This window comes from Eleutherodactylus coqui, chromosome 9 (genome assembly GCF_035609145.1).
Source record: "Eleutherodactylus coqui strain aEleCoq1 chromosome 9, aEleCoq1.hap1, whole genome shotgun sequence".
Lineage (NCBI taxonomy): Eukaryota > Metazoa > Chordata > Amphibia > Anura > Eleutherodactylidae > Eleutherodactylus > Eleutherodactylus coqui.
The window spans coordinates 96,197,861-96,460,624 of NC_089845.1; the positions used below are offsets into that span (position 1 = coordinate 96,197,861).

Sequence of the window (262,764 nt, forward strand, 5' to 3'; positions counted from 1 at the left end):
CCAAGAAAGAGGCAGAATACTTTCAGAAAATCACACAAACCAAAAGAACCTTGTTACGCAGGCAGGGATGTGGTATCCAAGGTGGTTAGTATAAGCCGGGCTGCTCTGCAATAGACCTTACAAAATTTAGTTGGTGCATTCTAGTCCTCTATAGTCACCTTAATGCAGTGGCAAAGTCACTCATAATAGAAGATCGATGATCAGCAGAGCCAAACATGCAAGATAACCAGATACTTATGGTTAAAAAATGTCAACTTGCTGAACATCTTAGGGTAGGAAAATGCTTTTTAAGATCCCTGCCTTAGGTATCAATAGGGTTGCCACTTTTTCCTCCCAAAATACCAACCAAGTTTATGGTGTATTTACATCTGCTGGTTTTGTGGCATTTTTTGTGCCCCAATTTTGCCCAAAATTTGGCAAAGGAGGTACACTCAATCCAAATAGGAAGTGGAAGGTATTGTACATGGTACATTCAATGTGACCAAAGAAGATTTAACCACTGCTGCCTCTACTTATTTCTAACTCTCATTGATGTCCTACTCACAGTATCCCCTAATTAATGCCATAACATAGATATAGAGATTACAGAATAGGTACAAGAGAAGGCCAGGCTGCGGTATTCTTTTGACCTTTTTGGGTCAGCAACCCAACTACTCTATCCATTCAGGGTAGCTTCTTAGGGTGAAATACAAGGAAATGATCAATGGAACACCTTGCAATCATCTTTTCTATCTACACAAAATATTTCAAAAACTGAACTACCGTATATACCGGCGTATAAGGCGACGGGGCGTATAAGACGACCCCCCAACTGTCACCTTATACGCCGGTATTCAGTGGAGAAAAAAAAAAAAATTTTATTACTCACCTCCCCCGGCGTCCTGTCGCGCTCCGGCAGGATGTCGCTCGCTCCGGCAGGCTGTCGCTCGCTCCTCGTCCCCGCCGCAGCATAGCTTTCTGAATGTGGGGCTTGAAATCCCCGCTTCCAGAAAGCTAATACACACGCCGGCAGCCATGACATCATTGAATGGCTGTGATTGGCTAAAGCACACGTGGCTTCAGCCAATCACACTATTCAATGACATCATTGAATGGGTGTGATTGGCTGAAGGCGCACGTGTTAGCAATCACAGCCACTCCACTGTAATCCAAACCTCTCACTCCTGTCCCCAAGATTTTTCCCAAGCTGCACCAGTTCTCTGGAATGCGCTACCCCATACAATAAGGTTAATTCCTAACGCCCATAGCTTTAAGAGTACCCTAAAAACAAATCTTTTAAGGGTGGCCAATCATACTCCCTAATTTAATTCTCCCTCATTTACCCATATTCTATATTTCCCCCTTAAAACCCAACCATCTTCATGCCACTGTGTTCCCCATACCCCATATACCCTAGTGCACTTCATATCTGTATGTTATATATATATATATATATATATATATATATATATATATATATATATATATATATATATACATACATACAGACAGATATCGGCTGATGACTAGCTCATACAGTTTTATGTATATTACTCTATTAATTTAAAGGATGGCTGGATCCTTGTACAGAACAAGCACTCCTACCTCTTGTGTCACTCCCTTTTGCCTTATAGGATTGTAAGCTCATGCGAGCAGGGCAGTCATGCCTATAGTGCAAATTGTCTATTGCTTTATTACTGTATGTTATGTCTTATTTTGTCTATGTTGATGCTGTATAAAGATTATTATTTCAGCCCAGCTTTTCTCCTTTTAACTGATGTAGAAGATGTTCCTTCTGTCATCCACAAGCTGGTTAGGATTCCGTTATCACGGAAGGCAGGTTGGGTCCAGCACATGCACAGGGAGCCTAATGGGTCTATATATAACAGGTAGAGATGAGTGAACACGCTCAGTTAAAGTAGTTATTTGAGCGAGCATCGCTCTTCTCGAGTAACTGCTTACTGGTCCGAGCAGGCAAGGGGGGGTAGCGGGGGTGAGCGGGGACAGAGAAAGAGAGACCTCTCTCACTCTCCCCCTCACTACCCCCTGCCACCCCCGCCCCCCTAGCCTGCTCGGACCAGTAAGCAGTTACTCGAGAAGAGCGATGCTCGCTCGGGTAACTGCTTTATTCGAGCGTGCTCACTCATGTCTAATAACAGGCCAAAACAAATTGCACATGTGCCGATCCTGCTCCGTTTTACGCATTTTTTTTAGTGTAGCTATTATAAGTTACATTTTATTTTCAACCCCAATGGCTTCGTTAGTGATAGTCGAACAGGAAGTAACTTCTCATACAAAATTACTAACACTTGCAATTGCTGCTAAAAAATTGCTACTGCCACCAGCCTCCCAGTATACAGTATATACAGGCTAGGCCTCACATATGATTTACACACCAACCATAGGCGCTAAGGCCTCACATAGCTAACTAGATCCCTGCTTGGTGGTCATCAGGCCCAAAAGGCAGAAGCAGATCTGACCACTCATGATGCCCCTAGTTAGCTGGTTTGAACTTCATACCCATGTTCATTCAAAAAATACGATTCCTGATAAAATGTGTAGAACATATGAAGATCACAGGAAAATCTTATCCCCCCCCCCCCCCCCCTACATCCCACATCCTCCAACAATCATGTCTGCACCACAATATAGGAAGGAAACGAAGGGGCAGGCTTTATTAAAGCAGCTCAGAAGCCACCACAAGACAGATTTGGTCAACACAACCCAAGCATCTCCTATGAGCGCGGAGTAACCTTCTCCCCCATACGCTGAAGGCATGCTCATGACTCCTCTGCACCAGCCCAAAATATGGAGATGGCTTTGATTATGCAGCTGTCGGCAATAATTACACTTCGCTTCCACATGATATGCCATGCAGGGCGAGGAGGAGGAAGAAGGAGGAGCCGCAATATCTTAATTTATGAGCTACAAGAAGGAAGCTTTCTGTAATCTTCCTCTGCTACATGCACCGCAGCAAAGGCCAAGGGCTACCTAAGGTTAAAACAGTGGTCAATTTAGTTAATAGACATTGAGAAGGGGTATATAATTTAGAACAGATTGCTTTTTAATTCACGACTTTAATTTTTGGAATTTTTTCTTTTAAGGCTTTCCTGTCCAAGCTTAAAATTAGGATAATCCAAGATAAGTGAAAATGACAGACTTTAATCAGAAAAAAATTAAACAATTGCTGAACACACATCTGGGGCTGCAAAGTCATGAAATCTCGGGGGATTCATTGCTGGAGTCAAAATAAGTCAAAATATGAAGACTTCTATATTATGTATAGATGTGCATATATATATATACCTATATATACGTATGTGTGTATGTGTATATGAATGTGTGTGTGTGTATATATTATATATATATATATATATATATATATATATATATTATAGACTTCATACACCCTTAGTTTTATCATCTGTGTGAAGCTGATGAAGATATTCACATTAGATCATATATTAAAAAAAGATATTTGGGGGGGGCGTGGCCTGACGGAGCCGATGGCAGCCGCGTTTTAAGAAGCTCCGCCATCAAGCCCGATATATAGCGACACAAAGCCTGCCCAGGGTTCGTGAAAGCAGCGGGATATAAACAGATTCCTACCTCCACCCGATGGCGTCCCGCAGGAGGACCGGGAAGTCCGGACCGAAGCGCCTCACGGACTTTTACCAGGCGCGCGGCTCGGAGGAGGAGAAAATGGCGGAGCCGGATCCCATCAGCGCCGGAGGAGGGAGAACAAAGCGAACGGAGGGTCCGCAAGACACAGCGGTAAGCAGAGGCAGCTTGCTGCAAGCCCCGCTACACTCCGCTCCCACTGACAGCCCCATGCACAGTGTGACAGCAGACACAAACTCACCGACAGGGAGAGAAGACCCGGAGCTCTCAGGGACCCCCGAGGGGGGGGAGGAGGAGGGGGAGCAGAGGCCATCTTCTCCCCTCGACACAGCCAAACTAAATAAAGATAAAAGAGCCATAAGCTCTCCTAGCAAAAGCCCTGACAAGAGACGCCCCAGGAATGATCCCCCACAAAAGCATATAAACAGTCAGGCAGAAGACAACCAAGAGGGAGAGGAGAGCACAGATCCATTGCTCAACATAGAATGCTCAGATCAGATGGCATCACAGAGTTTTATAAAAGACCTGGTGATTGCCCTAAAAAGTTCAATCAAAAGCGACCTTACAGCCATCACTAACAAAATTGACAGGAATCTAAGTGAATTAGAGGAGAGAGTCGACCATTTAGAGGGCAAGACTGGAGAAATAACTAACTCACATAATGAGCTAATTGACGCGCATTATAAACTAGAGGAGGAAGTATCGTACCTAAAGAACAAAATGGCCGACCTCGAAGATCGAAGTCGACGTAATAATATTAAAGTCAGAGGCATCGCCGAAAAAGTGAAGCCGGAAGACCTAAATGACTTTCTGCAAGAATTAATCAAAACCCTACTTCCTGACTCAAAAAAAGACGAACGTATCCTAGATAGAGTACACAGGCTCCCGAAGCCCAAAGATATCCCAGAAAATGTGCCGAGGGATGTTATCGCCAGGATACATTTTTTTCACACGAAGGAAAACTTGATGAGAGCAGCAAGGAACATAAAAGACCTCCCCCCCCCCCCCCCCCTACAAAGGCATAAAAATCTTCGCTGATTTCTCTCAATCCACAATGCTAGCCCGCAAAAAATTTGCAGGCATAACGAGAGTGCTGAGAGAAAACAAGATCATCTACAGGTGGGGCTTCCCCACTAAACTTCACATCAACAAAGACGGGAGGGTTGTTACGGCTTTAACCTGTGAGGAGGGTCTGCGCCTCTTGAAAGAGTGGGACTTCCCGGAACCCCAGGAGCGTCAGCAGCCACATATCACTAAAGGGTGGACCCGCAATGAGCACCACAGATTAAACAAAGGCAAAACTACCTACCGCTGATGCTTCAGAATGCAAGCAGACCAAGAACTGCATCATACCCCTGGGCACTATGAATACGACAAGCTTGGGCACAGGCAGAACTTTCTACCCCCCAACAAGACCTTCCTTGGGTCTCAGAACCCAACAAAGGATAGGTCCTTCTTTGTTAAACTTTAACTAAAGCTGTTAATGGTAACGCAAGTTACGGCTTACCGCTTCTACAAAACCTCCCTCTACCCCGTTGCAAAGTTCCCGCAAGACCTTCACACTCTCTCGTGTCAAAAAATGACTTTTTTTTATCTCTCAAGACCCTCACATTTCCAAGTCTGTAAGAATTGCATAGAAGGCTTTCTGGGATTGCTCCTAGGGAACCACCCCAACCTCATTGCACTCAACCTTCGCGATGGGAATAAAAATAATTTCTTTAAATACAAGAGGCCTCAATTCTCCTTACAAAAGGTCCTGTCTCTGGAGAGAGGCCACCTCATCGCATGCGGACATCCTCTGTGTTCAGGAAACACATTTCAGAGCTCCGGACCACCCGAAAGTAGCCCATCCGAAGTTCTCCAGATGCTACCTGGCCAATGCATCCAAGAAGAGAGCCGGAGTCATGGTCGCTATCAACGACTCGTTGGATTTTCAGCTTCTGGAAGAAATCAGAGACTCTGAGGGTAGATATCTAATTTTAATATGTAAAATTGAAGGTTTCCTCGTCACCCTAGTCAACATCTATGCCCCTAACTCACAACAAATTAGATTTTTGAATAGAGTGACGAGGAAAATTAGGAGGGTCCAGAGGGGCTCATTGTTGCTTTGTGGAGACTTTAATGCAGTTAGTGATAAAGTTATTGATTCCAGCCACCCGCGTAGGAACAGAGGTGCAGCTCTAGCATCCTGGATTCAGGATAATGAACTGTTTGATGTCTTTAGAGCGTTAAATGTTAACTCTAAGGAGTTTACGTTCCATTCCTTTAGGCATAGCTCCTCCTCAAGGATCGACATGTTCTTGACTGATTTTCACATCTTAAACAAATCTCTAGAAGCCAAAATTGGCGTAACAACCTGGTCAGATCATGCCCCGATATCGCTTAAATTAAAAATAGGCCCCACAACAAACAGGTCTAGCTCATGGAGGAACAATACCTTCTTGATGAAGATTCCCAGATTTCAACGGAGAATTAAAGAAGCTATAGAGGAATACTTTCACCACAATGACAACCCTGATGTGTGCCGCTTCACTCTGTGGAACACTCATAAATCTGTAATCAGGGGGGTCATGATCCAGCAAGGGTCCATCTATAAGAAAGAAAAAGAGTCCCTCCTAAAAAAGGCTATGGAAGAATTAAAAAACGCAGAAAGCTTTGCCCGGTCTGGTACCACCCCTTTAAACAGTAGTCTTATAAGAGAGGCCAGGCTCATCAAAGTGCGTAACTTGTTAATAGACGAACACGAAAAAAATACCAAACTCATGAAAACCACCTACTACACGGAGGCCAACAAAAACTCAAAGTGGATGGCTAATAAAATTAAACAAAAAAGAATTAAAACTAAAATTCCCTTCGTAATTGACCAAAAAACCAAGAATAAAATAACCCATCCCAAAGACATAGCAGAGGAGTTTAGGAAGTTTTACGGAAAGTTATATAATCTTAACCAAAATCCGTTGGTTCACCCGCCCTCAGAGGAAGCGATAGAGGTGTTCCTCTCTGGACTACAACTACCTAAATTAAATGTAGTTCAGCTTAAAAAAATGAACTCAGCCATTACCCAACAAGAAATCCGCCAGGTCATAGATAAACCAAAAAAAGACAAAGCTCCGGGCCCTGACGGGTTCTCGGCTGAATATTTTAAAATCTTCAAGGAGTTGTTGATTCCCTACATGGCTGACGTGTATAACAAAGCGATGCAGACAGGCTCCCTTCCGGCTGAAATGTTACAAGCCACGATAGTAACTATCCCCAAGGAGGGTAAGGACCCATCAACCCCGGCTAACTTCCGTCCGATATCTCTCCTTAACAATGACACCAAAATTTATGCAAAGATTTTGTCCCTAAGACTACTGGAGGTCACGCCTGATCTCATCCACAGCGATCAGGCAGGTTTTGTGAGGGGAAGACAGACGTCAGACGCCACACGTCGCCTAATAGACATAGTAGCCGAAGCTGAGGGGACTCGAATGCCTTCTCTGCTCCTAACCTTGGACACGGAGAAGGCTTTCGACAGACTGCATTGGGGCTACACCTTCTCGACTCTGAGGAAGTTCGGGCTCGAGGGTAACATACTGTCAGCCATCCAGGCACTTTACAAAGCTCCATCGGCGAGAGTCCTTACCAACGGAATCCTGTCAGACCCATTTCAAATAACGAATGGAACCAGGCAGGGGTGCCCCCTATCACCCACGCTGTTCATTCTGACAATCGAACCCCTAGCGGAAGCCTGTAGAATGAACAATAAAATACGAGGTATCCCTTTAGCAAGCAGGGTTCAAAAGATAGGGCTGTTTGCCGATGATATTGTGCTGATGCTGTCCTCCCCGTTAAGCTCACTCAGAGAGGTGTACAAACTTCTAGTGGAATTTGGAGATTTGTCATATTATAAAGTCAATCCATCCAAATCTAAGATTTTGCCTATCAACTTAAACTCTAATATAGAAAAAATTATTAAAGATGGGTTCCCATTTGAGTGGGATCCGGGTGGTATTCAGTACCTCGGCACAACAGTTAATCTCCCCATAGCTGAAATGCTAAACAATAATTTAGTACGTCTTATACAAAGTATTAACCACGACCTTCAAAAAAATGGAGACATCTTGGATGGGCAGAATAGTAACCTACAAAATGATGATACTTCCCAGGATTTTGTACATATTTAGGACAATCCCACTGAGATGCAGCCCTAAACTACTAAAGGATCTACAAAAACAGATGATGTCCTTTATATGGGAAAACAGAAAACCCAGGGTGGCAGCGCCCATTCTCTACGCCCCCCAAAAAACCGGTGGCTTGGGTGTACCCAATATTGCAGCATACTACAATGCTAACATCATTCAACAGGCAAGAGCTTGGGGGACATCACAAATGGGAACTAGCTGGATATCCATAGAGCAAGATAGTCTAAAAGGGGGCACCCTGAGGGATTTACTCCTGACCACACCCCTGAACTGGAAAACGAATCCAAGTAAAAACCCAATAATAAAAAATACATTGGAAGTTTGGAAATACTTACTTAAGATTACAAACGACGTCCTCCCCAGATCACATATACCCCTCCCAATAGACTGCGTTGAACTAGAACCCAACATCATAAACACGAAACCCTGGAGACAAAAAGGTATAAGAATGATTTCAGACTTAGCAGCCGGACAAACAATAAAGCCCTTTCATCAACTCCAGGAAGAATATGGCTTGCAAGGAGGGGATTTCCTCCTATACTCACAACTCAAAAGTAGGTGGTCTGCTTTCGCTCTCAAAGGAACTTCTCTCCCAAGCATCCTAATTAATATTGTCTTTAAACCCTCCCCCCATAAGGTTCCCTTAAAAGACATTTACGACATATTCTGTGGCGAGTCCAAATCCCAACCAAACAAACAAAAGAGAGCCCACGCCTTAAACTGGGAAAAAGAGATAGGGAAACAGTACTCAACCGAACAATGGGCACAGGCATACATATGGGCAAATAAGGCAACTGTATGTGCTACTCTAATTGAGGTGCATTATAAACTAACAACCCGCTGGTATAGATCCCCAGTAAGAATTGCAGATTTTTTTCCTGCTTCTTCTGACCTATGCTGGAGACAATGCGGTCAGAGAGGCTCCTTACTACATATATTCTGGAGCTGTCCAAAAATTAACAGGGTGTGGAGAGAGATCTTACTCCTTATCAAAGCCATAACTGGAATAGAAATAGCCCCGACGCCGGATTTAGTCCTGCTTCTGCTAGGAATTGAGAAGGTACCTATAAAATATAGGACTCCCACCATCCACTGTTTCATGGCCTACAAGCTCTTGATTGTGAGAAACTGGAAAACCAACAATATTCCCCCCTCCCTAGCCAGCCTAACACAGCTGATGACAGACCATATGACCATGGAAAAAATATATGCCATAAGAGAAAACAAGATTCCTAAATTCACGGAGACTTGGGACTTGTGGATAAAACACTTCTGGCCACACCAAACCCTACTTAACCTACAATCCTAGTCCCTGGGTCATCTTAATCATACAGACAGGTCCAGGAATGCCTTTCTATGAGAGTCATATAAGTAACTTCAAATACGTGAGAAGTGAAGAGTGCAGAAAGACTTATGTTATTATTGAGTTAAATATGGAACACCTTTCCTTTCTTCCCCTCTTCTCTATCCCCCCCTCTCCCTCTCCCCTCCCCACCAACCTCCCTTGCCCCCCGACCCCCTTAACCCCCTTCCTTGGTTAACTCCAGTATAAAGGTAAATGTTTGTTTAAAGGAGTTTGACGGAATTGACTCACACCACTACATGTCAAGTTATAATCTGTTTTATGTACAACTTCATCTACTATTGTATGGAATTTATTGTAATTCAAATTTATCAGTGTCAACCTGCCTTTCTCAATAAAAATTGATTGAACATTAAAAAAAGATATTTGGGGAAATTACTTACTGATGACTGCATGATTGCTGCCATTTAATTTAACTCTCTTGTGCATCATGATAAATAGATATCGGCGCATGTACAGTTATTGTGTATACTTGTTGCCTTTCTTGTGCCAAGTCAATGAGACCCTCAACCCCGCTACATCTGTACAGTTCTTTCTTTCTTTCTTTCTTTCTATCTATCTATCCTAAAATAAGACCTACCTCGAAAAAAAGTCCTAGTTACAGTTCATTAAAAAAGTCGATAGGAAAACTTTAGGTACGTGGGAGGGCTGTAAAAACGCAATTGCTGAATTTTTACAACACTTTTCTTGCAGGTCATCCGAGTCCCTTACCCAGTTGACTCTGTTCAAAACCTTCCCGCTACTCTACAGAGCCCTGGCGTGGTTTCCGCAGTCCGTGGCTCAGGCAAGCAATGCAGCTCTCTAAAAACCAATTGCAGCCATCACTTTGTGGAGGCGGGATTTATGACTCCTGTAACCTTGAAGTGCTCCTGCGTCGGCGGCCGAGGGCTTTGTCGGCATTTTTACTGCTTAGTATACACAGTAAAAACGCCTGTAACAACAAAGAGATGAAAAAGGAGGGTGGAGCAAGACCCAGTGAGGGTGGTGGAAGATTTCTGGAGTACAAAGTGTTTCCAATGATGGAGTATTTTGAATGGTGGAGGTGCTGCCAACCAGATGACGCTCCAGCAGGGAGGGCGTGAGTGTAGTGAAAAGAATGTGGAAAAAAAGTGGTGTGGGCGTGCAACCCTCTAAGCTACTAGAAGATAAAAGATCCAATATGTGTTAGTGAAGGCACTTCTTTTTTATTATTTCACAAGATAAAAACCAACAATTGAAAACGCGTTTCGGAGACGCACCCCTTCGTCAGTTCGGCTGGATTGGACACTGAGTGATATGTACAAATATCACTATTAGGATCGATGTTTCTATTATATATTTATCGTATTGATACATTTGTGAGATTTCATTATGTATATGAATTTTTTTTGCCCCTCCCCTCTTACCCTTTTTGTCTTCCCTTTCTTTGCTAATCTCTCCTCAACTATCTATTTGTACAAAAAATAAAAAAAGAAGTGCCTTCACCATCACATATTGGATCTTTTATCTTCTAGTAGCTTAGAGGGTTGCGCCCCCACACCAGTTTTTTTCCACATTCTTTTTGTTATAACAACAAAGGTATGAGCGCTCGTGTGAGTGACAATAAGGGTTGGAAGTGCTGGCCTCTCACACAGACTGGGTAGTCCCCATTGTTGTGAAAATAAGACTTTCCCTGAAAATAAGCCCTAGCGCATCTTTTGGAGCAAAAAATAATATTAGACCCTGTCTTATTTTTTGGGAAAACATGATATCTCTAATATCTATTCATCTCATATCTATCTATGTAATATCTATCTAACTGTGTAATATCTATATATCTTAATTCTATCTATTTATCTCATATCTAATATCTATCTATGTAATATCTATAATATCTATCCATCTTTCTCTCTCTCTCTCTCTCTCTCTCTGTATATATGTATGTATATATATACATATATATTCTTGCCCTTTAGAAGCAGGACGGTTTTTCCTTAAACAGAGGTAGAAGTGACAAAGTTGCAGATGTCATCTGTACCTGCAGGAGCCGTGGGGTACAAGTAGGAGATAGGATGCTCTTATTAAATTGTCCTTGCATCATCAGTGCATTAGCTGAGACCAGCTGGGATCAATTCCAGCACAGTGTCACATCCACGGCCGACACCTGCCGATGACTTGCATGGGCTCATTTTGGGCTCTAGCTTGCAGAGAATGAGATAAATGACACGGCGGGGGGGCGGCTGCCTTCTTTCTCCTTCTTATTTTTCAGTTTTTCCATCATTATCTAAATTTTTCTTCCTCCATGCAGGAAGGCTCCAATTATATTCATAGCCCTTTGTGCTGTTCTGGGACTTACATTCGCCAATGTTGAGGCCGCATTATAGTTTTGCTCTTTGATGGCTTCTTTGTTTTTGATCCTGAGCTTCATTCCAGATCGTTTTATCTCCCAATTTAGCTTGAAATAATGTATCAGTTCATTTATTTCTATTTAATGTTAATGCTGCATCCTGATCCACAGTCACATGCCATATCAGCAGATCTGCACTGGCTTCACGTATCCGTTTACACCGCACCGAAGGGAAAAAGCTGGGACGCTGGTCTTCGACTGAAAGCCCTTCCTGTTGGGTAAGACTAGAGTCGGGACTGAAAAAAGTCTTTTGCCTTAGAAAATATAGTCAGATGAGCTAAACTACTTTGGGTTTTCTGTAAGGGACCGTTCACACGCAACAGAGATGCGGATTTGGTTGCGTTTTTAATTGTGGAAAGTCTTGTGGAATTTCTAGCATTTTTTTACTCCTGTATGTTATAAATCCACAGCAGTAATTCCATAAAACTTCCTTAATTGAAAGGTAGAAAGTGCAGATTATAACAGGTGCGGAATTCAAGCCCCATAGGGATAACATTATGATGCAGAGATGTCCGCATTGAAAGGTCCCCAACTATGTATTCAGTTGATGCAGTTGTACCACATGACCAAAAACCACATGGCAAAAAACACGTGTGGTTTTACTACAATTGTTTTTATTTAAATACATGTAATTTTGGCTGAAAAACATTTTTGCAATAGCGTTTAACTAAAACCTTTGCATCATTTGGCATCTGCAGCTTCTACTTCTCACTGTATATAGAAGCTGCAGAAAGCTGTTCACTTAAAGGGGTTGTCCCGCGGCAGCAAGTGGGTCTGTACACTTCTGCATGGCCATATTAATGCACTTTGTAATGTACATTGTGCATTAATTATGAGCCATACAGAAGTTATCAAAAGTTTTTCACTTACCTGCTCCGTTGCTAGCGTCCTCGTCTCCATGGTTGCCGTCTAATTTTCGCCGTCTAATGGCCAAATTAGACGCGCTTGCGCAGTCCGGGTCTTCTGCTTTTCTCAATGGGGCTCCGTGTAGCTCCGCCCCGTCACGTGCCGATTCCAGCCAATCAGGAGGCTGGAATCGGCAATGGACCGCACAGAAGCCCTGCGGTCCACCGAGGGAGAAGATGCCGGCGGCCATCTTCAGCAGGTAAGTAAGAAGTCACCGGAGCGCGGGGATTCAGGTAAGCGCTGTCCGGTGTTCTTTTTTAACCCCTGCATCGGGGTTGTCTCGCGCCGAACGGGGGGGGGGGGGTTGAAAAAAAAAAACAAACCCGTTTCGGCGCGGGACAACCCCTTTAAGGCTTCATGTCCATGGGCGGGAGCAGACAGCAGAATCCGACCCTGCCCGTGGCCGGCAACTTGTGCCTTCCTTCGGCTTTTTTTCTGTACTGTAGATGTGTGTGAAAGTGTCGGCTGACGCACATGCTGCGCGGTGCAGTTTTTGTTTTCACACACAACTGAATATGTTATAATATGCTGCAGAATATTTCAAGGTGTAGAAAATTCCACACCTAAATCTGCATGTTTAATATTTTGATAGGAATTTGAAAAGGGCTAAATTCTGCTGACAATTCCATGTGAAAATCCGTATTTAGATATGCAGATTTGGGTGTGGATTAGGATAGCAGAATATTCTGCAATGTATTGCGGAATATTCTGGTGAGTAAGAAAGTACCCTAACAGATCCGTCAGCAGCTCAGCCTCCAGCCCCTCTATGTGGCAAGTAGATCAGTCCATGTAGGATTCAATGCAATGGCTGTGATTGGTTCATTGAGCGCTGGCTCTGATTGGCTGAGCCGCGCTGCTCAAGAACAAATCACAGCCAGCGCTTCCTGGAGGCGGGGATTTTGAACCTGCAAACCAGGAAGCGCTGACAGCAGATGTTACGTAATATATATATATATTTTTTTAATGCAGCTAGGGATTATTTTAGGGACAAATAGTAGGATTTCCTACTGTTAAGGCTGCATCTCAAGGCACATAAACCTTACAAAATGTGGCAGTATTTAGCAAACTGCTAATCGCTAATGTGAAGAAACCTGTAGGAAAGCGTGGGCTTCACATACATGCGATTTGTAGCACTCTTGCATCACGAGAAAATTTGTGCAATTTTGTCGCCTGTGTGAAACCACCCTTACACCCGTATCAATAAGTCTTGGGCTTCCTTTACACGGGCATATGTGCAAATTTTGCAACATATTTGTGCTGTGAACGACGTTGATTTGCGTGCAAATTTTTGTGTATTTTATTGTACTTTTTTGCGCACGCAGGGAATTTGCATATGTGCGCCGAATGCACCCTACCCTGTTTTAAATGGCTATTTAGCCTATCGAGGTCCAGATGAGTTCTATTTATTATGGAATTGCACAGTATATTGCACATTTGTGTTCACATTGCGTGTGCATTTGCGCACCTCCCATTGCCTTCTATGGGGACCTTTGGTGTGCAAATGTGCACAAAGTAGAGCAAGAAATATGGAAGATGTGTACGAGCCCATTGATATTCATGGGTTTTATTCTATGCATATTGCCCATGCAAATTTTGCGTGTGCAAGTACGTGCACAAATACGCCCGTGTGAAGGAGCTCATTTTGCATGCGCATTTTGTTCACGCAAAAAAATACACAGAATGTTCTATATTTGTGCGTATTTTATGTGAAAATAGCACATAAACTAAACTTAATTGCCAATTGAAATGAATAGGAGTGTGCTTCAGTGTGCTTGCGTGTTCTTTTCTGTGTGCCAATATGCAGGGCATATGCCCCCAAAACACAGTAAAATACGCACATATACGCAGCACAAATGCCCTATTAAATACACTTACGTCCCATGTGAAGCTGGCTTTAAACGCATGCGATAGCACAACTTTTTGCCCAGTGAAGGTTTCACGATCAAACATATATCTGCACAATTTCCAGTACCTTTTTGCGCTGCCAGTGACCGTTCACATCGGCATAGGACACAACTGTGCCGTGATTTAAAAGGATGTGCAGCTTTAATTAGTCCCCAGTGTCTTGAATTCCCTACGAAATTCCGCAGTTCATTGCGAAGTCACGCAGGGATTGGGTGTGCACCCCCTATAGACTCCTATGCTGCCTTTGTGCGCGCGCACTGAGGGTAAGTTTTTTTTTTTTCATTTCACACTTTTCCACTGTAGCTGGGACATCCATAGGAGCCTCAGTTACAGGGGAAAATATCCAAATGGACTGACAATAGTCACTGGCAGAGCTGATCAAGGTCTACTAGCACCCTGCAGCTTTGCCATGGAAAGGGGTACCCTGTGGTCACATGATTGTTGTGTCGAAAAGCCGAAGTAAAACTTCCGCTTTCTATCTTCACTACATGGCGCTTATTGAGTGCTATATAGTCTGCAAGAGAGAAGACAGATGTGGTTAAAAACTTCTTCTCCAGGTCCTCGGCTGTCACTAACAGCTGAGGACCTGCTCTTGCTACGTTGCAGGAGCTTTAAACCTGTTCCATATTTTTACTATCAGCCAGGTTTAAAGCCTAGGATCAAGCTCTGTAAATTTACTGTGCTTGGTCCTTAAGGGGTTAATCTGCTCAAAACTAAGAGACATAGTGGCAGATATATGAAAGTGTCTAAAAGAAGCAACCCATCAGAGTACAGCTTTCGCTTTCTGTTCTGCTCTGGTAAAATGAAAGCTATGCTGTGATTGGCTGCCGGGGGCCACAGACAGATATTCTTTCGGTCAGTTTCATATTTCTGCCTCAATAAAATTTTGTCGCTGTAAATAGGCGTTGTATGCGAACGGCGTGCGTACAGCGTGTTAGGCGCCGTTCTTTCGCCTCTGTGTTAGATGAGGTCTTGGCTGCCTCAGACTTGTTCCTACATGTAGACACATTTCTCATGGGCCATACAACTGCTTTAAAGATCTGTTACAGATTTTTCTCAAATTAATGACTGTTTTTACACAGTTCAAACCAGTTCGTATGTCAGGATTAATAAAGCCGCCCCATTGTTCTCTCACACAATGCTAATATGATACTAATTAAATTCCGGCTAATATACAATTTTGAAATATGTACTACTGTCAACTTCTGGGAACTCGCAGCGCTGCCATTTGTGGGTCTGGAATGCACCCTGCCGGTTAGATGGGGTGAACACTGACAGTAGGGGACACATACGGTATTATGAGGCGATGGGTCAATGCCAGCGCTGTCAGGCTTCCCCTGTGCGGCTATTTCCCACCATTCTTCCTGCTCAAATGATGCAGCCTGGTTCATACTCCCCTTGGAAGTAGCCAATCGGGGATGGGCTACTATAATACCTCCTTTTCCCTCCAGGGCATATTTAAGAGTTGGCTGGGTTTCCCCACCACCGCTGCGTCCTGGAAGAGATCCCGCCCGCCTTTTGTTTTGTAACTTATATAGTCAAAAGTTATGTTTAAAAGTTTTGTATATAAAAAGATGAAAAAAACTAATAAATAAATTGTATACAAAAACCCCCTAAGTATATTTTGCTGCTTATGTCATGCTGAAGTCACTTGTTGGCGGTCAGAAATGTCAGCTGGGAAGGAGGACTACGCTGGGAGCCTGGCAGGGAATATTGCTTCTAAGCTTCCTTTGGTAATGTAGCGCTAAGGTGCGAGGTTTGTGTTGGGAGAAGCATATAAATGACACTGAAGTACAACCCATTATTTGCAATGGGTCTATTTACATGGGCGATTTTTCTCTCTCAGCAACTGCTATTTTCGTGCGAGTCTAGCAGGAGAATAGAACGCTCAGAAGTGCCGTCACCCACACGTCCCGCAGCACATGGAAGGGGTGTCCGTGGGCTGTGCAGTGCGACTTGTGTGTGAGAGTGTCGTGCGCCACTCGCTCTCGTCCGTGTGAATACACCCTTATGCTTGAGCAGTTGATTTGTTATAAATGGGATCTTTATTAACCCCTTGAAGACCAGCGTGTTTCAGTTATGAAGGACCAGATACTTTTTAGCAATATTACCCATGTGGTGGTTTTATGTTCTTGACAAAATGATGTTTGCTGCGTTTTTTCCATCACATATAGGGCTATTTTTAATACTTTTTTTTAACTGAAATTTTTAATTTTTTTTTAATTTTATATAGGGTAATGTGTACCAAAAGTAAAAAAAATAAAGCTTTTTTAAAATTATACTACTTTATTTTTTAAATTGTCATATTTACATTAAAATAAAGGAGAGGAATGGGTTGGCCATTTGGTTTTGAACATTTTGCTATGTAACATGTATAATCTTTGATTGCAAGGTGGATATGGCAAGGCTTTATGTTGGCGTCGGCGGTGGGTCGTTTTTTTTTTTTTTAAATATATATATTTTTTTTTTCATTTTGTAAGATTTTTATTACTTTTTTAGCATCTATGTCCCCCATGATGTCATATAAGACCTTTGGGGAACATTCACATATTTTTTTTTCCTATTTCACACTTTTCGGGCTTATTCACGCAAACGTATATCGGCTGCTTTTTCACAGCCGGACGATATAAGCTACCATCTGATGCATTGGGTTTCAATGCATCAAATCACACAGACGTATTCCTGCTGTGTAAAGGCGCCCGTCCGGCCAATATAGCGCTGGGCGCTTTTACACTGGGCAGGAAAGATAGTCCTGGAACTATATTTCTGCCTGGAATATGTTGGCCGCTGTATAGACTCCTATGGGAGCCAATGACAGCAGCAAGAGAAGGGAGGTGGGAGGGAGTTTAGCAGCGTGACCGCTAAACTCCCTCCCCCTTCTCTCCTTCTGTCTCCTCCCCTCCGGCTTTTTGTAATGGGAGATGGCGGGATGGGGATGGAACTAAGCTCCGCCCCACTCTGCACCCTTCTATTGCTGGCTGCGGACAGCCTGAGGGGAGGTGAGAGAAGGTGAGCCGGTGAGTGGGAAGGAAGGGGGAGGCAGCTTAGTAGAGCTAAGCTATTTCTCCCCGCCCAATGACATTGTGCCCTCGGCGTATATGTGCTGGGCCTGACCCATCTAAATGGGCACACATTGCAATTTTCCTTCTAAGATGTCTGAGCTTCGGCGCTGTTTTTTCTTGCAAAAACCTTTCTGCCGCATGCGATATTCTCACGAGAAAGACAGTAGGGCTTTTCAATTTTAAAACCACATCGCATCACTCAAAAATGTGATAAGCGAAGGCTCCATAGGGAAACATGCCACGATTTTTTTTCATACAGCATCACATGTGTGAAAACATCACAAATGTGAAGGAAACCATTGAAAAGCATGGATGTCATAATTCTGCGTTCTCGCATCGCGTGATTTTATCACCCGTGTGAAACCGGCCTAACAGGAGCACCCGTAAGAGTATACCTATTATTTGTTGCTTTTTTAAAATTTTCTTTGGTATTTTATCCATTTAAAAAGGTTTTTTTTTGGAAAAAAAATTGCAAAATTTTTTTCAAACTCGATTTTTTTTTCCTTTAAATTAAATATAGAATTTTTTTTCGCTATTTTATAGTCCCTCAAAGGGACTTGAAGATGCAATAGTTCCATCGCTAGGATAGTACACTGCATTACTTACTACATTCTACAATGCTTATGACAGCTGCCTATTAAACTCTGCGGGAGGAAAGATCTAATACACTGAGTTACATGGCAGGCATGGAGCTCTTTGTCAGGCTATAAGATGTCTTGGGAACCCATTGGACCCTTGCAATCGCACTGCCGTGTGCCGATGGATGACAAAAGGATCTCGCCTTCCCTATCATCTGCTTACATGTTGCAGTTGCTAGTGATTGTGGCATGTAAAGGGTTAAACTGCCAGGATCTGAGTTCAGTAGTCAGCTAAGCCGCCAACTTAAAAAGATGTATGTGCAAATTTAAAGGCCATTAGTGTGGTCAGTAAATAGGCGTATTGGCCATCAGGTTAAAAGTGCAATTCTTGTCTTGTGTGTTTATTTCAATTGCTGGTACAAGGATAAGTTATTGCTTAACGCAAAAGGGGGGGGATGGCTGTGACTGTCTGCAATCAGGAAAATAAGGTTTATCTACAACTCCTGTAGATAGGGGATACGTTGATATTTTGGGATAAACCCTTTAAGATTTTTTTTCTCTTACCAAATACTTTTATGACACATCCACCCTGGTCCCAAGGTAGGGCCTTTTAACACCTCATGATGTCCCCCACGCAGGTGTCACAATGAGGTTAGCATTTAAAATCCTAAAAAAGGGCACGGAACCTAAACAGACCCTATCTTGGTCATCAATGAAAACTGCGGCCGACCACCGGTGTCGGTAACATTGAGACCAGTGAGTGGTGACAAGCTTAGATGGGCGCATGACCGCTGGACCCGGAAGTGAATGGAGACCATAAAGAAGCCTGATGTAGGAGTGCGGCCTGTGATATATCTGTTTATCATTTTTTTGCTTTCAAGAAATTTAAGGATGGAGGGGGTAGGATGATGGAACAGAGGGGGAGGGCTATGGTGGTTGGGGGCCCATTTTAATACCCCTGCACTGGGTCTACTAGGGATATTACAACAGCCGTGATAGTAGTTATAGTATATGATCAGAGGTGTACTTGGAAGCTCCTGGGCCCCAACGCAAAATCTGAAACAGGACCCCACCAACCATATACCATTTATAATACTGGTGTTGTCTTATATGGTAGAGGGGTCTTTGTCAGGGCCAGGACAAGGTGATTTGGTGCCCTAGGCAGGTTAGGTACCCCAGATCAGAGTTCATAATTAAAACAGACCTACAGAACCGAACTTATAATAAAAACATACCCCTAAGATCCAACTTAATAATTAAAGGGGTTTTGTCATTCGAAAAAATAGTCAATACTTACCTATTTCTCCCCCATCAGTCTTCTTACTGCATCTTCTCCTCACCTATCTTCTCTTGGCTCCTCCAATTCCCCGGGTTATGTCACCTCCATCTTCCTCTTCATGTTTTGCAGCATCCCTTCTCAGCAATCTCGTTCCGGCAGGTCAGTGTACATTATGTCACTAGTGATGTAGCTTTCACTGCCTAGCAGGGAATGCTGGGGTATTGCTGAGACTGCGCATGCGTGCTGTCTTGCCGTGAGTGTTCATATACTATTGTTGCAAGACACCAAGCATGCGTAGTCCCGACAATAGCCTGGCATAGGATGTGGCATTCCTTGCTAGGCAGTGAATGCTATGTCACTAGTGACCGGGTACACTGACCTGCAGGTAGCAGAATGCCGAGAATGAATGTAACGTCACGGAAAGAAGAAAAATCAGTGAGCTGGAGGTGACTTGACTTGGGGGGGGGGGGGGGCTGCAGGAGGGAGGAGAAGATTAGTGAGGAGATGATGTGGTAAGAAGATTGCCTGGGGAGGAATAGGTAATCTTTTGGGGTTTTTTTAATGGCAGAATCCCTTTAAAGCAGACTGACAAGATTCCCCCCCATAATTAAAACCGATCTCCAAAATCCCAACCCATAATTAAAACAGACCCCTGAGAACCAACCTCATAATTAATAAGAGATCCCCAAGATTCAACCTGATAATTAAACCAGATCCCAAGATTCGACCTGATAATAAACACCCCAAGCCTCTTACAGACCTCAGATCAGACCATAAAAAAATTACTCACCGCTCCTATCTCCTCCCAACTGGGTGCTGCTCCCACCACTCTGTGCATGTCTTGCGTGCCACTGATGAGGCTGCTCCATTCCTCTGGGTCCTCCTCTGCTGCAGGCACTGCACCATGTCGGAACAGAGTTGGAAAACAGTGCAGCATCAGCGTCTGGAGCAGAGGAGGACCAGCTGACGGCGAAGAGCAGCGGGCAATAGATAACCATGCTCGTACTTCCTGGGACCCCTGTAACCATGAGCGCTGACAAACCTGATGGAGGCGCTCATTGTATAGAATATTAAGTGTTGCGCTGTTAAAAAGTTTTACCAAAAAAATTGCGCCCCTCCTCTGGTAAAATGGTCTTTGGGACCAACCAGGCACTAGGGCAAGGTATGACTGCTATTTCTGCACCTCCGATATCTATGGATATGGATATGATGATAGAAAACAGAGAACATGACCCTAAAAAAAACCATTACCAGCCAGTCATTTTACAATACATTTGTCAGGTCTGGTCCAGAACAAATGTGACTTCTGTTTAGTTTTGCGTTACCTTGTAATTACAGATAAACTGCTCATTCTCAACATCTGCCTGTAGCCATTACTTACACTTTATGTTCAGTCGGAGCCCTTTTATCTTAAGATAAATATATAAAAACTGGTTGCAAGCCTTTAAGGGAGTCGCAGTTTTACCCGTCTTCCCTAGTAATGCCTACAAGATACAAAAACCACAACCCGTATTAACGACCCCAGAAGCTTTGTGGAATAATAAATACACAGCGCTGAACAAATCATTGGAAATCTGCATTTGTTTAATTCTAATCCACATGAGACTGATCTTTAAACAATCAGCGCTGAGGAGCGATCTGTAATTATGTACTTAGTGGGAGAAAATGAGTTGATTTAAAGTGACCCCTGCTTCTCAGCGACGGTAATCAAATCAAGGCCTGCAGACGGTAAACTTCCTGTAGAAGCAGCGATGGTGTTTGTTCCTTCACCAGAATGTACTCATTAATAAACGGGTTTACTGCTTCATCCTGTCAGCTATAGAAGAACGCATGGAGTGTCGGCCATAAGCGAAAATGAAACACGTACTAAAAACGTTCAAGTCAATAAATTCTGCCGTCAACTTTTTTTTATCTCGGGTTACTGAGAAGGGTTTTTTTATTTAGTCATAAATCTTACGCTGTGTATTTGAGGATGTGATCGAGGGGTCCAATCACTCTAAATCCCTAGGTTTGAGGTTAAGGTGCTGGTAATAAGCAATGACTAAGGTATGCTTGCTCTTCGACCTGAATGGTGGCTTATCACTGTCCAAAGGGAGATTGTATTTACTGGAAGGAGAGGATTGTGTTCTGCTGTATAGTGCGTGACCTGCTAGTCCTCGCAAGAACGGAGATTTCAAGTGTGGTCACTTCTGTCAGGGAGGCTGGTAAATGGGCAGCCTTTTGCAGGCACGTGCGTTTGCATGCCTGCAAAACACGGACATGTAAACACATCATAGGGAACCAATGATTCTAAATAGACGCGTGATTTTGGCCCACAAACATGAGGCCAAGAAATAGATTATACTTGTCCGGATGCTGTGGGTCTCCTCTTCGCCACGGCCGGATCTTGTTTCTTCTGCCTGGCGGATGTGCTCGGCCCATCAGTAGCGTGCCGTGCACACTTTTTGTTTTTTTGTAAACTCCTGCTTTCCCATGGTCCCCGGAAAAAAATGCACAAGAAATCGCAAGTGTGGAAGAGCCCTAAAAGGGATTATTTGTAACACTAACATAGTGTGTGAGGCTGAAAAAAGACACATATCAAGTTCAGCCTATTAGCCTGTAATGTTGATCTAGAGGAAGGCGAAAACCCTATTGAGGTAGAAGCCAATTTTCTTCATTTTAGGAGAAGAAAGTTCCTTCACAACGCCAAATCTGGCAATCAGAATAATCCCTGGATCACCGACCCCTCTGAAGTTATCAGTGAAATAACATGTAATATAGTATCACTCAAGAAAGTCGTCCAGGCCCCTCTTGTACTCTTATGAAGCTCCCCATCACCACATCCTCAGGCAGAGAGTTCCATAGTCTCACTGCTCTTACAGTAAAGAACCCCCTTCTACGTCAGTGTAGAAACCTTCTTTCCTCTAGACATAGAGGGCACCCCTTAGTTACAGTCCTGGGTATAAATAGATGATGGGAGAGATCTCTGTATTGTCCCCTGATATATTTATACATAGTTATTAGGTCACCCCTCTGACGTCTTTTTACTAAACTAAATAACCCCAATTTTGATAATCTCGCTGGGTATTGTAGTCCGCCCGTTCCATTTACTACTTTAGTTGCCCGCCTTTGTACCCGCTCAAGCTCTGATATGTCCTTCTTGAGTACCAGTGCCCAAAACTGTCCACAATATTCCATGTGTGGTCTGCCCAGTGATTTGTAAAGAGGAAGAACAATGTTCTTTTTATGTGCCCCTTGGCCTCTTTTGATGCACCCTATGATCCTTTTTGCCTTGGCAGCAGCTGCCTGACACTGGTTTCTCCAATAAAGCTTACAGTTAACTAGAATCCCCAAGCCCTTTTCCATGTCAGTGTTTCCCAGTGGTTTCCCATTTAGTGTGTAATGGTGACATGTATTCCCCCGCCAATGTACATAACCTTATATTTACAGTGTTACCTCTCATTTACCACTTTTCTGCCCCCAACTTATCCAGATCCATTTGCACCCTATTCTATCATCTCCTGAGTTAATTATTTTACATAGTTTGGTGTAATCTGCAAATATTGATATTTTAGTGCCCAATCCTTTTGTCAGGTCATTAATAAATATATTTAAAAGAATAAGGCCCAAAACCCTGTGGTGCCTCACTTGTAACGGTGTACCATTTATAATCACCATCTGCTTTCTATCACTGACCCACTCACTTACCTACTTACACACATTCTTACCCGAGCCAAGCATTCTCATTTTATATACCAACTTTTTATTCTGCACAGAATTTGAAACTTGAATGTTCATGAGGACCTGTACTTAGGATAGATCATCAATATCATATCATTCGGGTCTGGCCCCTAGAATCCCCTCCAATCAGTGATGGCAGGGGTCATAGTGCTCAGGCGAGTGCTGCAGCCTCTTCATTGTATGCCAGGCACAGTGCTGTATTTTTTTGTAGTGGTTGTACTTGGTATAGCATCTCAATCCCATTCTCTTTAATGGGACTGAGCTGTAAAAAGGCTGTATGAAAGAACATGATGTCATAGGCCAAGGAACAGGTCACAGCACTTGCCCAATTACCACAGATCCTTCAAGCAGCTGAAAAGCAAGGAGTACTGGGAGTCAGACCTCAACAAATCTGATATTCATGACCAATCCTAAAGATTATTATTGCTTAAGTCTCGAGGAACCCCTTTTAGGGTTCATCAACATCAAATCCATATGTGTTAGGCTTTGTTCCCATACTCTTTTCAGTACTTTTTGGGATTCTGTGTCGGGGTTCCATGCCAGGTGCCGAAAATAGCATTTTGACAGAACCACTGAATAAAATCATTACTGTCCTTAGTGAAACAAACACCACTTTGGTGTCTGACAGGGGACCCATTCATTTCCGTTATATTTGGAGTATAGAATAGTATAGACGACTAAATTATTCAGTTAGCTAAATATAATGCAAATTTAAAAAAAACCTTTGTGAAACAGATACAAAAGTAGTGTTTATTTCACTAACGACAGTAAATGGTTCTATTCAGCTATGAAGTTCTGTCACATTTCGACACCTGAGGGCCAACCACGCTGTCTTCTGCACCATCCATTTCAAGTATGGAGTGCAGAAGTATGTCCAAGCCTGACATATGTGCTATTAGGGTGGCCCAAAAAACTCAACTTTCAACCAGAAAGCAAGGCACCCTATATTTTTTTCTTCCTTTTAACAAGCCTTTATTTGGGGCAGTTTCAGGTTCTTATGTCTACGACAAGGTTGCGCTCAAAGACCATGAATTTTTAGACTTTTTACTAATAATGATGAAGAAAAACAACTGTGGCTTCAAGTCAAGGAAGCAAATCTCAAGGCTTTTTTCCCAACCCAGATTACCAAGAAGTCTGCTGTCCAGCCCTTAAGCACTGACTGACAAGTATTTGTGTCAAAATTTTGACCATTTTCATATATTTGGAGGTATTTTTGTAGTAACAGCACAAATGTGTAGATTGTCAGGATAGATGCCAGTGTCAATACCTAATGTTTTAAAGTATAGTGGTTCTTGTGTGAATATCATTTGCTTAATCTCAAGTTTGGAGCGGATTTTGGTTCGGATACACCGTGGATTTCGTTACCCTCATTAGAATAAGTGAAATCTGTGGTGAAAATCTGCAACATTAACTTGACATGCTGCGGACTGAAAGTTAAATTCACACAGAAAACTTTTCCAACAGCATAAGGGCTTATTCACAGGAGCGTATATCGGCCACCGTTTTCATGGCCGGCCGATATACACTACCCTCTGAGCTGTCCTCCCCCTTACCGGCTTCCTGCCTCTCTCCTCCCCTTTTGCTGTTTGCATTGGGAGGGGGCTGGGTGAAGCTAATCTCCGCCCCTCCCATTCCTGGCTGAGGACAAGGGGCAGGAGCTTGGCTCCGCCCCACCCCTCCCATTGCAAACAGCCGGAGGGGAGAGAGCGGGTAAGGGGAAGGACAGATCAGATGGTAACGTATATCGGCCGGCCATGAAAATGGCAGCCAATATATGCTCCTGTGAATAAGGCCTAAGGGTAAGATTTTGTGAAATCTTATCCCCTTTACTACTGCTGTAAATACTGTGGATATTTTGTGTGATATTCTGTGATCATACTCATGTTTTAAGAGTATTCAGGGCCACCAACAATTAGTTGGAGTTAAGAGTAGCTACAAAATTCACTCTGGAGAACCCAACACATCTAGGTAATAAATGAACAGCCCATTGATTTTAATGCACCTGATGTAATTCCTCATTTTCCCAGTGGTAGTGCTGCATGGGAATTAAAAATGCTTGCTACCAGATTCCTCCACCGATCACTGCTGATCACTCGAAGACTAAGCAGAGGAAAACCTTGTGAGCAAATTATGGTAACCCATCTAGCAAAGAGCAATGATCCAAACTAGACAACACCTTTAAAGAGTTTCCAATTTATAGCAACCTTGGTGGCAGTGGGGGAATACGGATGTTAACAAAAATAACAAAATGGTTCTTCATTGCTCTTTTTATACACTGTTTGCAGAGGTAATGTGGTTGTTTTTCCACAGCTAATAGTAGACCAGGCACAGACGTCATCAGTGGCATCTTGTAAGCAGGCTCACATAATGTGCTTACGGGATGTCATTGGGTCAGAAGACTCAGTGTCGTCACCTATCGGATGCCGTGGCTTCAGCACCACGTAAACATAGTAGTCAATTAGCGTTTGTTGCTAATCGACTTTTAAAAAACTCAGACTACCCCATTAAGACGCTGCTCACATCTACCTAGGTTTTCTATTTTCCTGTTTCATCATGGGAGCAGGAAAATGGAATACTAGATCCATCCTATGATGAAACAACAGAACAGAAGCCAAGGGGCACTATTGACTATAAAGAGGTACATCTAGCTTCTATCTTGCCCTCCAACATTTTCTGCCAGCTCCGAATGGAGCCACTGACACAGATGTGAGCAGAGCCTGAGTCATACTCTTAGCTCACGCAACATAGAAGAACACAGGGATAAGGTTGGATGTGATATATAGATACCATCTATACACTAATAGTCAATCAGAAATGTAAAAAAGCTTAGAGGATGTGCCAGCATAATATTCCACCTTGCTTAAGGGCAACATTGTATGGGGAAGGGTCCATTCTAGAGATGAGCGAACGTACTCGTCCGAGCTTGATACTCGTTCGAGTATTAGCGTGTTCGAGATGCTCGTTACTAGAGGCGAGTACCACGCGATGTTCGAGTTACTTTCACTTTCATCTCTGAGACGTTAGCGCGCTTTTCTGGCCAATAGAAAGACAGGGAAGGCATTACAACATCCCCCTGCGACGTTCAAGCCCTATACCACCCCCCTGCAGTGAGTGGCTGGCGAGATCAGGTGTCACCCGAGTATAAAAATCGGCCCCTCCCGCAGCTCGCCACAGATTTATTCTGACAGAGATCAGGGACAGTGCTGCTGGTGCCGGAGCTGCTATAGGGAGAGCGTTAGGAGTTATTTTAGGCTTCAAGAACCCCAACGGTCCTTCTTAGGGCCACATCTAACTGTGTGCAGTAGTGTGGAGGTTGCTTTTAGCAGTGTTGCACTTTTTTTTTTTTTTGTATATCGGGCGTGCAGAGCATTGCGTCCGCAGTCTGCAGTCATTGTACAGAGTATAGGGCCAGTACTGGTGAGGCAGGGAAAGAGATATTCAGGCTATATAGGCAGTCGGCTTTTTCCAAAAAATTGGGGAAAAATACTATATTTGGGCTGCCTGTGACCGTCTTCAGTTTACTGCGTGTCTGCTGGGGGTAGTAGTCCTAATTAATACGCAGCTAAGCGTTACAGCAGGCTTGCGCAAAATTGTTTCCTGGATCTGCTGTCTCTGTTACATCAGCACCGTCATCCTGCCAGAGGGAAACAGTATACATAATATTATACGCTGCCTACAGTATCTATCTGCTGGGGGTAGTAGTGCTAATTAATACGCTGCTAAGCACTACAGCAGGCTTGCGCAAAATTGTTTCCTGGATCTGCTGTCTCTGTTACATCAGCGCCGTCATCCCGCCAGAGGGAAACAGTATACATAATATTATACGCTGCCTACAGTATCTATCTGCTGGGGGTAGTAGTCCTAATTAATACGCAGCTAAGCGTTACAGCAGGCTTGCGCAAAATTGTTTCCTGGATCTGCTGTCTCTGTTACATGATCGCCGTCATCCCGCCAGAGGGAAAGAGTATACATAATATTACACGCTGCCTACAGTATCTATCTGCTGGGGGTAGTAGTCCTAATTAATACGCAGCTAAGCGTTACAGCAGGCTTGCGCAAAATTGTTTCCTGGATCTGCTGTCTCTGTTACATGATCGCCGTCATCCCACCAGAGGGAAAGAGTATACATAATATTATACGCTGCCTATAGTATCTATCTGCTGGGGGTAGTAGTCCTAATTAATACGCAGCTAAGCGTTACAGCAGGCTTGCGCAAAATTGTTTCCTGGATCTGCTGTCTCTGTTACATCAGCGCTGTCATCCCGCCAGAGGGAAAGAGTATACATAATATTATACGCTGCCTACAGTATCTGTCTGCTGTATCAGCTCAGCATTTTAAAAAAATAGAAGCAAAATACTTAAAGGGGTTGTCTCACGCCGAAACGTTTTTTTTTTTTATTCAATAGGCCCCCCCGTTCGGCGCGAGACAAACCCAAGGGATGGGTTAAAAAAAAAAAAAGTTTATTACTTACCCAAATCCCCGCGCTTTCTTCTTTCTTCCTTTACCAAGATGGCCGCCGGGATCTTCACCCACGATGCACCGCAGGTCTTCTCCCATGGTGCACCGTGGGCTCTGTGCGGTCCATTGCCGATTCCAGCCTCCTGATTGGCTGGAATCGGTACACGTGACGGGGCGGAGCTACGAGGACCAGCTCTCCGGCACGAGCGGCCCCATTCACCAGGGAGAAGACCGGACTGCGCAAGCGCGTCTAAAAATGCCAGAAGACAGCGAATTTAGACGGATCCATGGCGACGGGGACGCTAGCAACGGAGCAGGTAAGTGAATAACTTTTGTATGGCTCATAATTAATGCACGATGTATATTGCAAAGTGCATTAATATGGCCATACAGAAGTGCTGAACCCCACTTGATTTCACGAGACAACCCCTTTAAGGCCTACTACTGGCCTTTGGCCACTTGACTGCTTCTGCGCTGTGAATTCCACTAGCTCAGTCATACGCACCTACGTCTCACTACAGGCGTGCGCAAAATTGTTTCCTGGCTCTGCTGTGCGTTCCGTAAGGGAAGACAGCCTCCAACCACAGGCCAATAAGCGGCACATTTAATTACAGCGTTCTGTTTCTGCACTACTGGTAATACAGCATGCTGAGGGGTAGGGGTAGGCCTAGAGGACGTGGACGCGGGCGAGGACGCGGAGGCCCAAGTCAGGGTGTGGGTACAGGCCGAGCTCCTGATCCAGGTGTATCGCAGCCGACTGCTGTGGGATTAGGAGAGAGGCACGTTTCTGGCGTCCCCACATTCATCTCACAATTAATGGGTCCACGCGGTAGACCTTTATTAGAAAATGAGCAGTGTGAGCAGGTCCTGTCGTGGATGGCAGAAAGTGCATCCAGCAATCTATCGACCACCCAGAATTCTGCGCCGTCCACTGCTGCAACTCTGAGTCCTCTGGCTGCTGCTCCTCCTTCCTCCCAGCCTCCTCACTCCATTACAATGACACATTCTGAGGAGCAGGCAGACTCCCAGGAACTGTTCTCGGGCCCCTGCCCAGAATGGGCAGCAATGGTTCCAAATCCTCTCCCACTGGAGGAGTTTGTCGTGACCGAGGCCCAACCTTTGGAAAGTTCCCGGGGTCCGGGGGATGAGGCTGGGGACTTCCGGCAACTGTCTCAAGAGCTTTCAGTGGGTGAGGAGGAGGAGGACGATGACGATGAGACACAGTTGTCTATCACTCAGTTAGTAGTAATTGGAGTAAGTCCGAGGGAGGAGCGCACAGAGGATTCGGAGGAAGAGCAGCAGGACGATGAGGTGACTGACCCCACCTGGTTTGCTACGCCTACTGAGGACAGGTCTTCAGAGGGGGAGGCAAGTGCAGCAGCAGGGCAGGTTGGAAGAGGCAGTGCGGTGGCCTGGGGTAGAGGCAGGGCCAGACCGAATAATCCACCAACTGTTTCCCAAAGCGCCCCCTCGCGCCATGCCACCCTGCAGAGGCCGAGGTGCTCAAAGGTCTGGCAGTTTCTCACTGAGAGTGCAGGCGACCGACGAACAGTGGTGTGCAACCTTTGTCGCGCCAAGATCAGCCGGGGAGCCACCACCACCAGCCTCACCACCACCAGCATGCGCAGGCATATAATGGCCAAGCACCCCACAAGGTGGGACGAAGGCCGTTCACCGCCTCCGGTTTGCACCGCTGCCTCTCCCCCTGTGCCCCAACCTGCCACTGAGATCCAACCCCCCTCTCAGGACACAGGCACTACCGTCTCCTGGCCTGCACCCACACCCTCACCTCTGCTGCGATGTGCTCGGCCCCATCCACCAATGTCTCTCAGCGCACCGTCCAGCCGTCGCTAGCGCAAGTGTTGGAGCGCAAGCGCAAGTACGCCGCCACGCACCCGCACGCTCAAGCGTTAAACGTGCACATAGCCAAATTTATCAGCCTGGAGATGCTGCCGTATAGGGTTGTGGAAACGGAGGTTTTCAAAGGTATGATGGCGGCGGCCCCGCGCTACTCAGTTCCCAGTCGCCACTACTTTTCCCGATGTGCCGTCCCAGCCCTGCACGACCACGTCTCCCACAACATTGTACGCGCCCTCACCAACGCGGTTACTGGCAAGGTCCACTTAACAACGGACACGTGGACAAGCACAGGCAGGCAGGGCCACTATATCTCCCTGACGGCACATTGGGTGAATTTAGTGGAGGCTGGGACAGAGTCAGAGCCTGGGACTGCTCACGTCCTACCCACCCCCAGAATTGTGGACCCCAGCTCGGTGGTGGTATCTGCGGCAGTGTATGCTTCCTCCACTCAACCACCCTCCTCCTCCTCCTCCTACGCAACCTCTGTCTCGCAATCAAGATGTGTCAGCAGCAGCACGTCGCCAGCAGTCGGTGTCGCGTGTCGTGGCAGCACAGCGGTGGGCAAGCGTCAGCAGGCCGTGCTGAAACTACTCAGCTTAGGAGAGAAGAGGCACACGGCCCACGAACTGCTGCAGAGTCTGACAGAGCAGACCGACCGCTGGCTTGCGCCGCTGAGCCTCCAACCGGGCATGGTCATGTGTGACAACGGCCGTAACCTGGTGGCGGCTCTGCAGCTCGGCAGCCTCACGCACGTGCCATGCCTGGCCCACGTCTTTAATTTGGTGGTTCAGCGCTTTCTGAAAAGCTACCCACGCTTGTCAGACCTGCTCGGAAAGGTCCAACTCCAACATGGGCGGCGCAGTGGGAGTCAGCCTCCTCAATTCTTTACAGAAGAGTGGGCCTGGTTGGCAGACATCTGCTAGGTCCTTGGAAACTTTGAGGAGTCTACCCAGATGGTGAGCAGCGATGCTGCAATCATTAGCGTCACCATTCCTCTGCTATGCCTCTTGAGAAGTTCCCTGCAAAGCATAAAGGCAGACGCTTTGCGCTCGGAAACAGAGGCGGGGGAAGACAGTATGTCGCTGGATAGTCAGAGCACCCTCCTGTCTATATCTCAGCGCGTTGAGGAGGAGCATGAGGAGAATGAGGAGGAGGGGGAAGAGACAGCTTGGCCCACTGCTGAGGGTACCCATGCTGCTTGCCTGTCATCCTTTCAGCGTGTATGGCCTGAGGAGGAGGAGGAGGAGGATCCTGAAAGTGATCTTCCTAGTGAGGACAGCCAAGTGTTGCGTACAGGTACCCTGGCACACATGGCTGACTTCATGTTAGGATGCCTTTCTCGTGACCCTCGCGTTACACGCATTCTGGCCACAACGGATTACTGGGTGTACACACTGCTCGACCCATGGTATAAGGAGAACCTTTCCACTCTCATACCCGAAGAGGAAAGGGGTTCGAGAGTGATGCTATACCACAGGACCCTGGCGGACAAACTGATGGTAAAATTCCCATCCGACAGCGCTAGTGGCCGAAGGCGCAGTTCTGAGGGCCAGGTAGCAGGGGAGGCGCAGAGATCAGGCAGCATGTACAGCACAGGCAGGGGAACACTCTCTAAGGCCTTTGACAGCTTTCTGGCTCCCCAGCAAGTCTGTGTCACCACTCCCCAGTCAAGGCTGAGTCGGCGGGAGCATTGTAAAAGGATGGTGAGGGAGTACGTAGCCGATCGCACGACCGTCCTCCGTGACGCCTCTGCCCCCTACAACTACTGGGTGTCGAAGCTGGACACGTGGCCTGAACTCGCGCTGTATGCCCTGGAGGTGCTTGCTTGTCCTGCGGCTAGCGTCTTGTCAGAGAGGGTGTTTAGTGCGGCTGGGGGAATCATCACAGATAAGCGTACCCGCCTGTCAACCGACAGTGCCGACAGGCTTACACTCATCAAGATGAACAAAGCCTGGATTTCCCCAGACTTCTCTTCTCCACCAGCGGACAGCAGCGATACCTAAATAATACGTAGGCTGCACCCGCGGATGGAAGCATTGTTCTCTATCACCATCAAAAACGTGGACCTTTTAGCTTCATCAATCTGTGTATAATATTCATCCTCCACCTCCTGCTCCTCCTCCTGAAACCTGACGTAATCACGCCGAACGGGCAATTTTTCTTAGGCCCACAAGGCTCAGTCATATAATTTTTGTAAACAATTTTTATACGTTTCAATGCTCATTAAAGCGTTGAAACTTTCACCTGAACCAATTTTTATTTTAACTGGGCTGCCTCCAGGCCTAGTTACAAATTAAGCCACATTAACCAAAGCGATTAATGGGTTTCACCTGCCCTCTTGGTTGGGCATGGGCAATTTTTCAGACGTACATTAGTACTGTTGGTACACCAATTTTTTGGGGTCCTCGCCTACAGTGTAATCCAATTAATTTTTTGCCCACCTGCATTAAAGCTGACGTTACATCAGCTGTGCTGGGCACTGCTATGGGATATATTTATGTACCGCTTGTGGGTTCCAGGGAGCCACCCATGCTGTGGGTCCACAGGGAGTTGTAACTGCATGTGTCTACTTCTAAAGAAACCCAGTCTGACTGGGGCATGCAGTGTGGGCCGAAGCCCACCTGCATTTAATCGGACGTTACCTCAGCTGTGATGGGCAATGCAATGGGATATATTTATGTACCGCCGGTGGCTTCCTGGCACCCACCCATGCTGTCGGTCCACACGGAGTTGTAACTGCATGTGTCCACTTCTAAAGAACCCCAGTCTGACTGGGGCATGCGCAGTGTGCGCCGAAGCCCACCTGCATTTAATCGGACGTTACCTCAGCTGTGATGGGCACTGCAATGGGATACATTTATGTACAGCCGGTGGGTTCCAGGGAGCCACCCATGCTGTGGGTGCACACGGAATTCCCATTGCGGAGTTGTACCTGCCTGTGACTATTTATAAAAAACCGCGGTCTGACTGGGACATGCAGACACCTTGACAGAATGAATAGTGTGTGGCACATAGGTCCCCCATTGCTATGCCCACGTGTGCAGCTCCTGATGGCGGTGGCACAGGATTATATTTCTCATTGCTTCTTTACAGCATTGTGGGCTATCGCCCCGCCCCTTTTAAAGAGGATCGCTGCCTAGCCGTGCCAACCCTCTGCAGTGTGTGCCTGCGGTTCCGCCTCATGGCAGACGCACTTATAAATAGACATGAGGGTGGTGTGGCATGAGTGCAGCTGAAGGCTGCGCAGGGACACTTTGGTGTGCGCTGTGGACACTGCGTCGTGCGCGCGGGGGGGGGGGGGGGGTTGGGCAGCATGTAACCCAGGAGAAGTGGCAGCGGAGTGTCATGCAGGCAGTGATTGTGCTTTGTTGGAGGTAGTGTGGTGCTTAGCTAAGGTATGCATTGCTAATGAGGGCTTTTCAGAAGTAAAAGTTGTTGGGAGGGGGGGGCACTCTTGCCGCTATTGTGGCTTAATAGTGGGACCTGGGAACTTGAGATGCAGCCCAACATGTAGCCCCTCGCCTGCCCTATCCGTTGCTGTGTTGTTCCCATCACTTTCTTGAATTGCCCAGATTTTCACAAATGGAAACCTTAGCGAGCATCGGCGATATACAAAAATGCTCGAGTCGCCCATTGACTTCAATGGGGTTCGTTACTCCAAACGAACCCTCGAGCTTTGTGAAAATTTTGTCCCGAGTAACGAGCACCCGAGCATTTTGGTGCTCGCTCATCTCTAGTCCGTTCTCCTACAAGCCCAAAGAGCACAAAAATATATTGCCATTTGGCTTATAGGACTAATCAAGCAATACAGCAGACTAACAGAATGCTGTATATCTACATGAATCCAGCTTGTCAATCCCTGGTGAGAGTGGTGGAGGGTACAGGTGGTGAGATTCCCCCCTTATGGATAACTGCTATTAAGCAAACTGCACAATATTTTTATGCCCTTTGAGCTAATACTATCCCCATACTAATGGCCCCATGCACAAGAGGGTGTAGTAGGATGACAGATCCACTTTAAAGCAGTTGTCTGCAGCTTTTACAAACTTTTACTATTGATGACCTAACCTAGGTCATCAGTTGTTGAGCAGCAGGGACCCGCCACTTGGGATGTTGCCAAACAGCTAATGCCTGAGACTGCGGTCAGTGCTGGAGGTAGATAGCGCTATGAACATTACAGTGACCATGTTTGGTATCACTAGCACAGCAACTATTGTATTCAGTGGGAGCTTTGCCTGCATTGTCAACCCGAGGCACCACAATGTTCACAACATGATCTGCTTCCAGCTCTAACCAAATTAACAGCAGGGCCAGCAACCAACTGATTGATGGGGATCCTGAGTGGAGGATCCCTGCCAATCAGGTATTGATGATGCATTCCAAGTATAGGTCATCAATATTAAAAGTCCCAGGCAATCCCTTTAGGTTAAAAGAAGAAAATACGTTTGCATTTGGGTAGACAATTGGCTGGTAAAGTTCAGATTTGTGTAAGAAGCCACCAGCCACTCTTGACTATTGATGGTCAACATGGAAGAACAAGTGGTAACAGTTTCTTGTTGTGTCTTTTAGGCTCCATTCACATTAGCAGCACTAGTATTTTTGTGTTGAAAGACAGATCTTTTTTCAATTACTGACCAACAAATCCTGATGGATGCCATAGGCATATAATGGAATCCATTGGGACTACATCAGGGTCCTGGTGTTTTTGACAGCAAGTATAGCGTGGCAGACTATGCTATTTTTACCCTGTAAAATTTCTTAACCCAGGCCAAATGGGGAAAATGCTTATATAAATAAAGTCTCAGCTGAACAGAATGCAGATGTAAAAGCAGCTGGTACAAGGAACAGCCTTCCAGACAAAGGTGTTTTGACTAGGTGAAAGAGCACAATTCCTTTTAATTAAATGATAAGCCAGCACAAAACATGCTTCGAGGCAGAAAGCCTCTTCTTCTAGAGTATAGACAGCTATAGCTGTGCATGATTAGGATTGGGGATTAGGCACCAACTAAGGCAGAAGTCGTCCCGCGGTGAAAAGCTGATCATGGAGCCTGAAGAAGAGGCTTTCTGCCTTGTAACGTGTTTTGTGCTGCTTATCATTTAATAAAGGAGAATTGCACTCTTTCTCAAAACACATTTTTTTCTGGAAGGCTACACCTCATACCAGTCGTTTTCACACCTGTGTCTTGCATTGCCTCATGTCTACTCCCAGTAAGGCATGTTACCTGGTTCACAGCACCTCCACCTAGGACACCCCGCTTGTCTTCTGCATCCTCCGCTCCTAGCGCTCGGCTGTATAATAGCCAGGCGCTGAGAGCGGGAAACAGCTGCATGCAGAAGACAAGTGGGGACATGCCCCTTGTCTTCTGCATCCTCCGCTGGCAGCGCAAGGTGATCGCTCATTTTGAGCGATCATCTTGCACTGTCAATCACACAATAATGATCACTCAAAAGTCCCTTGAGCGACATATTTTGACCAATAATCGTTGTGTCTAAATGGGCCTTAACTCATTCAATTATTCAAGCTTTGGGAACCCCCACAAGGTTTCTCTATTCACTTACTTGTAGGAGTAGGGCAGCTGCTTGGTGAGGTCATGGATGGCACTGAGGAAGAAGACGATGATGTCTGGGCACTAGGTAGGTGCACCCCTGAGGCCGGCCCTGTGCCAAACTTATTATAAGACCATTCCAACTTTAAAAAGTGAATGATTCTTCTAATCGGTATATATTGGAAAAACTATATTTATGCAAATATTTATGGAAAGACTCACCGGTGATGAGAATCATATGAAAGTCGATGTTTCCATGATCTGTCTTGCAAACGTCTAAATAATACTGATTAACTTTTTGCTGATGCCTAGCTTGCAAATGTCATCATTCACCATCCTAAAATCCATAAACTACAAATGCAGACTGGAAATCATCCAAACCTGGTCTAAGGACAGATGTTTCGAGAAATTGAGAAAGGTTAGTAGCATGAATAAAATGTATTCGCTGTTTATAGTCAAACATTAACCAGCAAAAGATGAAAACCAATATCATCAAGAGTTCTGTTTGGAGAAAATCGGTGCATATCTGTGATCTGTTATATATAGATTCATTTTTACAGAATCTATTACGTGTTTACTTAACTCCTTAGTGACAAAGTCTGTTTGCACCTTCATGACGAAGCCAAATTTTGGAAATCAGGCATGTGTCATGCTAACATAGAATAAAGGCCCATTTAGACTGGACGAATGTCGGGCAAACGATGCCCGACACTCGTCCCCGCATAGACTCGCTCCCATGCTATTCCACGGGAGGTTGTAAAACTGGCTTGCTCACAGAGTGGCCAGCAGTGGGGCAGGGAGGCTGGAGGAGATTTCTCCCCCGCCCCTCTCCATTGACTTAACATAGCGGCCGTTCACTACTGAATGGCTGCTATTTACACTGAGTGATCATCGTTCAGCTCAGCATCCATGCTGCATAAACGATGGATGATGAGCTGATCCCTGATCGTTCAGTGTAAATAGCCTTCAGTACTCAACGGCCACTATGTTAAGTCAATGGAGAGGGGTGGGGTAGCGCGAAAAGAGAATTCTCCTCCAGCCGCCCTACTGTGAGCCAGCAATACTAGCTCCCGTGCAGCAGCATGAGAGCGAGTATGTGCAGGGACGAGTGACAGCCATCGTTTGCCTGACATTCATCCTGTCTAAATGGGCCTTCAGTCTGTTAAGGGTTTGCATAACCAAGTGATTCTGACACTTTTTTTCGCTAAATATTGTACTTCATTTAGGTGGTAAAAATAGACCGATAGAATTTGTGAATATTTAATAAAAGCACCAAAAATTGGGAAAATTTTGGAAAAACATTTTAAATTTTTTCAAATTTTCATTTTCAACATCTTAAATATGTGCAAACATACTGTACAAATTTTGCTAAGATATATTACCATCTCTTTACTTTATTCTGGGTGCACATTTGAATTGTACAATTTTAACATTACTTATCAAGATTTTGAGGAACATTTTGTTTTCCCACACCAAGCCAAGATTGCAAAGGCTCAAAGGTGTCAGAATGATATACCCACAAAAATGACCCCATTTTAAAAGTTACACCCCTTAATGTATTCACTGAGGGGGGCCATGAGTATTTTGACCCCACAGTTTTTTTCCGGAATTACTGCAATTTAGAGGAGAAAAAATTAAATTTCATATTTTTATTTTTGTCATTTTAAAGACATATTTTTTTCTATAGTGTACATGAAGATGAGGATTTACACCCCAAAATGGATCCCCCTGTTTGTCCTGTGTTCAGAAACATACATATTGTAGCCCTAATATTATGATTGTATGTACAACGGGGCACAAAATGAAAGGAGTGGACGTTTTGCTTGAAGGCGTTTTATGCCCCATTGCCCACTTGTTGAGCTCTTGAACCGCCAAAACGATAGAGATCCCTGAAAAATGACCCCATTTTGAAAACTAGACCCCTTAACGAATTCATCTAGGGGTATATTGCATATTTTGACCCCCACAGTTTTTGAATGAATCTAAGCAAAACAGAAGTAAAAAAAATTATGATTTTCATCTTTTTGGCAATTATGGCATTTTAAAAACAGGTGTTTTGGTACAGTACACATATGAATGAAGACTTTCACCCCAAAATTGATACCCCTGTTTGTTCTGTGTTCAGAAATATACCCATTGTGGTCCTAATCTTATATTTGGCTGCACAATGGGGCGCAAACCGAAAGGAGCAAGGAGATTTTAAATCCCTCCCCCCCCCCCCAGCTTCTGTGCTTGCTCGCACCACTTTACCAATGGGCGCATGCGCCGAAGTTGGGAAGATTTACAGTTAGACCAGGCTCCCACAAGCGAGTGTTCAGAAATATACCCATTGTGGCCCTAATCTTATATTTGGCTGCACAACGTGGCGCGAACTGAAAGGAGCAAGGAGATTTTAAATTTCCCGCCCCCCCCCCCCCCAGCTTCTGCGCTTGCGCCCACCACTTTGCCAATGGCCGCATGCGACAAAGTTGGGGAGCTTTACAGTTAGACCGGGCTCCCACAAGCGAGTGGGATTCCGCATGTGGCCTGCAGCGGATTCCAGCTGTGAGTCTGGCCTGTGACCCTGCATATGGCACTTTACTGTATTGCAGATGACCGTGGAGGCTTGTTGGAGGTAAAGCGCAGAACAGGGTTTTTTTTGTTTGCATTTTCCGCGTCGTCACTTAGCAATGACGCGGGTACCCGCAGTCCATACGTAATGTTTATTGGACACTTCCATTGACATCAATGGATAACATTGAAAATACATTCCTTTCAACGCCCGCGTTTTACCACGGATCATCCGCACAGATGGTGATCGAGCAATCCACAATTCACCACTGTCCCTAGGCTAGATTTACACAAAACAACTATCCTCTGAGTTTTCACTCAAAAGGCAACAGTGTTTCCGTGTAAGCACGGCCACCAACCATGTGACAAGCAAGAATTTGTTCACTAGCGGCTGCATTTCAGCTCACCTCAAAATAGTCGCTGTTTGATTTACTATCATCTGGTAAACATTGTCTGATATCATCTGATCATCTATAAACAGGTAATTGTTGTCTTTCAACAACTAGCCAACAACTTTGCAGGGAGGTGTACAATTGTTTGGCGGGTGCCTCCCACCAATCACTGATTGGCTCCCACCTTTTTTGAACATTTTGTCCTCCCACTTAACATTCATTTGTTCCCAAAAACACAAATATGTGCACTCAATCCTCGAACACTTAATATTCCCTACGGGTCTTTGAAAGAACAGTCACCACCAGAGACTGCAAGTGTTTCCTCCTAGATTACTTCCTTGTATTTATGTGAATTCATTGGACTGGGTAACCAAATGTCAAATACATGCCCACCACAGAACCTTACGCCCCGTAAACTAGTCAACGAACGATATTTCACCTTGTGTAAATGCTACGAACAATTGGTTTAGTGTTTGTAAAATTGAATAAGTGAATAATAATTCTGTGTAAAACAGTCATTTGTACCCTTTAGCAACTGTTTTGATTAACTATTCATTAGCATCATGTCGCATTCTTTTCCAATTTCTCAGATGTTAGTTACCCATTCAAGTCAATAGGTTGACAAAAAAATGGAGTGCACACGGATGACATCCATGTGCATCCAATTTTTCACAAGTCTTCGCTAAGCAATGGTACAAAAAAAAGGGACAGAGGTCGTCAATGTTGCCGAAGGCAACCAAAAGGCTCATTTGCTACATAGTAAGACACCATTATCACAAATGGCCCATTGCACACGTGGAAGAGACCCTGTAGAATGTTTTGCATTCGGGCCCAGGAGGGATTCTGCTGTGTGTGTATACCCTTAATAGGTATTTCCATCTTGGAGGTCTTATTTCACTGTGTTCAAAATCACAACACAATGCACTTATCCATGACCCAGGTATAACAGATTCATTCCTGTTGCAGCCAAAACCCCCCTCCCCACTTACCATCTGACGCAATTAACCACACAACACCTTACTTTTGGATGAATTGGCCACAGAAGCCATTTTACCACAAAATTTAACATTTCCGTAAAAAACACACCATTTTCAACCCCCCCCCCCCCCCTCCACACACACACACGGGGGAGAGTCCTTAGAGACCCAAGCAATTCTGTCACCTCACCAACCAGAGAAATATTTGTACTGTCTCCCGCACGCCAACTCGGGAGACCCAAACTTGCCAAATTGCCTCTAGTCACCTACCTCCTGACTCAGAGACCCACTAGCCATTGCAAGGCTAGATACTACCACCATCTCTGCAGGGGCTCCGGCCTGACAGAGCCAAAAGGTGGCAGACCTACCAAACAATCAATAAGAGAGGGAAGGTAGCTAACCAGCCCTGCCTCCCCCCCCCCCCCACGCCACGTTTATGCTGACTCCAAATGACCCCCCCCCTTAACTGTTGCCATGACAATATCACGAATTGGCTCTCTGGTTCACATGATAAACATCCCAACCAATTCCAATAGAGCAGGCGGGTGGGACTTCCTTTCTGTCCTGCTGTCTATCCTGCTTCTTCTCTCTCTGCCATTTGCTCCTGGATGTGGTTTCTCCTTTTTCACGCACTTTTTTATCCCCTTCTTCCACCCACCCCCCTTTTTCCTGGTTTCCCTCCTACTTGTTAACCCCTTCCTCCTTCTCCATTAACCCTGTCATGTGCTGCTTTCTCCTACAGCCTTGCAGGCTTTCTTCTCCAATGCATCTTAAGATGTCTATTTCTAAAATGCTCCATTCTCCAGATATTGCAGCTATTGATTCTTCTGTCCTCTGGTTGTTTACTGCTCATTGCCAGGGAAGCAGCCCACCTCTTCTATGGAAAGAAATATCAGAGGAGACCAGTGCTTGCACACTTCTTTCACCTGAAGCTGGGTTTACACGGGATGGTCGTTGGGCGCAGAAAGGCCTGAGAGCTGTCCCAACGACTATTGCTTCTGTGCTTACTACACAGGTGCGATCGTCATTCTGTGAATAGAGGCTGAGTGGGCTGTAGATTGCATCCGACTGCCCGTCTCTATTCACTGTAAACAGGCAGTCATTCATAAATGAAGGATTGCATCTGTGCATGTGCTGATAGTTGTTTGGTTTTTAGTTTAGCTGAGTGAGTAATTTCTCCCTCAGTGTTTGCCTGATTTACTTACCCCATGTAAAGCTATCTTTAATCTGGTGGCTGGGATCTCAGGAGCGCATGAGCACTATCTTTTGGCCCGGTCACCCACTACCATTGTGCTTTATGCGTTCTTTCCATAGAGGTGGTCTGTTTCCCTGGCAATGAGCAGTTAACTACCAGAGGACAAAGGAATCAATATCTGGAGAACGGAGCATTTTTGAAATATACATCTTATGGGTGAGTGGGTGCGATTTCGAATTCATTTAAATAAGATTTCCAGGATGGGAATACCCTTTAATGCTAAAAAAGTGTGCAGCATTTCATCACGATGAGTTTTGTTCATCGGTTCTGTACTCCATCCTTCACAGCTTGCTTGAAAAAAAATCTCATGGATAACATGTGGTTTTGTTATTGCTAGTGTAAGTGAAGTATTAAATAGGTAAAGTGCATTTTCACTCGTTTTCTTGTAGTGATGATCCTCAGGACCACCATTAATACAGAAATATTACATAGTACCATGTGTTATAGCAGTTTTCTGCCTTATAGCAGCTAAGCTCAGACACAAAAACTTAGCAAACTAGAAGTGGCCATAGACATGGGATTAGAGTCATGTCTGCAATTGACCAGAAGTCCATCTCTGCTGTCCAAGGAATCGGGCAGGTTGGATTGTAACTACAGTAGCTTGAGCGTATTGTTTCCTGCAAAATAAGCATTGCCGGAGATGTCTGGGGTAATATATCCCTGCTCCCACGAGAGGACTCAAAGGAACATGCTTATGGTGAGGTCAGAGGAGATTGCAGTAGGATCGCTGTCTTGTGTTTGTGACCATGTATTTCTATGAGGCCATTAATCAACTACCAGAAGGGCAAAGCCGGTATTGCAGGTTCAAGTACCATATGAGGACATTTTCTTTAAAAGTTAGCAAAATAAAAATTTTGTGCACTCCTCTCTTTTTTTGCAAAAAAAAGGAAACTAAAAAATGTTTGATATCGCCAGATCCGTAGCAGCCCACACCATAAACTGAACAAACCTTTTACTGCATGGCAAATGCTATTTAAAAAAAAAAGACAAGAAGCAGAGACCCAAAGTGCTTTCTTTTTGTTAATTTCACCTCCATCCCCCCAAAAAAGCGCAATAAGGGATTATTTACATGGGCGTTTGAGAGACGCACAGAACCCGCACGATGTATTAACCCATTATTCTTTATGGGATTAATTTACATGAATGATTTACTTCTCTCACTGATTGCACAAGACAGAAGAACTGAAGCAGGTCCTATTTTCATGCGCTTCATGTGCAAGAATAGGACTTTAAATATGTGGTGTCACACATATCACTGAGTGCATGGATGGGGTGACCGTGTGTTGTGCCATGGGAGTTGTGCCCGAGAATCTCCAGTGCAACTTGCTATCAGGGTACAAATACAGCATCTGAGGAGCAAGCCCTCAGCCAAGGAGACAGGGGGGTAGAGTGTTAGCCTTGTCACGGGGCTCTACCGTCTCTTCCCCTGGGGGTAGCTCGGGACCCGACCTCATTACTGCTGAGGGAGATCACGGGCATAGCAACCATGGTTACCTGTAGTCCAGTACTTGTCACTCATGACGCCAATGTTCCGTCCCCTGCAGTGGATCACTCCAACATCCATTCCGGGAATAAAATAGTCCACACACAAAGTATACTTTTTTGAGTAGGAACCAGGAACTTTCAGTTCTACCGGTTTACTTAACTTCTCTTCATGGCAATAGAATAATGTAACAGTCTTAATACAGAACAACACTCCTTAGCAATAGTGCTGCAACAGGGAGGCTTCCCAGGGGATTACTCAGCCGCAGCCCTAGTTACCTATCGGACCCTTTTTTCCCAATGACTTTCTCTCTCCACTGACAGTCACTCACACATCTCTCGCTTCCTAGAGGTTTTTCTTCTTCTCCAGACTCATGCGTCTCCCACGCATCTTTTACGGTCCAGGCGTATTCACTCTTTTCCTGGATAGTGGCCCTAGGGAGTTTCCTCCAGAAGGGCTAGGCCCAAGCGGGAGCAGGGCACCACCTCTCGGACTCTTCCATACTGAGTGTCTCATCTGACTTCCTCTTTCTTCTTCTCTTACCACTTCTTCTCCCTACTACTTCTTTTACCTAATCATGTGACCACTCTTTTATACAACACGAGGGACAAAACAATACATTTTCCAGACATGACCAGACATTAACTCTTTCATGCCTGCTGCCATGCATTACACAACTGATGCATCCTACAAATATGACAGTGCACAAAACAAATATGAAACATGTATTTTGAGGTGATGAAGGGGACCCCAAAACTCTGGGACACTACAGTTCCCCCCTACGTAAGAAAAGCCAACCCTAGCATCTCCTTAAAAGGGAGTGTAAAAATCCGGAACTGGAATTCCTCAGAGCACTGACTTATTATCACAAGAGAACTATCTATCGCAGTCTAGAAGAGTGTACAGCAAAACTGCTACACTATGTTTTCACCCTTCTGGTTAACCCATCTCTGCGTACTCAGGCTACCTGGGATTTCACTTTCGGTGTGCAGCTGAAATTTATGACAGCATGCAGAGAAATGGACTGGCCAGTCACAAGAACAAGTATTGCTAGGCTGAGTAGAACTTTAGGATTCACTAGCATGGCTATGGGGCTCATTCATAATTCTTCTCCCCATAGACTAAAATTGAGATACATCACTGTAAACTGACACACAGATAGAAAAAAGGTTGACTAGAAGATTTTTTTTTTTTAAATGATGGCAAGTGGCATGATCTTCACTTCCCTCTGAATCCTGATGGGTGGTAGCTTAAGTCAATACCCCCAACTGAGTTGACTAGCTATGACAATAAGGCTGTGTCTCCTGGGACAGACAAGACACTTAGTTGACTCTGGAGCAATTGCATTAGTAGGCTGAAACAATTAGACCTTCTATCTCACTCACTCAAAACATGCCATTCAATACACATTTATATTCTTCACAAGCACTGTCTGTTAGAATTACCCTTCTCAATTCTCCAGTACATTTGCATATATATGACATTACTTAAACATGAGTAATGACTTTAAAATTAAAACATTTTGTCATTAAGGACAGGGGCGTAACTATAGAGGATGCAGGGGATGCGGTTGCACCCGGGCCCAGGAGCCTTAGGGGGCCCATAAGACCTCTCTTCTCCATATAGGGAGCTCAGTACTATGAATAAAGCATTATAGCTGGGGCCCTGTTACTGATTTTGCATTGGGGCCCAAGAGCTTCAAGTTACGCCTCTGATTAGGGAAATAACATTTTCGCATGGATATGCATTAGGGTAGACAAAAATTACTTTGGAGTCCTTTTTGGGCAACAATAGGGCAAAAATAAGTCCCAAGAACAGTCCTGGAAATGAACACAAGTCCACAACGCCTCCTAACACCACATTACTCTTCTGATGGTTGGAATTTGATGAGCCCGTGCTTCCATCTCAGTAGTGTATCCAGTGGGTGTAGCGCTGCTCCCCCAAGAATGGATAACCTAGGACAAGCAAAGGGAAGGACTAGCATGCATAAAACTACTCACTTCCAAATCATGGAGGTGCCGTCCTACCCTTCAGGGAATGGGTCAATACAGTCAGCCAACTGCCGCAACGGTGTGGATAAATCCATTGGACGAGTGTCTCTATTGTCCATATACATAAAGGTGAAGTTAGTGTCCCCATTTTAAAATGACACAATTGCCAAAAAATTAAAATCTAGTTTTCAAAATAGGGTCATTTGTGGGCGTTCTCTGTCGTGTTGGCCGCTCAAGGGCTCTACAAGTGTGCAACGGGGCCTAAATCACCTTCAAGCAAAATGTCTGTTCTGAAAGTCACCGGCTGCTCCTTTTGGTTTGGGCCCCATTGTGCATACAGACATAAGATTAGGGCCACAATGACTATGTTTCTAAACACAAGACAAACAGGGGTATCCATTTTGGGATGTAAATTCCCATTTTCATGCGCACTATTGAAAAAGAAACTGCCTTTAAAATGATATATTTGTAAAAATATGAAATTTTATTTTTTCCCCTCTGAATTGCATTAACTTCTGAAAAAAACTGTGGGGTCAAAATACTCCTGACACCCCTCAGTGAATATACTAAAGCAGTGTAGTTTTCAAAATTGGGTCATTTGTGGGGGTATCTATCATTCTAACATCTATGAGCCTTTGCAATCTTGGCTTGGTGACTTGAACAAAGTGTTCCTCAAAATGTTGATAAGTAATGTTAAATTTGTGCGTCTCCTAAATGGTTAAATAAAAAATAAAGTGTTTCAAATGTGCATCTAGAATAAAGTAAATAGATGGAAATATATATCTTAGCAAAAATTTGTACAGTATGTTTACACATATTTGAGATATTGCAATTGAAAATTTTTCAAAATTTCCCTAATTTTGGCACTTTTAATAAATATACACATTCTATTGGTCTATTTTTACCACCTAAATGAAGTACAATATTTAGCGAAAAAACAAAGTTCAGAATCACTTGGTTATGCAAAACCTTTACGGAGTTATTCTATGTTAAATTGACACATTAGATTTCCAAAATTTGGCCTGGTCATTAAGGCGCAAACAGGCTTGGTCACTTGGGCAGTGAGAACAAAGCTGTCTGCTTCCTGAAGAAATCAGTTCAATGCACAAGCACACTGGCCCAGAGAACAGCTTATTCATGGGGGTCCCTGGCAATGGATCCTCGTTAATTTTCTATTGATGATGTAACACCCCAATGAACTTACTGTCCATATGGCTGGAGGTCTAGTCGTTGTCAAATGACGCCAACTCTCTAATTGGACACTCAGGATGATAAGCTGCAGAAATAACGGAGACAAGTCCAGTGGTAGTTTGGTAATCTGAGAGTGCAGATTTACTAACTACTAAGATGCAACAGCAAGCAGGCAATTTTAATACAACAGTAAGGAATGAACTCTAACTTCAACACTCTCTCACTTCCTTTTCTGGATATTGCTTAATTACATAATTTTTGCCACCAGTGAATTTAGATGAATAATTGAATTGATTTGACTGAAGGATTTATGAAGCAGAGGGACACATGGCTGAGGGCTAATCCTGGCTTTGATTTCACTGGGTAGCTATATAACTCACCATTTGTGGAAGATGGACCTCAGAAAGGCTCTTCTTTTTCCCTGCTGCAAGATGCCAAGGGAGTGGGTTTTTACACCTCACTCTACCTCATGTGACAAACATGATTAAACTGGCTCCTCCTCTCCGAAAACTAAACTGCAAACTCTCCTTACTCACACCTGGCTGAGTCTGAACCAACTGCTCATGGTCACTCCTTTTTATAATCTCTCTTTCATTCCTGCACTTTCTTGACTCCTCCTCCTGCATAGGGACTTGTAAAGCTGCTTCCTCGCCCTTGGACTCTGCACCAGTAACATTAAACCTGTCAGCCAATGAGAGACCAGCTGACACCAGGGTTGATCTCTAGGCTTACAGCAGAAGGGGAGACTGGGTCTCTCCCACAGACTGCACCCTCTGTATCCATGGATGGCATGCAGACAGGTGAGACAGGACAAGTGTGCCGTGAGTGTTCTGTAGGACCCGCTGGCCACTACAATTACTTATCCTGCTGTTAGGTTGAAAACTGGACAACCCCTCTAAAGGGGTTAAAATTGGAGGTTCTATATTAATATCCATGGTTTTTAGAATGAAATAGTTAATCAAACACACACATGTACATTACACAGATGTGATCTTGCAGTGTTCACATACTTTGACCATATATTGCACTTGTATCACATACTGTGCTTTCTAGTCACATTCCAGCTGGCAGAATAGTGGTGTGAATTATAAACAACACTGGAAAATCACATTTGTCGCTTTGTTTTATGGAGATAATGCGTGATAATTGCATATTTATATAGCGTTTTCAATCTGCGCTTATCAGTAGTCGGCAGGTCTGTATTCCAGATGAATATCTGTGTAATCGCTATAGGACAGAATATGCCTACAATGTGAAAATAGTTTTGCACGCCATTATGTATATTAATAGTTTTTAGCTAATTGTTTTACTAGCTGTGGAAAATTATTGATATCACCTTTACCCCATGTTTCCAGTTAGTATAAATCTCATTTCTGCCAACAAACAGAATTACTTGCACTTTAACGTTCATAATTATGGATAGTGGAAGAATTTAATTAATGAATATGTTTTTTTCTCTCGTGTATTTTAATGTCATAGGAAATAAACGCTAAGTCCTGTAATCGTATAACCAGCGGATTGTTGCTAAATAGTCTAGAAATAATAATCTTTATTTGTATAGCGCCAACATATTCCGCAGCGCATACAGGACAGGGGGAGCACGAACAAAACTACGGTTAAATGTAGTAATCAGTTGATGGAGACAGTAGGGGTGAGGGTCCTGCTCCAACGAGCTTACATACTACAGATAGTGGGGTGATACAGAAGGTAAAGGGGCTGGAGATGTGTACAGTATGGCGAGGTGGAGAGTGAGGGATACTATACACAGACAATGGTCAGATTTAAGCCGTGTAGTGGCTGAATCAGTATGACTGCAGGGGGGCGGTTGATGGCAGCTAGCAGGGATTGCAGTCAGTAGGACAGGGAGCATGGTATCAGGTGGAATAGAGGGGTTTGGTTTAGGAGATATGGTAGGCCTCACTAAAGAGTTGCATTTTTAGAGCACATCTGAAGTTGTGCGTGTCAGGGATTGCCCGGATAGTTTTGGGTTGAGCATTCCAGAGAACTGGTGCTGCTTCTGAAGAAGTTTTGGAGGCGGGAATGAGAGGTTTGAATTAAAGGGGCACTTAATCTGATTTCGTTAGCGGAGCAGAGGGCCCGGGCTGGGTGGTGGATTGAGATGAGCAAAGCAATGTAGGGCGATGTGGTGCTATCGAGAGCTTTGTGGATGAAGGTGGCGAGTTTGAATTGAATTCTATATTTGACGGGCACCCAATGCAGTGACTGGCACAGGGCAGAGACGACTGAGTATAGGCTGGCAGGAAGATGAGCCTGGCTGCCGCATTCAGGATGGATTGGAAAGGGGAGAGTCTGGTGTGGAGGGGGCCGATCAGCAGCGAGTTGCAGTAATCGGGCCATGAGTGGATGAAGGCAATAGTGAGGGCTTTTTGCGTGTCCATGGTGAGAAAAAGGCAGGTTCTTGCGATGTTCTTAAGGTGTAGGTGACATGTTTGGGCAAGGGATAGGATGTAGGGGGTAAAGGAGAGATCGGAGTTGAATATAACCCCAAGGCAGCGGGCGTGCTGTCTGAGAGTTGTGGTGCTCCATACTGAGATGGAGATGTCAGGATGAGGTTGGTTAGTAGATGGCGGAAACACCAGTAGGTCAGTTTTTGAGAGGTTCAGTTATAGGTAGAGAGAGGAAATGGTGTTATAGACAGTGGAAGTGTAATGTAATACTTATAGTGCACCAGCGAATCTAGGGGTTCAGAATGAGCTGCAGCTCTGAGGTACACATTAAATGTCTACCATTCTACCTAGAAGGGCTAGGAAGTGGAAATGTCACGGGTGATAGTATCACAATGCAAATTAAGGATATTATGCAGCAGATGAAGTTACCAAAATATGCAATATTTATTTGCAAACAAAGGAACGAAAATGAGCAAGGTTAAAACACAAAAAAAACTGTTTACCTTTCATTGTAGATTTTCTACAGCTAACTAACTACAGCTAGCTAAATTCTAGGGTTATTAATACTCTATTAACAGTACAAAAACAACAATAATGTGGAAAACAGTATAAATAATGCTGTAAAAAATCAATTTAGTTAAACAGAAATATAGATCATACTGTCCATACTTTAAGAGGCTAACACTCTATTACTAGCAACAGGGTCTACGTGAGACACAGTACCCAACCCCAGCCAATATGTTTTGATTATGTAGGCTTGGTTCCCATTCCCTAGCTTAGTTCATAACTACAAGCACCAAAGCAGTTCACGTTCTATGCAACAGTCCTTTTAGTTATTTGGACTTCATCCCTAACAATTTGCACACCTACAGTCCATTTGAGGCCTTCCTCACTTACATATGTTGTGTGGGAGTACTGACTTCAACCAACTCTAGCTAATCTAGAGTCAGGAGCGTTCCTTGACCATGGTTTCCAGAATTCTTGTTGCAGTCCTGATACTCCTCCTGGTTGGGGCGTAGCACAGTCTCTCTAAGGTGGTTCCAGTCCACAGGCAACCTTCATTCTCCTCAGTCCTTTGCAGACTGCTGCACCTTCTCAGAAGCAGCTTCCCAGCTCCGGCCACCACACTCTGGCATCAGGTCCCCTTTGACAGCCACAGTAGCACCTCTTTAAAATTGACTTTAAAATTAAAACATTTTGACGTTAGGGAAATAACATTTTAGCATGGATATGCATTGGGGGAGACAAAAATTACTTTGCAGTCCTTTTGGGGCAACACAGAGCGGAAATAAGTGCCAAGAGCAGTCCTGGAAATGAACACGAGTCCACAATTCTTTTTATATGGTGACATTAACTGCACTATTAATCTTCTGGCGCTTCCATGTGCCTCATTGCCATGTGCCTGAATCTGGCGCATGGCACTCTTCCCAGTCTGAAGGGAGGTAGAACCTAATATGACCGATTGTCAGAAGGAAGAATGACTGTCAACCAGTTGGAGTCTTCGTGTTGCTGATTCAATGGGTGATGCTGATTGAAAGTATTGGATCACCAGTATGGCAGTCTTCACAAACATCGAATAAGTAAACTTCAGCATGCCCATTTGTCGTAACAATAGCATTGTATTGGACTGTGTGGATCAGTGAAAAGAATTACTGTATTTGGGCCATAGTAAAATAACTTGGGCGGCCATAAAGGTACAGCTGGTACAAATTAATACTTGTGTATATTGATATGGGTACTGATTCATTTATATGGACGAGTTTGTTATTAAAGGGGCTGTCCAGGTGTAAACTATTGATGGCCTATCTTCAGGATCAGTCATTAATAGCAGAATAGCAGGGGTCTGTTGCCTTGGACCCCTTTGCCGATCAGCTGTTTGCCAGTCCGGCATACTCGTACTCTGAGCCGATTTCTGTAGGAAACCGACAGTTCTGTTCTTACTGCAGTGGTCAGGCTTGGTATTGAATGTTCCTATTCATTTAATTGGTAATTTGGCCTGCAGTACCAAGCCTGGTCACAGTAATAAAAGAACTGTCTGCTTCCTGCCAAATTCAGTTAATCACATAAGTGAACTGGTCAGGTGAATAGCTGATCGGTAAAGAACCTTGGCATTGCACCTCCGCTAATCTACTAATGACCATAAGCTCTACAGGGAGAAATCCTGGTAGGTCGGTCAGGTCATGGGACGATCTGGTCAGACAGGGCTGAAGTCAACACCTAGATTGACTGTATTCAAGTAGACTCACTACAGTTGAATAAGAGTTGATACAATATTGAGCACTTGTTACAGACCCGCTCAACCGCAGGTTCAGGGAGCAGTTGCAGGCTGTGGTGGGGGACCTTTTATTACAGAAGGCAGTTGGCTACATGGCATAATTTAAACATCCCTCTCTACTTCGTATATAGCACAGTAATGAGCTTTGCTAGTAGAATTGTGCACTCAGCTCATCCTGGCTCAGGGAAACAAGCAATGGAGGGATGATATCTCAAAACTCAGAACCAACCTCTGAAAATAATTTGAACCAACCTTTTTTTTTACTATGGCCATTTTAAGTTCCCTAGATGTCCCCCTGGTCTCCACCACTCCGATCCCAGAAGAAGCTGTAGAGGTCACGTGCCATTCATTATACACTGGCCCCTTCAGCTACTCACGGATGTCTGTGGTCACATGATTGGCGAAGTGGTCATGTGTACAATGAATGGCACATAACCACTGCAGCTTCTTCTTCTAGGACTAGAACAGCAGGGACCAGGGCTACTGCACTGGGGAATGAGGGTTGGGGTGGATCAGACTATGGCTTAGTTTTTTTTTTGTTTTCTTTTATAGTAACCCATTTCCTCATTTTTGTAATGTAAAAAAAAACCTTTGAATCAGATTAAAATATTTTTGTGGGATTTTTATTTTTTTATGTTACTATCCACATAAAAGACACTGGGGTAAACCAATAGGCAGATGCTTCTCATGTTCTTCAACTCATTTGTCAGCCATTTTAAAAGAGGGAGACAAAAGTGCTGTTGTGGAGCTGGAGGCCTAGAAAAGGCAAGATAGCCAGACTATATACACAGATATGGCTCTGCATGCAGCTTCACTTATAAAACTGTGAAAAAGTGGTTCCTCATCTGCTTCCATGATAACTTGGACTCGTTCAGTAACAGAGTTACCTCCCTCTTTCGGCCAAACACTCCTGGTGACTGTCTGCGCAACTTTTCACAGACCACGATCATATTTCCCTATTTTGATCCATTTCTGTAGAAATGTAGGCCATTGCCGCATATAAAGTACACCAAACTCCTAATTGGTATAAGTCCCATGCCTGGATGTCATCAAGCCAATGGCAACACCAACAAGCACCATAAACAATTCTGCACTTTTCTGCTATTGGCACCAAACCTCTCTGCTGCCTTTCACTCCCTAAGCCCAACGGTTGATTTTACAGTGGTTCAATCTGGACCTAGTTCCCTCTCGGAGTGTAGTGGCTTTCTTAGTGCTCCATGTGGTTGCAGTCGCAGTCTGGCTGCATTTCCTTCAGTCAGCACAGTCTTATATAACCTTGCTGCAACAGAACAATCTAGTGGCAACAGCACAAATTGCAACAAAATATACATAAAACATTGGCATTTCCTGTACAAAGCAAAAACATTAAAACTGTAGAATAGTCCTTTTCCTTGTAGCTGACAGCTACAAAGACAGTCACTCCTGCAGCCAACCACAAAAGCCTGCTATAGTGACTCCACACAGCATCACCACCCACTGCCTGGACAACCTGTAAAGCAAAGGTAAAAAAAAAAAGTAATGCTATATAGTATATTCAGAAAACAATTGCACTTAAGAGCCTTCTGGTCAGTGTAACGATCATCCAACTCGAGGCTTCTGGGCCCTCGTCCTGCATCTACCATGTGTCATTTAAAATCAGTGTTTTATACCATAGAGGGGTCTTTGGATGTCCCTAAATACAACTGCTTAATGTGCAACACCAACAGTACTGGCCAAATAAGTGCATTTTGCAGTATTTTCTTAATTTTTAGTCAGAAGAGAATTTAAAAACAAAGTAAAAAATTCGCTAAATACTGTATGCAAACAACATACTGCAATACTCCGAGTGCCTCACTTTGGCTTTTAATGGTGCCATCACCCAGTCTGGCATTCTTCAAAAGGATATCATAATCATGTCCTTGACTGCAGAATTGCTTAACCAGACTTTCAACAGCCTCTCAAATAGTTTAACTTTGTTGGCTGCTGGCTTTTCTGCATTAATTTAGTTTTTAAGGCTGCACCAAATGTTCTCGATTTGGCTCATGCCCGGACTATTGTTGAACCACAGGAGCATCTCTGGATCCAGGAAGTATAGATTTGTTAAACACACGTATCGCACTTTTTGTTGTGTGGCAATGGCTCCATCTGAGAAGGCATCCCAGATCATCAGTTTGTCTGGATGTTAAACTTTTTGAACAACACTGTCCTCTAGGAATTCTGGGCCCAGGTTCTTCCTTTCATACAAGCAGTGATCACCCATCATTTCAATTGTTGACTCATCAGAGAAGCACACTCTTTCCAAGTCTTAAATTGCTTAGCCCGAGTAAGGAGTTTAGTCTTCATTTATGGAGTCAAAATCTGCTACTTCCTGGATGGATAAGCTTGGTAGCCTGCATCATAGTCACTGCCTCACAGTCCTACAGCTTAACTTCACACCCCTTTGTTCCATTTGCAGCTTCAAAAGTTTGGAGCATACCCTCCTATTTTTTCTAACACAGTTTTAAGAGTAATTGGTCACCCCTAGGGGTTGGGATTGATTTGCTTCCATAGCACCTTCTCTCTGTTCACCGACAAGTCCTAACCCAAATCCAGTTCCTTTTTTGTCTGGGACACCGCCAATTATTTTAAAGGGGTTGTCCAACTTCCATAAACATTTCCTCAATACAAAAGTTATAATACCACCACAAACTGTTCAGTACATTGTCCTACCTGAATTTATGTGCCTGCAGAGGTTAGTGTTGCAGTCCCGTGATGAACCTCCAGGACGTTTTCTTTATTTCCGCCAACATAGTGTACATGTTCGCCAGATTACTTTTAGACAGGGCAATGTATGGTGCGTCACTAGTGACATAGCATTCATTGTCTGGGTGGATGTATTGTAGATATTGCCACGTTTTGCGCATGTGCGATTCAGAAGTGTACCCGCACATACCACTCCGCATCAGTATTTGTGCATGCTTTGTATAAATTCCCCTATGTGTTAGTAATAGCTAGCTCTCTGAGTATACAGTAACAGCACATGGGCAGGCACAGCCAATCGTTGGTGATTATCCCTGTGGCTGAAGTGAGGCGGCCATGCCTACAGAGAGTGTAGAGGGTAAAATAAAAGTGCCAACTGTACTTTAGGGGATATAGGATGTTGGATGAGGTCATATAGAGGGAAGGCAAGAAATTGAGTGGGAAAATCCCTTTAAAGAATACAATTTCAAATTGGGTTTTGAAGCATTTTGAAACATTGCAATTTCACCCTGTTTACGAGCTGAAAGATAACACTTTCTGCCCATTTTTACAAAAGTTGAAACAAGTCGCCAACAATGTTGTACAGCAGACCAGTCAAGCCACAACATGAAGAGGCAAATCCTGTGCAGTAACGCTTTACCACCCAGAATCTGTGGGCGGACTATACAGTAAGTAACTCACCTACTGGGGCACCCATCAACATGTTGTACAACAAAAATACAAATAAAACATACTGGGCCTCATTTATCAAAACAGTCTAACAGAAAAACTTTGTAGCAACCAATCGAACTTTCATTTCTGAAACGGCTACATCATGAAATTTTGCTATGGGCAACAAAGTGGGAAAACAAAACAATAGGGTATGTTCACACAGCGGAATTCATCATAGAAAAATTCCGCCTCTAAAATCCACCTTTTTTTTAGCATGGATTTTCTTGCAGATTCTGTAAATGGACAGAATCTGCATGCAGAATTTTGAAGAGAAAAAAATCTTGTATCTCCATTAAGAGGTTTCATGTCACTTTTTCATTTCCACGTAGTTTCTGCCTCAAGGTTTTGCACTCAGATTTTGCCCTGGTCAAATTCGCATTTGGTTGTAACACAATCTACATCGCAAAAAGCAAAGATTTTAGAGGCAAAATTCATGTAGAATGTTTCCATTGTGATTCTCCCATGTCAACAGATCTCTATTAGAGATGAGCGAGCGTACTCGGAAAAGCACTACTCGCTCGAGTAATTTGCTTTATCCGAGTATCGCTGTGCTCGGGTCTGAAGATTCGGGTGCCGGCACGGAGCGGGGAGCTGCAGGGGAGAGCGGGGAGGAACGGAGGGGAGATCTTTCTCTCCCTCTCTCCCGCCCGCTCTCCCCTGCGACTCACCTGTCAGCCGCAGCGGCACCCGAATCTTCAGGGACGAGCACAGCGACACTCGGATAAAGCAAATTACTGGAGCGAGTAGTGCTTTTCCGAGTACGCTCGCTCATCTCTAATCTCTATCTTTTATCCTTAGGGAGAGCACCTAGAGGGTGAGTGAGGAGACTCAAAAGGCCATTCATGGGTAATATGAAAATAAAATTAATTTTCAGTCATTGTTACAAGGCTTGTATAAAGAGTCTAACGTGAAGTAATGCTGCCTTCCAATAGGTGGCACTGTGGAGTTATTATTCGATCAACAAACCCCTAGACTTTGACAGTTTTGATATATGGAGACCACTGTATATCAATATGAAAATGTAAGATTGCGCTATTAATTTGGGCAGTACTGTATAGCTATGCCCGGGCTGCAGTGAATATGCTGGATTTGAGGGTCTTGTGTCTCTTACTATGTAACCAGTCACCAAAGACACAACCAGCGCACAAGTTCTGCACTAGACCAGATACAAAAAAAAAATTAAATAAAATACACTTTTTTGTGGAGAGCGGGTTAGAAGCCTTTCTTTTTCTCAATTGCAGCCGAGCAACAACTTTTTATCCCTCCAAGACACGTAATGTATTTCAATCTGACAAGCAATGTTATTTATGTATCCGACTGAAACGCAAGCAAAAGTGAATCTGTTTATAATGAATTTAAAGGTCTGTTTTGGCCATTTCACGTGTTGATATTTATGCCTTAAGCCCTGTAAGTACGTCTGTTTGGAGTGTATTTACCTTAAACGAAGCCGACAAATAACGACTAAATGGAAACCACATCTAGATTTATTGTTAAACGGCAAGAGTTCCATTAAAAAAAAAAACCTTTGAGAAAGTCAAGAAAATGTAGACATCATTGACGCTGAAATAACGGAGGTGGTATTATGAACAATATCAAATGTTAGCCAGAAAGTCATTGATTGACTATAAGAATAATCCAAAAGTGCAGCCTTGTAAAAAGAACAGCTGATAACAATCTACAGCAGTACGACTGCGGAATTTAAAGAGATTTCTTAAAACAATGCATGCAAGACGCGAAGATAGATATTAAGAACAGATGCAAAAATGTCTCCGTATAATGATCATATAGGAACGAGGAATGCTTTCCCTCTTCTTCCACTTGCCATATGTAATGATTCCCATATTACTTGTCCTCACAAGGCACAACCAAATCCATGTAAATTAATCCCGAGCTGCAGAATCGGATTCCATGCGACCGGCTAGCCTCACTCCATAGATGGGCAGCAGAGTTCAAAAAGAATGGGAGGAAAAGTTAAAAAAAAAAAAAAGTAATCAAGTTTTGAAGATTATGTTGCCCATAAACTTGATTTTTTTTTTCCTCTTTGCCATTTATGAATAGTTTTCAGATCCTTAGCAATTCCCACTAGGAAACATAGGGGTAGAGGTGTAACTTGAAGCTACTGGGCCCCAATGCAAAATCTACAACAGGGCACAATTATAAATACTGGTCTCATATGGCATGGAAGAGATCTTATAAGTCCCTTAAAGCTCCAAGGCCTGGGTGGAACCGCACCATCTGCAGCCACTATGGTTGCACTCCTACACAGGGGCACATAAGTTCAGGCCAGAAGGTTGGGGTATAAGTGACCACCGTAAGAAATTGACACAATACACACGCAAGTTCCCATGAAGAGGAAATTATGCAAATTTTATGGTGCAGAAAAAGTTTCCAGCAAAATCTGCAGTATTTCCGCATCAAAAACAGAGTCAAAATCCACATAATTGGTGTGGATCCACAGTTGATTTACACCCGTCGCTCTTCTCACCTTGCAATCAGCAACTCCTCATAGCAGCCCTCACATCCCTTACCCAGCAACTGCTACAGCTGCCAGTCAGGTGATGCAGAAGTAGACGTGTCACCTGACCGACAGCCTCAGCATTTATTAGCATTGCCGGGTGAGGACTGCTCTGTGCGCTGCAGTGAAGGGCTGCTGATTGCAAGGTGAGAGGAGTGGCATGCCCAAATCAACTGTGGATCCATAGCTGCTTTCAAGTCAATATTACCACCAATGATCCAGATTTTGATCGTTTTGATGTGGAAATTACTATATGTGAACTTACCCTTAGGCAGCTCTTCTTCTGTTCACTGCAGTAAAGAATGTGGCAAATGTTTATAGCGTACTCTCAATGTCCAACCAGAATGTAGAGTGGAGGAAAATTAAAATGCATGGACTAAAGGGGCAACTCTTATAATGAAGAGAAATATTGCAACGAGTAAATTACTAGCTTCTTCTTTATTAGTTAAAAACAGCCAATATTAACCTGTTTCAGGTATGGAGTCCCTTCTTCAGTACCAGAACGCAGCGCATTAAAGCGACCCTCCGCTTACAGAACAAAATTCTGTCCGAGGACCGGAGGGCGGGGGGTAAATTACCTGTGGTTGACTCTGTTGACTGTTGTTCGGTTCCACAAGTTGCAAGTCTCTCCGCCATTTTCTAACTGCACTATACCCTGCCCTGTGATTCACCAGCAATGATCACACGAGCAGTGCTGTGAAATGACAGCAGGTATAGTGTGTTGGTAGTTTAACCACTGATGCATTATGATTGATTAGGTAGTCTAAAGATGGCAGCAGCCCCCTTGGCCACCCACAAACTGACCCCAAAGTAGCAGAACAAAACAAAAGCCAACAAAATCACTTACTGGTAATGTCACCCCATCACGCTCAGGTCCCAGACAGAATGTTGTCCTGAAACCAGAAAGTTGCTTTAATATAAGTAGCATCCCTGTGTAGAGGCAAGCACAGACAGTAGCAGGCCCCCATGCAGCAGTAATATATGGGCCTCTTGTCCTTTATAAATTACCCCTTTATTCATTTCTGTCAATCCACCTGTATTTATTACCCTTGAAATTTGGTGCCCCAGTCCCTTATATGCAACGTAAGACACTAGTAAAATGTTTTTAAAAGGGGTTATCACTGTTGGGCAACAGTGATCTAGTGCATATGACTACCTTCAGGTGCAAATGTTACAGCAATGATCAGATAAGTGAACCTCAACTATGTCAATACCTGCATATATGACATACTTGGCTTTCAAAAAGGGGTCGTTTGAGACAGCACCACTCCCATTGATGGGCTCTGTCTGGTATTGCAACTCCAACATCCAAGTGAATGGGGCTAAGCTACAATGCCAAAACAGTCTATGGACAATAGTGGGACTATTTCAGAAAAAAAAAAAGGTCACTAGACAGGATCAATAGTGAACGTAAAAGGGGTTTTCCAAGACTAAAATATTCAAATCACCCATCATCAAGTGGTTGACCATTGACATTGACATAGATCAGCTGTCTGAAGAAGCTCTCAGGTTTGCACTGCAGCTATTTCTCTGGCCTGTAACATCACATTCATTGGTCATATGGACTATGTGCAGAACAGTCATATTAAAAAGAATGCGGTTCAATTGCAATACCAGTAGTACCACTATGCAATGAACGGTATTGTGAGTAGCGCCAGGAGGACAGTCTTTAGGTCCATTAGCGCTCACCCCAGTGCAACTTCTGCAAACAGCTGATCGAAGGGGGTACAGGAAGCTTCTACCCCCCCCCCCTCCCTCCCCCACTTTCCCAATTGGATATGGAAGACCTATTCTGAGAATACATCATCAATATTCAACCGCCCCCCCCCCCCCCACACCCTCCCAAAAAAAAACCTTTAAACTGGGCATGATTGCTACTGTTAGGCGCTGGCTGGCTATAGGCAAACAGGTGAATCACTCGGTAGGCCCTGAGCTAGGAGTGGGTCCCAACTGCCCAAATTGTGATGTACAACCACTGTAATACATACTACTAGGAAGAATACATAATCTTAGATAATTTATAAGTAACTGTTCAGTGGGCCCCCAGAATAAAATTTTACTGACTGGTCCAAGGCATCCCATGCAATACTGTCTACTGTACAAATGTTTACACGTTTACAATAAATGGCTGGAGATAATCAAGTCTGCCCCATAACCTATAAATTCAAGACAAGAATGTATACACAGTAAATAAGTTTATTATATGTAGCGTCTCAGCACTATGTACAAAGTATAACTGCCACACCATTTCGGACATTAAGCAGTTACCGCTGTAGTACTGTATATTAGCGTCAACAGTTTTAATACATAACTGCTTGGTTATAATAGGTACCGAGAACCAACATCAGCTAAACAAAGATTTCAAATACAGTTGTCTTAAATGTACAATATGGAAAACATAAAAACTTTAAAAAAAATTAAAAAAATTAAATTTCTACTTCCAAACAGTTTAGTTTTTTTTGTATTGTTCCTTTACAGAAATTTACACAAGTCTGTTTTTTGTTTTTTTTTTGCTGCATGGCATCCTATTAACAGTCCCAAATCCAAAATACTGGTGGTTTCCATCATAGGCCTTGAATTAAAAAACTAGTAAAAAAAAAAAAAAGCAAAATCAAAAACGAGAAAGTCTTTGACACATCTATACCAGGTCACTGATTCAACTCAGTGTTTCCAACTGTTGGCGTTTTTTCAGATGAGGAAACGAAAAAATAAAAGTATAAATAACACAAATAAGCTTGTGATATGTTCACAAAATATTAGTAACCAATACCGTCAAAGCAGCCATTCTGCAGTTCATCTGTGTGCAAGAGCGTGTAGCAGCCTTTGTGCACTTAGCAAATGAAAAAAAATAAAATAAAAAAAATGAAGTCTCTCTACTGACTGGTCCTGTCTGTGGCGAGGAAAACACTGTGTTGCTCCTGGGCCCTTTCAAGCAACTTCTTTTTCTTCTTTTTGTTCCTTTTGTCCTTCATTGTTCTTTTTCCTAGAAGAGATGACATCATTAGAATTTCTCTATATATAAAAATATACAACTCTCTTCACGGCATCAGCAGGGTCCCTCATTTACAGCGGATCCAACAATATATTCCTTAATATTCGCTTCAGGGAATGCATAACTTTGGTTATTAAAGGCACTGCTGAAGAAATGAGTGTAAAACTACCCAGACCTAGCAATAGACGATCATTTTCTCACTAAACAGTCTTTAGGTCCATTAGCACAGGATACCCGTAACAATTCCATGCCCAGATGGCTTTCAGGCCTGTTGGTTTCGGTGGAGGGAATGGAAAAACTGCACCTCTAGCCTTTCAGGAGTCTCAACTTTCTCTGACCGGCCTATTACTCTCTTCCTGGGTGACACTGTCCGTAGAACTGTGACTGCTACACTGCAGCACAAACTAGGAGAGATTCCCTTTCGCCTAGGTCTATAGCTTAGCTGCTCTCTGCAGAATCTGCAAGCTTCTCAATGGCTAGATCTCTTTCTCCCGGAGGGAACCATCCTTAGACTTGTATCTGCAACTCTGCAGTACACTAGGAGAGACTCCTCCTTCAACCTCTGTCCCGCACCAAGCACTTTTCTCAGATACTCCCTGTCTCTTTCGGCTCAGCTTCTTTCCTCCCTTCCCACCCATTCGTAAAGAGACTGTACCATTACAGTGAAAACATTATCATACAATTATTAAACAGCAATAAATCGTACCCCCTTACATAAATACACATCTACATGTGAATGGTTGAGTTGAAGAGGGTGTTAAAGATTAGAAAATCATGGTGGCTTGCTTTCGAAAACCTTGCTAAACATGTCCATAGTTTGTGTGTGTTTTTGAAGCACAGACCTATTCATTTTAGTGGAGCAGAATTATAATACCCAACACAACCCATGGACAGGTGTAGTGGGATTTCTAAATGAAAGCAGCTATGGTTTTTCTAATATTGGATAATTCCTTAAAGAGGTTATTCTAAGATTTAAAGCAATCCAAAAATAGTAGAGAAAGGTATGGACTGCATATGCACATATTATACAGTGATGCAAGAAGTAAATCAGATTTCTTCACACATGAATTGACACACAACAGGCAGAATGACAAGAAAAGATGAAAGAACTCTTCAAATTTATAAAGCACCGAACAAATGTTTGGCGTGGGGCACACCAGTAATATGGCAGATGTTAAGTTGGTAGTTCAGTTTTGCCAAGACGTATCCCGGCACATCCTCAGTTATCAATTGCACTGTAGCGGAGATATGTTAGTTTAGGTTGTCTAGTGTCACCAACAGCACCCACATCCACTGGCGTAACTATAGGGGACGCAGGGGATGCGGTTGCACCCGGGCCCAGGAGCCTTAGGGGGCCCATGAGCATTCTCTTTTCCATATAGGGAGCCATATACTTTGAATAAAGTATTATAGTTGGGGGCCCTGTTACAGGTTTTGCATTGGGGTCCAGGAGCTTCAAGTTACGCCTGTGCCCACATCCCACATCCAACATCTGTAAGATGCAGTAAAAACTTGAAGAGTTCTATCTTTTTAGGTCATTCCGACTGTTGTATGTCACTTCATGTATGAAGAAATCAGCTTTACTTTTGCATCATTCATTTAGAATTACACTACACCTCTTCCGCATGTTACACATTGATTTGTGGTTTTTCAACATAATTATAAACATGATTCTTAGTTACATTGTGGTCAAATTGGTAAAGTTCACTAGCCATTTCATGGTGACCTCTTTAGCGAGTCCCTACACTACTCGTGTGGCACTGCATGGCAACACCTGCCCACAAGGGGTGACCCAGAAGCCCAGCAACATCACTGCTGCCAGGCTAAGCCTCTACAGTTTTGGGCTACACCAGCCCACAAGCACTGCACCACATAATCAGGCATCTAAAGCTCTCCTGTTCATATAATCCCATGGAATGTGAGTGTGTTTCAATTTTTGTATGCTCCCATAGAAACTGAAACTTTTTTAACAAAAATTGCCCAAAAATGGGACATGCAGCAAATATGCAAACACGGTCCATCGGCCAAAGTGAAAGAAAAAAAAAAGATTTCTTGTGTGAATGGACCCATCCAAATGAATGGGTTCTTTTTTTGTGCAAGTTCTATCCATTTCGGAATTGGATGGAACCTGCACAGGAATATCGTGTGAGTACACCCTTAAAGTTCTCGATTATCCACAGGATAGGTGTCTGATCGGTGGAGGTCCAACAGCTGGGATCCGCACCAATCATTAGCATGGGGGTCCAATGCCACCATTCAAAAGGCCAAGGAACTGATGGAGACACCCAAGTAGAGAGTTCAGATATTTCTGTTAGTCCCATACAGAGCAATAGAGTGTAGACATGCATGCTCAATCACCAATCACTTCACAGAACTCCCCGGTGCTCAGTGATGATCCTAGCAGTTGAACCTCATTGATCAGACACATCCTTTATCCTTTAAACAAAATTTTGGGAATACCCCTTAAAAGCAAAAAAAGGAGAAAAATACAAGTAAAAAAGGGTAAAGTACAGCACATCAGAACCCAAATCATTTCAATCTCCATTTTTTGATCATGTCATCCAAGTGAAAATGATGGCTCTCTCCATTCAAGCGAACAGGATTTAGAGAAGTGGCTAAAAGCGAGAAAACCCTTTAATTAGTACATTGCAATAGCTCTATGAATTATCTGACCAACTCGGCATCTGTTACTTCCAGTGCATGGGTAATCAAAGTGAAGCTGCTGCTGGATACAATTATATTGCCACAAAACAGTAGTTTACTAACCCAAATCCCTTAATATTCTGATCAGAGTCATGAAACATGGGCTCTAATCACAGCGGCAAACATACTCCTGAACGTGATCCCAAGCGATATGTAACGTCAGCCAAAAATCTGGATGCAGTTAATATTTTAATGAAGCCGTGCTTTTATAACATAATCCATTAAATCACAAACAAGAGTTTACAGTCGGAATCAAAAACACATGAGATTTTTTTGTCTAGTGTTGCACATACAAGATCTGTTTGTGTGGTGCCACCAGGGAGACAAGTCTTGCCCTTGCCGTAAAAAAAAAAAAATATATATATATTATATAAAACCACATAACTACTGGTTACGTAGAGATAGTTGTACCCAGCCGCTGGTGTCGGTGGGGAACCAAAAGCTCTGCTATAATTAAGGTCTCATTCACATCAGTGTTTGCACGCTGTTACACCTAATCATTCGTCTACCCAGTTATAACACCATAACAAGGAAATTATTAACGATCCGATAGATGCTGGGCATCCATGGCAGCCGATGGACCTCACTGCCTATAATGAGATCTGTTGTGTGTTCAGGCATGGTGTCCAACATATTACTTCTCCAGTACCTCTACTGGAGAAGAGACTGGTGCATAATTCACAGTCATTATTACAAGGCCTGTAAAAAGGTCTGTCATTGACTTGCAGTAATGAGGACTTCCAATAGGTGGAGCTGTAGAGGCATTGTTCCATCTTTCCATTTGCATATTTCCCAAAAGGAGCATGGTTGGCTTTATAAGTTTACTCACACCTTCTAAGTGCTCCCCCTAAAGAGAAACTGTAACCCTCCAGACTTGTGTCTTAGACTACTATTGCATAGTGTGCATCAGGTTGTCCAGGCTTGGAAGGTCACTTTAAAGAGACGCTTCGGTATCAGAACAAGTTTTTGTCCGAGGAACAGAGAGAGGGGATATATTACTTGCTGCAGTTGGTCTTCTCTGCCAATACATCTCATTGATCCACTGGGATCTTATTTTTAGTCATCCAAGATAGCAGGGGCAATTTTCTGGCTGCCCAATGCACACTGTGCATCGCTTTCTGATTGACCAGTACTGATCACATGAGGTCTATCACTACCAATCCACTGTGGAGATTAGGTAGTCTGAAACTATGTCAGCTATCTAGGAAGGCTGAAAAGAAATACCAGAACCAGCAGATCAGAGGGGCATCAGCATGGGAGCCCAACAGCAAGTAGTATAACTGCCTTCTCAGGTCCAAGGACAAAATTTTGTCTTGAAACCGGAGGATCACTTTAAGGTTTAACAACTTCCATACAGATTTACAAGGCTGATATTCATTCTATCCTAGTGATATCCCTATGTACAGAATAGCACTTTTCAATATGCTCTATGGATGGAGGGATTCATAAACCTCCCATTATAGGTTTTGTGGTCTTTGAAAGAACTGATGGAGAAATGAAAAAATTGTTTTCTTGACCAAACAGAAAAAGAAATGCACAGAGAATCTGGCGCCAAGATGATTTGATTTCAGTGTAAGAAATTAGATTAGGCTCCATTAGGAGCATTCGTGCATTTAAGAGGCTATAGCTAAGCTTATTTGTGCTCGTCTTGCACTGCAGTTTCTTCAAATAAATATCATAAAAGGAATTTCCCTCAAATTCAGCATATGAACAGCCATTTAACCAAAATACGTCAGGTTTAAAAAAAATCAGCCTGAGCCTTTATACGAGGTGTTCTAGATGTGGGTATTGCTAAGAGATACTTGGCAATAGAAGAGGTATAGGAAATATGCACATGCTTTCAGCTCTCATCCTGTGGTATGTATACTCAAGGTGATACATGTAAGGTCTTTTGAGTACTTTTACATGCAGTACTGAAAATGATCATAGCCTTTGGGTACTTTTGAGGTCATTTATTCATTTTAGGAAGGTGCGTTTGTATAAGGGGTTAAATGCTCATGCATATATATTTATGTATATTATTGCTGGCCTTTATATATATTCCTTCAAGAATCTTCAGAGGTTACATTTTTATTTTAAACTTTGCTGATATGGATTAACAGGGTGCGAGCTGTCTCTTATTTGGCTGATGAGCTGGGTATAAAAGGACATATGCTGTTTTCAGTCTGGGTAGTGACTCGGCAGTTTTTGCAGAGAGCCTTGTGAGGAGTGAGCTTCCTCTGTGCTGCTGGAGAGCTGGGTTTTCAAGTACCAGAAAGAGGAAGCGAGCAAGAGCAACTCAGATTCCTAGAGTGGTGCTACCCAGCCGTTGCAACACAAGTTCCAGATAACGGTCTTGCTGACTGCAAGTGCCGAGCCATCACTGGGAGTGAGACCAACAGAGAGAGCAGTTAGACCAAGAGCAGGTATCTGGATATTCAAGTTTTGGTGGTGTGCAATTCTGAGTACCATCACCCAGGCTCATCATCAGCAAAACTAATTATTTTGTCTTCATCACTGTAAAGCCTGCCCACAGGTCCAGTTCTGCAGATTTCAGTTAGCAGATTTAGTCATTTGGTTAACAAACATTCCTGCAAGTTACTTCAGAGGAGACTCCTTTCACATTGTGCTCTTGGGATCTGTAATACTATGGGTTTCCAGGAGCACATTGCTGCAGGTATGGTTGATTTGGCTGGCTGATGGTGTGGAGTTCTCAAGCTAGCCAATCATCATTGGTCTTGTGCACATAAATACCAGACCCTCTTACTAGAGGGCGCTGGTCATTTATCCATTATCTCATTCCCCCTCAGAACTTGGTGTTTTATGTTATGCTTGCTGCTTGTTTGAGTTGCTTTCCCCGCCTTCCCTGAGGATGGTCTGGACACCTGATCTCCCTGTCTGCATCTTCTGCTCCCTTGCCTTTTATCAGGTGTGGCATCCATACATTTGATGTCCTGTACCTTGTCAGGTGGGTGATGACATGTTCCTTTTACATCCAATTTGCCCCTTTCTTGGTGTGTGGACTCTTGAACTAGCTCTGGTTATATCTATGCATGCATGAGATTCTGAGTGGAGTTTCCTTCTCTTTGTGAGGTGACCAGACTTTAGGTGTAACACGGTTCTGTTCAGTGTGTATCTGAAAGTGTGGACTACACTTTGTGTGAACAAGGTCTGGTTCATTGTATGTTTAGAGGTGTGGACTACACTTGATGTAAACAATATCTTGTTCTGTGTGGTGTTTCCGTTGTGTTGCAGTCACTGGGTGTGTACAATGACTTGTTCTGTGTAGGTCTGTAGGTGTTGACTAAACTTGGTGTGAACTGTCCTGTTCAATGTGTATTTTGTTGTATTTCCCTTGTCTGGTGTTCCTGCTGGTTACCAACTAGGGTGAGCCAGGCCCCTAGGTTCCAGCGTGGAGCCATCCCTATTGGTACAATCGCCCGTTTGTAGGCAGGGTTCCTTTTTGTGGTTTTAGTTGTCTTGTAAGAGTAGAGACTAAGGACAATGAAGACGCTTGATGTGGACTTGTAAGCTTGCATATTCTGGCCAAAATACAAACCAATACCTCATACTTACGTAGATATCTCCACCTTTCTGGTAGCTTACTACATTGCTAAGTCATTAGTGTCTGTTGTCTTTGTGGTTGTTTGTATGCACGTTTATGTTTGATAGTGGTGTCTGGCCCCACCTCCACACCTCCCTTTTTGTCCTCTCCAGCCCTTATTTAAGTTATATTTGTGTAGGTCATTGCTCGCACATACTACACGAACGCATCAACTCCTACTCTCAACCAGCATCTGTGAAGCTATTTGCTCCTGGCCAGAGTAAAACATTTAATGACGGATAATCCTAGATTTCCTGCACAAATTTAAGGATACCCCTTTTGTAGGGTATGAACCGCGTTAGTTTAAATAGAATGTTAGTAAACGGTTTGCATTATACCCCAATATGGTTATATGTTATTGCCATATTATTCTTTATCGTACATTCAATAAAGCATTGTTTGTTCAACTGAGCTGGTGTAAACCCTATCCCTCACCGGCGTCATATTCCACACCTGTCACCTGTTTCATTTGTCATTTGGAAACACAGATAACACTGCTATGAGCAAATTGGTCAAAACGTCACAAATGCATTCCTCTGGTACACTCGATGTTGGACTTTTTAGTCAAATTCTCACTTTCAAAAAAATGTATCCCACAGGTGAGAAGAAAAAACATGCCCTGATTACGGCCAGAGTCACACATTTTGTATTTATTGTGGAATTTCAATTATGGACTGTACATCTAAACTTCGTAACAAAGTACATTGCAATGGCTCGGCTAGGTCTGGCAGTCCCACTGCCGATGAATGCAGCAACACTGCACATGTGCACAGCATTCAATTTGTGGTGTCTGTGGTGAGACCCCCAACAAATAAAAAGGCAATCTTGGTCAGTCATATATACTTGCTAACCAAATAGGATTGTTAGCCAATGAAAATTAACTAACTCTGAAGTGAAGATGCAGCTCTCTCACTTAGGCAACAAAAGTCCACATGGATAAAAAAAAACAACAACACAAAATGCTTTTTTTTAGAACTGGAGTAAAAGTCAGATTTACACATGCTGAGTTTGAAACCTGGTCTTCACTTGAAGACAAGTTGACATTTGGGCAACAAATATTCAAGAAGTCCCATGGCAAAAAGTTTAAATTTGTTCCCATGCTTATACAATTGCTTTCATAATTGTTCCTGATTAGGTCAGAATCACCCCAAATTATCTAGGGCACTGACTACCCAAACAGCCTGCAGTAACAGGGGAAAGGCTGCCCTCTTCACCTCATGGAGGGTTCAACATAAATTACAATAAGAAGTCTAGGAAGTGGCTGAGAAATAGAAGATGGGAACAGAGCTTAAAGATTTTTAAGGGGAAAACAGACAATTAGAGGACTACATCACCACCTTTTTTGGCTTGCACGCAGATTAGCATTTATTATAAGTAGAGACAAGTGAGCACACTCGGTTAAGGCAGGTAGTCGAGCGAGCAACGCTCTTCTCGAGTAACTGCTTACTGGTCCCAGCAGATTCAGGGGGGCTGGGGGGGGGGAGCAGGGGTAGCGGTGGGGAGATCTCGCTCTCTCTCTTCTACCCCCCCCCCCCCCCCACCACCACCACCACTCACCGCCGCCCCCTGAATCTGCTCTGTACTGGAATGAATGTAAGGACTTGCTGTACAAGTGTTACAGAGTTTAACTTGAGTGTAATAACTTTCTGCAACAAGTTAGGTTATTCAAATCAATTGAAAAGCTATTGTTATCTCAATTCAACTAAACTATGAAAAGCTCTTGGCAGGGCAAATAAGATGGCATTCTGTGCCACAGTTTAAGTTGAAAAGAGTAACTACACTTTCAGCTAACTTTTGACATGTCAAAAGTATTGATCATTGGGGGTCCCACTGCTAAGACCCCTGCTGAGGGGCCTGCAGTACTCACCTGTGCTTCCATCAGCTATCTTCACTGGTTTTCGGCTGCTTCCAGCAGCTGAAGGTGGCTTTCTGAACACCTCTATGGAGCCATCTTCAACTGTTGGAAGCAGCCGAAAACCAGCAAAAATAGCAGAAGGGAGCACAGCGCACAGGTGAGCACTGCAGCCCCTCAGCTGGGTCTCAGCAGCGAGACCCCCACTGATCAAGACTTTTGACATGCTTCTACGACATGTCAAAAGTTAGCAGAAAATGTAGTTACTCTCTAAGAGTCAATTTAAGCTTTGCTACATCTGTCTTCATTATCTGCTTAATTCTCTTTAATCTTCCTTATCCATTACTTTTGATTGGTATTGTAGGGACTTCAGAACCAAAATTATCAGTTTTATAAGTTCAACATGCAATACTTATAATATTAGTTGGTTACAGGACAACCATTTTATGTTGAATGTTGAGGCTTTAATGTACTTGAAAGTGAATTTTCTAAACTAGACAACCTCTTTAAGGTGATAAAACACTTACAAACTGTCAGGATCAGCAGTTGTGGACCCGCTATGCCACAAACTGGGCAAGACCCGGGGAACCTCTGTCTTCAGCCTTTCATTCCACCAGTTGAGATCTGGGCTTTGCTGAGAGGTCCCCAGGCCATTACACTGGAGGTGGTCCCAATTATGTGGCAGCTGATGCTACAATAGACAAAACCGTGGTACTAGAGCATGTGATCTGAGGCGTAAGAGTTTTGAGTCAAAGCAAGCAATGTAACTTCAAAACAAGGGACAGTTTCAAAGTCAGGGGACATAGAATGGGCATGTGTGTGGACCCTTTGGGCAACAGAGGAACAAGCAGGAGACTATCGCCTTATGGACACACAGGAGATGGAGAACATGCTTCACGGCTGCCTGTGGGGGAAAGTGAGGCAATATGGTGGCCGCAAAATCACAGTTACAGTCCTATGTAAAAAAAAAAAAAAAAAAAAAGAAAGATAATATATGGTGAAATGAAGTGTGCTACATCACCCACCAGCTGTAAATAAAGTTAAGTTTTCATTCACAACCAGAGTTGCCTTCTGCAATGCAGTCGCAACCAGTTGGCCCCATTACTACCTGCACTGGTGATGCCCTACTTGGTGGGCGAGAACCCATATGCTGTAGGTCCAGTCAAACGAGGCCTCTAGCTGTACACGTGGCCTCCGGTGAGTCACCACCCAGAGACCTGCCCTTGCAACAACCCACTCGCTACTGACCCATCTCTAAAAACCATGTATTGGATGTGAGGAGAGGTATAGTCAATTCACAAGAAAATGAACTAAATACTAGTATAACATTTAGAAATAAAGTGCAAAATTGTTATAAAAATACTACAAATCCTAAAAATTGTAAAAAAAAACACATGTAGCACATATATATTCAGCTCATGTCCAGAATATAAACTTATCCATAATTAGGACCAATAGTTTAGGTTCTGAAGTCCAAATCCCATTATCCACTTGTACAGGAGGTCTACACCAATAACCGTACTAGTCTAATGCATTCAGCACTTGTAGAAGAATGTTGTATAACCTCACCGAGAATGACTGGAATCTCACAAAATGTGTCCATTATTATGCATATTTTCAGGCGAGCCAAAATTTCACCTTGGCCAATATGTAATGATTTCAACTTATCTCCTTACTTGAGCCAAGAGTTTAGAAGACAGATAGCAGATGATTTAATAGTTTTACATAATCTCTGTATAAAAAGCAAATACAAGAAAGTAAAGAACAGCGCTTCGGAGTTTGGTACTAGGGTAGACCGCTTCCTTTTCATACTCCTTTTGAAGGGCCCAAAAGGACTCGTTAGCGCTGGGCATCACTGGTAAATAGTTGATTTTGCCATAGGAAGCGGCAGCCAGCCAGACATTTCCCTTCCATAAGCCTTTTTTTTTAGGGGAATGAATACTTTTGCAAGGCACTGTATATAATGCAACTACGTAAAATATATTGGCAGAGTAAGACCAAACACAGCAAGGTCATTGAAAAGCAGAAAGATGCCAAGAAGTGTCATTCTGGTTCTCCATCACCTGCAAGCATCTTGCCCATGTTTAGTGTCCGATATTGCACTTGCAGAATGTTAATCTAATACATCATTTGCGTACGGAAAAAAAACAACTTTGGCAGTCAGCAGAGGCAGCAGAATGTGATGTGTGTGCATTGACAGAGAGATTGTGATATGTAAGATATCAATCACTTCATTAATATTTTACCAATTACCTACAAGATGCGACTTTAAATGACCTTGGCATGAGCTCAACTTTTCAGGGTAAGCTTTGAAGGAGCACAAAAAAGATTATATATAAAATATTTAGACACGTGTAGAGTTGTACTCATGACATTATATACCCCGAGAGTTTAGAAGATGTGCACCATTTAATAATTTAGGAGGCTACTTATCACCTACATTGTCCTTTATTAAATCATAGCTATTTCAACCCTAGCAAAAGGGAGAGAAAATAATCCAGTACTGGAGTAAAATCCAACTTCTTTAGGCTATGTGCTGTCTGCTGTCCATGGATTCACACACGTGGCCCCATTATAGCCTATGAGGCTATGCACATGGATGTATTTTCACACGGATGCATGCCCTGTTCACCATCAGAGCTACAGGCGCTGCATCTTTTTTATTTTATCTTATCATTTGATTTTCTTCAACCCTGATATACTCTAAACCTATCGCTAGGCATTAGAACTGTTGGCTCTTCTTTGCAATCTTACAACTTTGGCACGAGCTACAGGATCAGCCTTATTTATATTTTACACAGACTGATGCTCATCTACTACACGGCTGACCCTGTGCCTTATCTAGCCATCCCTTTTACAGGTCAATAGATGCTATGCATCTTTCATAGATTGCTATTTAACGAGAACTATCCTCTCTGGTTTGCGCCAAGATAGTCTCTAATAGCCAATACTAGCGATCTGCAGGCCGAATTGTGCTCTAGCTCTACTATGAGCATTATCGACATAATTGCTATTGCCAGCACCTTCTACCATCTTAGTTAGGTGTCTGTTATCAGTGGCTTAGTAATTGGTCGCATGCTCACTAACTGTGGGATACGCAATTGTTGTAGGACTAATTAGGCTGGACTTGGGAAAGGGAGAAAATATATATCTATTCTTTTCCTAAGTCACACTTGAGAAATAGGACCTGATACTGAGTGGTCTGTATATCTCTTACAAGAAACTATTCAATATCAGTGGTTGAACAAACTATCAGTCTATCAGTAAAATGACTTCTATTGGTCACACAACACAGAAGTGCATATACTTATACAAGTAGACAGCCCAATATAGGCTCTGCTCCTGATGAACCACGAATTTGTGGGGAAACGCGTCGAGCCGCAACTGAGCCAGAACTTGAGCTCCTATCGATAGACTCACTTGTGTTTCTCAGACTATATACAAAGATCTGAGTTTAACTGTGTGTGTTTATCTACCTTTTGATCAGACTGGGTGATTATATATACACTATCTGTCAAGAGAGCCCAAAAGTGAGCCAAAATTTGAGCCCATACTGATATACTCATCTCTATCTTTCAGACTATATCAAAAAGATCTGAAATTAACTATATGGGTATATGCATACTCTAAATCATACTTATTGATCATATGCACTATTCGCTAAGATCATAAGATATCCCTATTGTCTATAAGTACCAGGACCTCCTGACTTAAAGACTATACGTATTGTTGTGTGGAAGGGGTTATGTTATATCCCTTTGTACTTATGTTTTGTGAGTCTCTATAGCCCATATATACGTTTTTTAAAGGATCTCAATAAAAATTATTATTTTAGTCTATAACTGTGAAGTGCATGCCCTGTTCCTGTCAACATCCCGGATGAGAACAATAAGACAGACATACTAATGCGTGTCAAGATGCAGCCTGTGTGTAAATTGGGCAGCACACAAACGCATGTACAGTCCGATGACAATTGCACCAGAGTCCCTTAGGCTTAAATCGTGCACACAGAGAACGCCTGGAAGCCTTATTGAGTGAAACTTAAAAGCGTATTCATGGCTATAGATCACACTTCAAAAAGTCTTCTGCCTATGCATTTCAGCCTGCAAGATTCTTACCCATGGCATATCTGACCCATAGTTACATTAAAATAAATTGACCCATTAAGCCAATAGGAATACTCCTTGCACACTCCTCAAAAGGAAATGAAGGAAACATGGACGATGAAATTGATTGTGAGGCCGCTTTCACATGGGCGGGAAAATCACGCAAGATTTGTGCATTGCGAAACACACAAATCTCGCATGAAAATGAACCCCATTTTTTGAATGGGGCCATATAAGGGAGCAATTTTTAGCCCGCATCGCAGTGTGGGGGAAAAACAAATTATTAAAAAAAAAAATTTGAAGCATGTCCTATGTTTGGGTGTTCCCCTGGAATGCCTCACCCACTGTTTTCAATGGGGCTGGAAAAAAAGCATGGCGTGTGAGGTGCAGAGTGCGATGCAAAGTTTCCCAGGAAACAATAAAGGATTACTACTTTCCTAAAAAGATGGAAGGCATTTTTGACACAAAAATGCCTTAAATCCGCCAGGCCATTGCACATTCCTGAGCGCAGTATTGGGCAGAGTTTCACGGCCCAATATCACGCTCATTCGTTTGAAATTGGCCTGAGGCTACAAGAATGCATCAAAACAGCAAAACACAAATGAGAAGGTGCAAAACACCTCTAGAACACAGTAAAAAAAGGCTACAAAACCACAAAGAAAAAAAGCTACAAGAACCTTTTATGAATTTGCTGCACAGACTTTGCTGGTCACTGAAACATGAGGGAAGCAAAAGAACTGTCAGAGGATTAACAAACAAAAGTAGTTCTACTTTATAAATCCAGAAAAGGGATATAAAAGGATATACAGTGGTTTGGAAATACCAATCAGTTCCGTTTAAACTGAACACAACCCATAACTTTTCCTTTTCTTGTTCAACCTGTTAACTCACAGTCACATAGGCCAAGAAAGGCAACTGTAAGAATGTGAAAGAAAATCCCACAGAGCAATTTCTATTGAAATCCAAACTTCTCCGAAACAAATTGGTGTGGCTGTTTCAGCATCCACAATAAGGAGAGAGTGTACTGGAGCAAAATGGGTCCAAAAAAAGGCACCAACACAAAAATAAAAGCCAATTCCAATACACCAAACAGCATGTAGCGAAGCCCGAAAACTTCTGAAACTGAATAATTTGTAGGGATGGTGTCACGGGTTGAGGTATGTAGCTCAAGGCTCCGAATACGATGCAGCAGAAGGAGTAACTAAATAAATGTTTTATAGTTTGAAGAGCACAGAAATAAACACATGGCTAGTAATAAGTAAAAAGTTGGATTTTCTCTTTCTTTTACTAGGTTATAGTTAACCATAGGTAGTCTTTAAACGGTCATAGATTACGGAGTTGTAGCAATAGTTTATGGTTACGAACAATACAACCTAACAAGAATGCAGAATATGCAACATAAAATATGTACAACTTCTGGTAAATCTCACGTGATGAGCATTTTTCATAGCCGGAAATATTTGAGCCACCTCCAAGTGCCATCTGCTTCCAGAGATATCCCCATTAGTTATCTTTGCTAATTGAAGGGTCTGTGTTTGTGTTGAAGATGTAACAGTAACAATTAGAAGAGGGGTTTATTGCTGCTAGTAACCTTACAAGGTCAGACCCTTCCAATGATATCAGTTACCAATGAGCACCCAGCGAATGTGACGACACTGAAAGACCAAGATCATTTTGCCACATGTCTGAGATCTCAAAAGCCGAAAAGTCCCACAAGGTTGCGACCTTTTCTTGAACTTCTCAATCCAAGCCCCTAGTCCATTTGACACAGCCTAGACTATTGGTCACATTACATTGCAACTTCCACAGAGTTGCTACAGTATACGTTCCCGTCTAAATGACATCCAGCAGAGAGCGGTCTCCGGGGATCCTTGAGAATGACCAGTCTTGTGTTTCTAATAGCACAGAAGCCTGTCAAAGGATCATGTAAGAAAAACATCTGCAATACTACACTGAAAGAACATAATGTTGACAAATTAACCTCTATGAACTGAGCAGTCAGAACATGTTAAGAACAACAAACAGCAGTGCTTAACAATGGGGTTATTTGTCCATGTGAAAAAACGGCTTCAAATATTGTATAGTCGGCATATACACATAGAAAATAGAATAAAAATTTATTTTAATTCTTAAACCCCAGCCAAACGCAAGACACCGTGTCCGGATCTGATGTAACGCTATCTTCTTAAAGGATAATTATACTCACACTAGGTACAAAATGTGGATAACACAAATTATTATATGTAAGGAAAAAAGTGGGGAAACTGGAAATCTGCAAGGAAACCCTACCTAATGTTACAGTATACTACCCTTGATATGCCAGCCCGGATGCCCTAGATCTCACCCACAATCCCTGTCCTGCCTGCTTGCCTCCGCTCCTGGCTAACCCCAGGCAGGCAACCGGGCGGTGGTCCCTACTCTCACTTGGGGCCGAAAAGGGACGCTGGCGCACCTGGATGGAAAGGGTAGAATACCGACAGAAAAGGCAAATGTAATTAACCAACATGAACAATACTAAGCAGAACTGAGGCAGATGGAAAAACCTGGTGGACAATAGCATAGTATAGCAGACAAGATGACAGAGGCAGGAGATCAACAGAGGCAGACTAGCTAGCACACTGAGGGAAACCAATAACTGGTAGTGATTGCAAGTCTCAGCCTGACCTTTAAACAAAAGCCTCCGCCCAGGGGCGCAGAGAGGGAGACAGCCAACTCCCAACAGAACATAAAAGTGAACTCGTGTACAGCAGCTGCACTCACAGGTGGGCCCGTGCACGGTGCCATGCACCACCAGCAACTGGACAACAAGCCGGAGGGACGCGCCCCGACCGTGGGACCGCGCACACCGCCGTCCCGGGAGGACCAGCAACCACCGTATGGTAACACCTAAGAGCAAAGCATTTGCCCTGATGAGGGCGACCCCACATCAGGAATATGGGGTAACCCTGACCGTCCCTAGTTGGAAAACAAAGGCTGCAATCGATAAACATATGAAAAACTTGAAGTTGCGCAAGTCCATAAAAAGTTAGATGTTGCGCAAGCTAATGGACCCCAAATGTTCAGGAGATAGAATGCAAGGACAGCCTTGATCACACTAGTAGCCAGATAGACTAATCTGAACTAATACAAGACTGGAGCATAGTCGACCAAAAACACTTTCAGACTAAGAGTATAACCGGCATCTTCAGCGAGGAGGAGCCAGAAAAAATGTGTCAATACTACAGCTGATTGGGTGGCTTTGAGGTTTGGCCGGGTATGATATCAAACAATCCAGGCACTGACAGAAGTGGCAGGAACAGCATCCAGTGCCAAAATTAAATAGCATACTCCAATGTGAGGTTCTTGTTGCCCGGACTGACGCCATGATGTTATCCCGATTCCGATCCGCGAACGGCCAGCAGGTCGTGACAATAATGTTATACTAATGATAGTAATATGCACTAACCAAGAAAAGCAACATGTAAATAATATACTACAGCACTTCAGAACGCATCAGTTACCTGGATGGGAACAATGATGAAAATTACTACATGCATCATTATGAGAAGTTTGGTGCATGATGAATTCAGCACCACTTACTACACACACAGGTTATGCTTGATTCACATCTGCATTTGTATTTTCGCTTCTGTTCAGTCATAGGAACAGAAAACTAAAATGATGTCAGTGCGAGATCCATTACACGATGGACACCATTGGCAGCTGATGAACCCCACTGACCATAATGGGATCTGTCAGATGTCCCATTTTACCAGGGAAAGGCTGCATTGCAGTGTGTGCCATCTTTTTCAGTGTTATGAGAGAATCTTTGATGTAGGTGCCATAACACAGATGTGAAGAGATGTTTTTATTGTGCCACATCATGGCTCACGTACAGTGCTTTGTGAAACCATTCTGCACCATAAAAATGGCACAGGTCATCAATAAATTTGGTGCATATGAGTCATCCCGTTTCCAAACACTTCAAAATGGTCAGAAGTCACAAAATGTGTCAAAGCACATGCCTTTTCCAGGAGTGGAACTTCTTCAAGAGTTTTGTGCCCATCAAAGAAAAATCTATTGGCCATAAAATGCTGTAAAATAAAGAAATAAGCCATAATCCCCTCAGTCAGCGGCCCCCGTGGCAGCGCAGGAGCCCCAGACCCACCACTTTGAACCTGGAAGAAGCTACTGCGAATCACTGCTTAGTCAATCACAGGCTTCAGCAGTCACGTGTCATACATCACATCATCACAGCTGATGCCTTGAATTGGCTAAGCAGTCACGTGTGCAATGAGCAACATGCCACTTCTCCCAGGTTCAGAACAGCAAATACCACTAGACTGGTGATAAATGAAGCAGGAGAATATGGGATCAGTTTATGAATTTTCTTGTCCAAAACATTTTTTTTAATTTCCCAAAACCCTTTTAATTTTTTGGTGCAATTTATGCCAAACTGCTAACACTAAATCCTCATTTTGTTACTAATTTTCTTTTGTTCAAAAAAAACTAAACAGTGTGTTAGGCCAAAAAAGAGACATAAGTCCATCTAGTTCAGCCTATTTCCCCCCCGATGTTGACAAAAAAAAACAAAAAACAGCAAGGAGAAGTCAATTTTCTCTGTTTAACCCCTTCATGACACGGCCTATTTTGAGCTTAAGGACGCAACAATTTTTGGCGGATTTTCTTCTCCGTTTATCAAAAGTCATAACTTTTTTATTTTTCCGTCGATGCGGCCGTATGAGGGCTTGTTTTTTGCGTGGCGAACTGTAGTTTTTATCGGTGCCACTTTTCGGTACATAGACTATATTGTAAAACTTTTTTTTTTTTTAAATGATAGCAGGGAGAGAAAACGCATCAATTCTGCCATAGATTTTTTTTATTTTTTTTTTACAGCGTTAATCATGCAGCATAAATGAGACATTCCATTTTTTCTGCGGGTCGGTACGGTTACAACGATACCAAAATTCTTACATTTTTTTTAGGTTTTCCAACTTTTCTGCAATAAAAACCCTTTTTCTTGGAAATTTTTTTTCCGAAATCGCTGCATTCAAAGTCCTGTAACTTTTTTATTTTTTGATGTACGGCACTCTATGAGGGCTTATTTTTTGCGAGACAAGCTGTAGATTTTATTGGTACCATTTTGGGGTACATATGGATTTTTTGATCACTTTTATTGCGTTTTTAGTGAGGCAACATGCTAAAAATTAGCATTTTGCCTCAGTTTTTTAGGGTTTTTTTAGCGTTTTTTTCCGTGCACAGTCAAAAGCATGTGCAACTTATTGTACGCTTCGTTACGGACGCGACAATACCAAATATGTGGGATTTTATATTTTTTTTACCTTTTTTTATGCTAATCTGAGAAAAAGCATAAAAAAATGTTTTTTTTTACTCATTTTTTTAATTTGTTTTTTTTACACTGTTTGTGTCCCTCTGAGGGACTTTAATCACTGCCCTGATGATCGCTGTTATAAGGCATGGCAGAGCTACTGCTCTCCCATGCCTTATCGCTTATACAGCGATCCTAGGCATAGGCAATACAGGACGCCAGTGTCTGGCGTCCTGTTGCCATGGTGACAGGCCGGGCTCTCGCGATGACATCGCGAGTTCCGGCCGGAGACACAGAGGGAGCCGCACTCCCTCTGTGAACTCTTTCCCTGCCGCGATCTACTTAGATCGCGGCAGGGAAGGGGTTAACAGCGGGAGCGCAACTCCGATGCCCCCCCGCTGTTGCAGCGGGACGCCGGCTGTGACTGACAGCCGGCTCCCGCTGCGGGTTAGCGCTGGATCATATGTGATCCTGCGCTATCTCCAGGACGTAAGTTTACGCCCTGTTGCGGGAAGTACCAGGCTGCCAGGACGTAAACTTACGCCCTGCAGCGGGAAGGGGTTAAAGGGAAAATAATCCTTCCCCATCTCCAATCTGGCAATCAGAATAATCCCTGGATCACCGACCCTTCCAAAGTTATTAATGGCTATACCATGTAATATTGTAAAGCTCAAGAAAGATGTCCAGGCCCCTCTTGAACTCTTCTAGTCGGTTCACCATCACCACGTCCTCAGGCAGCGAGTTCCATAGACTCACTGCTCTTACAGTAAAGAACCCCTTTCTATATCAGTATAGAAACCTTCCTTCACCTAGATGTAGAGACGTAGAGGGTGCCCCCCCTCCTAATCTAAACCTCCTGCCTTCTTTGCAGATTGAATCAATGATTAGAGAGTGCGTGTGTCCCATGTCATTTCAGAATGGACACCTTAAACTATAGTCAACAAATCACAGCTCTGTCCTTCTACAGCTTAGCTAAAAGGCAGTCATCTCATGTATATACTGACCTACCTATCAATCTTGAACTCCTAAATGGAGTATCACAGATTCCCTATAAGGTTGCATTGCACCCCCTTACCAATTTGACCCCTGTGCAATCCAGTTTGCAGTTCTATAGACAAAAATATCTATAAAATTTCTTTAATTCAGAAATTCTGTTAGCCCAGAACTTGTAGGTGGATGCACTATGCATCTAGTGTCAAGCCTGAAAAGATGTGCCAACTATATATATATATATACATACATACACTGAAGATGCAACAAATTAGTCTGCCGTTCATCACTTTATTCAATCTCATTATCTTACTAAATAGGACTCAATATCATCCACTTGACGAATACTGTATAGAATGTAAAGAACTGATATAGCTTTCATCTAATGTAAAACACAACCATGAATTAAAGTACAGATCCTTATGACGCTAGAAGACCATGAGTCACATTGCTGGCAGCTGCCGCATATCAATGACTGATCGCCATTTATAGGAAATACAGACATCAGTAAACAATATAATGACGTCGGCAAGACTGTTTACTCATTGCTACTCATAAAATTACCGATACTTTTACACTTCTGACCTCACTTGCAGTTGACCTTCAACCTACATTTCACAATATACGTTAGCCATACTAAGTAATTAGAATATATACCGCACTTAACAATTTAAAGTCTATGGATTGCACTTTATAGCATAGTATTCATCCAGATATGTAAGCTTCTGGGTCCCACTGCAAAACCTGAAAGAGGGCTTCCCTTTCCTATTATTTGTAATCCTGGTATTTTATGTAGTAGAAGGTTCTCAGGCACCAGGGCCTAGGTGCAACTGCTACCCCGATTCCCCGATAACTACATCCCTATAGTGGTTAACCCTTTCCAATCCAATTTGTATCCTGGTTTTCCTAGGGGGCTTACTCTTTCTGCCATTATACAACGGCGCTATATGCTGGCTAAAGCCAGTACTGCATGAGGTGACACATTGGATAGGCTCTGACAGCAGAGAGGCTGGCAATATACAGTAAGAGAACCCTGACGGATGTCTTCCAACATCAGAGCTGTACAGCCTTAAATCATAATGTCTTTAGAGGTCAGACAGTGGATTGGAAAGGGTTAATGCATTTTTTGCCCTACCACACAACCAGTCATGTTGTCGGCTGAAATGTAGACGTAGCTACCCTTCTCACCCCTCTTACCAGGCATTCTACATCCATGAGATAATGAAGACTGCATGATATTGGTCAGGTCTGTGAAGCTAAGGAGGTTAAAGGGGTTCTAAGGAGATCTCCCCCTACTTGTAGGTCATCAATACCAGATCAGCAGGGTCCACCATTCAGGGCTCCCAGCAATTAACTGTTTCCACCTAGTCCATGCCTGTGTGTATGGAGTAGTTTTCCTTTTGGAAGCAGTGGCCTTGCCTGGTATTGCATGCCAACTCTCATTGAAATGGCAAAGAATTAGCAATGTGAGGGCTCAGTCACACGAGTGCATCGGCGCCCGTGTTACTGCAGCTAGCAGACGGCCATACCTGAAGACGGACGTCTCTCTGCAGCGCCGGAGGAAAACCATGTGACCGGCTTCAATGCCGGTCATGTGTTCTTTCATCAGCGCCGGAGAGAGACGTCCGTCTTCAGGTGCGGCCGTCTGCTAGCTGTCAGTTACACGGGCGCATCGGCGCCGGTCTACGGGTGCCGATGCGCCCGTGTGACTGAGCTCTTATACTGCAGTGTCTAAATACTGGGGTAATCCATGTGTGTTAAAGCAGCATCCAGGGGTACTTCCAGAATATAACTTCACTCACATCGCCCAGTGAAGATAACCTTTATTGTGCCCATACACAGCAACAACTTTTCGACCACATTATCTGCGGTCTTTGTCAAGTCCATACTGGGGTATGTAGAAGCTGCAAAAGACAAAGTCGGAGATCAGTCAGTGAAGATGGATTAACTGGTTGCTTTTCCTCTGCCCTCTCTTCTCCTGCACCTTCTTATAAGCTAATTCAGGACCACCAAAAAGAAAACTGTTGTGGTCATAAATTAGCAGATAACAATGTGAAGGAAAGGAAAGCGCAGAGGGAAAGCAATGTCAGTCCAGCTTCACTGATGGATCTCCTACTGAGACTTAAGCCCCATTTACTCCGGACGATTATTACTCAAACGATGTCTTTTGAGCGATAATCGTTGCGTGAAAATGCTACCATCGTTAGCTTTTCAGATAAGCGATGATTTTCTGTTGAGTTTAAAATCCATCATTCCTCTGGGCAGCTGATACCAGAGACCGCACACTGTGATTCTCCATGGGACTGCTGATAACATTGTTTTTAGCTGCAGTCCCACAGCAGAACAAAGGGGCTGTATGCAGATGACAGACCACCTGCTGTTATCAGCATACACCAAAGGGAGCCTCATTTACATACATATGAAGCTAATAAGCTACTAAAGGGCATCAGTGCTCATTAGCAGCTTATGCAAAACGATCGCTCAAAGGGTCATTCTCCCCATCTTTTGAGCAAATTTAGAGTGATCATCTTTACATGTAAATGGGGCGTTAGACGGCAGTTTCCAAATACTGTTATGTGTGGAAGCTGCAGAAGTACAAAATACATTGCTTTAAGTGAAAAAAACTCCCCACCTTCCAAAGGTGTTCATAGCCTTTAAGGACTTCCAGAGGTAACAGTTTTTCCCCCCTGTGTCCAAAAGGGCTCAAGAGTTCATCTGCCGCGCAAGACAATCCCAGTATTATTGATGACACATTGGGAAAGCTTATGCGCTACAACGGAAAAAAAAAATCTATAGGTAATCTCTACAAATAGAACTATAGTAGTGAGGATAATTACAAGCACAATTGGCTCACAAGGCTAGCACTGGCACCAATGCTAGAAGGGGGCCCGTAAGCATACACTAGTACTCTAAGTGGTAAATAAGAACTGGGGAAGCCCTGTCACAGATTTTACAACAAGGGCCTAAGAGTCTTTCAATTTCCATTCCAAATATATTCTTAAAACTAAACGTTACAAGACAAGATTACACCGGTGAGAAAAAGTAACAACACTGGATATTATTTCCTGGAGGTCAGAAAAGAATTGTGTCATCTGAAAATGAGACAAGGGCCAACATCGCTATTGTGTCATATTTTTCAGGGATCATTTTCTTTTCCTAACCTGGCAGTGACCTTAAATTTCTCTATAGATATTTCTAAGAATAGCACATCTGTTCTTCCTTACTGTTGTAACATGATATTTTATACCCAATATAAAAGTGTAGGCCCCCTGCAGGTCTGTGGACCTTTGCCAAATTCTTCAAATAAGACTGTTTCAACAATGGTGTTGAGCCTTCGTTGGACCGGCCCTAGAGTGAGATTTTGTACTCACTAAAAAGTGTATGGATTTTTCACCTTGAAACAAAAAAGGTTTTACCTTTACAGTTCTATAACAATTTACAAAATGAGAAACTATCAAACTTTTTGAAAATCAACCCACAACATTAGTAGTCATTGCCAAGTCTAAATGTGGAATTGTCAACATTTTGGAAAAGTATTCAAATGGGAAACTTTTTGATTTTGTATATGGCGGTTAACCTCTTGAGAAGCATATGTAGATATTATACACTAGATTGCACTGTTACATGCATGGGTGAATGAAGAACCACTTTAGTTTTTCCTCCACAGGTTACCACAAAGTGCATTTAAGTTCTACAGTCTCCTAATTTTTTTCTTAGAGCTAGGAGCAGATAGACACAGGTAGGACTATAACAAGGGGGCATCCTCTACATCTAGAGGAAAGAAGGTTTCTACATCAACATAGAAGGGGAGTATTTACTGTAAGAGCAGTAAGACTATGGAACTCTCTGCCTGAGGAGGTTGTGATCTCACTAGAAGACTACGGAGGAGGAGGGGGGGGGGGGGGGGTGGAAGCCTTTTTTAACGTTACGATATTACATATTCTAATCACCGATTACTGCAGAAGGGTCGGTGATACAGGAATTATTCTGATTGCCAATTGGATTTGGGAAGGAATTTTTTCCCTTAAAGGGGTTGTCCCGCGGCAGCAAGTGGGTCTATACACTTCTGTATGGCCATATTAATGCACTTTGTAATGTACATTGTGCATTAATTATGAGCCATACAGAAGTTATAAGAAGTTTTTCACTTACCTGCTCCGTTGCTAGCCTCCTCGTTTCCATGGAGCCGACTAATTTTCGCCGTCTAATGGCCAAATTAGCCGCGCTTGCGCAGTCCGGGTCTTCTTCTTTTCTCAATGGGGCTCCGTGTAGCTCCGCCCCGTCACGTGCCGATTCCAGCCAATCAGGAGGCTGGAATCGGCAATGGACCGCACAGAAGCCCTGCGGTCCACCGAGGGAGAAGATGCCAGCGGCCATCTTCAGCCGGTAAGTAAGAAGTCACCGGAGCGCGGGGATTCAGGTAAGTGCTGTGCGGATTTTTCTTTAGGTCCCTGCATTGGGGTTGTCTCGTGCCGAACGGGGGGGGGGGGGGGGGGGGGGTTGAAAAAAAAAAAACCGTTTCGGCGCGGGACAACCCCTTTAAAGGAGGAAAATTGGCTTCTACCTCATTGGGCTTATTTGTCTTCCTCTGGATCAACATTGGCGGGTAATAGGCTGAACTGGATGGACATAGGTCTTTTTTTCAGCCTTACAATCTATGCAACTGTAGTGGCCCAGTACATCCATTTCTGGCTCCCTCCATGTCATACATGTCATGTCTTGTGTTGGTGCAAATTGTCTAGTCGTTTTTTTGTGTGTATTGCACAGCTGCAGCAAGTGAGATCTTAAGTGTTGCATGAGCCTTGGAGATGCTTGCAATGTATCATTTATGTCCTTTCATGTGGTATGAGTGAGAGAGAGTGGGGAGAGGCTTGATTCTTCTGGGTTTCTGAGAAAAAGTGCCAGCCACATCGGGGTACCTTCAACTCCCATCTGGTAGCGAATAGAGGAGGAAGAGTGGTTCCTGATCATCTGTATGCCAGTAACTGTGAGAGAGCGTGAGCACCAAAAGAGAGAAAGAGCGTTGGTGGGGAGTCAAGGCCAAAATCCCCATGCAGAGGTACTCCCCTACTATTGTTCCTATGCGGCCGTCCTGTGCCTGGGATCACAGTGTTGAGGTACTTAAATTATACGGTTTCCTACATGGCCGTCCGGTGTTGAGGATCACCATGTAGCAGGACTATCCTATTGTTTGGCTTCTTGCACCTTAACTTTGTGTAATTTGTGCCTTCCACCCAGTGTTTATTCTAAGTAAAGTTGTGCCAGGCCCTGACCATTCCCGGGGACCTGCGGTACGTGATATTTACCGCCAAGAGTCTTTTCGGTGGGTAACAGAATGGTGGCGTCACCAGTGACAATCCCTATGCCTGTTTGCATCCCTCACCTAGGGGTGCCCGGAAGAGGCTCATCACTTCCCTGGCCTTGGCTGCGTGAGTCACTCCTGGAGGGACAAGCAACAATCTTACCTTCTCAGCTCCTCAACGTATGCCCTGTGTCCGGGGTCACCCTGTGGGACGCTGCATTACTATCTTGAACAGCTAAAAATGGGACCCAAAACTGGCAGATCGGATGGACAGAAGAGAAGAAAAGCAGCAGGTAATATATCACCAGACCCCTCTGGAAGGTCACTTTAAGCTTTTTTAAAGCACTTCTAAATTTACCCCTTTTGGATTTCCCTCTAGTTTTGACTTTAAAAGAAAAATGCATCAACATGATCTTAATCTGCTTCTGCTTTACTGAAATCAGTTTTGAACACTGCATTGATTTAAGCAACGCTTATTAAAGAAGTGATTGGCAAAATATAGCAATTAATTGCTAGTTGAATCCGATTGACTTACTACTTGTTGGATTAAGTTGTGGAATTTTAACAAATTTTTCTCATTCCTGTCACAATTAAAGTTGCCAAGGTTTCAATTTGGATTGTTTTTAACCAATTTTACTACTAATAGTAGCATTTAGGTTGATATATGTAAAATGAATTACATATTTAGACCATTTCATTTAGTGAAGTTCACCAATATAGAAGATTTGATGTGATAGGCTTACATCAGATTCATGCTAAAGGCACTACTAGTGGCATAGCTATAGGGGTCGCAAGGGTTGCACTTACGACCAGGCCCCTATGCCAAGGGGGCCAAAAGCCCTTACCTCGCCATAATAGTAGCTTAGGGTTGCTATTTCCTGAGTCCGTCTTAAAACTCTGATCACTGAATATGCTTTATTGCTTTTCTATTCATGCTGCCACTTTGTAGGTTGCACAGTGTGTACAGCACTACCGACTCCTCCTGTCTCCGATCTCCGCAGAGATCATACGGTACTTTGAGTGTTATGAGACAAAAGGAGGAGTTGGCAGCATTGTTGCATTGTGAGGCCTGCCAGAGGATAGCAGCAGCGTTAGTAAAAAGAAAAAGAGAAAAAAAAAAAAAAAAAAAAGCTTATTTAGTGATCAGAGATTTGGGGGTGGGCTTGGCCGCAAAGCCAGGCTTATAGAGCAAGCTTATCAGGATGCGGGGGCCCAAAGAGCAGGCATACTAGGATGTGGGGGTTAAAAAAAACGGGAATTTTTCTTACCGATAATTCCCTTTCTTGAAGGCATCATGACAGCATACACCTGGAGGTTGCTCACCTGCTGACCTGATGGGACAGGAAGAGGCAGAACATAAAAGGCACCTCCCCTCCACCAAACACCAGTGCATTCCAAATAACCACAGTGACAGTATACTTAACCAGAAGGTGTGTTTTATTAGCACCACACACCTTAGACAAAGAAATCATAAGCATACACATTACCTCATGTGTTAAACAAACAAGGGTAACCGTGTCGGTAGGGGGGGAAAAGCCCATATGCTGTCATGATGCCTTCAAGAAAGGGAATTATCGGTAAGAAAAATTCCCGTTTTCCCTCCGACATCATGACAGCATACACCTGGAGGAATACCAAATAACTGGCATGGGCTTTTTTAGGGAGGGATTACTGCTTGAAGCACCTTCCTCCCGAAGGTTGCATCCTCACTAGATTTTAATGTCCAGCCTATAAGGTTTAATAAACGTATGACTAGAAGTCCACGTGGCTGCGTTACAAATCTGTTCGATAGAGGCGTGCGCTCTTTCTGCCCAGGAAAATGCCACCGCCTGAGTAAAGTGGGCTTTCAAACCTTCTGGGGGAGGAATGCCCCTGGCCTTGTAAGCCTCCTGGATGGCTCTTCTGAGCCACCTGGCTATTGAATCTCTAGAAGTAGCCTTCCCTTTGGCCTGCCCAAAGTTTGTCAGTCTTTCTGCAACTTTCCGTTGCCTCAAGGTACGCTAATGCAGCTCTTTTAACGTCAAGATTATGGAGCCTCTGCTCCTTTTCGTTTTTAAAATTTAGACAAAGGCTGGAATGACTATTGGCTGGCCTCCGTGGAAGTCTGACAAGACTTTGGGCTGGAGGGAAGGGTCTAAGAATACGATCTCATCCGGGTGCATAGTCCTATATGAGGCCCTTTGCGAAAGGGCCTGAATTTCACCCACACACATAGCCGACATAACTGCCACAAGGTGGGCTACCTTGTACATCAGCAAGGCGATGGATAGGTTTCTAATAGGTTCAAACGGGGGAGAAAAAAAATCGCAGAAGGCCTGAAGGACTATAGTCAGATCCCAGGGGGGGCACCATCAGCCTTATGAATCGATGCAGTCTACTCGCCCTTCTAGGAAATTTCCTGATCCCCTTGTGCTCAGCAAGCACGAGATCAAAGAATGCCCTCAAAGCCACTACTTGGGCTTTGAGGGAATCTGGACTCAACCCTTATCGGGGCCTGCCTGGACGAAATTTAAAATTTTTTACGAATGTCTGATTGGATGTCTGGACTCAACCCTTATCGGGGCCTGCCTGGACGAAATTTAAAATTTTTTACGAATGTCTGATTGGATGTCCTGACCCATCCATTCTGAGAATTTTTTCCCGACTTTGGAATAAATCTTTTCCATCGAGGGCATAAGGCTCTCGCAATTAGTGGAAACCCTATTAGATGATAGACCCTTTTCTAAGAATTTTACCCGTTCAAGATCCAGACTCTAAGCCTGAACTTGTGAACCTCCGGGTAGAGGAGAGGACCCTGCAGCAATAGGTCCAGTCTTGATGGAAGATGGAGAGGCTCTCCCACTGACAGATCTCAGGAGAGGAAACCAAGGTCTTTTGGGCCAATAAGGCGCTACTAACGTTACTGACAGCCTTGACCGCAGTAATTTTCTTAGGAGTAGAGGAATCAGGGGTAAAGGGGAAAAAGCGTAAGCCAAGTCCCAAACCCAGGGGTGAGAGGGGGCGCCCGTGCCTAAGGCTTGTTTCTCCGAGTCTCGGGATAAGAGAATACGGCAATTGGTATTTGCGCTTCACGCAAACAAAACTATTTCGGGTACCCCCTATTTGTCCCGAGTAGGCTAAACACTTCGGAATGGAGTCCCCACTCTCCTGCGTCCACTTTCTTCCTGCTTAGAAAGCCTGTGACTGAATTCTCAGCTCCTTTTATACGGAAGGCCGACAGTGACTTAGTTGTGAGTTCCGCCCATTGAAGGAACCTTCCCGCCAAATGCTGAAGTAAAGGATTCCTGGTGGTACCCTGGTGGCGAATGAGTGGCACTGCCATCATGTTATCGGAAAAAATCCTCACATGCTTCATCCCTAAACGGTTTGCAGGCTACGTCGGGTTTCCCAAACCTCATTACGTTCTCTAATGTTAGATAACCTGGATCTCTCATGAGGGTCCAATGTACTCTGTATATGGCCACCTTCAAAGGTGACCCCTCACCCTTTTGCGCTGGCATCAGTTATCACGGGGTCCCCATTAAAAGGTTGTCTAAGGACAACCGCCAGCGGAGTGAGGATCTAGCCCTAGTGGAAATAGGGATTGTCCTGTCAAGTGAGGACTGACTTGTCCCCATTCTGGAGGATAAGTGTCTGGAGATCACCACTGTGGAACTGGGCCCAGGGAACCACTCCAATGCATGAAGTCATTAGCCCCAGGATCCGCATCGCCTCTTATTGAAACTGTAGATTTTTTATATAGAGCAGAACATTCTCTAGAATGAGCCGTTTCCTTAGAGGAGGAAGGGACGAACATTGGAGACGAAAATCCAAAAGGACTCCCAGGAATTTTTTCCTGGTGTCCAGATCCATGTTGGATTTCAAATCATTAATGATCCAGCTCAGACCCTTAGATAGCTGAAGCGTGGACCCCCAGTGTGACCTCAGAATAGTGAGGGGATCTGCCACCAGCAGGGAACCATCTACTGAGCTATGCCCCCTTTCAGATGGGGGATGATGATAATCCCGTGATTGTGCAGAAAGGCTACCATTTCAATCACCCCTTTGGAGAAGATCCGTGAAGCAGAGGAGATTCCAAAGGGAAGGTGCCATTCTCAGCGCAAATTTAGGAACTTTTTGCGAGTTGACATAACTGGGGATGTGATAATACTCATCCTTTATGTCAATCGTAGCCATAACGTTATCCCTACCAATCAGGGGGGTTGCGGTTCTGATATTCTCCATCGGTGGGAGCCGTCTGGTTGGGAACCAGAAAGAGAGGGGAGTAAAACCCTTTCCCCCATTCCGTCTTAGGGATGGGGTTAACTGCACCGATATCCAGCACGATTTGTTCACCCTTAAGTAGAGCCTGCTCTAGGGTTGGTGCCGGGATGACGGTCGCGGTGGAACCGGAAGCCCGTACTTGGACCCAGGCCCACACAGTCCGAGGTTAAAATGAATGTATTTGGAGGGCGGGGTTCTAGCTCAAATCTTGTACCCCTCCGTCACCAGGCCTGCGCTTGTGGGATCGATTCCTGTCATTAGGATCGTTTCCCAGCGTGTGGTAGGCACCGTCAGTAGCTATGTTTCTCCAACTAGTGCACAAGTGAACTAATCTTCTGCGGGCATGAAGATGCAGGTTGAGGGACAACAGTAAGAGCCTTACCGCTTCCTCCGATCTTTCCATTCCCCACTTATTTGTAGACGAGGGACATGGAATTAAGGCGCTTTTTGCGGGGTCTGATGACTAGCCGCCCCGAAAGGGTAGGGTACACAACCTATTTTTGGAGGTTATGTCTCTTGACCACTACTTTACCCCTGAATGACGGCCGCAGTGGTGCCGGAAAGCCCATCCTTGGACCCAGGCCCACGCAGTCTCCGGTTAGCTCCCAGATGAGGTACTTCCCACTGGGGCAACCGGGGCTGGCAGAAGAGATGCTCGTGTTGGATAGGGCTGCCACGCGGGTTCTGAAGCGGACCGTAGAAGCTGACCTAGTCAAACCACTATAGAGCGAGCCACCAAGGTGGCCGCAATATTAGCTTTATAATGAAGCTGGACGTGGACCAAGCCTTACGCATGGTCATGTCTACTTTGTTGTCCATGGAGTCCTTTAAGTGGGACGTATCCTCAGATGGTAGTCCACTTCTTTTAGTGTCAACATTTGGCGTCTCCTCAAGGATAGCCACTTCATTGTCTGCAAATAAAGGACACTCCTAAAATTCTGTTAGAAATTAACGGAGCTTGATCCATACAATTCCAATCATTAAGGATCAATGGTTTACGCAACATGACGTCCTGCACAGTGCAAGGTTTCTCTGTTAGCGTTTTTTCGAAAACGAGATATTTTTTCTCCCCCTGCGACACTTCCAAGATCTTCAAGATCGAATTCTTCTGCCATGTCAGAGTCGGACTCTAACACTGCCGGAGTAGACCCTCTTGTGGCCCCTAAGGGCCCTGGTTTGAGGTCCGAGAGGTAGGACTGTTTCTTCCCGGACAACTGACTGGATTTCAGACATGGGGGAAGATTTTTCTTCCTGCAGAATTTTCGCTGAGCAGGAAGCGCATAATGTTTTAGAATAGGAGTTGTCAAGTTTTGTAAGCATACAGGACGCTTTTTACTTCTCCTCCTAGCCTCCCTAAGTTTTTGAGTATCCCTATCGTACATGACAAGGGAGAGCTCTGTTAGTAAGGGAAGTGTAGTGCAGGTGTCTGTAGGTTGGCCCACAGGACCACTTACAGTTTGGAGATTCTCTGGGTCCTCTCTTGGCCGACATCCTGCGCTTGTGGGATCCATTCCTGTCCTTAGAATCGATTCCTAGCGTGAAAAGAAAAAACACCAGCCGACTTCTCCTGGTGCAGGGGCTTTAAATTTTGAATCTGGCGCCAAGCTGCGCCAGGCCACGCCACCTTTGTGCGCTCCATCGAGGCCACGCCCACTTGCGGAGCGTCTGGCATCACATTCCTTGTGTTCCGCCCGCTACAGCCGGGACCCAGAGATGGCGGTCACCGCCTGGTTGACGGCCGCGGTGGTGCCGGAAAGTCCGTCCTTGGACCCAGGCCCACGCAGTCCCCGGTTCGCACCCAGATGAGGTACTTCCCACTAAGGCAAGCGGGGCTGCCAGAAGATGATATCTTAGAGATGGCGGCCGCCGCCTGAATGACGGCCGCAGTGGTGCCGGAAAGTCCGTCCTTGGACCCAGGCCCACGTAGTCCCCGGTTAGCTCCCAGATGAGGTACTTCCCACTGGGGTAACCGGGGCTGCCAGAAGAGATGCCGTCGCTCACCGGTAAGTCCTGGAACCACCGTCATGGGACAGCATCGCTGGAGCTCTGCCGCTGCTGTCCTGGAGGGACAGGAAAAGCACTGGTGTTTGGTGGAGGGGAGGTGCCTTTTATGTTCTGCCTCTTCCTGTCCCATCAGGTCAGTAGGTGAGCAACCTCCAGGTGTATGCTGTCAAGATGTTGGAGGGAAAAGGGCATTATTACTGCAGGGCACAAGGGGGACATTATTTCTTATAGTTGGCACTATGTGGAGAATGATTACTGCTTGGAGACACAATTAGTTTATGGGGCACAAAAGGGAGCACTAGTACTGTATGGAGTACAAAGAGAGGCATTGGAAATAGCAGTAGTATGGGAAGTGTGTGCAGAGACAAATCATAGTTTGAAGAAATATTTATGGCAGTCTGGAGCAAGATAAAAGAAAAACCGGAAATTAATGACTTCATTTGAAGATGTCACTGGTGATCACTGGAAATAACTGCAGTGTAATCGCATAAGAGACCCAGCGATGCAGCAGAAAGTTCTGGACAGACTACAACTGGCAACCATGAAGAATAGTTATATAGGTGACAGGGGCTGGACAGGCTGAGTTTTTGCACCAGGGCCCATGAGTCTTTATCTATGCTCTTAGGCACTACACCACTTTTATAAGACCCCACAGCTTTTCCTATTACCCACATTAGGATACTTAGGATGAAAGTATCTAAAAAGAGAGTTTTTCATTAATAATACTTCCTATGATCAAAAGTCACACTGTCAGGCTGTGAATGAATACTAATATGAAGGCTGCACAGTGAAGGAGAAGAGGGATTAGCACAATTTGTAAGCAGACTCACACAGAAAAAAAAGACAGATGGAATTAGTGATGTCTGGTTCGAATCTTGTGTTCCAAGTAATGGATTTCACCGTGACACGTTGGGTTATTTTATAAAAACAAATATTTGACAGGAGAACGAGAAATGGTTTAAAATGCATTATTATGGTGTAAAACCAATCAGGCCTTAGTATCAGTGGTGTACCACTGTTGGAGGCAGAACACTCTGCTGCTGTGAGGCTTCTGGGCCAAGGGGTTTGGGGCTGAATGACCCACCACCTCTACCACACAATATATTGCTTGCCTGTGCTGTATACAGTCACATGGCAGGCTTATTCTGACTTTTGCTATAAGGCCCCCCATGACTTCACCTCTGCTTAGTGCCAATACAGTATAACATTTTTAAAAGGCTAATCTAGTCTCCTGAGGGTGCCTTTACACAGTCAATGAAATTGCACCATTTTCCTGCGCTGCGAGAAATCACAAAATTATGAAGCCAATGGCTCCCTTCACATGTGCGATGTTTTAATGCTTGCGATGCAGCGTGAAAACAAAATCGCAGCATGTCCTATCTTTTTGCGATCTTGGCCATGACTTCCAGAGGGGCCAGCGGCAGCAGCACCGGCCCCATTGAAAGTAGTGGGAGAGGATCGCAATCCTCTGCCACTGCTCTATATTTCATAGGGTTTAGGTTGGAACTCTGCAGGCCAGTCCAATTGTGAAACATCCATATCCTCAAACCAATGCAAAACAGCGCTAGATTTCTGACTACAAGCATGGTCTTGTTGGAAGTATGGCTGACTATTCCCGCATTGTTGGCAGCACATTATTCTTTAGAATGCGAAGGTACACCTCCGTGTTCATGATTCTTCTCGCTACAACCAACAGACCGAGACCATGCCATGTAAAACATCCACAGACCATAACGGAACGTCTGTCGTACTTATCTGTTGGCACAACACACTCAGGATGGAGTAGCTTAATTCATCAATCCATAGAATATTCTTCCATTGCTTAAATGTCCTATGACAAGGCTTCTTGCAGTATTGTATATGGTTCATGCATCTTCTTTGAGAGAGCTTACCAGCCATTTGCAGGATGAATGGAGGGAAATGCCAGCTGAAGTGTATCTGATGTTCGTAGAAAGTATGCCATGGAGAGTAACTGACGTTATTAGGGCCAAAAGAACCCTACCAAGTATGAAAATAAATTCTACTTTTGATTTTTACTCAGATGTCCAAGCGAGTATACACCACTATGAGTGAACTTACAGCCCAGTATGTGCAGTATAGATGTGACTGAGATTGGCTTTCCACAAAAATAAAACATGTGCTATACAGAATATATCAGAGTCAACTGTCTTGTTATATCAGAAAAGAATCTCTGCCAAACGCCCATCCCAGCTATGACCCCACTGTGCGCGCTGCCCTGGCTTCTTGGCGGTGCCTGCCGCTGGCAAGTACTTTATCTTCTAATCTTATGGGAAGTCTATAGACCGGCCAGAAAGTTTTCTTCAATGAATTATATATGTGTCAAACAATCTTGGGAAGAAAAAAATAATTGAGAAATCTAGACATTGCAGGAAAGAGGAATTGTAAAAATGTTAGCGGACAGACAGCGCATGGTTTTGATCTCGTCATACATGACAACAAAATCTCTAAGTATGTTAATCTAGTGTGAGAATAAATACAGAGGACAGGCATACACAATGATGAAGTAGTCCATAAGAGAATGCATTGATGTAGGAATGACTTGCAGTCTCAGACTGGCCCACCAGGGAACAGGTGAATCCCCCCGGTGGGCCCCGAGCCAGGAGTAAGCCCCATACACTAACATGTGTAATACAGTTGTTGCACTACAGTACATACAGATACTGTAAACCACATATGGTATGTAGTGGCCCAGAACACCATCCTGGTTCCTTCTATAAATGTCATACATGTTTTGTCCTATGTAGATGCACTGTGCAAAGCTTGTCCTGTCATATCAAATGTGTGTGTTGCACAGCTTCGGCACTTGAGAGATTAACTTTAATAAAATCATTGCCTGCATGTAGATGTATCAGTTTGTCTTGTCATGTGGTAAAAGAGAGGTTATAAAAATTGGAGACATTGAGAGTGGAAAAGGGTCCATCTTCAGGAGTTCCAACAGAGTGCTAACACGGAGCCACATGGAAGCACCTTTAGCTTCCATGTGGGTGAAGATGGAGGAAGAGGAGCAATATCCCGTAGCGTTTGGAGTGTGGATGTGAGAGGAATGAGTCCCTTCAGCAGAGAGAGCAAGAGAGTCCTACCAAAGTTCTAAAATAGGTACCCGTTCACACTACAGGAGTTTCCTGTGCAGCCCTCCATAGTTATGATCACCGCACAGACATACTTTATTGTGACACCCACACGTCTGCCATGCGGGGTGTGTATTGACTAAGCCTTCCTTTAGGAATTGTCTTCTAGAGGGTCTGTGGAGTGACCTTAACCACACACACACACACACACACACACACACACCTGGAGTGCTCCCAATCCAGGACCCGGTAATGTACAGATAATGTGGACTGTAGGACCGTACTCATCCTGTGTATCCTCCCTACCTCTGAGCTATAGCCTGTTACTGCTTAAAGTGAATTGTACCTGCATTACCTGTTATACAAGTTTATTCCTAAATAAAAGTTATACTGGGCCCTAACAGTCCCTAGGGTTCCAAGGTACTAGACACAAGTCTCTGTATTTATTTCTCTGCCGTATAGAATACTGGTGTGTGGGAACAGTAGTGTCACGAGTGATAAGTACTAATACTCCTCAACCCGTTTATTGGCATTTCCGGTCATAGGGGGTGTCAAAACTTGCTTGCAAATCTATACTGGCCTTGGCTGCGTGTCATCTCTCTGGGACAAGAGCATGGTAAGTGCCGCCGTGACACATCAGTAGTTATCCCTCCCAGCTCTTTATGTTAGCCAGGTGCTCATCTGCAGCAGTCCCACTGCAATGAATGGAGCAGTAGAGCACAAATCGTGGTTGAAAAATCACATGAACAAGAGGCAGCCGTGACCAAGCTCCTCTAAACTCCCTCCCTCTTCCCTCCCCCTCTCCGCCCCTTGCCAGCAAAGGGAGGGAGCGGGAGCTTAGCAGAGCTAGTCATACAAAACTCCCTCCCCTCCCTCCGCAACCTATGGCAGCTGCTGGCAAGAGGAGGAACTTTAGAAAACGGAAGGAGGGAGTTTAGCAGCAGCTCACATGTCTAATGGTTCTCATAGGCTCCCATAGGAGTCTATGGAAACAGCTGGCATATTCCGGCAAAAGATAAGACAAGACCTATCTTTTCCAGGCGGCATAAGAATGGCCAGCCGGAATGCGCTCCATATGCGCTATCCTTTTAGATGGTCGCGATTTTCAGCCGGCGTTTAGTCATGGGACAAAACCACCACGATAAAACACTTGAGAAACTAGCCTTAAATGGATGTATTTGTTGGATTGTGGCCCATGTGGTACTCTCTCTTCTGCCTCCCCCCAATGCAATCTACAAATAACTGTACCATACAGTGCCCAATTGCCAACACCATACACTTGTCTAAACAGTGCCACAGAATGTACAACTACATGTCAACAAACAGTGACCAAGTAACTACTATACAGTCATCTAATAACTGTGATTAGATAGATAGATATGAGATAGATCGATAGATAGATATGAGATAGATCGATAGATAGATATGAGATAGATCGATAGATAGATATGAGATAGATCGATAGATAGATATGAGATAGATCGATAGATAGATATGAGATAGATCGATAGATAGATATGAGATAGATCGATAGATAGATATGAGATAGATCGATAGATAGATATGAGATAGATCGATAGATAGATATGAGATAGATCGATAGATAGATATGAGATAGATCGATAGATAGATATGAGATAGATATGAGATAGATAGAGATATAGTTAAAATTACTGAATGCCACAGAACTCTCCTTAAAAGGGTTTTTTATGACTAAACTATTAGGACTAAACTAATCCAATTAGTGGGTGTCCGCGACTCATAACTCTCACAAATCAGCCAAATAAAAAGGATCATGGCACTTGGGTCACAAAGGCCATGGTGACATCGTGTAAGAGCAGTTTTGTCCCATTCATGTAAATGGGATTGAGCAGCTATACCAGACACTGTCACTATGAAAATGTTGAGCTCTGTACCTATTGTGCAGTGAAGTGGGCGACATACTCACACAAGCGCCGTGGCCGTTTCGGACATCTTATTGGCAGAATCACTGATAGGAGTTTAATAACCTATCTTGAGGCGGGGACATCAGTGGTTTAGGGTCCTTTTACACAGGACGATTGTTGGGCACTTACGCATCTGAGAGTCATCCCAGCGATGATTGCTCTTGTGCTTCCACACAGGAGAGATGATCGCTCACTGAATGGAGGTGGAGCATGCAGAGATCTCTTCCTGTCTCTCGCTTCCATTAACAGTAAACAGGCAGTCGTTCATAGATGAGTGATTGCCCGTTTACAATGGCCCATCATTTGATTTTTATGCCTGCCTAAACTGAACGACAAACAATAAGCAAACAAATTATCGTTCAGTTTTGCACAAGCCAGTGATAAATTAAACATTAAGCATTTTGTGTATAAAAAGGGGCCCTCAGTCCTAGAAAGACCCTTTAAAAGTTTCAATATGTCCACAAATCGCATCCATTTCTTCTTGCTCCAAAGTTTCTATAATAGAATTTAAGCAACTTTACAATTAGGCTTGAATAAAGTTCTCCTACAGGTTTTGTGCCTACAGTTCCTTTGCAAGAAAATGTGTCTCCATAGTAACAGACTACAAACAAAATGTGTAGTCTGATCTTGCAGTCCTATTCCCATCCATCCTCTACATCTTGGTCACCACTTGAATGTATACTGACAGACAGGCATTGAAATCAGCAACCTAGAAGCTAATAAGTGAGTGTGCAGAAGACAGCTAGGGATCAGTATCCCCCTTCCTCCGGAGTTCACTGTCCTATTGCCAAGAAACACATTTGACTTGTCCAAAGCTTAATAAAATTGAAAGGAGCGCTTTAAAAATATCTAAAAAGACACCTTAAGACTTTTTCCATTTTTGGTTATTATATAAAAGACACATTACTTGTCCAGTCAGTATTGGCTTTTTCCAATTTAGCATGAAAGAGATCTATCCCAATATTCCAGACACCATAGAGACGAGAATATTTGGACATAATACAGGTGAGAAAGAATAAAGGAAACTGCAGTGGTTTGGCCAGCGAGCACAGAAAACGGATCTGGTGATGGAGACAAGTCTGCCGCCGAGACTTTAAGCCCCTGAACGTCATTGTGCATTGACAAAGTCGACATTGCAACTATATCTGCATACAAAAGATTACAATCAATAGACAGTGAGTATTTGAGAAAGCTTTACAGAATGATTCAACCCCCACTGGGATCAACACAGAAGGAAGCAAAAGGGCAATAACATGTGCTATCCATATTTTGTGGAGGGACGCTCCGCCATGAATTGTGGGATAATTTCCTTATTAGTTGTCCCATGGGGGCCCCCCCACCACCCTGTGCACTCCCACCCTTTCAGATTTTCTGCAGTATGAGGAAATGGATTATGCCTTCTATTACTAAGGGTCAGAATCCCTTTTGCTTTGGTCAAAGGTTCAACATCCCATCTGTCTACACTGCTAACTAGAAGAAATCTGGTGGTACATCCAGCACATTAGCGTAAAAGCAATTACCACGTATTTCAGGTTCTTCTTTTCCTGGTGAACAAAAGGCGAAGTACATAATCCAACATGCTAACCCTCGTTACCCCAACAGTACATTTCGGATAGGGGGCACTGCCCTCACACCCATTTTATTGGCCACTAATCCAGTTTATATCAGTGGGATCTGTCAACAATCATCTGATATACAAGGTCAGATAGCCATGCTCTATAGGAAATCGCTACTCAGAAAGGGGCTACTTTAATATTTTTGCCTACAGTCCTCTACCAAACCATCAAATCAGGAGGGTGCAGAGATAGTATCTTACAATTGAATAAACAGTGTTCTGATTGATTAAAAGAGGTTGTCCAACCTTTTCAAATGTATGGTGTATCCTCAGGATAGGCCATCAACATCTAAATCATTGAGAGTCTGCTGCTTGAGATCCTTGTATAAGGATTACTATGGAGTCTTGGGGTACATTTATGTAAAGAACACATGATGCTTTCGGAGGAACGAGGAGCAGGAGGAACGAAAGAACCAGAAACCATCATGTGCCAAAACGAATGATAATCTTGGTTCTGAATGGATTACATAGTCTAGTGAGTCAAAGAACTAGTAGCAATTCAACCATGTTCAAGACAGCAGCATTTTATTTTCTAATTGGATATGCCATAAATGCCATGGGAATATCCCTGAGGACCCGTGTTCTTGATATAGATGTAGGTCCCAGAGGTGGAAACACATGTATAAGAAATTGATGGCATATATCCTGCAGATTTGCTCTACATGACTATAATTCAAATATCACAAACTTTGTAAAAAATAATAATAATAATTATTAAACAAACAAAAAGAGGAAAAGAACAACGAGACAAACAGCAATGAATTACTATTGACAACTCTTACCTCCTGGACAGTGTCGCACTGCCATTTTACATCTTCTAGACTCAGCAATGGTTGGACATGGAATAGTGTCTTTTGCTGGCTTCTTTACAATCTGTCGAGTCCTTGTCTCTAGGCCCCACTTATATCCACACGTTTGATTATTCCTACTGCACGTTCCCCATTCACTCCATGGTCCCACCTCACACCCATCTGGAGGAACGCAACAGAAATAATAAAGGTTCAAGGAGAACTTTATTTAATTAAGTCAACTGTAATAACCCAAAAAGTGAAGATACTGTCTAAACCTCAACAGATGTATGGACATTACATATCACACAGTTAGTAGTTATTTTATTTACTAGTAGTTACTTTATTAGAAAACCCTTAAGATAAGGTAGGCTTCACTAACCTACACACTCCATGGTGTCATCCAATGGTGCATACCCCTCCGGACATTCCTCAAAACAACGTCCTTTGTGAGAGTAAAATCCTGGTTTGCACTTAGTGCAAAAATCTCTGCTAAAACAAGAGTCGCAATTCTCGATTCTGCATCCTAAAAAGAGAAGTTGAATAATTAGTTTTTCCTCTTCATGTATTAATATACAAAGTGTACTTTAAGGTCAGGTAGTGTATGAAGCATTTTCATATCTTTTATGCACAGATTGATTGAAGTTACAAGCCCAGTTTTACAGGCTGCACCTTTAGATGCAGCATGGCTATGAATGTTTTGTGTGGATACATATACATAGTGTCATTATCTAAGATAGGAAGCAAATATTGTTGGATAAGATGATCTGGATCAACAAAAGACAATTCGAGCCGAATTACAGGAAGTTCATATGGAGCATGTGTCCCAGGCCTCTATTACCTTAGGGACCTAGGAGTCCACCACCATCCAAGCCTTCCTGTCCAAACCAGTTCTTTTGACAATTCATAACCAGATCAAGGACAACCGGTTGTCTAGCAGGGGAGCTTTGGGATACCAGCTGTCACAAAAATCATGTTATCTGAAGACCATTTGGAGCTCCTACCCAGCCGAGAAGAGGTGCAGAGGAAGCTACACACAAGTGCGGTGCTCTCCATGAAAGTCTAAGGAAGTTGCTTGGTTGACTGTCGTCATAACTCCCAGAGGCCAGTGGAGAAGGTGATATACATGCAAAGGCACCCCTCCTCTATGTTGCTACAACAGGGAATAAGTTGGGGCCGCCAGCAATCTTTTTACCCAAGAGCCCATATCAATCAGCCAAGATGGGAATACCACCATGCCAGAAATAGAGAGCATGGTGAAAAACTATCAAAAGATATATTGCACAGAGTCTTTGTCAAGCCTGTGTGCAGTTGAAACGTTGCGGTGTATTATGGAGGAATAAAGTATATCTTTTGATAGTTTTTCACCACGTATGCTGTCATGCTCTCCATTTCTGGCATTACTGTATATCCGTGATTTTGGCTCCCATGTGGCTGTGCATAACTACTGCCTCGCCGAAATCCGTTAGTAGGCTGTGCTGCTGGTAAATCTTTCTTCTTCGGCTGGGAATACCACCATGATCACAGCAGATAGGATGATGACCAGGAATACAAAACTAGACCAGCAGGTCATTTTACACCATTTCTGTAACCCTCATAAAACTGAATGGGAGGTAGAGAAACAGTGTAACACAGCAAGCTACACCATTTCAGTAACTTGAGAGCTGCAGAAACTTGCGGTGCTACACTGATCAAGGACAACCCATTGACAGCCCGCTCCACTGTTTCTGTAACTCCTGACTACCCCGGCTACCACATACCACCAGTCTAGCGGTGGACAGACTCAGAACTTGACATAGACACCTGTTCTGGAGGTGGAATCACATCTATCAGAGTATATTCATACGGCGGCATCAGGTGCAGATTTTTTTTCTCCCACAGATTCCGCCACCAAAATCAGTGGAAAAAAAGTGCAGACGAGCTGCAGATTTCTACTTGCAGCTATGTAAGTGTATGGCAGAGGATCAGCATGTGAATTTAGTCCTTTTCAATTGAAGAATTCACACATGGATTTTCTGATACAAAATACGTGTCAAGAAGTGACATGTCACTTCTTTCTGCAAATTAATTTCACATCTGCACTATATAGACCACAGTGCGGATTCCCATTAAAGCCAATGGGATGCAGATTTGACGTGGGTTCCAGCCAAGTTTTCTGCTGTGTGAACAGACCCTCAGACTTAAGTCATATCCTGTGGATAGATCATAAAAGCCTGAGATGTAAATACGGTATCCCTTTAATCTGTCCCGATGACACTGTTGCACCTCTAAAACCTCTACGTTTTGCAGCCTCAGGTTTTGGGGGTCTAAAATGAAAGCAATCATACTTCAGGATAGAAGAAATCAAAGACATTACTTAAATTTAGAAAATGGTTTCTGGGTTTATTCACAAACATCATTTTGTCATTTTTGTGGAGAGCAAAAAAAAAAAAAACAGTTTTGGAAAAAAAAAGCAGTTGCACAAAAATACAGAAGTTTAGCGGAAATGTTATGGATTTTTTTAAGGAGTTTTAGGACTTGTAAAATGTCCTTCTATTGGCGTAAATTAATTATAAAACATTTACATTTAAACTATATTTACATTAAAGGTTAGCAGCTATAGATGTAGCAATTGTTAACATGCCTGGCATGCTGGCATGATAACTCAACTTAAGGCTCAACCACATCAACGCTTAAAGGGTTCCGTTTTCCTGCTCTTTTTAGGCCTCATGTCCACGGGAAAAATAATATTTAAAATCCGCAGCGTTTTTCCCGCACGCGGATCCGCGCCCCATAGAAATGCATTGACCACCCGCGGGTAGATAAATACCCGCGGATGGCATTTAAAAGTGAATTAAAAAATTTCTGGAGCATGAAAAAAATGGACATGCTCCATTTTAGTGCGGCTCACCCATGCGGGAGCACATAGAGCACATAGCTCAATTGATCTCCTGCATGAAAAATAAAAGACAATTACAGTGCATCCGCACTGTATCCGCAGCCCAAATCCGCGTTACAAATCTGCAGCAGATCTGATTTTCCCCGTGGACATGAGGCCTTAGGGAACCAGAAAAACAGCACTCACTAGCTGAAGAGATCTGTCTTATGATGGAACTGAATGGACTCCACTGACAACGAGGTCCTTTTTTTTTTTCTTGCACAGAGTTATTACAAAGGATTTCCCTGATTTGAACCCCTCGTAACTCCTGGTTAATGACACTCAGATAAAAGAAATTTGATATCAATGGAAACAGAAACTCAAATAAAGGTTTTGTTGCACAACATCAAAAATGTTTTCCCCATTAAAGGTGATCTATGTGGCCCCCTTTGTCACTCCACACATGGAGCCTGCAGTCACACTTCTGCCATACACGTTGTAGCATATCACGACTGACTGAGGCAATGGCTTCTGGAATACGTCCTCACAGATAATGTTCGGTGGTAAGGTTGGCATGTAGATTTTAACACTTCCCCAGGGGGGGAAAAAAAAAAAAAAAATCAAGGTGTAAGGTGCGGGGAATGTGGAGGCCAAGGAAGTCGTTTACTATTGTCACCACTGGCATGGCCAATCCAACTATTCGTAGTTGCTGCTCACTTTAGACTTCATTGTAAAAAAATGGAGGGGGGAGAAGGAGCGACCCGTCCTGTTGGGACTTGAAACCTTGGATTTCCTTTTCCAGCTGTGGTAGAAGCCATATCTGTAGCGTCCAGGGACGAAATACCCAGGATTGATTCTTCATGGAAAAAAGGGGATGTACACTTTCCTAGAGGTTATAGCGCATTCACATTCACCTTTGGGGAGAGTCGCTCCTCTGTTCCGCATAGATAGGTGGGTTTTTCCTCCCCCAAATTCTGACATTATGTTTGTTGTCCGAAAAGGTGGAAGGCGACTTCATCAGTAAACACTAGAGATGAGCGAGCATACTCGTCCGAGCTTGATGCTCGTTCGAGTATTAGGGTGCTCGAGATGCTAGTTACTCGAGACAAGTACCACGCGGCTCCATTGAAAGCAATGGGCTGCCGGCGAGAGTGGGATGAATTTTCGGGAAGGGCTTAAAAATATAAGCCCTTACCTGAAATTCATCCAGAAATGTGTATATATACTCACCTTGTCCCGGCAGAACGATGTTAGCCCATTGAATTCAATGGAGCCGGCAATACAGCCGGCTCCATTGAAAGCAATGGGCTGCCGGCGATCGCACAATGAATTTTCGGGAAGGGCTTAAATATACAAAGCCCTTCCCTGCAATTCATCCAGAAATGTGTAAAAAAAAAAAAAAATTATATATATATATTTTTTTTTTTACACACATTTCTGGATGAATTGCAGGGAAGGGCTTTGTATATTTAAGCCCTTCCCGAAAATTCATTGTACGATCGCCGGCAGCCCATTGCTTTCAATGGAGCCGGCTGTATTGCCGGCTCCTTTGAATTCAATGGTCTAACATCGTTCTACTCTGCTACAGCTGTTACAGCTGTGGCAGAGGAGAACGATCTTTATGCTGACAGTGTGTGTGGGGGGGGGGGTGGTCTCACTCTTGCCACTATTGTGGCTTAATAGTGAGACCTCGGAGCGCGAAATGCAGCCCTGCATGTTGCTCCTCGCCTGCCCTATCCATTTTTGTGTTTTTTACATGACTTTGGTGATTTGCTATGATTTTCACAAATGAAAACCTTAGTGGAGCACCAGTCATATACAAAAATGCTTGAGTCGCCCATTGACTTCAACGGGGTTCGTTACTCGAAACGAACTCTCGAGCATCACTGAAAGTTCGACTCGAGTAACGAGCACTTGAGCATTTTGGTGCTCGCTCATCTCTAGTAAACACTAAAGACTCCATGAAACCATCGGTCTCCATTAGTTTGCATACTCTTACAGAAAGAACGTCACCTCGTTATGTCGTCTGGTTTCAGGGCTGGTAACAATCGGTAGGGGTAACATCACACACCTTTGCGCAGAATCTTCCACAGTGTCGGCTACAGAATGTCCAATTCTCTGCTTGCTCCAACTGTGGATTTCTGAGGACTTTGTGTGAAACTTACACGGACGCGTTCCGCTGTTTCCATACTTACTGGTGGATGGAGGGACGATTTTCGCTTACAGATGCAACCTTTTTCCTTAACGTTGGAGCACCACTTACGAATTATAGTTAAGTTATGATAACTCTTTAAGGCTGCCTGCGGTTGGCTGGGTCAGATCCCCTGCGAGAATTCTCCCAGAGGGATCCTACCCGTGCCCCTGCAGGGACCAGTGCGGCTCTCACCTGCTCCCGCGGCTCTGGCTCTGACGTGCCAGCTGCCGCCTAGGCGGTGCATGCGCAGAGTGGAGCTGGCATGCCGAGAGTGACATTTCTGCGCGGGCCTCTGCGATTCGTTTTCCGCGTGTATTTTCACACGGACAAATCGCGGCCGTCTGCATAGGATTGTGTTTTGTAATGCAATCCTATGCAGGCGGGCATGGGCGGAAATTCTGCGGGAAATCCCACCGCCGAATTTACGCCCGTGTGCAGGGGACCTTAGTGTTAAGTTAAAGTTTGCTACATCTGTATCATTATCAGCTGGCACTAGAATATATCACTCTGGAGGATTAAGCAAGAGGCCCCAGTAACCAGCAGTAAGGGAATAGAGCCAACGTTTTAACCGTAAAAAAAAAAAAAAAACTAAAAAAAGATACAGTTGTAATATACCAACACCATAAACTAACATTAAGTGATTTTTAGGGATCAGAAAAACATTTATACAAAAGGAAAATACAAAGCCTGCGTTCAACAAGAGGTACTACAGAATATAAAAAAAAGAATAAAAGTAAGTCTATGAAGAAAAGCATATCCTCATAGAAGCAGGGAGGGGGAAGAAGCAAATCGCCTGAATAGCAGAATGGCTTTATACCTAGAGAAACAATAGGCGCACACATTATAAATCAGGTATATTATGGGGAATATGTGGTTCATTTCTGAAACACTATATTCAGCATCAATGCAAACTATCAGCAGACATATGGAGTTACAGCAGCGTGCATTTGGAACTCATTTCATATGGCACAATACTTGCTCCTTTAGTCAATTGCATAAATCATTCCAGTCTCATTGTGTCGGAGAAATACAGTACTTCTGAAATAACCATTTGTGAGCTCCCCGAGGCCTTTTCCAACTTTATATACGCTTTGTAAAAAAAAAAAAAAAAAAAAAAAAACAACCCTAGAAGTTGTCGTGTTGTTGCAAAACTCGGCATGCAGATACATCTCAGGAAGATATGCAAATGATTAGAGTTGTGGTGTGATTAGCTGAACATCTTGCCACCTGAGGCCCTAAAAGTGGCCTATAAAAAGGCTCTCGGAGGCTCCTTGTGTGTAGTGACCTCTTCTTTCTCTTGTGTAGAGCTTGTTGACCACTAGACGTCTCTAAGATGGAGAGAAGAGATTTTGCTCAGTTAACAGAGTTTGAGAGGGGTGCATTATTGGAATATGAAAAGCTGGATGGTCATACTGATGAATTGCCCACCACCTGGGCCGTTATAACTAGACTGTTAGGAGGTGTTGGGACCAGTGGATGTGGGAGGGTACACGCAAGGCGACCAGGCTCAGGATGCCCTCAACAAACCAACAATAGAAAGAATCATTTGATTGTCTGGCAAACACAAGCAGCTCCAACTGTTTCACTGTCCGCCATGCGGAGACAGGTGGCACCATTGTTACAGGCCCCTGTGTCTGTTAGAACCAAATTTCCAGGCGCTTGGCTGAAGAACATTTAGTCTCACAGCACCCATTGCATGCACTGCCTTTAACCCCCACCGACCATCCTCTGTTTGCAGTGGTGTCATGAACGATGAAACTGGATGCTATGGAGTGGAACCGGGTTGTCTTCAGCAACGCATCCAGTTTTAGTTTGGCCACTCATGATGGCTCAATTCTGCCTTTGCTATGGAGAGCCATCAAATATGACAGTCGGTCACCCCTGGTAGTGGTATGAGGGACAATGATAGCTCACTGATATGTTCAGGACATCCTGTGTTACTCTCATGGCGGCTTCCAAGAGGCATTTCAGCTATATCACATCTTGCATCCAACAGAGACAGACCAACAGGATCTTGGTTGCCTGCGAAATGAGGGCTATTGTTTGGTAGTTAGAGCAATTCTGGGAGTGCCTTTCTTTGGTAGAGGAATGAAGACAGATTTTTTTCCAGTCCTGTGGCCATTGTGTGGATGCTCATATTGCCTAGTGATGGTTTTCAATGGTACTGGCAGCAATAGCTCTGCCAGTATGTTATCTACGCCTGCTGCTTTATTTTTGGGGGCTAGTTGTTTTATTCCCGTAACCACTTCTGACTCCATAATAAGAAGTCATTAATGATTATAATACTACAGGGTGCTAGAGCCTCCATGCCCACCTGCATCACATGTTGTATCCAAGCTAGAGTTAGTACAACAGAGTACTAGAGCCTCCATGCCCACCCTATCAAATCATCTACTCAAGCTAGAGGCAATACAACAGCGTACTAGAGGCTTCTTTGCCCCCATATCACATCTTGTATCCAAGCTAGAGGCAGTACAACAGGGTACTAGAACCTCCATGCCTGCCTGTATCACATCTTATATCCAAGCTACAGGTGGCACAGCAGGGTACTAGAACCTCCATGCCTGCCTGTATCACATCTTATATCCAAGCTACAGGTGGCACAGCAGGGTACTAGAGCCTCCATGCCCGCCCGTATCACATTTTGTATCCAAGCTAGAGGCAGTACAGCAGGGTACTAGAGACTTCTTACAAAGGGTCAGTTCTCCACAATGCATTATCCTTTTGCTCTGATATTGTAATTACTTACTTATATCAGTGTTACAATCACACAGAGAAAGTATCATTCCATTCTGACATCTTCTAGCAGAGGGATTGTTTTTTGATATTGAGTATTTTTAGATGGTTATTTTCATATATTAGATACTATATATTTATATATCTATGTAAAGTTTATCAGGGTCAACAGGAACATCTATGGTCGATGTGTATTTTAGGCTGTAAAGGAATCTTTGTTCTTCAGACTTGGACTCTAGTATTTCACATCATGTACGATGCCCTCCAGCAAGACTAAGCTACTATAGTCTTTGCTTCTAACAATACTTTAAGTAATATTGGATAAACAGATTTTTAGAAAATAAAAGCAGTTTTATTTATAGTCTACCGAACATAAATTGTAATAGAACGTACAAATGGCACAATAGATTGACTGCAATAACTATAGATAGTAGTAAAGTGAACCTTTAGCACTTCCGAGCATGTCAAATCGCTTACAGTTACAGATTACTGATGTAGCCAGATGAGACTTGGAATCTGTTCTACGATTCCTACAGATATCATGCCTTAAGAAAATCGCCTTTTAAAATTTCCCATATCCTATGCAAATCTCAGTGACCACTCCAGTGGGTGAGGTTGGACCATCTCTGCTGCCAAGAGTTTCTTCCATAACCCCTTCTCTCTCTTTCTACGAGACGTTGATGAAGTGGTGCCCCTGATCAGAGTTGTGTCATCCTGAAAGCCAGATCCTTGCTGGCACATGTGCAGATGAGTGAGCCAAATCTACCTACAGACCTGCCAATGAATGCATGGGATTTCAATCATCTTGTAGGAGAGGTCATCCACTTTGCACAGTCAGAGAGAGGAGGAGGAGTTATGGAATGAACTCCCGGCAGCAGAGATGGTCTGGATGGCCCACCAGACTGGTCAGCCAGGATTTGCAGGCAGTGCTGGAAATTTTTAAAAGGCAAGGTACAGTATAATGACCATAGGAATTGTAACCTGATGAGATTTTGGAACCAGTTCATTGTTAGTAATCTGTAACTTTGAGATTCAGCACACTGTAATCCAGTATTAAGCTATAAGCCTAAAATCTGCCCTAGAACTCAACCAGGACAATCCCAGGTCTCCACCCATAGTTCTGGTTGAGACAAGATGCACCAGTACCTGGGTCACCTTATCACATTGTCTATAAAGGTGCATTTGCAAGTAGCATGCTGGTGAAGGGGAGTTGGCAGTGCATGTAAACCAGTCAGTACTGAGTGACACCAACAAACCATTATGCCATAGTCATGGTATTTCAATAAAAGGACTAGGGCAGTAAATTACATCTTTGCTCCCAATGAATGAAAGCCCATCTATGACATGTCACATGCAGTTTTATTATCTATCACACTGTTTTCATGATGGGAAAACATTAAAAACCTGTAAAAACTGCACCCACAATTACATTGACAAATTATGGTAATTCACTGGAAAATCTCAAACTACAGTATATACTGCTCTGGCTACCTAGATTGCTTCTTCATCACATGGCCAACTATAAACCATAAGCTCTACAGGGAGATATCCTGGTAGGCCAATCAGGTCCTGTGCCGGTCTAGTCAAGCAGCAGGACTGATATTAGCATCTGGGTAGATTCCTGAACCCACTGCACTCCATTGGGTCACTGCAAGAAGGAGCACTTGCTACAGTCCCCGCTCTCCTGGCAGCTCAGGTGGTCCAGGGAGCAGGTGCAGGCTGGCCGTGATGGGGCGACTTTTATTACAGAAGGCAGTGTGACTGCGTAGTGTGGAGGTAGCGTCTGTCATCAGGAAGCTGCAACATCTCATTGAAATTAAACACTCCCTTCCGCTTCGGCGCCAAAAAAACCTGAGCTGATGCAATTGTACTGAGGTCACCCGGGCCAAGAGAAATGAATGGATGACATCTCAGAAGACAGATCCAGCATCAGGGAATACTTGTGTTGGCCCACTCTGCTAGTGATGGATTCCGCTACAATAGGAGGTTACTTTTAGATTTCTTTCCAGGGCTATTTTAGCTTCCGATCCGCCCCCGCTTAAGAATAAGAAAGGTCTGAAAAAATCATTACTTTGGAATTTTGGCACAAAAATGCAGCAAAAAACTGCAAGGAAAATGCAACAAAAAATGCCACATGTAAAAACACTCACTAACACCTAATTCACACAAGCATATCTTCTGCCCACACGCTGCCTGACTCTGCAATAGATTAGACTGACATACAGACACAGTAGTCCAACTTGCCCATGAGATTCCCCCATTCAAGCAAATGGGGACACAAACACAACGGACGGTTGTCCATATTTCCTGGATCCATTATTAAGGGATGAAGGGAAAGACATAAAATAGGGGTTCATCCCAGATTGTTTCATGGACATGCATAATGTATCCATTTTTCTGGTAAAAAAAACGGACATACAGTTTGCATATGGAACTGTGCAGGGATGAAAAAAGGGTTTGCTTTGAGACATAATACAGATGAGGTTTTCTTAAATTACTGTGTGAATACTGGCCTGGAGTTTGAGGACTGTCTGGTTCTAAGATAGGAAAGGAGTATTAGTCCTTAAAAAGTGGTATTCTGACCGCTGGAACCACCATTGATCAAGTGAAATTGCCCACGATGCATCCTTGAATACTGACAGCAGTTGTTGGGCATGTGCGCAACCCGTTTCAATGGGAACTGCTGGAGATAGCATTTAAAGCGCTCAGCAATCCCCTGTGGACCCACTAAAATGAATGTTGCTGTTGTGCACATCCATGACCATTGCATGCAAAATTTTGGGACACTCTGGGGGAGGTTTCTCTGGATCCGTAGGGGCCACAGTGGTCAGACCTCCACCATGTAGCAATTTATTCTCCATCCTGTAGATGGAAGATAACTTGCCAAGATGGGAATACCAATTTAAAAGGAGTTGTACAAGGTCAGAAAAGCATGGACACTTCTATCAAAAATAGTGCGTCTACCCAAGGGCTGTGTCTGGTATTGCAACTCAGTTGATTGAGCTGCAATACCAGACGAGAGCTGTGGACAGGAGCGGTTGTGTTTCTGGAAGGAATGAGCAGAGTTTTCTAATCCGGCACAATCCCACAATGAAGAGAACCTACCAGCTACTCAGGTAAAGTTTCAATTTAAGGTTGTTTTTTTTTCTTTTTAAATTACTAATATTTTCAGTTCAGTAACTCCGCCCATTAAGTCTCCTCTTCCTCCAATCTCCGCTCGCTAATTTGTAACATTTCTTATACTAATCCTATTAACACTCAGTTTTACATATAACAACTTTGACACAAATAATCAGCAACAATTTGTTCAAAGGTCAGTCCAAGTGATAGAGAAAAAAAATACAGACCATTTACAAGCAAATTACATAAATGATGTGTTAACGCACGGGGCTCAACAAAGGTGGGATTAGTAAACTATGCTAAACTTGCAGTCACATCAAAGAGGAATGGTTAAGATGATTGAAACGAAGTGACATTAAGAGGGGCTTTTTTTTAGCACTCTGTCTGGGAAGTCTAGTAACTGCCGAATGTACTAATACTTTCTAAAATCAATGGTAGGCTACAACAATATTTGGAATTATAGGCTAAGCAATTAATTTAAATGAACACCAACTTCCACTGGTTTAGCAGAGGAAAAGAAAAAGTTCTGCCAGTCTTAACCAAACTACTGTTCTAAGGGGTTTCCTCTACAGAGTACATGCAGCCTGGCTGTCTACACTATCCTACCAAAAGTAATTGTGTACCTGAGGAAGAATCACAAGTAGAATTTATTTCCATATGTTAATACTTAGTGGGGCTCCTCAATGACATTGGATCCTCTCCGTGGCATATTTTCTACTAACGTCTGATACACTTCAGCTGGTATTTCCCTCCATTCATCTTGCTAATGTCTGGAGAGTCCTCTCAAAGAAGATGGACGCTATTCTTATTTCCTCACCAGACATTCCAGATCCTCACAATGATGTTCAGTAGGGTTCAGGTCAGAGCTCTGTGCAAGCCGGTCCTATTAATGGAACATCCTTATCCTCAAACCAGTATAAAACAGCGTTGGATTTGTGATAAGGTGCGTTGTCTTGTTGGAAGTATGGCTGACCATTCCCAAAGTACTCTCAAATTGTCTAGAATGTCAGGATACACCTCTGTGTTCATGGTTCTTGTCACTACAACCAACGGACTGAGACTGTGCTGCGTAAAACATTCCCAAAGTTTTCATCATACTTCTGGCACAACACACTCAGGCAAAAGGCGTTCTCCAGGCATCCTCCATACGTAGGTACCTCCATCTGATTTGAAGATGTAGCGCGATTCATCACCCGATAGAACGTACTTCCATTGCACATCTGTCCAATGATGATGCTCCCTGCACCATTATAGATGGGCCAACGCATTGTGCTTAATGATAGATGGCTTGTGTTGCAGTGGCATAACCCGTATATCCAGTAGAAGTCAGTTCCCGTCACCAACCATGGCTAACATCTCCCTAGGGTGCTGTGGAGATATGTCCGGAACCCCGGGATGTGATTGTTATACTTTCCAGGGCCCCCCGAAGATAGTCAGTAATCCTCCAAAGCCGGCGGCATCTTGCATTAGTACAGTGAAGTTAGAAGCTGCCGCCACAGGGGGGCCAAACGAGCTGTCAGCGTGGACCTGGTGAGTAAAATCACGTCCTCGGGTCACTGTCATGTCCCCACAGCACCTTAACTTAGTCTAGGTTACCCTGTCATGTCCCCACAGCATATCGAAGTCCCCAGCACATTGAGGATTTCTATGTGTCAAAAGATTTTAAAAAGTAGACACACATTAAAAGAAGAGCAGTCGGCCATAAGAATGGAATATCAGAAAATGACATATTTGAATCAGGCTTTTATGATAAACTGTGAATTTGTTTTTAAAAAATTGCCATAACTATCCATATAAGAAATAAAATTTGGAAATCCTGCCGTTTTCACACTGGCTAGTGAAGTATGAATAGGCTGACCCTCTCCTGTTTTCTACAATTCTCTTGTCAGCTTTACTGTGTAGATTGGGTCAAGTTAGCAGAGGGTGGGGGGAGTTAAGGGGGTTTTCCAGGATTTATATAAATTTAACAAGTTTAAAGTTGTATAAAATAAGGGGGGGGGGGGAAAGTATACTCACCTGCCTCGGTGGCTCCCCGACACTTGGAAGCCAGAATAAGCCAGTAGATGGTCACATGCCATTCATTGTGCACATGACTGCTCAGCCAATCATAAGCTTTCATGGTGATTCTTCCATGGCTCCTGAAGCCCGTGACTGACTGAGTAATCATGTGCACACTGTCCAACAAGTGACTAGCTCCCAGTGGATTCAGAGCAGCGGGGATCAGGGCACCAGACTGGACAGGAAGCAGGTGAGTATATAGTTTTTCTTCATTTTATACAGTTATATTGTTATTTATTTTTTACAGTTTCAAAAAACACACTTTAATGACTATTCTATTACACTGGTAAGGCAGCATAGTAACATCTTATGAAAAAGTAAAATCTGAATGCGGTGTAGAGGGGTACCGCTCCATTTCCATTAACAAGGTTTTGTTGTTTTATTTTTCCTTTGAAAAGGATGCGTTACGTTAAACCTGTTGTGGGCGAAGCAGAGCGGTGACATGATTTCTCGCGAGAGCAAGAGGAGGAGTTATAAAAGGGAGATCTTGCAGATATTTTGCCCCATCTGTCTGCTCTAGGACGAAGCCAGGAAAGAAGTCAGGGAGTGAAACGCTTAACTAGTATACAGAAAAAGGCTTCGGGAGCCCAACTCTTTAGTTCTGATGATCAGGGGACACTACTAGACTCAGACTAAAGTGGACATATTTACACAGTCAGTTTTACTGCCTGATACCACTGCTACATATCACTGTGGCTGAACAGGCAAGTTTATTATCTGGTCAAAGCCAAGAACCTCCCTTCTGTTTGTTACCTACAATGGTGGTCCCTTCAACAGGAGTTCACTAGTTGACATCAGCTGATGGAGGTAATCAACTACACCTCATCTCTCCGAAATCATCCCCTGGTTGCTCAGACTATACTTCAGGAGCTTCACTACCACTCCAGCTCCAAGGGAGGGGGCTGCACTCCATTTCTTGGAGACTTATTATCCATGACCTTAAAATCGGTCAACTGACCTATTCACAGCAGCTGCCATAAAAGCGCACACACTATGAGCCACAGTCCATACAGACAAAACCAGAAGTGTGCACGGCACCCCTAATATGGCCACTTTTAGTTTCTCTTAAGAAATTAAAACTAAATTTGAACACACAAGTCATTGCCTTTAAAATCAGACCAGTCAAGCTTCATCCTACTGGAGCACAATCCACATGACATGTGTGAGCAATACCTTCCCATGATATACCATATGAAAAACTATCACTCTGCAATACCAAAGAGGAAATGTTCTACAAGTGGACATCCACGTCTCAGGGCAATTACTTTGGGCCAAACAGTATAGAGAAGGTCACAGTAGACAGACATATGCAGTAAATCGACTTACTTGAACATCTGTTCATGTCGGGTGCTCTTAGGCCATAGTATCCAGGAGGACAGGAATGCAAACACTCTCCATACTGCCTCATCCCTTCTCTTCGCAGAAAGAAGAACAATTTCGGTTGGCAGCGGATACACCCATTGTCTTTCGAGCAGGCCAGACAACCTTTGCATATTGGATTAGTTCCATAACTGGCTGTAAAATAAAATGTGCATGGTCAGTTTAGAAGACGAGGCCAGTAGGGCCAGCAAGAACAGCACTGCATTACATCCACTTCTACCCCAGCATAGCACCATTTATGTGTATGGACTTTATTACACTGAGCCTGGGTATTAACAGAAAAGCAAATATCCTGCCACACACATCCTCCTACTGCATATATAACGGTTAAGTGCTTCTCACATGTACAAGGATTGGGGTCTCAGAATTATAATCATAGACGAAAAAAAAAAAATGTTTTTGTTCCCAGGAATTTAAATGGCCACTCTGGCGAAAACACCTTTTTCCATTCAGGCCCACTAACACAATTGCCTGTCACACTCCGGAAGTAACTTTTGTGTATTGCTGTCACTTCTCTGTAGTGCAGATGCTCATCAGGCACCATCTTGAGAGAGAAATTTTTTTTTTACTTTATTTCACATCTATTCTATCATGCATCAGCACAGCATTAGCTGAGAGTCGACTGTACCTTTTTTCCTGCTGGGGAGACAGTTTAATTATCATCACCTTCTATATTTACCTAAATAAGCTACAGTCCATTAAGTATACAGTAAGGAGGATGAGATGTGATCTCCTCTATTATAACTGTGGGGCAGGAGCTGTGTGATCATCATCTGTAACTGTGACAGTCCTAATGTAAGCAGTTTCTGTGGTAGGGTTCATATAACAGCATCACAGAGATTGAAAATCTGACTAGAAAAAGAATCCATAACCCCAAGTAAAATGGAGTTGGTAAGAACTGAGATCACATGACCATCTGAGGAAAAAGGAGCTGGGAATTGTACACAAAGGAATAACTAAGCAAGACAATACCAGATCACTTATAATGTATAAACTGGAAATCTGGCTACATAATAGAGAAGTTTAAAAAAAAAATGCTTGTTTTCTGGTCTGAAGTAACAAGGAGACAGGAAAGTTTCCATAGCAACAGAGGAAGAAGCTATCTTCACAATCAGATCCAGTGCACTTACAGTCTGCAGGCTGACAGATCTGCAGACACCAATAATAATCTCCACAGTCTCTGCCTCTTCTGCTGTTACAGCGTGTGTGTGTGTGTGTGTGTGTGTGTGTGTGTGTGTGTGTGTGTACAAAAAAACACACACTAGTGGGTGTACTTACCATTTGGCCAGAATGTTTCTAAATGCCAGATTGTCCTGGGAAAGCAGAGGGGTGGGCATTTAGATACTCCCTGCTGATTGGAACAGAGACTGTAAGTAAGGGCAAGGAAGTCAGGGCAGTGAACTACTGGCAAAATGCTTGGTTGGCCATGTGCCCCCTGCCTGAGAATGGATTGCAAACAGCAGAGAAACAGAAAAATGGGGCAGACCACTTGAAAATCAGAACTTACAGACATGAAACAGGGTGAAAATAGCAGCAAATGAAGAGGGCAAGGAGACCATGATGTATCGTAGAAAACCTGTTGAAAATCTGGGTAGGTTTTAAAGTCATCTGACAGGATTAAAAGGAACACTTCAGACAAATCTAGTGCACTGTGTACATTGAGATAACACAATGTACCCTGGTTTTGCCTGAAATGCACCTTTAATAAAAAGGAAAAAAAAATTGCATTATGTTTTCCAATAGGCACCCGCATGAGGAGTGCCAAAAAATAGCACTTTTTTCTAGATAGGGAAAAAAAAAGCACACACACAACTATCGCAAAATAGTTGTAAAACCTCATTATTATAAGTAAAAAAGTTTGAGAAGACTCAGAAGAAAATCGTTGTGTCAGTCAGACGTTGTGCTGCATGCTATTTATGTGAACATAGCCTGTAGGGATTACAGGCTGCTGCACAGTGTCAGGAGGCTGCTGGTGGCCTTTGATGTCAAGTGCTACTAGTGAGCTCACCCGGCTTATTGAGGAATGACAGGGACGCGGGATGATTATTCCAAACGCCACAGAGGAGCGAAAATAAATCAAATGGCAATCAGGCTTTATGTTTCTTGGGAGAATAGAGAGCCCTTTGGTTAAGTTTTACAGTTGGTTTACATATCACCAAGCTACAGGGTGGGCCACGGAAAAGTAGCGCAACGCCATGGTCTTAATAAAGCGGTCTAAAAGAACATTTGTCTTTGAGGTCCATAGCAACCAATCACAGCTTTAATTTCTTATATTGCTGAGCGTTAAGTGGGAGGGCAAAATGTAAAAAAAACAAAAAGGGCGGGAGCCAATCAGTGTGCAGTGGGAGGTGCACGCCGAACAAGAACCCACTTCAACAGTGGTTGGCTAGTTGAAGTACAACGATTACCTGTTTGCACAAGACAATAATGAATCAACCAGCAAGTACTTTTAGGTGAGTGAATTCTCGCTCACCGCCCAGTTGGTGACCGTCCGCACATAGAACGGTCGCTAACATTCGTTCTAGTGAGTGACTATTTGGATGATCATTGTCCTGTGTAAAGCCATCCTTAGGGGTCATTCACCCGGCCGTATTTACGGCGCAAAATACATAGTAAATAGAAGCCATGGATTTCAAATGGGCCCATCCACATATGGAAAATTTTTCACAAGACTTTCAGTTCCATGAAAAAGTAAGCAAGCAATATGTCCTAATTTGGTGTCTAAATGCGCCAAAATAGCCCATTGAAATCGGTTGGACTGCATAAATACGCAGAAAATACACAGGAAACCACAGGAGTTTGGGGCATTCCCCCCCCCCCCCCCCCCCCCCGCGCACACATCAAAAACACTTATGCCAGGGATATGCAATAAGTACAGGTCTTGGGCCATAAATACACAGCGTATTTGCTGACCGAAACCCATATACAGCCAAGTGAATGAGCCCTAAGGCTGGCTTCACACAGACATATTTGCACGCACAATATGCAAAAAAATACAACTTGTACAATTTGTATCCTGGTTTTCCTAGGGGGCTTAGTCTTTTTCTGCCGTTATACAACGGCGCTATATGCTGGCTAAACCCAGTACTGCATGAGGTGACACATTGGATAGGCTCCTACAGCAGAGAGGCTGGCAATATACAGTAACAGAACCCCGACGGATGTCTTCCAACATCGGAGCTGTACAGCCTTAAAGGAGATGTCTCGAGGAAGCAGTGATTTTTTTTTTTTGCCCAATCCCCCTAATTAAACATACATTACTAATTACCCCTGTAAATGACTTTCCTAGCTGGTTTGTACTTACCGTTCCAGCGTTTCAGCAACTTATAAAAGTTTCCCCAAGATGGCCGCCGGCTCTTTCCCCGTCGCTCGCTGCAGCCCGACGTGCGCGCTCCCGAGACGCTGCCAGCTGTGTCTCCATGGCAACCAGACGCCCCGCAGCCGCCGACCAGTCACCCACCGCCAGGCAGCAGGTAACCGGTGCTAGCCCCCGGCTCCCCAGCGCTACGCTCCCGGCTCCCCAGCGCTAGACCCTCAGCCCAGGTGAAGGCCCCGGAGCCCAGCGCTAGGTTCCGGAGCCCAGCGCTAGGTTCCGGAGCCCAGCGCTAGGTTCCGGAGCCCAGGTGAAGGCCCCGGAGCCCAGCGCTGGGCTCCGGGGCCTTCACCTGTCAGTGAACATCACCCCCGACCCATCACTTACCCCCCTGGCCCAGCGCTAGTTCCCCCGGCCTAGCGACAGCCCCCCCCGGCCTAGCGACAGCCCCCCCATCGCAGCGGCAGCCCCCCCCCCCCCATCGCAGCGACAGCGACGGCAGCCCCCCCCCCGGCCCATCACTTACCTGGACAGCAGGACAGCTGGACGGCAGGACAGCTGGGCGGCTTCTCCGGACAGCTGGGCGGCTCTGCACCTTCCTCTAACAGAGGAAGGTACAGAATGGCTGCTCCAGCGCGCTCCCGAGCTGTGACAGCTCATCTGCGCATGCGCAGAAGAGCTGTAGCGGGGAGCACACTGAAGCGGCTCGTGCTGAAAGGAGAAGACCGGACTGCGCAAGCGCGTCTAAAAAAGCAAGCTGCCAGCGAATTTAGACGGAACCATGGAGACGAGGACGCTAGCAACGGAGCAGGTAAGTGGAATAACTTCTGTATGGCTCATATTTAATGCACGATGTATATTACAAAGTGCATTAATATGGCCATACGGAAGTGTATGACCCCACTTGGTTTCGCGAGACCACCCCTTTAAATCATAATGTCTTCAGAAGTCAGACAGTGGATTGGAAAGGGTTAATAGGTTAATTCACATTTCCATATTATGCGCACGTATTTCGGTTGTGCAAAAAAGATGGAGCATGTTCTATTTTCTTGCATAATTGCTCACCAGAGGTTGCCATAGAAGTCAACGAGGGATGCACAAATGCGCGTGGAGATGCGTGAAACACGAACACATCTGAAACTAAATTCGCCATTTCAATCAGTGCGTTTGTTTGCTGCGCGTAAAAACGGTACAGTAAAATATGCAGATACATGCGCAAAAAATCCTCGTTCATAGTGCGAAAATGTTGGGCTTAGGTGAGCGCGATTGTGCTTTTATCCATGTGAAGCTGATTTAAGGGCATATTCACACGAGCGATTTTTTTTTTTCGTTGAATTTTTAGACCAACTGTTCTATTCGAAAATCAGGCAGTAATAGGACCCGTTCATTTGAATAGATGGGCTTACTTGGGTTTTTTTCCCCTCCCCACCCACATTTAGATGAATAGTTCAAGTAAGAGGAGAAAAAAAAATGTCAGTATATCCTATTATTTTCCAATTCGTAGATGAGAATAGCACATGCGACTGTGCCGTCCAATCCAAGTTGTGTCCGATAATGTTGGGCGCAGTATTTTAACTGCCTACAGCCTATCATCAGAATATCACCGACGGTTGTGCCGTGACACGCTGAGCTCAACCTCATCTGACAAACTCTTCTCCACTGCCTTTATAATACATTATACCAATGAGCCATACAGGGCAGTTATTTCTCTCCCGCCCGCCGCCTCCGTCCCACATGATACAATTACCCACAAGCTGCATTTGTTCATATACAGTTCCCCTTTTCCAGTGGGTTTCGGGTAAATATATAGAAAGCTCTTGGAATTGAGTTATACGTTCTGCGTTTCCATAAGTCCATTACGATGACATCATGTATTTATCCCAAGGCAGAAATCCATTTGGAGATATAGCGTTTCCCTCCGAGTCTCTGTACTGATACAAATATTGATTTTCACTCCTATTTAAAAAGGTGTTTCTGCTTTCTTCGCTTGTCCGATCACCGCAGAAGAGATTACATGAAGCCAACCATATCCAATGGTTTACCCCTCCATAAAACGCAATTCCGCATCAATGTAGCAGAGATGAATTTAGAGTTCAGCAACTTAATACCCTGTGCACAGACCCTGTATGGCGCTGCACAGAGTTGCTGCGGTTATGTATTAGGCTCCATAGAGGTTCTAGATGATGGCAAAAAAAAAAAAAAAATTCCCTTCAAGGTGCAAAAAGGTCTGTAAGGGTGTTCACACCTAGCAGATTTGGTGTGGAGTTTATTTTGGTTCCACCGCTAATTTTGCCCTTTCAATTGAAGTAGTGAAGTCTGCTACTGATCCGCGTCCTGTGGAATATGCCAAATATGCTATGTGTGAACGCACACTAATAGACCATAGAATGACCAATGCTATGACTTATCACAATGGAATTTCAGAGAACTCATTGGGAAGGCATCTATGCGCTGCATACTCACATGGGCTCATGGATAAGTATATGTAGAGGGGCATTTTTGCAGACAAAACAGGAGTTATTGCAGTTAACCTCTTACAGACACTAGTTTTCTTCATTTTTGTTTTCTCTTGCTCGCTTTAAAAAAAAAGTGGCAAAAAAATGGCAACTCTTATTTTTTCATTGATGTCGTAACCTGAAGGCTTGCTTTTTACAGAAGTTGCATTATTTTTAAATGTACCATTTATTGTACTTAATTGCAAATAAGGAAGATGGAACAATACCTCTGCAGCGCCACCTATTGGATGGCAGCATTCCTTCAAATCAATGTACAACTCTGTGAACAAGTCTTTAAAACAATGATTGGGAATAGGAAACAAGGCCAGAAAACCAGACAGATACCTGTTTGCCCCTCATCAGTGTGCAGTAGGTTTCTGGTGTAGCTAGTGAGAAGCCTCTGACATGGGTCAGAAGAGGTGCCGTCTTTCCTAAAGGAGAACACCTAGAAGGTATGTGGAGGCACCTAGTAGGTGAGGGGGTTGGGGTGGCAATAGCTAATGCCCCACCGACCCACTTACCTACTAGGTGTCTCCACATACCTTCTGGGTGCTCTCCTTAAGGAGAGACGGCACCTCTTCTGACCCATTTATTGTACTGAAACAGTTTTAAAAATGTCTGAGAGGAGTTAAATGTAAAAAACATAATTGTGCCATCTTTGAAATGTGGGGGAAGTTTTGTTTTTACGGTGTGTACGTTGTGGCAAAAATGACATAACTTTGTTGTATGGATCAATAGGATTACAACATTACACCCATTTTCAGAATTAGTGATTTAAGCCCCACCGTTCACACTTTTATCACCTACATTATGGATGGGTGATAGTTAGAGATGAGCAAGCATACTCGCTAAGGACAATTACTCGATCGAGCATTGTCCTTAGCGAGTACCTGCCCGCTCGGAAGAAAAGGTTTGGCTGCCGGCGTGGGGTGAGAGGTGAGCTGCAGCAGTGAGCAGGTGGGAGCGGGGAGGAGAGAGGGAGCGAGGGAGAGAGAGATCTCCCCTCCGTTCTCCCTGCTCTCCCCCGCAGCGCCCCGCCCGCCGCCGGCAGTCGAACCTTTTCTTCTGAGCAGGCAGGTACTCTCGCTAAGGGCAATGCTCGATCGAGTAATTGCCCTTAGAGAGTATGCTCGCTCATCTCTAGTGATAGTCTATTTTTGTGTATTCCCTCTAAGCCGAGGAGGATAGCTTGTGCCAGACCTATTGCCAAGAGTATGCCCTTGTTCCCTTGGATGAGTGGAAGGAACGAGAGGAGTCAAACAACAGCGATTATGACCAAGTGTGAATCTGTTATAGTTGCAAGCCAAAACGATAACTATGCCCAAAACAGAGGAGATGGAAGGAGGCTACCAACTGGGCACCATAATAACTGGGTGTAGCAGAAGAGAAAGTTTCATATTTAAATGGCCACCCAGGAGGCCACTACACATCCTGTGGAACAAGTATTGTGCCTCTCCTGCCAAAGAAGAACAACAGTTCATTGTGTTGAATACATTAAAAATGAAGAGACTCTTTTGGATTGGCCTAATTTATCTCCCTTATGGGACAGTCTTTCTATGTCAGTAATACTCAACCAGTGTTGGTCAAATTTAAGTTGTTCTTCAGAATGCTGGCCTGAGCTTGTGCACCTTTTTAGCTCTTCACCACCATCTCTGAAGGTGGGACCCAGACCTTGCGAAATGCAGCACTAACATATTCCATCGCCTTATGCACACATCAATCCCTGATTCTAAATGAGGTCTCACAGTCAAATCACCCCTTCGCATACAAAAGAACCATCATCATAGTAAGCCAATCAATGAGGAAATGTTGAACATTTTCCACCTTCCTTGTGCAGAGATTAAGTAGAGTGGATGTCCCAAATATGGAGTCTAATGGGCCTATGGAATTTGGGAGACTCATTTGAATTGCAACAGTAGCCCTGCTGGTGGCCTTCAAATTTCCCCAGCCATAACTAAGAACTTTGCAAGGACTCCTATTTATCTGTGTCAAACAAATCTGTTCAATGGCAACTATAGCCTGCCATGGCCTTTAATGTTAGTTTTACTACTGCCATAATGTACAATACTCTATAAATATACGTTCCCCCAAACCTGGGTCTGAAATACAGTGCAACATGGGCAGATCTGCTCTAAGGGATGTAATAAAGGCATTTTGTTGCATTGCCTCATTTACAGTATGTAAAAAGCCATTGACTGTAGACCAGATGGAACAGATGTCACTGTCAATTAATGGCTTCCCCATTTTATCAAAATATTGTCTCGATTTGTCCACTTCAAAAACATCCATCTGCTGCACGGAGGTGGCAAGAAAAATACAATTCTTCAAGTAAGAGAATGGAATAAAAGAAAACCTGACAATGGTACTGTATATCAAAGTAGCTTCAGAACACAGTAGGAATCAAAGGTGAAGAAGACACAAGATGCCGGCCATCTGCCTGTGATATAGCCTTTTCCAGCAAGGGACATGTTATCACAAGCAACTTCAATCCTGCTTCTCAGTTCTGCAACATCTTCGTGAATAGCAAAGACAATCAGGGCAATGGTCGGTCGCTGGGGGTTAAAGACAAATGGTTTAATAACCAACATCACTGTATGGAGGTCTAGAGAGTAGATCTCTATGTAGGTCAAGATGTAATTACACTGACACTTCTCCAAAGAGATTTAGCAAGACCAGATTTTGTATGTTGTCTCTTTGAGAGAACTACCCCTGTAGAAGACCATTTTTCAATGCAAGTTTGGGCAGTTTCCTCAAGAAGCGCTCAAGCTTACAGCAACCCTCTGGTTTTGAGTCAAAATTTAGTCCCAGGACAAGAGGGTGAGGTGGATATATTACTGCAGTTCTTCTGTCGTCCCTCTGATGTGGCTGTAGTAATTTTTTTAGCTACCTAATGCACACTGCATAATGCTCTCTGATTGGCCAGTTATGATCACTTAAGCAGCTACGACTAATCAAAGAACAGGTATAGCGCATTGGTAGTTTACCTTCTTCTGACGGTGCATTGTAAAGTGTCGTCTGAAGATTGCATTGACCTAGAGGATGGTCAAAAATAGGACCTAGGACAGGCAGATTAGAGGACAGCAGAGAAGAACTGCATGTAATCTACCCCAATCCCCATTTGGTTTCAATACAAAACTGTCCCAGTACGAGAATCGCTTTAAAAAGAGGCATCATCATGTTGACCAATATTGCTGTGATAAGAATGCATCTCTGTAGTAGGGAGCTGGAAGCATGGAAACAGCCATGAGGGGTTCTATTTAGCTTTTTCAGTAACTCCCATAGAAGTCAATGGATGTTATGAAAACAGCACAGTTCACTCCACTATGCTCCTTCCCTAACTCTAAGGCCTCAGTCACCCTTTGAAGCCACTATGAGATTTTCTATTTTTGCGCACTCAAACTTGAATGGGCATTTCTAAAAACATACCTTTTTTTTCCCTCTTCCACCTCTACGGGAGTTATGGAGCTAGTCTAAGACAGTCCCACTTAGCTATTCCAGCCCCACTGTCCAGAAGATAAATAGGGAGGGTAAGGTGGGGTCATTTCTGTAAATAAGCGTGGGTCCCAGTGGTTGGACAGACATCAAACTTTTGCTGTCGATAGGCCATAAAAGTCTGAGATGGAATACTCCTTTAAGCTCAGTGTATCAAGCTGTATGGAGGCACAAAACGTAATACGTCATCCTATGGAACATGGCACACTGCAAGATTCATACTGACTACAATAGAACAAATCTGTGTGACCTTGTGTGCCACCTCTGCAGCCTGAACCAATGATTACACCAGGGGCGTGTCTTAGACTACCTCAGACTACAGTAGGCACTGCAGCTAAACTATAGTCACAGATCACATCTCTAATCTTAATTGACTAGAACTAAAAAGTGAAGGGGCGGGAGCTGAGGAGAAATAAGTAGCAGATCATCCTCCCCTGTAAATACTAACAACATTGAGCTCCTGATCAGATGGTCCTATTAATTAAAAAAAGAGGAAAAAAAAAAAACTAACCAGAAAGACGTCACATAAACACCATCCTGAAACCTCTACGTAAAGCTTTAAGCATGATCTATCTCATTCCCTTATTTCACTAAAAGACTGCCCCGCTGCTGGCCAAGAGACAGACTTAATCCAGACCAATGTCAACAGAGCGTGTGATTGCGAATTAACAGATGCAAGGATGCTTTTCCTTTATGTGTGGGATGTAACACTATAGGGACAGCTGCAGTAACTGAGACTCCCGCCATGCAGAGCTCTCTGCTGGACAAAACCCGCATCTACGTAGCGCTGCATTTATCTCTTAACCAGGGAGCCACAAAAGGTCTTAAACACTCTATACTATATCATATATAGAGCGAGAAGGATATATCAGTGTGCTGTAGCTTTAAAACCAGATTTAGAAGACCTAGTAAACTCTTGACTTGCAATCCATTTTAGTACAGTACTGTGCAAAAGTGTTAGGCAGGTGTGGAAAAAATGCTGTAAAGTAAGAGTGCTTTCAAAAATAGAAGTGTTAGGGCTTATTCACGTGAGCGTATTTGCACTGCATATTACAAGTGCAAATTTTGTATGCGTAATACGCAGTTAATAGAACCCCTTGAACCCCTTGACTTCAATCTTCATTCACATGAGTGCATTTTGTTGGCGCAAAAAACGCGTATTTTTGTGCGTTTTTGATAGAACTTGGCAGGGATGTTGTTCCAAACATCTTGGAGAACTAAGCACAGATCTTCTGTGGATGTAGCTTGCTCAAATCCTTCTGTCTCTTCATGTAATCCCAGACAGACTGGATGATGTGAGATCGAGGCTCTGCAGAGTCATATCATTGCTTTCAGGACTCCTTGTTCTTCTTTACGCTGAAGCTAGTTTTTAATGTTTTTATGCATAGTTGAGTCACTTCACCTTGTTCCCACATTGAAGGTCTAGCTTTTTGACAGCGATTCTACCATGACCACCATTTATTACCAGACATCTCCAAACAGTAGATGGGTGTACCCAGGTCCCACTAGTTTCTGACAATTCTGAGCTGATGGCACTGCTGGACATCTGATTTTGAAGGGAAGTAAGCATGATGTGTCTTTCATCTGCTGCCCTAAGCTTCTTTGGCTGACCACTGCATCCATGGTCCTCAGCGTTGCCCGTTTCTTTGTACTACTTCAAAAGAGCTAGAGCAGCACATCTTGAAACCCCAGTTTGCTTTGAAATTTTTCCTCGGAGAGGCCTTACTGATGCCATATAACTACCTTGTGTCCGGTAGCTGTTTTCAGTCTTGCTATGGTATATGACCTGTGACATGAAACTGTCTTCCACAACCTCACCTTCATAGCAGAGCTTAGCTGTTCCTCACACAGTTTGAAACCTCCTACACAGCTGTTTCTACCTACAAATGAAAATGATAATTCTCACCTGTTTAGTATAATTGCTTAATCATATACCTGTCTATAATCCTACAAAATCCCTGACTTTGTGCAAGTTTTTGAAGGTAAAGGGCGGTCACAGTAAATATTGATTTGATTTAGATTTCTCTTTTTTTCAGTCACTTTGCATTTTGTTAATTGTTAAATTATTCAGATTTCTAGTAAGGATTCTTACTTCGCAGCATTTTTTCCACACCTGCCTATAACTTTTGCCCAGTACACTACTTTTAAAAGGATTCAGCTAAGCTGTCAGGTGAGTGTTTCACATGTGTCCAGAGGTATTCTGATTGTTTGCAGCTTGTATTATAGCCCAACACTACAAAGACATACATGCCATAGTGTCAGTCCATGCAGCGGCCATGATTGCCTATGGTGAGGTGTGTCCAGTTCAGGTTTTACTAAGAGCATGGTGCGAACTGGAACACAGCTGCCCCCTCTTCACAGGTTCTTTTGCCAGACCAAGAGAGGCCTTCTTCAACTCTCATTCTCATATAGGTGAAGGAATTGGCCAAGGGCTGCAAAAATTTGAATGACAGCCGTCGCAGACAGGTATTGTGTAAACAGTTCAACTTTAATCAGAACTTTCCGCATTCCATTAGAAGTTGCACAAAACTTGTGTTACATCACATTCTCTTTGTTAATAACATATTCACAGTGGTTGACTGGAGGGGCTCCTTTAGGTCATTCTCAGAAATGTGTTTTATACTGCGTTTAGAACGCCCGCTAAACATGCTGTAGTGAGCTTCCATTGATTTCAACGGGGCTTCTCAGACAAGTGTTTAAGCGCGGCATTTGTAACGCTGCCTGTTCTAGTGCGTTTCAGCGATTTTTAACGCAACACATCAGCCATTGCAATGATGGTTTGCATTAAAAATGCTGTTGAACGCGCTTGAAAACACTGTTCGAAAATGCTGTAAAACACTGTGTTAATATCACAGCGTGTTTACTAAATGCCCATGTGAGTCTAGCCTTGGTATTGGCTCAGTGTCTGTTGCTACTACTGTAGCCTATTGTGGATCAATTTCTCATTAACGCAGCTATAACTCCCTGGCCGGAGACTTCTCCCTTCACCCGCCATTATTTCAGCCCCCAACTACATGCATTGCACGCACTTTACCTGCCATGGCCCTCTGCAGCTCAGGTGTCGAGAGGAGTAGGCCTGATCACAGAAATTCATCCTCTGTCAGTCTGTGTCTTAGGCTATGCAGCAGCTATTTACACTACTACAGCCTCAATAGCTCAGACCCCGCTACGGTTGCCTTCATACGGACATATTTGCCCATGCAATACGCAGTGAATAGAACTTGATTTCAATGGGTTCATTGACATGTGCATGTTTGAGTGCACATTGTGCCGGTGCAAAAAAAAAAAAAAAAAAAAAAAGATAGAACACACCCTATCTTTCTGCGTATTAACGCACCAAAGCCCCCAATAGGAATCAATGGGGAGGTGAGGAGGTGAAAATGCACACGCAATACACAAGATGATGTGTGAAACATTGCATAATTCTGCTGGAAAAAGAACACATCTGGACCTAATAAGACACATCCGCGAATTAGCCATTTCAAATCGGTGTCCCGCTCGAAAAAAAAAAAAAATACATGATAAAAAGTATGGCAAGATAGTACTATAAGGGGCCGTCTTCAGCTGCCGGAAGGAGCCAAAAATGGCCAATGGGGCAGTAAGGCTTCAAAGTGGAAGTGCAGGTACTCCTTAATAGCACTTGGCACTTTCATAAACTTTTGTATGTCCCACAAATTAAAACATGCAAGCGCAGCAATCTTACGCCTCAGCGTTCTCGCTCATGAATAGGGAAAAAGGGAAAACCACCACCAGCATGTATATATTACTATACATACACAGAGCACTACAGTCACTGACTAGAGGACCAGCACAGAATGATGATATAATGACTAGAGATGAGCGAACGTGTTCGGCTCCGCCCCTTTTCGCCCGAGCACCGAACTTTGCGAGCAATTCCGTGCTCGGGCGAAAAAAGTTCGGGGGTCGCCGTGGCAGCGCGGGGGGGTGCGGCGGGGAGTGGGGGGGAGAGGGAGAGAGAGAGGGCTCCCCCCTGTTCCCCGCTGCTGCCGCCCGCGCCGCCGCGCCTCTCCCCGCCCCCCGGCGCCAGCCGAATCTTTACGCGCGGACACTGAAGTCCTCGGTAAAGCCGGTGTCTGGGTGCGTTAGTGTTCGTTTAGAACACGTTCGCTCATCTCTAATAATGACCAACCCTACACATATAACACATCAAGACCTTACAGCCATCATCAATTATAAAGTCTCCTTGTGAATCAAAAAAAGCTCTAAAGCAGGTCTAAAAGCAAAAAATTAAGCTTATGTTCACATTGGTGGGGCAGGTTATAGTAGAAATGCGCTATTATAGAAGGGGCGCGACTAGGTTTTGCAGAAGGGTCCAGACACAGCCCACAGGACTAAAACATTGACTAATAAATTGAGTGATACATTACCTTTCCAAATAGGACGGAGCTGTGTTAGCAATGAGGGTAACATAGCACTAATACCAGGCAAAGGCCATGCTGTAGGTAAAGGAGTAAAAATATAAAAACCCACAAAAATTGCTGTATACATATCAGGTCCAGATTGAGGTCTTAATGCTACCCAGAGCAAGCATAACACCACAACAGTCAGAACATTACCAAAACGTCTTGTAAGGAAATACTGTAAAACAAATCAAAAGAGTCAACTTAACTTTACAATTTCTGCATATAAACACTTCACACAGCAGACACATATGAAAGGCATTTACAGCAAATAAATGTTTAAAATTGCAAAAGTAATTTAGATATAACATTTTACATAGACGTTTCACTTAGGAAAATAATTTCCTTTCGCTGTATTGTTTGATCTACATTCATTTGTAATATTCACTTTACAGAACAAAACCGCGGTCCATTAAAATTTAGAAAGAATTTAAGAAGGCGCAACTATAAAAGCACAACGCAAAAAAAAAGTGGCTGGGCATTCCCTTGTAAAGTGCTTTATTAGGAGAACTTTACAATAATATTTGGGGGTCCGTAGAAATGAATGTCCTTTCATCCAATATGAATCCCAAATCGGTTTTCAAGTTTTATTTTTATCAAAAATTCTGCCATTTTATTGCCCAAGTCAACAAAAGTGAATAATTTTAATTATAACTCAATTTGATAATGAACTAAAATAAAAACTGTAATGTTTATATATTAGTAATAAAATACTAATATATATTATATTGCATTTTCAAAACGACCCTCCATTTAGTAGCTACAAGTAGGGCTGGAATACAGGGTAGGCAGCCACCTAGTATGAGGGAGGACACAAATTCATTGGTAATTTTTTTTTATTTTTTAAGGAACACAACTTTATATACAATGAGTGCCTTCATCAACGATGGAAGCTCTCCTTGTTACAGGAATCCCTGAGAGCATCTTTGGTATGCTCCTCAACTCCCACTGGTCCTCTTCTGCTCCCGGCACTTATGTTGCATGCATTGATTTTCGATGCTGTTCACGTCAGGACATCATGTGGGTCAGTGTAAGGATGTGGCGCAGAACTGGCAACATAGGACGACTCAGAGAACTGAAGCATTCACAGAGGGGAGGGGGTGACACCTGGACTGAAGGGGAGCTATTTTTCCTGGCATGGCTTCAAGAGAGTAGAGCCCTTTTCATTATGGGGTCAGAACTAGGACTATGTTAATTATGGTGTCTATATTATGTGGTCTGATCTGGGTGCCATTGCAATATCTGCAACAGGGCTCCCAGCTAGCATGTGTCATTTATAATACTGCTGACTTTTGTGGCAGTGTGGCCCTTGGGCCCCATCAGGCTCCACAACTTGATGAGAGACTGCTACTTTTGCAGCTACTATAGCAATGCCCTTGGCCAAAGATGTGTTAGCAGCAAACTCTGCAGTCTTCGGGAGAAATTGCCAGGATGGTCTGGGCCAAAAGAAGAAGAAAAATGAGTCACCAGATTAAATATTTATTCTGCCTGTATGGATTTCTCTTAAAATGTGTTTAAATATCTTTCAATAGAGAGTAAGATAATGTATTTATTCTGGGGGTTGCGGGAGGGGGTACAATCGGCCTAGGACACCAAACCACCTTGTCTCAGCCTTGCCTATTAAAGATAATTACCAGTCATTTAGTTTGTCTCAGATCTTGCTGCTTGGCTACTTTTCAGCTCTATTAGTACAAAGTTATGATATGTAGCTATAGTTCTAGTGCCCAATCTGAAGCAGTCAGACATCCCATATCATTAGATCAGACAGCCTCATTAGCAGCTGAAACTAATGATTAGACAGGGGGTGTGGCCGAGATTACTTAATATTAAGTATTATAGCTGTACTCACAGATCACGACTCAATCCTAAATGAGCTCAGCTAAAAAAGCAACTAAGAAGCAAGAATTGAGGTAAACTAAATAGCAGGTAAACATCCCCCATAGGTAGTGACCTGCCTATCAATTTTTAACTCATGACTGGAAGGTCACTTTAAGGACCCTGAGCTAAGAGAAGGAGAGACACAGACCAAGACAGCAATACAGACATCTGAAGCCATGCCTATCAAAATATATAGTAATATACAATTAGTGTCAAATATGCTTTGAACTTTGGCAGGTTTCTGATGTTCAGAGTTAAAAAATAATAAATCATAGCAAGTGAACGTCTGTGAGAACAATAGCCTAGAAGACAGTAATAAGGAAGATCCCCTAAGTGTGTGAATAGCGACGAGAGCGATCATTACCCGAATTCTGTGCTGCTGGGGCCAGTTTTTCACTTCAAAAACATTTTAAAAATCATTGGTTCTTTAAATGACATGTTTAGCCCATATATTGTCAGGGTTTTTTTCTTTTTGCACTACTGCTCACTTTGGAAGTGTGACATTTTCTCATGATTGCTTGCACAGTCATAAAAGGTTAAACAAGAATGTGAGTAATTGGAGATTTTACATCTAAAACTACAGCCTTAAGGTTCAATAACTGCAGAATGTTTATAGTGCGGCTTTGATGTACGGCTCTGATCCCAACAAGACGAGAAAAACAAAAAAGCAAAAAAAAAAAAAATCGTTAAAAAGGTAAGTAATAGAAGAAAGAAAGAAAAAAAAAAGCGATGGACCGACCGTGTTCTTTTTTTGGGACTTATGTATCATACTTAAAATAAGTAGTACAAGGGAAAATTTTCTCACAACCAGGTGTATCGACTCCTCAGTTCTGGTAGTGCACATGCATTAATTCATTAACAGCAATGTCCTCTCTAACTTGCAAGTGTCTAGCCAGAGACTGTCAGAGCAAGCGGGGAGTTTACCCTGTGCCTCTCCATTTGATGAAAATGTTCAAGGGATTCTGTCACTAGGTTCATGAAGTTTGACTTGGACCTGAGCTTCGAGTCACGGAGGCAGATCGTTCCGGCTTCTCCCTGCCCACGTCATGCAGATTGACAGATTTCTCACCTTTTGTTTATAGGGAGAGAGCGGTCAATCTTGCTGTGAGTCGGGAGAGGCCATCACGGCTCGGCTCTGTGAATTGAGGACAAAATGCCTATAATGAACACTAATTTATAGTATAAAACAGGGTAGGACAAATTCCAAGTGGCAGGGTACCTTCCTGAAGATTTATATGCCATATTTTGCAACTTTTGGCTTTGTATGCCGACCTTTTCCACTTTTCTAAACATTTGTCAGGTTAGACAAAAAGAGCCCATCAGATTTATTATAATTTGTCAAAAAACTGGAGTAAATTAGAACTGAAACTTATGCCAGCTTGTAGCTGGCATATATTTTAGTCTAACGCATGGAGGTGCCACCAGATGTGACATACATATTAAGAGACTTACGCCCCTAAATACATGTCACACCTACACTGGCACACAGTTCACTTATGAGCTCCATACCCAGAGTTTGGAAGCCTGAAACTGCCAACAATGGCAGAGCGGGACGACTCTCTAATCTGTATGGGGGCCACTCAACTTTTTTCTTTAACAGATGCGGTAAGAAAAAAGAAAGATCAGCGACATTGAATTTCAGTCCTCAGTCCTTTTGCTCTCCAAGAGGAGCCACTAACAGAGCTGTCTCACTGCAGCTTAACGCCTTAAGACACAAACCATCAGCAGAGCTGAATATTCATGTGTGGCAAGAGCTGTAAGTGAACAATTGTCTTACAGTTGTTGATCGGGTCTCGGCACCTTTAGGCCAGGTCCACACGACCAGGTTGGATTCCGCATGAGGAAAGCCTGCAGCAGATTCCAGCTGTCAGCCCAGCCGGTGACCCTGCATGCAGCAATTAATTGTACTGCGCATGACTGCGGAGGCAGAGTTTTTCTTTTTTCATTTCCAGCGGTGCCGCTTAGCAATAATGCGAGTACCTGCAGCCCATGCGCAAGGTTAATTGTGAAGGGGCTGCAGGTTGCATGCTGCCATTGACATGAATGGAGACCGGCCGCACGGATTCCATGGTAAAATAGAGCATGCTGCGACCTTTCTTCCACTTGTGGAATACACAATTCGTATCTGCGACTATGAAGGTAAATTTGAAAACACATGTCTTTTAATGCTTACGTTTTGGTGCCGAACATCCACTGATTGCGGAATCTGTAATTCTAACCTGGTCATGTTAGACTTCGATTGATTTATGAAAGGTTTTACACAAATATGCCTGAATGTGGTAAAAAAATTTGTTGATAGCTCTTAAATAGGATGCGCTTTGGACAAATCAGTTTATGATGCAGTAAGGCTTCACATCTCCATTGTGGTTTCCATTATTAATGAAAGCCACGTTGCAGTGCCAGATCCAATGCACAATGGACACCAATGGCACCCGGACTCTACTGATTTAAAATGGAGACTGCTGTGTTCAATTAAGTTGTCCATTGTTTTTAGAGGAAGACTAGAGTTGCATGCTGCGCTATTCTTCTCATCAACCATGATGAAATCTGGGGCTCCCTACAGAGATTCCAATGAAGATGGAAAATAGGAAAATAGCCTTAAATATTTAGGTCAAACATCTTAACAGGGAAATGTGATCTCAAGGGGGGGGGGGGGGGGGGTTCGTTACTGTAAGAGCAGTGAGACTTTGAACTCTCTGGCCGAGGACGTGATGATGGCAAACTCACTACAAGAGTACAGGAGGGGCCGGGACACCTTTCTTGAGCATAACAGTATTACATGTTATATCACTGATTACTTCAGGCGGGTCGGTGATCTGGGGATTATTCTGATTGCCAGACTTTGAGTCAGAAAGAATTTGTTTCTTATCCTAAATGAGGCAAACAGCTACCTCACTGGGTTTTTTGCCTTCCTCTGGATCAACATTATGGGGTGGGCGAGGGGGCTATAATAGGCTGAACTGGATGGATAGATGTCTTTAAGCCTAACATACTATTATCTGAGAAATATGCATCATAGAACATTGCAATTGTATACCGAGAATGGCATGCAAACCAAATTCTTTCAATACGCATCAAGACGAGCAGTTTAAGATGTCTAGAAGAAACTAAACCATATTACATTGTTCTCAACACAGTGTACATTGAACTATGCATTAGATGGAATACAGCAGCAGAAGATCCCACCACTTTATACTCCGGTTATCCAAGAACATTAAATAAGGCTAAAGTTTCCACAGGCTGACCAAAAGTGGGCAGATAAGGACTGGAAAAAAAGTTGCCTAGTCTGAAGAGCCTTGATTTCTGATGTACTTTGCAGATGTTAGGGTCACAATATGGATCAACCATATAAATGCATCCAGTTGTGTGTCAATAGTTCAGGCTGGTGTTACCATAGCTTAGCTAGGTATTGATGGTGACCATGGACATCTCTTCTTCCAAGGTCTACTTTTAGCACAGAAATGAACCATGTCACAAAGCACATCATCTTAAACTAGTTCCATTAATTCAGGAATTTAGACTACTGTAATAAGCAAACTCATACCATCTTAAATTGTATAGAAAAGCTTCAGGCTGTTTAGAATAGAAGATGTGAAGCCAAAAAATCTGCAATAATTGCATGAAGCAATCACGTTGATCTCTGAAGCTGTCCATACACATGAGATTAAAGTGACCTGAAATGGCAGATTTTGGCAATTTTTGAGCAGCCATCACTTGTGATCATTCGTGATGGATAACAGAGAATAGTCTGCCAAAAATGTATTCCATCATGTTGGAATATGTTGCCCATGGTTAACCGAAAACATAAGTATGACATAAATGGCCAATCATTTGCCATTTTTCCACAAAAACCCAATGTGCCCTTTTACATTTACTTTAACCGTGTTATGCGTTGTCCCGTTTAGTCTGTCACGTTGCTGGTGGGATCATTCATACTATGATCCCACAGAAGATTGTTTGGCTGCAAAACTTTCATGTGTATGGGCAGCTCAAGCCATGTTCACAGCATTTTGTTCAATGTATTCCATGAAAAATATCTGCAGACAAGAAAAGAGGGCGGTCAATCAAGTATTAAGAGGATGACCTAAAGGAGTTGTCTCAGCACAGCCATTGGTGGCAACTATCAAAGAGATTTTGTTAATACGTTCTCTGGATTGACAGAGGTCTCGATGGCTGGAGCCCAACTGATCATAATGTTATGACAGCCTAGCAATATAAATCATGTGAATGCCTCTTTATAGTAGGCAAGGGTTTAATTTTATAAGAGTACATTCAGAAGGGTACTGTGCGTGCTCTTCTTGGCTTCTTAGGAGATAGCTGCTCCTCCTGAATCATTTATTTATAGGGTTTTCTGTGTCATAAACTGCGCTCAGTGACCACCATATTGAGCCGTCCTCTTCGTAAACTTGACTGTGTCTGGGCAATGCTGAAAACCAGAAGGCCAACATTACCAGTCCCCTAATCCTCCAGCTAAAATGCTTAGTTATGCATCAGTTCACAACTTTCACTGCTACAATGTAGACTTGACGTGTGCTGCTTTTCATCAAGTTTTCAACGCCCGGTGTTTTATGTTGTGAAGGAAATCAAGGCTCCATATGATTTATAAACAAACTGGTCATCTCGAAAAAAATATGCTCCTCATTTGTCGATTCATAGAGTACTTTCTAAATATAAAACATATCCCTCTATTGTCTCCATTTGGAGGTAGCTTTTTTTTTTTAACCAACTAAAGGACACCACCCATTGTAGGCCTTCAGAATGTAGTATTCCAAAAACTAGGATTTTTAGTTTTTCCCTTTTTTTAGCCAATGTAGTTGTAGGTTTGTTTTTAGAAGGAGGAGTTGTAGATTTCATTGGTACCTTTTGTTAATAATGAACTTATTAACCTTTATTTTTTGGGAGGGGTTTAAAAATATATACAATCTTTGGTTCTATAATGTTGAGATACTGCTATATTATAGGTCACCGACAATTAGCATCTTAGGGCATATTAGACACAAAACATAATGGTCCCTTTTGTGTAAATACTGTAGAGGTTGCCGTTAATGATCTATGCAGAATCTAAGGGGTTAAACATCTTGGCTTGATGTTCTTTTAAGCTATGTGACCGCAATATAGGTTGGACCACAAAATCAGAGACCCTTAGAAATCTAAATATAGGTGGTTTTCAGTGTGTAGCAATCCACCATGTAAACAAGTTGCATGGGAAGTTTAGACGGCTTCAATGCTCAAAAGCTCAAGATTGTAACCACTCAAGCCATAAGCAACACACAGTCTACAGCCACCCATTCATTCTAAAAAGATAGCGGCATAACTCTTTTGGGACTCTTTCCTGGAAATGAATGGAAGGTTTTCAGACTCCTTACCTTTTTCATCAGTCAAAAGCACTGATTTGTAACTAGATACCGTACGTTTAAGGTCAACAAGTTTCTTTCTAACTCTTGCTCAGTTTCTAAGGACCCATAACAGGACATCCATGAGAATAATTGGATTTTCATTGTGATTCAAGACATGGCAACACCCGGTGAAATGGTCTTCATCTCAAAAGGGTTGTCCTCAGAGAGGACAAAAAAAAGCCTAAATTTGGCGGTGGCCTTTAAGTAACTTACCGATGCTTTGGATGCAATGTTCTCATGCTTCTCCAGTCACCTCCTGTCACCAGTTTGCATGACCACGTCATCTAGGCATATGACCACTGTGGCCAATCACTGGCCTTCATGGCAATGCACAACCAAGAAGTAGGAGGAGCCCACTGGGGAGTGAAGCATTGGGGAAATTAGTGAGTTACTTTATTATTTTGATCCCGCCCATAGTTTTAGGCCATTTTTCACTTCTGCTGGACAACCCTTTTAAGTATACACATAGGGGACTTCTGACCGATTTTGTTGCAGATTTCACCTTATTCTTTGCAAAAGGTAAAGTTCACAGTGAAAAACTAACATTTCTGCAACAAAATGCTACGTGGTGATAAGGTGTTAAAAACCTCAACATGTATTGTATATCGCACATCCAAAGCAATTCCATCACATCTTAGTGTGGCCTAATATCAAAGGACACAAATCTTTCATGTGGTCACATTAGAGTCTGACTTGTGACAAATGGAAAAACATGCAGCACGGATTATGATGAGTATAGTGGAAGTGATAATTTATTCCATTATGTTGTATAATGGGGTTATTCAAAATTTCAAAAAAAATATAAATAATAATCAGCTAATGACCTCCAGCTGGGCTCTTGTAGAAGTCATTTAATGTTAGGGGGAAATAAAAATCTTTGTGGAATGGGATAGACAGACATTTTTTTTTTTATCAGTGAGACCTGTAGTGCTGAACCAGTGCCAGTCAAGTATAGTTTTTACTACAAATACATTGCATTAGTAGTAAAATCCCAAGTGATGAGTTGGAATATTTGTAGTCAAAATTTGACTACAGGCCCATACACACTGTTGTAATATGGATCCATAATACAGAGTCCATTGATTTCTTTGTGGCATATATTGTGCCTCTGTGTACCACCAATTTTATAAGGAGGTACGATAGGTTTATCATGAACTCATACAGAATCCACATGGGGAAAAAAAAAGTGCAATGATCCCAAACACATGCCATGTTATCCAAGTTCCAACTCTTGTAAGTACTATAAAAGGGAGGAAATATGAAGAGGTGGCCTCTTACCAGGATCAGTGATCAACTTACCAGTGGGGTGAGACTGTGGAATCCTGCATAACAGGAGGTTAGTATGGGGAACCTCTGGACAAAGGCCTCATCGCGGGCCTTGCCGGGCACTCTACACCTTGGGTGCATGGTAGGCAAAAACACAACAGTAACTTAACTTCTCTCAAACTAACTGGAAACAGTCTTTTATGATAACAGGCACAATTCCTATTTGCCTTCTTACAAGGTGCTACGTTTAGGGCAGGGAAAGGTGAGGAGACCTTCTTGGGATCACCGGTACTTCCCAGTTAGTCAATATATCCTCTGGCTACTCCATCGAAGACTGATACTCTTTTTGGAGACAAACTACACCTTCAGGCTCACACAGCACAACACTTCGCACCACTGTGCTAACTCAATTTTTCTCTCCTTCCATATGCATCACCCACTTCCCTCCAGCTGATACACACCTATATGCTTGCCAGAGCTTTTGCTGGCTTCATCTGCACTAAGCAGTAGTCTCTCCTCACATTTCTTTGGCCCTCCACTAGCACAGGAGGCATAATACTTAAAGGAGTTGTAAAGGATTACTAGCAAAATGTACAAACACAAAACTGCAAAGGCCCACCAGACCCCTATTATAGCCACATACACATAGGCTCATGGGTTTGCATCTGGTGTGTAATTCAATGTACAATAAGGAACTATTCTTATGGTATGATTAGCAGTGTGAACTATGCAAAATAAAAAATATATTTATGTTGATGTTAACTTGTCTCTCCTCTTTGGTATTGTGTTAACAAACCTGAATGCTCCAGAGCAGCAAAATGCCAAAACTTTTATAGGAGATAGTCATACTTGCTACTGATCAATTAATCAAAGGCATTTGATTAGCAGCACCTGGCTGCTAGTTTTCTTATAAATTCATATGGAAGCAGCAAGGGTGTACTTACTTTTTCACACACTGCTTCTGCATTTTGGCCTAGTTTTTATTAAAGATTGTAATTTGTCAGGTGGAGACCGATATGCTTGTAACCATTAGTTGCCCTTTGGCTTGAATCAGTAGCTGAGGGAGGAAGTTTCTCTTCCAAAAGAAGCAGTGCCAACTGGGAGAGCAGGAAGAGGAGGTGGGTTGCTGTGGTGGACTAGCAGCATGTGAGAAGTCCCAAAACTGTAGTAGCTAATAATTGCCTGTGCGGAGTGGCAGAATCTGGCCAATCAGTCATCTCCTGTTGTGCACCAAGACAAGCATTGGGACTGCACAGCAGGAAAAAACCCAGCCATGGAACAGTGCCACTACACTGGGGCCGCCATGTGTCAGAATGTGATGCCAAGGCAAGAGCAGGTCTACAACATGAAGATCAGGTACCACGTCACGTCAGAGTGAACCTATGAGTCTAGGCTTGTACAAGAAGAAACAAAAATCGGCAGAGAAAGTACAGAGACTCATAAAAACTTGCCATAACTACACTTACTGGTTCAGGGACCTTTTATATATTTTCTTTTCATCCCACATTACTGTGCCTGCTGCATTTTACCAATATTGTATCACTCAACACCATTTTACAATTTATGCAGGATCCTCATTTATTGGACAGAAGAAAAAAATATAAAATATATAATATAAAATATACACACACACACACACACAGATATATATCACACACAGACTATATAATATACACACACACACTAATTCTACCTGTCTGCCCAACTTATCCATGTTTACAATGATAAGTCATTTACATCCATTGATTACAATGTGAACTGTGTATGGTTTTTATTTCTACTGCAGTGTCACTGCCATTCTGACAATGCAGTGTACATGTATGACATTTGAATATGTATGTATAACCCTGGCCAGAAGTATAAAACAAGTAGCTGCAACCGTAAGTGGGCCACTACCCCAGCCTACCAAAATAAATGCAATGCAAAAACAATAATATACAAACGGTATGCTAAACTTGATGAATGTGCCTATAAGTACAACCAAGAAGAGGGCATAGAGGATGCAGCAGGATGGAGTACAAAAAGGCAATATAGCAATGTTAAAAATTATAAGAAAAAAGTAGCAATAAATGTAAAAACAACAATGTATCAATGTAAAAAAACTCACCCAACAGCAGCAGGTTGAGGAAGGGAGCAGAAGGTAAAAACCAGCAGTACAGAGATAGCACAAGTGTGAGCTGCAGTCACTCCAGCCGGTAGCGGCTGCATGCACCAACACTGCGGGCTGGGGCTGACATCATGTAGACTTACTACGGAAGCCAAAAAATGCCCCAAAACTCCAACGCGTATTGAGACCTGAACATTGGGAAGTTCCTCATAGAGGAATTATTTGGGGGGGGGGGGGTTTGGGGTTTTGCTGATTGTTGGCGGTTTCAGCAGCAGACCCCCTCCTCGGTGTCTAAGAAAGGTAGCACACGCTCTCATGTGCAAAGTTTTATATGGAACGGAAAAGGAAAAATAAATAAAAGCAAAGATGTCATAAAAAAGGAATGAGTGATAATTTTATTATCCTTAAAACTCATTAACTATTCCCCATTTCAGTACCATTACTAAAAATGGAATTGTACTTGAAAATGCCAAAACTTTCATTTACTTGGGAAGAGAGAAATCATTAAAACTACTTGTGCTGATTTGACCCCGCTGCCCCAAAGAAAATGCACTGAAAGGTTTCAACTCTACTCAACGATTTTCATCATCCGAAAACTATGCTAATGTTGAATTGAATGTGAACCATTAGCTACACGGCTTAGATTTCCTCCTTTGAATAAAGTGAAATGATTTGTGAAATGTTATAGAACTTTTTTTTTTAATAGAATTCCAAAAACTTGAATTTTACGTTATTGGAAAGTTTGCCCAAAGTAAAGCCCAAACATCTGTCAGCCATTAAACTGCTGTTATACATTTCTTTCTATAATGGAAATTAAGATAAAATGTATATAATACAGTCAGGCTTTTTTTTTTTTAAACTGGAAGCGATTCAAGTTAAGCTAATAGACAGTCAAAAAAGGGAAAGCTGTGGGGTAAGTCAAACACAAAAGAAAAAAAAACAACCCTTACTGTATGTAAAATATAATCTCGCATATTTGTATGACACACATAAGTTCTTAATATACAAGGAGGTCTCAAAAGTGTGGAAACACCCATAGAGATTGAAAATGGTTTGGCAAACAGTGATCCAATTTTGCATTTAAGCTGCAGGAGAAGGGGAAAATCTGTTAGGCCGTGCCAATAAAATGACGTCCATTTTGAAGACCGCCATCTAGGATTCGGCACCTGCTTCTTGCTCATGCTCTCTCACTCGCTCTTCAAACGGGGCTCACTCCTCTCATCTCCGGAACATGCACTTTTAGGGAACCTCTCTTCTTCCTCCATTCTTCACCACATGAGGGTTGAAGGTACCCCCATGTGGCTGGCACTCTGAAGAATGGACTTAAGACTCGACTCTTACCTGCTCTTACATTTATAGCCTAACTCATACCATGTGATAGGACATAAATTGATACATTTACAGGCAATCCCCAGGCTTTTGCAGACATTAACCCATCATACGCTGCAGCTGTGTAATACATATAACATAATGGCGAGACACTTCTGCACAGCGCACCAACACAAGACATGACATGTAGGACATTATGGAGGGGGCCAGGAATAGATTTACTGGGCCACTGTGTGTGTGTGTATATATATATATATATATATATATATATATATATATATATATATATATATATATATGTAATGAATTGTGTGTATGTGCGCATGCGTATATATTGTGCGTGTAATTAGGTATGTGTAGAATACACACACACGCGCACACACACACACACACACACACACACACACACACACACAGCATAGCTAATACATTCACATTAAAACTAAAAATTCTTGAGCAGCTTTGGATGTTTTATCAGAATGGTGTTTTGGGCTGCAATACAATACCACTTTTGCAATTACTCTTTTGACACGGAGTGGTGCTGCAGGGCGATTGAAAATTTGGAGAGTTTTGCAATGCACATTTACTTAATACAGTTTAAGGAGATGGCAGCTGTGTAAAAAGGGGCTCATAATGGAGTGCTGCAATGTTGTACTGTTTGTTGTTGGTTTATATGTATTGCGCCCTCCAGATGTCAGTGCTGTGATGGACAGTGCTGTCCCAGACTGTGACGTGAAGGTGATATAAGAGGCGCTAACTGGAAACTCAGCAGTAGAGAAGAAGCCAAGGAAGCATGCAAGTGCACAGAGTACAGCAGGCCTGTGCCAGTCAAAAAGGACCCATTTCAGCCGGGTAACCCTGTCTTCAGCAACCGCTCAGCACCATCCCGAGAGCAAGTTCAGGGTGAAAGCTTGTGTGCCAAGTTCAATAAATGATTCCATTTCTGGAAGATTGTGGCCACCTCTAGTTAATCCAAAGCAGCTGGGAAGAGGTGTGGGGGAACCCTGCAACTGCCTGTTCTCACACCAGTTCCCATAATCGGTAAATCCCCGACCTGTAACCGCTGAAGTACCTGCAACCCCCAGTGTGCACAGTAATGTCGATCAGTGATCTTGCTGGAGGGGTTCTCAGCTGGAGGCCCTCTTAACCTGTACTTTCATAGACATATTAGAAGTTCTCATGGATAGTGGTTAGTGGCCACCATGCACAGACTAAGACTAAGGCCAAGCTGCTCCTTTTGTTCTCGGAATTGTTGGGGGTCACAGTGCAGTGACCAAGGAGTGGGCCACGGCCTAGGAGACAGAGGGGTAGAGTTTGGCCTTGTCACCGTGGCTCTACAGTCTCCCACACAGAGGGTAACCGGTGACACGTCCAAGGGCAAATTAATAAAGGGGAACCCAAGTGATCAATTACTTTGTTCTGTTTTATCTCGTGACATCACCATTTGTTCCACAACAGGGATTCCTGGATGATGGAGTAAATCCTCTCCTGTGTAGCTTCTGTGGGGGGATCCCTAGCTGAGCGAGTAAATCCACACACACACACGGGTACAGTTTAAGACACAGCCTCGGGAACCAGACAGGCGACTGGTCATTTCACTTAAAGGGGTTGTCTCGCGAAAGCAAGTGGGTCTATACACTTCTGTATGGCCATATTAATGCACTTTGTAATATACATCGTGCATTAAATATGAGCCATACAGAAGTTATTCACTTACCTGCTCCGTTGCTAGCGTCCCCGTTGCCATGGTTCCGTCTAACTTCGGTGTCTTCTTGCTTTTTTAGACGCGCTTGCGCAGATGCATCTTCTCCCTTCGGCTGGTCTTGGAAGCATCGGCGTTTTGGCTCCGCCCCCTTGTACGCATCATCGCGTAGCTCCGCCCCCGTCATGTGCCGATTCCAGCCAATCAGGAGGCTGGAACCGGCACACGTCATGGGGCGGAGCTACGCGATGATGCGTACAAGGGGGCGGAGCCAAAACGCCGATGCTTCCAAGACCAGCCGAAGGGAGAAGATGCATCTGCGCAAGCGCGTCTAAAAAAGCAAGACGACACCGAAGTTAGACGGAACCATGGCAACGGGGACGCTAGCAACGGAGCAGGTAAGTGAATAACTTCTGTATGGCTCATATTTAATGCACGATGTACATTACAAAGTGCATTAATATGGCCATACAGAAGTGTATAACCCCACTTGCTGCCGCGAGACAACCCCTTTAACTTCAAGAACAGAACAATTCAGCAGCTTCTTGGAAAATGATATGACCGGGAGGACTCACGGGGCGTCAGGAGAAACCATAGCCACAGTTATCTGTAGGTCCTGGCCTGGCACAGCATTACTCTTTCTCTCTCTACTGGTTTCACATTCACGGACGGGAATACGCTGCAGAACCGCTGGGGAGTAGAAGTCCCCACATTTGCTAGGCCATCCTCTCATCCTCCTCCATTCTGTGTCTGTGGGTTGAAGGTACCCACAGACCGCTGCCTTGCACTCTTCTCTCTAGCAGAACTCAGAACAGACTTCTATTCCCGCACAGACTCAGAACACATAACCCAAGCATCATCACGTGACAGACAAAACGATACAAAACCAGACAGTCATCTACATACCAGACATTTAACTCTTTCAGTGCTGCAGCTATGCAATGCTCACCATTCTTGCAACATGAAAGACACGGACAACAAAATACTGAGCATACACTCCATTAAAGAAGGGGCCTTGTTGTACTGGGCCACTGCAACAGCACCCTCCCAAATGAAAAACATTTGAACCTGTTTGGTACAAATTAAGAAAATTAAAAATTAAAAACACCTGTGGTATCACCGTGACCTTTGTTATCGTAAAGACCTGTACAATAAAATTGAACACACTACTTATCCTACACAGAGAATAATATACAATTTAATATATATATATATATATATATATATATATATATATATATATATATATATATACATATACATATACATACACACACACACACACTATGTGCCAAAATGCCTCCCAAAAGAAAGCAGTAAAAGGCGAACAAAAAGACCACATGTACCCAAAAACAGTACCAATAAAAACTACAGCTCATCACACAAAAGACAAGCCCTCATAGAGCTCTCTCAATTGAAAGATAAAGTTATGGAGCTTTTGGCTTTTCTGCTCCTTTTGTTATATTGGAAAGCTTCAGTTATTTGAGTTTCCAAGACAATTCATGATACAAGGCAGCCTTCCTAAAGAGAATATTATTCTCAGTGGGTTAGTTTACATGAGTATTTCGCTCACACCGATAGTGCAAGATCGAAAAATCCCAGCATGTTCCAATTTGGGGAGATTATGGTGTGAGAATTGTGCATTATTCTGTAGGGGAGCCAAAAAAACAAACAAACACCACCTTGCACTTATATGTAAATGTGATTTTCAAGCAAGTGTGATGCGTGACCTTATGGCCAAAAACGCTCGCCGCAGCGCAACGTATTTGCGGATGAACAAGGTTTTTGAGCTAAGATTTGTGAGTATGTCTGCGCATAGTACTGTACTTTTTGCACACGCAGGGCACAAAACACTTTTTCTGTGAATTGAAAGGCTAATTATTAGCCTAATGAGGTCCAGATATGTTCTTTTCCTTGCAATTTTGCGCAGTGTTTCCAGCTTCCCCTCCATTTCCACATCTCTTGTAGTTGCCCAGTACATGCTTTCCTGGCCCCCTCCATAATGTCATACATGTATGTCTTACATAGATGCTCTGTGCAAAACGGTCTTGTCATTCTGTTATGTGTATTGCACAGCTGCAGCAAATGAGAAGTTAATGTGTGTAAAGTGTGAGCTGACTGTCTGTAAATGTATCAATTTATGTCCTGTCACGTGGTATGAGAGAGACTAAAAGTGTGAGTGATTGAGAGCGGGAAAGGAGTCCGGGTCTTTCATCTTCTGAGTAAAGTAAAGCACGGGAAGTAAAGCACAGAGGAAAATGGGGGCACTTTCAGCCCTCATGTGTTGAAGATGGAAGAGATGGATTTCCCCGGGTACAAGGATCAGCTAGAGTAGTGAGTGAGTCCACCCCAGAGAGAGAGCGTGATTCAGTCCTAAGTTTTCTTACTCAAGGCCCCATGCTGAAGTACTCTTTCTGTCTTTAATTGTTCACGCCCAAGAGTCCTGAAGTCTGGGACCGCTGGATGGAGGTACCCATCTACAATTATCACACACACACAGGCATCCTGAACTCTAGGATCGCTGTGTGGAGGTACTCATCTTCAAGTCTGTCTGTATAGATTTATAACTCTACCTGCACTTGGAATGCTGTCTATTTTTGCCTTGTATTGTTGGAGTTCTTACCCAGTAAAGTTATTCCAGGCCCTGACCATTCCCAGGGACCTGAGGCAATCTATTCCTGTCTGTGGCTCATTTATTCTCCGCCAATGTTCATGCTGGTGGATACCCGAACTGTGGTGTCACCCATGACAACCGCAATCCCTGTTCTCCAGTCTATTGGGTATCCCTAAGCCAGGGGTGTCCGGAAGAGGCCCAGCGCTACCCTGGCCTTGGCTACGTCCCTCCAGGAGGGAGCGTGGTAAGTGCTGCCATGACAAGCCAGTACCTTGCGCTCCTAGCTCCTCAGCATATGCCATGTGTCTGGGGTCACCCTATGGGACACTGCACTCCCATAACCTTTTATGGGGCCTTTGCTGTGGAAAATTTAGAAAGAGCAGGTCCTACTTTTTTCCGTGCATGCAAAAAATAAATAAAAATTATGAGCATGAGCCCATTGAAAATCAATAGGTTCCATTCGCTGTGTTTTGCATGCAAATATTTTACGCATGCAAATACAGTCATGCGAGGAAGCCCTTAGAGTGGCTTCACACGGACATATTTGTGCGTGTATTTCAATGGATTTATTCACATGCATGCACATTTTCTAACTTTCTGTGCCTTTCCGCACTAAGGGTCCCCCACAGAAGTCAATGCACAAATATCTGTAAAACACTGTGGAATTCTGCTGGTAAAAGAACACATCTGAAACTAATTAGCCATTTCAATTAATTCAATTGCGCTTAAGCCCATGTAAAGCCGACCTTAGGTGGATATTGACAAAACACTTCAAGATCTGCAGAGATCAACATTTGAGAGGAGAGAAAAAGGTGGTTAAACAAAGACCACCCTCCTCAAAGCACACCCCTGATGTGCTTGTAAGTTCCCAGCTCTCCAGTAGCCCAGAGGTGGACAACAGTGACCATTTATATTCCCAAAAGATCACATTTCCCCAAAAGTAAAACCCACAGAAGAAACAGTGCCAGCCAATGTGTAGCTAAACCATCACAGGAGTTATGCTCAAGCCATAAAACCTTCTCCAATACTCAATTGGGCAAAGCACATCTGTATTACTCATACACTCTTGTGAAAGAGGCCTTCACGTTGATTAGTCATCATCTTCATGCCTTTCTTCCTTGAAACAACCCCTTTTATAAAACACTATAGCAAACCCTCAAAAGATTGATACATATGTAAGTATCTGCATGCTATAATATTCCCTTTAGCATCTGTTTTATGTTTGTATGTTATACTGCCTAGCTTGATTCACAGACCCATCAAACCCTACAACCATCCCAAGGCACTGAAAAAACACATACAAAAAAGGCTATAAAACAACTGTAGTATTTCAAAGTAAAAGGTCTCCTGTCTGGAAGTCAAAGGGTGACATTTATCAAACTCTAGAAGACAAGAAATCTGTTATAAGTGTTCCTTGCAGCTGTCAAATGCCATGTACTAATGTACTTCACATCGGGTGTCGTACGCATTACAAGTCATACCTCAAGTTTCCAACATATGGATTTTGACACACTTTGGAGAAGCCATGAACTCTACTTTTTGTAAAAAAATATTCAATGCATCTATATTTTCTCTTACACCTTATGAGCATGTAGCAAATCAATGGACACTAGATGTCCAAATTTTACTAAAAAGGAGAATCCCAAAACCACTTTGACTCAAGGAGGGACATTACGATAACCCCATACACTGTCTTGTTCACGCACCTCATGGATTTATATTTTCTTAAAATATTTTGCCAGTCATGAGTATTTTTTAGCAGGGGTGCAGCAGAAGGCTTGGGGGCTCATCTTGCTTGCCCCTACCCTCACTCTTCATTAGCTGCCAGCCATGGTTCACGCAGAACTGTACATTGCATCGCTCATCAAAGCAGCACTATTATTAGGATGTTGATAGAGTCTTAAAAGATAAAAGAGCACAAGCTCCAAAACACATGCACTAGCCCTCCACCCGAATAAAATAAAACTATATGGTTTCATAGACAACATATCTATGAGACAACTTTTATAAGATGGTGAGCTCAGATACAGCTGCTCAGCTCTAGTATACTTCTAATAATGCAGTCTCAGTATAAATGGTCAGATACCAACTCTATACGGCGATAGTGATTACAGTGCAGTTACCTCCAGTGACCACAGGGCACGTCTTCTCTGGTTCAGCTTTTGCTTTTCTTCTATACTCAGCTCAGGCAGACATTAAGGACGTATTTCAGCTACAACAACTCTACATCCTGCTGCTATCTTCAATGCTCCCTACTCACTAATAGTGCCTCCAATCCTGCCCCAAAAAGAAACAATTTCCCTTTGTGACCCTCACAAGATAATAATGCCCACTTTATGCGCCCGAATAGTAATAATTTCCCTCCACGCCCCTACACAGTCACAGTGGCCCCTTTCATGCCTCAGCATAGCTATACTGGCCCCCTCCATGCCCCAATTTCATTACTGTGGTTCCCCCTCAAGTCTCCCCCATTCACGCACCACTCAGTAGCTTCTGATCTTCAGTCACTATCACTCTGGTACTTGGCTATTGCTGCAACACCATGATTAGGTTTAAGATTCAACTCAATATTAAATGATATAGCACAGAGTTAACATACAAATGTCGGACATGGCTGACACTGCTGGTCAAATTTTTCCAGCGTTTTTTTTGGGCAGTTTTTTCACTGGGCCACAAGAATTGTATACAGCTTGCCATTAGTTGTCAATCAAGAGGGCCTAAACAAAAGTAATATGGGGGTAACAGTAACTTAAATATCCAAGGGTGCAATGGGGATGGTAAAAATGCATGGGTACATGTAGCTTGCTTATGCGTCTATTAAGTATTTTCACATGTAAGCCTGATGAATGCAGGACGGCAGTGACAAATCGCGGAAACAGTGGTTGCCGTTAACGGTTGTACTGTAGTTTAAGTAACAAGGAACAAGTACAGCAGTGGAACATTCACTGTAATGCAGGACTATATATTTTGCACACACAGTATGTAAGGGGGTACTCTGAAATGTTAAAATCTTGCCATGGTGACGGACAGTAAAATGCACCAAGAAGTGCACCAAAATTACTGCGTGCGCCAAATTTTGGTGTTGCAGAACTGAACATGCCAAATTAATTCTGGATGTTTGTCTGAGGCTCCCAGATGAAAAGAGCAATTTAAATGCACAGCAGGAGAGCGCAGGGACTTTGTGTTAAGAGGAGTTGCTGCCTGTAAGAGTGAGATATCAGCACACCCCAAGAGAAAAAGCATAAATAGCAGCAGTTGCCTGTAGAGGACAGTGGACTCTGGTTTGAAGAACTTGACTGCCTAGTTTTTGGAGACGAGGGGGAGAGGGCAACTGTTCCATGTCCCCAACTTGAAGGGGACTGCTCTGCTACACTGGGTCAAAGATCACTGAAAGGAGTGCTGGAATGATACTCCTAACCCCAGATTAGCCCGAGCCATTAGTAGTAATGACTCCCAAGCAATGAACTGTAAGTGAGGCCGGCCTCATTTGGAGACACCAGATGTGCACACTATAAAGGAACGCAAAAAGTTAATTAACAGGTCTAATATATAGGTGGGCACTACAGCCAAAGGATTTGGACTGTTTAGTAAGTTTCCATTGCACGCAATTAAGGACTGAGATATTGATACTGGGGCATAAGCCTTGAGTAACACAGACACTCTAGTGGGTTTCGTATGCTGTGTTCTAATAAACAGACTAGATGGTAGTAGAGTGTTAGCCCCCATAATAGCATACAGTTTCTCTTTAGGGGGTTAGGTTTCATTGTAACAGGACCAATCTTTATATAATTGTTATTGTTCTGTAGGTACCATTATTTTATATTGCTGATAAAGTATTAATTCTTTATAGGACCTCGTTAGCGACTATTCAGTGAGAAAGTAAAGGTTTAATTGCAGAAATATTTATTCCCATTGTTCATGCTCATTCCTTTGTTATTAAATACTCTATTTTAGTTGCTCCATCCGCTTAATCACTGTCGACACACATACACACTTGAGGTATAGCAGTCTCTAAATGTTGAATTGGATAAGACAAAGTCGCTAACAAGATCTCAGCAGTACCCCTGGAATTAGAGTATGAGCACACAGTGGAAATTTTGGGCAAGAAAATCAACACAGACTGTTGAGGATTTCCACTGTGGATTTCACTCAATATATGGCTTCTATTCTAGAGTATGCTGTGGATTTGAAAATCTGCAGCATGGCCATTTTCCACTGCAGATTTCTTCCGCTGTAAATGAATGGGATTTGTTAAAACCCCATTCACTTACATTTTCTGTACTTTGTTACAGAATTTCAGTGCACATTATGAACATGCAGATATAGGGCTGCAGTTTGGTACACAATTTAGCCCTTTTCAAGAAGCAAATCTGTGTGTAGAATTCCCGACCAGAAACCGAGCCACGAAGTAACAGGTCACTTTTCTGTACTCAGATTTGAAATCCGCCTGCGGGAAAAACCTGCGCCGTGGATTCCCATTGAATGTTATAGGATATGGATTTGTCGTAGAATAGGCACAGAACAATTAAGATCGGAAATTGTGGCTATTCTTCTTTCATGTGCTTTTTAACATCGTACGGCCGAGCGTAAAAACGCATGCGGCCGTGTGCAACAGGCCCTAGGGATTATTCAGACAGGCGTATATCGGTCGGGTTTTCACGCCCGGCCGATATACGCTGCCCCCTTCTGCAAAGGGAGGAGGCAGGATGAGCGGGGAGCTAGTGCACTGAGCTCCCGCCCCCTCTCCGTCCCTTGCCACTGTTTCCACTGGGAAGGGCGGAACTGCTGCAGAACTTAACTCTGTCCTCGTCCTGCCCTCCCATCGCAAACAGTAAAGATGGGGCTGGAGCTCCGCGCACTAGCTCCCCACTCATCCCGCCTCCTCCTTTTGCAGACAGGGGCAGCGTATATCAGGCGTTAAAACCCAACCGATATACGCGCGTCTGAATACGCCCTTATGGAGAGTCCATTGGAATTACCTAGATTTTTGCACTGATTAACAAAATGTGGTCTGATGGTTTTCAAAGTCATAATTATAGCCACCTATTGTACTTTTCCCGTGTGTTTGTCTAACTGTGAATTGGACAACAATCTGACTGCATTGTTAGTAGTCAATGCAGAAATCCAGGCAATTCAAAAGGGTTTACTTTTTCTTGCACCTGTAATAGCAGCAGGGTGATCAATAAAGTGAACATTTTAGGGGCATTGCTAGGTTTTTATATCCGGGGCTGCCTTGGATCATAAATACACTGCCTCAGACCATCATTTTTTTCAAAGGGGACCAAGTTTTACTTTACTGCTTCTCTTCACTGACCTGGTCAGGTCCTGGTAGATTCCCTGCAGCCTCTCTGCCTCTTTGCTCTGTACAGAAGGTCCAGGACCTGTGTGATGTAATGGAAGATCCTTAAACTCTGCAGACTTACAGTATAAGCTTTGGAGCATTTACGGCCCTTTCATGACATCACGCAGGTGCTGACCCTGTTGTGCAGAGCAGAGGCAGAGAGGCTGCTGAAAATCTGCAGAACCTGGCTGTCACTGCTGGCTCTGCTTCCCTATTTTGATGCTGTTTATCAGAGTCCTCCTACTCTTTTTCAAGGCAGCTGTCAGCTCTGCAGTGTGGCAAATCCTATCAATTATCCCAGTTGTAGGGAGATAAAGGTCTGGTGAAAACTGCACAGGCGGCAGCCTCTGAAAGATAGCCCCTTTCTTGTGACCTCACTTTCTCTGGACCCAGTTGAATGAGGTTGTCCCACTTTTATGATCGATGATCTATCTTCATGATAGGTCATCAATAGCAGATCGACGGGGATCCATCACTTGGGATCATCACTGATTAGTTAATCCTTGGCACTGCTCACTATCAGTACAGTCTGTGCCAGAGGCAGCCAGTTCCGTACGTTGCGCAGTGGCAGAGTCTTATTGAAATGAATTGGACTTCGCATGTAACACCAGCGGGGGCCATTGTGCAATGTACGGAGCAGTCTGCTTCTGGCATAAAGACAGCTCTCTACTGACACTGACTGGTCCCAAGAAACATCTGATCTGTGGTGACCCCAAGAGGCAGATCCCTGCCAACTTGCCATTGATTACCTATCATGAAGATAGGTCAAAGATAGTAAAAAGTGAGACAACCCCTTCAAGCTATGACAAGGAGATCTCAATTTTAAATCATGGCAATTTTGCCACAATAAAAGCTGACGGAAAATCGCGACAGTGAGTGGAAAAGATAGTTCTGGATCTATCTTTTGCCGGAAAACGCTGACCGGTTGCATAGCCTCCTATGGGAGCCTATGAGAGCTGCCAGAAAAGGGAGGTGGGAGGGAGTTTAGCAGTGGCTCTGCTAAACTCCTTTTTTCTTGCCAGCTGCCGAAAAAGGGAAGGGGCGGGAGATTAGCACACTAGGTCTGCTAAGCTCCTGCCCCCTCCCTTTGCTGGCAGCCAGCAAGGGGCGGAGAGGGGAAAGGAGTTTAGCAGAGTTAAACTCTCTCTCTCTGCACCTGACGGTATTCCGGGCTGTGGCGTATACACGCTGCGCAAAGGCTGTCTGAAAGAACGTTAAAATGGGAGATGCAGCCGCGACTTGGTCGCGGCTGCCTCTTCTCTATACGACTTTCAGCCACAACATGTGCGGACGAAAATCGCGGCATCAGTGTGAAGGAGCCCTGAAACTAAGAAAATGCAGATGTAAAACACATGCAATCTGCAGATCACCTGTATACAGCTGATATCTACCACTATATGGTCACTGTATGGGGGCAATATTGGTCTCTATAGGTTTTTCTTTGTTCAGGAACTAATAGTCACCATTTAGTGGTCATGGTGTGGCGGTATTATTTGAGCCATGTATAGTGGTATTATTGGACTTTGCATAGTATGCTTTGTTCTATAGACAGCTTGGGAGTTGAAATGTAATTACTCTTTGGAGGCAAGGTTTATCCCTGGTATTGCTTCAGCTAGGTTATAAAATATATACGTTTTTTTTTTTTTGTTTGTTTTTTTTTGGGGGGGGGGTGAGCTTACACCCCTGATCTTTTAAGGCCCAATGTCCCCGTTTCCTGTGCTCTATCATCAGATCACTCTCGCTAATCAAGAAAGCAATTCTGATGATAGACATATATTAGACAATTGCTGAATATCCAATTCTCTTACATAGGAGCAGAGGTTAACTCTTGACTCATAGGTCCACCTTGTATCTGCAATAGGAGATCTGAATAAAGCCACAAGATTTAGAGAAAGTGTTCACCAACTGATGCAATCAATAAGCAGCTACATTTGAGACTCTTAAGCCACATAAGATCAGCTGTCTGTGGAAAACCGGACCAGCGACTGATCTGGACACAAGACAAACCGAAGACGGGGAGCTTTGCTCAGGTCAAGTTTATCGTGCATTAATCCTTTTCAGGTGACGATGCTTCTATTCTACAGCATACAGCTGATCTCCTCAAATATTTTCCTTCCTTCAGTCCTTAAGCCTTCCAGATAGTTTTAAGTAGCAGAAACTAAGGCATTTTACTAAGTGAACATCAAATTACACTGCAAGCGTTCATCTTAAGACTGAAAAATGTGAAGACAAACCAGATAAGACTGAGGGGTAAGTCTATAAAGGACCTAAGCTGGACATGGATTCTTAAGGTCTTGGATCTAGTAACCATCAGGTCCAGAAAATAGCCTGGCTAATAACTCATCACTTTATTACCAGAAATCAAATAAACTTATACCACTTATATTACACACACATACCCGGTTTTGCCCAAGTTAATTTGTTGCAGGTGTTTGCACAGAAAGTTTTGTGAAGTCATGGCTACTTCAGAGGAACCGAGGTATAAAATATATACACAGAGGAGTGTTAGATTCTACTGAGACTGCATGTACTGATGTCCCTCTGCAGAATGTGCCACCCCTCCCATTCTCCTCACTTTTTACTCTTAAAGGTAATGCGCCTTTTTATTCAAATTTACCCCCAGACTGAAGCTTGGAGCTCCTTTTTAGCCTTAAAGGCATGCTCCTCCCTGCAGTCCAAGGCCGCTTCCTTATGTACTTTACAGCCTTTCAGTATATGCACACAAAAGGTCAGTTAGATTGTATATATATATATATATATACACATACATATATATACACACATATATATATATACACACACACACACACACACACACACACACACACACACACACACATCAGGTAAATTCTCCTCAGTAGAAACACAGAGGTGAGGTAGATTCTCCTCAGTATACAAATCATTTCCCTGGTCTTTATGGTTTCTGAGAATATAATGCACTCATATTGCAGATTTTTGCAGTTTTTCACGCTTAGAATTGAATACTAAATATGCGACCCCTCTACTTTTCCTATTAAGGATGTAAAGAATGGTTGTGGCAAATTTCATGTTTGTGTGATTCAGATGTGTGTTATTAGTTACATTACATAGGGGGAGGGGGGGGGTCACTTACTTTCACACTTAGAATTGAGTAATAAAGTTGCGACTCCTTTAACTTTTCCTATGTAGGACCTAAAGATTGCCTCTGCCAAATTTCAAGTTTGTACGACACCAGGAAGTTAGAGAATTAGATTAGGTATATAAACATGGATGTTCACTTACTTTTGCACTTAGCATTGAATAATCAAGTTGTGATCCATTTACTTGTTCTGTTTAGGATCTAAAGAATGCCCCTGCCAAATTTCACATTTGTGTGGCATTGGGAAGTTAAAGAATTAGTGGCAATTCAGTCAGGGCTTTCACTATAATATATATTACTAGATTGACCTGATGTTCGCTGCGTAAAATAAAAGGTTTGGAAAAATGGTTGTGAATGTTTTAAGAACTATCAAGTGAGGATTCGGCTTAAACTGTTTGCCTTGCACGGCTTGCTGTTCCACGTTTTGGGGACAAGATGCATGAATTTATAAAATTGATGGTGTAAATTTCACCAAGATACATCAAGGCAGTGTTACCATGCGGCGGCTGTGGGTCCTCCCAGGGCATCCGGGCGCTGGGTCCCGCGGTCGAAGAGTGTCCCCCTGGCTTGTTGTCCGGCTGCCGGGGGTGCGGGTTACTGGTCAGCGCGGTGCACGCACTAGTGGGACCGGGCGGCGCTGCGGGCGCCTGTGATTGCGGATCCGTGCACAAGCTCCTGTATATTGGATCCTGCTGGGAGGTAGCGCCTCCCTCTCTCTGCCCCTGGGTTGAGGCTTCTGTTTATAAGGCTGGCAGTGAGGTGCATTCACTGCCAGTTATTGATTCTGTCAGCGTGCTTGCATCCTGCCTCTGTCAGTCTCCTGTTCGTCAGCTTGTTTACTAGTTCTGCCAGATCATCTCATCTGCCTCGGTCTGCAGTTATTTGCTGTTGGGTTAGTTCATCTGCCCTTCCTGTTGGTATTCTACCCCGTTCCATCTTGGTATGCCAGTCCTCCCTCTCGGTCCCAAGTGTAGAGACTGTCGCCCAGTTGCCCGACTGGGATTAGTCAGGAGTGGAGGCAAGTAGGCAAGGACAGGGGTTGCGGGTAAGTTCTAGGGCAACCCGGGCTGGTGTATTATCGGGTAGGATACTGTAACAGGCAGCCCACATGGCATAATTAGTGACTCTTGTGGTTTGAACATGCCCAGTTTTGAGCTTGCTCTCGGGGTTCCATTTGGATCCCCAAAAGCAAGATTCAAATGTAACCTTGAACAGAACCATACATGGTCATTACCAAAATGGAGACCAATGCTGTAAACGTTGGTTTTCATATTAGCAGGTTTGCAGCTTTGGTCTCCTTTTTAGTAATGTGTTACGATTCTGAAAAGGAAGTCGCTGGATGGCATTTGGGGCCCCAGGCAGAAAAGGGTGTAGGAAGCCTAAACAGAGAGAGAGATACAAGGATATTGGGGCAACATAAGGAATTTCTTCGACAGGAGGCATGAACCCCAGTGTTCCCAGAGGTGGTGGGAAAGAGTCTACCCTCATCGGGTACTGATGAAAATAGGTGCGGTTGTAGCCGCCCTAACCTTCCTTGGCGTGAAAGAGGACATCGTTGTCACTGAGGCAGCTTGTGAACAAGAATATATTTTATTTAAATGTAGTAAAAAAAAAAAAAAAAAAAGATTAATTGAGTTCCTAATAAAAAAATTTGGCCATCGTGAACATGTAGAGAAATTGCAGTAACTAATTTTTGCAGCCCAAGAATGCCTCCTTGAAAAAGAAGCAAACGGTCGCTGGTCAGCTGATCACATCTTTTATGTGGCCACAAAAATCACTGTTGCTGGCATAAACAAGGGAAGCGATGCCAACAATAAGGGAATTATACGAGCAATGAACGGGCGCATTAACGATTATCCATCTCCCATACAATTTGCATTGGCCTGTGTAAAGGCCTTTGACTCTTTAGTACTCAGGACATATATGTACATCCTAGTTGTGTGGGATTAATATGGCGTGGGCTCAGAAGCCCAGCCTGCGTCATACATGAAAAAAAAACTGAAAGATATATATGAAAAAAGTTTTTATTTTAGACGATACTAAAGGTACCTTTACACAGGATGATTATCACCCAAATAATAGTTTGAAGCAGCCATAGTTGCAATAGTTGTGCTGTGCAGATATAGCCCCCGACAGGGTACCAAGTGAAAAATCGCTAACTAGCCGCTAGTCATTCTGTTTCAGTTCACTGAAACAAAGCGACTAGGGAACGACTTCTCGTTCAGTGTAAGGCCAGGTGCACACAGATGCATATGGGAAAAAAAATAAGACACAGAAGAGTGGAAAACCATTGAATGTTGTAAAATGCTGGGAATGACTAATAATGCTTAAAGCGGGCAAGCTAGGTTCTTTTCCCAGCGTTGTACACCATGTAACGCCCTACCTTTTTTTCACGGCTTCCACTGAAGTCTATGGGAGCTTGCTATGCATCACGGCAAGAGATGTAGGGCAAGTGCTCCCCCTCCCACCAGAGTGATTTTTTTTACGCACCCAAAAATCATTAGTCTGAATGAATACATTGGAATCCAATGCTCTGGATGGTGGCGATCTTTTAGTGTGGCTAAATATCAGCATATATACCGTCGTGTGAATAAGGCCTAAGAGTGATAGTCGTTGGGAAGAGGGAACAGCTTTGATATAGTCCCATAAAAATAACCCATTATTAGAGATAAGCGAGCGTACTCGCTAAGGCAAATTACTCGAGCGAGTATTGCCGTTTTTGAGTACATGGCCGCTCGTGCCAAAAGATAGGGGGAGAGGGGGGGAGGGGGGAGATCTCTCCCGTTCCTTCCCGCTCTCCCCCCGAATAATTTGCCTTAGTGAGTACGCTTGCTCATCTCTACCCATTATTTATCATACACTGTGATAGAAAAAAAAACAAATCAAATGTTTTGAATAAAAGTTGTCATTTTTGCTACATTTTACACCATAAAAACAAGTCTAGTGACCCAGAGGGTCCTACCGGGCAGTCTTAGGGTTAATAGATCCTAAGGCCCTCGCTATGAGCCCTTTTGAGGACATAGGCAGCGCCCTTTAGGGAAAAAAAAACAAAACAAAAACCCCACTAATTTCCCTGGCAATAGGGTTTAATAAAAGCTGCCTTGCAACACTGCCCTTGGGGATTGGCTGCCTGCAGCTAATTTCTAATTTTTGGGTTGATCAACCTCTCCGTATGAGAGGATTTATGTGACTGGGGGAAACTGGCAAACTGTTAAAGCCCTGGTGATTGGAGGAGTGGGGAGATGGAGATGGTGGGAAAGTGAAGAGAGAAGCAAGTGCTGGATAGTGCAGAAGCCCTAAGCTGGTTCAGTACAGAGCCCTGAGTAGAAGAGGAGTCTACTTCAACCCTGCCAGAAGGCACCTGAAGACTCGTGTAAGTCGGACAGATACCGGACACCACAACTGTTAGTTTCCCCTCAGGAGAGCCTACACCAAGTTAACCTATTCCTAATGCGGGTGCTAGTCTCAGCTAGGAGAATAAGTCCAGAGTCCAGCAAGTTTCCTACTCAGTCTTACAACCTTATCTTATCCTACAGTGAGTGTGCAGACGTTAATGGTCATCTTCCAATTTGAATATTTTGTGAACTTTACAAGTTGCTGTAACAAGAGTGTGTGCATTGTACTCATTTACCAAGTCTAAGTAGACTGTGTGCCTTCAGGTTTAGTGTACCACCATCTGACTGGTCTCCTTATTCCACCAAAGGAAGTATTATTACATTGAGGCACTGGCATCACGAAAAATCAACACTAATTTCATTAGCCGAAAACCCCTTTACAATCCCGCCTGCAACTCGAGCTATCCTCGTAGGCCAAGGAGCCACCACCGTCACCAAGCAAGAGCTGCCGCCCCCACTCAAGCTACTCCCTGTCAACAATTGTTCATTGCACAAGACAACCTCCCTCTCCCAAAGATGGTGCAATTGCATTTTTTCTGCTTCACTTCATTTAGAATTTTTTAAAAATTATTCAGTACATGATATGGTACATTAAATAGTACCGTTCAAAAATACAACTTGTCCCACAAAAAACAAGCCTTCAGACAGCTATGTTAACGGGGAAAAAAAAAAAAGTTATGAGTTTTTGAAAGTGAGGAGGAAAAACCAAAAAGAAAAGAAAAAAAAGCTGCATCCTTAAAGGGGTTGCAAACTATTGACGGTCTAGCCTTCGGATAGGTCATCAATAGTAGATAAGTGGGGGTCTGCTGCCCAGGATCACCAGCAGTCAGCTGTTCTTGGGATCAGAGTGCTTGTGCATTGAGCGGATATCTGCAGGAAGTAGGCAGCTCCGTTCCCGCTGCAGTGGCCAGGCTTGGCATTACAGGCAGAGTTCCCATTAAAGCAAAATGAGCACTTTGCATGCAATACCAAGCCTGGCCACTTCAGTGGAAACAAAGCTGTCCATTTCCTGCAGAAATCAGCCAATGCAGGAACACAAGGACTCCTTGAACAGCTGATCAGTATGGATCCTGGGCGTCAGACCGCGGATATACTATGCTAAGGCTAGATCATCAATAGTTTACAATTGAACAATCCATTTAAGGGGTTATACAAGCGCTCATTGACTTATGTTATTACATTGGTGTTAGTCATGGGCCCCAAACAGACGTGTATAAAAAGGACCCCTAGTCATTCAGTCACTGGAGTCTAGTAAAAATCTTTCAAATACATTCCAATTAAAAAATTAACAAGGTTTATCCAGATTAATTCTAATAGAGAGCACATTCCAATATACATAGACGGGCATCACAGAGGTCAGTTCTGACTGCCCCCAACCAAAGCACATAGTACAAGAGTCAGCCTTCTGAGAAAGCATATAAAGCTGCTCTTTAAGAGCCTTCAGCCTTTCTGGAAAGAATTAATTGCTTGAAACAACAGCCTTGATGGACAGAGATAACTTCTGGTTTTATAGATGCTTACATATCCTGAATGTATACAAACTCAAATTGGGAGCCAGGTAAAATAAATAGCGCTTGATCAAAGATAAGAGACATCTGGATGAAGAGCAATTAAAGCAGAATGACCGGGAAATGAGAAATAGGGGAAAACCGCAAAGTACCAAACAAAAAAAAAAAACAAGGGACGTACAATGACATCACAATAGGTGATCATCCTCCAAGAATATCCAGCCACTCCACTTTTCATTCAACTGTCTATACTGCACGCCTCCCTTCTTGGGGGACCAGAAGTAGCTTTGACACCCATCATCACTAGCCATATTGCTTTTTCTGTCACCTAGTGTCCTTCGCAGGTGTCACTGGCAGCCACCAGATATCTGCTTATGCCGATTCTGTATGGAGACAAACTCATTACATTTAGGTTTGTACAATGTGAACATACCCTTAAGGGGCTATCCCAAAGTCTAAAGTTCTCCCCTATCCATAGAATAAGGGATAACTTTATGATTGGTACAGAGAGGTGGGCAAAAATATGGAAACACCATACGAAATGCATGGGATTTTAATCATTCGCACCAAGCTACCCTTTTGACCCCTGCTTGACTGAGAGCTTTCCTACCAAATTTGTGTTTACTTCACCTCTTGCCCTGCTCTGGTTGGTTTTGGGAGCCAGCTGGTAACAGCGGCTGAGTAGATCAAACCTCTGACCAATGGAACCTTGTTGCTCGGGTAAATGTTCACATCTGACTGGCAGCATCTATGTCATATTACCTCCACTTAAAATCTCTACATGCCTTATTGAAATGGGATTTAGAATCCCATGTAAATGCATGCATTTCATACAGGGTTTCCATATATATTGTCAATCCACTGTAGGTATCACCCCACTAAGCCCAAGAATGTGGATTCCGTACCCCCATCTTCTTGCCACTGCGGGGGTCACTTCTCCCACCCACAGTGGCATCAGACTGAATAGAGCCCTGGCTGCACATGCTCAGACACTGCTCCATTCCTTTCAATGGGGCTGATTGAAATTGCCAAGCACTTCTTGTGTACTCTGCTAACCTCTGGCAGTCCCATTGTAAGGGACTACAGCAGCACCATGCGTGTGGGACCACTGCGCCATTCATTCTCCTCCTCACTGGTGGGAATGACGCAAGCCCGTAGGAGATAAGGGTGACATGGTTGCCCCAATCTCAGGATCAGTAGGGGTCTGATCAGTGAGATCTCCACCCAACATAAAGTTATCCACAATCCTATGGATAGGCAATAACTTTAGATTTTAGGATAACCCCTTTAAATCCTGCTGTAAGCATCCATCATCATTAGCACACCCGCTCACTTTCCAAAAAGGAACTTTAAATCTAGACATTCATTTTGCACTTGCCAATGACACCGAATACCAGACTAAACAATAATCATCACAGAGCAATAGTCAGGAAAGTCTGAGGGTGATAGCAGCAATTCAGATTCATATCTGTCATCTATAATAACCAACACTACCTTACTCATTTCCTGAGATGCACATGCTCTGGATTGAGTAGTTTAATTGCATTTCCCCTGTAAGCAAACAGACATTTGCCATTAATGCCTGTACTAGTACTATCTGCGTACATGCATTCTGAGTGAACACTGCTTAGCTTGTTCTTTGTGCCCGCCATGGCACAGATTACTTTAGTAGATAATCTAGAATAAATTGTGTATTTAGGGATTACTGTAAAGCAGTGATTTTAATTCTGGCATATTAGATAATATATATTACACACTCACACTCACGTTATGTAGGGTGTAAGAGTCCTCTCCCATACCTGCTTTTCATGGGTGATGGCCACTGGCACAAATGACCATACATCTAAACAGATGCCCCATCAGCCCCATCCATGATGCGCTCATAGGCTGCTAACGAGCTAGCATGGCAGCCCAGAGCATAATGAAGGCTCCCTGGCAGTCCTATGTGGATGCCCATCAAGCCCTATCTGCGGAAGGGATTGATAGGAATCATCAAAAATAACTATACACTGCAATACTGAACACCGCATTAAAAAATTTAACCCACCCACCTTTCCCATTAAAAAAAAAATGCACATATTTGGTATTGCTGAGTTCATAAAAGTGCAAACAATTAAAATATCACAATATTTATTCTGAATAAAAAAAGTGATCAAGTTGTAGTATGTACCGCAACATGGGGCTAATAAAAACTGCAGCTCACCACACAAAAAATAAAACAAACATGAACCCTCACACACTGTCCAAGCGAAAAGAAGGTTAAAAAACAAACAAACAAACAAACAAAAAAAAAAGTTATGGGTCTCACAATATGGCAACGGAAAAAAAGACATTGTAAGCAAAAACGTTATAAAATTTGGTTTTGCTGTAATTGCACCCATTTCAACCCACTTAATTTTTAAAAACTTTTCAGTATATTATGAGTTATATCAACTAGCATCATTAAAAAGCCCCCACACTGCTACATTGACAAAAAAAAAAAAAAGTTATGGCTTTGGAAGGCGTGAACAAAAAAAACAAAAAAAAAAATCTCTAGTTTAAAGGGATGAATTACATTACCATTAGAAAAACATGGCTGCTTTCTTAAATAACATCACACTTGTCCGAGGATTGAGTGTATAACTGTAGCTTGGTTCCATTGAAGTGAATAAAGTAGAATGGCAATACCACATCTAACCTGTAGATAGGTGGGGCACTGTTTGTAGAAGAAAGTAGACTTTTTTTTTTAATCCCGACATCTCCTTTAAACTGCTATTTTTAGCAATCAATTATTTGATTTATGCCTTTACACGGGATGACTTGTTGGGTGAAAATGTGCCACAGGCCGTCCCACACACAATCGTCCCTGTGCAAGAGCACAGTAAGGATCATCCATCAGTGAATAAAGGTGCAGGCGGCCGGGGATCGTTTTGTTCTGCCTGTCGCCATTCAAAGTAAACAGGCAGTCGTTCATAGATGGATGCGGGAATCTGAAGAATCAGGTAAAATCCTAAAATCGGTTTGATTTATCAATTAAGGGTCAGCCAAGTCCCATGTACACAGTACACTGAATGGCCCATAGAGCCACAAGCCGTTTCAAGACAGGAGCTTCCCTGTATGGAAGTTAGCACCATGACCCCGGAGTGCAGCGTAAAATCATGTGAGACAGTGTGAAGAGTAGATCTAGAAAATCATCCAGCCAAAGGGAATCCAGTGGACGTAAAGCAAACATGTCAACGAAAAGGGTCAGAGGAGGATGTAAAGAATCATTCTGACAAACGGCCGCTGCACATTCATTCAAGCAAATTGCAGCTGAAAACATTGGAGTTTTGGAAATGTTACAAATGGCAACAAAATGAAAGCCCAAAGCAAGCCTAACACTTGAACCATATATGACCAGAGTCAAGTTACACTGATTTTGGACAAATCATGAAAAAGCTCAAGAAATCACATGGCAAATTGTTAAAAAATTTTAGCTATATTTTTGGAACCCCACAACATTTTTCTACTATTCCCAAATTGCACCAGAAGTAAAGAGACTTGTATAGGTTTTACCAAATATGTCTAAAATCGAGCATGCAGCTAGTTTTGATAAATAAGGCCCAATATTACCAGCAACCAATCAGAGCTCTGCTTTAATTTCTAAAATTGCTCGGGTGTAACAGGTGAGGAATATGACAGTTTATGAAAAGGCTTTATACAAATTCAGTTATTTAAGCCAAGTGTGATAGAGAAAGCTATGGCAATAACATACAGTAGTACTTGGACACAATGGAAGAGGTTATTAAGGATCAATCAACACTACAACTCAATTCAGATCCTATAAACGGTTGGATAACCAATGGATAACAGCAAACACAGAAAAGTTTAAAACAAAAAGTGATATAAAGTTAAAGTTTCATCTCGGATCCATAAGGGGAGATGAAAATACTCACCTAAGGTCCCCCCACAGCCTTCTAAAGTAGCGGGTAACTCCACTGATCTACGCATACGGTGACGAAATGATGGCGGCGCATGCGCAATAGAAGTATATGCCAAAGTGACTTTGGCATAGTAAGCAGAAGGTACCATAGTGATTGATCCCTGCTAACATGGATGACTGCGATATGTCTATCACAGCCATCCATTTCATAGGTTTATAAATGTAGCACAGGATTAGTGCCGTGTATCTCTCTGCCCTCACTGAGAGAGTTTTGTGAGAGGGAAAGCTAAGAGCGAAAAATCCTGTGCCATATAGAGAGTGACAAAAACTCACAAATCACCCTGTCATCACCGCCCGTTATGCCCCAATCACCCAGCTTCACCCAAAAAGTGAATACTACTCACATTGATTTTTTTTGGGTTAATTTTTTTTCATTTTATTTCTGTCCATTAAAAAAAATTTCAAAAATGGAACGTAGACATTATAGTGTAGAGCAGGTGTACACTGTTTTTTAGCAGATTAGGTAGGGATACTGAAACTACATCAGAGGATAACACCCTCCCCCTTCCATCTGAGAGGGTATCTATCATTCTGACACTTTATAATCTTGGCTTGGTGTAGGAAAACAAAATGTTCCCCAAAATGTTAAATTTGTAGGTCTCCTAAATTGTTAAAAAAAAAATTGAAGTTTGCAGAAAAATGGTTTCTTGTTTTCCTTCCTCACATGCTTCCCAGGTGTCGATCAGGATAAGCAAATTTCCCTTTTTTCTTTCTGTATCCACCCCAAAATTTTATAAATAAACAATTTATATAAAAAAAACAACAAAGTTAAAGTTTTTCAAATGTGTGTCCAGAATAAAGTAAACAGATGGAAATATATACCTTATCAAAAATGTATATAGTAAGCTCGTACATATTTGAGATATTGCAGTTGAAAATATAATTTTTTCAAAAGGTTCCCAATTTTGGCACTTTTAAATAAATATACACATTTTATTGGTCTATTTTTACCACCTAAATGAAGTACAACATGTGGTGAAAAAACAATCTTAGAATCACTTGGATATGCAAAACAGTTATGGGGTTATTGTATGTTAAAGTGACGTGTCAGATTTCCAAAATTTGGCTCCGTCACTAAGGCTCAAACAGGCTTAGTCAGTAAGGGGTTAACTCATTACACTGGGGGAAAAAAAGCTGAACTCTGATGAGTTGCTGTAGGGCAACAAGGACAGTCTTATAGTTTTGATAGTTGAGGCCTAAATCTTTACTTGCCTACTCCATGATCTGGGGGCCCACATCTATGGGAAACAGGCACAGATTGTTAATCCATAACTTAAATATAGTTTTAATTGTGCCATTCAGTTCGATCATCCCCGAACTGCGATCAATCAAGGAAAGATGGGTTCACACAATTGGCATTTACTTTTTTCTCTTCTGTCATGTGAGCAAAGAAACAAAAATGTCATCCAGGAACATATCCATCCTATGACAGAAGCAAACTGCGCCCAACAGGTCCCATTGAATAGAATGGGGTTTGTGGATCCACATCATGCCACACGGATTGGTGTTCCAATTTTATGCGCGTTTTGTTTGTGTTGCCTCTACAGGTGAAGTTCGGGGGATAGATCTTATGGGTTTTTTAACATGTTTATTATGACTATCTAATATTTAACATTGACAGGAATCAATCTTATGTTCCGAGGTTGTCAAATGTATTAGTCAACCATGCTCTATCCAATATGACACTGAGGAATAACGGCCCTAAATGCCAAGATTGGTGGGGAAACTCAGTAGTTAGATACAAGCCACGTGAAAATGCAAGGGTGTGGATGCACTTGTTCAAAGACCTGTGGCAAAGCTATATTGTGGGGTTAGATTTTATACCAAGGGAATATTCAGCATGTATGCATGACCTCAAGAAGTTGTTGGGCGTAGTGAATGAGTAGTGGCACTCAGAGTAACAGTGAAAGGTGTGATGCAACAGAAGGTTCAGAAAGAGGTCTGCAACAGCCAAGGCACACATCAGCCAGAACTGCTTCCGGAGCTATGGGCATCAGGTGTACAACAGTAGACAGAGGGGCCACCAACCTAACACCTACTGGAGAAGAGAGTTTTCCATTGCTCCAAATGTTAGTAGAGTATAAAGACTGTCCACAAGCGGCCAAATGAAGCCATGGTCTCCATGGTTGGCCGATTTAGTTCAGTAAAAGCTTTGGAGCAGATGAGTCTTGCCCATTGCGCTTTTTCAGCTATTCCAAAAATATAGCCGAAACAGCCACCATTTGACATGGTAACCAGAGCTTTCCCTGTAGCACTTCCTTTCCCTCATCTGCCACTCAATAAAACTGAACAAATAACTAGTTTTACCATTCATTTAGATCATAGCTTTATTCATAGCAGATTTTAGGATGACTTTAGAAAAAAAAAATTATGTTTGCTGCTTTATAAAAACACCCATGCCCTACATTAGGAATCACTTTTTCGTGACGTCATTAGACGGTAACACATGGATTTCCAAGCCTGCTGTGGCTCCTGACTGAAAACACACTTCTAATAAAACATTGCAGCATACATCTGGAAGCAAATAAAACCAAGCTTTATCTGCCACAGCAGTAGTATCCGACTGTAATTGGTTGTAGGGATCTTGTTTGTGGGAAAATCCAGCCGTACAACAATAATCAAGATTAATTACATGCAAGGAGACAAAGACAGACACTTTGGCTTTCGGTATTAACTTGCAACAACAATGTTTGTCCAGCTGCCATTTACTTTCCACAGTGGCAAGCTTAAGTACTGAGGCAGTCACAATCCATGGTCGGGCTCCTGCTGTCCTCCTCCGTTGTAGCCGAAAGGAAAGACCCCTCGCAGGAATTTCCATCACTAGGAAAACTAAGAAGATCTCTGAAAAGACATAACTTAAATGGGATTCTGCATTTTAAGACATGTTCTGTAGGCCTCCTTCACACAGGCGACATCGATATCACTGCTCCAAAATTACAGCGATATCGCAGATGTGTTGCTGCGATTTTGGAGCGTTAGTGATGCGGTTTTCTTGTGAGAAAAAAAATATATATATCACATAACTCTTCACTGCTGGCTTGCGCAATTTCATATCGAGATGGTTAAGCCCTGCCCGTAAAACAAGCCCTAGCTGCATTCCCTGAAGAAAAAAAAAAAAGGAATACATAGGCAAGAGGCTCTGTCAGAGTCCTCATGCTGCTCTCCGGAGCTCAGCCATGCATTCTGCAGTCCTCGTTTGCCCACAGAAGATCACTTCCTGGTTGCTGGATTTAAAAATCCCACCTACAGGAAGCAGTGGCTCGGATTGGTTGGGTAGCGCTGGATGAACCAATGCGAAGGCTGTGATTGGCTGTGCAGAGTTTAGAGAACCAATCACATTGTGAAGGCGGGATTTTATTTTAAACTCCCTCCCACCTCCCTTCTCCAGCCGCTGTCATTGGCTCCCATAGGAGTCTATGCAGCGGTCAACGTAGTCCGGACAGGAAGATAGTTCCAGGACTAGCTTTCCTGCCCGACGTAAGAGCGCCCGGCGCTATATTTGCCAGTTGGGCGCTTTTACGCCGCAGGAATACGCCTGTGTGATCTGATGCATTGGATTCCATTGGTAGAGTATATCAGGCGGCCGTGAAAATGGAGACCACTGTATGCTCGTGTAAATAAGCCCTAAGGGCCTCTTGACAAGGGCATATGCACAACTGCACATGCCTCAGCAGAATGTATTCGCACTAAGAATGAGACTTTTTTGCACGCATTGGCGCATTTCATCTACGTTTTGTGCCTGTAGTGCCTTTTTTTTCTGCACACAGGACACAACCACTCCCTGATTTTAATGGCTATTTAGTCTAATCAGTTCCAGATGTGTTTTTTGCTCACTGAATTGCGAAGTATATTGCACATCTCCTTGTCTATTGCGTGCACATTGCGCTACCCCCATAGACTTCAGTATGCAAATGTGCACAAAAGTAAAGCATGCTGCATTTTTATGCAGGGATGTGAACAAACCTATTGAAATCAATGGGTTGTATGCTCTGTGCATTGTACGCCCAAATATGCCCATGTGAAGGAGCTCTAACTGATCAGTTTTTAAGTGAGCATGCGCAGAAGGTTAGAAAGACAAAAAGCACAAAAATGGATCAGTTTAACGGATTTAAACCAAAACCAAGCTGAAAAAAAAAAAAAAAAAATTGTGCATGCAGGACTTTCATCTGGTAAAAATGCCAGACAGGTGCAGGAACCAAACTGCCCCCATTATAGTCAATGGGGTCTGTTCAGCACAGTTTGGTTCCATTAGGATAATGGAGCAGGAAGACAGGATCCCTAGCGAAGACGCGAATAGAGCCTTAAAAGAACAGAAATAAAAACAAGATGAACCAGCCCAACACTGAGGATCGCATGACTATACACTGCAATAACAGGGCTTAGTTACAGCCATTTGCACTATATCTCTCTGTAAGGATTGTCTGCTGCGGCTTTTGGGAACAAGCAAACATTCCGACTTACAAACCGTAGCAGTCGCCAACCGTAGCAGTCGCCAAGCAGTAAATCAGCTCAAAGCGGCCCGAGCATACAGAGCGCTGAGAGTCAGCTGGGCGGCACATGAGGAGAGGCTTCCGGTACTTTTGGAAATGCTGTAAACCATCTTTCATGGAACTGTCCTATAATTCTGTTCTATTATTCCTAAATTGCACTAAATGTAAAATAACTTATAGGAGACCTTTCTGATAAATGAGACCCAATACTAAAAGAAAAAAGGACAAAAACTGCCCTTGTTGCCCATAGCAGCCAATCAGAGCTCAGCTTTGATTTTTCAAATTGATCCGAAAAAGAAATGAAAGCTGAGCTCTGATTGGCTGCTATGGGAAACAAGGACAGTCATGCTCAGTTCCTGCTTAGGGAGGCCATAGCTATGGGAAAGAGGCGCACAATGTTAATCCATACGAAAGAATGTAGTATTAGGCTCTATTCACATGTGCGGCGGAGGCTCCATTGAAAGCCTCAGGGGCAGATCCGGCATTTCATGAAAAAAAAAAAAAAAAATACAGCATGCAAGTTCTTTGATGTACAGTAGAAATCCCGAACAGGTGCAGGAACCAAACAGACCCCATTATAGTCAATGGGGTCCATTTGGCACAGTTTGGTTATATTATAAGATCGATCCATTCATCCAGGGGGATTCCGTTTTTCCTGCTCCCATAACGCAAAAGACAAATTAAATCCCTAGTGCAGATGTGAAGAGAGTCTGAATTGTGCAATTCAATTCTACAACAGTTATATCATCTCCTAATTGCCATTAATCATGCAAGACTGGGTTCACACTTGTACTCAGCATTAGCTCCCACCCAACCCCCGTCCGTTCAGTTATGGAACTAGAAATGCAGAATGCCAGCCAGGAAATTATCCATCCCATGATCAAAGTGAACTGTGCCCAATGGGCTTTATTAACTAGAATGGGGCCCATTTGGCTTCTGTCATGCTGCATGGCATTTTCCCAGATGAAGTAGGACAGCACGTTGCATTATTTAGTCCAGAATTGTGTGCTGGAGGTTCCGATGCAGATGTAAACAGAGTTTAAAAGGGGGTTTCACAATAAGTTACTTCACAACCACTTTGTACTCTGTCCTGACCAGGAAGAACAGGGTAGTTGTATTATAAATTTTATGTTATGGGAACCCCCCTTGAGGGCTCTTTTACGTGGGCCAAATTCTTAGCTCAATGTAACAAGCACCAAAAGACAGGCAGAATCTGAGCTATCAGCTGATTAGCTGAGTATAAAAAGTACTTGCTGTTCTCGGGCTGGAAGGTAACTCAGCAGTTTTTGCAGAGAGCCTTGTGAGGAGTGAGTAGCCCCAGTGCTGCTGGAGAGCTAAGAGCAAAATAAAGTGAAAGAAGAAAAGGCTCAGATTTCTGACGCTATCCAGCTATTGCAACCTGAGTGCCAGTGGGAGGACGGACAATTATTCAAGGAATCGTCAGCTGCAATATCTGACTATAATCATCACCAAGCTGTCACAGGCGAGGGAGAGAGACCACTAGCAAGAACTGTAGTGTACAGAAGTTAAGGTGTGGAAGCTTCTGGATGGTCTATGTAGTCTTGTGCTTATGTACACTTTCAATGTGTTCCATGTGAGCGAATTTGATGTGTATTGCATAGCTGCAGCACTGAATGGGTTACAGTCTGGGTCATGTCTTGAAATGTATCTATTTGTCTGTCATGTGTCCTTGTTATATATAATATATACGCCTTGTATCCAAATAATTCTGCTGTATGTTATTGCCATATTATTCTTTGTTGTACATTCAGTAAAGCATTGCTTATTCAGCTGAACTGATGTAAAACTCTCTATCGCCGGCGTCATATTCCACACCTGAAACCTGCTTCAATTTGAAGTTAAAAACCTAAGAAATGGCATAATATAATTGGCATAACACATGGAAAGATCACCCCTTTAAGAAACTCACCCTCAGCCAATCTCCAGTTGAAGTAGGAGACAGAATCCAGTTTTCTCTACCAGATCTTACATATAGGACAAATTCTACCTAAATTGTGATAGCATTGCTTTGAAAGTTAGCTTAAGTGATTAAAAACCTATTCTCTCATCTTAACACGACAAAACCCATAGTAAAGTAATTCACAGTGTAAATAAACCACCTGGGTAGCCTGGAACACCATGATATCACACCAAGAGTCAAGCTAAAAAGAGTAAAGGCCCATTTACACGCAAAGATAATCGTTCGAGAGATGTTTTGAATGATTGTCTTGCATAAACTGCAAATGGACAAAAATGTCCATTAGCAGCTTATCACCTTCATTTGCATGTAAATGAGCCTTTGGGAGCTGTATGCAGAGAACAGCAGGTGGTCTGTTCTCTGCATTCAGCTCCTTTGTTCTGCCAGGAGGCTGAAAACTGAATACAATGTAACCAGCCTTCCTGTGGAGAATACAGCACTATGGACAGCAAACAGCATGCAGTCTATTTTATCTTCTCTCCGGCTGTAGGATGGATTTTATGCTCGCCTAAAAATCATCGTTCAGTCGAAGAGTGAAAGATGGAAGCATTTACATACAATGATAATCGCTCAAACTATGGCTTTTGAGTGAATTTTGAGCGATAATTGTTGCGTGTAAATGGGACATAAGGCCGGGCTCACACAAGTGGGTCGGATTCTTTATGTGGAAGACCCGCACCGGATTCTGTCCGGTTACCCTGCGTCCCTCCTATACCTGTACTATGGATGACTGTGAAGGCTTGCAGGCGGCCATGTGCAGTACAGTTTTTTTTTTAGCGTTAATTTGTATTATCGGTACTTAGTGATAACGTGGGTACCCGCAGACCATGCTAATTACGTATGGGCTGCGGCTCGCATGGCCACCATTGACATCAATGGAAGCTGTCTGTGTGGATTCTGTGGCAAAATAGAGCATGCTGCGATTTTTCTTTTGCGAGTGTGAACAAAAAAACAAAAATGCATGCCTTTCAATGCCCGCATTTTACCATGGATTGTCGTGGAATCCACAATACAAATCAACCCTTATGAGCCCGGCCTAACCCATTTGTATCTTGTACAGTGAACAAAAACACATTTCGCCATTTCACACATCAGTATATCTACAAGGGCTTCCACCAGGGTTTCTCCTCCGCCCAACTGGAGGGCTCTCCATAATAATAGTATGATTCAGGGTTTTACGCAAGCTAATTGGTACAGCCTCTGTAATGCAACTTTATAAAAGAGTCTGATTGGACTGTTTATGACACGGGCCTGCTCTGTATACCGAGGGCATTAACGCCGAATCTGAAAGCCATTTAGGCATCTTGTTAAATTGGTTTTAAAGTAAAACATTAAATGAAGTGAAATGATCGATCTGATTTCCATTTCAGCCTGGATGCAATTGATTTCTACTGAGTTAAAGACAGGACCGGAGCCAAGTTTTTTATTTCATTAAGAAAATTCTATTATACCGCATCTGAGATCATGTAATAGAGCCGAGAACGCCAGAGACTTTTTTTTGCGGCCGATGCCCCACAGTGATTATTTAAACATTAGCAGATGTTGTAGAGCGAGCGGCAGGATTCTAGGAATGTTTTATTTTCTCCCTGAACAAATGTCATGTCCCTTTCTAGTTCTCCCATGCTTATCCCTTATTAGACCCACTTACAAGACAGACAAAGTAAAAATACAGTTATGGAAGCGGGCACTGAAGAAATTGGAAAATATTTTATATAAGCTGCGTAATTGCAGGTATCCAACAGGTTATCAACGGAAGAAAAGAAATTCTCATTTTGGCATCAATTTACATTCATTGTATAACATTCCGTTCTTCAAGGAGGGACCATACATATATAAGGTTTAGGATGTGTTTAACCACACAGGCAACAAAAACACACGCACTAGAAAACAAACAAACGAAATACTAAAACACAAACACCACATTGCAAGATTGTGACAGTTCACAGTGAAGCCATGTGTGGCTTTGCAATGTGTCTTGGTCAAGCAGCACAAGCTGATACATGTGTAGACACCCTAAAAGAAAGTGAAAAATAACCAATAAGGGAGGAAAATTAAAAAGGGTTTTTTATGTGAAGCTGCAGTAGCAATGTAGTTTTACATTCTGTCAAGAAAGGGGAGGAAGGGGGGGGGGGTTCTAGAAGTTGTCTTTTTGCTGCAAAACTCAGCATGCAGTTACATCTCAGGCAGATAGGGTTATGATTAGAGTTGTGGTGGGATTTATATGAATGGTCTTGTGACCGGAGGCCTTAAAAGTGGTTCCACCCTTGGCCTATAAAAAGGCTTGCGAAGGCTCCTTGTGTGCAGTGACCTCCTCTTCCGCTTGTGTAGAGCTTGTTGAACACTAGACGCCTCTATGACGCAGAGAAGAGTTGTCACCCCATTATCAGAGTCTGAGAGGGGCGCATTATTGGAATGTGAGAAGCTGGATGGTCGTATCGATAAACTGTCCCCTACAGGCCGTTCTGACCAGACTGTTAGGAGGTGTTGGGACCAGTGGGTGTGTGAGGGCATACAAGGTGACCGGGCTCAGGACGCCCCTGACAGACCACCAGTATAGAGGATGCCTGATAGTCTGATAAGCACCAGCAGCTTAAACTGTCTAATTGTCCACCATCCAGAGACAGGTGGCGCCATTGTTACACCCCTGTGTCTGTCAGAACCATTTCTAGGCACTTGGCTGAAGGACATTTGGTCTCACGGCGCCAGTTACATGTACTACCCAGCCACCTTCACCTCAATTTGCATTGATGTCATGAATGACTAAACTGGACTGCTACAAGGTGGAACAAGGTTGTCTTCAGTGATAAATCCAGGTTTAGTTTGGCCACTAACAATGGCCGGGTTCATGTCTGGAGACCTAGGGGTGAGGGCCTCAATCTTGTCTTTGTTGTGGAGCAGCACACGTGTTCCTCTCATGGCAGCTTCCAAGAGGCATCCATCAGGATAATGCTCGGCCGCACACAGCAGGGTGGTGGTGGTGGTGGGGGTGGGGGGGGGGGTCGGTAAGTGGGTAACACGAATGCCTCCACAACACTGTCATACTTCGATGGCTACCCGGTCACCAGATTGATCGCCAGTAGAACATGTATGGGACTATATGGGATGCCAGCCTCGACAGCCTACATATTTACACAATCTAGAGGCTCAGTTACAGTAAGTGTGGAGCAATATACCACAGGATACCATACAGGACTTGTATGCCTTCCATATCACATTTTGTGTCAAGCTGGAGGCAGCCCAACAGTGTACTAGAGTCAGTTTTCGACAAATTCTCCTTTTGCTCTGATACTGTATTCACTTACTTATATCAATGTTACAATCATACAGAGAAAGTTTAATTTGATTCAGATTAGAGATGAGCGAACGTGCTCGGCCACGCCCTTTTTCACCCGAATACCGCGATTTTCGAGTACTTCCGTACTCGGGCGAAAAAATTCGGGGGTCGCCGTGGCAGGGGGGGGGGGGTGGAGAGAGAGGGCTCCCCCCTGTTCCCCGCTGCTACCCCTCACGCCGCCACGCCTCTCCCCGCCCCCCGCGACCCCGAGTACTTTTCACCCGAGTAGTGAAGTACTCGAAAATCGCGGTATTCGGGCGAAAAAGGGGCGTGGCCGAGCACGTTCGCTCATCTCTAATTCAGATGTCTAGGTGCTTGATTTTTAATTTTTTTCTTTAAATATGAGTGTACTTTGGCATCATAAAGATTAAGACTCCTCACACATGGCAGAATGTGTATATGGGTCTCTACAGTATGGTACTACCAGGGGATGAGAAGCTTTTTGGTGCCCAAGGCAGAGGATTCAAAATTTGACCCATAACCCTCAAAACCTAAAAGTTCAGCTTGGTAGCTATCAGACAGACCAGCATTCATCAGCCCTTTTGACCCAAAAATCTCCCTCAATCCCCAGTGGGTTTAAAATAATGCATACTTTGTTTCCCTCCAATATATTGGGTCCACCATTACCTTTTACCGTCTTAGCAGCTTGTACATGACATCCAACTGGTAGGAAACAAAGTCCATCCTCCCCCTCAATGGTGCCCATACCTGGCCCCTGACTGCACCTAGCTCTCATCCTGCCCCTGTGTAATATTAAAACATATAATGTCCTACTGAAAGTTCTTGGACACCTGAGCAAGAATCACAAATTGTGTTTTACATGTACTGATACTTCATGAGGCTTCCTTTGGCCTCCATGACATCGGACACCCTCTGTTGAATACTTTCTACTAACGTCTGATACACTTCAGCTCGTATTTCCCCCCAGTCATCCATCTGGTACGTGCATTGGCCCATCTACAATGGTGCATAGAGCTCAGTCATTGGACAGTTGAGCAATAGAAGAACATTCTATGGAGTGACGAATCATACTGCTCCATCTTTACATCAGATGGATGTACCTGAGTGTGGAGGATGATGGGGAACACCTTTTACCCGAGTGTGTTGTGCCAATAATTAAGTACGGCAGAGGTTCTGCTATGGTCTGTGGATGTTTTACATGGCATGGTCTCCGTCTTGGTTGTAGTGACAAGAACAATGAACACGGAGGTGTACCCTGATATTCTAGACAATAATGTGCAGCCATCAATGTGGTAATACTCTGGGAATGGTAAGCCATACTTCCAACAGGACAACGCGCCTTATCACACATCCACAGCAGTTTTATGTTGGTTTGAGGATATGGATATTCCACAATTGGACTGGCTGCATAGAGTCCCAACCTGAACCGTACGGAACATCTTTAGGACAAAATGGAACATCGTAAGAGAAATATAAAGAGCGCCCATCTTCTTTTAGAGAACTTGTTAAACCTTTGGAGGATGAATGGAGGTAAATATCAGCTGAAGTGTATCCGACATTAGTAGAAAGTATGTCAGAAAGAGTATTAGAGGTCATTAGGGCCAAAGGAGCCTCAGTAAGTATTAACATATGGAAATAAATGCTACTTTTGATTCTTTCTCAGGGGTCCAATTACATAAAGAACTAACACCATCCTACCAAAAGTATTATACAGTGTCACTATCTCTGTATTCCAGCAGCTATGCATGTCAATTTTTTACTGCAATTTGCAGGTTGCCATTATTGACAGTGGTGTACATATGCTGCATTAAATAACACAAAAACGATGGAGGTATTGATTTAGTTTTTGGGTTAAGGTTTAAGGGGGCATTCACACGGATTATATTCAGACACGGATTTTGTGCAATGCGCACAAAAGCCATACGAATATGAAATCTATTCTTTTGAATGGATTCATTTACAAAAGACAAAAATCACAGCACGTTCTATCTTTGGGCTTTCTCTCAGAATGCCTTACCCATTGGTTTTCAATGGGACCTTCAAAGACACCACATAACACTTGCATACCGTGCAAGGTTTCTCATTGAAGTCAAGTAAGATAGTATATAAGGGGGGAAAAAAAAGACATATGTCTACCCAGTTTAGCCAAATAATCAATGGGAAACATGTCACAGAAGCAATGTGATTTTTAAGCAAAAGCTCCTCGAATAGAGGTGAAAAAACATAAAAATCGCTCTTCGGGTGAATGTAGCTGAAGGCCAGTCTTACACAAACAGATCCACAATCGGCACCCACGTGGATGATCCACAGTAATATTTGACCATTGGGAAGGGCATCAACTTCCGCAGCTTCGCTCAGATGTGCAAATGTGAATTGCAATTTTTTTTTGAGTGAAAAAAGGAAAAAAAAATTGCAGTGCATTTGCAATTACATTGTGGATGGGTATGGATTTGTAGGTGTATAGTCTGCAGGTTGTTAGGAGGCAAGATATCAAAATTAGCCAGGGTATTCGATATAGGCAGGTTCATTTCTCATGTAGGACTTTCCTGTGATCTGGGACAGCAATGGAACGCAACTCTTTAAAAAAAAAAAAAAAGTTGTATGCTGTTCTGAAGGCGGTTCTAAGAGCTCTCACCGCAAGAAAAAGCACGAGAGAATGTCATCTAGCCATTAACCTTTTGTATAGAAGGGTTTTTTCAGGACATTGGGCAACTTTCTAATGTAATCACCTGCTTGCAATCTTTTTTCCATGCGGATGATCCACTGTGAATTTGCGTACATCCACGCGGAAAAACGATTGCATCAGCGATCATTCGCAAAGAATAACAATTAATTTCTGTGAGGAATCGCAGGTCTTCTGCGGTGGAAATCCGCTTGCGGAATCCGACCTGTTCGTGTGAGACCGGTTTAAATATAAAGAAACATAAGTTTGGCAATATGTGGAAAATAAAAACACTATCCGCCCTCCTTCCGCCGTTCGCAATGGGAGGGAGGGGAACTTAGCTCCTCCCCTCCCATTGCAAACAGCGGAGAGGGGCGGGAGCTCAGTGCACTGCTCCTGGCCCAACCTGCCTCCTTCCTCTGGAGAAAGGTACACCGTATATCGGCCGGGCATGAAAAGCCGGCCGATATACGGATGTGTAAATAATCCCTGAAAGTAATAATTGTGATCCATTTCCAGTTGATTTTGCAGTTATCTTTGACCCTATAGGCTAGTGCTACATGTCGACTTTAGTCATGCAACACTAAAAAGTCACATTGCAACACTGCGAATAGGGATTGTGAATTCTCTCATTTCTACATGCAATAGCTGGGAACAATCTAAATGTGCTTTGTAGTCTACGACCAAAAATCCAGCACTCTTCAAGCAAACTGTTCATTGTAAGACACTTGTAACACTTTTGTTAGCTTCCAATAGTGGCTCGAAATCTTAAAATCGCATACGACTCACAGCCAAAAAGTTGTACCAGGGTATAGTGGTGTTCCTTCAATGGCGCAGCACATGTCGTACAACCTAAGTCCATATGTAGCCCTAGCCTACCACAGCATCTGTGTGATACTGGAAGTATCATCGGGGTAATTAAATCCAGGCAAGACATGAAGTTGTAGAACCTCTTCCTCAAGTGTATTTCTCAAGTTCAGCTTTATTATTGTGGTTTCCTCATTTACGAGTTCCATACCCATTGAGACATAACGCCGCCTTCAAGACAATGGAATTATTACACAGAAGAAAGCAAGCTCCTTACACCCAGAACATAAGGAGAAGTTCATAAAGCCAAAGAAGCAATCTTTGTATTACTTAGAAATTCCTGGGCCTTCAACCCCAATATGCTTTATGTATCCAAGATGTGGGTCATTTTTGGCTAGAGAGACAGGTTATGGAACGCCACAGAACACCAATTTCACGCTAGAAGACAAGCATGTTCTTACCGTTTGCCAAACAGATATGTTGGCATCTGCTCCAAATTTTTGGTTAAATATAAGGTCTGAATGGCCACTTTAGTAGATATACACCAAGTAGCACAGAACCGCAGAAATTAGTCATGGCATAAATACCACTAGGTGCTGGCCCAGGCGAACAGGATAGTTTCTTCCAGTGCTGCAAATTAGATGGAGGAACTTACATGTTCTGAACAGCCCATTCTACCTTATCCCAGAAATGCTCTATAGTATCAAGATTCGGGACTGAAGGCTGGGGAGGCAAGGAAAAGTTGTCGTCATGTTCTTGGTACACTGCTCTTTGATCCAATTTTTGCACAGTTGTGCCTACTGGAGTCTTACCCTTGTTTTTTTTTAGGAAAAAATCGTGCTAGAACTGTTCATTGGCTGTTATAGACCCATCCAATGAGTTGTGCTTACGGACAAGTTGGTTGGAGCACCAGCACTGCATTTATCTGCAATTTGCTTGACAGTGAATCGCCTATTTGTCAGAACAGTTCTTGACATCCTCATCTTACCCCCTTTCGATGAGTTGTTCACACCATTCTCTGTATACTATTAACATTGTTTCACTGTTGAAAACCCCACAAGGTTGGCAGTGTATGAAATCCTGGCCCCGGATAGTCTAGCACCACTGGCCAGGCCTCATTGGAAGTTGCTCAGATCGTTGGATTTCACCCTTCTAATGTGGTTTATTCTTGCTTAGAAACCAATTTTGAACAAAATAAGTTACCGAGACAGACACATGGCTGTTGAACTTTGCAAGTCCTATCTATGCTACACTTGCAACTGGAAGGAAGAGAAAAACAGGTTTTTAGGAAAGAACTAAATTTCAATGATAGCTAATTGATGTAATCCCTACAAATCAAAATTTTCTTCCACTGGCTATCTGGACAAAATGAAAAACTTTTGTTCCCAAAATTCCTATAAAAGAAAAAAGAAAGTTCCTAATAACTCCTTTAAAAGAAGGAAAACCAAGGGGTGGGGAGGATTTACACAAATGTTGACAGTGTGTATGCACCGGTGAATGTAGTTACCATAAATATTGAGGGGCTTTTCGCAAGTAATCAAATGTCCACCATTGAGCAGATTCAACCCATGCTCCGTAGTTAATCCACTTGTTCAGTGTGGTAGGAGATCAATTAAAACCAGCTTAGGTTATTGTAAATGGGACAATTCACACAAGTTGGGTTAGATCTCTATTCATTTCTCTTACTCACACTATTAATACTTAAGCTAGGCAGTAAAGCATCTATCACCCTTCACCGTCTAGCCAGCACTAAGTAGTTCCACATTTAATTAAAGACACAGTATACCCTTTGTTGGCACAGATTGTCAGGTCACTTTTAAGCATTTGCAATCAAATTCAAGCTGCAGAAAAGAAAAAAAAAAAGTTTAAAAAAGTTGAGAATTCTATAAAACATCTGTTGGAACAACTTCAAAATAAAAACCACTTTATAATCTAATGTTTTAGTTACTCAAAAATTTACAAGACCTTAAAATGTTTAAACCGTTTTGCTGGGGCATTTTACGAGAGGTCGGTATGTGTAAGTAGTGCAAGGTTTACGGGGAGCCCGAAAAAAAATAAATAACGTTTAAAGTACAGGTATGTAATGATCTTGTTAGCAATAACAGTTGTACAATTAGATGCTGGTTAAAAAGACATGCGTGCTCAAAAAGAGGGGGAAAAAAAAAATCTAGAACGTTCCTATCCAGATGTAGAGTAAACGTTGGCATTTAGAATACAAGACTGTTTAAAAGCTCACTTCAGTGGTACATTGTAATTCTATTACAACCCATCAGACTGGTGGCCCATATTTTTGTTTTAAAGAAAAACACATAAAAGCCTTGCGCATAAAAACTTTGCAGAATATTACGTGAATTCTGGTATTAAGGACTCACATATTTTGGTTATTTTTGGCATTTAGTGCAAAGTGTTACAATTTATGGCTGCTGACTTACCACTCCTAGTGGCCATTGCTTGCACCCTATCTTCTGCCGTATGGGGCACAAGCACTCCTGCCTACTTGCTTAAATGGTCAGTGCATCCCAGTCAAAGTCTTCCTTTGCCCCTTGCTATATCACGCATCCTTCCCCTACGAGAAGTGGCCAAGTATGGAGATCCTTTCGGTCTGCTCAAGGAGCTACCTATAAGTCCATTTTGATTCTCTGGTTCCTGACATTTGGCTACTTCTAACTTCGGTTTGTTATATGGACCATGTTTCCGTTTTTTACCTGCCCTCACCTTTGGCCCGTCTACCCAAACTGAACCTATTCTCCATGATCCAATATCTGGATAGTTTTTCTGTACTGAAATGTGCCACCTGCTCCAACCCGGTTTGAATAGGCTACTGTTCATACTCTCCGTTACTGCGCCTAGGCCTCTAGTAGCATTAGCTGCCACAGTACTAGGACCACTTCCTGAGTAACGCCTGGTGACCCTACAGCAAAGTCCACATCCCAACTGCTGGGGCTAAAGGGTTGAGACCAGGGTATCCCAAGTGTCACCTCAAGATTTAGCCCAGGCTGTTTCAGTGGGTCAATGTCCTTCGTGTCAGATATAAAAATCTTGACTTTTTGAAGATTTGTACTTGAGCCCTAGTAGGGTTTTTTTTAGTTGGTGAGGCTTAGTGTTCAGAGTGTGACTATTTGCAGCCCATCACATTTATGCCAGTTTTTGGCGTACATAGTAGTAAAATATAACTGAAAACTATAGGAGCTTGTAGCCTTCAGCTTTTTGGCACATGGACAGCACAAAAGAGGCAAAACATTTATGAAAAAGTTTGTGCGTCACACTTGGCACACTTCACGGCAGTATCACCGTATAAAAATGTCAGTTTAGGTAAATATGATCCTTTGCATTTTATCACTTACCTTGTTCCCACTATGGACCAGATCAACGACTATTTGCTACCAAATGGAAAAAAAGTACTCCCATCTCATCGTGGTGTTGTGACAAGAGTAATGCATTCTTTTCGGCAAAAATACCATAACAGAATACTGAAGGATGCCAATATAAGCCAATGGGATCTATCAATTTGAATATAGATTGTGTAGCCCTAGCATAACAGGGCCATGACCAGAGTCTTGACATAGGACGTGTGGCTGAAGATTACAGTGTAGCCCTGCAACATCTAAAGTAGTGGAAATCAATGCAGTCATGTTTTAGTTTGTAAAATTACCACAACCTAATAATTTCAAGGAACCCGAACCAGCTGGACTTCTTACGATTGTCAGATTGCAACAACTTGTGAACCACAACTTGGCCACTTCCATTAGTGTGCGATGCTGCAGAGTTACACTGCAATATTTGGTCTCGCCAATTTAATTGCACCCAAAGTCACCATGTAGCCCTAGTACCTATATTGAAGCCCCTTCAGCTCTCCCAATAGGCTCGATTCAGACATGGCACACATGCCATGAATTTGCATACAAATTCCACACTGCAAGTTGCAATAATTTACAGTACACTAAAAGTGGATGGAGTTTTCAAAACGCTGTCCGCATGTACCACAACATTTCTACACAGAAATAAAGGGGGAAAAAAAAAAAAAAGCTTTAAAATCTGGCATGTTTATTCTTGCATAGAAAAGTCAAGGATTTTTGCAACAGATTTCACACTTTACAATGCAGAAAGGTGAAAAATCGCAGTGAGATTGAGGCAAAATTAAGAATTTTCCATTAGAATGGGTATTTTGACACACACACACACACACACACACACACACACACACACACACACACAGCTTTGTCAGAATTAATTTGGTACAGGTGTTTATCTGTTCGCATGGAAAATGTTATGGAGTCTCATGGTTACTTCAGAGGAACCAAAGAACAATTATATTATTATAAATAAAAAACGTTTTACACACATATACATACTCACACACACAGAGGAGCGTTAGGTTCTCTTCAGACTGCATGTACCGATGTCCCTCTGCAAAATTTTCCACTCCTCCCATTCTCACTTTTTACCCTTAAATGGTAACACCAGGGGCGTATCTAAAGGCTCATGGGCCCAGGTGTAAAAATTTATCTTGGGGCCCCTCAACTTCTCTTACCTCCTTAACACAGAGGTGTAACTTGAAGCTCATGGGCAACAATGCAAAACCTGCAACAGGGACCCCAACTATAATGCTTTATTCATAGTACTGGGATCCCTATATGGAGAAGAGAGGCCTTATGGGCCCCCAAAGGCTTCTGGGCCCGGGTGCAACCGCATCCCCCTATAGTTGCATCAGTGGGTAACACCCTTTTTATTCAAATTTACCCCCAGACTGGAGGTTGCAGCCCCTTCTTAGCCCTAAAGGCATGCTCCATCCCTGCAATCCATGGCCACTTCCCTTATGTACTTTACAGCCTTTCAGCATATGTACACAGAGGTCAGTTAGATTCTCCTCAGTATATATATATACACACACACACACGTGTCAGTTATAGTCTCCTCAGTATATACACAGAGGTGAGGTAGATTTTCCTCAGTATACAAATCATTTCTCTAGGCTTTATAGTTTTTGAGAAAATAACTGTCATGTAGTGCAGATTTTCAGTTCTTCATGCTTAGAATTGAATATTGAAGTTGCAACCCCTTTACCTTTCCTATCTAGGACCTAAAGAATGGTGATCTCAATTTTCAAGTTTGTACAACACCTGGAAGTTAGAGAATTAAATTAGGTACATTACATAGGTCGTCACTTGCTTTTGCACTTAGCATTGAATAATCAAGTTGTGACCCCTTTACTTTTCATAGAATAGTAGAGTTGGAATGGACCTCTAGGGTCATCTGGCCCAACCCCCTGCTCAGTGCAGAATCACTAAATCATCCCAGACAGATATTTGTCCAGCCTCCATTTGAACACTTCCATTGAAAGAGAACTCATCACCTCCCGTGGTAACCTGTTCCACTTATTAGAAAAAACTTTGACAGTGAGAGTAATTAATATCTAATCAGTGTCTCCTCCCTTTCAGTTTCATTCCATTCTAGTGTTTCCTTGTGCAAATGAGAATAGGGCTAATCCCTCTGCACTGTGACAGCCCTTCAGATATTTGTAGACGGATATTAGGTCTCCGCTCGGCCTTCTTTTTTGCAAGCTAAAGATTCCCAGATCTTTAACCGATCCTCATAGGACATGATTTGCAGACCGCTCGCCATCTTGGTAATTTTTCTCTGAACTTGCTCCAATTTGTCTATGTCTTTTTTAAAGTAGGGTGCCCAGAACTGGACACAGTATTCCAGATGAGGTCTGACTAAGGAAGAGTAGAGGGGGATAATGACCTCACAGGATCTAGACTCTATGCCTCTCTTAATACAGCCCAGAATTGTGCTTGCCTTTTTGGCTGCTGCATCACATTGTTGACTCATGTTCAGTCTGATTTATTAGTATACCCAAGTCTTTTTCACATGTGCTGCTGCTTAGCTCAATTCCTCCCATTCTTTATGTCCTTTTTTCATTTTTCTTGCCCAGATGTAGGAATTTGCATTTCTCCTTGTTAAATATCATTCTATTAGTCACCCCCTACTGTTCAAGAATTTCTAGATCTTTTTGTATAATATCCCTCTCTCTATAAATTATACACACACAATTGTAATATTACCATAATTAAGTTATTACAATAACTTATCGTGGAAAACTGACCTTTTGAAGGGAGGCTCTAGTACCCTGTTGGGCCGCCTTTAGCTTGGATGCAGAATGTGATATAGAGGGAAATGGAGGCATAGATGTTTCATAAGGTAGAGAGAGCCGCTGCAGGATACATTTGCTATAAGTGAACCTCTAGAACGTTCAAATGCATACATGCCGAAGTTGGCACATTAGATGGTCCCACACGTTATATCAGCAATAAATCTGGCAACCAGGCAGGCCACGGAAGTGTGACAATGTTGTGAAGGCATTCCTGTGACACCCTTAATGTGTGCGGACGAGCTGGAAAATGGCTCTTGGAAACCCTTAGCACGAGAGGCAATACATCATTGTGTTGTCATTATCCCTCGTACCACTACTAGGGGTGACCGACTGTCATATGCGATGGCCCCTAGACCATCACTCCAGCAGTGGGGCAGTGTGCTACTCCACAGCAAAGGCAGGATTGAGGCACTTACCCAGAGGTAGCCAGACACGAACACACAGCCAGTACCCAAACTAAACCTGGATTAGTCATAGCATTCCAGTTTCATAGCTCACGACACAACTGCAAATAGAGGAGATGGTGGGTGGATTTCAAAGGCAGTACATATAATGCACAAAATGTCATTCAGCCAAGTGCCTGAAAATGGTTCAGACAGAAACAGGGGTCTCTAACGATGGTGCCACCTGTCTCTGGATGGGGACAACAAAACAGTTGGAGCTGTTGTGCTTGTTGGACGATCAGACAATCCCCTCTACTGGTGGTGCAAGATCTTCTCTCTGCGTCGCAGAGGAGTCTAGTGGTCAACAAACTCTACACAAGTGGAAGAAGAGGTCACTACACACAAGGAGCCTCCAAGAGTCTTAATAGTCCAATGGGGGAACCGCTTTTAGGTCCTCAGGTGACAAGACCGTTCATCTTATCACACCACAACTCTAATCATTTGCTTATCTGCCTGAGATGTAACTGCATCCCAATTTTTGCCACAACACAACAATTTGTTATAGGGGTTGAATTTTTTTTTTTTTTTTGGACAAAGTATAATATATTACTTAAAACGGTGTAAAGTAAAATAGATTCTCACCTACTCCAATGGCTCGTCATCCAATGCTGGAGCCCTGGTTTCCGCTGCTCGGAACCCAGAAGTGGCGGTCACATGTTTTAAGTTGTGCACATGACCACTCAGCCAATTGCTAACTTTGTCTTTAATGCTTCATATAGTTGCTTAAGCCTATAAATCGGCTGAGCATTCATGTGTATAATGTATGGCATGTGACTGATGGGATGCCCCTGGAAGGAAGAGAAATTTATATAGATTTTCCAAAAAGCCTTTTAACAATCCAGGCTCATTCTTATCTAAGAATGAGCCTTCTCCCTAGAAATGTATCAATAAAATTGACAAGTGAGCCTTTTTTTCCCCTCTTCAATAGAATTTGCCCCTGAACACTAATACATCAGCATAGAGTATCCAACAATATAGGGACATGTGCAATATATTATGGAAGAATACAGAGATCTCACTCATCATGCATTTAGATCCAGGATTGTAACAACTGGGCACCCTCTGCGTCTAGAGGAAAGAAGATTTCTACACGGACATATAAGTGTCCTGCAAAAATTGAGCCCTTGCACAACTATAGTAAAGGAAAAATAAGAGTTATGGTGGTCAGGAAATGGCAGCAGAAAATTAAAAAAAATATTTTTCCAAGATATTTTCAGTTAAACAGAAGAAAAAAAAAAAAAAAAAATTTATTTGGCATTGTTGTAGTCATAATTAATGATCCATAGAATACAGTTATGTTTTTTTTTGCCAGTGTGTTAAAAAATAAAAAAAATAAAAAAGGGCCACATCCTCTAGGGGTGAAAGTTCCTCTACAACAGTTTTGAACTTCCTTTCCAAGTGGCGTTTGGGTTTTAAGTGCCCCTTTAAGCATTCAATTCAATTAGTGAAGCGGTTGTATTTGCCAAGTTCGAAGGGTTGAGCAACATGGCCACTATCTGCAAGGCAATCTTAATACAAGACTTCCGCCCTTACTAGTAGTGAACATTGTTCAGCATAAGGTCTGGGGTTCCTTTATAAATGACAAGTGTCCATATTGGATTGGCATTTACAAACTAATGGGGACGAGACTTAGTAGAACGCACTACAAGTAATGCAGGGCAATATCCTAGTAGTTGAATCTTCAAGTCCCTGAAGGGCAAATAAAAAACCCACACACATACCACACAATAAGAAGCAATTCAAAAGCTGGCATTTTGGAGGTATGTGTGACAACAAAAACTACAACTCTTTCCACGAAAACAAGACCCCACAAAAGGGCAGTTGCCAGAAAACTGGTGAGGTTAAAAAAGTTATGGGTCTAAGGCCTCCCTCGCACAGGCGTTTTTGTACAGTGTTTAGCACTGCTTTTTCAGCACAGCTCTAAATGCTGTACAACGCTCCCATTCATTTCAATGGGGCTGCTCTTAGAAGGCTGAAAACGCTTTGGAAGCATTGCATCTACTATTTTTGTCCGTTTTCAGTCCTGCGTTGCCTGTTGAAATGAATGGGCAGCGGTTTCAATGCTGCCGAAAACGTGGCACAGCTTGGTACCACACTTTCAGCAGCGCTAAATGCCCTAGCTACACTGCCTAAGTTAAAAAAAAATAATTCAATACTCACCTTGCAGGTGATGTCGCTGTCTCCGGCAGCGCTCTCTGGACTTGTCAGCCAGCAAGGGAACTTTTTCTCTGGTAACGGGGATTTGAAATTGCCGCCTTCAAAGAGAGGTTGCTCTGATTGGCTGAGCGCCACTGAGTGATAGCCCACTCAGCCAATCACAGCCAGCACTGGATGCGTCCAATCACAGCCATTCATTAAATGGCTGCGATTGGATGCATCCAGTGCTGGCTCTAATTGGCTAAGCACCTCTAAGTGAAAGCTGGCTGAGCCAATCAGAGCAATCGACCGGCTTCACAAGGTCCTAGCAGTGGCGCCGGGGACAGTGGCTTCACCAGCTAGGAGAGTATTGATTTTTTTTCCTTTTATCCGCAGCCTTTACTGCGCCTTCAGCTGTGAAAATGCAGCTAAAACGCTGGCATAACGCATGCCAGCACTGCTGAAACCGGGCGGAATCTGCAGCAAATTCAGCGTTGAAAATGCTGTGTTTCTGCAAACGCCTGTGTGAGGGAGGCCTTAGATTATAGCGATGCAGAGTGAAGAGTTTTTCTTTAAAAACAGGTTTTTATTGTGCAGAAGTAGTCAAAATAAAGATCTACATAAACTTGGTATCAGAGTAATTGTGCTGATCCAGATTTAAAAAAAAAAAAAAAAAAAAGGAACTTTACTCAAATGGTGAATGCTGTCAAAGCAAAACCTGAAGTCAATGGCGAAACTTCTAGCGATGGCCCCCTCCAAAAATAAATAATGCAGGGCTGTGTTGGGGGAATCACGGCCACAAGTCTTTAGTAGAAGTTTGAAATTTTATTTTTGATATTTCATTTCTTAATTCTGAACAAATGTACACATTTTCCAAACAGTGGATAATACAATGGGCTTGTGATATGAGAAGTAACATACATATGGTAAGAGATCTATATTACAGGTGAAAAGGTAAATCTATACTTGCACCACCCAGCGTTGTGGGAGAGTTGCTGGGCAGATAAGCTAGATTAAAAAGAGTTTTTATGAAGCTTAAAAAAAAAGTGTAAATTCAGTTTGGCATAGTTAGTAAAGTCTCCAGCCAGTATGATGGCCACTTGTGTATCGTCTATCCGGTTTTCACTAATGATCTTTGTAGTCCTCGGAGTAAGCCATCATTCCCCAATCAGAGATGGAGATGTTGGAATGAATATACGCACAACCCAAGACGAATCTGTAAGCACCACTCCTCTTGAATGTTCGTGATAACTGCATCGGAGCCTCAACATCACCAGGATAAGTAGTAGTCACATCCATTAGTGCCAAATCACACCAACTCTGGCCACATCACTGGGACACCAGATGTGCTTGACTGGGGCTCCAGTAATGCGGAACTCACCTCACGACACTCGGCCACCTTAACTTTGAGGCGCTCCCAATAAGCATTTTGAGGTTTGGCATTCGTGATTTTGACTTTGTAATTCTCATGAGCTGCCCTCTCCTCTTAAATACATTTGATAATTTTGAAGCCATTTATTAGCTAGGTCTTGAGTCAAGACTCTTGATGTTTTGCTAAATACATTTTTTGCACTTGTTCATGCTACAGTTTTCTCAAATGTGCACAATTTTAGTACCTCAAGATGGTGGTGCTATGGCATCACCGGATAACGTCATACAGGAGGTCAGACTCTTGTTACTAGGCACATTGGTCCTTCCCCTTTACAATGATATATTTTACACTGCCGTCATACATAGTCTAGAAATGCTTATTTTAAAACATTCATGCTTTTGTAAGGCTCACCAGCCCAAATACAGCTCTGAAACTATAGACGCATTCTACTTCAAAAAGTAACAAACATTATATGTACCCCAGGGTGGTGCCATAAAACAAAACACACACAACCAGTCTCAGAAAAAAACAATTGGCTTGTCACTGAGGCGGTTAACTTCTAGCTAATAACTCTAGAGGTTCCTTTTAAACTATCCATGTGAAGCAGTTGTCTAGTTCCAGGACTTCAGTGCTCCTCTGCACATGCTCTTCTTCACAGAGGCCAATCCAATGGCCATAGAAGGTCAGGTCCCAGTGGGGTTGGTAGTGCCCAATCGTCAGGTTTGGATAGAGCAAAGAGATGGAAGCGCAGTCAACAATTGCTCCCATTTACTAGTGTGGGCAAAACAAAAATTATTCTTACTAACTGATTGTTGGATAATCACGCAGTCCAGTCAAACAGGTCAGGGGAAGAACCACACAGAGAAACCTCCAAACTCTTCAGACAACAGAACTCCTCTGATGTTTACCCAAGAGATTCATGCCTTTTCATTTCCAGGAGGAGGTCAGCTTCCTCATCGTCATTCTGAAGTTCCTTGAGCCCACCAGAGGAAATGATTCTGGAGGGTCCATCCACTGTGTACACAGGACATGTGCATGTCCACTTTTACATCATTTCTGATATCAGTGCACATGCAGAACTTCAATAAAATTTATTAGGATGTCTGGTTATTGGTTATAAAGTCAGCTCCAAATGAGATTATCTTCTGCTAGACCTTTGGGGCCATGCAGTTTATGAGCGATTGGGCCCATTGTAGGATCATCAGGTAGGACAGTCTGATAGTCTCACTAACTAAACATTGGTTGTTTTTGAAAATGCATCTATGTACAGCCAACTGTTGGCTTGAGAGTTCTCACAATGTATCAAGGGGATGAAAACCCATGCACAAAACCTGAACCCCCTCCACCCCTTCAAAAAAGGAGTTATCCTGGATTTTTACCATTAATGACCAATCCTCAGGAAAGGGCATCAATAGTTAAATTGCCAGTTGGCTTCTTCTTCAGCTGATTGCATTGCCCATTGTCAGTGCGGACAGCTGTTTAATCAGATTGCACTGTCCATATTGTCGGAGCCCAGCTTATTACTGCAATCACAGCCCTTATTGAATTCAATGGGAGTTGTGCCTGTAGTACCAAATGGGACCACTGCAACATTGATAGTACTGCCTGTGTCCAGCATTATCCACACCGACAGTTAGCCCGGTGACCAGCTGATAGTTGGGGTACCCAAGCGGCAAACCGCCTGCTAATCAACTATTGATGCCCTATCTTTAGGATATAGCATCAATAGTAAAAAACCTGCAAAACCCCTTTAAAACACCAGTCAGATCTGCTTTACTCTATAAGAAAAACCTTAGATATTAATATTTAAAGAGTTTGTTCTTGCCAGAAATAAGCACCCTAATGGTTTTACTTCATTGCCAAACCCCAATGAGCCTAGCGATGCTGCATTATAAACATACACATCATAAGACATTACAAAATCTTACACAGCTCCATTATTAATGTTGTAAATCATTGTTCCATTGCGGCTCAAAGTAAGCAGACTTAATGCATTCGAAATATCAAGAAGACTCCAAGTAGAGTCAAAACGGAGGCTTAAAAGCTGCTTCTAAGATTTGAACGGAAGAAAAGAAGAAAGAATTTCCATGCACTAGAAACATTCAGCCATTCTCCATATAATCCTAGCCATAGATAGTAAAAGGCATTACCAAACTATACCAAGATATCTCAAGAGGATATATTCTTATTGGGTCTGGAGACTTCGGAATAGCCTGAAAGGACTTGGCTGTATCTTAAAACAAAAAGGTTTATTGTTGCTTATGCAAGAACCCGTAGAGAACACATACCTTGCTTTGTTCGAAAATTCTTCAATTCGTTCTCCTATGTGACTTCAGAGAGATGGGTTTATGGTTATTGGCTGTGAAATTTGAAGGAGGAGCTCCGATATATTAACTCCTGATATCCTAAGCTTATTAAGAACTGCAATGCATTGCAAGTTAACACACTTTTGCACTGATCAATACAGTTCGCTGAGGATGTTAAGTCAAGACTACAGATTGGTAGGGAAGCAGGGGTGGATCAGCCTCATTCAAGTGACTATTTCAGTGTTTATTGTAGGCGTCTTGGAGTAGGTAGAACTTAAAGCCGCATAGTAGATTAAGAAAACAGTTGTATAGCACTTACATAGAAGCAAAGTCCTCTCAGACTACACCTTGAGTGCGTCTGCTATGAGACTTGCTCTTCCTAGGAGCCTAAGAATTCCTATAGTGAATCAGGGCACCTTTCTAATCCAGACCATGCCCCTTATACTAGGAAGGGACCTGAATTCTGTACATAATTCCAAAGAGCAGAGGATTGGATTCTTCCAACTAGCGATGAGCAAACTTTTGAAGAACTCTGTTGGTTTGCCAAACTTTTGCAAAAAGTTCGGTCCAAATTAGTTCAAACCGACCCAGAAGTTTACCAATACCTCTAAAACTAGTGTAGAACAGGGTCTAGGAGCCATAAAAGCCCTGTATAACACTCAGTGTTATACAGGGCTTTTATGGCTCTTAGATACCAGTGTTCAGCAAACCAAACCAGTAGAGCCCCGTTTTGGGTAGAACTTTGCTAAAAGCTCAGTTTGGGTTTGAGAGCTAAGCATTAAAAGGGTTTATGGTTTGACCTTCATTTGGTTTCTATGGGATGGGTTTATGATCCACCCATGCAAATAATCCTGCTTTAGCTAGTCTGGGCACTACATTCACTACTTAAGTCAATGCACACCAACAAATATTGTATCTCATTAGATTTGATCATTCATCATCATAAGTGGAGATGAACGTCTGAGAAATGGTGTCTGCCGAGTTAACTAAAATTAGTCTTGATGTTCCTCTACTACATCACTATGCACACATTTCCTTACTTCAACTACAATAGGTAATCCCTAGACATCTAGATTTCAAGTCCATTGCAAGAAAAACAGCTTGGATACTAGGATAAGTGAGGTGTCTAGCTCATGTAGAGTGAACATCAGAGAGAACTAAAGCTGGCAGCTCTGTTCCTCTGACCAGCAAAGGCTTCGGTCATTGAGATTAATGATGCCTTTGCCTTCAATAATATTCCCAGCAGTGGGCTCATGTAGAGTTTGTCAGGAACACCACGCGAACATGCTGCTTCTCTAATGCAGGAACACTTCTCTTGTGAGAGATCCGGAACAGTGACCACCCAGGCAGATATTTTATTAATAAACTATTATATTTCAACACACCCTGTACAGTTGGGACATACGTGCTACCATCACATTTCAATGGAGAGCAGGTTCCAAACTTAGATCACCCATAGGTGACACATCTAGTTTTACATGCAAAGTGTGGAAGTCTGGGCATTACAACCATCATCCGAACAGTTAAATAGGAATGCAATACTTCAGTCTGAGAAAGTCTTTATGAGCTGAAGATTACGTTTTACCCAATTCCTTGACATTGCCCACCTTACTTAGTTTTCTGCAGGATTTTGATATTACTAGTATATTATTCACTTTTTAATGCCTCTGTCCAAACAGCCAGCCACAAAAACTCAACTGCAGAACTTGCATTTATTTAGGCTTATTAAATTAAGCAGGTAAAAAGACTACGTAAAGCTTGATGGGAAAAGCAATTTTCACTGGAAAGGCAATAGTAAGATAATGATCTAAAGAAAATGACTGCCAAGAGTGTAGTCCAATACAATCGAGAGATGCCAACTGGGACCACCACTAGGAGATCGCACTAGGAGTCTTTCCCAATAACCACAACAACGCATTAGTTGATCTTTGTTACTTGTATGAATTTCAGTTTTTAGGTTTTTTCCAGATTGAGATGTTCTTTTGTGAACTTCGTCACGACTTCTGAGAAGGAGCGTGCATTTCTTAGAATGTTGCATATTATACAGTTAGCAGAAAGAAATACAATGAAGAAAGAGTCAACGGGTTAAAAAACAAAGAAAAAAGGAAATGTGTCCATATAGTTCAATTTCTCTAGTTTGGAGGAAAGCCAAATAATAACCCCCAGGCCAACGGTGACCAAGTTTTTGCAATGTCTCATACATTACTTGGACTTGCCTCAACCAATGTTCTTAAATTGATCCACAAAGCTACTATAATCCAATAGATTTGATAGCATGTTAGAGTAACTAGACCTTTGCACAGCCAACTACCCCTCTGGTATAGCACAAAGCTAAAAAGGGATTGATAAAGCATCCACCCAGCACTCAACCATTTCCATGTCTCCCATTTGTTCCAAGAGAGCAACCTTGTGTGTGCAGCCGACTTTCCTCCAGGAATGGGGAACCTGATTCTCAGGCTCAACCGGGATCCCAGCAGCCATACAAAAGGAAAGCCCTTGAAATAGACATCTTATATTGGAACCAATGTGTTACCCTAAAAACTCAATACATCTCATTGTAAGTGGCATGAGTGCACCCCACTATATATAAACCCACACATAGTCACCTGTAGTCAATCAGGTTTTTCATACATCGCACATGAATGACCTAATGTGTTTTGGAAGAGCTGGAGAAAATACTGAATGTTCCCAGAGACCCAGACCGGAGCTGTTTGTGGTCTCTACATAGGATTCAGTTTCACTCATAGTCAAGTGGAAATAAAAACATCCTACGAAAACATGTGCAGGTCTTATGGGCGCATCAAGTAAAAAAAATAGTCATATACAGATACAGAAGAGCAGTTTGTCAAAGATAAGGTGCCAACATGTGTTAACTGTTTATTTACAGGCACCCGCCTCCCTCCAAGTTATCCCGCTAAGATACCATAGACCGCATGTAGTCCTGAGGAGTTAGTTGACAAGTCCAGCACTGCTACATTCACAGGGGCTGTACTCAGAGCGCAGCACCCGACGCAGTTGCACATTTGACCACTTCTGGCCATGAAGAAACATCCTGGTCTTCCCCATGCAAGTGACTTCATAGGAAATAGAAGAGTGAAGCAGAGTCTATGCTATATTCTCTATAAAGATAAGGAAGTCTCTGAGCATGAAAGACCATGGGCAGTCTTAATGCAGACGATTTTCACACGCAACTTCTGCCCAGTTGCGATAAGGACAGAAATCACTTCTGAAAAATGACCAATAGTTTCAATATTTATCTTGGAACGACAGTCCGAGGTAGTGAAAAATTGCAGCATCGCTCATTCCTGTGCAATTCTGCTTTAAAAATTAAAAAAAAACAAAAAAAAAAACAAACAGCATCGCACTCCCATGCCATGCAATCCGTTTTTCGAGCATTTTACTATTGGGACCACAAGCAATTGGTTTTCCCCCGTGTGTGAAAGCAACATGTAAATCTGGTGCAAAAATGCACAATTTATCGCAAAAGGCATTGCACATTCATGAAAACGCTTCGATTTTCACTGACCTATATCGCACTTGCCTATGTGAGTATAGCCTAAAACATACAACTCGCCTGCCTTAGGCCAGTTGCACACTACGGTGTGCCCAAGTTGCATCCAGGAGGCTTAGGTCCAACTCACATTGATACCTGTCCATGTGCTGTCTGATACAGCTGCTGCCCGCACAGTGACAAGCATTTGCATATACTAATAGTCGTCCGTGATACGGACAAGAATAGGATGTTTGAAAAGTATTTTGCAAGCAGTCTGTGTGCTGCCCCATTGATTATTATGGGTTTGTACGCTGTCATCCATTTTTTTCTTTTTGTTTTTTGCCAGTGTATTGGACGTTAAAAAAAGCAATAAAAAATAAATAAAAACACTAGTATGTTGGAGGCTTTACAAATATTATAATCTCCCATTGCAATGATTTTATTAAAGAACCATTTACAATATATACCTGCAAAAACCATGAAATGGTAGCAATACAAGAATACAAGTGCATTCCTATTAGATGTTACCATATAGCATTACTCCACCTATTGTTCCAAAAGAGTAATGCACTTTCCTAAGCGTTCATTAAACACAAGCTCATTACAGACAGCAGCATCGAACTCTATGCCAGATGCTTAGAATCTCAACTCAGCTCTGCTACATCCTAGCAGGTTGTGTTATCTGTAGTTTGACATAGAGCTGCAGTTAAGCAAGTTATTACATTTTTTTTTACTAAAGTCCCAGATTTAGCTCTGTTACTTCAATATAAATGACCGTTTGCATCCAGATCCATTCCCCAACCCGAAGTGTCACCCCAGCACTGACCTCTTTTGCTCCTTCTCCAGCGGTTGGTTTGGCAGTGGCTGTAATCCACACAGTTCAGGATGATAAGAGCAAATGAAAAGAGTCTGAATTGCATTTGTGCAGGTGATCAAAAGCAAAGAATAGTAATAAATACAATGTAACAGTCCTCAAGGTAAATAGGATTACACGCTTAGAAGTGGGCGCAGGATCCAATCACTCATCCAAACTTCCATCTCCGGAGAAAACTAGTACAGCCTGTGGGTGCAAGAGAAAAGAAAAAAAACTTTTCAACACTTTTTACAGATTGCATTTGCCCCATCTCCCCACTACTATGTGCACACAATTAATTAACGCACCCGACAAATGTTTTTGCAACACTAATTTCCCTAAATAGGGAGGGGGTCATTAAAGGGATCCAGGTAAGTGGACTATAGGGTCACCTGCCACATTTATACTAAAGGCTCCTTTAAGAAAAAAAAGTCTCAACTCACCTTGTAAAGTCGGGAAGCTGAAGGTTTGGATCACTGCAGGAATGGATCACATCAGATCGCAGTTAAGTGTCTGGCCAGATAATACATGGGGGTGCTTAAAGTTTAAAGATCCAGTGCTACTTCAGTAGGTGAGGGGGATCCTGGTTTCTGATGGGGTGCATTAATTGCAATCCTCCCGGCAATTCCAAATCCACAGAGTAGCAGAGCGGAGTTGCTGTATACACTCAGATGATGTATGTCTGCTTCTGATCATGCCCTGTTGCTGCAGCCTGTGGAGGGTCTAGTGGTCTGCAGGCAGGTCTGATGCTCCAGTACTGTATGTAGTCCTCTGGTCCTCCGCACACACAGCATCCAGGAGTCCTAAATAAAGCAATGCCCTGCACAGCGATCCTCCTCCTCCTCCCCTCCCCTTATTACACAGCATGCTCACCTACACCATCCTCTACATTACAAAACTTCAAGTCTAGCAGAATGCAGTAGTAGCTGACCCCTAAAGGGTGCTCACACTGCATGCTGGCTGCTGTAGTACTAAAAGCTTCAGCACACCCTGCTTATAACCAGCCCATCAATTACTATGCATGCATTAACCCTTCAAACAGACTTGCAATCAGTCCCCAGCTAATAAGGTACTAAAAGTTCCAGGATGCCCAGTTTTGTCCTGATGCCACAGCATGCCCATCCCTTTGTCATGAAGGAGCTGCATTTATAACTCTATATTGCAGTCTCAATTTATTTAACCCTTTCATTGCTGGATTCACATATTTGCACGTTGACGTTGCATATTTGTGCTCCCAACTGCATTTTATACTGCAAGCGCAAATCGTGCACATTCGCGCACATAAAAAAATCTCCAACCACTGTCCCGTGCATTGAAATGGTTAATCAGCCTAATTAGTTTCATATGTTCTATTTTCCTGCACAAATGCGCAGGAAAATAGAAGATGCGTATTTTTTTTTTGCATGATGGAATTGTGCGCGCAAAATACGCGACTGTGCATGAACCTATTGAAATCAATGTCTTCTATTCTCTGCATATTACGCGTGCAAAGTTTTCATGTGCATATACGTCTGTGTGATTGGCGTTTTTAACGGTACGTTTCGCACAGGGCAGGGTTTTTGCGCATGGGACACTACCACGCCCCGATTTTAAAGGCTACTTAGTTTTTTTTTCATGGAATTGTGCAGCTTATTGAGCATCTGCACGCATATTGAGTGCACATTTGTGTACCTCCCATCGACTTCCATGGGGACATTTGGTGCGCAAAAGTGCACACAAATAGAGCACGCTCCATTTTTTATTGCGCCCATTGAAATCAATGGGTTCTATTCTCTGCATATTGCGCATGTAAATTCTGCATGTGCAAATATGCCTGTGTGAAGCCGTAAGGATTATGTCCCTCCATTGCCTTAGATTTCATTTACCCTTTAAGAAATGCAGAATTCCTCAGCCTTTGTGGTTTCAGCTAATGTGATACTAGATGTTTAGCAGTCGCTGCAACCATCTGATACTGTAGCATGACTTTACCCTATAAATGCCTATTATTATAGGATTAAGACTTGCAGCATGTGTTGCCCCCAATTAACCTGGTACTATAAATTTCAGCATGCCCTGCCAATCTCTGCCCATCCATTTGTCCTGAAACGTCTTACAGCGCATGACATTGTTCTTATTACTGCATGATCGTGGCATTTTCTGCTGTTGGTTCCTGCTAATGAGGCACTAAAATTTCAGCAACTATATTTTAACCCTGTAACTGCCAATGTAAAAACTTTTTCTTCCATAGCTATAAGGACTAATTCACGTCCTCGTCCTGTAAACTTCACATGGACCCCCAATAGTCAATAAGGTTGTTCATACATGCATTTTTTTTCCGATCGCCGTAGCCGACTTTATTCCGCTCCCAATTTTCAGACTAGAATAGATCATTCAGTGCTAATAGATGTGTTCCTGTGCTATTTAGATTTCTTGCATCTAATTTTTGCAGACTCAGCAGGACTACATCCATGTGAATAAACCCCCAGTCCCTATATACTGGAATCTGGGTTTTTAACGTACCTGTAACTTCACTGCTCATGAGATAATTGCAGAGCATAAAACACCGCAACTTCCTAGCCTTAAGGGCTCATACACACAAGCATATGTGAGTCTCACGTCACACGGACACAGATCCATGTGCTGCGGGTAGTGGATATTGCATGTCTGATTCCGGTCCATGATACATACCAGAATAGGATATGCTGCGTCCACATGCCAAAAATGCCCGTGTGTTTAGCCTAATTGGTTATAAAGGGCCCGTGTGACATCCGTGAAAGACGGTCGCATGGAATGAATATACAGCCATGTGCATGAGCCCTAACGAAGTCGTCTCATCACAAACATTGGGAGTATATCACTAGAATATACATCTAATGCCACGGTCTAACGTAAACCCTGCAAAGTAGCAGTGGCACTAGGAGAGTACTGCACCACTTTGTCTAATATCTATTCTGCTTTCCTTTTTCTGGGTGGCCATTACATGATGAGACAATCCCTTTAAAAATCAGAACAAAATCAGACGGAAATAAAGCATATTTTATTAAAGATTATATTTAGAGATGAGCGAACCTACTCGGCCACACCTCTTTTTCGCCCGAGCACCGCAATTTTCGAGTACTTCCGTACTCGGGTGAAAAGATTCGGGGGCGCCGTGGGTGAGTGGGGGGTTGCAGCGGAAAGTGGGGAGGAGAGGGAGAGAGAGAGGGCTCCCCCTGTTCCCTGTGGCTACCCACCCCGCTCCGCCACGCCACCCCCGGCGCCCCCGAATCTTTTCACCCGAGTACAGAAGTACTCGAAAATCGCGGTGCTCGATCGAGTAATTACTCGAAACGAGTATACTCGCTCATCTCTAGTTATATTCAAACGTGCGATTTTTTTTTTTTTTTTTTTTTTTTTTTTAAATCGGATGAAGAGTCCAAGCAACGCACATCACAGCATGTCTTATTTTTTTGTGATTTTCAGACAGAAATCACCCATTCAAGTCTATGGATGCATTTAAAAAAACAGATTGTACTTGTTTGATGCAATCGTAATACAATGTTATTACATGTAACTATGGTAACGATAAAAATTATTTTATAGAACCAGGAAGTTTGCAGAACCCATTATGCATTTTTTTTGTACATGCGTAAAAATCTGATGCAAATTCAGTGAAAATCATGCAGGAAAAATAGCAGAAATGCATAAAAATGGAGCAAAAAGCACATGGAAAATCACTCCAGTTTTTCAGGACTGAAAAAAAGATCGCTTTGTGTGTATATACCATAGCGGCCCGTTCACACGGGCGGCATAATTCAGCCAGGACGCAGCTGAATTTGTCATTACGGATTTTGAATTGCAGGCTGATTTAAGCCATTTTTACTCCGCATCAAAATCCACAGAGAGCCGTGTGGAAATTACCGCGGCTTGTGGTGCAGAATGCAGAAATATCCTGGCTGTGTGAAAGGGCCCTTAGAGAACTTTCAGATGGGAACTTTCGCGCAATAAACAGAGAATAGAACCCGTTGATTTCAGTGGTTCCTCCACAAGGGCGTATGTTTCTTGGACATTTTGGTCGTGCAAAAAAAAAAAAAAAAGCACCATGCCCTATTTTCCTGCAAATTTGTGCACAAAAAGTCTCCATAGAAGTTAATGGAAATGCACAAATGCGCTAAAAAAATGCTAGGAGAGGTGTGAAACAGTGCGTAATTGCACAGGACAAAGAATGCATCCGGAGCTCAGACTTAATTAGCTATTGAAATCAGTGCGTCTTTTTTGCCGTGTGCAAATGAACATGCTCTGCAGGCGGAAAAGTACAGTAAAATACGCCGATGCGCACACAAAAAGGTATTGCTCTTTTTGCAACTATGCAACGCTCAGATGCGGGCAAATATGCATACGCCCGAGTGAAGGGGACCCAACTGTGGATTTTGGTGCGGAATTGCTGGCAAGTTTTAACCCATTTTCAATGCCGCCTCAATATCCACAGGTAGCCTGCAGATTTTGGTGCGGACTTACAGCTGCTTGCTGTGCGTCTCGCTTCCTACTTCTAGCCCTTAGGGACCTTTCACACGGGACGGGATATTCAGCAGCAGCATTGAGGAATATGCCAGACCTGAATTCCACCCCAAAATCCGCACAGCTAACTGTGGATTTTGATGCAGAATTGCCAGCAGGGTTTGGCTATTTTCAATTCTGCACCAAAATCTGCATGTTAGCAGCGCGCATTTTGAGGCTGACTATTTCGCCGGAGGGCGATTTCCACAACGCTTTCGCTGAATATTCTGTCCTGCGTGAAGGGAACCTTAGAGAAAATGCTAAAATGGAAGAAGAATGATAAATTTAGCATCACCTGAGAGAGCAGTTCCACGTCAGGTCTTTCAGTGGGAGTAAGAACACTACAACTCCCAGCATGGCCGTGGCATTGAGGAGGAGGAGACCCTGTTTACATAAGCAGAGCTCTTAAGAGGCCATTTATGATGTAAATGAGTTGTATATTGTGCTTGGCCATAGAATGTGATTAACATGAAAACGCAAACCTCCTTGCAAGACAAAGCAGCAGACACTTGTAGGTAAATAGCGAAGGAGACAATCCCCGCCACATCAACATCTGAGCATTTAAGATGCATTTGGGGAGTTTTTTAAAGAGTGGATGTTAATGAATTAGGTTTATAGAGCATGACAAAGGCTCGGGTTTATGTAATCAGGATGTTTCCTCAATCCTGGGCCACTAAGAGGAAATTTAATGGATGCTACAGAGGAGAAGTGAGGCTCATTTGGAAGCTGAAGGGGTTTGTTCTGGAGTAGTTAAATATATTAGATATATTACAGAACATTAGATTTTGATCGCTCCAGTGATGCAGTCAGCATTTGTCCAGAATTGATTAGGTGATATCACTATGTAAAATTGGATCTTACCTCATCCCCTAGAACATACAAAAAGGACTTCTTAAAGAGGTTTGAAACTTTTCCTCTCCGAGTGACATATTAAAGAATCCTTCAACAAATACTCTTATGGCATGAACATTTATCGGTAGGGTCTGACCTTTGGAATCACCAAGGGCGAATCGGGAACTTAAAATGGCCCTTAAAAAAATCTAAAAGTGACCTCATGGGTCCAAATTACTAGCAGAGGGGGCCAACATAAGAATAACCTGATGCTGGATCTGTGCATATAGATGTCATCTGATGATTGCCTGTCTCTCCAGGCATGGATAAGCTGCACAGTTGCACCAGCTCACCTCGTTATCGCGCCAAAGAGGAAGCAGAGGAGGATGTTGAAGTTAGAAGAGATGCTGCAGATGTCTGATGACCCCACACTCCTCTGGCCCCTGAACCAGTAGGAGAGCCGGGTCTTTAGCAAGTGCTCCAACTTGCATCAACCCTAATTTAGATAAAGTGAGCCACTAGGTGCAAAAGGCATCTGACTAAGAGTTGACACCAACCCTGCCTGACCAAGACTGGACCACCAGGGTTTCTCCTGTAGAGCTTCTGGCCAATCAATCTACCTCTGGGAAGCACACTCCGTTGTTCTCTATCCGTCAATGAATTAAATAGGTAACAGAGACTTAACTGATAAATGCAAAATTTGTAAAGGGGCCCCCTAACTATGACATGTCAGTGACGTTGCTTGTGCCCTCTTATAGGGCAAAGGAGAGCACAACCTTTTTATCCCCCTATAGATGACTGGGAACATCATTCGCAGTCATCAGGATCCTTGGTTTCTGAACGATCAAACTTCCACAAGTCAAACTTATACATCATATCAGTTTTTAGTGAATAAGACCCGTATATGGAATCCAGAGCTGATAAGGAAGATAGTTCTGGATCCTCACTGTTAAGTACTACAATAGATATGTCCTACAGCTTTTGGCTCCCCCAATGATAATAGCAACAGAACCCCACACAACCAGATCAGGCCTAGGGGACCCACAATATAAGTTTCACATCGATAGATAGATTAGATTATGTAATGGTCAGGACTAGTGTTGAGTGAACCGAATCAGTAGAACCTTGTTTCGGGTTGAACTTTGCTAAAAGTTTGATTTGATGCGAACCTGAACTGAGCTTTTAGCAAGGTTTTACCTGGAACGGGGTTCTAGTGGTTCGGTTCACTCAACATTAGTCCTGAACACTGGTTTATAACACTGTCTAGGGGTGCAAGAATAAGTCGCGCCCGACATACTCGAGCATGACTCACAGCGCACGGACACACCACCCTTGTGGAGTTCGAGAGAAAAATTGCCCATGTGTATATACAAATAATGGGTTGCATTTTCTTATGAGTTTTGTGTATCTTGCAATGCACAAAACTCGCGCAATTTTCTCACCCTGAGAAGCCAATAAAGCCTGTATAACACCCTCAGGGTGTTATGCAGAGCCTTTATGGCTTTTAGACATTATAGTAAACCAGTTTTAGGAATTTTGGTGAACTTCCGGTTTGGTTAAAACTAATTCGGACCAAACTGAACTTTTGGGAAAAGTTTGGCAAATTGGTCAAACCGAACTTTTCAAAAGTTGGCTCATTGCTATTTGTGAGTGTCCAGATTACTGCTCCTATCAGTGAAATTCATTGAAGAAAATGGCATAATAGATATGGTAATTTAATAGTCAGGGATCATGCCGGCATCTAAAAAGTTGCATTGAAGATAGCAGAGTATTAGAATCCATATTTCTATCCATTGGTTTAATACGCAATAGTAATGAGTCTGATCCAACACAATAGAGCTTTTTCAACAGCTGCTGTCAATTAGGCACATCATAAAACTCATATTGGTGGTATGCTACCAACCTCAAAAACATTGGGTGCCCCTTTCCCACTGTAAGAAATACTCCAACTTGGACATTTCCATAACACCTATTCATTTCAATAGAAGTGACTCCTTAATATTTGCCACCATCTCCCTATTTAAAAAGTTGAATCGGGCTCCCATGCCGCGTTCTTCAGGATGACACTTGTTCGGAAGTTTACAAAACATCTGATGTGATTGACATGCAATAAAAACTCTTTAAGGAGATTGTCTGATCATACACAACCCCTTTTAATACGTCTGGCTCCCTAGATTCCTGGCAAACAGCTGATTTTGGCAGTGGAAGTTGCCTTGTGCTGTTTATATGCAGCCATGAATGTGTTATTAGTTGCTCTTCTCTCTGACTACTAAATGAAGAACTTAAGCAAGCGACCCCTTCTCTATGATGTCCATATGTTCTAATTAGAATTGTCCAGATGAGACATCCTGATTTGGGGTTTTTCCTATAATGCCTTAACCTCGGCTGATATGACCAGTAATGAGAGTAATAATGATAATCCAGACAGGACTTGTATCTGCCAAGTTGGAAAATGTCACTTTGTCACATCTCGGAAGAAATCTGCCGTTCTACAAGGAAGGAGCTGCTGCTGATTGTGATGTCTTTATAGTGAAACTCCCGGGGTTGTGAGTAATGTTAGCTAGTTAACCACTAGAGGGTCTAGTATCAAGGAGATTGTGTCACAGGCGGCTGCACTGTGGTGAGTACGTCATCGTCTCCCACTGTAATAGTCTGACACATTGCAAGCACGGAACCTTATTATTCCTATATATCAGGACTACTAAAAGGGGTAACAGAACAGGCAACACTAATTCTGTCTCACTCTCAATCAATATATTGTAAGTTTAATTTTGCATTGCTGAAAAAAAATGTAGTTTTTCTAGAAACCTCTAAAAATAATGCAATGGTGATTGCACTGGAATTCAAGCAAATAGGGCTATGTGGAAGAGTAGTTCCCTGCACAGAGGGGTGGCACAGCGGGTGGCCGGGAGCATCACTGTGCAGGAAAAATCAGTGACTGAGCCACAAAGGACCATCAATCAGTAGGTGAGGATGACACATCCTACTGACATGTCATCAATTACAGTAGTGGGAAACCATTTTATAGAGATTATCACATCAAAACATAGCCTTTTAAAGGGGTTCTTCAGGACTTTTCTCAGGAAAGGTCATTGGTAATTGTTTGGCCAGAGTCCAGCTGTTAGTGCGGGAAGCATTGGAAGTAGCGCTGTCAACATTGCAGTGGCCCAGTTTGGTACTACAGGAACAGCACACTCCGTGGCAAGCAATTACAGAAGCAACAGGGACACCAACAGGTGGTAAGTATGTACTACACTGGAAATTTTTTAAAAACAACAAGCAAATTCCTATACATACCATGTAACAAAAGGTATGACAACAAAACTAATAGTTTATTATGGGTTTTTTTCTCTTGAGATAGAACTGTACTAGAAAGAGGCGTAACTTCAAGCTGCTGCACCTTTATGTAAGATCTGTAACAGGACCTCCACCTGCCATGCACTATTTACAGTTTAATTCTTATGTGGCAGAGGTGCCTATGTGCCCTTATTCCACTTAGGCACCAGTGCCAGGTTCAACTTTTACCTCTGTAATTCCTATAGCTACACCCATAACCCCCCTTCGCCAAGTATCCCTCTTTTGGAGGAACAGTCGCTATTTTTGACTCAAGTCTCTTTCTTCCTCTTTAGTCTTTCAATGTCCCACTTTTTGACCTTGGAATAGATTTGTATTAATAAACTTACCATATTGCTCTATAAACTATCTTATAGAATCATAGAATGGTAGAGTTGGAAGGGACCTCCAGGGTCATCGGGTCCAACCCCCTGCTTAGTGCAGGACTTACTAAATCATCCCAGACAGATGTCTGTCCAGCCTCTGTTCAAAAACTTCCATTGAAGAAGAACTCACCACCTCCTGCGGTAACCTGTTCCACTTATTCATCACCCTCACTGTCTAATATCTAATTTGTGTCTCCTCCCTTTCAGTTTCGTCCCATTGCTTCTACTCTTTCCTTGTGCAAATGAGAATAGGGCTGATTCTCCTGCACTGTGACAGCCCTTCATATATTTGTAGACAGCTATTATGTCTCCTCTTAGCCTTCTTTTTTGCAAGCTAAACATTTCCAGATCCTTTAATCGTTCCTCATAGGACATGATTTGCCGACCGCCCTCCATCTTGGTAACTCTTCTCTGAACTTGCTCCAGTTTGTCTATGTCTTTTTTAAAGTAGAGTGCCCAGAATTGGACACAGTCTTCCAAATGAAGTCCGACTAAGGAAAAGTAGAGGGGGATAATTACCTCACGTGATCTAGACTCTATGCTTCTTTTAATACATTCCAGAATTGTGTTTGCCTTTTTGGCTGCTGCATCACATTGTTGACTCATGTTCAGTCTGTGATCTATTAATATACCCAAGTCTTTTTCACATGTGCTGCTTAGCCCAATTCCCCCCACTATGTATGTGCTATTTTCATTTTTCTTGCCCAGATGTAGGACTTTGTTAAATACTAGAGATGAGCGAACGTACTCGGTAAAGCACTACTCGTCCGAGTAATGTGCTTTATCCGAGTACCTCCCCGCTCGTCCTGAAAGATTCGGGGAGCGCCGCTGCTGACAGGTGAGTTGCGGTGGGGAGCAGGGGAGAGCGGGCGGGAGAGAAGGAGAGAGAGATCTCCCCTCCGTTCCTCCCTGCTCTCCCCTGCAGCTCCCCGCTCCGCGGCGCTCCCCGAATCTTTCAGGACGAGCGGGGAGGTACTCGGATAAAGCACATTACTCAGACGAGTAGTGCTTTACCGAGTACGTTTGCTCATCTCTATTAAATACCATTCTATTAGTCGTCGACCACTGTTCAATCTTTTCTAGATCTTTTTGAATACTCTCTCTTCCCTAGTGTCAGCTATCCCTCCTAGCTTTGTGTCATCGGCAAATTTGATCAGTTTCCCATCAATTCCCTCCTCCAGATCATTTATAAAAATGTTGAACAACACTGGGCCCAGGACAGAGCCTTGTGGTACCCCACTTGATACATTCTTCTGCTTGGATGTGCAGCCATTTATGACCATTCTTTGAGTACGAACACTCAACCAGTTGTGAATCCACCTAACAGTGGCCTTGTCAATCACATATTTGGTCATTTTTTCAATAAGTATGATATGAGATACTTGGTCTAAAGCTTTACTAAAGTCAAGATATACTATATCTACTGCATTTCCCTGATCAACCCAGTCGGTGATTCTGTCATAGAAGGGAATTAGATTCGTCTGGCATGACTTGTTTGTTACAAACCCATGCTGGCTCTGGTTAATTGCTCCATTTTTATCCAAGTACTTGCATACATGCTGTTTAATAATTTATTCAAAGATCTTTCCTGGTATAGAAGTCAGGCTCACAGGCCTGTAGTTTCCTGCATCCACCTTCTTCCCTTTTTTGAAGATAGGGACAAGATTTGCCCTTTTCCAATCTTCTGGGACTTGTCCTGTTCTCCAGGAATTTTCAAAGATTATGGCGAGTGGTTCAGCAATTATCTCTGCTGCTTCCTTTAGTATCCTAGGATGTAATTCATCTGGATCTTGAGACTTGAATTAATTTAAGTTAGCTAAGTATTCCCTCACCATCTCTCTGCTTACAGATAGCCTGCATCTTTTATTCCCCCAATAGCACAGGGAAGATCAGTTGATGTTCTATCTACTTTATGAGAGAAAACAGATACAAAATAGGATGACATACCCCCAAAATCCTTTTTTATTGCTTTTGTTCAAAACCTTAATTCATTATTAGCTTTAACTTTTCTGACACTTGCCCTACAGTTTGTGCAGACCAAATTATATTCTTCTTTAGATATTGCCCCCTCTTTCCATTTGATAAACATATTTTTCTTTGTTTTTAACATGTGTGTAAGTTCTGTGTTCATCCATCCTGGTCTCTTTAAATGCTTCCCATTCTTCCTTCTTTTAGGGATTGTTAACGATTGTGCTTTGAGAATCTTATTTCACAATATTTCCCAACCTTCTTGGACATTTCTGTCCTTAAGAACATCCAGCCATTGGATTCTTCCTTTCGTCCTTCTCAGTTGATTAAAATCTGCCTTTCTGAAATCCAACCTTGGCATCTGAATCTTCGCAGGTCTTCCTCCTCTTTTTTATCCAAAATTCAAGGATAGCATGATCACTGCCTCCTAAGATCCCAGCCACCCTTACTTCCTCAACCATTCCCTCCCTGTTGGTAAGAATTAAGTCCAAGATAGAAGATTCCCTTGTTTTCTCTTCAACCTTTTGGAAGATAAAGTTGTCAGCAAGAGCGGATAAGAATTTGTTAGATCCATTACTTTTACCTGAGGGAGATTCCCAACAAATGTCTGGATAATTAAAATCTCCCATAATCACTATATCATACTTTTTTTTGAGAGCTTGGCCATCTGATGCAGAAAGAGTTCATCAATATCTTCTGCTTGTCCAGGCGGCCTATAGTAAATGCCTACAATAGTGTGCTTTCTGTTGTTCTCTCTTTGTATTCTTACCCAAACAGTTTCTACAGAACTACCATGCTCTGAAGCTTGAGCCTCTGTGGAGATTAATGTTTTCCTAACATACAACGCAACACCTCCTCCCCTTTTTGTAGGTCTGTTCCTTATAAATAAGTTGTATCCTTCAAATTCCAATCATGTGTATCATTCCACCAAGTTTCCGTGATGCCTATGACATCATATTTCTCCTTGTTTGTTTCCCATGCTCTGGGAATCTGTATGGTTCATAACTGCATCTGAGACCCCAATTCGGATCATAAAAAGTTCTTTATTCCAATGATTTTTGCACTAATAATAAAATTTAAAGCATTCAAGTATAGAGATATTAATGGAAAAATGGATCTGTTACACAACGCACCGTTAGTGTCCCTCTTCAACCATTCTAAAAGTTGGGAGGTATGGATGGCTACAGCCCAGGCTAAATGGAATATTTACATAGCTTAAAGCAGGCATTGGCTTTGAGTGAACATTAAGACTTTAGTTATAAGAATGAAAAGGTAATGGAACCATGAGGTTGTTAGAGCATAGGGATGATATGCAGAAACAACTGCTAGATTACACTTACAAGGTCCACCAAGGCTGAGTAACTTCCAAGACAAATGCAGACCAGCAACCTATTAATGATGCCATAATACTTCAGCGGGTTGCCCTGCACTTCAAACTGTGAACCACATTGGCACTGCCACCCTGGGCTCCCCCTGGAATTTTAAAGCCACACTGCATGTGAATAATAGATAAATGCAAGGCATTGACGCGGTTAGTGAGCTTATGTATCTTGGCCAAAATCCATGTGGGGATACTCCAATCGCTTTCACACTGCCACTTTGCCCATTCCACTATGCTCACACTAGACTTTTGCTCCTGTGTTGCGGGTGATAGTGCGACAACAGCTTCAGGATGGCGCAGCAGCTGACAGACAGAAATGGCCACCAGATTTTTTATAAAAATATATTTTTACTGAACCGCAACTTGATGAATATTTCCGCTCCATAGGAGGGCGCGGGACTTGAATGCTACACAATAACTTTAACTGGGTTTTCACACTGATAAGCTGTCTCAATTTGGTGTGGCAGGGCACTTCACACACTACAATAGCTGTCCGTCTCATCCTTAGTGCTGCATACTTTATTTGCACAGCACACTCCAACATCGCAGCCTCAATGCATTGTATGTGCCGTCTGCACATATTATATGCAGTCTCTTTCATTTACACGCAAATTCAGAGCTCCACCTTCTCACAGACTCCACACACCGCAGGAGCGAGAGGTACATAAAAACAGCAGTACATCACTTAATGTTCCTAGAGATATAGTTGGAAGCAGTTTGTAAGATTAAAGTTAAAGGAGCACAGTACTCTACACTACTTGGATGTGGCAGAGAGATGCTATCACCGGCTGCCAGCAGATTCCAGATGAGGCAGGTGATCAAAACCCCTCATGTGACTGCAAAAAACCTGTAGCAAGATTTGATGGCAGTAGGTATTGTGTGGAAGCTTAAACTTGAATGTCATTGGGCCTTCCAACAGGACAATGATCCCAAGCTTTCCTCAAAGTCCACCTCTGCATCTACTGGCAATTCCTTATCTGTGTACCTGGACATAGAAGAGACCCGTTGGTTCCTAAGGTCTCCTCTCTGGAGTAATTAATCCTACTTATTTTGGATATATGCTCTGCAAGCAAGCGAAATAGCGCAGGAGTTATTAATTTCTTGTATCTTCTCCACTTTTATGACCGAGGTTCGTTACCTTGGCCATCTCCAATGACACTCTGCCTGTACCCTTGGGACACTATAGAAATATGGTGCTTGCAAAAATTTTGAAGGCATTCTTGAACCAGTGGTATGGCGGCCTGTCACCCAGATGGGTCTCCCACACCAGGTGAGTCCAACTTTGAATTTCTACTCCAACATTTGGATTTTATTATACCATTCCACCCTTGGAACAGGGCCGCATTCACATACTATATTTCAAAGTCCACCAAATCGTTGGTTTCAGAAGAAGTCCTGGAAAATTATGGAGTCATTGTCACAGCCGCTTGATGTGAACCTAATAGAAAATCTTGGTATGATGTGAAGAGGATGGTTGCACCATGCTAACCCAATAACATTAGTAAGCTGGAGAACATTGTCCATAAGGGATGGGATTAGGAATGCTGTCAGAAGCTGCTGTCTGACTATGCAGGCCAGAACAGGAGAAGGTGCTCTAGTAAGTACTTAAGACGCTTGTAATGAAGGGGCTGAATAATTCCGAGACTGCGGTAGTCATTAAAAGTGATATTTTGTGGTGAATGTGTTGTTTTTTTTTGTAAATTTGGCAAATAAACTTAATATGCAATGGGGGCAGAATAACCTTGATGGTAACTCTATTTAGTAACCTTTTGCATTTTGATGGAACATACGTCATGCCTCTGTCATATTATTTGGCTGGAAAACCTGATAAGACCATTGTGGTAGCCGGTGTTTGTACATAAAGTTCTGTTCTGATGTAGTCTACCTCCCTTACAGTTTTAGTTTGGGAATGAAGAACAAGACTTAGCAACAAGAATACTCCTGAAGAACTGCCTGCTTGTTTATCTGTACCAATCGAGAAATATTAATTTATTTTATATCTATCTAAAGCAGATCTAGTCTCTCATCCAAGATGGCGCCTTGCCATTCCAGATGCTTGTCTAAGCACAGGATGTTCCAAACGGCCCACTTGAATATTAAAGGAGGCACAAACGTCTCTTCACACTACATCAGGTGAAATTCTACTGGCTTTTCAGAGCTCAAAGCTGCAGCATCTGGATCTGGATATTTAGTTTGAATATAAATCTGGTCTGGATTTCTTATTTATAAGAACAGCTGGTATCTTCTCCAACTGGAACTTGGCCACGGCTCTCCCATCTTAGCCGCTTCGGTTGTCGGTATGTGAAGGTATTTATCATAGACACTGCCTCTTTGGTGAACAGATTGGTGAAGGTCGGTCTTGCTTAAGATGTTTACAAACTGTGATATTTGGCTACTGTTGGAAACCCTGGATATTTTCCATTTAAGCTCCTCATTTCTGGAGTCAACCTCAATGGATAAAGACAAGCAGGTTGCATCGATCAAGCATCAGCTGACTTTTACTTCAGGTTTGCTTCATCCATGTGCTTCATCGTCTGTATTAAAATCTTAATTTCTACAAGAATACGATGTGTTTATATTTTCAAAGATAAACCATTCCTTCGAAGATAATTATCTATGAGGGTTTAGGTGTTTGAAATATTTTTGATATTTGCAGAAAATCCTATCTGCTATTCGCTATCTCATTAAAGAGGTTGTCTGGGGTTAGCAAAACATGGTTGTTTTGTTTCAAAAACAGTGCCACACCTTCCCATAGGTCATTAGTGGTATTTTGGCCCAGTCCAGAGTAGGTTACATGGCACCATGTGCAGATTTGTTTTTGTTGCTCCCGTCATTGCTAAGCAGTCTGACTGTATTATGATTGTTTAGATAGCAGAAGGATAGCAGCATAGCCACACTAGAATAGCTCAGTGGATAAAAACTGCTCCAAAACAAAGCTCAAAACATAAATACAGCACCAGAGCCAAGCTCAGCACATAAATATAGTCCCAGAACCAAGCTCAAAACATCAATACAGCACCAGAGCCAAGCTCAGTCCATAAATACAAAAATAGGCTCATAACATAAATACGGCATCAGGACCAAGCTCATAATGTAAGATCAGCCCTACAACAAAGCTCATAGCATAAATGGGGCCAACAGCACCAAGCTCATTACATAAATACAGAATCAGACCCAAGCTTAAAGTATAAGTGCAGCACTGGAACCAAGCTCATAACATAAATACAGCAGTAACAGAATTAAGGGATCGCGTTGTGCCAGTACCATGGGGCTAACAGCTGCACTTAAGAACATCAAAGAGGAGGAGACAAAGCCAGGAGAAGTATAATTCAAGTAGTTCCACAAGATGCTGCTACATGACGGAAGAAAATCATCTGGCTGGGCGGACCTAAGGGGACAATCACCCCCAGCCTACATCCACCAGATGCCACCCTACAAGCTGACAGTTCGCAACCTGTGTGGCTATGGGCTACACATAGCTAAAGCTGGCCATGACTCAGTACCATTCAGTTGGAATAGGGGAAAGCTGCAATACCTGACATGACCCATTTATAGGTGTGGCACTATTTCTAGAAGAAAGAAGCCATTTAAGCAAAGTCTGTCAGGAATGTGAATACATGGCTTCTTCTTTATTATATATTTCTTATTATTCTTATTTACTATTCATAAAAGCAAATTAAGAAGTGGAGATAAGGAAAAGCAAGTGGGAAGATGGAAATGCAATCAGAAGACGAGTAAGCATTGCTAGGTCAAAGATCTAAAAGAATTAGTTATGACTAGTTGCTCTGAAATCTGTTGACTACTTCTTATGCAGTTAGTGATTTCCTAGAAATGTACCTATATTAGGGGGAAGGGGCAAGTCACAGTGGCATTGGACCTTGGTCCACTAGTATAAATGGCATATGATTGTTGGGAGGCTTCTTACAGATTTTACAATGCGCTTAAAGTTACATCTCTTTTGACATCATAGCAGATCTAGAAACATGGAAAATATGGAAGTAGGACATACACAGTTGTTCAGATGACAGCTGAATCTCCCCATAATCATGCATGTACCTGTTGCCTAATCATGCCTGTTTATTTTAGTGGTGATGAAGGACAAACATGCACAATCCTTCTTTCCCTGCCCACATCTGTCATGGAGGATAGCTTGGAGTCAGCCATACCCATAATACTTGAGGTTCAGGATTGAATCCAACCAAAAACAAGATCTGCATGAATTTGGTATGTTCTTCGTGTGTTTCCTCCAGTATCTCCATTTCTTCCTACACTCCAAAAAGTTCTCCTGGGTCACCTCACCTACAGCTGGCCGGATCGTCGTCTTCTTGTTTTGGAGCATCTGCTCTCGGCATTCTTCTTCCTGCAGGTCAGTGTAGGTTACGTCACTAACCTACACTGTCTCGCCGCAAGTGTTCATATACTATTGCAGAGAGACTGCACACATGTGCAGTCTCAGCAATAGCTCAGCACTCCCTGCTAGGCTGTGAATGCCAGGTCACTAGTGACATAGTGTACATTGCCCATTTACACACACAGATGATCGCTCAAAATCTGTCAGAAATTGACAGTTTTAAGTGATCATTTTGCATTAGCTACTAATGGGCTAATCAGCCCATTAGTAGCTAACTAGCTTCATTTACATGTATTTACAGAACAGCGGGTGATCTGTTCTCTAAATACATATTGTTCTCCAGCAGGACAGCAGCTGAAAGAATATTATCAGTGCTGCACGTGGAGAACTCAGCGTGCGGTCCCTCTTATCAGGGACGACGGATTTTAAGCTGAGCTGAACTCACCGATGGACAAAAAGTGCACGATGGCCACACATTTATTGCTCAAAAGACGGCTATTGAGCAAATTTTGAGTGATAATCGTTGTGTGTAAAAGGGCCTTTCCTCTCTAGCTTGACTCTCTTGTGTTGTGGGATATCAGGGTGGTTTATTAACACTGAATTACTTTACAATAGGTTTTGTTGTGTTAAGGCAAGAGAACAATGGCTTTCTTAAGGGGTTGAGATAAGATAACCTTCTGTGCTGCACTACTACAATAATGCTCCTTTTACACATAATGACAAGTGCCCGATTCTCGTTTGCACGAGCGGATGATCTGCTGACATCATTACCGGCTCGTTCACGTTCATTTGAACTGTTTAGACTGCACAGTTCTCGCTGAGAATCATGCAGTTCTGGTGCACTAATTGTTTAGTGTTTCACATTCCTGAAGATCAACCTTTAAACTGTGCAAGAAGTGCACAATCTGGCTACGATTTTTATGCCGGCTGAAACTGAAAGACCAACAAGAACCGCACGATTCTCATCGGCGTTCAGTCATTGGCTCACGTTTAAACGGAAAACGAATCATTCAGTTTTGCTCCTTTTGAACAACTTTCTGAACGATTACACTGTGCAACAAATTTCAAAAAAATGTTCATAACAGAAAGTAATTGATATATTTCTGTAAAATTACAACCTGCTGATTCCGCTGGTAACATTGAATACTAGCAGCACATCTCACTTTCAAGTTACAAACCATTTCCTTTATTTAAGATGCTAACAGTTTGGACGCGCCGTAATATTACTATTCAACTGTTTTTGGTGTAAAATGACGCTTGGATCTTGACTTCCTCCAGTAAGAAGCATCACTTTCCCTCTGTAAGAACCAGCAAAAGTCGCCCATTATATTTGGATTGTAATTCCTTTTCTAACGGTCTTCAATGACTGAGATGTCTTCAGTGCGTAATATGCAGTGAATAGAGCCCATTGATTTCAATGGGTTCATTCACATGAGTGTATTTTTTCGCACGATGTACAATTGTGTGAAAAAATATGCAGCATGACCTTGTTGGGCGTATTACACACGGCAATAAGCCGTTGAAGTGATAGGCGAGCACAAATACAATGCGAGTATGCAGGAAACCTAATTATTTGCACGCCATTTCAATAAGTACATCTTTTTTGCATACGAGAATATGCAGTGTATTTGTGCACTTATAAACACGCCAAAGCAGGCGAAAAATGCAGGCATAAGTGATTTTTGGTCGTGCAAATACATATTGCATTCACATGACTGAAATGCGCTTACGCCCATGGGAATGAGCCCCAATAGTGACCCTTAGAGTAGCCCTAGTAGTCATAGTGACCCCCATAGTGGTCTCAATAGTAATAGTGACCCTCTCAGTAGCCCCAGTAGGAACAGTGTCCCCTATAGTGTCCCCAGTAGTAAGTGATGCCCATAGTGGCCACAGTAGTAAGTGACCCTCATAGTGGCCCCATAAGTAACAGTGTCCCCTATAGTAGCCCCAGTAGTCATAGTGACCCCCCATAGTGGTCTCAGTAGTGATAGTGACCCTCTCAGTAGCCCCAGTAGTAACAGTGTCCCCTATAGTGGCCCCAGTAGTAAGTGATGCCCATAGTGGCCACAGTAGTAAGTGACCCTCATAGCGGCCCCAGTAGTAACAGTGTCCCCTATAGTAGCCCCAGTAGTAACAGTGACCACCATTGTAGTCCCAGAGATGCTGCCCAGTCAGAGGCCAATAGCAATTCTCCCATAGGTAATCTAGCATCATGAGGCACAGGTTTTATTGCAGAAGGTATATCTGAATACAGAATGTTTACTGGAGAAACTGTTGGCATTTGTCATGCAGAAATACCAGTCAGTATGGTGGTCTCTTTGTTCCCGCTGTACCATCAGAATGGTGATCTACTCTTGCCTTTCAGCCTCTTTGTGAGATGAGTGTTACATGACACACAGATGATGGCGGTGTCACTTCTTATCTTGGTCACCAAGCTTTATTCTGAAATACTTGTGATACTTTACCAAGGATGTTATTTTCCTCTGCTGTCTCTTTGTTGTGAACTTTCCGCAGACATAACAGGAAGTTTCTGGGTTCTTCAGACATTCACATTGCTCAGCCATATTGTTATTACATTTTGAAAAATAGTCCCAGTCTAACCAATAACCAGTCTGACCTGAAAAAGCACAGTTTATTAATTACAAGTTACTGGTGGATGATCAGCAGCATTTCTGCCATGTGGAAACATACCCTATATGTTACATAAACACACCCCTATAGTATTCAGTTAGCGCATAGTGTATAACAGCGATTGCGGAATAGTTGCCTAATAGATTAATTGCATAGGCATATTTCCAAAAAATACAATACAGCGTCAATTGGATTACATTATTCCCCATAAATAGAAAACCTTACATGGCAGAAAAAAATTCAGCACACTAAAGTTACCATGAGCTGCCTATTTGCTTATCGGTTACAAAAATTGTGTTTCACATTGTAATCATTCCGTCTAAATGTAGCATAAGAGGAACATTTGTCCCTTCTGTACATCAGGTCCTCTATCTTGCATGAACCCTAGATCAGCCGCACTGAACCCACTTGAGTGCTTTGGGTCCCTGCATGTGCCCAAGTGCTGATGCCTGCCCTACTTAACCAGAATCGCCCCTGATTCAACCAGCCCACTGGGATTTCTCCCTATAGAGCCATTGGCTAATCCACCCCTGTCAATGATGGAGAATATATTTGACTTTCTAAAAAAGTTTATGAAAGACAGAGAAGTTTATTAATTTTATTGCATGTTTGTCCAAAGGAGGAACGAAATCCCTGACTGAATTTGACTTGCAAATGTACTTATTGATTAGGGATAGCTACTTGTATAGGTTGATTCAGAGGACTGAGAGTAGTCTGGGTCTAATGAGAATAATAATCATGGGTCTCCTGATCAAGCACCATAGTTATAATACACTTAAGTCAGCTTAACACATTGCCTTTGAGCAGCTCTTGTTTTATGTATCTCTTGAAGTATCTGACTCAAGTGGCATGGGGACACTTCAGGCCATGAGCCCTTGACTACTGCCGTAATGCGTGGATGGTCAGTCCATCCCAGAGTTGATTGTTGTGAAGTCAAGATGGTTTGATGGAAAAACAAAAAAACAGCCACTGTAGGAGGTGGTTAGTGTAAGGGCAACCATACTGGTTATCAACCTCATTCACCAGGGCAAATGAAACCTCTTAAGAGAATTCATAGAAGTCTATCCTCAACAACTTTACACAAAGAGACAACTGAAGGAGTTTTAGTTACCATGTTTCTACCATCATAGCAGCCATAACAGCTGCTATGAGGTTTGTGGGTTTAAAAATGCATACAATACAAACAATGGTGCCTGGAAGTAAAGAGAAACAAGAGTGGGGAGAGTTAAGTATGTAACGCAGAAGGGAAACAATGTCCATCTAGTTCAGCCTGTCCCCCCAGCCCCTTTGTTGATCCAGAGGAAGGCAAAAAAAAGCAATGAGGCAGAAGGCAATTAGCCCTTTTGAGGGAAAAAATTCCTTCCCGACTCTATAATTGCAGTCAGAATAATCCCTGGATCAACATCTTGAAAGTTCCTACCTGACTCCAAGACCCGGATCAACAACCCCTCTGGTTATTTAATGTCTATATCCTGTAATATCATAGTGCTCTAGAAAAACATCTAATCCCCTCTTAAACTCCTCTATTGATTTTTGCCATCACCACATCCTCAGGCAGAGAGTTCTACAGTCTCACTGCTCTTACAGTAAAGAACCCTTTTCTATGTTGGGCATGAAACCTGCTTTCTTCTAGACGTAGAGGATGCCCTCTTGTTACCATCGCAGTCCTGGGTATAAACAGATCATGGGAGAGATCCTTGTATTGTTCCCTAATGTATTTTTACATAGTTATTTGGTCGCCTCTTAGCCATCTTCTTTCCAGGGTGAATAATCCCAATTTTGATAGCCTCTCTGGGTATTCTAACCTTCTCATTCCGTTTATTAATTTAATTGCCTGTCTTTGAACCCTCTCAAGCACTGCAATGTCTTTCCTGAGCACCGGTGTCCAGAACTTTACACAGTATTCCAAGTAGGGCCTGACAAGTGCCTTATATAGTGGGAGGATAATGTTCTTGTCCCTCGCCCCTATATCTCTTCTAATGTACCCCAAGACATTATTTGCTTTTGCAGCGGCTGACTGGCATTGATTGCTCCAGTTACTTCTACAGTCAACTAGTACCCCCAGGTATTTTTCCATATCACTTTTCCCTAGCAGTAACCCATTTAGTGTATATTGGGGACATCCGTTTCTCCCACCCATGTGCAGAACCTTACATTTATCAATATTGATCTTCATTTGCCATTTTTCTACGCAAGCCCCCAGTTTATCTAGGTCCATTTGTAGCCATACATTGTCCTCCTTTGTATGAATTACCTTGTATAATTTCTAGAGATGAGCGAGCACCAAAATGCTCGGGTGCTCGTTACTCGAGCCGAGCTTTTTGTAATGCTCGAGAGCTCGTTTCTAGTAACGAACCCCATTGAAGTCAATGGGAGACTCAAGCATTTTTCAGGGTGACCCATGCTCCACATAGGGGAGGGTGTGTGATTCACCTGAAAACATCAGAAAGTGATGGAAACACCACAGAAACGGATAGGGAACGTCAGGGGCAGCATGCATGGCTGCATCTGAGGCTCCCAGGTTGCACTATTAAGCCATATTATGGGCAAGAGCCTGGCGATCACCCCCCTAACAATTTAGTTGGGCTAGACCATAATCAGCAAGGCACACGCGCTGGCACATCTTAGCTAAGCACCACACTAGGTGGAACGAAGGCCAATCACCGCCTGCGAGTGACACCACTGCCTCTTCTCCTGTGTTACATGTTGGCATTGCTGTCCAATCCCCCCCCCCCCCCCAGAACGCAGGCACGAGCCTGCGTCCACAGCATACTGAAATTTTTCCCAGCGCAGCGTCCAGCTATCCCTATCCCAAACGGGGTAAAGCACACCCCTTCGCCTACTCAGTAGGCCACAGCGTACTAAAAAATTTTCCCAGCGCAGCGTTCAGCTGTCCTCATGCCACACGGTCACTTGATAGTCACACCCTCATGTCTATTTATAAGTGCATATTGGATGAGGAGGAACTGGAGACACACACTGCAGAGGGTTGGCAAGGCCTGGCAGCAACCCTCTTTGAAATTGTGGGTGATAGCCCCCAATGCTGATGAAAATTGCTGATAAATTAACATATGATCGTAATTCCAATTCCATGTCACCTCCGTCACAAAATTTCATGAGACACAAACATGGGCATAAAGGGGACTCAGATGCCAGTACTTCCACACATCTCCTCAATTCAACAACCCATTCTAAAACAAAAGATTTTTTTACCCAGAGTGCAGGTGAAACCCTGAAAGATTTGTTTATGAAGAGTATAGGTGCACCCTTGAAAGTTTTTTTTAGCAAGAGTGCAGATAAAAACCTGAAGGATTTTTTGAGAAACAGCTCATACTTGCTTAATGGGATTCAGGTGGCGCTCCACCGACAGGCAAGCTACCGCCTGTTCCAACCACCGACATTTGTCCACATGTCAGTGGTTAAGAGGACCTTCCCAGTAACCGCGTTGGTGGGGGCATGGTTAATATTCCGTGACACGTGCTGATAAAGGGCGGGGACGGCGCTGCGGGAAAAATAGTGGTGACTGGGGACCGAGTAGCAAGGGACGGCCGCCGCCATGAGGTTGCAGAAAGCCTCCGTTTCTACCAGCCTACATGGCAGCATTTCCATGCTCAGCAGTTTGGAGATATGCATGTTTAGCGATTGTACATGCGGGTGGGTGGCTGCATATTTGAGCTTGTGCTATAATGTTTGTGTTATGGACAGCTGAACGCTGCGCTGGGATACATTGGTGGAGGCAGTGGAGGACCGTGCAAGTGAAGGGGTGGGTGCAGGGCGGGAGACGCTCGTGCCTGCGTCCTGGGAGGGGGATTGTATCTCAGTGCCAGCATGTGACACAGGTTAAGAGGCAGTGGTGTGACCCGCAGGCAGTAAATAGCCTTCATTCCACCTCATTGGGTGCTTAGCTATCATATGCCTGCGCATGTTGGAGGTGGTCAGGTTGGTAATGGTGGCTCCCCTGCTGATCTTGGTGCGGCACAGGTTGCACACCACTGTTCGTCGGTCGTCCGCGCTCTCATTAAAAAACCTCCAGACCTTCCAGCACCTAGCCCTCTGCATGGGAGCTTGCCACGAGGAGGTGCTGTGGGGAACAGTTGGGGGATTACTTGCTCTGGCCCTGCTTCTCCCTCTGGCCACCCCACTGCCTTTTCCAACCTGTTCTGGTGCTGTACTTGCCTCCCCCTCTGAAGTGCTGTCTTTAGTAGGCTTACCAACCCAGGTTGGGTCAGTCACCTCATCATCCACCAGCTCTTCCTCTGAATCCTCAGTCTGCTCCTCCCTCAGACTTACTGCCCTAACAACAACTTTACTGACAGACAACTGTGTCTTATCATCATCATCATCATCATCATCAACAAATACCTCTTTAGACACTACTTGGAAGTCCCCACCCTCATCACCCCGAAACTGTGAAAGGTCGAAATTTTGGGCATCGGCCACAACAAACTCCTCACATGGCTCATGAATAGAGATGAGCGAGCACCAAAATGCTCGAGTGCTCGTTACTCGAGTCAAACTTCCCGCAATGCTCGAGGGTTCGTTTCGAGTAACAAACCCCATTAAAGTCAATGGGCGACTCGAGCATTTTTGTATATCGCCAATGCTTGCTAAGGTTTGCATTTGTGAAAATCTGGGAAATTCACGAAAGTAATGGGAACGACACAGAAACGGATAGGGCAGGCGAGGGGCTACATGTTGGGCTGCATCTCAAGTTCCCAGGTCCCACTATTAAGCCACAATAGCGGCAAGAGTGCCCCCCCCCCCCTTCCAACAATTTTTACTTCTGAAAAGCCCTCATTAGCAAGGCATACCTTAGCTAAGCACCACACTACCTCCAACAAAGCACAATCACTGCCTGCATGACACTCCGCTGCCACTTCTCCTGGGTTACATGCTGCCCAACCCCCCCCCCCCCCCCCCCCCGCACAACCCAGTGTCCACAGCTCACACCAAAGTGTCTCACATCTCAAGTTCCCAGGTCCCACTATTAAGCCACAATAGCGGCAAGAGTGCCCCCCTCCTCCCCGCACTGTCAGCATAAAGATCGTTCTCCTCTGCCACAGCTGTAACAGAGAAGAACGATGTTAGCCCATTGAATTCAATGGAGCCGGCAATACAGCCGGCTCCATTGAAAGCAGTGGGCTGCCTGCGAGCGCGGGATGAATTTTCGGGAAGGGCTTAAAAATATAAGCCCTTACCTGAAAATCATCCTAAAATGTGTAAAAATAAAAAAAAAATGTATACTCACTAGAGATGAGCGAACGTGTTCGTCCGAGCTTGATATTCGTGCGAATATTAGGGTGTTCGGGATGTTCGTTATTCGTAATGAACACCATGCGGTGTTCGGGTTACTTTCACTTCCTTCCCTGAGACGTTAGCGTGCTTTTCTGGCCAATTGAAAGACAGGGAAGGCATTACAACTTCCCCCTGTGTTGTTCCAGCCCTATACCACCCCCCTGCTGTGAGTGGCTGGGGTGATCAGGTGTCCGCCGAATATAAAAGTCGGCCCCTCCCGCGGCTCGCCTCAGATGCCGTGTGAGTTAGATGAGGGACAGTGCTGTTTGTACCGGAGCTGCTGTAGGGAAAGAATTGGTAGTTAGTGTAGGCTTCAAGACCCCCAAAGGTCCTTATTAGGGCCACTGATAGCTGTGTGTTGGCTGCTGTTAGCAGTGGCAATTATTTTTTTTCTCAAAATCGCCTCTGCAGAGCGTTGCACCCGGCATTAGGGACAGAAGTGCTGCATAGGCAGGGAGAGTGTTAGGAGTGAGTGTAGCCTTCAAGAACCTCAACGGTCCTTTCTAGGGCCATATTTAACCGTGTGCAGTACTGTGCTGGCTGCTGTTAGCTGTGCTGCATTTTTTTTTTCTTCTCAAAATCGCCTCTGCAGAGCATTGCACCCTCCATTGATACTGCAGGGAAAGAATTGTGTAGGCAGGGCCACAACACAGTTATTATTCATTGAATATACGCAGTGCTGCCTTTTGGTGGAAAAAAACTGAAAATAATTGTATTTGTCCTGCCTCTGTCCGTCCTAAGGGCGGTGGACACATGTCGGCTGCGTGTGCAACGTTTAAAAATCAGACGCACCCAGCTACGTTTTACTCCTGGCTTCGCCATTTGCTTTCCTTAATTGGGAAAAAAAATACCTGCTCTGCCAGAGTTAATAACTCTGCTACCCTCACGTTCTGTGACACATTAGCAGGGACACAGCACAGTTATTAAACTTAGATTATTCATTCACTAGAGGCAGTGGGGCCTTTCGTTTTCAAAAAAGGGAAAAAATTATATTTGGCTGCAGTCTTGCGCCAATTTATTTCCTGCCTGTGAAATCAAATCACTGGTAATACAGCATGCTGAGGGGTAGGGGTAGGCCTAGAGGACGTGGACGCGGCCGAGGACGCGGAGGGCCAAGTCAGGGTGTGGGCACAGGCCGAGCTCCTGATCCAGGTGTGTCGCAGCCGACTGCTGCGCGATTAGGAGAGAGGCACGTTTCTGGCGTCCCCACATTCATCGCCCAATTAATGGGTCCACGCGGGAGACGGTTATTAGAAAATGAGCAGTGTGAGCAGGTCCTGTCCTGGATGGCAGAAAGTGCTTCGAGCAACCTATCGTCAACACGCAGTTCTGCGCCGTCCACTGCTGCAAATCCGAATCCTCTGTCTGCTGCTCCTCCTTCCTCCCAGCCTCCTCACTCCACTACAATGACACCTGCTCAGGAGCGGGAACACTCCCAGGAACTGTTCTCGGGCCCCTGCTTAGATTGGGCAGCAGCGGTTCCTCTCCCACCAGAGGAGTTTATCGTCACTGATGCCCAACCATTCGAAAGTTCCCGGGGTCCGGGGGAAGAGGCTGGGGACTTCCGCCAACTGTCTCAACAACTTTCTGTGGGTGAGGAGGACGATGACGATCAGACACAGTTGTCTTGCAGTGAGGTAGTAGTAAGGGCAGTAAGTCCGAGGGAGCAGCGCACAGAGGATTCGGAGGAAGAGCAGCAGGACGATGAAGTGACTGACCCCACCTGGTGTGCAACGCTTACTCAGGAGGACAGGTCTTCAGAGGGGGAGTCAAGGGCATCAGTAGGGCAGGTTGCAAGAGGCAGTGCGGTGGCCAGGGGTAGAGGCAGGGCCAGACCGAATAATCCACCAACTGTTTCCCAAAGCGCCCCCTCGCGCCATGCCACCCTGCAGAGGCCGAGGTGCTCTAAGGTCTGGCAGTTTTTCACAGAGACGCCTGACGACCGACGAACAGTGGTGTGCAACCTTTGTCGCGCAAAGCTCAGCCGGGGAGCCAACACCAACAGCCTCACCACCACCACCATGCGCAGACATATGATGGCCAAGCACCCCACAAGGTGGGACGAAGGCCGTTCAGCGCCTCCGGTTTGCACCCCTGCCTCTCCCCCTGTGCCCCAACCTGCCACTGAGATGCAACCCCCCTCTCAGGACACAGGCACTACCGCCTCATGGCCTGCACCCACACCCTCATCTCCGCTGTCCTCGGCCCCATCCAGCAGTGTAGTTCAGCGCACCGTCCAGCCGTCGCTTGCGCAACTGTTGGAGCGCAAGCGCAAGTACGCCGCCACGCACCCGCACGCTCAAACGTTAACCGTCCGCATAGCAAAATTCATCAGCCTTGAGATGCTGCCGTATAGGGTTGTGGAAACGGAGTCCTTCAAAAGTATCATGGAGGCGGCGGCCCCGCGCTACTCAGTTCCCAGTCGCCACTACTTTTCCCGATGTGCCGTCCCAGCCCTGCACGACCACGTCTCCCGCAACATTGTACGCGCCCTCACCAACGCGGTTACTGCCACGGTCCACTTAACAACGGACACGTGGACAAGCACAGGCGGGCAGGGCCACTACATCTCCCTGACGGCACATTGGGTGAATTTAGTGGAGGCTGGGACAGAGTCAGAGCCTGGGACCACTCACGTCCTACCCACCCCCAGAATTGCGGGCCCCAGCTCGGTGGTGGTATCTGCGGAGGTGTATGCTTCCTCCACTAAAGCACCCTCCTCCTCCTCCTCCTCTGTCTCGCAATCAAGATGTGTTAGCAGCAGCATGTCGCCAGCAGTCGGTGTCGCGCGGTGTGGCAGCACAGCGGTGGGCAAGCGTCAGCAGGCCGTGCTGAAACTACTCAGCTTAGGCGATAAGAGGCACACGGCCCACGAACTGCTGCAGGGTCTGACACAGCAGACCGACCGCTGGCTTGCGCCGCTGAGCCTCCAACCGGGCATGGTCGTGTGTGACAACGGCCGTAACCTGGTGGCGGCTCTGCAGCTCGGCAGCCTCACGCACGTGCCATGCCTGGCCCGCGTCTTTAATTTGGTGGTTCAGCGCTTTCTGAAAAGCTACCCACGCTTGTCAGACCTGCTCGTAAAGGCGCGCCGGCTCTGCGCACATTTCCGCAAGTCCCACACGGACGCTGCCACCCTGCGCACCCTGCAACATCGGTTTAATCTGCCAGTGCACCGACTGCTGTGCGACGTGCCCACACGGTGGAACTCTACGCTCCACATGTTGGCCAGGCTCTATGAACAGCGTAGAGCTGTAGTCGAATACCAACTCCAACATGGGCGGCGCAGTGGGAGTCAGCCTCCTCAATTCCTTTCAGAAGAGTGGGCCTGGTTGGCAGACATCTGCCATGTCCTTGGTAATTTTGAGGAGTCTACCCAGGTGGTGAGCGGCGATGCTACAATCATTAGCGTCACCATTCCTCTGCTATGCATCTTGAGAAATTCCCTGCAAACCATAAAGGCAGCTGCTTTGCGCTCGGAAACGGGGGCGGGGGAAGACAGTATGCCGCTGGATAGTCAGAGCACCCTCCTGTCTATTTCTCAGCGCGTACAGGAGGAGGAGGAGGAGCATGAGGAGGATGAGGAGGAGGGGGAAGAGACAGCTTGGCCCGCTGCTGACGGTACACCGGCTGATTGCCTGTCATCCTTTCAGCGTGTATGGCCTGAGGAGGAGGAGGAGGAGGAGGAGGAGGATCCTGAAAGTGATCTTCCTAGTGAAGACAGCCATGTGTTGCGTACAGGTACCCTGGCACACATGGCTGACTTCATGTTAGGATGCCTTTCTCATGACCCTCGCGTTGCACGCATTCTGGCCACGACGGATTACTGGGTGTACACACTGCTCGACCCACGCTATAAGGAGAACCTGCCCACTCTCATTCCCGAAGAGGAAAGGGGTTCGAGAGTGTTGCTATACCACAGGACCCTTGCGGACAAGCTGATGGTAAAATTCCCAGCCGACAGCGCTAGTGGCAGAAGGCACAGTACCGAGGGCAAGGTAGCAGGGGAGGTGCGTAGATCGAGCAGCATGTACATCCCAGGCAGTGCAACAGTCTTTAAGGGCCTGGACAGCTTTGTGGCTCCCCACCAAGACTGTGTCACCGCTCCCCAGTCAAGGCTGAGTCGGCGGGAGCACTGTAAAAGGATGGTGAGGGAGTACGTAGCCGATCGCACGACCGTCCTCTGTGACGCCTCTGCCACCTACAACTACTGGGTGTCGAAGCTGGACACGTGGCCTGAACTAGCGCTGTATGCCCTGGAGGTGCTTGCTTGTCCTGCGGCTAGCGTCTTGTCGGAGAGGGTGTTTAGTGCGGCTGGGGGAATCATCACAGATAAGCGTAGCCGCTTGTCAACCGACAGTGCCGACAGGCTAACACTCATCAAGATGAACAAAGGCTGGATTTCGCCAGACTTCTGTTCTCCACCAGCGGACAGCAGCGATACTTAAGCAATACGTAGGCTGCACCCGCGGATGGAAGCATCGTTCTCTCTCACCATCCAAAACGGGGACATTTCTGCTTCATCAATCTGTGTCTGATATTCTTCCTCCTCCTCCTGCTCCTCCTCCTGAAACCTCACGTAATCACGCTGAACGGGCAATTTTTCTTAGGGCCACAAGGCTCACTCAAATAATTTTTCTGAACAATTTTTATAAGTTTCAATGCGCTTAAAAGCGTTGGAACTTTAACTTGAACCAATTTTTCGTTACACTGGGCTGCCTCCAGGCCTAGTTACCACTTAAGCCACATTAACCAAAGCGATTCACCTGCCATCTTGGTTGGGCATGGCCAATTTTTACTGAGGTACATTAGTACTGTTGGTACACCAAATTTTTGGGGCCCTCACCTACAGTGTAATCATAGCAATTTGTATGTTCTTCGCCTGCACTCATGGTACAGAAAGGTGTGTGGGGTTGGCCTACACTTTAGCTACATAAATGTAACTTGGGCCTTGGCTATACTAAGGCTACTGAAATGGAACTAAGACTGCGCTCCCGCTATACTGCTGCTTCGGAATTGTTACTGGGGCCTGTCTTGAGTGCTACTATTGCTTACATGGAACGAAGACTGCGCTCCCGCTATACTGCTGCTTCGGAATTGTTACTGGGGCCTGTCTTGAGTGCTACTATTGCTGACATGGAACGAAGACTGCGCTCCCGCTATACTGCTGCTTCAGAATTGTTACTGGGGCCTGTCTTGAGTGCTACTATTGCTGACATGGAACGAAGACTGCGCTCCTCCTATAATGCTGCTAGTGATATGTTAGTGGGGCCTGTCCTAATGCTACGGCTGAAATGTTACGAATTCTGGGCTCTGCCTATACCGCTGCTAATAGTATGTCTCTGGGGTGTGGAAACAGAGGCTTCCCAAAGACATGATGGCGGCGAGGCCATTTCTCACCAACGCGGTTACTGTTAAAGGGGTGGTCTCGCGAAACCAAGTGGGGTTATACACTTCCGTATGGCCATATTAATGCACTTTGTAATGTACATTGTGCATTAAATATGAGCCATACAGAAGTTATTCCACTTACCTGCTCCGTTGCTAGCGTCCTCGTCTCCATGGTTCCGTTTAAATTCGCTGGCAGCTTGCTTTTTTAGACGCGCTTGCGCAGTCCGGTCTTCTCCATTCAGCACGAGCCGCTTCAGTGTGCTCCCCGCTACAGCTCTTCTGCGCATGCGCAGACGAGCTGTCACTGCTCGGGAGCGCGCTGAAGCGGCCATTCTGCACCATCCTCTGTTAGAGGAAGGTGCAGAAACTGGAGCTGCCCAGCGGAGAAGCCCAGCCCAGCCCAGCAGCCCCGAGAAGCCTCCCAGGTAAGTGATGGGTCGGGGGGGGGGGCTGCCGCTGCGCCGGGCTGCGCCGGGGGGGCTGTCGCTGCGCCGGGGGGGCTGTCGCTGCGCCGGGGGGGGCTGCCGCTGCGCCGGGCTGCGCCGGGGGGGCTGTCGCTAGGCCGGGGGGGGCTGCCGCTAGGCCGGGGGAACTAGCGCTGGGCTCCGGAACCTAGCGCTGGGCTCCGGGGCCTTCACCTGGGCTGAGGGTCTAGCGCTGGGGAGCCGGGGGCTAGCGCCGGTTACCTGCTGTCTGGTCGGCGGCTGCGGGGCGTCTGGTCGGCGGCTGCGATGCGTCCGGTTGCCATGGAGACACAGCTGGCGGCGTCTCGGGAGCGCGCACGTCGGGCTGCAGTGAGCGACGGGGAAAGAGCCGGCGGCCATCTTGAGGAAACTTTTATAAGTTGCTGAAACGCTGGAACGGTAAGTACGAACCAGCTAGAAATGTCATTTACAGGGGGGCTTTGTAATGTATGTTTAATGGGGGGGACTGGGCAAAAAAAAAAATTAACTGCTTCCTCGAGACATCTCCTTTAAGGTGCATATAACCACGGACACGTGGAGAGGACACGTAGTGCCTTAAAAACATCCCCCTCCTCCTCCAACAGGGAAAACATTCTTGGCAAATGCCTTTGCATTGGTTCGTCTGGTGGCAGTGCAAGAATTTCACCTTTACCGACACAACAAGAGAGCCCCCACACCATCCCCCCGCCACGGCCCACTTAATCCTGGCCGCATTCCGAAAACCAACAAAATACAACCGTGCTACTAAGTCCGCAGTCACCACCACATTACCACCAACGCGGTTACTGTTAAGGTACATATTACCAGTCTGACTGGGGCATGCAGACACCTTGACAGAATGAATAGTGTGTGGCACATAGGTTCCCCATTGCTATGCCCACGTGTGCAGCTCCTGATGGCGGTGGCACAGGATTATATTTCTCATTGCTTCTGTACAGCATTGTGGGCTATCGCCCCGCCCCTTTTAAAGAGGGTCGCTGCCTAGCCGTGCCAACCCTCTGCAGTGTGTGCCTGCGGTTCCTCCTCATGGCAGACGCACTTCTAAATAGACATGAGTGTGGCGTGGCATGAGGGCAGCTGAAGGCTGCGCAGGGACACTTTGGTGTGCGCTGTGGGGGGGAGGGGGGGCGGTTGGGCAGCATGTAACCCAGGAGAAGTGGCAGCGGAGTGTCATCCAGGCAGTGATTGTGCTTTGTTGTAGCTAGTGTGGTGCTTAGCAAAGGTATGCCATGCTAATGAGGGCTTTTCAGAAGTAAAAGTTGTTGGGAGGGGGGGGGGGCACTCTTGCCGGTATTGTGGCTTAATAGTGGGACCTGTGAACTTGAGATGCAGCCCAACATGTAGCCCCTCGCCTGCCCTATCCGTTTCTGTGTCATTCCCATTACTTTCTTGAATTTCTCAGATTTTCACACATGAAAACCTTAGCGAGCATCGGCGAAATACAAAAATGCTCTGGTCGCCCATTGACTTCAATGGGGTTCGTTATTCGAAACGAACCCTCGAACATCGCGGGAAGTTCGTTTCGAATAACGAACACCCGAACATTTTGGTGTTCGCTCATCTCTAATACTCACCTTTCCGCTGAAGCCGGAGTTCAGCCGCGTCTGGCCGGCAGTTCTCCTGAACTGCTCAGAGTAGTATTCAGCAGCCGGGGATTTAAAATCCCCGCCTGCTGAATGAGCTGCCTCTGATTGGTCACAGCCTCACCAATCAGAGGCAGCTCTCACTCACACCCATTCATGAATGGGTGAGTGAGTGCTGCCTCTGATTGACAGCTGAGAGCTGCCCCTGATTGGTCCCTGCAATGAGCCAATCAGAGGCAGCACTCACCCATTCATGAATTCATGAATGGGTGTGAGTGAGAGCTGCCTTTGATTGGTGAGGCTGTTACCAATCAGAGGCAGCTCATTCAGCAGGCGGGGATTTTAAATCCCCGGCTGCTGAATACTACTCAGAGCAGTTCAGGAGATCTGCCGGCCAGACGCGGCTGAACTCCGGCTGCAGCGGAAAGGTGAGTATACATTTTCTTTTTTTTATTTTTACAAATTTTAGGATGATTTTCAGGTAAGGGCTTATATTTTTAAGCCCTTCCCGAAAATTCATCCCGTGCTCGCCGGCAGCCCATTGCTTTCAATGGAGCCGTCTGTATTGCAGGCTCCATTGAATTCAATGGTCAGTGCTCGTTTAATCGAGACGAGTACCGCGTGGTGCTCGTCTCGAGTAACGAGCATCTCGAGCACCCTAATACTCGAACGAGCATCAAGCTCGGACGAGTATGCTCGCTCATCTCTACTCATGAACCATTGTTCACGACTCAGGGAAGGAACCTGAGAACAGTTCCTGTCAGTATGCCTGTTCTGAATCTATCCTTTTCCTGGAGTGACCAGGCTGGGAGGAAGGAGGATCAGCGTGAGGATTCACTGGTCCAGTCACTTGGCTAGTGTGAGTGGACTACTTAGAAGACTAGGTGGTGGATAAATTACTGGACGCATTATCTGCTATCCATGTCATCACACGATCGCACTGTTGTGGTTTTAATAATGGTGTACCAAGCGGATCTGCAAACTGTGAGATGAAGCTAGGGAGCGTAGATACGCGGCGTTCTACTTCTCCCTTGGCAGCGGGTATTTTTTCACTCCGCCCAGGACCTCGGCCTCTGCCCACACCCTCATTTGGATGCCCACGTCCTTGTCCTCTACCCTTACCCCTAGTCTTGATCATGTTGTATAATGCACTGCGTCAAAATGCTACGAAAACTGCAAGGTATGCTTTAAACCAAAAATAGACAGTGAAAAATGTGTACAGTCTGGTTATATAGTGTGGATCGACAGGACACACACTGGGGTATTTTGCGTCCACTATAGCAAAAAAATAGACCGTGAAAAATGTGTACAGTCTTGTACAAAAACAAATTTAAAAAATGAAAAATGAGTTGTTAGTTCCTATATAGTATGTGTACACCAGTAGCAGTATACTGTATTGAACCGGTAACAATATGCAATATACAGCCAGGATGCTTGTGAATGCTTTGTGTGCACTACTGGTCCCAGGCAGCCAAACTGGTGATGCACAAAAGTGGAGTTGTAGTCCTAAAAAAGGACTGTTGGGTTCTTTGCAGATGGATCCCTGCCTAAACGCTCCTTCTAACCTACACTAACGCTCTCCCTCATTCACAGCAGCTCTGTCCCTCAGCTAATCCAGCCTCCGTGTGAGGCGAGCATCAGGTGACCTGAGTTTTTATCATCCTAGGTCACCTGATCCGCTAAACCTGTGGGCAGGAGAGGGTGAAATTTTCTCGAGTACCGCGTGGTGCCCGCTCGAATCACGAGTACTTTCGAGTATGCTAACGCTCGAACGAGCATCAAGCTCGGACAAGCATGCTCGCTCATCTAATAATTCCATATCGTTTACAAATATCGATATAGTAGTCCCTCTATCAGGTCATTGATATATATATTGAACAGAATGTGCCTAATACTGAACCCTGTGGCACCCCGCTAGCGACGGTGGCCCAATCAGAGTATGAACCATTTATTACTACCCTCTACTTTCTATCGCCGAGCCAGTTCTTTATCCAGCCTCAGCTACCTCACAGATGTCATGACGTATTCTTCTAGGATTTCCTGATACATGATGAAATCCATCTTGCCTTCCACATGCTGCAAGTTTCCACTGCCAGAAGAAGGGAACCACTGCAGATCATCACCGAACCCCCTACCACTGTAGGCAGGGGGTTCTTTCAGCATATGCTTTATTTTTCTTCCTCCAGACATATCACTGATCCATAGTCCCAAAAAATGCCACTTTTGTTCATTGCTCCTTAGAACAGAATCCCCAAACCCTTGTGGCTTATATATATATATATATATATATATATATATATATATATATAATATATATATATATAGTTTTCAGGTTATTGGAGCTGATTGTTTGGTTGTTGTTCTTTTGGGTCAGTATAGGTGAAAATCTGAGTTCAGGCATAAAGATCTTCAGCATTTAGTATGCACCTTACTGAGCAAACAGAAACCTCAGTGTCTGCTGCCACTAAATCCTGCCTCAAGTCCCTTGCAGTACTGACAGTTTCTGACTACTCGCCTGCTCTGTAGTCTGGTGGCAGCGGGTGATGGTGTCCTCTTTCTGGCATATGCAAGTAGTGTAATCAGTGTTCTTTTATTTTTGACTTTGTGAACTACTTCCCTAGGAATATTCAGTGCATTTGTTATGTTTTTGCATATTTTTCCTTTTTCTTTTTGCAACACAACATTACATTTGCTGTTTAGTAATACATTGAGGCTGGGCAGGAAAGTGTCGGCAGCCTGGCAGGATTGCTGGGTGTTGTAGTCTCACAACAAGTGGAGAGCCTCAGTAGACCTATACCGGATGTAGAATAAGGTTCTTTTAACACAAATATCATTTCTCTGTTTAGGATGGAAGCCATAACGCCATGACAGAGCCCGATGATTTCTAAGAATGGGACGTCAAGGTTTTAGTTATTTCGATGGAGACTCAACGCTAACGTGAAGAGAGCCTAATGGAGCAGCTCTCCAGTTCAGCTTCCCACATAGATGACGGGCCAGTGTAATAATCTTTATGGTCTTCTTCAAATCCACGCCAGACATCATCATTCTTCATAAATAATGGTGTCAGATGTTCTCCAGAGTCGGGATTCTGTCTTTTTGTCTCTTTGTCCTTCTTACATCAATCGCTTAAATAAATCTGACAGATCTTCTCTTCACGTAAAATCATAAACAGTGTTATCGCATCACCCTTCATCTTTGGTGAGCGTGTTAAATTTGTCCTGGGTTAGTAATCTCCTGCCACTGATAAACGGCATATGAAAGCATTTTTCCGACTGACATCTGCAGCCATTTTTTATTTTTGTTTATTGAAATGTAGGCGCTTTCATTAGAGTGATATGAAGCAACTGCCGTGCATGGCACTGGTATGCGGGCTAGTCACCCGTACTGGTGCAAATGTATTAAAATACTATGGTTTCGAAAACAAAAATTCTACAGGAAAACTTTTTAACTTTTTTTCTTTTTTTTTTTTTATATCTGATTGTAATTTTTTTTTTTTAACGGAAATTAGATTATATCCTTCATTCTCCTGACTATACAGTAATAATAGGCCCCAAAAGCATCCATTTCCCCACTGTTCTACAGATTAGACCCCCTAACCAAATACAGAGCCCAGATCAGAACCCCTAAATAACTGACCATTGTCCAGTAGTAGAGATGAGCGAGTATACTCGCTAAAGGCTATTGCTCGAGCGAGCATTGCATTGCCTTTAGCGAGTATCTCCCCCGCTCGAGACTGGTTCGGGTGCCGGCGCGGGGGAGCGGTGAGTAGCGGCTGTCAACAGGAGGGAGCGGGGGGGGGGGAGGGAGAGAGGGAGAGAGAGATCTCCCCTCCGTTCCGCCCCGCTCTCCCTGCAGCTCCGTGCCCGCTGCCGGCACCCGAACCTGCAGTCTCGAGCGGGGAGATACTCGCTAAAGGCAATGCAATGCTCGCTCGAGCAATAGCCTTTAGCGAGTATACTCGCTCATCTATATCCAGTACCTGTTTCTTTCTGAGTAAAAGTAGAACTTTTTGTGTGCATCAGAACCAGATTAAGGCAGCCTGTGGTAAAGAGCAGTTTAATTATAATGGCTCCACCCCTCACCCCATCACAACAATGCTCCTACGTATTTGACAGGTACAATCTGTTATAAACTCCTAAAGAGACTGTTTTTGCATGCTTTTTCCCAGGCTTAATTTGGCACGCCTTCATTATTTGGAAAAAGAAGCCTCAATCAGATTATCCCTCTCATCTGTTGAACAACAAAAGAAATGAAGACTTTGCAGGCCATGGCAAACCTTTTTTAGTCCACACCCCTTTTGCGTTAAGCCATGCCCTTTGTATCCCCTCACAGTAATACTGCCCCTCAGTAAACGCCTCCCAGTACTAGTTTACCTCCAAATAATAGTCAGATACCAGCTCTAGACAGTTGAAGCCAAGTCTGGAGATAGGTCAGTCAGGCAGAGGTGGAAGTGGGAGCAGCAGGTAGCTGAGCACAGATAAATGGGCTGCTCTCCCAAGACGACCATGGCATTCCAAGCATCCCCACAGTATGGGACGTGCAGGGTGGAAGTGGGCACACTGGAGAAGTCTACATGATGCAGTGAGATGCTTAAAGGAGTTTTCCTATTACTTAAAATTACTACACAGCCCCTCTGTACTTCCTGGTTGCTGCTGACCAGGACATGTGACTGCTGCAGCCAATCACTGGCCATAGGAGGTCACTGCTGTGGTCAGTGATTGGCTGTGGCAGTCACATGTTCTGGTCAGCAGCAGTCAGGAAGTACAGAGGGGCTGTGGAGCAATTCTAAGTAATGGGAAAACCCCTTTAAGCGTTTGTCCTTGCGTAATACCAACTTTACTGAATTTTAGTAGCAACAGAAAATAACTAGCATGTTTCTTCACGTGTGGTTCGATAGGAAACAGTCTCAAAAAACATTCAGGTTATGTAACCTGGTTTACCGCAGTGTGGCCTCTCCCCTGGAGATTAAGGCTTAGCTCTCACTGGGCGGATTCCTGACGGAAATCCCGCGGTTTGGCCGCAGCAAAAAAACGCGAGATTTCCGCCGGGAGAACTGCTGCTTCAAAACCCGCGGCAGTTTTGAAGCAGCCCGGCCACTCACTCTTCCACTGCGGCCAGCGCTCCCATAGAGGAGAGTGCGCCCGCAGTGGCAAAAAAAAATGAACATGCTGCGGTCCGCAAATCCGCGCTGCAGCGGCGGCTTCTGCCGGCTTAGCCGCAGCGGATTTGCCATCCCGTGTGGACGAGATTTCTGAGAAATCTCGTCCACATGGCTGGCTAATCCCGGGATTAGCGGCAGCATGCGGATTTGCCATGGCAAAATTCTGCATGGAATTTACACGGCAAATCCGCCCCGTGTGAACCCAGCCTAAAGGATCCGGGAGAGTCAGCTAGTACCATCACCAGAACTTTCCCATTCCTGACTCCACGCCCAGCTCTATTAAAGCACAGCATACCATTATTAAAAAGAAAAGAAAACAAAATTGCATCCAGAACATCGTAGGGAACCCCCCCCCCCCCCTCCAAAAAAAAAAAAACTGTAATAGTTACCTCCATTGATCACAGGTGAAGTCTTCTTTGATTTATGTTGTTGTCTTTCTCTCTTTTTCTCTTTTTAGGCCCAGATGGCCACAATGACTCCTCCTGGGGAAAACATATCTCTGCAGAATTTGACACTCAGACATCTTTGGCTTTTTTTTGCTTTTCCAGCATCCTACATATGTTTTCCACACATCTACCAATCTCCCTGTCCATTGTGCTCAAGATAGTAATTAGGCCCCACACAGTAAGTGCTGCTTTTTGTTACGGATTGTGGATTCACTGGACCAACCAACCAAGCCTAGACAGTCCTGGAGTGGTTGGCAGCTGACTCAGATAGAGGGACTGTTGTCAGGAAAAGGGAGACTGACCCTTGGCTGCAGAGGGAATGGCAGACCCCTGCCTATAAGCAAGGCGATCACCCCGATAAGGGCGGTCCTGCTCTGGAACCTCAGGTGTGACTATCCCTGATGGGATAGCAAACGCAGGGACTGGCAGCAGACAGAGGAGCACACTGATGCAGGACAGAGCAAGGGCAAACCATAAACAGGAATAGGAACTGACAGAAAACAAATGTACAGACAGATACAGAGCTCAGACAGCATAAACAGAATCTGGATACAAACTCAGGACTACAGACAGAACTCAGACTGCAAACATAAAACTCAGAGAGCAGGGACAGAACTGAGACCTCACAGACAGAACTTAGACAGAAGAAGATGACCAAAGAGAGCTGAGTGTAAGAACAGACACCAATTCTGAGGCCAAGGGGAAATGCCAAAGCTCAGCTTAAATAGTGGAGTAATGCCTATTTAACCCCACAGGTGAGATGAGAACCAGAGAGATGGTTAACTCTCTCAGTGCTGGACGAAAGCAGACAGGGAGAGCAGAGACGCTTGCAGCTCCCCGAAACCGCGTGAGAGCGGCAGAAGCAAGTAGCCACCTTACGCTTTTTAGTAACTTTCACACAATAAAAATGACCCTTTTTACGGCCCCATCACTATTAATGATCCCTTACAGCCCCCATAACTAATAATGCCAAAGACTGAGGCCAGGAATTTGCCAGCGCTGATCCTGTGGCCCACACACATGTACCAGCGCTACGCAACCTGGAAAGTAGAAGGAGCAGTCCATAGCATCTTGGGGAGCGAAACAAGTAAATATATAGCTTTTTTTATTTCAACAAGCAGGAAGGGCCTAACTGCCTCTCACCGGTTCTGCCAAACCGATGAGAAGCAGTGTTGGAACGCTTCCCTCAGCTTGCCACAGACTGGGAAATGTGCAGGGATTTTGGAAAACTTACAGCACGTTTCTGCAGCTCTCAGTAAGATCTGAGTCCAGCTTATTTTTGTGGACCTAGTAACCCGCCAACCTGGCCTGACTGACAGCCTTCTAGCTATTACACTGCATATGGAGAAAACTGCCAATCACAGAGGGCGGACAGGGTTACTAGGATCTCATGATTATGCTGAACTCAAGCTGTAAGTACTCCAAAATCCCTGCACGTTACCCTATAAGTTACACCGCTGGAATCAGCATGTCTGTATACCTGTATACTTCAAGACTGATGCAGAGGTGGTTACATAACATCCAATTGTTTCTGTGCACCTTAGGATAATTGCCCAAAGTGTGGGAATCCACGTAGTGTAATAAGCTGACTATATGTTTTTATCAATCATTACCCCTAAATAAATGCAGATCCCTAAGTAAATACAAGTTTCTTCCTAACACCCTTTTATGTTGCAGTCACTTGGTGTGAACAGGATAGTGTTCAAGGTATGTCTGTAGGTGTTGACTATGCTTAGTGTGAACAAGGTCCTGTTCAGCGTGTATTATTTTGTATTTTCCTTGTCTGGTGTCCGGCCCATTATCATCTAGGGCAAGACAGTTGGCCCTTAGGTTCCCTCATCAGGCTGTCCCTGTTGGGATAATCGCCCCGCTTGTAGGCAGGGTCCTCCTTTCCTTTGTTGTAGTTGTCTTGTTAGTGTAGGAAATCACAAGACAATGAGGACCCTTGATGTGGGCTTCTGAGCTTATGTGTTTTGGCCAAAATGCAAACCAATACCTCGTACCTAATTGTAGATATTTCCATATGTCTGTGTCAGGGCTCAAACCCACGGCTTAGTCGAGAGACTAGGTTGTGGGTTTGAGCCCTGACACAGACATATGGAAATATCTATAAGTAGGTATGAGGTATTTGTTTGTATTTTGGCCAAAATACACTCTCCAAGTCCTGATAGCCCTGCTAGTTGAGAGCTCTCTCCGCTAGGCTATCAGGACTTGGACAGTTCCATTGCTGAAACCTAGCCTTGTTCTGTATCTCTCAGTTACCTAGTTCCTGCCTCCTGGTCCTGACCCCGTCTTTGTTCCTGATTGTACTTCCTATATAAGCCTGGCCCCGCCACTCCTTCAGTGTGTGATTATTGAGCTCCCAGTCTGTAATCAAGCTCCACTGCTACCTCATCCCCTGTACTGCAACTGAGACCACCTGCTAACGACCCGGCTTCCACTTGACTAGGATTCCTGCCTCATTCTGTGTACTGCAACTGAGACCACCTGCTAACGACCCGACTTCCACTTGACTACAATTCCTGCCTCATCCTCTGTACTACAATTTAGACCACCTGCTAATGACCCGACTTACACTTGACTATGATTCCTGCCTCATCCTCTATACCGCAACTGAGACCACCTGCTAACGACCCAGCTTCCACTTAACTACTCTCCGGTACAGCTTGGCTACTACAGCTGGGCTCCAATCCAGCATCGGTAAGACTTTGCAGTCTGGTTATTTAGTACATTGGTAAGTATGAGGCTGTCAGGTGTGTTGTTGGGTCTGATGTCCCTATTTTGCCTGTCAGTGTTTGTATGCACGTCTGGTTTATGCTCGTTGGATGTTGGTGTCCAGTTGTGTTTGCACATCCCATTTCCAGTCATAAAATTAGTTGCGTTAATGTAGGTTGTTTTTTCCCACAGCCGGCACAGATGTAACAAGCTGCTGGAGAGCGACACAGATGGTGAATATGGACTATTTTTTTTTATTTATTTATTTATTTTTTAATTTCACATGCTTCAAATTAAACTCAGGGGGCTTGACTGCTGTGCCTGACCCAGCAGCCCAGGCTGCCCACTGGCCCATTCCTTGTCAGCAAGATCAGTGGGCTCCCCCCGCTCAGTGGGCCATGCAATGGGCCCAGGTTTGCCAGGGTCTGACACTAGGTTTGTATGTTATATATGATAGTTAATCAAAAGCCAAACTCACCTGCAGCATATGAAGGGCAAAATGAATTCAATCAAATATTAGAAAAATCCTAGCAGAAAACGTTATGCCTTCTGTGATGAAGCTGAAGCTTAGCTGTTGTTGGAGCTTCCTACAGAACAAAGATCCCAAGCATATCTCGAAGTTGATCAAGTCTTGGTTTCAGAATAAGTCCTGGAAGATTGTGGAATGGCCCTCACAGTTGCCTTACTTGAGCCCCATTGAAAAACTTTAGTTGGATGTGAAGAAGGTGGTTGCACACAGAGAAAGAAGTCTCCTGATTGATTTCCTCTGCTCGCCCCACCACCTGCGCTAGCGACCCACTTCCCTCATACCTCCTCCAGTCCCTCTCCCCGGCAGTCATTACCCACCTCACCGCCATCTTTAACCTCTCCCTGACTTCTGGCATTTTCCCCTCCTCATTCAAACACTCCATCATATCCCCTCTGCTAAAGAAACCGACCCTTGACCCGGCTGACGCTGCCAACTACCGACCCATCTCAAATCTCCTTTTCATCTTCAAATTACTAGAACGCCTGGTCTACTCCTTCCTCACACGCTTTCTCTCTGATAACGCTCTCCTCAACCCCCTTCCAGTCCGGCTTCCGCCCCCTACACTAGTCCAAAACTGCACTCACAAAAGTATCAAACAACCTGATGACGGCAAAGTCGAGGGACGACTACTCTCTACTAATATCTCCTTGACCTCTCCACTGCATTTGACATTGTTGACCATGACCTCCTCCTCAGTATGCTTCGCTCTATCGGCCTAAAGGACACTGGGTGGTGTTGCTTAGCCGATTGTCAAGTTGTATACTCATTTTTTCCTAGTTGTAATCCTTTTAAGGTATTAATAAAATGTGATAAAACAATATCTGATTACACAGGCCTGAAGAAGGATATATTATTTGCATTCAAAAATAACATAAAATATCCACACAAAAAAATCCCCATTGAGTCGTAAGAATGCTAAATCAATTTGACTTACATATTTTACAATCAGAGTAGTTTTTAAGCATTATTGTCATATTTTACGGCACAATGTTATGACTTGTGGAAGCCTGATGATCACTTCGGGGATGCCCTCAGAATAAAGGTTTCAACAGTCTAGCTTCTTTCTTAATCTAAGTAACTAATAACATATGTGTAATACATGAACTTAACCACAAGTATTTCCAAAGAGAAACAGGAGAATCTGTAATACCTCAGAGAACTATTCTTGGGTTCTTTCTAGTAGAAGTTGTGGACGTTGCTTTGGACATTACTGATGACATTTACATGACAAATGATAACAATCCCGATGTTCTATCGTCCAGCTCTGGTCCGTAGCATCTGATAGACGGGCAAACCTGAGGAAGGCTGCCAACCATTTGTACATTTTTGAACAGTTTGCAAAAATAGTGAACTGTGATGTGTTTATGATTTTTTTTTCTGTCCTCTCAGGACAGGCGATTGTGATAATCGTTACAACATGACGCTGCAGCCATCTCCACCCAGCTGCTATTAAAACCTTCCTCATTCCCACTCTGCAGGCTGTGTTGTCTTCTCTGCACGACCCTTGGTCTCTGCCCGTAGGGCTCGTGCACGCCTCTGCCCCCAGACTTAAAGCGGAAATGCGTGCTCGATTACCTATTCCCAACCAGTTCTCTCCCAGTACCTTTTACATTAGCCATTCACAGCAAATAGAGGATGCCAAAGCAATTGGTTCCTATCTATAATGTCAAAGCCCCAGGTTGTGTTCTCCTGCTATTCCTGACCTCGACTATGTTCCTGGACCATGCAATTTGTCTGCTGCCTGTCCTGACCCACCACCTGATACCTGTGTTGAATTTTGTTGCATTGACCTTGGCTTATTTCTGGTTTATGTCTGTGTTCACACCCTCAGGTACCACACCTTGGCATTATATTACTCAGACTATTTCTGTGAATAATGGCTTGGGGACCCCGCAGTGATGACCAAATCCTGCTTGGAGGAGTCAAGGGTGAAAATCGGGGTTACCCAAGTGCTGCCTACAGATATAGCGCTAAGTCAAATCAGTGGGTGGCAAAGCAGATCCACTTCCTTCAGTCTGACAATATTTATCATCATTTTATAGTCCACAGTAAATGCTGCTGACCATATTAGTATTCTCACCTATAGACATTTGGTAATTTTGGTTTTACACTACTGGCTGTCAGTGATTTTTGATAAGTTGTTGGCAATCCTGACTGAAGCACCAAAATCGGTGTGTTTCCAGCCATGCCTATTGCTCTGTGCCACATGTGTAGTTATAGGGAGCGCAAAAGTAACATTCACACCTGAACCCTGGTGCTTAAGAGTGTACATAGGGCCCACTGCACATAAGAAGACATTATAAATGGCACATGGCAGCTGGGGGTCCCGTTACATATCCTGCATTGGGAACCAGGAGCTTAAAGTTAGGCCTCTCCAATTTTCTAAAACCTGGTGAAAGCTGGCCATATCTTGGGCTACATTAAGACAGTGTCTACATTAAGTGGTAGAGAAGACTCTCCGTTGGTTTCTGGGATGGTGACACTCCACCTTCAGTTTATCAGCTGTTAGCCAACCACTCTACCATGAAGCTTTCTCCCTGATGTCACATTCTTTCTATATGGAACGGCAATGGTGTTTGTACAGTAGACATCCAACAAAAGGATCTCCTGACTGTTAGTAATCCTATGCCTACACACTTTGATGTGCACCATTTGGTGATTTATTTATTCACTACTGCTACTGTAAAGGAGGAGCTGCAGCCCCTTTACAACGTGCAGTGGCCAGGCCACTCAAAGTGGCGTATAGCAGAAGCAGGTATCAGTGCACTAATCTGGCTCAGAGAGACTGCGCTACACTGTGGCAGGTGCATAATGTCTGACAGAAAGGCTACAATAAAGAATACTGATATGTCTAAGGACATACAGCAAGATGCAGTACCCCACAAGCTATGGAGAAATATAACATTGAGAAGGATTATGTTAAGAAGGTCCTGGAAGTTACAACGCACTGCAAAGGGAGGTCCTACTCCCCAGAAGGGTCCTGAAATTTACTAGGCACCCTAAGGAGAAAAATGTGACCTGCATCTCAGACTGGAGGAGACTAGGGGTGCTGCGAGCTAGAGTGAAGAACAGTTGCTGTGTGAAGGGTCAGCATCAGCAGCTGAAAATGTAGCGATAGTGAGAGCTGCTGAGACTAGAGGCAGTAGTATTGTGTGTCCCGTAACTGTTGGAGAAGATTAGGCTGCTTGTGAGAGTACAGAACATCTTGTGTGGATGGCAGATGAGACGCTGAGGATTGTGCCTTATATAACCAGTGTGGGGAAATCTCTTTTTGATGTAGCACTGATTAGAGACACGACCATTCTCCTGGCATCGCAACAGAGGGTCAAAAGTCGGACTGTTCCTCGGAATTAAAGGATTAAATAGCAGCGAAAGGATAGTGTGAAGTTTCCTTTCCTGAAGCCATAAGTGAGGCCGGCCTCATAAACAACCGGCCAGTGTGCATACCAGTGTTGCAGCCTACAGCAACACCTGCAACCCTGTTGAAAAAAAAAGAAAACTATGTAGATATTGATGGATATTGAAATTAAATCATAGTCACATAGTACAGAGGCGGGACCCCAAAGTCCTAATGAGTGGTTTAATTGCTTAATTATCAAACAAATTGTACACACAGCAATTTTCTCATCCCATGCAGGGCTGTTTTTAGACCCGAGTGGGCCCAGTGCATGGGTATTAAACAGGTCCCCCCTCTACTGCTGTTTTGCCCCCTCCACTGTTGCCCCATCCCCTCTTTTTTGTGGCAAAAAAACCCCACTCATACTCACCTAATCCAAGCCCAGGGGGCTGCAGGCTTTCTCCTGGGCTCCGCTCACCTCTGCATCCAGCAGGCTCATGCCCATCCAAGCACTTGCCTCAGTGGGTACTGAGATTGGTAACTGACGACTGGACCCAAAAGTGAGAGTGGAGCAGAAGAGACACGCAATAGGTGAGTATTGCTTTTTTTTTTTTTTTTTTTTTTTTTAACCTCCTCAATACTTTTCAACTGTATCCATTTACTGAGAACGCAGATACAGTTAAAATTGGTGCTGCCAGATGCACTGTTTGTTTTATAGTTTAAGTGGCCCTGATCCTATGACCAAAATTTTTTGCATATCTGAAGATTTGTGACCGTTAATTCAAAAATGGTCAACTACCATTATTAAAGGGGTTTGAAGGGCTATTTTTACTTATGACTTATCCTCAGGGGTCTTGGGGTCCTCTGCTTGGGACCATGGCTGATCAGCTGTTTAGCTCTTGCTGTCACTAGCAAAGCACAGTGTAAGGAGTAGAAGCAGATCTCTCCGGCCCCCGTGTAGTGTCCGGTACTGGTAATTGTAGGTGCAGCTCTCATTGATTTTAATGGAAGCCGAGCCTGCAGTTACCAGTACTGGCCACTACACAGTGGTCAAAGGGATCTGCTTCTACTCCTTACATTGTGTTTGGCCAGTAACAGCAGACCCCCAGTTGTGGCCGCAAGCGGCAGACCCCAACATGGGAACTATTGATGACCTATATTAAGGACGAGCCATCTATAAAAATACGCTAGAAAACCCTTTAACAAATTGAGGCGATGCCAATAATTTAGCATAATACACCAAGACATGTAATTCCTTCTAGTTCATGTTGAGTCCCAACAGCTTATAAGCCCTCCATGCCTACCCCATTTTACCAGGGGCAATAAACCGTGAAACCCATTCCAGCACCATGTTCTTGACAACCTGTAGAAGTTGGAAGCTAGTGCTTTGCTCAATTTGCTGTACTATTTATAGAGGGATGGCGACCACATCCACGTGTAAGTATATACTGGGTGGGATTCCTTTTTTCATTTTTTCATGTCTAGGATTGAAATTCATGTTCAAAGTAACCAGAAAATTGATTAAAGTTTCTTCAAATGTGTTTGAGGATGGTAATTACAGCAACCACGTCTTGCAGACACCCTTTATAGTCCATGCCCTCATAGCCATTGTTACCCCATGTCACAGAGACCTTTAATGTAATATGCCGCTCAATTCTGACTTTTTAAAGCTGACATCCAAGTGTATGGTTTGCCCTCCACCAAGGCTCTTGTCATACAGGTATTTTTAGGAATGACTCATGTGAATATAATTTACTCACAGTCTTGTGAGGGTGGATCCTATGTGCCCAGTTATTGTGTGATTTAATATTTTGCTGTGGAGCAAAGCATATACATTTCCTAACTGGAGCCAACAATGACTTCATGTTCCTACGATATCCATAATCAGGAATGAGTACGATCAAGTCAAGATCAATGAAGGTTTTTAGCGTTTGCTAATAGGACAGTGAGTTTATACTGATACTAGTTCCTACTGGATTCTTCTGTAATGAATAATGATTTATCTGCAGGCTAAAGTGCATTTTACTTGTGGTTTAAAGGGAAATTAGTGAAAGTCAATGTAATATTTCTTGAGAGAAAAGAGGTCATGACACTCAAGGTCATTTGCTAGCTGTAATACTGGAAATGGTCAGCTTAAAGTGTCTGGGGCCATCATATGTGTCAGTGGATGTGGACCCCCTGTGCCATACACTGGTTTGACTTTGGTCAAATCCTGAGGCAAGACCTCAGGAACCTCGGTCTTCACCCTTTTACTCCACCACTCGGAATCTGGGCTTTGCTGTGGGATCCCGAGGCCGTTACACTGGAAATGGTCCTGGTTATGTGGAAGCTGATTCTGCAATAAACCATGGTGTGGTTGTAAGGGGGTGTGGGTGTAGACATGATGCTATTTGTTATTTCAGCATGGTGTGACATTCGGCTACTTGTGCCTCTAAAATAGATCAGAGAGCTTGAAGGACTAAATTGTATAACAGGGGTCTCTAGGTGTGTCCGTTATTTCTCTAATCTTCTGTAATCTCTGGTTAGTTTCCAGGCAGAGAACATATTGAGAAGAGGGAAGCAAGTGCAGCAGCTCCATTGAAAAGTGTGGTCTAGATCCAACGGGTGACCCGCACCAAGGCGCCCTAAAGGCATAGAAGAAGACGCAACGCCTCAACTGCATTTTCTCTTGGGATGGTCACACCAAGGGAGTCTTCTGGATATCAGCTTGTGACCCCCTGTACCTGGCTTGAATCTGCTAATTACTAAACAGCACTAGTGAACTTGGACTGTAAGTATCCAAATCACAATATACAGTGATGAGTGCAGTTGCGCTAAAGGACTTGAAACTTCTGTTACACTCGCTCAGCGAGGGGATTGTTTTTCTTATGTTCAAAAGACGGCAACCGGAAATGGCCTTCGTATTCCTATTGCTGACGTATAATCGTTGCACAGACTAATAAACTGTTGCACAGTTGGACAGGCCAGACAGTTAAAGTAGTTAATAAATCATTCAGGTTTTCAGAGCAAGGATCTCTGACAACTAGTCCTACACAGAGTACATCCCCACAGCCATTTGCCTTCCATAATGCCCCAGGCACGGTTTAGGGACACTAGCACATGAATGGACAACAGGCACAGAGGCCCCCTGGTGGATAAGGACTCATCCCGACCCACACCCCATTCATGGTACTTGAATGGGTGAACAGAGGCATAGTCAAAGAAGTCCGGGATTGAGACAGGCAGTGTAACTTCAAAACAAGAGACAGGCAAATCTGGTTCCCTCTGATACAAACAGGTCTGGAGTCGGGGCTGGCAGCAGACAGATGAATGGTCAATACAACAAGCCGAGGTCAGGAGTGGAGAATGCAGAGAAGTCAAATTTGAAACCAAGATTCCAAGTCAACAGTTCAAACCACTGAAGCAGCATGCTGCCTGTCATGTTGAATTGGTAGACTTGATGGATATGTTTTATATATACTATATGCATATTATTATATATTATATTACAAGATGGGCCCAAGTGCATATAAGAAGTCCTTTAAATATCAGTCTGATTCAGTTAAAACTTACATGAACTTTCAGATTAATAATTTGACATGTGTGTACATTGAAAGTGGTAGTATCTCAGACTATTATATGACTTGTATTCTGCATTTTTACTAGTATTCTCCTCTGCAGGCTGTAGCTGTAATTTTCAGTTAACTCCAGCAGCATGACTATGTGAAGTCCTTTCCCTCCTCCTTCCTACACTCTGCTCTCTATACACTTCTTTGGGCAGCATGAGTCATCCCTCTCCTCTATTTCCTGTTTTCCATCTTGTTATATCTCTGTCACTGGATGCATAACAGGCAAATAACGTGGTTTGCACTTTTCTAGTTTTCACATTGGTTAGTAGTTATCACACTGCACTTGAAGGCATGCAGTGGCCATTTAAACATGGAGAGTAATGCAATTTCAGAGGAAGAAGAACGACATAGAACTATTTTTCACTCTGCAAGAACTCCATTATTTACATGTATAATATTTGCTTTAATAGTAAAAGGCAAGGTCAAGATTATAGGAAATGGCAAGGTCTTCATTATGACCTGTCCATAATCCTGGATGTTTACACACTCTTTTACGAACATTACTTGTACTTCGCACTATTCATACATTTGTGTAAAGTAGACGTCCCCATTAGTTTCAGCAGTAAACTTCTGGCTTAAGAGCTCAGTCTCATATATCATTCAGAATAGCCAGTTTCGAGCATTGTCCTGAATGCGTACTATGAAAATTGTTTAGTCGGCACAAAGCATTATGAGGATGCTCATCAATTATCATACATGAGGACCGATTTCTGCAGGTGCGTGTGTAGAGGATTGCACGTTGTATCCGGCTACAGGACACAGAAACTCTCAGCCCCAAATATATGTGAAATCTGGGAGAATTGTTTCACTTGGAGATTATCTTCTACTTTGAGTCGTGACTCTTTCCTCCCTCTAATCGTATAAAATCCCAATGTTTGGCGTTGAGTTTTGTCTCGGAGGTTTCCACTAAATGCAGAACTTGGTAGAGACAGTTATTTTGCAAGATCGTCTAAGTAGGATTATAATATGATCACACAACTCTGCTAGATGGAGCGAAGGAGGACGGAGCTGAGGAATGCGGCTGACACTGAGACTGCTGAAAAATCACCTGCAGGTACAATGTAAAACATATGTCAGGAAGATGCACAAAGGAGGTTCAAGGTAATTAATGAACATGAGCGCTGAGCAGCCCAAACAGCAGGATATTGCTTCTCTGAAGCTCACACTAAAACACCTAGTCTAGAAGCATCACATGAAGCTACTGGGCTGTTATGTAGGCTGTGATACTGCTGCAAAACCACATCAAAATCTGCACATACGAGAGGTCGATTTTGTAGCAAAACTGTTTGGGACATAAATAATTGTGCCTTACAATATGTGGAGATAATCTAAAGGTCACTCCATCAAAAGACATCTGACAAATCAGTGATAGCCATTCTGACCATGAAACAGTCAATATACCTGCCACTACAAGCCCCACAGTAATTGTTACCAAGTGTCTCCAGACACTGGTTCTAGTGCTGTATTTACATTATGAGCTTGGTTCTAGTGCTGTAATTATGTTATGATGTTGGTTCCAGTGCTGTATTAATCTAAGGAGCTTGGTTCTGGAGTTGTATTTATGTTATAGGGTTGTTTCTGGTGCTGTATTATGAACTAAGCTGGGTTCTGGTGCTGTATTTATGTACTGAGCTTGGCTCTGGTGCTCTATTCATGTACTGAGCTTGGCTCTGGTGCTGTAATTATGTACTGAGTTTGGTTCTGAGTCTGTATTTATGTACTAAGATTGGTTCTGGTGCTTTATTTTTCTATAACACCTGGTTCAGGTACTGTATTTATATATGAACTTGATTCGTGCGTTGAATTTAAGTTATGAGCTTGATTGGGGTACAGTATTTATGTTATGATGTTGGTTTTGGTGTTATATTTATGCTATGAGATTGGCAGTGGTGCTGTATTTACATTATGAGCTTGGGTCTGATGCTGTATTTATTCACTGAGCTGTTCTGGTGTGGGTATGTTGCTATCTCACTGCTTTCTACACAAGCAATTGTAATGCAGTGATACAAGTAGATTCACCCATCTCTGTATAGAACCTAGTGTCTCTGCTATCAGCCACCTTTTGATTTTAAAAAGTTGGGTGGATTGGGGCACGTGTTCAAGTCTGTATCCAGCTGCAGTGCCAGATGCACTAAAGAAGGGGAGACCACAGGGACTGTAAGTTGGATGTCACGGGTGGCTCTGTAATCTCTCCCAACAATGGCGACAAAGGAGTCCTGCTCAGTCACCGCACAGTGGCACAAAATAACAGATCTATCCTTTATAATGAACGGTGGTTTGTCACGTGATGCCAACACTTTACCCAGAACTGTAAGAGTCAATGGCAGGAATTAACTTGACACGAGCCCTAGTAGCTTTTTGTAGTGAACGGGAAGTGCATGATTTACTGAAGCTTTTAAGAAATGAACAGAGTATAGCAAAGGCAGTGTTGAGCAGAGCAATTAATCCTGCAGTATACAGGTGCAACATTGTGCAAAACAATTGAATTCTTGAATAGTTCAATGCTCTCTCTCTTTATCTCTAGAGGTGACACAGTAACAATTCACACCGGCCTAGTTAACTGTTGGGCTTACTGGAAAGTTGATGATGCAGTTTAAGATGGAGATTTTAGTGGACCTTCTGGCTATCCCAGGCTTTGACTTTACCGGGTTTGTTTTTGTGTAACTCACTGTTTAAGTGGACTGGGTCCCAGATTCTTCTCTGCACTGCTGTCAGGCTAGGGAGCTGATGGATCCCAACTTCCCTGCTGGACAAAATGCATCTCAAAGCTGCTCACTCTGCTGACCTTCTCCCACATGTCCTCCTCCTCCTCCGACATCCTAAGTAGACTCTCCCTAACTCCTCCTTCACTTCCTGTCTTGTTCCTGCACTCTCTCTCCTCTCCTTCCCCGCAGCATAGAGGCTCACTGTGTAGTTTCCCGCTCTGAACTCCAACCAAACCCCCTGAACAATCAGTAAGGGCATGACATACAGCCAATTAGCAGCCAGCTGATGCCAAGCTTTAGGTTTAAGAAGAAGGGGGAAACAGGGTTTTTCCGACGTACGGCACCTCCTATGCCTCTTGGAAGCACATAGGCAGGTGTGACAGGACTATGAATGTGTGGCTATTCTGGAGGACCCTCTGGGCCACTACACAGCCACAAACGAAGCATCATCAATATTCATTTAAACTTCTCAAACTGGAATATAGGCCATTGATCCCATCTGCTCCCTTTTGGAACAACTAGGAAGATTTTGTTCCAAGGTAACAGAATTAGCAAATTGTAGTAGATACTGTTGTCCTCCTGCTCTCCCAATACACATTTTCCCAGACTGGCTGGCAGGGGCATCCAGCTACTGAAATGAGACAAAGAAAAATTAATAACTGGGATTATGAGTAATCTAAGAGGTTTTACAAGACATCAGTTATATTTTCAAAGCCGGGAGCTTCCCGTAAACAAAATTAATCTAATGCCATCATTGTGGACCTTCCCCCAGAACATGTGGAATCACACACTCATTGGACTAATAATCCTTACATGTGTTTGATGTCTAATGGTTGGTAACTTCATGTTTGGTCATGTGGGGGCGGGGTTGTTGAGGGGGTTGGAATTTAGTGAATACTTATCATTTAATTATGACATTTATAATGAGGATGTGACTCAACTCACCATAGGTTCAGAATGAGTGGGAGCACCGGGCGAGTTTCCCTCAATCAGTGGGAGAACTGGGTTTGTTTTCCTGCAACAAGACGGTCCCATCTAGGGGTGATGGGAGACAGTGACACCTGAAGTGTGTTCCGTATGTCCAGTCTCCTCCGTAATCTCGTTTTTGGTGTTGTCATTGCTAAAAGCCAGTTTCACACAGATATTATGTTGGAAATGAAAACCGAGTTTTCAGTGCTTTTTTGGCGATCTCAGGATATTCTGCCTTGACTTTAATCCAGAACGTTGGGAGATTTGAAGTCTCAAACATACTTTTAAGGCTACCATCATTTGCAATCTCAAACAGTTGATCTTCTTCAAGCGTGGACAAAGTCGATTCACCTGGCTTGTACACAAATGGGTTGCGAATTCATTCCTTCGTAGTTATATATATAAATATAACACAGTAAATATATCACACATAAGCAGGCATCATTGCCTTGTTGTCAACCTCAGTAGACTCGTCAACCTGGATTGCGTACCATGGTGACGCATTAATCCTCTCTAAGAATTGTACATCAATGTCTTCTGCTATCTCATCAATTCGTCTTGTGACCGTGCTTGCTGGAAGAGGAACCTGTGCCACCTTTTTAGCTGCAGCCTCTCCTAAAAGTTCATGGCAAATGTCCTTAGCGGCAGGCAGGATGAACTCTTAAGCAATAGTGAAGGGTTTCTTAGCCTTGACAATGCGGTTAGCCACTAAGAATGATGCTCTCAGTGCAGACACACTTGTTGATGTGGTTGCCTTCAATAATTGCTTCTGTCCTTCGTGTTCACGTTTTTTTTCTTTCAAAAAACTCCAAAGGCTTGTCTTTTGATGCAGGGTGCTTGGTCCGTAAGTAGCAAACCAATTTTGAAGGCTTCATGGATAGCCAATCGCCACAAATCAGACAGAGTGGGCTCGAGGCCTGTGAATCGCCTGTTGCGATGAACCCATAATTTAAGTAGGACTCACTGTATTTTCTTTTAAATGCAGCTTTCTTTTTTTAGCAGTCATGGAGGCTTCATCTGTCTCATCATTGGGTCTTTCTCTTTTTCAAAGAAGCTCTCCAGCAATGTTTGTTTTTTACTCATTTTACAAGGGTTTGAGGTGGAGGTGTAGTGGGCCCCTGTACTGTGGTATCTTGACGCCACCGGAAGGAGAGGGTGTGTTTACTTAGTGACAGGGAAGGTGCAGGTGACGCCCCCAGGAGGTGATTGGATGATGGACGTTAGTCCCTGGGTAAGTGTATTTTGCAGCCACAGTGCTATCTCCCATGCACATCTGCACCCCTACTTCAGTGGCATCAACATACAACACTACCCTCCGGCAGTGTCAGTGTTGGAATAAGGCACCCCAATAATAGCTGATCTGAATCCCATAACTTGCTGCTAAAGATAATTCTTATGGGACGCTATTAACAATTCAGCACCACTACTGGGAAGACTGCCTAGAAATGCACTTGCAAACACAGCATGGCTCAAAGCTACTGTTCATATTATTACATCATATATAGTAGCCAGCATCCTAAAATACACTACAAAAAGTTCTGACAACCCAGAGTACAATCCACAAAGTGTTAGGTATGCTAGGATGCATAGTGGCCTGAATTAGGGCCCGACACAGCACGTAGGTGACTAATACTTTCCTGGTGCGTTTTTGTCTATGTGTGCATCTTGTTTTATGTGGACTGACTGTATGTGGTGTTAGTAGATCATTGCTTGGTGTTTGTAGGTATGTTCTCTACACTAACCCACTCAGGGTTCTGATCTGTTGCCCCCTAGCTGAATTGGTTGAGGGGAGGAGCTGGGAAGAGTTTAGGACACAGAATGGGAGCAGTAGTATAAGGGCGGGGAGAACAAAAAGTAAGTAGTGAGAAGGAGGTGAGAGAAGGAGAAGGAAGGAGAGCCTCGGGGAAAGTCGTCCCTGAGGGTGGTTCAGTGGTTCCTGGGCAGATGGCCCCCGGCACTCGGAGACCGGTTCACCAGCATGGAACCCAGTCCTTGTCCAGCTGCGCCTAGAGGGAAAATAAGTGGTGGAGTTGGCCGCGGCAAGAGTCTGCTTGCACCCTGCCGGAAAGTGTCTAAGAGCCAACCCCACGCTTCCGGAACAGCAAGATGGGCCTATGTAGCGTGAGTGGCTTGTAACCTTGTCAACATGAAGTCAAAGTTCTTCCGGCAAGCTCCGACAGTTTCCCTACACAAGTAAGCATTCAGAGCAAGGTTCTGATAACTTAGACTGACCAGTTTGGATGTGTGATCAAGGCAAGGAAAAGTAGAATGTGAAATGGGAAAGTTAGAGCAATGAGAACTGTTGTTAAACTACTGTTGGATAATACTGTTAAAGAACTGTCTTCGTGTATGTTACCATATGCAATTTGAAAGATACAGTAAAACTGTGTACCTCCTGTTTTGCACGCTCTGACTTGGCTTCTATTCCTTTATTATCTAAAAAGGGTACTCTTAGAGATACTGGTGTCACGTGACTACTGCTCTAACCCCTTTGTTGAGTGATCCATTGGCTGCGGGACCAATCACTGATGGTCGGGTGGGCCACCACTGTGACACGTTTCCAAATCTTTCCACTCGGGCCATCCCTGTCGTCTTCAGGCCAAAGCAGATGTTGCACTTGGGAGCTCTCTCCCCTGTATAACATTTTATCTTTGCCTACAGTACCAGTCAAAAGTTTAAACACACCTTTTCATTTCAGGGTCTTTCTTGTGTTTTTTTATGCCTGCTGAAGCTTAGCAATAAATGATAGTCAGACGAATTATTGTTCGTCGTTCAGTCACTGGAAGCATTTACGTCAAATAATTATTGTTCAGATTCCCATGTTCCAATGAGAATCTGAACAATTATGTGTAAAAGGACCCTGAAGCTCTAAAAGTAACATTAGCCATTGCAGCCGAATAGGGGTAGGGGCCTAAAGTCAGAGTAGAAATGGGGATGGATCAGCGGGGACAGGATTGTAAAGATATGCAGCCTGTTCCCCTTGTCAGAGGACGCAACACGTCATCATCAAATAAATGCTATGCATCAAGAATGCTGAGTATGGATGGTGTGATGGGCTCTTGGGTCTATTAGTTCTTCTAGGTGCCTCCAGCCCCTCCAGCTGCGGCCATTGAAAGCCAACAAGTTCTTCTAGGTGCTTCTAGCCCCCCTGCTGTGGCCATTGAAAGCCAACAATGGTTTGTCATGATCGTTGGTCTTTCATTCTCAGTGTGTCACCGATTTCTACATTCACACTCATCATCCCATCCATTAGAATGAGATTGACAATCTGTATAGTCTAGATAGATGGCAGCAGACTAATGGTCTCACCCCAAGCCACGTGTTTCTACAAGGAAGCCATGTATAGATAAGGAGGTTAACCTCAAGGCACAGAACATGGAATGTTTATGAAATTGTTCACGACAGAAGCCTGACCCTCCAAAACTGTAATTTATCTGCTCACGAGGGCGCATTGCTTATTGTAACCCTTACTTATATAGAAATGGAACAAGTAAAGCTGGTTAGATGTAAACATTCAGCAAACTTCACACAAATCGTCTTAATTCCTTTGACCCCTGAATATATTTACTTCTACTTTCAATTGTTCACATGGTGGAATCATCTAAGAACTGGAAATCTGGAGCTGCGGTACGAACTTCGACAGCAGCTATGCAAATAATTGGCCATGGATCCACAGGCGGGTTTAGCCCTCTACAATGGTGCAGATTCCCATTCAAATTTAGGGGATGTATAATCGGCTTGAATACATCGTCAAATTCTACAGCCAAAATCCAATTGCACATGAACATATACTTACGATATAAAAAAGCCTTTTTTTGCGTGAGTATCGGCATGTTTTATTGTGCTTTTTATGTTTGCAGGGCATGTTCATTTGTGTGCGGCAGACGAACATACCTCGATTTAAGTGGCTATTTAGTCTACTGAGTTCCAGATTTGTTTTTTCCAGTGGAATTGCGCAGTATTTCACACATGTTCTTGCATATTGCACATGAAAATGAGGAGGAAAATACAGTATGTTCCATTTTTTTGAGCACGCAAAATCGCAAAATGGATATGACATCAATGCACAGGAAAAGGGAGTAGGTCCTGCGTAGGATAAAAACTGTAGTGGGTAGTCACCGTTACAGGGGAATAAAGAAAGAGCACTCCATGCAGCCGGTAGTATATCCACCTGGTGAAGTTGTGCTGAAATAAGCACAACACTGGACTATGTGACAGCTGCACTAATGGCGGGTCGGCAGGACGCCTCCACTGAAGAACAGATAGATTCGCCAATAGTAGGAGATGGGCTCTTTATCTCGTGATGCATTTCTGTGTCAGACTGACACCTTCCACAGACCATTTACATACACAGACAATACAAGGTTATTTACAGCATCCAGAAAGTCAAGAATAGAAGAGTCATGGGTGGAATCATGACGGAATCAAGTCAGGACATCATCAAGGGCATCCAAAAAGTAGCGGGATCAGCAGCACTTCCAATGATATCAAGGGCATCACAATATCATTGTGTTGTGGGTCAAAGTATCAATTCATAATTAAAATAGCTAATTCAATGGTAGTAAAAACTGACGTAAAAGCATACGAAAATACAAGGTTCAGTGGTGTAAAAGTTGATAACAAAACTGTCAAGGACATACAAAATACATATAGTAGATGTGATAAAAACACGAGAGATTGAATTAATAGATAAGCGCTGGCTGTAATTGGCTGAGCGCTCAGCCAATCAGCACAGCCCTTTCAGGAGGCGGGCATTTTTAAATCCCTTCCTGCTGAAAGTGCTGGACAGCAGTGCAGGGGAGCCAGTCGGAGGATGCATCTTAGCGGGGGAGAGGTGAGTAATTTTTTTTTTTTTTTTCAATCCAGCTAATGATGATTTTCAGGGAAGGGCTTATATTTCAAGCCCTTCCCCGAAAATCATACTGTGGGGGTTGCCACAAACCACTGCTTTGAATGGGACCGGCAGCAGCCCCAACCCCATTGAAAGCAATGGAATAGCATGCTGCACTTCTGCCACAGCTGTCACAGCCGTGACAGCTGTGGCAGAACACTGCGGTCTTCTCCGTATGTTTTCAATGGGGCTAGCGCTGCTGCAGCTGGTCCCATTGAAAATGCTGGCGATATTCCAGTGTTTTTCTTGCGCTGCGAGGCGAGTGTTTTAACTTGCTCTCACAGCACAGGAGAGAATAAAACGCCTTTGGGTGTCCACCCTTAGTCAGACCTCATCTGGAATACTGTGTCCAGTTCTGGGCACCCCACTGTAAAAAAAATGACATAGACAAAGTGGAGCAAGTTCAGTGAAGAGTTACCAAGATGGTGAGTGGTCTACAAATCATGTCCTATGAAGAACGGTTAAAGGATCTGGGAATGTTTAGCTTGCAAAAAAGATGGCTGAGGGGAGGCTTAATAGTTGTCTACAAATATCTGAAGGGCTGTCACAGTGCAGAGGGATCAGCCCTATTCTCATTTGTACAAGAAAAGACTAGAAGCAATGGGATGAAACTGAAAGGGAGGAGACACAGATTAGATATTAGAAAGAACTTTCTGACAGTGAGGGTGATCAATGAGTGGAACAGGTTACTATGGGAGGTGGGGAGTTCTCCTTCAATGGAAGTGTTCAAACAAAGGCTGGACAGATATCTGTCTGAGATAATTTAGTTATCCTGCATACAGCCTGTATGGAAGCATATTTGAAGAAGACCCAACGTGCATCAGTACCTGAATCTCCTGCAGATGACGGTGATGACTTTCTGGATGATCTGCCCCGTATCACAGCAGAAGAAGGCCACTTAGAGTATATTTTCACATAAGCCGTACTACCAGAACTTACGTTTCCTTAATTCAATCATAGCAGCGGTCCCACGGCACTTAGAGAGACAAGGAAAGGGGATTTCTGCTTCTCGCATTCCAAAAGAAGATGATCACTCTTGTTTAGGCTTATATTCCTAGTCGGGGATTTTTGTCTTTTAATTGGTTGGCCATTGACTTGTACGGTACTGTGTAATAGTTTTATGCAGGTGGGGAAAAAATGTAGCAAAGTAAAAAGATTTTTCAAAAATAGAAGTCATCTGATTGGCTCCAAATGTATTCTACAGTAGGAAAACAATGCCTAACATCCAGCCCATGTCATTAAGAACTATCTTCAGCGTAAAGAGGAACAAGCAGTCCTGGAAGTGATGACGTGGCCCCACAGAGCCCAGATTTCACCATCATCCACTTTGTCTGGGATTACATGAAGAGACAGAAGTGTAGTGACCCAGAACAATGGGGCCCCTCCATTACCATATGTATGCATTTGTCTATGTAATGTCAGTGTCTTCTGTGTTGCATGATTGATGTGTATTGCATAGCTGCAGCACTCAAGGGGTTAAATGTCTGGTATGTGAGCTGACTGTCTGGACGATGTATCTGTTTGTTTGTTTGTCACGTGATCTTGTGATATATACGTGGATGCAAGGTGCATGAGAAAAGAGTGGAGTGAGAGTTCTGTTCTGGGCTTGCAAGAGAAAGGAGTCTGTTCTGAGGAGTTCTGCAAGAGGACCACGCAGGCACCTTCAGCCTGTGTGGCCCAGAATGGAAGATGCTGAAAGGAATCTTCAGTCTGCCCTGGGCTTGCTGTACCCAGGAGATATAAAGGTACAGCGGAGGCCACGCGAGGATGAGTTTACTCCGCCATCCAGGAATTCCCCTGTGGCAGACGAAACGGTGGTGTCACGTGTGGCAGAAAGGACTAAGGTAATCCATCATTGGGTTTCCCTGTTCAGTAACCTGCTCTTGGACGTGTCGCCAGTTACCCTCCGGGTGGGAAACTGTGGAGCCAACGTGACAAGGCCCAAACGCTGCAAAAGGATTGGAGCAAATCGAAATCCACAGAAGATCTGTACTTAGTTCTCCGAGATGTCTGGAACAACCGCCCTTGGTGTAAAAGTACCCATAGGACTCCTTTACATCGGCGTATTTGCTTTTGCGCGTGCCTCAGCACAACGTGAACAAGGTGCTTTTGCATGTTTATATGTGCAGAACACACAAACGCCCTGATTTAGACAGCTATTTAGCCTAATGAGTTCCAGATGTGTCCTTTTTTTCGCTCCTCCCATAGACTTTAAAGGGGTTCTGACATGAAAAAAAAAAAATTGTACTCACCTTGCCTGGCCTGGCCCGATCGCCAGGCATGTCCCCTCCAGCCGGCATCTTCTTCTGTGCCTTTAAAGCAGAGCAGGAGCGGTCAAAAAGACCGCTTCCTGCTCTGGTCCGTCCGTCAGGCACTTCCGAGGTCAACGGACGGACCGCCACAGCAAGCACGTCACAAGCAGTGCTTGCTGTGGGCGGCCCGTCCGTCCGGCTGAACTCCGGAGTGCTGCGCATGCGCAGTGGAGACGCAGCCCGTCCTGACTCCTGTCAGAGGGCACCTCTCCACTGCGCATGCGCGCGATCCCGGAGCAGCGCGGCTGCTGGAGGAAGAAGACTGCCTGCCGGGAGGCATACTAGCACTTTCTGCTTAGGTTAAGCAGCGCTGCTGATTAGAGCCACCTGATTGGCTCTTCGACACCACGTGACTGCACAGCGTGCACCAATCAGGTGGCTCTAGTCAGGCTGCTTAACCTAAGCAGAAAGTGCTAATATGCTGCCGGGAGATGACCCCCCGATGTCAACAACAACAGGAGAACAGGTAAGTATAAGATTTTTATGCTTTAGCAGCCATTAACCCATGGGTTCCCTGGGTCCATTAGGCAGACCAGGGAACAATGGCTGCTAAAGCATAAAAAAATTATTCATGTCAGAACCCCTTTAAATGCGCAAAAAAATAGAGCCGGTCCTATTTTTTTTTCACGCACACAAAAAAGAATATGAGAGCAAACCTATTGAAATCAATGGGTTCTATTCTCTACAAATTGTGTCCATATAAAGGAACCCTTACTTGGCACAACCCCTTTAAAGTAATCAGCCATCAAACTAGACTCGAAGGGGTTAATCAGACCCTCTTTTAATACAGTTCCTACTCTACATAGCTCTCCCAGAGTCAAGCCACCCATGTACTGTAGTCCAGTCAAGTCTCGGAGTATCGGTAACACAAAGTAGGTCATCTTACGCAACGTCAGGGTTTCCCTCCTCAGATGTGTCAGATAGGAAGCTTCAGATCTTCGATGACTTTGTTTGCGCTGCAATTCTTACTTATCTTTAGTTTTTTGTTTGTCTTTTAAATCCACCCAGTTACAAAAGTTGGATCACATGTGAGTCTGTCCTACTGGCTTTATGGTGGAGACATCAGAGCTCTCTAAACACTGACTGGAATATTCATCACGGCGAATACGTTCTTGTAGGGTCTTCTGTAGGGCCCCCTGCAGTTGGGCTCCCACTTAAAAGGACATGTTTCCTAGAACGTCTTCAATTAGTACCCTGCAGTAAAAAGCACTTCCCATTCACAAGAAGACAGTAAATGAAGCCACTCACAAAGAAACGTCTCATTAGCGAGCGTCAGCGGATTGTCTCCGTCCCTGAAATGTCATTTAAGTTAATATTTTTCTATGTTCTTAACATATTACACCGCAGTAAGTCATAAATGTGTTAGTCGGGGTCATATACCTTCACTGAGGAACAGACTACCGTGCAAGTGACCTTTCTATGAATCCGCCATAAAATTCTTTCCCCTCGGGGCCAAAGAGAGAATGACATCGAAATTCTCACACGCTGTTATAATTGGCGTCTATGGTAATGAATATCTAGGCTGCAGATTGCCTGTAAGACATGCGCAATTTTTAGAGTTTACTTGAAAATTAGTTAATATTCATTGTGCTATTAACCCCTTCCACAGTCATGATGGAAATGGACGACTGCAAGTTACACTTTATGATTTACATCGTAGTCATAATGATCTCGTGGGTAGTGTGAGTGTACCAACGAGATCACTAATGGGAACGTGACTCTAAGGGCGGCTTCACACGGGCGAATTTGTGCACATACAATTTACGCACACAATACAAATAGACCGCTGATTTCAATGGGTTCATTCACATCTACTTTTTTGCATGGACAAAAAAATGGGACCTGTTCACTACGGGAGGAGGTGAGTTCTAAAAATGGGTCCTGTTCACTACGGGAGGTGGTGAGTTCTCCTTCAATGGAATTGTTCAAACAGAGGCTGGACAGACACCTGTCTGGGATTATTTAGTGAATCCTGCACTGAGCAGGGGGTTGGACCCGATGATCCTGGAGATTCCTTCCAACTCTACCATTCTATGATTTCAATTGGTGCATCTTCATTTGCCACGTGCAAATGAACTTGTCTTGTGGGCACAAAAAGTACAGTAAAATACGACGATGCATGTGCAAAAAAAAGCATCATTCATTTCACATTGTGGGGGAAAGCTCAGGTGGCACCTAACTTCCCGTGGTAATTTTCAAACTCCTGCGCTCTGGCGCTAAGTTTCAAAAGCCCGCGAAGGGGAAGGAAAATTTCCCTGGTGCAGACGCAACTATGCTCCGTGCCGACGAACGTAGTTGCATTGTGCTCATCTGAATCCGCCCTAAATATGGATGCAACATAAATGTAAAAAACACGCATATACAACCAAAACGTGCACACATGCAGTGAAAATGGTGCGTTTTTCACAGACCGAAATTGCATACACCTGTGTGAATGGGCTCTAATGCAGTTTTCCCCAACTCCAGTCCTCAGGGACCGCCAACAGGTCATGTTTTCTGGATTTCCTCAGTATCACACAGGTGATGTAATTATTGTCGGTGCCTCAGACATTGCCACAGGTGTTCTTACTATAGGATATCCTGAAAACATGACCTGTTGGTGGTTCCTGAGGACTGGAGTTGGGGACCCCTGCTCTAATGCATGGATATGCTCCCAGCACAACCTCCAGGATTGAAAGTATCACTGATCCCAGCAGTTAACGTCTCTGGTGCTGCAATGAAACATGATCCTGGCAGGATAGAAGGGAGGCACTTCTTAGCTGTTTTCTCAATTGAAACAAATTTTCAGCAGACGTGGTTGGAAAATCAAAAGAAAGTGAATGTGAGCATGTCTAGGAAAAAAGATATCTATCCTAAGCGAAAAAGGGGGTCTTTTTCTGCCATCACTCTTCAATGTTTCTATGTGTTATCCTTGTTCTTATGATCAGTAGGCTCCCACCAGTCAGACCCCTATTGATCAGACAATTTTCCCATATCCTGTGGATATGAAATAACATTCAATCTTGGCATAACCCCAATAACAGGGCTGGTCTCATTCTAGAATACAGCACAGGACTGATAGGTCCCCGGGGCTGTCTCTTGTGAATCCTAAAAAAATATACATACAACCTAAAAATATTTCCAACATATTTGGTATCCACATAACTGTAATAGCCTATACCTTGTATGTTTTAATTGGGCATTTATAGTGTACAGTGTTCCTATCCTGCCATGTTTAGGCCTCTAGAAGTACAATAGAACTTTCATTATAATCTCACACCTTTAAATGATAATGAGATGACTCTGCTCATTTTGTCTCAGTCTATGCAGCAAAGCATATTACAGAACACAGGAAGCAACAGCTTTTTGTCACTGCTGTAGTGGCCAGTGTATTTATGTGGATAGTAACAGAAAAAAAAACACCACCAAAAAAAAATGTTTATAAGGCCTAATTCAGATGAGCGCTGCTTTCGCACTGTTAGCAGCGCACAGAACGCGATTCTAATAGGAGCCAATAAGTTTCAATAGCAGCGTCCACATGAGAAAATGTTAATCAGTGCACCTAACAAAAGATAGGACATGCAAGTGCAAACTCGCATGTTGGCCCCGAGGTGCGCGTGATTTCTGTAGGCTCCTATGGAAGCCTTGAAAGCATGCACCTCGGATTGTGTGAATGGGCCACTTCAAGTAGCCCGGTCTCATGATCTTTATAGCACTGTAGCCCCAATCTTTTTGCGCTGCTAACAGCACGAAAACAGCGCTAGTCTGAATGAGCCCTAAATACAATATAAACCAGATTTAAATATTTATTTTTTTGATGTTACATTCTCTTTCAAGAATATTGTATATCCTTGTGAAACTCTATTTTTATAGCAACATCTATAAAATAAACCCACATTCTTCATGTTTAATACTAAGAGGTGAGAAATGAGCTCCAAATGTTGGCCATGGGGTCAAGTCACAACCACTATGATAGAAGGCATGATATTGGATAGCCTGCTCTCCCGTACACAAATCATCTTGGTATAAATGCTTTATATATGGAGTCTCTTTGGTTATAAAGACCTTTTATTCAAAGGATGGGTAATGCTTGTGTTTCATGCCCATTCTCTATGAAATCTTACTTTCTGCTGTGTGTACGAAAGGTACAAGACTGTATTATTTACCAATGATCGGCACAAGCCTGGCCTGCGAGATGTGCATAAGGGTTATTGTACGTCTGGATTCCTCAGGCCTCTTCTATAAGACAAATAATTCTTTGAAGGCTGAGGCCATATATCAGTAGGAAGGCAGATGAGTCACCCGGCAGACAATTTCTGTTGAGTGCAATATGGTATTTATCACTTTCATGACTTAGAAATCAGACTGGAGGACATTTACATTACATCACTCATTTGGCGATATAGCACCTACATATTATGTAGTGCTGTACAGAGAATATGGTCTCATCAGTACTTGTAGCCAAGGGGCTCACAATATAATTTCCCTCTTTTTAGGATAAAAGTTAATGTTCAGGGCGCAAAAGAAGACTTGGAAACCAATGGAAACCCAGTTGAAAACAAGGTAATGGTAGAAGCCCCTTTCTAGATGTTGCCTGAGTCCAATACACCACAGTAGTCAGCAGAACAAGAACAACTCCTGATTCTGGTTGACCCAATCAGAGCTCTGCTTGAACTTCAGAGGCAGATTGGGCTCTGCATGGAAAATCCTGGTAGGCTAGTTAGGTCATCACCAGCTGTGGCTGATCAGGCAGAATTAGCGTCAGCACATGGGCAGATGCTGGGACTCACTACATTACAGTGGGCTCACTGCAGCTGAATTAGGGTTGATGCATGATCAAGCACTTGCTACAGACCTAGAGGGTCCCAGGAGCAGCCACAGGCTGTCTACGGTGGGGGACCATTGAAGGTAGTGTGGCTGCGTAACATGGAGGTGGTGCTAGTACCTGTGTCGTCATCATCAAGTGGCTGTGATGTCTCTTTTAATTTCAACATCCCCCTCTGCTTTTTTTTTTTTTGAGAGAGGCAAAGAGTTGAGTTGATGCAATTCTGCACTGCGCTCCACTCATCGAGGCCCGGAGAAACTTGTAGTGTCAAAACCTCCATTTCCAGTCTGGTTCCAACACTGGGTCACATATTATGGCCGCTCTCTCTGTGCCCATCACGTCACCAGGGGGACTGGCTGTTCAGCTCATCTTAACTAAATAAGCCCCTTCTATATTACGGCTGATTTAGAGACATAGAAGAGGGCTAGCTTAGTCATTAAGTAGAGGTCATGGCGGGCGCACAGAGAGGTACCATACCAAGTAACCCGAACTTGGCTGGAATTGGGGGTTCTGACACCATGAGTCCAAGTAAGTATTTAGGTTCCCTGGACAACCCCTTTAATCTCAAAATACTCTCAATATGGTGCCATCTATAATTTTGTGCTAGACGGGAATAATCTCCAAAGACCACAACAGCATGTGGTTTTACCGTAAATATGTGCCGTTGCGCAATGCTTGGCCATGCCGTTTTTAAAGGCATTTACTTGCAAAAGTTGTGCATCTAATATAAGTCCAGCAAAGCCAATTCAGAGAAAGAAAATGCCATGGGGTTTGCGGTTGTACCTGTATGTGGTGCTACGTGTGGCCTTTACATTGAGCAGACTTTAAAATACTTCTTCCGTAATGAGTAACTGATGATTGTCGTAAAATGTGTTATGGTATGATTTATGTCTGACGGTCGCTTGTCATCTATTAATGGGAGGATGTTACATTTAGATACCATTTATGTCCATCATATTTAAACTCTCTTCAAACCATTAATCATTTCGATCGAATCCCTTCTCTTCACATATGTCTTCCCGCTTCCTGAAATAAATCATCTATAGCTGTGCTCTCCGAGGCCCAGTCAAGAGTCTAGGAGGTCTAATGTATGCAATAGGTGTGTCAACCGCTCTGGTCCAGATGTTTACCGAGCACTAAGAGGTTTTGCAGTGGCTGTGATGGGATCGATGCAGTTTTTGGATCCTTTAGGTCCCTTTCACATGGCTGAGATTTGTGCATTGCGCGACGCGCAAATCTTTCATGAATATGAACCCCATTCTTTTCACCGGGTCACATACATGAGCAATTTTTTTCCTGCATTGCAGTGCAGGAAAAAAAATCATGCCGTGTCCTATCTTTGGGCTTTCATTCGGAACAATGGGGCCGGGAAAAACATTGCACAGCATGCAAGGTTTCCATTGAAAACAATAGGCAACACTTGTCGATTCTCAGCCGCGTTGGAGGATCGCTACTTGCCTGAACTGATCACGGCCCGATATGGCTCTCGACACTGTGAAATTAGCCTCAAAAGGTAATTAACTTTTATCAAACTTCTAGGGACTTATCAGAACTTTTGATCAATATGATCCAGGTACCAAGACTCCCACAGATTGGTAAGAGCTTATTCAGGCAAGCGTGGTCTGTAAAAAACCAACGAATTTTAATTTGTGTCTGTCTATGTTGCATCAGATTTTTATTTAAATTCCGCGTCGTCCATTTTTTGTGTTCGCACAAAACAAAAGGAGGTCCATTTTTTTTTTTTACCAGCATTGCTTAGCAGTGATATGTGAAAATCGGAGTGGACACAGTTAGCATCCCTGTGTTCTCTCTTTCTATTGCCCACCCATTGATTTAAATAGGTTACTTTTGTCCAAGAAATTGGACCTGAATAGAACATGATATTAAAAAAAACAAAACACATGTCTGTATAGCCCCATTGACTGCAGTGGGTCAGCGTGCAGGCAGTTGCACACTGGGATAGCACATGTTTGCTGAAAGTTTTGTTACACTCCAAAGTTAAGCATAGACTATACACTGTCCTACCAAGAGTACACTCTTTGTAAAAAAAAAACAACAATCCAGCCCCCTAGAAGTTGTTATTTTGCTGCAAAACTGGGCATGCAGTTACATCTCAGGCAGATATGCAGATGATTAGAGTAGTAGTGTGATTAGATGAACCATCTTACCATTTAAGAACCTAAAACTGCTTCCATCCTTGGCTTATGCCCTTTTAGACGGAATGAATTATCGTTCAGAAAGTCGTTCAAACGAGCAAAAACGGAACAAAATCGTTCAATTTAAACATGGGCCATCGTCTCAATGACTAGCCCCTTAACAACACAGGACATACAGATACATCTAGGGTTGCCACCCGACCGGTACTTTTATTTTACCGGCCCTATGACAGGCCGGTATTTTTGTCGGGCCCCGGGAACTGCAGCAGGCTGTGACAAAATACCAGCCTGTAAAGTCTGCAGGGATCATTCAGGGCTGGGGCAGCATCATTCAGCAGTCTATGCTGATGACGCGTCCCTGCTGAATGTCCGCGAGAGCACACAAACTCTCGCGCATGCGCATCAGCCTACTACTTCTAGCACGCGAACTCGCGAAGCAGAGAAACAGGCAGGCAGCCCGCCGCGTGTGTGCAGCGGACTTGGGACTCCATGGCCGGCGCGGGACTCCGGAGCGGGGCGCGGGGGGTGAGCGAGTATGGTGGTGTCTCGTGGACGGATAGTGGACTCGTGATTGTTCTGATGATGATGGTGAGTGAGTGGCAGAGTCCACTGAGAGGAGGGAGAGATAGTCAATATGGCAAGGAGGGACCAGGGGAGTGGGCCGCTTGCTGGCTTGTTGCTGCCTGGTGGAGTCCTCCGGGATGGACGGGAGTGTGGTGGGACTGGAGTCTGGGACCGTGGGAAACACAATACACAAAAGGGCCTGAACGCTGCCTGCGGGCAGCTGCTGCATGCAAGTTCGACTGAGAGAAGGAGGGAGAGATAGTCAATATGGCGAGGGGGCCACTTGCTGGCTTGCTGCTTGGGGGAGTCCTACGTGGGGAAGGGCACCAAGGGGGTGAAATAGTGCCCCCTCAGTAGCCCCAGTGGTAATATCACCAGCAGCCGCTGGAATAATAATGGAGAAAAAAAAAATGCAGTGATAAGCCACGCCCCCTTTTTTTACCATGGCCGGTATTTTTTCGTGACAAAGGTGGAAACCCTAGATACATCCTGCAGGTTCGGGTTATGTATGGGGGGAGATTGCAGGGCGATCCCACTCCATGCAATGTGGCTGCTGGCTGTTTCTCACAGCCGACACCCACCCGTAGCAGCTCTGATCATGACCCTTAAATGTCCTGATCAATGTTTGAGGGTCCTATACAGCCCCCTGCGATGAGATTGCTGGGTAACATATGGTTACCATGATTGCAGGGGCCTTCTGAAAGGCCCCTGGGCTGTCATTGCAGATTGCCTCTCAAGCCATGCCCATGGCGTGCCTTGATAGATTGTGTGTCAGATTGCTGTATAATGTAATCTTATGGCATTACATCGTACTGCTGGAGCGATGAAACCAAGTTCTTGTCCCACTGTGGGGTCTAGAAAAATGTAAAAATTAGTTTTAAAAAGTTTTATTACTTAAAAGAAAAGAAACATAAATTAGGGAGAGCGCCATAGCCCAGGGGAAATTTTGGGGGGGAATAAAAATTCAGCTTGCTATTGACTGCAGTTTCTAGAAGCTCATTCCCATTCTACACATAAGGGTTGAAGGTGTAGCGCAGCTATAAGAAAAAGTTTTTTTCTGTATATTCATTACTTTAAAAAAAGGTATTAAAGGTAAAAAACAAAAACATATTTGGCATCGCTGCATCCATAAACGTCCGCTCTAACAAAGTAACACATTATTTACCCTGCACGGTGAAAGTTGTCAGAAAAAAAAAAACACAACAGAATTTGGTCACCCTGTCTTCAAGAAAAAATATAATAAAAAATTCACTTGTACTCCAAAATCGTACCAACATAAGCTACGGAACGTCCCGCAAAAAGTGAGGCCTCGTGCAACTATGTGAAAGATAAAAAAAAGTTCTGGCTGACAGAAGATGGTGGCAGAAAAGAATTGTATTTTTTTCCAAAAATGTTATTTAAAAAAAAAACTATATACATGTGGTATTGTAGTAATCGTTCTGACCCATAGAATAAAGTTATGTCATTTTTGCTGCACTGTGTACACCGTAAAAATAAGGACAAGCATAAGGCACTTTGTCGCTGTCCGCCATTCAGAGACAGGTGGCAGCACTGTTACCGGCCCATGTCGGAGCCATTTTAAGGTACTTGGCTAAAGGACATTTGGTCTCACGGGACCCATTACGTGTACGGCCTTTGACACCCACCATTGCCTACGTTTGCAGTGGTGTCATGAACAATTAAATAGGACTGTTATGGAGTGGAGCCGGGTTGTCTTCAGCAACAAGCCCAGGCTTAGTTTTAGCACTGATGACGGCTGTGTTCATGTCTGGGGACCTACAATGTAGGTGGAATGCATGATGTCTCCAGCACTGGAGCTGGGGACATCCATCAACATAGAAGGGGCATTTTTAGCAGAAGAGGGAGTGAGCGAGCCCAGACCACTCGCAATGTGAAGCACCTATCGGACAGTCCGGGGCTAATTAACATATGGCGCGGGAAGCCTTTCTACGGCTTTATCTAGCGATGTGAGCCACAGTGCACAGAGGTAATGGTACCGATTTCATCATCAGTTGCTCATGCGTCAGTATATTGAGTGTATTAGTCAAAAATTAGCTGACAGACTTCCTTTAATATTTCCATTCATCTAGTGAGAGTTGCCCAACAGTTATTTATGAAGACGCCTTGGTAATATTCCAGTACATCAGTCATCACGTTTCTTGGTTGGATAAAGGTATGTCATTGACTGGACAGTCACACCTTTAGATCACTTGTTACCCAACCGAAGGATGCATATCCTGGCTGGAATGTATTTCCTCATATCAAAACCATCAAACCAACCGTAACGTAAATTCCAGAGCGGTATTAGAGGAAGGCGGTTGGGGAAACTTCTCTATATCCCTTTTATACGGTGATCATAACGGCATAAAAAAACAAATCATTGTGTATATAAACCACGGTGCAGGTTGTTTTTTTCTTTCATCTTCCTCCAATTCTGGGACGCGGCTCCAAAGGTTCTATGTGTACCAAGAAGAGGAAGCAGAGAACTTGGGTTTCCTGTAGTACTGAACACAACACCGATCCCCCAGCCGAGAGGAGCAGAAAGAATTCCAAATGGAAATCATAGAAGGTTGTGTATTTGCAAATCCCTACCATTCTCGTTACGTTGCAGGAAGTGGCAAGTGTTCACCATTTGTAATGTATAGGGTGAAATCCGTAGCGGGTCTTGACTTACTTTTGGGCAGCTTAACACCTCAGTGATAACCAATGCCTCTTTTTACTGACCTCACTAATGGGCTTTAAACAGGCACACACATCTTTTTAAAGTGGTGGTTTAGCTGTTTACTGACAGCCAGGCTCCTGCTCCAACCCCTAGTAGCGGAGAAACCTCAGATCCTGGCAGTTTAACCCTTACATGCCACAATCAATAGGAATTGTGCTATATGAGCAGATGACCGGGGAGGGAGCTCTGTCACCCATCAGCACTCTACAGTGTGATCATAAGGTACCAAAGGGTTCTCAGAGCTTGAAGCATGACAAAGGCATCCACATCTGCTACGTAATTCGGCCTATTAGATAGCACCTCCCGCAGAGTCTAATAGGCTGTTGTCATAGGCTTAGTAGACTGCACTACATAAGTAATGCAGTGTATTATCTTAGCAAGTGAATGATCACATCTTTACAGTTACTCTCACACGTGTTCGGAAAATGCAGCTCACAAATCGCAGCATTTTTGCCGCAATTTTGAGCAGCGTTTTTGAATGTATGTCACAGCATTTGACAGTGCTTTTTAACACACCCACCCCATCATTGTCATGGGTGATGAGGTGGGTTAAAAATTACAAAAACGTGCAAAAAAAAAAACAGACACTGCTCGAAAAATCGCAGCATTAGAAATGCTGTGCACCAGCACGTCTGCGAGGCCTCGTTGAAATCAATGGTGAAATTCTACCGCGATAGTTGCGGTTAACAATGGGGTTTGTGAGAGTGGCCTAAAACTCCTTTGCTGTGTGCACGTCGTAAACATAATTTTAAAAAGTAATGCTTAAATTGCTTTTTTTTTTTTTCTTTTGTTCATCACTGAAAAAACATAATAAAAAGGAATCCAAAAGTCACATGTACCTCGAACTACAACTCCCTCTGCCAAAAAAAATGACCTGTCACAAAGTTCTAATGCCCAAAAATTAAAAATGCAATGGGTCTTAGAATCTCCGTCGATGCATTCTATGTTTTTTTTAAACCATGTTTTTATTGTGTAAAAGTACCAAAAATGGGGGGCGGAGCCTGGCCGCGGACTGTGATGGTCGCATGAGAGAAGAGCTCCGTCACTGAGGCACCTTTCCCGGCTCCAGACAGCAGCGTTTAACAGAAGAATGGGTAAAATAACAAAGGAAAGAGGTGGGGAACAGCAGGGGACCCCTCGACCAGCCCGAGGACAGTCGGATCTCCAGCGGTTCCTGAAGGATAGGAGCGCCCGCTCCCCGCACGCAGCAAGTAAGATGGCGCCGGCAGCAGCTGCAGCACGGACCATAGCGTGGGAAGGTGACAGCTCCTCTGAAGGAGAAGACGACGAGCCTCTATCCAAGGGCTTCATGAAAGAGCTACTCACCAAAACGATGAAGCCAGTCTTATCCGAGCTAATGGAGATCAAAGAAGAGGTGAGGCATATGGGGAGGGGAATAGAGGAGCTGGAAGGCTCTGCAGCTAACATCACAACCCACTCCAGTGAGTTAGCGTCAGTAGTGAAAGAGCAGCATCTCCAGCTCAATAAAATGCTCCTGTTACAGGAGGATATGGAAAACAGGAGCAGGCGGAATAACGTCCGGATAAAGGGTCTGCCAGAAACGTGGGCGCAGGACACTTCAGCGAAAATTTCCATAGCAATTTTTTCTAATCTACTGGGGGTGGACAGAGCGACCTCTATCACCATAGAGAGAGTTCACAGGGCCTTAAAGGGGTTGTCTCGCGGCAGCAAGTGGGTCTATACACTTCTGTATGGCCATATTAATGCACTTTGTAATGTACATCGTGCATTAAATATGAGCCATACAGACGTTATTCACTTACCTGCTCCGTTGCTAGCATCCCCGTCGCCATGGTTCCGTCTAATTTCAGTGTCTTCTTGCCTTTTTAGACGCGCTTGCGCAGATCCGTCTTCTCCCTTCTTCTCCCTTCAGCTCCGCTCGGTAGCATCGGCATTTTGGCTCCGCCCCTTGTACGCATCATCGCGTAGCTCCGCCCCCGTCACGTGCCGATTCCAGCCAATCAGGAGGCTGGAACCGGCACACATCATGGGGCGGAGCTACGCGATGATGCGTACAAGGGGGCGGAGCCAAAATGCCGATGCTGCCGAGCGGAGCCGAAGGGAGAAGAAGGGAGAAGACGGATCTGCGCAAGCGCGTCTAAAAAGGCAAGAAGACACTGAAATTAGACGGAACCATGGCGACGGGGACGCTAGCAACGGAGCAGGTAAGTGTAATCTACATCGTGCATTAAATATGAGCCATACAGAAGTTATTCAAAGTGCATTAATATGGCCATGCAGAAGTGTATAACCCCACTTGATTTCGCGAGACAACCCCTTTAAGACCGCAACCCACACCTGACAACCCCCCCAGGAACATCATATGCAGGCTACTAGCTTTTCCGGACATGGCAGCCATGTTAAATGCTGCACGAAATTCCAGAAACATAACATATGAGGGGGCAACGCTACAACTATTCCAGGACCATCCACCCTGGCCAAGCGCAGAATGCTCAGACCGCTGCTAGAGGCCCTCAAGGCGAAAAATATTAGATACGCCTGGCTTTACCCGTTCGGATTGGGGATCTCGCACAGAGGTAAAAGGCTGAACATATGAACCCCAGAAGATCTTCAAGGGAGCTGGCAGCACTTAGGTCTGGAACCCATTGAGCTTCCCAACTGGCTCCCTATGGCTGAGTTCCCGATCCTCCCATTCCTGCCGACTCCGGAGAGCTGGCGCACAGCAAGCTATGCCAAATCCCCAAAGAACAAGCAAAAAAAGAAAACCAGAGATGACATTACCCTGGAGGAGACCTGACTCACAGAACCTACATTTTGACCATTTTACACAGAGACTCAGTTCCCCGAGAGTCCAAATACTTAAAATGCCTAACTTTTTTTTTATTTTTTTTTTAGGTTACCCGAACAGGACTATCTCAAGATCGTCCACAGTCATTTTTGTTACTTTTGAGGAATCCTCCGGAAAAGAGGTCTATGCGCCTCTAAGTTACTGAGATGCCCGTAACGTTAATAACCCCTTAAAAAGTTGGAGCCTGGCGGTGCCCCTCCGATCAGGCAATTTACCGTTTTAATCGTTAAAATTTATCCAACATACAACTTTATTGTATCTAATTAATTAGGTAACCGTCTCCCATACACAGGTGGTTTCCCTCCCCCCCTCGAGGCAACCCATCTGTACCTCTGAAAAGAGGCTTATTTATAAGCTTAGCTATCCGTAACTAATCTGTGCATAACTTGAATTATCGTTTTCTTGTATTTTGCTGTTTTCCCATTGTTTCCTCCTTCCCTTCCCCTCACCGCTTTACCTACATACCTTTCCTGCCCCAACCCACCGGTCGATGACTCTACCCACACGTCTAACCAGCTCCGGTCATATTATTGACAACCAGACCCCGACACCGGGCGACTTAGACGGAGAAAAATCTCAACTACCGACGACTAATAATTTTTCTATTTCCAGAGCCTGCTTTCCGTCTGCGGCACCTCTGTCCGGCCTAGCTACCGCCTAGACATAGATCTACACGCATCGTCTGCAACAAGATTATGGAGGGGACAAGATTCACGTCCTTCAACGTCCGGGGTCTCAACACACCTCAAAAAAGGTATAGTATCTCTCAACTAATCAAAAAATATAAAACTAAAGTACTACTACTACAAGAAACCCATTTTAAATTAGCTTATTGCCCGAGCCTACCGGGTAAACAATTTCCCCAATGCTACCATAACCCTCATCCAACATCCGCCTCCAAGGGAGTGTCCATCCTTTTCCACAAATCTCTGCCCTTCAATCTAAAGGCTAAATACTCAGATGAGCTCGGCAGAGCACTGTTCATAAAAGGGTCTATAACTAGCACTAAAATAACAATAGCCAATATCTACACCCCCAATTCCAACCAAGTCAGCTGGCTGATAGACAAACTGAATGTACTAAAAGAATTTGCGGAAGGTCCCATTATCTTAGGAGGGTATTTAAACACCACCTTAAACCCCGTACTAGATTCCTCCACAGGCAGATCCTGGATCCCACAGAAACAGATTAAAAAACTAAATAAAACTTTACAAGACCTGGGAGTCGTGGACACATGGCGATCTGCAAATCCCTCAACAAAAGATTACACCTATTTCTCACAACTGCATTCCTCTTACCACAGGCTGGATTGTATATTGACATCCCAAGATATACTATCAAAGGTAGAAAAGACAAAAATCGAGACGATCACAGTGTCTGATCATGCTCCTATTCACGCTGATATTAAACTCAGGGGAGACGGCCCGAGGGAGTGGAACTGGAAGCTAAACACCTCACTATTAGATTCGGAAGAAGAGAAAGCTTATCTTTCTAAACACCTACTAGAATATTTCTCACTGAATAGTTCGGCAGACCTGAAATTCCCGGTAATTTGGGAAGCGCATAAAGCGTATAAGAGAGGCCTTTTTATTGCGCTGGGAACCAAAATCAAGAAGAAATCCCAGGCCGAAATTGACGACCTACTGATGGGGATAGCAAAGTTAGAACAAACCGCGAAACTAACACAAGCTATAAACAATCAGGAGGAATTAATAAAATTAAGGCACGCGCTTAAAACCCTCCTGGAAACCAGACACAATAAAAGACATCTCTATATCAGACATATTGCGTATTCTCATGGCAACAAAGGGAGTAAATTACTCACGTCCCAAATCAAAAAAGCTAAAATCAGAAATAATATTGCAACAATTAGAGATCATACAGGGAAATTGGCTGCCTCGTCCCAGGAAATTGCAAAAAGTTTCCAACGCTTCTACGCCAACCTATACAATCTCAAAGAAAACGACTCACTCAAAAACCAAGAGAGCAAAGAGAAACTCATAGACAAATTCCTAAACACTATACAATTACCAAAACTAGATGAGAAAGCGGCCAGCTCCCTCTTAGACCCCATATCTCTACAAGAAATAGAAGACATAGTGACGCAGTGCCCCGCAGGGAAAAGTCCAGGACTGGACGGTCTCCCAAGTACATACTACAAATCCTTTAAGGATATACTAGTACCAAAGCTAAAAGACCTGTTCGAAGCACTTATGTCCGGAGACGCATTAACAAAACAAGCGCAAGAAGCGCACATCACGCTTATTCATAAAGAGAATTATGCAGAATTATGAACTATGCAGCAGTTACAGGCCAATATCTCTGATTAATGTAGACGTCAAACTCTGGGCAAAACTGCTAGCGAAGAGGTTAGAAAACTTAATCCCCTCTATAATAAACAGCGAACAAATGGGGTTTGTCAAGGGGAGAGAAGGCAAAAACAATTGCTATAGATTACTACACGCCACTAAATATGCCCAATCCAAAAACATACCACTGGTTCTGGTAAGTACTGACGCCGAGAAGGCGTTTGATAGGGTGGACTGGACCTATATTAAAAAAGTCCTACGCTTCTTCAATTTCCCCCCAACATTTGTCACAGCAATATTCTCATTATACCAAGAACCCTACGCTAGACTAAAAATAAACATTCATTTTCCCAACCCTTCAATATTAGAAATGGTACTCGCCAGGGATGCCCCTTATCCCCGACCCTTTTTATCTTATCTATGGAGCCACTCCTTCAGGGAGTAAGGCTAAATCCCAACATAAAAGGCCTTGCAGTTGGAGATAAAACCCTACATACTGCCGCATTTGTAGACGATGTAATGTTTATCATCACAGATCCTGAAACGAGCATTCCAAATCTACTAACACTACTAAACACTTTCGGCGCCATCTCCAACTTTAAAATTAATTTTTCTAAGTCCATGATCTTGAATATATCTCTCCCCCAAAACAAATATAAAGCGCTCAGCTCCAGTCCACCCTTCAAATGGTCCAATACGTCAGTGGAGTCCCTAAGTATTACAGTTACCAAAGACGCTAAGGATCTATACAAATATAACTTCATACCACTGCTAACACAAGTGAAACACCTCCTACATACATACGATATGCCGTTCATCTCATGGTTCGGCAGAAACAACGTGCTGAAATCTTACGTCTTACCCAAAATTACATATAAACTTAGAATGCTCCCGATTGCTCTCCCTCGGGCCTTCTTTAAACTACTGCAATCAGCCTTTTCGGAATATGTTTGGAGAGAAAGAAGACCATGTTTGGCATACAGCCTCATGGTGAAGAGGAAGGAGGAGGGGGGGATCGGTTTGCCATGTGTCCACGACTTCTACCGGGCGATACAAATAAATTATTGGATGGA

At 43.7% G+C, this 262,764-nt stretch overlaps 1 protein-coding gene across 1 annotated transcript; it reads right to left on the minus strand.

The window, feature by feature from the left end:
• Positions 1–57,473: 57,473 nt before the first annotated feature.
• RSPO2 (R-spondin 2) lies at positions 57,474–188,272 on the minus strand. The gene is made up of 6 exons (XM_066578985.1): positions 187,948–188,272; positions 187,478–187,711; positions 110,126–110,314; positions 96,217–96,360; positions 95,829–96,017; positions 57,474–58,276 (listed from the first exon to the last, which is right to left on the minus strand). Exons 2-6 carry the CDS (start codon positions 187,569–187,571, stop codon positions 58,167–58,169), a joined length of 726 nt encoding a protein of 241 aa, XP_066435082.1. The 5' UTR covers positions 187,572–187,711; positions 187,948–188,272; the 3' UTR covers positions 57,474–58,166.
• Between the last annotated feature and the right edge of the window lie 74,492 nt (positions 188,273–262,764).

Bases quoted from the DNA above. Each gene is read 5' to 3' on its own strand.
- RSPO2 (XM_066578985.1), bottom strand. From the start codon at position 187,571: ATGCAATTCAGACTCTTTTCATTTGCTCTTATCATCCTGAACTGTGTG. The intron at 96,361-110,125 runs GTAAGTCGATTT...TTCTCTTTTTAG, and splicing joins CGACATGAACAGATGTTCAA to GATGCAGAATCGAGAATTGC. The intron at 58,277-95,828 runs GTAAGAGTTGTC...CATCTCTTCTAG, and splicing joins AGTGCGACACTGTCCAGGAG to GAAAAAGAACAATGAAGGAC.